General features: G+C 43.6%; 1 long non-coding RNA gene and 1 other non-coding gene across 2 annotated transcripts; both read right to left on the reverse strand.

The window, feature by feature from the left end:
- Positions 1-16779: 16779 nt before the first annotated feature.
- On the reverse strand, positions 16780-16854 carry Trnat-ugu (transfer RNA threonine (anticodon UGU)). The gene has a single exon. It is a non-coding gene; the product is annotated as a tRNA-Thr (tRNA).
- A 55256-nt stretch (positions 16855-72110) lies between these two features.
- On the reverse strand, positions 72111-229898 carry LOC126272363 (uncharacterized). Its single transcript, XR_007549217.1, has 3 exons — positions 229820-229898; positions 99096-99155; positions 72111-72179 (listed from the first exon to the last, which is right to left on the reverse strand). It is a non-coding gene; the product is annotated as an uncharacterized LOC126272363 (long non-coding RNA).
- Between the last annotated feature and the right edge of the window lie 58460 nt (positions 229899-288358).

Below are 288358 nucleotides of genomic sequence, written 5' to 3' on the forward strand. Positions count from 1 at the left end.
GGCGGAAGGTGCACGTGCCTGTCGACCTGGGACCGGACCGCAGCGACGCACTGATGCACGCCAAGACCGTAGGATCCTACGCAGTGCCGTAGGGGACCGCACCGCCACTTCCCAGCAAATTAGGGACACTGTTGCTCCTTGGGTATCGGCGAGGACCATTCGCCACCGTCTCCATGAAGCTGGGCTACGGTCCCGCACACCGTTAGGCCGTCTTCCGCTCTGCCCCAACATCGTGCAGCCCGCCTCCAGTGGTGTCGCGACAGGCGTGAATGGAGGGACGAATGGAGACGTGTCGTCTTCAGCGATGAGAGTCGCTTCTGCCTTGGTGCCAGTGATGGTCGTATGCGTGTTTGGCGCCGTGCAGGTGAGCGCCACAATCAGGACTGCATACGACCGTGGCACACAGTGCCAACACCCGGTATCATGGTGTGGGGAGCGATCTCCTACACTGGCCGTACACCTCTGGCGATCGTCGAGGGGACACTGAATAGTGCACGGTACATCCAATCCGTCATCGAACCCATCGTTCTACCATTCCTAGACCGGCAAGGGAACTTGCTGTTCCAACAGGACAATGCACGTCCGCATGTATCCCGTCCCACCCAACGTGCTCTAGAAGGTGTAAGTCAACTACCCTGGCCAGCAAGATCTCCGGATCTGTCCCCCATTGAGCATGTTTGGGACTGGATGAAGCGTCGTCTCACGCGGTCTGCACGTCCAGCACGAACGCTGGTCCAACTGAGGCGCCAGGTGGAAATGGCATGGCAAGCCGTTCCACAGGACTACATCCAGCATCTCTACGATCGTCTCCATGGGAGAATAGCAGCCTGCATTGCTGCGAAATGTGGATATACACTGTACTAGTACCGACATTGTGCATGATCTGTTGCCTGTGTCTATGTGCCTGTGGTTCTGTCAGTGTGATCATGTGATGTATCTGACCCCAGGAATGTGTCAATAAAGTTTCCCCTTCCTGGGACAATGAATTCACGGTGTTCTTATTTCAATTTCCAGGAGTGTATATTAAGAAGCATGGTGAGAAGTATGCCTAATAATTTTTTATGCGGAAACTATTATTGATTTTTTAAACAAAACAAACGTTATCGTCATTATAGATCTTTATTCTTCATGCCTACTTACTTATTTCTCAACATAGTCTCCCTGTCGACGAACACATTTTTCCAAACGAGAGACCAGTTTTTTGGTACCCTCACTGAAGGTGGTTCGACTCTATTGACGCAGTTACCACATCTCATCTACTGGAACAGCTTCACCTCCATCAAAACGGAGTCCTTGAAGGTTTTCTTTAAGATTGAGAAACATACGAAAATCGGAAGGGGTGAAGTAAGGAATATATGGAGGAGTGAAACCCAGGCGTCGGACTGCTACGGATATCGCAGCGCTCGTGTGTGGTCTGGGATTGTCATTCTAAAAGAGAGGGTGCTCCAAGTGTGGGCGAACTCGATTACAGTACGCACTTTCTTTCTTACCGACATGGTTATGTTACACACCGCCGTGTTACGCAGTACAATTCGGAGACCTCTAGCCACAGAGGTCTTCAAATATGAAGAAGTGAAGAATAAATATGTGGGATTTTCGTAACGTTTGTTTTGTTTAAAAAGCTTTAACAATTTTAACACAAAACATTCTGAGTAATTAGTTTTCAGCACGATCTCGTACAGTGAATCCATAACCCGGAAGAGTAGGTCTCATATTTATATATTTAATATTTTTCTACCACTTTTTGGCCAAACTGACTTAGCTCAGTCTTTTCCCGAGTTCACTTAAATGCTCATTGAACAAGCCATTTGAACACTCTGGCTGAGCTAAATCTGTACCTTGGAGGATTTCCTTGTGGAAATGATGTTAAAGCATGGCTTTCGTTCTTCCCTCCTCACGTTCTAAACTCTTCCTTGGACACTACTCGTAATCAAGAAATTCGGATGGCCTCATTTAAGGACTAACAGTTGACTCTCAACGCGATCGTATGAAATAAAAGACGCGCATCGAAGAGAAGAGATACATCATTTGGCTAGGCCATCGAGGAGAAATCACCGAAATCAGTCACAAGCACCTTACGTGCGAGAATATGTATGTTGAAACCAATATGTAAATCTGATCGAAGTTTCCAGAATAAGAGTCACGGGAAGAATCCTAAGAAAATGTAACTCATCCATGAATCAAGATCAATTATAAAACTTTCGTCTGTTTGATTTTTTGCGCTTGTCATTCAGAAGTAGGACTGAGAAGTTGGATTAATGGAAAAGATAAAAAATATTCAGAGGCTAGCTCCGTGATTCGTTATTAGTTTCTTTACTTAGTATGGGAAAGGGACAGAAATTCTCAACAGTATCCTCTGAAAGTCTATGGCAGAAAGACGTAGCGTATTGCGAAATGGCTTACTCGTGTGTTCGATGGATGCTAACGGAACACTCTCTTCTACTGACATACACATCGCGTTGTGACAACGACAACAAAACCCGCTCTTGTACCGACCATACCGACAATCATTCTACCGGTACAGTTCACCAACCGTAAACAAGATAGTAAGGAAGGGAAATCTGTCTAGTGTACACGCTGCAAAGGTTTATATTACGATATTTTGCTGTAGTCTTCAGTCTGAAGATAAATGGGATGCATCGGTCCACACAAATCTGTTCTCCCCAAGTCCCCATCTACAATTATTACTCTCCCCTCCTTCCCACAAATTTTAGTTATTACCAAATAGACTATTCCTTGATGCCTCAGGATGCGTCGCATTAACCAATCGAGTTGAGCTACAAACGTCGTTTCTTCCCAATTCCATGTAATGCCTATTCACCCAACTGTAGTTCATGACTCTTCTGTAGGACCACGATTTAGCAGCTTCTATTCTGTTGTTGTCTTTACTGTTTATCGTCCACGTTTCATTTTCGTATAAGACAACCGTTCACACAAATACTCTTCCAGCCATTAAAACTTCAACATCAAGAACTATAGCGACAGATGAAATTTACTTCTTGTTCGTATACAGTTTAGTAGAAAGACTACAAGAATAAATTTGTAGATTACACTGAGACGACATGTCACAGGATAGCGATATGTACATACACATATGGCGGTAGTTAGCGTACACCAAGTATCGAAGGGCAGTGAATTGCTGGAGCTTCCAGGCACTTAATTGTGATTTGCGGAGTATCGATGTAGATGTAGATTTGTACTTTGGTGATTCAAGTGAAAAGCTTCCTAACGTGATTATCGCCGCTCGACAGGAATTAACAGACTTTGTACGTGTAATGGTAATTGGAGTTTGACACATGCGACATTCTATTCCGGAAATCGATAGGGCATTCAATATTCCGAAATCCACAGTGTCGAGGGTGTGCGGAAAATTCAAAATTTCAGTCATTACCTCTCGCCACGGATAGCGCAATGGTTGACGGCCTTCAACTAACGAACGAGAGCAGCGCCGTTTGCACAGAGTTGTCAGTAAAACAACAGGAGAAATCAATTTGGGAAGTACGACGAACGTATCCGTTAGGACAGTGTAGCAAAATCTGGCGTTAATGGGCTATGGCAGCAGAAGACCGACGCGAGTGCATTTGCTAACATCACGAGATCGCCTGCAGTGACTCTGCTGATTTCTTGACTATATCGGTTGAAGCCTAGGTGACTGGAAAACGGTGGTCTGGTCAGATGAGCCCGATTTCAGTTCAACAATGCACTACGAAAACCAGTGGTGAATCCGTAATGGTCTAGGCTGTGTTTACAGGGATTGGATTGGGTCCTGTGGTCCAACTGATCCGATCATTAGGGACCACTTGTAGCTATTCATGGATTTCATGTTCCCAAACGACGATGCAGTTTTTATGGATGACAGTGCACCATGTCACCAGGCCGCATTTGTTCGCAATTGGTTTGATTATCATTCTGAAGAATTCTAGGGAATGATTAAGCCAATCTGATAGCCCAACTTGAATCCCATTGAACATTTATGGGATAAAATCGAGAGTCAAGTTCGTGCAAAAAAATCCTGAACCAGCAACCTTGTGCAGCTATAGAAATAGCATGGCTTAATATTTCTGCAGGGGACATTCAACAATTCGTTGAGTGCACGCCACGTCTAGTTTCTGCACTATGCCAGGCAGAAGGAGGTCCTTCACGACATCCCATGATTTTTGTCCCCTCATTGTAATTGCAGTTATAAAGAGCACGCAGAGATTCCAATATGCTCCGCCTTGAGGTAGGCCAGTACAGCAAGGGGAACATGCGATCTTGCCTTATCTGCTTGAAAGATAACGTTCCTGCGACCTCGGAGATAGTGCACAGCCATCCGCCTTAACAGTCCAGAAAAGTGACGCCTGCTGTCCAAATGACGGGTTGTGCTGTATCGTAACGCAGAGCGCTGGGCATGTACGACGATGTCGGAAGCAAATTGGCAACATTCGTTCTCCTTCAGCCATTTACAGCGTGCCTGGTTGATGTCATGTATAATTCAAGCACTAGGTTCTTTCAAGGTTGCGCAATACTCGTACGTAGCTAGCAACAGAAGAATGCACAGTGAACATGTCTCGCTCAGGCGCAGAGATCCAGGATTCGGTTCTAGGGAATGTAGCAGTTTGTTACGTTAGTCTCTCTCTCTCTCTCTCTCTCTCTCTCTCTCTCTCTCTCTCTGTCTCTCTCTCTCTCTTTCCCTCCCTCCCTCTCTCACCTTTCCTCTCTCTCTCTCTCTCTCTCTCTCTCTCTCTCTCTCTCTCTCTCTCTCTCTCTATCTAACTATCTATCTATCTATTGGTATATGTACCCCATACCCCTTCCCACCCACCGCCCGCCTGCCACAGCCACTACAACACTACTAGTGACCACGTTACACTTTCAACGTTTCACAGGTATCTACGATTTTAATAATAAATAACAATAAAACACATAAAATATATAAAAAATTTAATGTAATAATAATAATAATAATATAGCAAAAAACTCACAATTTTGACAACGTCGTAATTTACACAACACGAAATCTAAATGTGCGGTACTTCAGTTACTACTATGACAGCAAGCACAGTGTGAAGACTATGGTTATTTGAGCGTGTAAATGAGATTCAAATGGCTATGAGCACTATGGGACTTAACAGCTGAGGTCATCAGTCCCCTACAACTCAGAACTACTTAAGCCTAACTAACCTAAAGACATCACACACGTCCATGCCCGAGGCAGGATTCGAGCCTGCGACCGTAGCAGTCGCGCCGTTCCGGACTGAAGCGCCTAGAACCTCTCGGCCAGACCGGCAGGCTGTAAATGAGAAAAATGACGTTTGTTTGAGCCGTTCCCACCGACATTCGGAACATCGCTCTTTCAGCTAAATTTTTAGTAGTGAATGGTCTTTCGCTTTTTGTCTTCTCTACCGTAACTCCCTGTGGTTTGTTGGTTTTAGCAACGGTCTTACGAACAGTGTAGAATTTGTTGTTAGTATCTGGTACGGTCAGCCTGGAAACGCATGTACTTACCCGGCTTAAATGATACTGGCAAGTCATATCCCATCCACGTGGGGCCAACACTTAAACAACTGACAAGTATCCAGTGTTGAAAGTACTTATAATTTATTAGTTGATTCCTCGAAAGTTAACTCTGAACTTTGGGAACTGATACGCGTAAAACTATAAACCTGTGGCGTCCAAACCGTGGCTAATGAGCCGCATGATGTCTATAGCAATTATCAGTGCAGCTCACATAGAAAATGCTGTGGGGAAGGCTAACCAAAGGCTGCGTTTTATTGGCAGGACACTTACAAAATGTAACAGACCTATTAAGGAGACTGCCTACACTACGCTTGTCCGTCCTCTTTTACAGTACTGTTGCGCGGTGTGGGATCCTTATCAGATAGGACTGACGAAGTACATCGAAAAAGTTCAAAGAAGGGCAGCACGTTTTGTACTATTGCGGTATATGGGAGAGAGTGCCACAGAAATGACGCAGTATTTGCGCTGGAAATCATTTAAAAGAATGGCGTTTTTCTTTGCGTCGGAATCTTTTCACGAAATTCCAATCACAACTTTGTCCTCCAAATGCGAAAATATTTTGTTGACACCGACCTACATAGGGAGAAACGATCACCACGATAAAATAAGGGAAATCAGAGCTCGTACGGAAAGATAAAGGTGTTCATTCTTTCCGCGCACTATACGAGATTGGAATAATAGAGAATTGTGAAGGAAGGTGGGTCGATGAACCCTCTGCCAGGCACTTCAATGTGATTTGCAGAGTATCCATGTAGATGTAGAAGAAATGGGAATGTATCACACGAATGGTAAAAAACATTAAAAAAATAAAAATAAAATAAAAATCAAAAATAAAAAAAAATCGGTTAATACAAAGTTATGATAAGATTAACATTTTCACTCTGAAACTCTCGCCTCGCGATGCTACTCTCTCTCTTTCTCTTTCATTATCGTCGTTTATTTTTAGTATAAGTATGTTGTGTGTGGGTCCCAAAAATACGCGTCTTCTTCCAGCGTGGCCTACATAAGCTAAAAGTTTGTACACCCCTGGTATAAACGTTTGTGTTGCAATGTGTTTTGCGAGGTGTATCATTACGGATAACGCATCCCCCAGTCTTGCAGACCGGCGGACGTGCATCTGCGGTGAGAGGAATGAGGAAGTGGTGTCTCGCCCTGCTGCCTGCTCGCTAGGCGCTGGGTTCAGCAGCTCTGCTCGGCTGCAGCTTCCGGCGCCGGGCCGCCAGGAATGCGGGCGTGCGGTCACCCGCCCCGTCCCGTAGCAACAGCAGGCTGCTGCCTGCCGTCACCTGCAACGCCGCAGCTGCTTCTGCGTGCACCGCTACTCTGCCTACTTTCCGCCCACCTCAGCGTCTGGGAATTCTGTCGAGACATTGGCGGCGTTTAGGGTGGGTAACCAAATATGCAGAACACCACCATAAGTGGAACAACCAGGGCTGAGTTGAGGGGGTGATGAGACAGTCCGCCGCCAAGGCCCTATATATTGCCGGATCGAAAAAGTAAAAGAAAGAAAAACGCTTTAAGAATTGGCCGGGAGAGAAACCTGAGTTCTGTTACTCCTAATGTTCCTATCTTCTGCCTACGATAAGCGTTTCCTTCGGCCCTTGGCTGTATACGCATGCTGTCCTGCCTACAGAGTCATTTCATCCAAGTAGCTTTATAAGAAACTACTGGGTAATTTCCAAGATTGATTGCCTATCGAAGTCGGGGGGTCCAAACGATACATATCGAACGTGCGATCGTAAGTCGATCATGCGATTCTGGTAGCGGGAGTTGTGATCAATTATTTGTGATCGTCACTTTTATCTGTTTTCCGTTATTCCTTTAGTTGCTCTAAATTACCTACTTCTGCGAATTATTTGTGAGTTTCTAGAAAATCCCAGAGGATTTATGTGGTTAGTGAGTGGGATGTCTGGTGTTCTTGACGTTTCTTCGGCGGATTCTCTCACATGGAAAAATCTAATTCCATGTTCATCCAGCGTATAAAATTGATCGACTTTTTGTCGCAAATATGGAGTACTGCTGGACGAGGAAAGAAGGGATTGTGTAGACTGTGGCGGTGCGAAGTGTGTAAAACTTTGTAAGAACAGTTTCGATGCTGAAATACCGTTTACAATTTCGTTGTGGGCAGTGCCGAAAACGAACGAGTATCAGGAAGAATACATGATTCGACTCTTCCAAATTATCCATCCAGACCACCGTAATGGAGTTTCACATGATTCCAACACCGACGACGAGTAAGGTAAGTCGTCTCCTTTGCAAGTACAAGTATTTTTGTAAAGCTTTTCTTTTGTCATTCCTGTAGCGACCACCATAAACATACTCATAACGCCCAACACCTGAGTCGCATGATCGATTTACGATCGCACGTTCGATATGTATCGTTTGGACCCCACCACTTCGATAGGCAATCATTCTTGGAAATTACCAACGACTGTTACCGGACAGACATATACTGCAAGTGGAGCTGCCCTCTGAAAAACTACAGTTTGGCGCTTTTGGCACACTACATAAATGGCGTAGTAAATGGTAGGATTATAGGTAGTATTCGTAGCATTGAGAGGGAAAGAAACATAAATGAAATAAATGAGAGCCGACGATTTCTCTCCTTTTTGTTTGTTTGTTTGTCTGGTTGTTTGTTTTGCACATAATTAGAACAGCACATCATTCAGTGTTAATTCATTGCGCATTTTGTATCCTTACAGAATAACTTTTGATGAAAGCACAGTTTACATACACAAACATAAAGAAACATATATACAGAGTGTTTATGAGGTGCTGGTCGATATTCAGGGACATGACGGGAATGATCATTTGAAACAAAAACTTCCAGTACACGTGGGTTCTGCAATAGCACACCTTAAGAGATATAAGCTATTCTTGATCTTCAATACCGTGAAACAAATCTCTTCCACTGCAAGCTCTTTGCTTTCTAAATTTTGGGAAGTGGTAATATGGACCAAAACAAGAAAAAATGCCGAGTAAACATGTGCTCTAAAATGCGTACCTTAAGAGCTATGCGCACTTGTTTGTCTTTGCTATTTTGAAATGCAACTCTTCTAATGAACAAGTGCTCATAATTTTAAGGTATGCATTCTAGAGCACATGTTTACTGGACAGTTTCTTCTTGTTTTGGTCCATAGCATCACCCTCAAAATACCGAAAGCAAAGAGCTTACCGATTCGTTTCACAGCATCGAAAATATAGAATCGCTCATAGCTCCTAAGGTATTCGTTTTAGAGCCCATGTTCCATTGACGTTTTTGTTTCGAATGATCATTCGTGTCACATCCATGAATATTGACCATCAATTCTGAAACACCTTGTATAATTATTGTTGCTATTTCGCATTCAATAGAAGGTTCTTCATCATGATCGAAGGCAAGAGTTTTCTGTTATTACTGATAAATGTTAAAGTTTGTGAATAACACGAATTTGTTTTATATGAGTTAGACAATGTATTGAAAGTTTGATTTATTTTTGTCTTGTGTTTTTTTTAATTTTACCTTTTTGTTGAGGAAATTACTTTATCAAGTATCATACGATAAATCTGTAATATTTTGCTTTATTTTTACTACTGCTTCCCGTTGTTTCATGTTAGAAACCAACGATTTTCGAATAAATTCTGAATTAAACACTGACAAGTCCAATTTTGCTATAAATGCTGTTCATTTATATGTAATATCAGGAAGATAATTGCGTAGAACAGAAATGTAGCGCAAGTCACACAGCCCTATATGCACCTTCATGCAGTTTCTAGATGGTTCACCGCTTCCAGATTTTAGGGGAACCTAGTAAGACATTGATTGCATATGTAAAAAAAAGTGATCGTTATGAAGTAACGCCCAATAGCTATGCACTACACCTAACATACAAGTAATACCTGTTTGACCTTAACTGGCCAAAGCTACCAGGAAAACTACCCTATTCTAACACTTACTTATAGTAGTGTAAGGTTGCATACGGTAGTTTTACGACTTTAATCGCAATTATGGTTTATGTATCAACAGTGCGCTTGTTCACACATGTGCCCATCTACACACATTGCTAATGTTCAACAATGGCGTTCTTTCTGCCACTTCACTACGTTGTTGTAGAACGGGGGGATATCGATGACTGATATTTACATAATATCGATCTAGTGAGTGTATTCATCGACTTTTACGTAACAGTAGTGACGTATTTGAGACATCATAAAATCGATATTACAGACGAAGTGTCAACCTCCAATGTTGGCAAAAAGTAAGACTGCTTGATACCACTGTTAATTATTTTTTCGTAATTTAAACGAACCTATTTCACAACATGTCTCATAACGACATCAGTGCAAAGAATGTGCGAAGTTTCCAATGTGGCCTTGCGTCGGGAGGGGACGCGGGTCGGAGGGAGAGGGGGCCTGTTAGCCGCAGTGAAACAGATAAAAGCGGTATTTCAGATTAAGTTCTAAAAAACTCTCTCAAAGATTATTGAGTTCAAGCTTTAGAAATAATTTATATTGTACTTCAGGAACTGGAACGGGAACTGGAACGAAAGAGTATAAATCTGTTTTGTACATAATTTGTAAAGATGCACAGAATTTACAAAAGTAGAAAGTTTATACTTTTCAAACCTGCTGGAAGTCTTTGCAGCTTTGTGCGATGTACCGTCGAAACATACATTCAATAGTAAACTAGAAAGCCAGTTTAAAGTTACGCGCAACTACCTCGAAGATAAAATTTGTAAAATGGACAGATTAACACTCACCATAGATATTTGCACAGACTCATTGCAGTATAGATGTTTTCTGGGAATTACAATCGTTTTCTTTTTATGGCGATAAAACGCAGACGACCACCCTGGGTACCTACCAACTGACCAGATCACATATATGTGCACAAATTTGGAGTATGTTATTAGAAACTTGTAACGATTGGGGTATAAATACCAGCGACATACTGGCAATGATGACTGATGCAGGAGCCACTATAGTTAACAGATAAAATTCAACGTTTTACATAAGTGAATGGTGTTTGCAGTTGCGTAAAGTTATTAACAATATCATTAAATGCAACGCTAGTGCAACAGTCATTGTATCAGCAACAGACATTTTATATCTGGTTGCTGTTTGTGACGTTTTGCGAACTATAGAAGTAACTACCCGGGTAGTTTACATAGAAAAGTACGTTGCGAGCAGTTACGCAATGGCAATAATTAGCACGTTGAATATCAAAATACGAGGGCATGCTGAAAAGTAATGCTTCCGAATTTTTATATTAAAAATGAAGAAATCCCTCCAGCTGCATTTAAGGTTTCGATTTTATTTTGGCAACTAGTTTCAACATAGTAAAAACGTCGTCTTCAGGCCCATACACTTGTTGACGTCAACTGCGTGCGGCTGTTACTAGATGTCAGTGGTGAGATACGAACGTCCATATCTCACCACTGACTTCTAATATGAGCCGCACGCTGCTGACGTCAACAAGTGTATGGGCCTGAAGATGACGTTGTTACAACTTTGAAACTAGTTGCCAAAATAAAATCGACAGCTGGAGGAATTTCGTTATTCTTAATATAAATTTATACCAACTGACGTCCCACTGTCCTCCATTTCAACTATGCACGTCCGAATTTTTAAGTGAAAAGTCTTAAATGTTTTTGAATAAGACGAACATTACTAACATTCCACATGGAAGAGGAAGGCCTCGTCAGGCGTGGTGAAGCCAGCCTTCCTATGGGAGCAAAACCTTAAGACAAATCCTGGTTCTCCAATTTGATGGTCATGCTATGGGAATGGTAACACAGCCATGTAAAAATTTCCATACCCGCAAGCCTCAAAGTAAGCCTCGGTTAAAAACCGGGAATGATGGAAGACGACCAGGCAAAAAAAAAAAAAAAGGTTAAGAATTGTGGAATACTTAAAGTTGTCTCATGGAACGTACAAGGTCTGGGGACACAGGAAACCGAGCTTAACAAAATACTTAAAGTTTATAATATCAATATAGAAGTATTATTACAGAAACCATAAAGAAGTTGAAAGGTACCAAATATCTAGAAGGTTACCTAATGTTATACAGTGGAGTATCATCTAAGCAAAGAGCATGTAATGGAGTGGCAGTACTGATAGACAGAAAACGTGAAGAAGATATACAGCAGCATGCACTAGTAAACGAAAGGATTAACTCGATGAGGCTGAAATTTCATAGATAACATCGAACAGTTAAAGAAACCAACGCAACAGCTAAAGGAAAGAAGGAAGAAACAGATCTGTACTACGAAGATACAAATGAAATAAACAACAGTGACCATGTTATCTTGGTGGGAGACCTATATTATGTGATCAAAAGTATCTGGACACCCCAAAAAACATACGTTTTTCATATTAGGTGCATTGCGCTACCAATTACTGCCAGGTACTCCGTATCAGCGATTTAGACATATTGAGAGAGCAGAATGGGGTGCTCCGCGGACTTCGAACGTGGTCAGGTGAATGGGTGTCATTTGTGTCATAAGTCTGTACGGGGGATTGCCGCGGCCCTAAACATCCCTAGGTCCACTGTTTCCGATGTGATAGTGAAGTGGAAACGTGAAGGGACACGTACAGCACAAAATCGAACAGGCCGACCTCGTCTGTTCACTGACAGACACCGTTGACAGTTGAAGAGGGTCGTAATGCGTAATAGGCAGACATCTACCCAGACCATCACACAGGAATTCCAAAGTGCATAAGGATCCACTGAAAGTACTATAACAGTTAGGCAGGAGGTGAGAAATCTTGGATTTCATGGTCAAGCTCCTGCTCATAAGCCACACATCATTCCAATAAATGCCAAACGACGCTTCGCTTGGTGTAAGGAGTGTAAACATTGGACGATTGAATTGTGGAAAAGCGTTGTGTGGAGCGACAATCACGGTACACAATGTAGCCATCCGATCGGAAGGTGTGGGTACGGCGAATGCCGGTTGAACGTCATCTGCCAGCGTGTGTAGTAGCAACAGTAAAATTCGGAGGCAATAGTGCTATGGTGTGGTCGTGTTTTTCATGGAGGGGGCTTACACTGCTTTTTGTTTTGCGTGTCACTATCACAGCACAGGCCTACATTGATGTTTTAATCATCTTCTTGCTTCCGACTGTTGAACAGCAATTCGGGGATGGCGATTGCACCTTTCAACATGTTCACGCACCTGTTCATAATGCACGGCCTGTGGTGGAGTGGTTACACGACAGTAACATCCCTGAAAAAGACTGGCCTGCACAGAGTTCTGACCTGAATCCTGTAGAACAACTTATGGATGTTTTAGAACGCTGACTTCGTGCCAAGGCTCACCGATCGACATCGATACCTGTCCTCAGTTCAGCACTCCATGAAGAATGGGCTGCCATTCCACAAGAAACCATCCAGCACCTGATTGAACGTATGCCTGCGAGAGTGGAACCTGTCATCAGGACTAAGGGTGGGCCAACACCATACTGAATTCCAGCATTACCGATGGTGGGCGCCACTAACCTGTAAGTCATTTTCAGACAGGTGTTCTGATACTTTTGATCACATAGTGTGAATGCAAGAACTGGTAAAGAACACATCCACCAACTGATCGTCAACAGTGGAGAAGATACTATTAATAACAATGGAATAAAATTTAGTTTGTCCCTTTAATGAACTGAAAGTAACCGTTTGTCAAGAAGAAAGACATATACAAACACATGGCCTGCATGATGCCGTACATCTCTTACTGATTACATAATAATAAATAAAAATCTAGCCTCAAGGGTGATAGACGCTTAGGCGTATAGAGGTAGAAATGTGAGACCGGATCACTATCTTGTTACATCATATATGCAGCTGTGGGAAAGACAGAAGAAACGGAAGAGACAGAAAAATGAAAGAAACCCAAATTAAATTTTTTAGATGCATCCAAGAACAGAGTTTAAAGAATCTATATCAGTAGAGCCTAATGAAGCTAATCCAATAAATGCCTTCACGTGAAGATATAACAGAAGAATGGATAAACATTATACTATAATTCAAATCACTAAAGATGTATTAGGTGAAAAACCTAAAAGGACTCGAAAAAGAGGACTTAAGAATTAGAACGAAGAGATATAAGGAACCATAGAAAAAAAGCATAAAGCACCTGACTGCGGAATATGAAGAAAAATATAATGAGATCAGAAATGACACCAAAAGATGGCGAGACAGGCAAATAGATCCTGAAGGGTCATATTTATAAGCAGAATTAAACATGATATGCACTTCAGACAGGAAATAGCATATATATTGATCAGAAAATTAAAAATAACAGACAAAGACACTGCAAACGTAAATTTTATTCATTCAGAAGACTGGATAAATACTACATGGAATTATACTACAATCCGGATGCAGAAGAGCCTAAGGAAGACAAAGCAGAGGAAGCGACAAATCTAATTGACAGAATTAAAACAAACATTTAAGAAAACGAAAAAACGGAAAAGCACCTGGATTTCATGGAATTAAATGAAAGCTGATAATTTGTGGTACAACATTTCTACAATTCATATGCTTCATCTGTACAACATGTCTTGGCATACAGGTGCGACGATGTCGCAGCTTGCGAAAATATTAGAAGAATGGAGAAACGCTAAAGTTATGTCACTTTTTAAAAAAGGAAAAATGTGGTAAGATGTTATGGGACCAAACTGCTTAGGTCATCGGTCCCTAAGATTACACACTACTTAATCTAACTTAAACTATCTTACGCTATAGATAACACACACAGCCATGCCCTAGGGAGGACTCGAACCTCCGACAGAGGGTGCCGCGCAGACCGTGACAAGGCGCCTAGACAGCACGGCTACCCCGCGCGGCTTTGGAAAAGGAGACAGAAGTAGCCAGTGATTACGGGAGAATCGGTCTTCTGAATGCTTCTTATAAAATTTACAGCAAATTAATTAGTGAAAGGCTTTCGAAACGTCTCTGATTCAGTTTTATTAGAACAGCAAGCAGACTTCCCTTCTGCTGACGAGATTTTCAGTCAGGAGCAAGTTATATAGAAAAGACGAGAATTCAATATGGAGGTATACCTAGCATTCATCGACTTCGGGAAGACATTTGACAGCACTCACAGAAAAAACTTTTGCTCAGTTATGGAGAAAAGTGGTTTCCCCAGACACCTCATAAGAGTACGCCAAGGTTTATACAAAAACAGTAAAATGAGAATAGATACTGGCAAAGAGTTGACACCAAAATTAGAGATAAACCAGGGAGTAAGGCAGTGCTGTAATATGTCACCAACACTGTTCAGCGGCTAGATAGACGATCTGGTCAGGGAATGGATGACGGCAAGGTTATAAGAATTGGGATAGAAAAATTTCGAATTACAATGCTTTTTGCTGAAGACTAGGTAATCATGCAGGACAGTGAAAAGAAATTATAAATAGTGGTACATAGATCAAACAATATAATCCTAAATTACAATCTAAAGACGTCAACAGCGAAAACAATGAATTTTTTTTTGGAAAGTAACCTATAAGGATTTAGATAGAATTCAATGATATAATAGTAGAACAGGTGTCCCACATCTAGTATCAAGGATTTAACATAATTACTGAAGAAGAGAAAGACACAAATAAGAAAATGGTCGTGGGTAGAAAAGATAAAATAAGTGACAAAGACATAACGTTGATTTTATTATAAACCGCCGGTTACGCTGTTTATTACATATGAGCACCATAGATGTCGACGAGATTGTGTACAGCGCCAGATTTGCACCTGGTGACAAAATATGGAACTAATTTTTTTTACAGCGTAAATATTTTCCGTATACCTTGCAAGTTCCAGTGTCCTATGGTACTTGGAGTACACAGTGAACTTCTGTAACTGCACTTTAATTATAACCACCCAGCATTTGTATTTGAAGCATTATTTTTATTGTAAAGTACACATGCGTTGTTTGTTTGTAAGTCTAGTTGAGGCAAGTGTCAGTAACAAAATGTGTCATTCCTTTGTTGCTTAGTAAAATTAACTATGTGTAATTCAGCCACATTTGATTTGTAATATTCACTGCTGATTCTGGAGCAAAATGACCATGACTGAAGTGCTTTAAAGAAAATCATAGGACGGATACAGGTTATGCCCAATCGACAATAATGCCATCAGAGACGAAGAATAGACACGTTTAGCGGAAGAATAGGTAAGGATATTAATCCCACGGTTTTCAAAGCAAACGTCCTGCTCTTCAAAACATTATTTCTAGAAGTCACTACCGCTAGAAATTCTATGTGTAACACGTGTCCCCGATAGCTATGTTAAGTCACAAGACCAGTCCAATATAGGTATGCTAAGTCACAAGCATAGTCCACTGTCTCCACATGAGGCAACTGATGTTCTCTTATAACATGTAGAGAATGACACGTGCCTCTGTCTGCACCATAACCCGCTGTCCACCACAGAGTGCAAGCAAGGGGGAAGGGGGAGGTGGAGTCATTGTTCTCTTTATCATTAAGTCATCGTCTAACCTCTCAAGATATGGAAATTTTCTCCTGTTCTTAATACTAACTTTATAAATCACTCCACTTCATATGACTTGCCTTTAATTTAGCGCAAGGAAACATGTAGCATCAGATAGGTTATAATAGGCTCTGATCGTAGCTATTGTTTCCTCTCCTGAAATCAGGCATCCTGGTATCAATCGACACTGATTTCGATTACCATCTTTAAATTATTCTTTCTCAATGAAATCCAGTCATGCATCTTTCAGTTTCTTCTACGTCAGGCGACACTGCGCCTCTACAATATTCTGTCGTCTTCTTTAGGCGTTGATTGCAGAGATATCTCCATCTTCCACGCTGTCAATAATTTATAAAATTATGGACTCACAGTACCTGACCGATGTACTGGCTTCAGTACGTGAAATTCGGTCGAGGCATATAAATAAAAGACGAACGAGAAACCCAGTGGCTCTAGCGCAAAACCTACATCTGACGCACGGTTTACAATTACAGATGGACTTCGGCACAAGGACGTGAATCTAGGGCAGTTACGCTAGTAAACGGCACGGCTATGGCATTTGCAATTCTGAAATTAGCGAAGTGCCTTATGTAATGCGAGGCTTTTGGATCGCACTGACGACATGCATTCATATTCATTGCTTGAGCTCATCAGACAGTCAGCTGTTCTAGATGCATGTATACAGCACTATCGCTTAACCTTGTGGAAACGGCAATACAGTCCATAGCGACAGAAGCGGAAATCAAATTAGAATTATATTATTACCTTCAGCTGCTAACGGGCGTTGATATATATCAACGGGGATAAGTGAAAATGTGTGCCCCGACCGGGACTCGAACCCGGGATTTCCTGCTTACATGGCAGACGCTCTATCCATCTGAGCCACCGAGGGCACAGTGGATAGCGCGACTGCAGGGACTATCTCGCGCACGCCTCACGCGCGACCCACATTCTCTCCTTGTATGTCCACAAACTATATTCGTAGTGTCCCACCCCAACACACTCATTGCTCGTGGAAGACATTCTTACCAAGTCCCGTAACAGTTCGGGGAATATGTGTGCATCCTCACACATGAAGAAGGTCATGGCCGATGTTGTCAGAACTATATACTTATGTAGATATGGCGTCTCTTCTTTCAGGCATGTACGAAAGAACAGACACCATATCCATATAAGTATACAGAAGGGGAAATCTGTCACTCCAATCGCTGGTGATCTGGGCAAGTGAGGTAAGTGAACCACTCTTTGATGATGAGGCCAACTTCACGCTTCCTTTTCTTAAACACCTTTGCTTTACAGCGAAAGTCATCTGTTGCCAGGCTTTTAATAGACTGAGGGCCCAGTATAGTCGTAAGCACTCAACAGGACGTTGGAAGCCCCCTGCAGAAACACTGAGCCATTTTGCCTGTTTAGCCGACCATAACTGCAAAAGTGCTGAGGTTCAGGAATGTTCAAATGGCTCTGTTCACTATGAGACTTAACATCTGAGGTCATCAGTCCCTAAGACTTAGAACTACTTAAACCAAACTAACCTAACGACATCTCACACATCCATGCCCGAGGCAGGATTCGAACCTGCGACCGTAGCAGCAGCGCGGTTCCAGACTGAAGCGCCTAGAACCTCTCGGCAACAGCGGCCGGCTGCACGAACTGACCTCTCGATTATGTCCCAGAGATTTTCAATGGGATTCATTTCGGGCGACCTGGACGTCTAAGTCGTTCGCTTAAATTTTCCAGAATGTTCTCCAAAGCAATTGCGAACGACTGTGGCCGGGAGACATGGCGCATTGTCATCCAGAGCATTCCATTTTTGCGGGAGAAGTCCATGAGTGGCTGCAGATGGTTGCAAGCAGCCGGACATAACCAGAGGACCCATTCCATCCCATGCAAACAGAGCCCACACTATCATGGAATCATCCCAGATTGCACAGGGCCTTGTTCACAACTTAGAATGATGGCTCCGTGGGGTCTGCACCACATTCGAACCCTACCATCAGTTCTCACCAACTGAAATCGGAACTAAATCTGACTGGGCCACTGTTTTCGTGTCTTCTAGGGTCCAATCGGTATGGTCACGAGCAACAGGCGATGTTGTGCTGTCAGGAAAGGCCCTCGCGTCGGTCGTCTACTGTCATAGCGCATTAACGCCAAATTCGCTTCACTGTCCTAACGAATATGTATTACATTGATTTCTGCGATTATTTCACGTAGTGTTGCTTGTCTGTGAGCACTGATAACTCTAGCAAATGCCACTGCTCTCGGTCGTTACGTGAAGGCCGACAGCCACTGCGTTATCCGTGGTGAGGGGTCGAGCATGAAATTTGGTATTCTCATGACACTCTTGACATTGTGGATCTGGGAATAACATATCCCTTAACGATTTACGAAATGGAATGCCCCATGCGTCTAGTTCCAACTACCATTGCGCGTCCATAATCACATCCGTAACCTTTTCACGTGAACCACTTCAGTACAGATGACAGCTCCGCCAATGCACAGCCCTTTTATAGATCGTGTAACCGATACTACCGCCATCTGTGCATGTGCATGGCGCTATACCACGACTTTTTGTCACATCAGTGTGTATAATGGTTCAAATGGCTCTGAGCACTATGGGACTTAACATCTGGGGTCATCAGTCCCCTGGAACTACTTAAACCTAACTAACCTAAGGACATCAGACACATCCATGCCCGAGGCAGGATTCGAACCTGCGACCTTAGAGGTGGCGCGGTTCCAGACTGAAGCGCCGAGAATCGCTCGACCACTCCGGCGGGCTCTGTGTGTATAAGCGGCAGTCAAATTGAAACGAGGTACATGGAAAAAAATAAGTAAACTGTTTATTATTTCAAAAGTAATCACAATTATAGTTAACAGACTGTTACCACTGTAAGACAAGACTGTTAATGCCTTCATGGAAAAAAGTTCTAGGTTCTTCCTATACTGTGTATTGAAAAGTAGCAACAAAAGCGTAATAAACGTGGACAGGGATGTGGCATAAACGTCACAAAGAGAACTGGAGAAACGATATTCCAAACGCACGATAGCTTTATTTACCGGTCACAAACATGCCAGACCTTTTGTTACCGCGTATTATGCAATGAAGCAAACTCCAGCTTGACACGGGCATCATTTTGGGTAAGAGGGACTGATGAGTAATGGGAAACTCGCTTTACGAAGTACGTCATGGCACGATATCACAATGCGAGGACAGCTTGTTCAAACAAAAATGATGTAAGGCACTTACAGATGGATGGCGCATAAACTCACGAGTAAATCACCCCACACTTTCTTTTACCCTTTTTCTAGTTCAAGTACGCTTCTCTACCTTTCCCCTTCTCATCCCTCACTTTTCCAACCACGTTCGTCTCTACTCACTCTGCCTCCCCCCTCACCACCGAGTATCTCTCCCGCAACTCTCTCCTCATCCCCTCCCCCCTTCTCGCTCCTACTTATCGCCCCCCTCAGTCTCTCTCTCTCTCTCTCTCTCTCTCTCTCTCTCTCTCTCTCTCTCCCCCTCTCTCTCTCTCTCTCTCTCTCTCTCTCTCTCTCTCTCACACACACACACACACACACACACACATACACACATCGCGAGCCTCTCTTCCACCTGGTGGCGAAGTGGTCGCGTGACACCGTAACGAAAGTACATAATCGCAGAGGAGAGACGTATGGGGACTCAATCTATCGACAATAAGGATCACGAACGTGGGTATCCACTGACGTAAGCGACTTTGACAGAGGGCGGATTGTTCCGGAACCAGCTACAGCGAAACAGTATATCGAAACACAGCAACTGGTGGCACAGGGAAACTGGCCGGTTGTTTGAATGCTTCGTTCGAGAGAACCTATGAGAAGTTGTAGAAACAAGGAATACGAACAGCCGTGCTTTTTCGAAATATATTAATTACGAGACTATTTTCGACACTACATTAGTGTCATCTTGAAAAATCCGTGATACTAGTGAACATACGTGGTACATGTCCTAGTGCACCGAGGGCTGGACATCACCATTCAGTTCGCATAGGGGCCTGAAGATGACAATGCACCTGGTCGCATAATTAATATATTTTACAAAGAAGTACGGCTGTTGGTATTGTTTTGGTAAGTTTATGAGAAGCCGCGGTCCCACGTCCAATGATGTATCATTTAAAATCTGTGGAAAGTCGTTGAAGGGCAGTGAAACCACGGGTAGGCGATAAGATGTTGGACACCCACACCTCAGCACAGAACGTGGAGGTCGATGACGTGGTCGATGTGTAATGTGGGACAGGGGGCGACCTGTGGCAGACCTGACGGCAGGGTACAGCGCTGGTAGAGCACGAGCGTTTGCGAGCACACAAAACAGTGTACACTGTTGAACGTGGGACTCGGCAGCAGACGAGCCGTACGTGTTCCCATGTTGACCCCACTTCATCACCTATTACAACTGCAGTTGGTACGGGATCATTAAGATTGGCTTGTGCATCAATGAAAACGTGTCGTCTGGTCGGTTAATCACGTTCCTTGTTATACCAGGGCAGCGTTCGTACCCAGATACGTCGATATCCAGGCGAAATACGCACCGCACCATGGACGCGAAATTGTGGGGGCGGTATTATGCTGGCATTGCGGTTCTAGGCGCTGCAGTCTGGAACCGCGTCACCGCTACGGTCTCAGGTTCTAATCCTGCCTCGGGCATGGATGTGTGTGATGTCCTTAGGTTAGTTAGGTTTAACTAGTTCTAAGTTCTAGGGGATTACTGACCTCAGAAGTCGAGTCCCATAGTGCTCAGTGTCATTTGAACCGGTATTATGCACTGGAGGATATCCAGCTCAATTCCTTGGGAGGTGTGGTAGCAACCGAATACACCATCACCGCTGCGGCCTACACGTACAATACTGCTGACCATTTGCATCCCTTCACGCCTGATAATTTAATAGACGGTGCTAGCGTCTTCCAGATGTCATTGTCCATGCTACTAGGCCAGAATCGTGCTACAGTGGTTTGAGGAGCATGATGCCTTGGCCGCAAATTTGCTTGATCTCTGCCCTATGGAACACGTCCGGGGCGCTATCGAGCGCCAGCTCCACGACCACAAACCACCAGCCCGTAATTTACAGGAATTGCTTGACATGTGCGTTGCCATCTCGTGCCGCATACCTCGGAAACTCATCAAAGACTTTTCGGATCAATGCCAGGTATAGTCGCTTCTGTATTCTGTTCCAAATATGGCCCAACACACTGTTAAGCAGGTGGCCACAATGTTTTTGTTCACCACTATATTTATCCGCGGATACGGAAAGTTGTTTTACGTATCTTGTGTGGAAGAGATCTACTGCAGAAACAAATATCGGGTCACTGTCGTTGTTTAAATGAAGTTCTCACGTCTTAGCTATAAAAAGGAGATCTGCGAAGCATGATCGCCGGGAAAACGAGAGAAGTAGGACGCTCAATTACATAACCAAAAAGATAATTTTTTCTCTCGCCGAGAGACGTCTTTCCTTTTCGGAGCCTGCACTGATTCTTACGTGCAACAGTTCAGTGTAAGAGGTTTGGTCAATTGGTAATGTTGCGTTAGCAGTCTTGACGATGATCGGAGTCGAAGGGGAAAGGTGAAGCGCGTACATTGCTCGTTTCTTCTCAATAGCAACATTAGAACTGTCGATATTTCTCACGTTTTTTTGTCTACCGGACGTTTCCTCAACAACAGTATCACATGCCCTCATCCCCGAGACACTGCACATAAGTTGGTAATTTATCGTTGGTAATTGATCCCTTGACATTGGTGACATGGTCTGGTGTAGTAACCGTCTCGTTGCCCTTCAGGCCGAATGCTATTGGCAAATTGTCTTCCACTGCGAAGATTCGAACCAACTATGGAACCTGATGTTGAGCTGTAAAACTACAAACTTTCTGTATACCCACGCAGCGCAGGCCGCGGATCGTCGTATTGTAGAGCACCAGCGGCAGATCGTTCAGCTGCCACAGGATAGATAAGAATGCCCACATTGACACCGGTGTGTCAGACCCACCATACTTGCTCCGGACACTGCGAGAGGGCTGTACAAGCAATGATCACACGCACGGCACAGCGGACACACCAGGAACCGCGGTGTTGGCCGTCGAATGGCGCTAGCTGCGCAGCATTTGTGCACCGCCGCCGTCAGTGTCAGCCAGTTTGCCGTGGCATACGGAGCTCCATCGCAGTCTTTGACACTGGTAGCATGCCGCGACAGCGTGGACGTGAACCGTATGTGCAGTTGACGGACTTTGAGCGAGGGCGTATAGTGGGCATGCGGGAGGCTGGGTGGACGTACAGACGAATTGCTCAACACGTGGGGCGTGAGGTCTCCACAGTACATCGATGTTGTCGCCAGTGGTCGGTGGAAGGTGTACGTGCCCGTCGACCTGGGACCGGACCGCAGCGACGCACGGATGCACGCCAAGACCGTAGGATCCTACGCAGTGCCGTAGGGAACCGCACCGCCACTTCCCAGCACATTAGGGACACTGTTGCTCCTGGGGTATCGGCGAGGACCATTCGCAACCGTCTCCATGAATCTGGGCTACGGTCCCGCACACCGTTAGGCCGTCTTCCGCTCACGCCCCAACATCGTGCAGCCCGCCTCCAGTGGTGTCGCGACAGGCGTGAATGGAGGGACAAATGGAGACGTGTCGTCTTCAGCGATGAGAGTCGCTTCTGCCTTGCTGCCAATGATAATCGTATGCGTATTTGGCGCCGTGCAGGTGAGCGCCACAATCAGGACTGCATACGGCCGTGGCACACAGGGCCAACAGCCAGCATCGTGGTGTGGGGAGCGATCTCCTACACTGGCCGTACACCTCTGGTGATCGTCGAGGGGACACTGAATAGTGCACGGTACATCCAAACCGTCATCGAACCCATCGTTCTACCATTCCTAGACCGGCAAGGGAACTTGCTGTTCCAGCAGGACAATGCACGTCCGCATGTATCCCGTGCCACCCAACGTGCTCTAGAAGGTGTAAGTCAACTACCCTGGCCAGCAAGATCTCCGGATCTGTCCCCCACTGAGCATGTTTGGGCCTGGATGAAGCGTCGTCTCACGCGGTCTGCACGTCCAGCACGAACGCTGGTCCAACTGAGGCGCCAGGTGGAAATGGCATGGCAAGCCGTTCCACAGGACTACATCCAGCATCTCTACGATCATCTCCATGGGAGAATAGCAGCCTGCATTGCTGCGAAATGTGGATATACACTGTACTAGTACCGACATTGTGCATGCTCTGTTGCCTGTGTCTATGTGCCTGTGGTTCTGTCAGTGTGATCATGTGATGTATCTGACCCCAGGAATCTGTCAATAAAGTTTCCCCTTCCTGAGACAATGAATTCACGGTGTTCTTATTTTAATTTCCAGGAGTGTATGTCTGCACGCAAGAGATGGTCGTTTGCGCATACAACGTCTATCATGTGAGCGGTGTCTCGTAGATTGCATTCCTCCAAGACACGCTGTCCCCACCCCAGGACTTATGGTGTATGGTGCGATAAGCTACAATTCTCTTTCAACTGTGGCGTTTCTCCAGGGGACGCTAATCAGCCCTCGGTACGTGTAGAAAGTTGTCACGCCCGTTCTTCTGCCGTTCCTGCAGGATAATGATTTGCCCACACACTGCTCGTGAAGCTCAACGTGTTCTGCAAGGAGTGCAGCAGCTTCCCTGGCCAGCACTATCTCCGGACCTGTCTCTACTCGATCGTGTGTGTTATGTGACGGGAGGAGCAGTGCGACTCGTCAACCAAAATCCTCTTCAGAACTACTTGAACAGGTTGAGTAGGAAACTTCCTGGCAGATTAAAACTGTGTGCCCGACCGAGACTCGAACTCGGGACCTTTGCCTTTCGCGGGCAAGTGCTCTACCATCTGAGCTACCGAAGCACGACTCACGCCAGGTACTTAGAGCTTTACTTCTGCCAGTATCCGTCTCCTACCTTCCAAACTTTACAGAAGCTCTCCTGCGAACCTGGCAGAAGTAAAGCTGTGAGTACCGGGCGTGAGTCGTGCTTCGGTAGCTCAGATGGTAGAGCACTTGCCAGCGAAAGGCAAAGGTCCCGAGTTCGAGTCTCGGTCGGGCACACAGTTTTAATCTGCCAGGAAGTTTCATATCAGCGCACAGTCCGCTGCAGAGTGAAAATCTCATTCTGGAAACATCCCCCAGGCTGTGGATAAGCCATGTCTCCGCAATATCCTTTCTTTCAGGAGTGCTAGTTCTGCAAGGTTCGCAGGAGAGCTTCTGTAAAGTTTGGAAGGTAGGAGGCGGATACTGGCAGAAGTAAAGCTGTGAGTACCGGGCGTGAGTCGTGCTTCGGTAGCTCAGATGGTAGAGCACTTGCCCGCGAAAGGCAAAGGTCCCGAGTTCCAGTCTCGGTCGGGCACACAGTTTTAATCTGCCAGGAAGTTTCATATCAGCGCACACTCCGCTGCAGAGTGAAAATCTCATTCAGGTTGAGTAGGCGTGGAACAACGTATCCCAGGACAGTATTCGTCACAATCAGCGCTTGCAACACCATCCGTAGAGGCTACACTACGTACTAATATGGGTGTTTCGGTATGAGTCGATACCTGGTATCTCAGAACCGCTTCTGCTATTGATCTCTAAACGTAGTCATTTCACGTACTCCATATGCAGTGTTCCAACAAGAAATCTTCAGTAAATTGGTAGCATATACGAGGGTTCGAACTTTAATAGTGGTAATTCCACAGCTCGTAGAAAATAGACATATGTTTCAAAGCTTTACTGACGTTCAAAGTACTCACTAGCATTGTGTATAACCCGTTGCCAGAGATGTGGAAGTCGTAGGATACGCTTAGCAGTGCCACTTGCGTTGACAGTTCGAGCGGCGCGGTCTATTGCCTAACGAATTTGTAGCAGTTCTGAAGTGAATGCCGTGAAGTGTTTCCTTCAGTTTAGAAATCGATTTTAACTCCCGAGGGCTTAAGTTAGGAAAGTGCAGTACGTGGATAGCACTTAGCAGCTACATCAGTCAAACAAATCAATAACAGCTTTCCCTGTATGTGATTGAGCATTGTCCTGCAAAATGGCCAAATTCTGCATAAAGTGACATCACTTCTGTCTCTATGCTGTTCATTTTTGGAACACAACCTACGACCAGCCCTAGGCGTGCCACATTTGTCCTGATGACGGAATGCTTATTGTCGTTGGCTAGTCACTATTGGTTTCCTGATTGCATTATAAGCGTCACAGATAAAGACAATGTGGTCGGTCGGTCGGTCGGTCGATTGGTTGGTTGAGTTAGGGGAGGGGACCAAACAGCGAGGTCATCGGTCTCATCTGATGAGAGAAGAATTTGGAAGGAAATTGGCTGTGCCATTTCAAAGCAACCATCCCGGCATCGCCTTGAAGCGATTTAGGGAAATCAAAGAATATCTAAATCAGGATGGCCAGACACGGGTTTGAACCGTCGTCTTCCCGAATGCGAGTCCATTGCTAACCACTGCGCCGCGTTACTCGGTGACTTGGTCGGGTGTTCTCATTTGATCACAGAGACAGATGCCACTGTCTTTCCCGTTGAACCTGTACAGGTAAACGGTATAATGTCCGTGTCCCATTAGGTATTGTACTATGCCCTGTCTGGTGTTTACACGGTCAAGAGCTAGGAGTTCTCGAACGCGCGGAGAAAGCTCGTGGACTCTTCGGCCCGATTCTCTGTTATCCTATTCGATGTGCCATGTGCTCACTTGTCAGCTCAGGGGTTGAGCCTCCATTACTGCTCCTTGGTCTCACATTTGTTGGACATTCGTTACATCAGAACGGTCGAGCGCAAACAGGCAGCACAGCTTTCCTCTCCGCGTTATCTCGGATATGGATTTCAGCATGGGGTGCGGACTTGTGTAGGTGTACGATTCGTCACCGCCTGCTAAGGGCAGAACTGGGCTCATGTACGCCCGCACGTCGACCTTCACTGCCTGTAAACGACAAACGGCTCAGACCGCAAGAGACGCACGAACACCGTCACCGCCGGGACGAGTGGCAAGAAGAAGTGATTTTCATTGGATTCCACTTCAACTTGTCCAGCAGCTATCACCGAAAAAGTGTTAGACGTCATCATGGTGACGGCACTCAGTGTTATTAAGTGAGAAAGCGGACAGACGGCATGCAATCGGAAAGTGAAAAATGCCTTTGAGAGTATCCCAAGGGAGTGTTCCGTGGAACGATGCTGTTCTCTACAGGAATTTTGGAACGCCGGAACCTGCATGTGGCCGACGATTGAGACACGGACTGTCAGTCAGCTATGAACGTCGATTAAAATTGTGTAGGTACGTAAGGCTGTCCTCAAGCAGAAGCTTGAACACCACAGTGATTTACTAGGGACAGTTATTTTGGATGTGGTGTAACAGTCAGTTATAAGGGTACGTACAATTTAACAAAGTACGACGCAGTAATTTTTTGCAGTAAGAGTTAGAAGAAGAGAAAGGCAAGAAAAAATTCTAGAAACAACCGACAATCTAATTCCAAACCTTTGGATTAATAGAGAGGCCCTGAGTCTTGTACATAAATAAAAGGAGAAATTCTTAACCTTCGATAAATCAGAGTTAACAGTAGAAACCACGAAAAACCTATGAGTAACCGTCTGCAGCGAGCTTAAGCGGAATGATCTCGAAAGGAATGTTTACAATACTCTCTCTCGATCGATTCTTGAGGATAGCTCTTCAGGTCTTTAAGAAAAGGCAGAGATGACCCAACGAAGATCTGCGCGTTTCGCCACGTGTTCGTTTAGTAAGAACGAAAGCAGTATGGAGATGCTCACCCAACTTCGTCGGCAGACACGACAGCAGAGGCGTTGACCATCACAGAGACTGTTACTGCTCAAATTCCGAAAGCGTACTTTCCAAGGCGTATCAGCCAACACACCTCCCTTCCTATACTACTCGTGAAATGACCATGACGAGAAAATCTGAAAATTTTGAGGTCACAGATCATACGGAGGCCTTTCGACAATAGGTCTTCCCAAGTACTATTTGCGAACGGAGCAGCGATTTGAGGAGGGGGGGGGGGGGGGGGGGAATGGCGAGGAGATGGCAGAGGTGTAGTAATAGAACACACGTTCCTCTTGACAGAACATCCACAATTGTTGATATTCATCATCAGTGATAAGGCCCGCTACAGTTGTAAATTCTCTTTTCTTTTCCTAAGAAGAAAGCAAAACCCGGTTTCGAGACCTGCATTCCTTCTTCAGGTGCACCTGCATAAATATAGGTTTGCAGATGCACATGAAGATCCAGAGGTCCAGAAACCAGGTTGTGCTTTCCTTTTAGGAAATAAAAAAATACAGCTGTAACGGATCTCGTCGCAGATGGGTTATAATAGCAATGCAAGAAGTATCCTCCTCCACAGGCCGTAATATGACTTGCGGAGTGTAGATACAGATATGTACAACATGCGATCTCAAGTAATGCTTATTGCGAGTTATCTCAGGAGCAGCTGTTACACCAGAGAGGCTTCCGGCAGGCAGTTCTGAGGCTTACATTACAGCAAGGCAAAGGCTGACAGCACGCCGAATGGTTTCCTTGCCTACGCGTCACTGTACGTATTCACTGTCGAACAAGGCGAGGAGTACATTCGCGACATATAGTTCGAATTGTCCTCCAGAAAACACTGTCAATGACTGGTTGATTGGTGCGACAACAATGTGAAGGGCTATTGCCTAGTAACATATCCATGGTGCCTTATGTACCGCTGCCGCTTGTGCGGGAAGAATGGCTGTTGGTATCTCTCCGTATATCTAAGCTCCGAAATTTTATCTTCATATTTTTTTCTACAGCTGTATGTAAAAGGAAGCTATTTTTTGGTTTACCCTTCTTGACACCCTCAGAGCTTCGACAGTAGACCACACGGTGCTACACAACGCCTCTCATGTAGTGCCTGCCACAAGAGTTGTTTGAGCATATCCTTGACTCTTTCGTGTTTACAGCCTGGTGATCCTCAAAGGGGAAGTAACGGAAGAAGAAACAGGAGTCGATTTAGAAGAGATAGGGGTCCAGAGAGCTTTGGAGGAATTAAGTGCAAATGAGATAAAAGGGGTAGATAACATTCCAGGAGAATTTCTGAATAATTGGGGGAAGTGACGACGAAATTACTATTCGCGTTGGTGTGTAGAGTGTATGAGTGTGGCCACATACGATCTCACTATCGGAAAAATATTACCCACACAATTCCGAAGACTGCTAGAGCTGACAAATGCGAGAATTGAGCTTAATAGCTCATGCATCCAAGTTACTTAGAAGAAGAATGTACAGAAGAATGGAAATGAAAATTGAGGATGTATTAGATGACGATCAGTTTGGCTTTAGGAAAGATAAAGCCAGCAGCGAGGCAATTCTGACGTTGCGGTTGAAAATGGAAGCAAGACTAAAGAAAAATCAAGACATATTAATAGGATTTGTCAACCTGAAAAAAGCGTTCGACAATGTAAAATCGTGCAAGATGTTCGAAATTCTGAGAAAAATAGGGGTAAGCTATACGAAGAGACGGATAATATACAATATGTACAAGAGCCAAGAGAGGTAAGAACGAAGTGCTCGAATTAGAAAGAATGTAAGGCAGGGATGTAGTCTTTCGCCCCTACTGTTCAGTTTGTACATCGAAGAAGCAACGATGGAAATAAAAGAAATGTTCAGAAGTGGGATTAAAATTCAAGGTGAAAGCATATCAGTGATACTATTCGCTGATGACTTTGTTTTTCCTGAGTGAAAGTGAAGAAGAATGGCATGATATGCTCAATGGAATGAACAGTTTAAAGAGTACAGAGTATGGACTGAGAGTAAATCGAAGAAAGATGAAAGAAATGAGAAGCAGCAGAAATGAAAAGAACGAGGAACTTAACATCAAGATTGATGGTCACGAAGTAGACGAAGTTATGGAATTCTGCTACCTAGGCAGCAAAATAACCAATGACGGACGGAGCATAGAGGACATTAAAAACAGACTAGCACTGGCAGAAAGGGAATTTCTGGCCAAGAGAATTCTGCTAGTATCAAACACAGGCCTTAATTTGAGGATAAATTTTGTGAGAATGTACGTCTGCAACACAGCATGCATGGTAATGAAACATGGACTGTGGGAAAACTGGAACAGAAGAGAACCGAAGCAATTGATATATGGTGAAAATTAGATGGACTAATAAGGCACGAAATGAGATGGTTCTGCACAGAATCGGAGAGGAAAGAAATAACTGGAAAACACTGAAGGAGAGGGGACAGGACAAGAGGACATCTACGAGGGTCACTACAAAAGAAATGCACACTATTTCTGTAAAAATACAGTTTTCATTCTGCATGTGTGAAAGATTTACAGAGTGTAGATACACTCTTCCCGCTTGTTTTCAAATTTAGTTCATCCTGTTCCCGTGAGTGGCGCCGTCACAGCAAGTCTTCAAGATGGCTGCTACACTTGACGTTCGTCAGAAACAACGTGCTGTCATGGAATTCCTGTGCTGTGAAAACGAGATAGTGGGAAACATCCTCAAGAGGTTGAAAAAGGTGCATGGAGATGCACCTGTCGATCGCAGTACAGTTAGTCGGTGGGCAAGCAGGTTACGTGACGAAAGCGGGCACGGCAACATTGAGGATTGTCCCCGCAGCGGCAGGCCTTGTACTGCGTACACCCCAGACAATGTGCAGAGAGTTAACGAATTGTTGACTGCTGGCAGATGCATCACAGTGAACGAATTGTCTCGCTACCTAGGGATAGGGGAAAGAGGTGTTTGCAGAATACTGAAAGTGTTGGCGTTAAAAAAGATTTGTGCCAGGTGGGTTCCCAGGATGTTGACAGTGGCTCACAAAGAAACAAGAAAAACGGTATTCAGCGAACTTTTGGAACAGCACGAGAATGGTGGAGATGAATTTCTTGGAAGAATTGTGACAGGTGATGAAACATGGCTCCATCATTTTTCACCAGAGACGAAGAGGCAAAATCAGTGGAGTGGCATCATGCAAATTCAAGTAAGGAAAAAAATGCAAAACCACACCTTCTGCTTCAAAAGTTATGGCTACAGTGTTTTTCATTTCCGGAGGACTCTTGCTTTTGGGCATCATGCCAAGTGGAACCATCATAAATTCTGATGCATGTGTGACGACACTGAAGAAACTTCAAGCTCGACTGAGTCGTGTTGGACCACATCGGCAAAAGCAGGATGTTTTGCTGTTGCACGACAATGCACGGCCACATGTCAGTCAAAAAACCATGGAAGCGATCACAAAACTCGGATGGACAACACTGAAACACCCACCTTACATTCCTGACCTGGCTTCATGTGCCTACCATCTCTTTGGGAAACTGGAAGACTCTCTTCGTGGAACAAGGTTTGATGATGATGACTCCCTTGTGCACGCTGCCAAACAGTGGCTCCAACAGGTCGGTCGAGAATTTTACCGTGCGGGTATACAGGTGCTGGTTCCAAGATGGCGTAAGGCAGTTGAGAGGGATGGAAATTACATGGAGAAATGAAAATATTTTTCCTAAAGGATGTATCTACACACTGTAAAACTTTCAGACATGTAGAATAAAAGATAGATTAAAAAAAAGTCTGCATTTATTTTGGAATGACCCTCGTATTAAGACATTACAGAATGACTTCCATGGTCCTAGAGGGAGATGTAGAGGGCAAAAACTGTAGGGGAAGACAGGGATTAGAGTACATTCAGAAAATAATTGAGGACTAGGTCTGAAGCACTACTCTGAGAAGAGGAGGCTGACAGAGGAGAGGAATTTGTGGCGGGCCGCACCAAACCAGTCGTAAGACTGATCGCTCAAAACAAAGACAAAAAAACCCATAATACCTCGAAAAACTCGTTTGTTGTCCGACAAAAACATAGCCTAGAGGATGCCCAGTTTCAGTTGCACAATGCAGTAGCCTTTGAGCGTGTTCTCATGTGCATAATGTGAGGTATAACAAAAGTTCCTACAAATGTACTGCTCCTGGGCCAGCAGTTTTCACAAACGGTAGGGTCTTTCCCAGTGCAGTGATCCTAAACGGTGACTCCTATGAACAAGACTTAACAATTGGCCTTCTCAGAACAACATACGTGCAAAGGAAAGCGTTGGTGGAAGTTGCTGCTGAGACCGCGATGAATAACCGAGCTGCGAGGGTCATTTACGTCGATAAGCGTATCGCTGTTTGCGCGGCGTATCTCGCGCGAGCGATAGCGGCCGGTTTCCGGGGCCCCTGCGGTGCAGGCAACCCGCGGCGCGCACCAGCCGCCACTCCTGAGCACTGACAGGTCGGCTTCTTGCGTCACCCACAAGCCGGTTTCACGGAATGCGCTCCAGACACTATTTCGCGTTCCGTTTGCCTGCACCGAACGGACACTTGCAAGCAGTGACACCACGGCGTGCCAGTGTTCCGATCTGCAAGCCAGTGCTGTTAACTAAACTCACTTCGTATGCAAACGAGGCAGTTCTCGCAAACATTATATTAATTTACCTGTATAAATGTATCAGATATGGAGAATAATCTACTTCAGTGTTGTCGGCGGCACGTGGTATAGACGACAATTCGGTTAGCGGAACACGGCGATCTTATCTCGTACATTAAATTACAGCGGGAATATACGCCAGTCAACCAGTATTCGTTTGTTGTTTACAGATGCAATCTGTTCAGCATTCTTTTTTTTGCTCTGTTTTCCCACGCGTTGTGATGTAGAATTCACAAACGCCAACAGATATCTACTCTACAAGAATTAGAAAAGAAGAAAGTGTTAAAAAGGAGCCTAAATTGTTGTTGTTACCGTCGCTATCACAAACAAGCGTAGCTCTGCCAGTGTGGCACCTAGTTTAACTTAGCATCATGCAATACGATCTACATATACATCTATATCCACATCTACATTGCACAAGCCTCGTTATGGTGTGTGGTTGAGGGTACTTTGCCTAACACTCTGCCGGCCTCTGTGGCCGAGCGGTTCTAGGTGCTTCAGTCTGGAACCGCTACGGTCGCAGGTTCGAATCCAGCCTCGGGCATAGATGTCCTTAGGTTAGTTAGGTTTAATTAGTTCTAAGTTCTAGGGGAATTATGACCTCAGATGTCAAACCCCATAGTGCTTTGAGCCATTTGAACCGTAACACTCTCATTTCCTTTCCACCCCTCTCCCCCTTTCCTGTTCCAATCGTGAATGGTGGGCTAGAAGAACGATTGTTGTAACATCTGTCACTGGAGATTGATGTCACGTAACGCTTTCTCGTTGTTTAAATGAACCTGCAACGAAGGACGTTGCTCTTCTTTGGATGTTTTCTATTTGTCCAGTCAATGCTATTTGGCAAGGGTCTAAAAAAGTTGACGAGCAGTGCAGACGTGTCGCTCGAGCGACTCCTTCGTGGGCGCTCTTCATTCTCTGGGGATCCTCCAGATAAATCTCAGCCTTGCATCTGCATTTCGTGCAGTTAGAGTTCGTTCCAGTCTAAATCGTACATTATGGATACCCCCAGCTATTTAATGGATCTGGCTACATTCAGCGTTAGACAGTTGTGCTGTCATTCAATAATGGCTCTTTCAGCCACTTTATACGTAATATATTACATTTTTCTATGCCTAGATCTTCATCTACATTCCTCAAGTCACCTCACGTATGTGGCGGAGGGAACTTGTGTACCAGTGTCAATTACCCCACTTTCTGTTCCAGTTTTGCGGAAAGAATAATTGCTGGTAAGCCACAAAGTGAGATCGAAATCTAAAATTTTAGTGTCATGGGTTTTTCGCGAGATATACGTAGGAAGAAGCAATAAATTTTTTGGCTCTTCTACCACAAGCAGTAGACTACACCACGAAGCAGAACGCATCTCTTGCAGCGTCTGATACAGGGGTTGTCTGCGCATCTCGGTGACGCTTTCACACTTACTAAATGAAACTGTAATGTAACGTGTTCTTCTGTCAACCATACCCGGTACGTAACCAGCAAACGAAGCAATGCCGAGACAGGCCAAACAAAAGCCCGCACGCGTTCCACAAACCCGGCTCGTGAGCAGCCTGGCATACCGTGGCCGGCCCTGTTCTAACAACTTGTTTCTACACTACTGGCCATTAAAATTGCTACACCTAGGAAGATGACGTGCTACAGAAGCGAAATTTAATAGACAGGAAGAAGATGCTGTGATATGCAAATAATTAGCTTTTCAGAGCAGTTTCCATCTGATTTCTAATACACAAACAGCAGTTGACCGGCGTTGCCTGGTGAAACGTTGTTGTGATGCCTCGTGTAAGGAGGAGAAATGCGTACCATCACGTTTCCGACTTTGATAAAGGTAGGATTGTAGCCTATCGCGATTGCAGTTTATCGTATCGCGGCATTGCTACTCGCGTTGGTCGAGATCCAATGACTGCTAGCAGAATGTGGAATCGGTGGGTTCAGCAGGCTAATACGGAACGCCGTGCTGGATCCCAAAGGCCTCGTATCACTAGCATTCGAGATGACAGGCATCTTATCCGCATGGCTGTAACGGATCGTGCAGTCAAGTCTCCATCCCCGAGTCAACAGATGGGGACGTTTGCAAGACAACAGCCATCTGCACGAACAGTTCGACGACGTTTGCAGCAGCATGGACTATCAGCTCGGAGACCACGCCTGTGGTTACCCTTGACGCTGCATCACAGACAGGAGCGCCTGCGATGATGCACTCAACGACGAACCTGGGTGCACGAATGGCAAAACGTAATTTTTTTGGATGAATCCAGGTTCTGTTTACAGCATCGTGATGGTCGCATCTGTGTTTGGCGACATCGCGGTGAACGCACATTGGAAGCGTGTACTCGTCATCGCCATACTTGCGTATCACCTGGTGTGATGGTATGGGGTGCCATTGGTTACACGTCTCGGTCACCCCTTGTTCGCATTGACGGCACTTTGAACAGTGGACGTTACATTTCAGATGTGTTACGACCCGTGGCTCTACACTTCATTCGATCCCTGTGAAACCCTACATTTCAGCAGGATAATGCACGACCGCATGTTGCAGGTCCTATACGGGCCTTTTTGGATACAGAAAATGTTCTACTGCTGCCCTGGCCAGCACATTCTCCAGATCTCTCACCAACTGGAAACGTCTGGTCAGTGGTGGCCGAGCAACTGGCTTGTCACAATACGCAAGTCACTACTCTTAATGAAGTGTGGTATCGTGTTGAAGCTGCATGGGCAGCTGTACTTGTACACGCCATCCAAGCTCTGTTTGGCTCAATGCCCAGGCGTCTCAAGGCCGTTTTTACGTCCAGAGGTGGTTGTTCTGGGTACTGATTTCTCAGGATCTATGCAACCAAATTGCGTGAAAATGTAATCACATGTCAGTTGTAGTATAATATATATTTGTCCAATGCGGTTTATCATCTGCTTTTCTTCTTGGTGTAGTAATTTTAATGGCCAGTAGTCTACTTTCCTAACAGATGTCCCAGAAAACGTACGCTAATCGTTTTTTGTTACAAAACACATTTCTATTATTAACCATATCAGAAATAAAATTTCATTTTGCTCTCAAAGTCCATTACAATCGTTTCTGATGTTGTGACAGATGAAGTATTAGCAGAATAAAACTGTCCTATAAGAGACACGGAAAAGGATGACTAATGCATATTGGATACTTACTGACTGACCATTCCTTCCTCGCCGTATCTTGTATAATCGGAGCCTTTCTCTCAGTGAAGCACGTTGGAGTCAATATATCTGTAACAAAGAAAGGAGGAAGGTTTTCAGAAAAGAGAAATTTGTGACTATTCGGACATTTCGTACGTATGTGAGTGTGGGCTTGTTTGTCAAAGATATGCTGAGATGTACTGTTAATAGATTTTTTCATTACATGGTTTATGATAGGTGACTGACAAATCTAGAGGTTATTCAAAAATGTTCAATTATGTGTGAAATCGTATGGGACTTAACTGCTAAGGTCATCAGGCCCTAAGCTTACACACTACTTAACCTAAGTAATCCTAAGGACCAACACAGACACCCATGCCCGAGGAAGGACTCGAATCTCCGCCGGAAGCAGCCGCACAGTCCATGACTGCAGCGATCCAGACCACTCGGCTAATCCCGCGCGCCTAGAGGTTATTCTACCATTAAATTTTATCTATTAGATGTACAAAATCTACATAAGCACGCCTGACAAATTACAAAATAAGATTGTGAAAAGTTTGACATACTGTTTAAAAAGGCACGTAATGCTTTGTAAGCTAACAAAATGTAACCCGAAGAAGAAATAAAATATCTTAAACATGTCATAGCAAAAATGTATTTTCAAATGGTTCAAATGGCTGTGATCACTATGGGGCTTAACATCTAAGGTCATCAGTCCGCCAGACAGAACTACTTAGACCAAAATAATCTAAGGACATCACACACATCCATGCCCGAGGCAGGATTAGAACCTGCGACCGTGGAAGCTGTGTGTTCCGGACTGAGCGCCTAGAACCACTTGGCCACCGCGGCCGGCAATCAAATATCGTAAGCAGTTATCGTACGTTTTTGTTGCTTTTATAAATGAGGTAATCGTATCACATTTCCCTGGGACAATTACACAACTTTGTAAGCTGCTGTTCGTTTTTCGCAGTTTTCTCCTTCCAGCACACCACCTGAATACGAGTACTTAGTATATTACTCCTCTTGCAGATACTGCACACCTTCATTGGTGGAAGTCTTCATTGACTTCTGACCACGCGTAAGAATCACAATAGCAGAATGAGTGTTTGTTCTATTTTGTTGTTACAGTCAGCATTAAACTCGATGTGTGTGTAATAAGTAGCCATTACAAGTCCGTCAGCATTAAGGCGTAATCTCGCTCGAGATTGATCGAGATTTCTGTTTTCCTAGGGCGTTCCCATGTAAACTGGAACCCTGGTCACAGAAGAGCACCACCTTTTGTTTCCACGATCATGTCCGCTTAGAATTTCTAAATTTTTCAGCGGTGCCATAATGATATCTACAAAGATCGTCTTTCAGGCAAGTGAAAAGGTGAAAATCACAGAACGCTTGTAGATGCCATTGCGCCGAGGAAAAACGAACTGCATATAGGAGTGGACATGATGACCAACGATAGATGCACATTTTTGTTGATCCAGTGTGCCTTCCAGAGTGACGAGATCACACCACAAATTCCACGAAAACATTTCACAGACCATAACAATCCCTCCTCCGGCCTGGACCATTCTGACGAAGAGTGTTTTCTTTCAGATGTTTCACGCCGTACATGGCAGTGGCCATCTGTCCGGTGGAGTACAAAACCTGACTCATGTGAAAGGCCACCTGTCGCCAATGTACGTCCAGTTGCGGTATCGGCGTGTAAATTCCAGCCTTCGTCACCGATGAACAACAGGAAGCATGAGTGCACGAAACAGGCGCCTGCTGGAGAAATCCACATGCAGCAGCGTTCGTTGAACAGTCATCCAGGTAACGCTCTTGGTAGCCCTCGGTCATATGGGCGGTCAGTTGCTCAAGAGCTGCTCGTCTATTCGCCCGTACACACCTCCGCAGCCGTCGTTCATCCCTGTCATCTATGGCCCGAAAGTCAATGATCATGCCTTTCTGGACGTCACATATCTCGTTCCGTTTCCACATTACGACAACCACTACATTTTTTCTGTGCCCTCTCCCCTCCTGCCACCCCCCCCCCCCCCCCCCTCATATATGTCCCCTGGCCAATTTTGGATAGGGCCATTTTTCCTTGCACGGTATAATTTAACAATTCTGGCACCCGAATTGTTTACAAAGTTAACCCGAAAGTCAATTATCATGCCTTTCTGGAACCACATATCTCGTTCCGTTTCCACATTACGACAACCACTGCATTTTTTCGGTGTCCTCTCCCCTACTACCACCCCTCCCCCCCCCCCCCCCCTCATCTTTGGCCCCTGGTCAATTTTGAATAGCACCATTTTGCCATGCACCGTATAATTTAACCATTCTGGCATACGAATTGTTTAGCAAAGCTAGCCCGAAAGTCAATGATCATGCCATTCTGGACGTCACATAAATCGTTCCGTTTTCACATTACGACAACCACCGCATTTTTTCCGCGTCCCCTCCCTTCCTCCCTCCTTCCCGCCCCCCTCCCCCTCCCCCAATGACGCTCTTTATATACTCTCCACTGACAGTGCTTTCACATGCGGTCTGTGAGTGGTTATTGCACGTTGACTTCTAACATAGACGGTGGTCACATTAACGTAAAGTTGCTGAAACTACCGAGAAACAATTTTTTCTTCGTCCGTCGATATAAATAAAACTAATGTCACCGCAGTCGTCCAAACAACTGGGCCACACACGACACTAAGGAAGGGGAGGCACACAACAACCAGTCGCAATGTGTTCAGACATAATGACCTTTCTAGACTCTGAGAAGCTCATCTGCAGAAACCAGCACGGTTTTAGAAAACAGCGGTGATTCGAGACGCAGCTGTCCCTCTTTGTGTGATATACAACAGGTTCTAGATACCGGCTCCGAGGTAGATGCCATGTTTCTGGACTTCCGCGAGGCGTTGGACTCAGTTCCGTACTGTCGCTTGCTCCAAATAGTGCGCGCTTACGGTCTATACGATGACATATTGGATTGGATAGAAAGTTTTCTAATGGACAGAGAGCAGTATGTCGTCCTGAATGGGGTTTCTTCAATAGAAACAAGCGTAACTGCAGGAGTGCCCCAAGGCAGCGTAATCGGTCCGCTGCTTTTTAAAAATGGTTCAGATCGCTCTGAGTACTATGGGACTTAACATCTAAGGTCATCAGTCCCCTAGAACTTAGAACTACTTAAACCTAACTAACCTAAGGACATCACACACATCCATGCCCGAGGTAGGATTCGAACTTGCGACCGTAGCGGTCGCTCGGCTCCATACTGAAGCGCCTAGAACCACTCGGACACCCCGGCCGGAGCGCTGCTTTTTACTGTTTACATAAACGATCTGTTTGATGGTGTTGACAGCGGCATTAGACTCTCTACCGATGATGCTGTAGCCTACAGGAAAGTAGTATCACACGAAAGTTGTGAGCAAATCAATGATGATTTGCAGAAAATAAATGTGTGGTCTAATTAATGACTGGCAGTTACCTCTCAGTATTAATAAGTGTAACCTACTGCGTGTAAAAAGGCGAAAATCTCCATTAATGTACGAATAGAAAATAAATGGCCAGTCTTTGGAAGCGGTAACATCCGTCAAGGATCTAGGTGTGACTGTTCGAATGATCTCATATGGAATGATCAGATTACACAAGTAACGGGCAAGGTGAACTCTATATTGCAGTTTATTGGTAGAATCCTGAAGCGATGCAGTCCTTCAAAAGAGGAAATTGCTTACAATATGTTAGTTCGTCCAGTCTTAGAGTGTTGTTCGTCTGTATGGGACCCTTACCAGTTGGGTCTGATTCAAGAGATTGAGAAGGTCCAAAGAAGAGCGGCAAGATTCGTGACTGGTATATTTAGCCATCGGGATGGCGTTACAAATCTCATAGAAAGTGTGAAGTGGGACACACTTGCAGACAGACGACGCGCTGAACGGAAGGGGGTGCTCACTAAATTCCGAAATCCGATCTTCACCGAGGATGTAGAGCATCTATTATTACCACCAACTTTCAAATCGCGCAATGATCACCATTCAAAGATCAGGGAAATTAGAGCTTGCGCGATCCGTGAGTGGAGCAGATGTGGGGGGGGGGGGGGGGGGGGAGGGAAGGGGGGGGGCGGCAGGGGGGATATGACTTTGGCGCGAATTGTGCTCTCCGCCACACACCCCTTGGTGGCTAGCGGAGTATATATGTAAATGTAAATGTAGATCAGTTTTTATTAGTCTCGCATATCTAGATTTTGGATATAAATGGCTATTTACAGCTGAAATCTAGATACGTAAGTATAATAAAAAATAATCTGATTGCGACTGACTGCACGCCTCAGTAAGATCGTATGGTGACATGTACTGCAGCGAGTTTGTAGGATTGTAACTCAAATGCACTGAAGATTATTACTTATAGTCGAAATATAGCTATGCCAGAATAATGAAAACTAATGGGATTGTGACTGATCGCTGTTTGCCTCTCCCTTACAGTCTACGGTCGCTGTGCATAACAGTTCCTTATGGAATCCAAGTTGGTTAACATACGACGCTGTTGCCTTTTGTGTTCCTTAACTAGTCTACGAGTTAACTTCTAACTTAATATCCACGGGCTGTCGTCAAAATAGGCATATTAGAAATATAAAACGAGGAAAATACGGATGTCCGTTTTTTTAATCCATTTATAGCTCAAACCGGCTTTGGGTTACATCGTTTCGAGGCTGTAATCGCGTTTGTCTGAGTGCTGACCTCGTAAACAGAAAGTTGGCTAACGACATAAATAGCAGTAAGACTTAAGAGATTCACGTTTCTCATCCTTGAATCTGACGTCATTATATTATGTTCGGTAGAAGGCTGTTCTATGGCAACTTCCGTAGAAAGTATTAGCTGTAGATGAATGACATTTTTATATCCCAAAGTAATTTTGAAAAGAAGCAAGCCTACACCAGTAAGCGCTGGGTCACTCTTTTAGGGACAGTAAATTAGGTAACAAAGTCGGGTGTTGCGCAGAACAAAAAGTAGAAGATAACGCGTAGAGCACCACATGTATGCTAAGCTTTGTGCAGAGTGTCAGAATAGGAGTGAAGAAGCCGAGCAAAAATGAGACAAAAGTCTTTGTACATTGAAATAAACAAGAAAAAATGTTGTGGAACTTAAAAAAAACTGCGAAGAGATTTTGGAAAAAGTGTCGTACATTTCACATTCAAAACTCGTGAGGTCACTCTGATACCTCGTAACTCATTTGGAGAAAACGAAATCATTGGCTGATCATTCCAAACTGCATGGCCACTAAGATCACCAGATTTGTGCCCGCGTGATTTCTGGCTGTGGGGTTATCTGAAGGATCATTTGTTTTTCATGGGGCCCCCTCAAGTAGCGAAAGTTTAATCACATGGGGCGTTCAATAAGTAATGCAACACATTGTTTATGAAAGCATATTGTTTTTTTTTCAGGATTGTGGTATACCATACTATTTCCTACTCTTTTGGCTACAAAACCTTTCTAGGCGCTTCAGTCCGGAACCGCGTGACTGCTACGGTCGCAGGTTCGAATCCTGCCTTGGACATGGATGTGTATGTTGTACTTAGGTTAGTTAGGTTTAAATAGTTCTAAGTTCTAGGGGACTGATGACCTTAGATGTTAAGTCCCATAGTGCTCAGAGCCATTTGAAGCATTTTGAGCTACAAAACCCTGTTTTTCAACATAATCTCTATTCAATGAGATGGCCTTACGCCACTTTACTGAGGTGGTGGTGGTGGGGGGGGGGGGGGGGGGAGGGCTATATGTCCGTATGATACTACTCTACTGGTCCTTGTTGGAGCGAGTGTCTTCCTAGCCCAATAATCTTTGCATCATCCATGTATCGATTCCCGCGGAGTGCTTCGTTCATTAGGCCAAACAGTTGAAAGTCGGGCGCGCCAGGCCCGGTCTCTAGGATCGATGAGGAAGAACAATCCAATGAAGTTTGTCAGCCCCTCTCGGGTACGCAGACTTGTTTGAGGCCTTGCAATGTCACGGAGTAGTTCGTTTGCGTACCTGTGGCGACAAACAAGCTGAATATATTTCTTCAGTAAAACAGAATAACCCCTTCAGAGTACCAGAAGACCGTCGGAGGAGAGGTGATATGGCGTCACTCCATGGATTGCCGTTTTGTTTGCGGTTAGAAGTGATGAATCCACGTTTCATAGCCTTTGACGATGTTTGACAAAAAATAACCATAATCAGCTTCGTAAGGCGCAACTCCGCAAAGATGGTTGTAATGTGCCACACTTTAGATACCACTAACGCCATCTTGGTACTATGTTTCAATCATAGGAGATATACTGCATCAACAAGCTTTGATACGTAGGTGAAAAGCAACGTCGGCCAATGTAGCTTACTCTCGTAATACTACAATCAGGTTTCCTGACACGATGTTGTCGACGCTCAACGACGTAATCGGTGTGAGTTGAAATAATCGTATGTGCTAACGTAACTTAAAATTTTTATATTCAGCTTCTCACGCTATAAATTACAAAACCACTCGCTACGACATCACTATGTACTAAAGGATGGACACAAAAACACTTTTCGTGGTATAACGGACTCAGTGATAGCTATCTGGATAACAATTACAACAACGCATCTGACTATCAGGGTTTACTAGGATCGGAAGATGAACTACCACCAAAACTAGTATCAATCACAAGAAAAATATTAAATGCGAGAGTCTATGGCGATTAGGAATGACATATTTGTTTTACCAACAAAAGCAACCTATATTGGAGAATACGTTCACAAGGCAACGATTTTATACGGTTTATGTCTCGTTTTCAATCAACGATAACCTCTATAAGTACCACCTTGCTACAAAAATATCCTTGACTGTATTGAAACTTTGTCATAATGAAATTATTCCGTAAATCTCAACTCTTCAGAATTACATGGACTAGCTTGTCATTTATAATTAATCACTTTTCCTTAACATGCAAACATGCTTTCCTGTCTAAAGATTAATTATCTTTCTTTTCGTTTCAAGTCGTTCACTGAAAAATGCTATTCCTTTTCTTTGATTTCTTTGACTTTGCTTCTACCAATATTTCAGTCTTTTACTTTATTGGCCTTTCGATTTGCTGTATTCCGAAAACATATATTCCAGATATTAGTCTGCTTTCAATAAGACTTAGATTATTTTTTTCTTGTAACTGTTTGGCGACAAAAGAGAACTTGGGTACTGACTTTTTCAGTTTAAAACTGATTTCTTTATTTCCTTCAATTAAATCAACCTCACATCAGCGTTTTATTTACGGGTGCTGTTTCACTATTCAAAACCCACCAAGCGAAAAAAAGCTAAGTGTCACCGCAACTTTTCAGCTATCTGAACTTCAAATAATCACACAGAACTCAAACACTTCAGGCGTTGACTTCCGCGACCAGTTAATATCTAATATTCAAAACACAGCACTCGATGATCTCTTTCAGAAAGAACTAGTGTTTTCTCTTTTGAATGGATCTTGATTTGTTGTTTAGGGCCAAAGGTAGAAGCTATCACATTCTCAATAAATTTGCGATTCTTTCTCAGTAAAAAACTATTGCGTAGGACGATCGTTCTCTTCAATGTACAGTAGACATTCAATGCATAGCACGAGATTTCCGGAATTTACTATGTTGCGTCGCTCACGCCGAAGTCACATAATAAATCCTAACCCAAATATCGCTAAGTCACTAGTCCTTGGTGCTTGCGTACAGCAATACAACCACAAAAATACAATGCAACACTACTATTCCGCCGCGCGGTCCAAGGACCTGGTGATACATGCACCTATAGATCCGGATTTTTCCTGTAGCCATTCCTACTTAGACGTTTTGCACTTTCTGTCAATCTCATATTAAGTCGTCAGTCAGTATTCCCTACATTAAGGCACTTTTATATTTTCTCCTTTTATCAATTAAATTCATTACCTCCTGTGGTATCAAAGGATTTCTGCTAGGCTTTGTCTTTTTACCTATATGAGCCTCTGCTGTTTTCACTGTTTTATCTCTGAAAGCTATCCACGAGTCTTCTACCATATGTGTTCCTTTCCCCTGTTTCAGTCAATCGTTTCCTAATGCTCCATTTGAGACTCTTTGCAACCTCTAGTTATTTCAACTTATCAGGGCCCCATCTCCTTAATTTCGTACCTTTTTGCAATTTCTTCAGTTTTAGTCTACAGTTCATAACCGATAAATTGGGTCAGAGTCCACATCAGCCCCTGGAAACGTCGCATAGTTTAAATCTGGTTCTGAAATATCTGTTTTACCATTATGTAATCAAAGTGAAACATTCCAGTGTCTCCAGTTTTTTTCATTGACTCTGTTTACTAGTAAAATTGGTCATCATTTTTTTCATGATTCTTAAACAAAATGTCAGCGGTGATTAAATTATGCTCTGTGCAAAATTCTATCAGCTATCTTCCTCTTTCATTTTTTTCGCCCAACTCATATTTACCTACTATTTTTCTATCTCTTCTTTTTTCCTACTATCGATCTACAGTCGCCCTCCACAATTAAATTTTTCTCTCCTTTAACCATTCGGTTAATTTCTTATAGCTCCTCATAAATTCTCACAATTTCTTCACCATAGTTGGCATATGAAATTTGTGTGGTTGGTGTTGGTTTCGTGTCTATCTTGGCTACAACAGTTGGTTCACTATGCTATTAATAAACTTGATTCAGAAGATAAATCAGTTAGTTGTTTCCTCAAACAATCTCAAAATCATAATTTTACATATTTAACTTTTACATATAAAAATTAAAACACATACAAGGGATTTCCTTTTTTATCATTTTCCTTACTTATAAATCTTATATGAACAGATTTCTGTTTCTTTGGCGTCCGTTAATGAAGCGTAGCCGTGTCGCCAAAATCTTGATATAAGAAGCAAAAAAAAAAAAAAAAAAAAAAAGAAAAAAGAAATTTGTATTGCATTTCCAGTGCTCTATACTACACTGCATGCTAGTTTCAATATATTCATTTAAGTTGTCACTGTCTTTTGGCATTTTTATAACGTTAGTGTTCTGAGCACACGCTATACGTACACGAGATGAAAGTGAAACGACCAACTGATGGTATCTTTGTTGTCTGGAAACTCAATGTATAAATTTCTCCCCACGGGTGTTGAGTACGCGTAACGATAGATTTACAGAGCCAGCATTTAAAATGAGTGGTGACACTGATGTTCAGTTGCATTAAGATCCTAGCAGCTGAAAGCAATGAAATTTCTGTGAAGTCTGGGACTTACAGCAATTCGCAGGCATTTCTAGCGTCATGGCATCATACTTTCTATCGCTGTATGTTCCCACCCTCCCGAGGGAACATAATCATTTTGTACTGGAGAGACTGGATTCGTAACAAAATCGGTCTAGAATTAGCGAATCAGCGGTCCTAGAGAAAGCCACAAAGACCTTTATCGGCACATCTAGTGAATTTGTTCTCCGATGTTGAGATGCCGATGTTGATCATGCTGGTATAAAAAAACTTAATTCAAAGCACAACGTGCCATTGACCCAGATGAGCAAATTCATGGCCGTCGTTTGCTTCAGCGTAGTTACTACATGTATGTTCGGGAAAGCCATACGTACCTATTTTTCCTAAAGTAGTTCATTTAGACGCTGGTATGTTCCCTTGAACTCGTCGGCTTGTACTGTCTCCTCTTCGCTTATGAGCGAAGCTAAGACGGTGATTGTTTCTGACATTATTGCCTTGTTTTTAATAGCACAAGTCGTTAGGTAAAAAGTTATAGATGGAAGACAAAGCCCCGTAGTCTGCGTAACTTTACAGCGCAATAGACTCAAAACAGTTCTACGGACAGGAAGCTGTACCTTCATCTGATGCTATCTTTCAACGCTTTCTCTAGTAGTTTATGTTTTGGCATGAGAACATATCTAGCCTTTCCACATTTAAATGAAAATTACATAATCTTAAGTTTCGTCTTTATAACTGCCGACTACCTCACAAATGAAATTCAAAGATATCAGTCACTGCTCGTGGTAGCAGTTAATATTGAAAACTGAAAAACATTTCGTTGTAGGGCCTTTCGAATAATTTTCATCCCGCAATATTAACACATTTCGCAGTGGATCACTTTTAAAACACTGTGAGCTCTTTATCTAGCTAGCAATGCTTAACCATTACTGGACAGCAAGAAGGGGTGAAAGAATGCCTTGCGACAGTACATACACTGAAAAGCAATGCAGTATTGACACATTCAGGTTCTTCAGATCTTCAGACACTTCTTATTTCAATATTAATTTTATAAAGACTAATAAAAGCTTGTCTCAGGAAATATGCTAATTGTTCAGTGTCGTATTTTCTTTTTTTTTTTGCTGAAATAAAAGAGTGGTTACAAGATGACATCCACACACTGCGATGCTTAACGTTCATCTCTGTCATGAACGGCACATGTAATTACGCAGTCAACAAGAAGTGTCTTCACAATGGTACCATCAGTCCACTCGCACAGAGGCACGCGAGCCATCCGCTAATTAATGCACTGAGCAAGTACTACACCATTTGTCCCGTAAGCCGAAGATCGTCCCGTTCTGCTAAACTTATTGTTCGTTTCCTTTACCAGCAACAATAATAAAACGCTTACAATTTTTCAGCCACATGATACACGTACTCCTCACAACATATCTACCTTGTATCTGATAGATTCAGCAGCTAATCAGTCGGATTCTATAGAAATTTTTGAGCCTTCTTTGCAGCGACTCAATTTCAGTCGTAAGCAATCCGTGCTGTAAACGGTTACGTAATTCGGCAACACTGAGCAATTAATCCGGAGAGAGCCACGCCCAAACGGAACGCTGGCGCGGTAGCGCCTCCCTTGCTTCCGAAAACGAGATGTTTATGCAACAGGGCGCGTTTCTGGGAACGCGTGGGCGTGTCCTGCCGTGGGAGTTCCCGAGAGACAGGTGGCAGGTGTCGGCCCCACGCCGATCCTATCTGTCCCCGGAGACAATAGATGTTTATCACGGCCACCAAGGGTGCTCGAGCCCTGTCAAACACGATACATCTAATTAAAGTCAGGCTCACCACCGCTCGGAAGCAGTCGTGTTTGTTTTATCGGAGGCCACTTGTTTTGCTAGGTACCGACTGCATTCTCGGAACGGGAACTTATACCGTTATTCCTTCGAAGCAAATTTTTTTAGTGGACTCATAAATGTCACTGCATGCTTTTGTGATTGACGTCAAAAAGCCATTAACGTCTTACAGATACGAGGGGCGTTCAAAATGGTTCAAATGGCTCTAAGCACTATGGGACTTAACATCTGTCATCAGTCCCCTAGACTTAGAACTACTTAATCGTAACTAACCTAAGGACTTCACACACATCCATGCCCGAGGCAGGATCCGAACCTGCAATCATAGCAGCAGCGCGGTTCCGGACTGAAGCGCCTAGAACCGCTCTGCCACAACGGTCGGCGATGGGCGTTCGATAAGAAGTACTACACCATATTTATTTTTCTGAATGAAGGTTGGTTTTATTGAGGACTCCTATTCGCTATATTGTTCTCCACTATTATGGCTACAAAACTTTATTTTTCTATATAATCTCCTTCCAATGCGACGGTGTTATGCCACCTCACTGGAAGCGCCTGTACGCCCACATATACCATTCTACTGGTCGACACCGCAGTCAACGTCTTGCTGCGTCAACAACCTCGTCATCATCCACGCACTGCTTCCCGCTGAAACAGATGGAAATCAGGAGGTGCGAGACCCGGACTATAGCGTGGATGAGGAAGAACAGTCCAATGTAGTTTTGTGAGATCCTATGGAATGCGCAGACTTGTGTGAGCCTTCCATTGTACTAGAGAAGGCAAAAATCGTTTGCATTTTTGAGGCGGCGAACAGTTTCCCGAGGATAGCCCAACACACTTCAGAGTTGATAATTGCACTACGAGGGGGGACGTCGAACAGAGTAGCACTTCAGAGTCCAAGGAGACTGTCGCCATGGCTTTACCAGCTGAGGGTGCGCCTTTGAAGTTTTTCTTCGGAAGAGAGATGGTGTGGCACCACTCCATGGACTGTCTTTTTGTTTCCCGTTCGAAGTGATGACCCTATATTTCATCTCCTGAGACGGTGTTCGACAAAAAATTGTCGCCATCAGCCTCATAACGCGCAAGCAATTCCGCGCACATGGTCCTTCGTCGCTCTCTATGGCCTTCTGTTACGCAGCGAGGGATCTAGCGTGCACACACCTTTGAGTACCCCAGGTGGTGGATGAGTATGTCAGCACTACCATTAGAGACGTCCAGTTGTGCAGAGAAGCATTTGCTTGAAAGCCGTCGATCAGATCGATTGAGAGTGTCCGCAAGTTCCAATATTGCCGGAGTCACCTATGAATGTCGGCGATGCTCTCGTTTTCCACCAAAAGAAGATGAATGATAGCTCTCTGCTTGGAACGCACCTCCGTTGCAGACGCCATTTTGAAGGCTTCGTATAGCGCCGCTACCTATCGGAACTTCGTGAAACTATAGGGTCTGAAGTATAAATATTCCGGAACACCCTAAAAAAAAATTCCGCAATTTTTCAATCAAAGTTGGCCGACAAAAAGAAATGTATTACTTATTGAACACACCTCGTAAATAATTTTGCAAAGTGTATAAAATCAACCAGTTGCCTTTTTTTCCTTCTGAATTCACCTTTGCACAAAACAACCAGTAAACCTGTTAGAAATTCTTCCAATCCATATTTGACATACAGCAAACCAGTGCTTAACAGTAGTGGTTAAAAACAGTCTTGGTTGCAATTTTATTTTTTTATTTTTCAACTACGCGTTTCGCCTTATTTAGCCATCTTCAGGTCATCTTAATTTGATATTTCTTAGAAGAATCCTTTAGTCAGTGTAGCCAGAGGGCATCGTCGAATATATCAGGCCGACATCACCTTCGTTAGTAAGCATAATGCTTACTACCTGAGCCCCCATCTTATTCTGTTACTCGCTCCTGTGAACGGGAACGCGCTATGCAGATCTTGGTGTCCATCTAGAAACGTTTTTACTGAGTTTAACGAAGACGATGTTGGTCTGATATATTCGACGATGCCCTTTTGATACACTGACTAAAAGATTCTTCTAAGAAATACTAAATTAAGATATCCTGAAGATGCCTAAATAAAGCGAAACAAGTAGTTGAAAAATATAAAAACTAAAATTGCAACCAAGACTGTTTTTAAAGAATACAGTAAACCTGTTATAATCAACGTGAGTCCAAGTGATGTTAGTCGGACAATTAAGTGAAGATATTCCCGTCACATTCATTTAAGAGGCAGTGACAACAACAGTTTCCTTATCGATAAGCACATTCCTTCACTGTTTACATTCATTTCCCCAAAAACTAAAAATCAAATTAATTTCTGCCGTAGGAGTAAAAACTAACAAATACAAAAAAAGAACTACAGTCACAAACTGCCTATCCTTCACGGTTCTTATGCGAAACAAAAAATTTTCCGGACTAAACTGCACGAGAAAGAACAGTTCATACGTATTACTCCAGAAAATTTAAGGGAATAATAAGACTATCAAAAATGAAGTGTTCTCAGATAGAGACACAAAGTTCAGGAGACTTCACGTATGTCGAAAATTAGACTGTTTGTTAATAACTGTACAACACTGTTAGTGAAAGTCTGCTACGTTTCGAATAAACCTTTTTCTGTAAATTCTCTAACTACGCTTTCGTTTTACTGTGTGACTAAATAGTTGTAGCAGAGACGTTGGTTGCTACATCGGTTTAGACAGACTTTATCTCTTCAGATCAAACATTTACATTTCCACACAACTGAGTAACCCAGCGGCACATTCTGTAAAATCACCGACAAAACTTTCCAGATCTTCAAACACTATCATAATATCCCTCGTCGATAGTGTTTGATGGCTAAGACATGAACTTGTGTGCATCCTTTGCGCTTACTTTCGGGTCGAAAGAGCGGTCACGTTATGAGAAAAACTGACATAAATCGTTGAAGTCTGAAACAAGGTTAACCCCACATTTGAACTCCAAACCGACTGTTGAAGTACTGTATTAACGTTTGTTAGCGCCCATGCGTATCAACATGGAGAAATCATTGGTTAAACTAATATTATGCTTTAAAGGATCAAATGTGGCTCTTATTAAATACCATTTCTTTGGTACAAGCTAGTTAGAAACTGCGAAACATGTATTACTCTTTAATTGGCTTTGCCTCAGTGACTCGCGTATGAAACGCCTTATTTAAGGATGATTTAAGTTGGAGTTCCCGAACGCAATCAAATCGTGAATCTATACTGGGTAGTGACGTGTAAATATCACTGTACATCAGCGCGGAGTCAGCTGAAGGTTAACGGACAGGCACAACAGCAAGGTGAATACAAAAGGTAAGTAAGGGCGAGGTGTATTACCGGCGAGCGCTCTTGCCTGCTCTACGAGTCCACCGTGGCGCTCGGGGTCACAGCACGAACTAATAACACCTGAAGATGGACGTATAAGAGCCCGATACCGGTCGTGTTCTAAATAAAAGAACCTTGCAAATGTAGCGGTATTTTCAACTTCTGATCTATCGACACATTTTGTCGAGTTTCGACCACAGGCGATATTTCTCCAGATCAACGTGACGACCCAGTGAAGGTGTGGGGCCGGCCGGAGTGGCCGTGCGGTTCTAGGCGCTACAATCTGGAGCTGAGCGACCGCTACGGTCGCAGGCTCGAATCCTGCCTCGGGCATGGATGTGTGTGATGTCCTTAGGTTAGTTATGTTTAATTAGTTCTAAGTTCTAGGCGACTGATGACCTCAGAAGTTAAGTCGCAGAGTGCTCAGAGCCATTTTAACCATTTGGAGGTATGGGATAAGGCCAGAAAAAAATAGGTCGACAGACGTGAAACTATATTGCAGTGGCTGTGTGGTTCAGATCTACGATGCAGTGTTCCTTCGTCGCGTGTGTCTCAACAACACACTGCAGTATTGTATTTATTCACCGACACAAGGCATCTGACTTTCAATTAAAATGTCTCGCCTCTACAGGAACCACGCAATGGATGTACGAGATTGGGTTGTATACCACATGGTTGACGACATATGAAAGTTTGGATTTGGCTGCGGAGCGTGCTCGGATAGCCGAATAGTAAAGTGACCTCTCGCAATTAGCAGGAAATCCGGGTTCGAGTACCGGTGCAGTACAAATTTTCACTGTCATTATTCCATGAAAATGAAATGTCGTGTGGCGAGGGCCTCTCGCCAAGTAGACCTGAGCGCCTTGTGCAAGTCTTTTGAGGTGACGCCACTTTGGCGACTTGCGTGTCAATGAGGATGAAATGATGATGATGAAGACGACACAAACACCCAGTCCCTGAGCGGAGACAATCTCCAACCCTGCCGGGAATCGAACACCCCCCCCCCCCCCCTCCCCTCCGGCATGACAAGCCAGCGCGCTGTCAACTCAGTTACGGTGGCTGACGTTATTCCATTATACAGCTGATGGTTGTCTATATTTGCAACTGCGAATACACTTCATGTATATCACACATCTGTGTTCACGAGCCAACGGATTGATACGTTAATGAGGATTAGTTCAGCATTTCGTCGTGTGGGAGGTCTCTTTTTCTTTAGGCTGCAGGAGGCACCAAAGCACCGACGATCCTCTGCACCAGCGTTACGCACAGCTTCCTGCAAAAGGCAGCACAGAACCTGACATAGTCGAGCAAAGAAGTTTCCGTCTCGGAACACGAGCCGCGAACGCTGCCTCGGCGCCTCTAGGCACGGCTAGTCCTCCACCGGGTTGAGCAGCGCGCTCGTTAAGTGAGGAGCCGCGGTGAGATTGGCGGGCGTCTGGTGCTGCTGACCGGCGCGCGAGGAATGCGTCAGCCGTGATTCAGCCGCGCTGACTCAGACGCGCGGCAAATGTCAGCGAGCCGCCACCTGGCCCAAACACAGCGCCCGCTGCCGCCGGCGCTCCCACGGCCCCTCTCAACACGTGTGCTCCCGCTCGCGCTACCATTATCTGGCAACTGACGGGCTGTTCCACTTGCTGTCGACAATCGCTCACGCCTACAACCTGCTTAACACTTGAAACTTTCCCCACTACGACGCAGTACAGGTCAACATTACTCTGGCATGAGTAAACGAATTAATGTGTTCAACATCTTTCTTTGTTTTGCTGGTGCCTTGTCCCGCGCTTCACGTTAAAACACTTGATAATGGCGCTCTGAAGCCGTAATAATGATTGTGTAAGTGTAAATGTAACACTGCAAATAAACAACAGTCTATTGGCGATACTGACTTTAAAGAAATATATTATGATTGTGGCCCCACATTATGAAAAAATTATTGAGTTACAGATAGCCTGTATGCTGAATATAGAGAGCTCATGTCGCCACTGTGTGTGGAACAGTTGGGCACGTAGTGTGAGAGGGTCATCTTCAGACCTCGTATGCCCATCAGCTAAATCCGTGACGCATGATATCGGCAAGTCATCTAACTGCGTATGGGGAGGGTTCGTCTGGTGCCATTAATTGATCCGGGTTACTGTTCTACTCGCAAATGGCGCTTCGAAAGAATGATTGTCGGTAAGCCTGTGTATAAGCCGTAATTTCGTGAGGTGTGTGGGGGAGGAATTAATATGTTTTCGGACTCTTCCTGGAAAGTTCTCTCTCGAAATTCCAGAAGTACGACCTTACGTGATGCACAACGTCGCTTCTGTAGCGTCTGCCAGTGGAGTCTGTTGAGCATTATTGTAATGCTCTCGCACCGGTTGAGAGAACCCCTGATGTTCCGCTCTCCGTTGGATCTTCTCTGTCTACTGTCAGTCCTACCTGGTAGGGACCGCACATTAATGAAGAGTACTGAAGAATCGGTCGAACAAGCTCCTTGTATACCGCTTCCTTCGTGGACGAGTTATATTTCCTTAAGATTTTCCCTATGAATCTCTGGCATCCGATCTCCGAACTATTTATTTTATAGAATCATTCTGTGTAAGATCGCTCTGGATAATGACTCCTACACTACTGGCCATTAAAATTGCCACACAACGAAGATGACGTGCTACAGACGCGAAACTTAACCGACAGGAAGAAGATGCTGTGATATGCAAACGATTAGCTTTTCAGAGCATATACACAAGGTTGACGCCGGTGGCGATTCATACACAAACAGCAGTTGACCGGCGTTGCCTGGGGAAACGTTGTTATAATGCCTCTTGCAAGGAGGAGAAATACGTACCATCACGTTTCCGACTTTGATAAAGGTCGGATTGTAGCCTATCGCCATTGCGGTTTATCGTATCGCGACATTTCTGCTCCGTTGGTCGAGATCCAATGATCTTTAGCAGAATATGGAATCGGTGGGTTCAGCAGGCTAATACGGAACGCCGTCCTTGATCCCAACGGCCTCGTATCACTAACAGTCGAGATGACAGGCATCTTACCCGCATGGCTGTAACGGATCGTGAAACCACATCTCGATCCCTGAGTCAACAGATAGGGACGTTTGCAAGACAACAACCATCTGCACGAGCAGTTCGACGACGTTTGCAGCAGCATGGACTATGAGCTCGGAAACCACGCCTGCGGTTACCCTTGACGCAGCATCACAGAGAGGAGCGCCTGCGATGGTGCACTCAACGACGAACCTTGGTGCACGAATGGCAAAACGTAATTTTTTTGGATGAATCCAGGTTCTGTTTACAGCATCATGATGGTCGCATCTGTGTTTGGCGACATCGCGGTGAACGCACATTGGAAGCGTGTACTCGTCATCGCCATACTGGCGTATCACCTGGTGTGATGGTATGGGGTGCCATTGGTTACACGTCTCGGTCACCTCTTGTTCGCATTGACGGCACTTTGAACAGTGGACGTTACATTTCAGATGTGTTACGACCCGTGGCTGTACCCTTCATTCGATACCTGCGAAACCCTACATTTCAGCAGGGTAATGCACGACCGCATGTTGCAGGTCCTGTACGAGCCTTTCTGGATACAGAAAATGTTCGACTGCTGCCCTGGCCAGCACATTCTCCAGATCTCTCACCAACTGAAAACATCTGGTCAATGGTGGCCGAGCAACTGGCTCGTCACATAAAGCAGTTACTACTCTTGATGAACTGCGGTATCGTGTTGAAGCTGCATGGGCATGGTAGTTTACTCAATGCCCAGGCGTATCAAGGCCGTTATTACGTCTTGAGGTGGTTGTTCTGGGTACTGATTTCTCAGGTTCTATGCACCCAAATTGCGTGAGAATGTAATCACATGTCAGTTCTAGTATAATATATTTGTCTAGTGAATACCCGTTTCTCATCTGCATTTCTTGTTGGTGTAGCAATTTTAATGGCCAATAGTGTTGATACTTTACGGTAGACACTGTTCGAGCAATATGTCATTAGTGGTGTAGTCGTATATTGGTGAGCCTCTTTTCCTATGTACGCGCAAGTTCAACTGCCAACTATTCGTCAGTTTTCTGCCATATCACGAATACACTGCATGCCTCAATTTGGGGTAAACGGCCGCAGTTAAACTGCAGACAGCAACATTGCATTATTACGACGGTTAGTCACAGAGTAGCAAATCAGTCGCCCATTCTGATGTGAACAACAGCGACCACTGTGCATAAATACAATCCGAAGTGACCTCCTCGCTATGAGGAGCAGAAACCATGAGCCAACGCTCATTGTATGTCATATGGCTTTGAGATTAGCAGGCTGCAGGAACACAGCTCGGGCCGCGGACGCAAGAGGCGGGAACTAAAAGATTTGGGGTACGCGACGGGACAGACCAACAACAGGTTACCTATAAGGTAGAAACGACATGAAAGTGAGTATAATGTCTGCCAACACTTTCCCGTTCGTGCAGGTGGTGGAGGAAATCTGGTGTGGTGAGCGTTTGCCTAGGGTGAGGCGCGACTCCTGATACGTCTCTCACTTTTGAACGGCGCAGGAACTACTGCCCAATCACGTGGTTCTGTTTGTTCATTTACCGCAAACTGCAGCACCTGAACAAGCATGAAACGATACTGCTCTTCCCGAATTACGTCGCATTGATTTGAAGAATAGTCCACGAACAAGAAGGTATTTCAATCCTAATGAGGTCACCCGAGATGCCTCCAAGAGAGTCGTGCATATCTTAGGCTCAGTTCCGTGACTTGTGGGCGACAGTTTGTCGGTCATAATCCAGCAAAGTTGTTCATGTCGCTAATTCTGTTCTCAACAATCAGAGCATTTGTGTTGTCTAATAATATGCTCTCCGTTAATGTCGTTTAGATGGCCAGCTGTAATGCACAGAGATATGTGTCAGGGCAGCGTTACAATTTTCTAATCGTCTACCAATAAAATAGTTTAGTTAAATTTTGACAAATGTTTATTTCATAACTACAATATCCCGTGCTCAGTTCGGCGCAGCCAGAATTACAATAGTGCAGCGAGTACTAGTCAGCGGGCCTTAAAAGGTAGAAGCATAGCGTATTTGAAGACAGCAGTGAGACACTTAGTTACTAACAAACCCGTCTTCAATTATCGGGAAAGGGAATTCATACTGCATCACATGTAACGAACCGCATGTCGGGGGACGTTTAACTTTGCTTCATCGGTTCTGCATTCCTTGTACTCAGCTTGGCCAGTTTCACGGAAATAACCCAGAAGAATGATTTGTGTGTCAAAATAATGAAGTCTGAGTTCGACTCAAAGAAATCAGGAATACTTACGTATTTTCACTTCCTGCTTATCGCGTGCAGTCGTCTAAACCGTTAGGCAATTGAACTCGCCTCCATACTGACTTTCACGTCGCTGCTGTTTCCACTTACAATTTCCAAACACTACCGCCAGACGTCTTACGCTGTCATACTGTCACAGACCGAGGTGACAGAAGTCACGGGACAGCTATATCAACATTATAGAGATGGCGGTATAACAGGCAGTACATTGACGGAGCATACGATCTGTGTTCTGGTGATTCATGGGGGAAGGGTTCTGAAATGATTATAGCCACACGACTGAAATGAAAAGACTTTCAATGTGGAATGATGGTCGGAGCTAGACGCATGGGACATTTCATTTCGGAAATCGTTAGGGAATTCAATATTCAGAGATCCACAGTGTGACAGGTGTGCAAAGAATACCACATTTGAGGCATTACCTCTCACCACGGTCAACGCTGTAGACGACGTCCTTCATTTAATGACCGAGAGCAGCAGCGTTTGCCTAGAGTTGTCAGTGCTAATAGGCACGCAACACCGCGGAAATAACCGCAGAAATCAATGTGGTAAGTACGAAGAACGTATCCGTTAGGACGGGGCAGTGAATTTCGCGTTAATGGGCTATGGTAGCAGACGATCGACGCGAGTGCCTTCCTCAACGGCACGGCATCACCTGCAGCGCCTTTCCTGGGCTCGTGATCATATTAGTTGAGTCCTAGACAGTTGGAAAACCGTTGCCTGTTCGGATGACTACCGATTTCTGTTGTGGCACAGACCCGACGAAGCCATGGACCAAGGTCCATGGACCAAGGCGCTTCTGCAACCTGGCTCCATAACATTGCGGCCTGTGTTTATATGGAGTGGGCTGGGTCTTCTGGTCCAGTTGAATCGATCATTGTCAGAAAACTGTTATGCTCGGCTGCTAGGAGCCAATTTCCAGCCATTAATGGACTTCACGTTCCCAAACAACGATGGAATTTTATGGATGACAATGCGCCATGTCACCGGGTCCCAGTTGTTTGCGATTAGTTTGAAGAACATTCTGGACAGTTTGAGCGAACGATATGGCCGCCCAGACCGCCCGACACGAGTCCCATGGAACATTTATGGGACATAATCGAGCACAAAGCCCCGCGCTAGCAAGTCTTTCATACTTATGGACGGCTATAGAGGCAGCATGCCTCCAGGCCACCTCGAGTTGCTACACTACGCCGCCAAAAGGAGGTCCGACACGATATCAGTAGGTATGCCATGGCTTTTGTGGTTCAAATGGCTCTGAGCAGTATGGAACTTAACATCTGAGGTCATCAGGCCCCTGGAATTTAGAACTACTTAAACCTAACTAACCTAAGGACATCACACACATCCATGCCCGAGGCAGGATTCGAACCTGCGACCGTAGCAGTCGCGCGGTTCTAGACTGTAGCGCCTAGAACCGCTCGGCCGGCCAGTCCATGGCTTTTGTCACCTCAGTGTAATGGACATGGGCTTTTCGCAAGCTCGTAAGGTGATCATTCAGTTTTAGATGTTATGTAGTTTTTGTAAATGCCATGTGTGGTTCGTTTAAAAAGCGTGCTGCCCGTTTTCCTGTCCATCTTTCTCCGCCTCTAATGACATCGTCGTTGTCGCACTGGTAAATTTTAATCTTTTTTTTTTCCCACGAAAAGTACATGCTTAAAGTTTAGTAGTTACCAGAACTATCGGTTCTCTTAGTTGACAGGAGCAATGAGAGAGTGAACTTCACTTCCTGGCGTGCATTCTTTCTGCTGATGAAACCTGTTGCACTAGAGAGGGAATGCACAACGCTATGGGTCCTTTTGAAGCTTGCTGTTCATTTGATCCGTGACAGCTGATGCGAGATATCGGAGACGGCTTGCTCAGCTACCTCGTGCTGTGGGGCACCCTCTGGCGCCACCGTGCCCAAGTGCACCTCATGGACTGTGCAAGTCGAGATATGCGGCCCGCCAGCGCGTGTACCATATGTGGGCAGGAGTGGAGTATGCGGCGAGACGCGAGGCGTGGGCGGGCGCCATTTTAGGCGGTGATTTCACTGGGCGCCTTACTCAGAGGCAGAGCCGCCGCCTCACACCAGCCAACGCCCGGCCCCGTCGACAGCTGAGCTCATAGGTGAAGCGCTGACCCACTCAGCTCAGCTGTGCGTTTCCAGCGAGGCCGCTAGAGAATAACGCACAGCGCGCAACTGTTGGTCGAGTACGTTGTTGCAGAGGCGGAGAACTGATCAGGCTTCTTGATATGTCGTAAGCCGTTGCCCGAAAATGTTGCTTTGTGACCCTACACTCACCTGTCTTACAATTCGCCTGCTTCGAGTATCATGTGCCCCACCTCAAAACCTCCTCCCCTTCTCCCCTCTCTCTTAACGCACAAACAAGCAAACACACACGCGAGCGCGCCCACCCAACCACCCTCCCATCCATACTCTCTCTCTCTCTCTCTCTCTCTCTCACACACACACACACACACACACACACACACACTCTCTCTCTCTCTCTCTCTCTCTCTCTCTCTCTCTCTCTCTCTCTCTCTCTCTCTCTCACACACACACACACACACACACACACAAATGGTTCAAACGGCTCTAAGCACTATTGGACTTAACATCTGAGGTCATCAGTCCGCCAGACTACTTAAACCTAACTAACCTAAGGTCATCACACACATCCATTCCAGAGGCAGGATTCGAACCTGCGGCGGTAAAAGCAGCGCGGTTCCGGACTGAAGCGCCTAGAATCGCTCGGCCACAGCGGCATACACATACACACACACACAGAGAGAGAGAGAGAGAGAGAGAGAGAGAGAGAGAGAGAGAGAGAGAGAGGGGAGGGAGGGAGAGGGAGAGAGAGAGAGAGAGAGAGAGAGAGAGAGGAGAGAGAGAGAGAGAGAGAGAGAGAGAGAGAGAGGGGGGGGGGGGAAGGAGTGAGATTCCCACACTAACTCTCTAAGACGTAGATTTTTACTATCACAGCGCGATCAAATGAACTGTGAAGCTGAAATTTTAAATTCTTAGATCTGCTGATAAAAATAATGTCGTATGGAACGGTTGGCTAGGAGACCAAGAAGGTCTTTCAAGGGTTTCTTTCTGTCTTTGCGGACAGTAACTCCTTCTCTTCGCGAACTGTGAGAGTTATGTGTCTAAGCGTGCCTGATAAGTGTAGGTGACGTAATGTGTGTGTGTGTAGTGTGGTGTAGTGTTGTGTTGGACGTTGAAGAGACAAGGGAGAGGGTGGAACTCGATGCTGACACACAGCCTATTCCTCTCCAGTAGCACCAAGGAGGGCATTGTCCATAACGTGACCATTCGACGGACTTATCACCATTAACAGTCTTGCATACCCTCACTTCATGAGCCACTGTGGAGAGGTCAGGATTTAAATCCTGGGTATTAGCGCAAAAATCTGTTGATGAGGAATGTTACGCCAGCAATCGTCTCCCCGTTGCCACAAAAGCAAAGGAAAAACAGTCAACAGCGCGTGGCGTTGAGAGGCGGTTACCCATCCAAGTATTGGTCTCGCCCAATGTTGCTTAACTTCGGCGGTCTAACGAGAATCGGTGTGTTCAACGAATCGACTTCGTTGGGATGGTTGATAATAAATGGAAAAATTTGATTGCGCTAGACATTTTGCGGATTTTGTACAGGAAGCGTCACTGTTATGTGCTTACTTCGGCTCTGTTGTTCAAATGGTTCAGATGGCTCTGAGCACTATGGGCCTTAACTTCTGAGGTCATCAGTCCCCTAGAACGTAGAACTACTTAAACCTAACTAACCTAAGGACATCACACACATCCATGCCCGAGGCAGGATTCGAACCTGCGAACGTAGCGGTCGCGCGCTTCCAGACCGCAGCGCCTAGAATCACTCGGCCACACCGGCCGGCTATTGGCCTTTGGATTTACTGTATTCCGAAAACATATATTACAGATAGTCTACTTGTAACAGTTTGGCGACAGAAGACAACTCGGCCGGCTCGCTCTGTGGTCTCTAATGGTATAATATTACGGGACAGCTATGTGCATTCGTAAAGAATGATTTTAAACTGCGAAAGGTCAGTGAGATCGATCTGTGTTATCTATTTCTGAATTTTCTGGAGGCCGTTGGTCAAGTGTCCCGCAATTCAGAAGTTTCTACCCCTATATAAACTTGTCGTTAGTTCTATCGAATCATTCATTCAAAACCAACCGGTACAGTCCGTGAGCACTCAACACAGATACGATTTGTGTTCGGCTAACACTGCTGTAACTATTGCACTGAAAGGCGCACACTATCCTGTAAGTTCCATTTTTAATAGGCCTCTAGCAGATTTCCACAATTTTAGAGGTATAAACGCCACATTTAAAATTTGACATGCTTCCGTATGGCACGGTACTTCTCTTCTGTTTACGAGTTTCTTTTCGGTGCTTGGTAACAGTTCATTGTGATATGTTATTATCTATATATGCTATATCCTACCTTTATTTTATTTTTTAAAATTTCACCAGCACTCCGTGAATTATGTAGGGATTTGTTCGCTAACTTACATGGCCCCACAGACGAGAGGTAAAGGAATAAATAATAAGTCGAATTGAACAAAGTTTCGTGGATAATGAAGTACGAAAGTAGCATCGTAAGAGAAGATAAACAAGCCTGGAAGCACATGCTTCAAGAGTCACACGCTAGAGTAGAGTCAGGAAGTAACACCAAGCAGCCACTGTGAAACAAGGTAACGTGGTTATCACTTACAGGCGTATTATCAACTGATGGTGCACTGATGAATGGAAGGCCGAAGGATGGGTTTAACGTCCTGTCGACGATGAGGTCATGGAGCACATGCTCCAGTAGGGAAGGTACGTGGAAGGAGATCAGCCATTCCCGTTCAAAGGATCCATAATGTCATTAGCTTTATGCGTTTTAGGGAAATCACTGAAAACCTAAATCTGGATGGCCAGAAGGTAATTTCCCGCTTCCAATGTCTTACCACTGGGCGGTTCTCTCAGTGCACTGTTGACTGATCAGCACAGTTTGTTTAGAGGAGTTACAGAATGCAGAACGTTGGAGTAAAGGTTTCGAGTTGATTTCAGCCCTTGTCTAATCAGTGAAAAGTTGCCACAGCAGAATACGGTAAAAAGACTGCTGTCTACAGGAAACCGTTAATGGGCAAACCAATGGGGCCATTACGAGAGCAAAAAGGTTGTATCCAAACATCTATCTTCGCAGTAAAAGTGCAAAACACGTAATTTCTGCCAAGTTTTGACAATGTTTGCGGAAAGTTAAAGCTGTTTAGACGATATCAACTAGGAAAAGAAACCCAATCTACAGTCTATTAATTGCTCTTCAACAAAACTTATTTGAAGTGCTTTGTGAACAATGGCTGCATGCCTGCCAACCACATACAGGTGTAATGCGAAGATCAAGGAGCAAGCATTCGGGAAGAGTAGAGTTCACATCTCCTTCCAGCCACCCAGATTAAGGTTTTTGGTGCCTTACCTAAATGTCGCTGGTTATTACTTTAAAAATGGCAGTCTATTTTCTTACCCATCCTCGTCCAATCAGCGATTGTACCCCTTCCTGTTTTTTAGCCCTGAGTAAGTCGTTAAGAGAACGTTACCCCATTTAATCGATGGCAGCAATTTGTAATCGAACCACAGTTTCTGGCCTACACACATGAAGTCTCGTCCACTAGAGATAAGATATTCACTCTAAAAAATAGCAACATGGCACAGTGAACGTTAATATAATATCCCTGCATCATGTTGTAATCCTGTTACCTAGAGGCATGTACACTGCGTATGATGTTTGTAGATCTGTCGCTTATTTTCAAGAGCATTATCATCTACTGCAGCTGACGGGCACAGCTGAATCCCCGACTGTCGTCAAAGTTCAAACTTGATAGTCATGCCTCCTGTCCAGAGTCTATGAAGTTGTTGGATAACCTGACGTATGGGATTCCTTGCGTGTCTCTTTCCTGGCAACATGTGTCTGACGCAGCAAGTGTGGACATTGTCTGGTGTTCAGCCGCTTTACCCGTGGTCTTAGGGCGACTGCGCAGTTAGTGCACAGAACAGCTGCACAGCCTAGCGAAACCTCTCACGAAGCGGAGGCACCTCTCCGACCCTAGGTAAGTCAACCGATTGAATGTCTCGCGGAAGACGCAACGCGAGATGGAGCTGCTGGTAACGTTTGACATGCTTCTCTGCCACGCTGCCCCTTAAGAATAGCGGTGTATTCAGAGCAGTCGCGGTAGAGCCAAGTTTCTCGTATCTAACGTCGCTCCCAGGTACCAGGCTGTGCTGCCCCAAAGAACAGCAACTTTCCCGACGATGACTACATTGTAGTCTATGGTGGAGACAGACAGCTTTGATGCTCCAGGAAAAGATCCCTGCGTTATCGGCATAGTGGGCTAAGTGCATCCACTCCATCCATGCCATATTCACTGTGTACAGTGTGTAAAACAGCAGGCTGAGGACAGAGCCTTTGGCCACTACCAGCTGGATGAGACAAAGGGAAAATAGCCTCTCCAATTGGACGTGGAAACTCCAACTTCCTAAGCAAGACTTCAGGAGGCAGGGGCAAACATAAGTCTAGGAGTTCATACTATGTCAAATACCTTCAATAATATTACAAAGTGTTTCCGATGCTCAAAGGTGTCCAGAGAGTTTTTTCAACAAGATGGAGAATTTGGCGCATCGTGGCACCTCCCTTGCAGAATGCACGTTGTTAATCTGGTAGCGGGTGTTCAGCCCAGACACATTGCAGAAGGCGACACAGATAAACCCATTCGAAGACCTTACGTAATACCAGCGGACGAGAATACTTTCCTGTTTTATGTAGGGGGATGACCGCTACGCGCTTACGCTTCTCACTGTTTGTTGCGTATCTTATGGAGTGAAGGACGAAATTAAAGGTCCTCGCGAGATGGTCCACTGCTGTTGGTGGCATTTGAGGCAAGAGTATGTTCTTGTGAGATGTCTGAGACCACCAGACTTGCTAGTGTCGAGGAGACCATCTACCTCCTCAGCATTCATTTCTTTATGTCACAGTCCTCATCAGCATCCAAGAACGCCGACAGGTGTTGCTATACTGATATGACGAGCTGTGTGTCCATGGGGCTCTCCGGCTCGTGTGAACTTGCTCTTGAAAACACTCGCTATGGCCTTTGCTTTGTTCTCAGTCACTGACCTCCATTTCTAGTTGAGCATGCTCTTCAAGGCCGCATTTCTCATCGTCTGCCATCCCAGAAAAGGCGAATTTTTGAGGTGATGGCCATCAAGTGGAAAAAGCTGCCTGGAACGATCAGGTGGATCATTCCTAGATGGTGGGGTGGCAAGTTGCACTGCTTGGAGTGCTCTCTCAGTGTTGTGCAGCCTACTCTCATTACCGCTGACTTTGACAGCTTTAGGAAATGGTGAAGTGCTTCCTCCAGCTGTGCTCTATAGCGCTCCCAGTTGGTGTTTTTGTTCAGCAGTCCACACTACTTTGCGGGCATCCTATCGATGTCGATGCATAACTGACAGGAAGATGGTATGATGATAAGGCCATGCTCGTAATCCCCATGATGATGTGTGGCACACCTTGAACTAGAGCGATGCTGAGAAGCTCTGGATGCCTTCCATTGATTGGATATATAATTGACCAATGAAGGTAGCGCCTTGCTGTTTCACTGTTTGAAAAGATCTCAATCTGTTGTTATCTGTTAGACGAGAGTGTCATGTGGCATACTTGGAATCAAAGTCATCCTTGACAAATATGTTGCCAAGAAGCGACAGTAGAGCCTTAATATCAGTGGGATTGAGGACAACTGTTGGTATTCAGCGCCTCTGGGAAGTTTCAACAGCAACAGTGGTGGCGGCAGCCAGGTCTGATACTCTGATACTGTGCAGGTGATGCTTGAACATGGATGATCATACCACCACCGACTGTAGGCCTTTCCATCTTACAGCAGGTATTGGAGGCACATATCTTGACAATGGATTTTTTGTGCATCTCCGACATGTCAATAGCTTCATGTCAGAGGGACTGCTGGAATTCACTATCTTGCATGTGGATCTGTTGGCGTTCCACATAAACAATGTGATGCCCCACTGATTACAGGCCATGACAAGCTGTTGTTGGTCCACTGAAAGTGAACATTCGATGGGGTTGCAGTTTCTATCACCTCTTATGATCTCCTGAACCAATGGAGGAGCTTTTCAACATAGCCGCACAGTAGACAACCTCCTGATGGCTACTGATGGCGTGAGGTTGGTGTCCCACCTGTTGTTCACTTCAGCTGGTACTCTTAAAGTTCATGTTCGTCATTGCTCTGTGGTGGCAGTGGTGGTGGTTGGAGGCTGCTTGGCAGAGGGTGGCATACTTCCGTTGGCAGTCACAGCCCCTGTCGCATTTGCAAGGCTCCACCCAAGTTGAATAAACGCAAGTCTCTTGAAGCGAGCGCAACCCTGGTAGAAAGCAATGTGCCCCTCGCCACAAATGGTTCAAATGGCTCTGAGCACTATGGGACTTAACATCTGAGGTCAACAGTCCCCTAGAACTTAGAACTGCTTAAACCTAACTAACTTAAGGACATCACTCTCATCCATGTCCGAAGCAGGATTCGAAGCAGGAGACTGGTTTGATGCAGCTCTCCATGCTACCCTATTCTGTGCAAACTTCTTCATCTCCCGGTACTTATTGCAACCTACATCCTTCTGAATCTGCTTAGTGTATTCATCTCTTGGTCTCCCTCTACGATTTTTACCCTCCACGCTGCCCTCCAATGCTAAATTTGTGATCCATTGATGCCTCAGAACATGTCCTACCAACCGGTCCCTTCTTTTTGTCAAGTTGTGTCACAAACTCCTCTTATCCCCAATTCTATTCAATACCTCCTCATTAGTTATGTGGTCTACCCACCTAATCTTCAGCATTCTTCTGTAGCACCACATTTCGAAAGCTTCTATTCTCTTCTTGTCCAAACTATTTATCGTCGATGTTTCACTTCCATACATGGCTACACTCCATACAACTACTTTCAGAAACGACTTCCTGACACTTAAATCTATACTCGAAGTTAACGCTTTCCTTTCCATTGCCAGTCTTCATTTTATATCTTCTCTACTTCGACCATCATCAGTTATGTTGCTCCCCAAATATCAAAACTCCTTTACTACTTTAAGTGTCTCATTTCCTAATCTAATTCCCTCAGCATTACCCGACTTAATTCGACTACATTCCATTAGGCAGCCTTAAGAGTATATATTAGCAAATTTTGGAGAAACATAAAATTAAATGACGCCAGAAAGGATCTTGAAAGAACACCACAAATCAGCATATTAAAAAAAATCAAAATCTGTTATAACAGAAGCACTGTGCGAACGACGGCTAGCGTTAGTCACCGTACGCGACGGGCCAAACACACTGTACGGACCAGGAACCGCTCGCTTGCACTTTGCAGTCCGTACTCTGCAGTCCGCATGCCCGTCCACACGCACACAAACGGAACGCCCCGGTCGTCAGTTGCGTCGTCGCGGCTTACTCGGCCCAGACCAGGAAAGTTCTCCACCTGCAAGGTATCAATGCTCCGGCCAGACACACAGTCCCGCTCTTGCCAGCGCACCGCTGTCCGCTCGTCAAGGAACAGGCAGTGCCCTCTTCCTCGGTCGCAAGTGCCGCGTCACTGGGGGAGCAGTACAGCGGGAAGTTTAAGAAGTCAATGGGCCGCGACTGATAATGAACAGTTCACAACGAGCCCAGTTCGTAGATGGCACGCTGTTCGGGAAGGAGGTTATCGCTGGCGCTGCGGCCCGCGCGCTCGGGCAACGGTCGCTCTGCAGCCCGGGGGCTCACGCTCGTCGGCTGTCGCAGTCGACCGCCTCGCTATGGCGGATAAAGCGAAGAATGCGGACACGGCTATGGGTCCTGCGCAGCTTCCGCTGCCAGAGTCGGACGACGAACCTTAGCAAGATACTAGGCTTCTAAGTCATCGAGGAAGACTAAGAGGAAGTCGACAGCTGCAGATCTCGCATAGGGGGAAAAGGCAAAACAGATGGTGGAAGTAGATTTCGTGGCTTCCAACTCGTTAAACACCTTGCTCGCCGGGTATAGCTTTCGTTGGCACCACCGTTAGTGATGACTAACACTTCTTAAGAGCTTGAGGAGGAGTAAAAGGAGGAGGAACACCGCAAAGGAGAACCCTAATTCATCATCAATCGTCATAGAGTTCACAGCGGATTATAATGGTCTCTATCAGATGTTAGTATAGCTTGTTGGTCAGCGCAGTGTCATCCGACTTGCCGGAATTGTACTTTACAAGGTGACACAGAAGACGGTGGAGGATTACAGGAAAGCCACTGCCTAGTTCCAGATGCTACAGTTGTCCTATTACACGTATCCATCTTCAGCAGACAAAACGTTAAAAAGTGTTTTTCGAGGCGTCTCTCATAAGTACAGCCTGGACAACACCCGAAAAAACTGAAGAACATGAGCTACGGCTGTCGCCTGCATTCCAACAACAACAACATTCCAGGATAGCTGATGTGTGATTTATTACTTTTTATGAAGTCAGTTCTAGTTCGTATCCGTTTCTAAACAGTTTCGTTTAAATAAAAATTCCACCATTTTTTTTGTCTGTGTATTATGTTGTACAATTATGATTTTGGCTCTTGGCCATTTTCAAGTCCCACAATTTTAAGTATGGTCAGACTTCGAAATAATAAGACGTCGAAATAAATTAAACTCGAATAAAAGAGCAAACAGCTGTTAATTGATGATTTATTCACGACCGGTTTCGCTGCATTAAAGCAGTATCTTCAGGTGATTCTGCGTGGAAAGCAACACAACCTTGTAATATATGTCGCGCGCAGCGGCCGCGCGGTTTGAGGCGCCGTGTCACGGACTGCGCGGCCCCTCCCACCGGAGGTCGAATCCTCCCTCGGGCATGGGTGTGTCTGTTGTTCTGAGCATAAGTAAATTTAAGTAGTGCGTATGTCTAGAGACCGATGACCTCAGCAGTTTGATCCCTTAGGAATTCACACATATTTGAACATGTTGTAATCTATGCAGAGGGGAAGTAGTCAACAAATGTTAACTGGCAGAGGATTGGGACGAATATTGCAGAGGATGAGCCACTACGGCAAAACCGAGCGAGATGGCGCAGTGGTTAGCACACGGGACTCGCATTCTGGAGGACGACGGTTCAATCCCGTCTCCAGCTATCCTGATTTAGGTTCTCCGTGATTTCCCTAAATCTCTTCCGGAAAATGCCGGGATGGTTCCTTTGAAAGGGCACGGCCGATTTCCTTCCCCATCCTACCCTAACCCGAGCTTGCGCTCCGTCTCTAATGACCTCGTTGTCGACGGGACGTTAAACACTAATCTCCTCCTCCTCCCACTACGGCAAAAAGAAGCGTAATTGACGTAAAAATTTGATTAAAATGTAATAAAAGGAGCATAAAATTAGATACAATCGATAGAGCGTCTGTCTGAGAAACTGACCCCGTTAACCAGTCCAGTCGCTACAAGGATAAAAACTCCAGAAGGAAAAAGTTATGCAAGTTTAAAGATTTGTACTAACGGGGTTGATTAATGGGTTCCGTTTCTCAGACAGACGCTCTGTTGATGGCATTTAATTTCATGCTTCTTTTATTACATTTGACACATGCTTATTGCAGTAACTAGGGTTCCTTTTGCCATTGTGCCTCATCGCTGCACTATTCGTCCCAACCCTGCGCCGGTTATTACTTGGAGACTTTTACCCCTTAGCGCGGGGTTGGACTCTATGACTACCAAAGGTGGAGGCGTCTCCGAGAGATAATCTGACGCTACTGAATGTGCTTTTTATTTGCATTCATTTTTACTGGCTGAACTTAATTAATATTTTTGAAATACATAGAGTACAGTGATGATTTCCTTTCTATACTGAACCACCATTAGATGCTGCTTGAATCATCGATTAACAGCTATTTGTTGTTTTATTCATTTTACCATGAATTCCAACCTCTGTGGCTGCCCATATTATAAAGTTGTATTCAAGTTCAATATGTTGTGACGATGACTTTGTTTGGAAAAATATACAGCCGAGTTTAATACACTCCTGGAAATTGAAACAAGAACACCGTGAATTCATTATCCCAGGAAGGGGAAACTTTATTGACACATTCCTGGGGTCAGATACATCACATGATCACACTGACAGAACCACAGGCACATAGACACAGGCAACAGAGCATGCACAACGTCGGCACTAGTACAGTGTATATCCACCTTTCGCAGCAATGCAGGCTGCTATTCTCCCATGGAGACGATCGTAGGGATGCTGGATGTAGTCCTGTGGAACGGCTTGCCATGCCATTTCCACCTGGCGCCTCAGTTGGACCAGCGTTCGTGCTGGACATGCAGACCGCGTGAGACGACGCTTCATCCAGTCCCAAACATGCTCAATGGGGGACACATCCGGAGATCTTGCTGGCCAGGGTAGTTGACTTACACCTTCTAGAGCACGTTGGGTGGCACGGGATACATGCGGACATGCATTGTCCTGTTGGAACAGCAAGTTCCCTTGCCGGTCTAGGAATGGTAGAACGATGGGTTCGATGACGGTTTGGATGTACCGTGCACAATTCAGTGTCCCCTCGACGATCACCAGAGGTGTACGGCCAGTGTAGGAGATCGCTCCCCACACCATGATGCCAGGTGTTGGCCCTGTGTGCCTCAGTCATATGCAGACCTGATTGTGGCGCTCACCTGCATGGCGCCAAATACGCATACGACCATCATTGGCACCAAGGCAGATGCGACTCTCATCGCTGAAGACGACACGTCTCCATTCCTCCCTCCATTCACGCCTGTCGCGACACCACTGGAGGCGGGCTGCACGATGTTGGGGCGTTAGCGGAAGACGGCCTAACGGTGTGCGGGACCGTAGCCCAGCTTCATGGAGACGCTTGCGAATGGTCCTCGCTGATACTCCAGGAGCAACAGTGTCCCTAATTTGCTGGGAAGTGGCGGTGCGGTCCCCTACGGCACTGCGTAGGATCCTACGGTCTTGGCGTGCATCCGTGCGTCGCTGCGGTCCGGTCCCAGGTCGACGGGCACGTGCACCTTCCGCTGACCACTGGCGACAACATCGATGTACTGTGGAGACCTCACGCCCCACGTGTTGAGCAATTCGGCGGTACGTCCACCCGGCCTCCCGCATGCCCACTATACGCCCTCGCTCAAAGTCCGTCAACTGCACATACGGTTCACGTCCACGCTGTCTTGGCATGCTACCAGTGTTAAAGACTGCGATGGAGCTCCGTATGCCACGGCAAACTGGCTGACTGACGGCGACGGTGCACAAATGCTGCGCAGCTAGCGCCATTCGACGGCAAACACCGCGGTTCCTGTTGTGTCCGCTGTGCCGTGCGTGTGATCATTGCTTGTACAGCCGTCTCGCAGTGTCCGGAGCAAGTATGGTGGGTCTGACACACCGGTGTCAATGTGTTCTTTTTTCCATTTCCAGGAGTGTATATTGCGACGATGACTTGATTTACAGAACAATTTACATATCAAGCTGAGCGTCGTGTTATTGGAAAATACCCGAAGGCCGAAATCGTGATTGTACTATACAATAAACAATCTATAAAGTCGAATGGCGAAATGTTCACTTGAATAGTATTATATGACTATGGCCCCAATGTGTGACAAGGTAAGCATCCCTTAGAGTTCCGTTTGCGAGGCAGTCTTGTAAATAATGCTCCCTAATGGTTAGCCAAATGCACTTGACCAGAACGGAACCCAGTATTTCATTACCCGTGTAAACAGTTGATCTGTTAAATACGGCAAATATTTTTGGTAAATCTGTATCCAGGTTTCAGTAGTGGTGGGACAAGAGAAGTATTACAAAGCTAAGAGTGATGACTTTCAGCCAGAACTCTTGTGTGATTCTTTGGCCGTCATCTTATGGCAGTACGAAGACGCCGTGTCTTCCTTTGTGAATGCCAGTTTAGTAAAGAATCATTTCTATCACCAGTGCCTCTACATCTTCATGTACATGCATATTCTGTGGATCACACTCAAGTGCCTGGCAGAGAGTTCATCGAACCACCTTCACAATAATTCACTGTTTTTGCAATCTTGAACAGCGTGCGGAAAGAACGAACACCTGTACCTTTATATGCGAGCTCTGATTTCCCTTACTTTATTATGATGATCGAACCTCCCTACGCAGGTCAGCGTCAAAAAAATATTTTCGCATTCCGTGGAGAAAGTTGGTGATTGAAATTTCATGAGAAGATACCACCCCAACGAGAAACGCCTTTGTTTTAATGATGTCCACCCCAAATCTCGTATCATGTCCGTGACACTCTCCCCCCTTATTTCTCGATAATACAAAGCGTGTTGCTCTTCTTTGAACTTTCTCGAAGTACTCCATTAATCCTATCCAGTAAGGATCCCACACCGCCCATCAGTACTTCAAAAGAGCATGGACAAGCGTAGTGTGAGTTGTCTCTTTAGCAAATCTGTCGCGTCTTGTAAGTGTTCTGCCAATAAATATCATCTTTTAGTCCGTCTTCCCCACCACGTTTTCTATGCATTATTTCGAATTTAAGTTGTTCTTAATTGTAATTTCTAGGTATTTAGTTGAATTTACGGCCTTTAGATTTGACTGATTTATCGTGTGACCAAGTTTAAGGGTTTACTTTTAGCACTCATGCGGATGACCTCACACTTTTTATCATTTAGGGTCAATTGCCACTTTTCGCTCCGTACAGATAGTTTTTCTAAATCGCTTTGCAATTTGTTTTCATCTTCTCATGACTTGATAAAAGACAGTCACATCTGCAAACAAGCTAAGACGGCTGCTCAGATTGTCTCCTGAATCGTATAGATAAATTAGGACAGTAGAGGGCCTATAACACTACATTGGGAAACGCCAGAAATTACTTCTGTTTTAGTCGCTGACTTTCCATCAGTTACTACGAACCGTGACCTCTCTGACAGGAAATCACGAGTCCAGATACGTAACCGAGACGATATTCCCTAAGCACGCAGTTTGACTACAAGTTGCTTGTGAGGTACGGAGTCAAAAGCCCTCTGGAAATCTAGAAATACGGAACTAATTTGAAATCCCTTGTCAATTGCACTCAACACTTCGTGTGAGTACAGAACAAGATGTGTTTCACAAGAACAATGTTTTCTAAACCCGTGTTGACTCTGTGGCAGTAGACCGTTCTCTTCGAGGTAATTCATAATGTACACTCCTGGAAATTGAAACAAGAACACCGTGAATTCATTATCCCAGGAAGGGGAAACTTTATTGACACATTCCTGGGGTCAGATACATCACATGATCACACTGACAGAACCACAGGCACATAGACACAGGCAACAGAGCATGCACAATGTCGGCACTAGTACAGTGTATATCCACCTTTCGCAGCAATGCAGGCTGCTATTCTCCCATGGAGACGATCGTAGAGATGCTGGATGTAGTCCTGTGGAACGGCTTGCCATGCCATTTCCACGCGCCTCAGTTGGACCAGCGTTCGTGCTGGACGTGCACACCGCGTGAGACGACGCTTCATCCAGTCCCAAACATGCTCAATGGGGGACAGATCCGGAGATCTTGCTGGCCAGGGTAGTTGACTTACACCTTCTAGAGCACGTTGGGTGGCACGGGATACATGCGGACGTGCATTGTCCTGTTGGAACAGCAAGTTCCCTTGCCGGTCTACGAATGGTAGAACGATGGGTTCGATGACGGTTTGGATGTACCGTGCACTATTCAGTGTCACCAGAGGTGTACGGCCAGTGTAGCAGATCGCTCCCCAAACCATGATGCCGGGTGTTGGCCCTGTGTGCCTCGGTCGTATGCAGTCCTGATTGTGGCGCTCACCTGCACGGCGCCAAACACGCATACGACCATCATCGTCACCAAGGCAGAAGCGACTCTCATCGCTGAAGACGACACGTCTCCATTCGCCCCTCAATTCACACCTGTCGCGACACCACTGGAGGCGGGCTGCACGATGTTGGGGCGTGAGCGGAAGACAGCCTAACGGTGTGCGGGACCGTAGCCCAACTTTATGGAGCCGGTTGCGAATGGTCCTCGCCGATACCCCAGGAGCAACAGTGTCCCTAATTTGCTGGGAAGTGGCGGTGCGGTCCCCTACGGCACTGCGTAGGATCCTACGGTCTTGACGTGCATCCGTGCGTCGCTGCGGTCGAGCACATTTGAGACATCCTCTGACGACAACTCCAGCGTCATCCACAAACAATGTTAACCTTCCCTGTATTGACCTACCAAATTCAAGGGGCAAGTTCTCGCTATGGCTCATCCTCCGCTTATATTAACATGTAATCTTGCAATGCTAATCACATAAATGTGTTACCTATACAAACGTATTCTCGAATTTTCATTACTCGACATTAATTATTCTTTGGTGCTGTGTGTTTTTTTCGTCAGTGTATATTACTTCATAGTAACCGCTTGTCTTGAACGTTCCGCAAGTAGCAGCGACAGTGCATGTGTATACGGACCGGAAAGCTCTCTCAACGCTGTTCAGCGTGGTCGGTTTGGAACATTAGTTCCAGCACGACGCCTGTCCACGCGGACTGCGTAAGCCGAATTAAGTCCACTTCCAGTCGTATTAAGTCGAGACCGACTCCACGTACAGCCTAGGTCAGGCCTTACCCAGAAGATGAAGCAGCGGTCGCACAGCATTGCACGATCACCTGGGACATATTAGGAAGGTAATGATCTGGCCAATTACGCTGTAAATGCCTATCACGACAGGTCTATGTGTAGAATAATCGCTGTTCTATCTTTTCTTCTTACGTTTCAACTCTAGTGTACATTTAACTGAGTATCAGGAAAGCCGTTGTTGAAGAAGGAAGGGAACTGTGTCACATGCCTCATTTATGGAGGAAAATGAGTCTTCAGACAACATGATCAGATCCATTTTATTCCACTCGTACCCCCCATATGATGAAACAACAGTTCGTTCGGGCGTAAACAAAAAGTTAACGAATCATATTTTCAGAAATAATGGTGACAGGTATACGTTTCGCGTTTCGCCAACGGCTTTTAGTAAACTCATGTATGACGTAACCAGAACATGGAAATAGATGGGTCATCTGAGAATATAGAGAAAATGTAAGTACAATTCTACATGCTGAGGATCTGTCTGTTATACTGTATGGTGAAGATAAGTTGCATCAAGATATTTTTATTGTAAGAAAGGTTATAAAAGCATATTATTTCACAATGTCTGTAGCTAAAACTAGAAAGGCATATAAAGGAAAGTTTCCAGTCCGCAGAAAAATAGTTTTTAAACATCAAATTTTACAGCGAGAATGTTATATTACATAGGAGAGGGACATAGGTTTGGATGGAAACAAAACAAATTTAGAAGTACCTACGGAAGCATTCACAGAAATATGAGAAATAAGATACAAAATCACACATTCATAATTTTTTCAACACAGACCCTTCTCTTCTTACATGTTTTAGCGAAGACGTGCTAATATTGGAGAGAGACAGGGCTACAATTCATGTGGCAGTAATCAAATTTTAAAGAGGCACAACTCGGTGAATATGCTGGAAATAACAGTAAACATTGTTGCTATAAAAGGACTTGCAGTTGTACACTTCTCAGTGTTTTTCTTTAAATGCATTCCAATCAAGAGACTTGCATGTTTCCGACGTAATGTCGGTGGCACAGCGACCGATGCAGTACTGGAAAATTATACGTTTCTATCTACAATCACAGTTTATTTTCCGCATCGTCTACCGCTTTCGGTAAACAGCACCATCCTCAAAAAATGGTTCAAATGGCTCTGAGCACTATGGGGCTTAACTACTGAGGTCTTCAGTCCCCTAGACTTACAACTACTTAAACCTAACTAACCTAAAGACATCACACACATCCATGCCCGAGGCAGGATTCGAACCTGCGACGTAGCGGTCGCGTGGTTCCAGACTATAACGCCTAGAACCGCTTGGCCACTCCGGCCGGCGTACCATCCTCAGGCCACCTATAATCAAAAAATTCAGTTACATAGAACAGTAGTGCAAGAGCAATTTACAGAAATATTATCCCTTATGACAGCAAACGCAAGGTGTGCAGTGAACCTTAAAACGTATAGATAGCCTCTTACCGCCGGTACGCAGTCGTCACGGAAACGCCCATGCAACGTTGAAGCAGTAATAGGCAAGAATGCTCTCTATTTCAGAAACAGAAAGTGTGAGACGCCATATTAGCATACGCTATTTTCAGTTGAAGCCCAAATTGCGTATTTTTTACATTACAACTTAGGTCCTATTAATGTATGCTGTTTCAAAACACTGGTACATTAACAATCTCTCGAACACGAGTCGTAATTGATAAGATTTGTTGTATTAAAATAACTGGAAACTTAATACTACTGGTTAAAGAGAATTTTCGAATTTAGTTATTTTTGTATTGTAACTTGCGTGGAATGAAAGCATACGGTTTTAAGGCATCGGCACATTGAAGATTCATCAGACACCCACTGTTCTTTGTAGAATTTGTAATAATTAAATGTCAGTTAACAACGTATTGGCGATTAAAGCCTTCAGGAGACAGTAAAGTATAATATAAGGTCGTATATTACGGAAGGAGATTGTAGTGCGATGAATAGAGGCATTGAGTTACGAAGTAGTGGGTAGCAAGTGTGTCTTGCTGCATCCAAAATCATTAAAATTCACCTTCGCGTTTCCTAAAATATTGTGGACGCTGCTATTATTTTAAAAGAAATATTGTCTGTAATGTTCGATGTTATCTATTTGTATAAAAGACCACGTCCTGAGTGACTGACTTAAAATCGCCTGTCTGTGTCAATCATACTGTCCGCGACTGAGGCAGCGGACTCTAATCTAGTGTAGATATACCGGTAAGCACAGTATTAGGAATGTGTTATTCGATTTTGCGAACTTTTACAAACTGATTGTCTGTAATGTTCGATGTTATGTATTTGTATAAAAGACCACGTCCTGAGTGACTGACTTAAAATCGCCTGTCTGTGTCAATCATACTGTCCGCGACTCAGGCAGCGGACTTTAATCTAGTGTACATATACCGGTAAGCACAGTATTAGGAATGTGTTATTCGATTTTGCGAACTTTTACAAACTGATATCTTTACTGACTGAAGATGGGACTTCCCTTTTTGCTTTAAACTTCTTCATGTATATTGAAGTTTTTAATTATGCATGCTACATACAGAACAATTTAACCAATGGAGAAGGGAAGAAATGCGCATTTTAATAGAGTAACGTAGGAATTTTTCGAGTGTCCATTTTCGAAACATCAACAAAAGCAAAACGAGGATAATTGAATGTAGTTGAATTGAGTCGGGTGATGTTGAGGGAGTTAGATTAGGAAATGAGACACTTAAAGTAGTAAAGGAGTTTTGCTATTTGAGGAGCAAAGTAACTGATGATGGTCGAAGTAGAGAAGAAATGTCGAAGTAGAGAAGAAATGTAGACTGGCAATGGCAAGGAAAGCGTTTCTGAAGACGAGAAATTTGTTAACATCGAATATTGATTTAAGTCTCAGGAAGTCGTTTCTCGAAGTATTTGTATGGAGTGTAGCCATGTATGGAAGTGAAACATAGGCGATAAATAGTTTGAACAAGAAGAGAATAGAAGCTTTCGAAATGTGGTGCTACAGAAGAATGCTGAAGAGTAGATGGGTAGAGAAACATAACTATGAGGAAGTTTTGAATAGAATTGGGGAGAGGAGGAGTTTGTGGCACAACGTGACGAGAAGAAGGGACCAGTTGGTAGGACATGTTCTGAGGCATCAAGGGATCACAAATTGAGCATTGGAGGGCAGCGTGGAGGGTAAAAATCGTAGAGTTGGTAGGACATGTTCTGAGGCATCAAGGGATCACAAATTTAGCATTGGAGGGCAGCGTGGAGGGTACAAATGGTAGAGGGAGACCAAGAGATGAATGCACTAACAAGGGAACCTCCCCATCGCACCCCCCTCAGATTTAGTTATAAGTTGGCACAGTGGACAGGCCTTGAAAAACTGAACATAGATCAATCGAGAAAACAGGAAGAAGTTGTGTGGAACTATGAAAATATAAGCAAAATACACAAACTGAGTAGTTCATGCGCAAGACAGGCAACATCAAGGATAATGTGAGCTCAGGAGTGCTGTGGTCCCTTGGTTAGCGTGAGCAGCTGGGGAACGAGAGGTCCTTGGTTCAGGTCTTCCAGCGAGTGAAAAATTTACTTTTTTATTTTCGCAAAGTTATGATCTGTCCGTTCGTTCATTGAGGTCTGTGTTCACTGTAATGAGTTTAGTGTCTGTGTTTTGCGACCGCACCGATAAACCGTGCGATTAGTAGACGAAACGACGTGCCTCTCCAATGCGAACCGAAAACATTTGATCGCAAGGTCATAGGTCAACCGATTCCTCCACAGGAAACCACGTCTGATGTATTCAATACGACACTGGTGACGGCATGTGCGGCACATGACAGGAATACATTGTCGACCCACCTAACTTGTGCACTTGGGGAATGAGTAAAAAGATTCTTCTACCTTGCCCGATTTAGGTATTTTTGTGGATGTGATAACCACTGGCAAAAAAGTGGTGAAAACATAAGAGTTTGTGACTGCAACAAATGAATGCAACAGTTTCACAGTCGCACCGTTTTCCCTGTGCTCTGTCAAAACATGTTTTTAAAGTTTTCAAATTTTCCCGTGTGTAGACCGTCAAATACTGCATATGTGCAAGCAAATCTGAACATGTCCTGGAATTTTGGAGAGCGAAGTTGATTATGTGTGAGTGCCTGAACTTTGATAATTGTCTGAAAATAAAAACTTTTACTTTTTACTCGAGGGAAGACTTGAACCAAGGACCTCTGGCTCCGCAGGTGCTCACGCTAACCACGGGACAGCGCTCCTGAGCTCACACTCTCCTTTATGTTGCCTATCTTGCGCATGAACTACTCAGTTTGTATATTTTGCTTATTTTTCATAGTTTCACACAACTTCTTCCTGTTTTCCCGATTGATCTGTGATCAGTTTTTCAAGGCCTATCCACTGTGCCAACTTATAACTAAATCTGAGGGGGGTGCGATGGGGAGGTTCCCTTGTAAGCAGATTCAGTAAGTACTGGGAGATGAAGAAGCTTGCACAGGATATAGTAGTATGGAGAGCTGCCTCAAACCAGTCTCAGGACTGAAGACCACAGCAACAACAATTTTCGGAAACAAACTGTGTTGTTTGAGGACCAAATGCAGTCAACAACTGCCGCTGGGGAGCGCTGCAGTCGCGAATCACGTTAGCCAGCATGTCCCACATGATACGTGCGCTGTCTTTCACGTGGTTGGATTTCGCGTCCGCGTTAATGTCCGTTACCGAGTCTCGCGTGAACACAGTTTCGAATGCTGCTGGTTTATATAAATAATACGGTATATCGATAAGAGGAAGACATGTATTAGGTTGGTGCGTAAGTTCGTAGTGTTTATGTTTTGCGTGTTGGTATCCCAGTTGCTACCGGTTTATTTATCGACTGTTATCGTCTGTCATTTTTATCTGTAGTTCACTGTTGCTATTTGAGTGTACATATTGTCATCTGAAGATAGTGAGTGCAGCCGTGGACGCTAGAAAATGGATTGCTAAGTGGAGAAATTGGAACATCTCCGACGTATTATTATGTTTGGATTCAGTAGAGGGATGACAGCAGCGAGGTAGCCAGAAACATTTATGCCATGTTTGTGGATAACACCATTGGACAAAAGCATAGCAAGAAAACAGTCTTCTCGTTTTAGGGAGGATCGTTTTGACATTTGTAACTCTCCACGTTCAGGGAGCCCTTGCGGTTTAACAAAGATCGTGTAAAGGCATTAATCCACAACGATCCAGAATAGCGATCGAGAGATGGCAAAGGTGATGGATGACCTGTGACCATTCCACCATCGTGCAACATTTGTATGCAATGGGGAAGGTTCAAAACTAGAATGTAAGGGTACCGCATGGTCTAACCCAAAATTACAAAAACCAGTGGGTGACCATGGATGTGTATCTCTGCTTGCTAGTCATCAATTGGCCCGTGGACAATACCAATCATTCTGTATCGCTACTATCGACGAAAAATGATGTTTTTAAGCTGATATAAGGCTCCAAGCACCGTAGGACTCAACATCTAAGGTCATCAGTCCCCTAGACTTAGAACTACGTAAACCTAAATTACCTAAGGACATCACACACATCCATGCCGAGGCGGGATTCGAACCTGCGACCGGAGCAGCAGCGCAATTCCGGACTGAAGCGCCTAGAACAGCTCGGCCACAGCAGCCGACATGATATAAGGAAAAGAAAGGAATGGCAGAGACCAAACAACGCAGCAATTCCCTGTACAAAAGGCTGCGCTCATCCACGAAAGATTATATTGTGCTTTTGGTGGGACGACGATGATGAGGTGTGTTACGAATCGCTTTCCGGAGGTGTAACCATCACTGACGGCATTTATTGTCAATAAATAAGACACCTTGCAGACGCAGTCATAGAACAATGACCAGTAAGAGTGCATGAAGTGATGCCACTCCACAACAACACCCGCCAGCAATCTTCTAGACTGCCAAAGGACACTGTACAGGAAATGGGTTGGGAATTCATTCCGCAACCACCTTATTCATCTGAATTTGCGGCCTCAGATATTCACCTTTTCCGCTCTCTGTCGAAGAACCTTCAATGAAGTTCCTCTCCGGATGAAAATGCGCTCCTAACGCGCATCGACGTGTACTTTCTGAAAACCACGTGATTTCCACACACAAAATTGTGTTCAAATATGTGTGAAATCTTGATTTCAAAAAGAGATATTTTTAATGTTTAATTACATACAGGAATAAAAATACTGGAAAGCAGTAATTAATATCCTTGGTTCCCAAACGACTCTCCGCAGCTTTTTATTGACTTCACACCACAAATAACTCATATTACACATTTTTGTACCCGGCAAACTTTAGCTTGTCTTGATGTTCAAGTTTGTGTGAAATCTTATGGGACTGCTAAAGTCATCAAAAAAATGGTTCAAATGGCTCTGAGCACTATGGGACCTAACATCTGTGGTCATCAGTCCCCTAGAACTTAGAACTACTTAAACCTAACTAACCTAAGGACATCACACGCATCCATGCCCGAGGCAGGATTCGAACCTGCGACCGTAGCAGTCACGCGGTTCCGGACTGGGCGCCTTAACCGCGGCCGGCCCTAAGGTCATCAGTCCCTAACCTTACACACTTCTTGACCTAAATTATCCTAAGGATAAACACACACACCCATGCCCGAGGGAGGACTCGAACCTCCGCCGGGACCAGTGGCACTTAGACCGCTCCGCTAGGTTTCTACAGTCACCGAATCTAAAGTTACCCCAGCATTGACAGATTGTTGAAAATAGTGAAGGAGAATATGTTATTGATGACTGAAGTCTCCCTTATCTGTTATGTTTAGTGAACTCATGGAAAAACCCTATGTACTTATGCACAACCCTAACAATAGCAGAGAAATTAGAGCTGGTACGGAAGCTTACTGTCAGTCATTCTGCAGTTGTCGTATGGAAAGGAGGTGAAACGATAATGTTACCAGAACACCATTCGAGTCAAGTGGCTTACAGAGGACGGGTGTAGAAGCAGGGAATAATTTGTCAAAATGTGCGCCGTTAGCTGCGTAAAAGCCACACTGAGACGAGCGGACGTAACATGCGCGGGCCGTTACTTTGAGCACCTGCTGGCTGCCCTCCACGGCAGCCGGCGAAGCAGTTGCGCATGGCGGAGTGGCCTGCAAGTGCGCAGAGCAGCGCCGGAAGTGAGTGGCGGCTGGCGCGCCGGCGCTGGAACGTTGAAGGCGGTGAGGAATCGAGAGGGTGGGGGGGAGTGGTGGAGGGAGGGGGGGGAGGGAGTAGTCGGCAAGCCGTGACCGCCGGCGCGGCTGCGGATTCCTGCGCGGGGTCGACGCCCGTCCCGGCCCGCCGCTGCGCTGCACTGCCCGCAACAGCAGCCACTGTGCAGCTCCGCTCGCCTCCAGCTGCACCTGCGGGGCGTGTCCGCCTTTACTGGCTCACCTCCATTGTTGCTGGCTCGTATGTTCGATGAGGACTGTAACGGAAGCGCAGTAAAAGTAGCCCCATCGGGTTTCTTAAGTGCGTTCACCATCTCACCGAACGTATTCGGACACCACTGTGTATTGCGTAGTTGACTCCTAGATGTCTCGAGAGGATCTTTTCCCCATATGAACTGGGGCTGGACTCTTAGCGATAGGATAGTTTCTTTTACTGCTCAAACTTCGAGAAAAACACTGCAATTTTACTGTTATGGATGATCAGTACTGTCTTTATGGACTGTGAGAAAATTTTAGCTTTTGACCAATATTGCATTAATTTATTTGACATCTGTGTTATGGTAATTATGAATTTTTTTTTTTCAAATCTGTATTGGCCACTGCCCAAAACTATTTGTAAAATTTTTTGTGGGGAGCATGGGGGCTATGTAAGTAGGCTGTATAGGTTTTTTATTGGTAACGCCACGTAGCGCTATGTATGAAAATCACTGGCTGTGCTGTGTGCAGTCTGTGGCTGGTTTGCACTGTTGTTAGCTATTGTAGTGTTGGGCAGTTGGCTGTTAACAGCGCGTAGCGTTGCGCAGTTGGAGGTGAGCCGCCAGCAGTGGTGGATGTGGGGGGAGAGATGGCGGAGTTTTGAGAGTGGATGATCTGGACGTGTGCCCATCAGAGACAGTAAATTTGTAAGACTGGATGTCATGAACTGTTATATATTATGACTTTTGAACACTGTTAACGTAAATACATTGTTTGTTCTTGATCAAAATCTTTACTTTGCTAACTATGCCTATCAGTAGTTAGTGCCTTCTGTAGCTAGAATATTTTATTTAGCTGGCAGTATTGGTGCTCGCTGTATTGCAGTAGTTCGAGTGACGAAGATTTTTGTGAGGTAAGAATTCATAAAAGGTATAGGTTATTGTTAGTCAGGGCCATTCTTTTGTAGGGATTACTGTAAGTCAGATTGCGTTGCGCTAAAAATATTGTGTGTCAGTTTAAGCAGTCATTTATAATATAATGGGACGTTTCACCACACTCTTCAGTCAAGAGCATTCATAAAGATAGAACAAACGTGACAGGAAAAAAATAGGGGACTGTTTACATTTTAAAATAAAAATGTTATTGACAGACAGCTCTAAGGACCACAGATATATACAATTTAAAAAGCACAGTTGTAATGATGTGATGTTCTTCTATCAAAAAAGCACTGGAGCACTCCACTTTCACTTAATATCTGAAGGATCTGCGCTGGGTGAGAAGTATTGTGCGAGGAGCGAGTGCGTTCCATAGAGAGTGAGAGGAGTGGGCAAAGAGATAGGGGTCTGATGGGTGGGGAAACTATAAAGATGATAGGTGGGAGGTTAAGCGGATAGTGGGAACACAGATGGTGGAAAGAACAGAGGGTGAGCAGGAGTAAAGGTGTGTGGGGAAGGTAGTGGTACAAGAATAAAGGGATAGGGGTGGGTAAAGTAGGAAAGGAGAGAAGAACTGTGATGTGGAGTGGGATAGGTAGGGAAGGGTTAAAGTTGGTAAGGGGGAAAACATCATGGCGGATCTCATTGTCTGGGATAGGAAATTGGCTGAAGTTGCTTTCAGGTAGGTGTTGGAATGGAGGAATCTGTTTGTGAAGTCGCAGCAGCATACCAACACTGGTGATGAGAGGCGAGACAATGGGGTTATTGGAAGTGAGTTTACAGGTAGTAAAGGAGATGCAGTGGTATCTGATGTGGGTGAAGAGGGATGAGAATTTGTTAAGATAGTAGAGGATCCATGTGGGAGAAGGTAAACGGATGCAGAAGTCAAGATAAAGTGCATGGCCTTCGATGATTTGGAGGGGCTTATAGAACTTTGGTGGGGTGAATATCCATGCAACATTTGCATAGCAGAGGGTAGGTTAGGTCGAGTTTTTATAGATGTGGAGAATAGTGGAGGGGTGTAATCCCGAAGTTCAGTCTGTCAGCAGTTGTAGTACTTTTAGTCTTTTGTGGGCTTGCTATTGGACAGTTGGTAGGCGAGGTTTCGAAGTCATTTGAAGATTACTACAAGATATTTTACTGTGTTCGTTAACTGGATAGGATGGACGTAAATGAGAAAATAGAAGTGATTCTTCAGTTTCATGTCGCCATCGTCAGGTGTCTGATCGCCGAAATATTGTGCCCGTTGGGCACTATGAACCGGCAGTAAAGCCGTGGACAGTTCGAGCGAGAAAATAGAAGTCATAGAGGTGGAAGGTGTGGGTGGTTCATCCTATAATTTTTTGCCTGGGTTTTGCAGGGGTCCTTGAGGAGCTGTTGGTTGCATCAGGAGGTAAATTGATTAATTTGGATTTGGCGGTATGGTCCTGATTTCTGGAGTGTAGTACAGAGGGTGAGGAAAGCTGTGCATGAGCGTACTGAAGGAGGTGAAAATATGAGCAATGCAGAAGAGATGGAGGAGACAGGAGGAGGCCTCCTGCTGTGGGATGGAAGGAACTGCTGTTATTAATAGTGACAAAGGATCATCGATTAGATGGGAAGGATGCAATGAGGCAAACGTAGTTATCTGGAAGTTCATATGTCTGGAATTTGAAAAGGAGACCGGAATGCCATACATATTTGTAGGCTTCCTCTGGGTAGAGGGGCACAAAAATAGCAGACTTATGGGAGTTCAGTGGGTGGGATAGGAGATGGGTCAGGTGCAGCAACAAGTGATCAAAGAAGCAACTGGGGCAGACGCCACTCTTATTAGTTGGAAAATGGTGTTCAAATGGTTCAAATGGCTCTAGTCGCTATGGGACTTAACATCTGAGGCCAATCAGTTCCCTACACTTAGAACTACTTAAACCTAACTAACCTAAGGACATCACACATCCATGCCCGAGGCAGGGTTCGAACCTGCGACCGTAACAGCAGCGCGGTTCTGGATTGAAGCGCCAAGAACTGCTCGGCCACAGCGGCTGGCCGTAAAATGCTGTTATTGGTTCAAGTGTTGACTGGTGCCTTGGGAGAGGATTGATTCGAAGATCTTGCTGAACACTGAGGTGAGGTAGATGGGGCGACAGGAGGCGGCATCATCAGTAGGGTTCTGAAGTTTGAGGAAAACTAAGATTTTAGAGGTTTTCCAGAGGAGAGGATAGTGGTATAAAAGTTCGCTAAGGTGACGAGAAAGGAGAGGGGTCATTCTTTAACGCGTCGGTAGGTCATGTGATCATGACTAGGAAATGTGTTGCGCTTTCTGTAAAGTTCTGTGACTGGTGTGTTTAATTTTATATGTGGTATATTGCACAAGTACTGGAAGCTGGAAGCCAGGGGTGGGACAGCTGTGTTAGTAACGTTCGTGGGTGGTAGGAAACAGGGAGTAATCAAACTGAGGATCATCAAGGAAGGAGAATATGTCGGAGACATAGGATACAAAGTGGTCGGCTTTGTTCAGGTTACCAGGTAAGTGTGTGGAGGAGCGGGTAGTGTGACATGCGGTTATTGCCTTTGAGTCCATGGAATGCTTTCCATTACTTGGGCGAGTTTTTGGGGAGTGTAGTGGTGAGTCTGGTGAATGTCTGGCGCCAGTCCTGGCGTTTTGTCACGAGCGGCGGACCCGACAGTATTAAAGGTGGCGCGGGATATTGTGTTGTCAAGACATTGAGCGACTGGCGTACACGGCAGAAGCGTTTATGGAGCTGCCGCTCTCGTATTGCCGCCTTAAGCCGTCGGCACTTGGACATCGCTTTTGAACAACGGTAAGCGTGCCGAGTTCAACGTGCTGCTCAGAAACGATGCTACCTTTGCGTACGGTACGTGTTCTCAACCTTTCATAAGCGATCGCAGCGCGCTCCAGCAGCAGTTATCGGCTTTATCCGTCTCGCACATCACACTGTTTATGAAATGGACGTGCGTAAAATTCCGCCATTAGCCATATTAAAACGCTCCCTTGTCCATATGCTAGTCGTATTGTTCTGTCTGTGGTATACAGATATAGAAAAATCAATATCCACGGAGATGTTATAAGGAAAAAGGAAAGTACTATGCCAAGTCACCTCGCCCAGCTAGCCGCGCGTCTAATGCGCTGCTTCTCGAGCGGGAAGGCGTGTCGGTCCCTGGACCGAAATGTCCCTGATGGATTTGTTACTCTGGTGACAGACAATGACTAGTCCACGTCAGAAGTCACTGACCTCTCCTGACTGAGCCATTCCGCTGTTACTGCTCCTCTACTGAGACGTCTGTGTATTCGTCTCCTGGAAGCACACATGGCTATCCCCGTCTGAATTCCAGCATGGCTTTAATGATCTATGAAAAACTGCGGTGGTTATGCATCTGAATGTTTGTGTGCATGTATGCTTATTTTTTGCAACCTGTTACAGTCTGAAGTGGCTCTTGACTGTGGGTACAGGTTTCTCATGTAAAGGGTCGGGGTAACGTGTATCTGACACGCCGGTTATCCGACTTCTTTGTATGTATGTGGGGACGATGGTTCGGCTAATGAGTGTTTGGCGTCTATCGGGCTTCGTCTGTGATAATGCGAAAAATTTTACGTTACAATGATTGTAGCTTTTTCAGCTGTGCTGTTGCTGCTATTGACCATAAGTCTGAGCCGTACAAAATCATTGGCAGAATAGCTCTCCCGTACAACCCAAGCTTTCTGCCTATCGATAACCTGTCCCTCCAGCCTTTAGCAGCGAGACAATTTCTAAAAAGCAACACAACCTTTGCTTCTTGCTCTGTTCATTTGTTTCAGGAACGCCAGACGCATGTCGAGCTGTACATCCAGCGGATTCACTCCATTCTAACTCTCTAGCAGCCACACAAATTTTCTTGCTTGCGTAAAGGCTATCAGACGTCCAGTTAGCGCAATGGGTGCGTAGGGAGCTAAAGGGAATGGGGTCCGTGGTCGAGCAGCCCGTCATAAACCCAACATTTTTGTAGTCAGTCGTCAGCCACTGTATTGGTGATGTAAAGGGCGACGCTGTTGGACAGCAGATGACTGGAAACAAGTGAGCTGATGTGATGGACCACGCTTAACCCTGTGGCAATCCGATGGAAAGGTTTGGGTTCCGGGAGTACCTGGAGAACGCTATCTGCCTCCATGTACGAATAGTGCCGAAGCTGAAATACAGAGGAGGTCGTGCTACAGTATGGGGGTGTTTTTCGTGGTTAGGAAGTGATCCCCTTATTGCGCGTAAAATAATGCTAAATGCAGAGTTAAATAAACACATTATGCAGCATTGTGTTATACGAACAGTTTGGAAACGACTTTTTTTCAGCATCGGCATGACGTTGCATCCTGTCATAAGCCAGCGTATGTGAAGCAACGGCTTATCAACGTAAGCATTAGCGAAGTAGAGTGACCCAATGCAGTGCCTTTGCGATGAATTCGAAGGTCGACTTCTGACAAAGCCCGACACCTCAAGGTAATCAGCCAGACTGCGTGAAGCAACGGTTCTGCATCGTCAGCATTAGCATAGTGGAGTGGCCCACTGTAGCGCCTTTGCGATGAATCCGATGGTCGAGTTCTGTCAAAATCAGACATATTATCGTGTTCCCAACAGTGTCCAAGCTTAATATTCCTACGTGATGTAATATTATTGTAATATTCAGGCTGCGAATACCAGCCACGATGCGCTACCGTAACTGAGACGACAACGCCCTTTCCTGTGAAAAAAGAGCATCTATGATTTTTGCAATTGTTGGAGATAAGGAATGCCGATTGGACATCGTGATTTTTTTTTTGAGGTCAGATAAGTCTGCATATAGACGTAATTTGAAGCGCAGAGGAGATACAATTAGTAAGCGCAATTATCAAGAATAAAAAATTTAATTTGTGAAAAAGAAGGTAAATATCAGCTACGAACTTTTATTCGATGTTGGATCCCCGGACCTTCATAAAACGATTAGTGTGTTTAGCAATACAGCGCATAATGATTTCTTCGTGAACACTGGACGAATCTGCTACCATCACGGTCCGAACGACGCGCAGTATTTCGCTGTTAGCTCGTGTGTTCAAGACGTTCCCTAAGCGACCAGTTTATTAGTCAGAAGATATCACGCTGCCACAGTTGTTCAACTTTCTCATTCTGAAAGTGTTCCCAGAAAATCTTCTGCGACTATGTGTTCTTCAACTGCCAAGAGAGACGGAGTCTTCATCGCGAGTTGTGGCAGTTTTTTCCAACTTCGCCTGGCGTTCTCTGAGAACCGGAGAAACGGAAACTTCCGACCGCCAACGCATCCTGTACCTAACCCGTTCTCTCCTTACAGCAGCCACGAAGAAAACATATTCATCTATAGACAAACCTTTCTATCAAGATTTTTATATTCGGGGTAGACCAAGGAGAAGGTACCTGGACTCGGTTAAGAATGATTATGAAGTAATAGGCTTAACATCAGAAGAGGCACCAATGTTAGCACTGATAGGGGATCATGCAGGAATTTTATAAGGGGGCTATGCTCCAGACTGAACGCTGAAAGGCATAATCAGTCTTAAATGATGATGATGATGATGGTGATGACGATGATAGGTAAAAATAAATTTTAAAACGTATGCATCTAGGGAAAAAAATCATAAGAGAGTTTAAATTCAGTACCTGTCTTATCTGTGTGAAAGTCATATGTCAAGTTAATAAATTTTTTCTTTACGACGTAGCAGTTCATTATAAGGCGACGGATGGACACACCCCATATTACTATTCAGTAATACGTGCACTAGAGAGGCAATTCTGAAGACACGGTTGATAATGGAAACAAGACTGAATAAAAATCAAGACAAGTTCATAGGATTTGTCGGTCTGGAAACAGCGTTCGTCAATATCAAATGGTGCCACATGTACGAAAGCCTCAAAAAAATAGGTATATGCTAGATGGAAAGACGGGTAATGTACCATATGCACAAGAACCAAGAGGGAATAATAAGAGTGGGAGATAAAGAATGAAACACTCCAATTAAAATTGTTTAAGACGCGGATGTAGTCTTTCACCTATACTGCTCAGTCTCCACGTCGAAGAGGCAATGACGGCAATAAAAGGAAGGTTCACGAGTGGAATTAAAATTCATGGTGAAAGGTAATCAATGATAACATTCGCTGATGACATTGCTATACTCAGTGGACGCGTAAAAATATTACAGGATCTACTGAATGGAATGAACCGTCTAATTAGTACACTATGTGGCTTGAGAGTAAATCGAAGAAAGACGAACGTAATGAGGTGTAGCAGAAATGAGAACAGCGAGAAACTTAACATCAGGGTTGGTAAACACGAAGTAGATGAAGTCAAGGAATTCTGCTACCTAGGCAGCAAAATAACCCATGACCGTCGGAGCAGGGAGGACATCAAAAGCAGACTATCACTGCAAGAAGGGCATTCCTGGTCAACAGAAGTCTAATTATCTCAAACAGAGGCCTTAATTTGAGGAAGAAATTTCTGATAATGCACGTTTCGAGTACAGCATTGTACGATAGTGAAACATGGACTGTGGGAAAACCGCAAAAGGAGAGAATCGAAGCGTTTGAGATTACATGTTACAGGATATTGAAAATTAAGTGGACTGATAAGGTAAGTAATGAAGAGGTTCTCCGGAAAATCGGCGAGGAAAAGAACATATGAAAACACTAACAAGAAAAAGCGACAATATGGTACGACATCTGTTAAGAAATCACGGAATAACTTCCATGGTACTCAAAGAAGCTGGCACAGGAGAGTAACTCGTGGCGAACCGCATCAAACCAGTCAAAAGACTGGTGTCCTGATGCCTCTGATCAGAGAGTGTAAATTTTTCAACTTGCACATGTAGCTTGAATGACCTTCTCTCTACACAAACGTAAAAACCTTGGACAAAAAATGTTTCACTGCCACTGCCCACGAGACGTCACGCTAACAGCGTTTAACACCGCCTCCAGCATTGATAATGATCGTACTACTGGAAGGAAGATAACTGGAAAATTTCTTCAGGCGTGCTAGGTGTCGGTTTCAAGAAACAGAGCGAGCTTACAGAACAGATAATTCAAGACAGAGAAAACTAAGAATAGATGATACCAAGACGGACAAACGCAATACATGTGGTATTTATAAGACCAAATGTCAAGGCCGCAATTCAAATTATATTGGGCGAGCAAGGAGAAATTTCAATATTGGGTATGCAGAACACAGAAGTGCACTGAAAAGTAACAGCTGTCATTAGACATTCGCAGAACATCTTATGGATATGTTCCACAGGCAGATAGACATTAATACTGACCCAAAACTTCTCAAATGCAGCAACATTTTCCCCCAGAAACTAATAACTGAAGAAAACTGCTAAATACAGAAAACCATAATACAAGAAAAATAAATAATAAACGAATACAAAGCTCTTTGAAGTGGAATTGACAGTCAGTTCTGAGCAGACACACACAAACACGCTCGCGCGCTCATACACGGACAAACACATACACACACACACACTCACACACACACACACACACATACACACACACAAAGAGAGAGAGAGAGAGAGAGAGAGAGAGTAAAATAATGAAAATCATACATTCCAGGAGTAATTTTCTATGCAAATAACTTTTCTGTATTACGCCCTCTATGGTAGTAGATGACAAAATACAAAAGAATGTACAGAAAGCTACGGCAACAACAGCACTTGTTACCAAAATATAAAATATATTCTGTTTTCAATTTGTGAATATTTTACTTAAAAAGTTAAAAAGTGAAATTCTAAATGTACAGACAGAAAAAAACGCAGTTTTCCCCGACAGCTGATAGAAAATAAAAACCTAGTGAGGCTGCTGTAACTTTATCAAAATGTGTGTTTTCTCAGGACGGAACTTAAGCAAAACGTAAGTCCTTCCATTTCGAGTTTTTGTTTACGATTCAGATACCTTTAATCCTGCATTCTTCGTATGTTAACATTTTCGTACCAATAGAACTGTTACAGATAGTGTTCAATTGTCATATTTGATTGAGTCATCAAGTGTCCAAAAGAACAGATACCACGTATTCATGTAATTGATTCGCCTAGATGGGCACCAGACGCATCTTCTTCAATGCGGATGCACAGATACGTCCGACCTCATTCCACGTAATGTCCCGATGCAGTTGACATCAGTAACTCCTTCCCATTCCTTTCCTTTCTCCCCGTCCACCTTCAATTTGCATATAATTTTCTAGTCGTACTAGCACTACACCTAGAGGTGGCATTAAACCGGGCGTTCCGGCGGAAGCTGGGAGCCATTAGGCACCTTGGAATACAATGCCTACTGCTAACTAGACGGTCTCATCAGCGAAACCGTGTGAAATATTCATTTATTTCTTTCGCTACCGGAAATAAGTTGAATGAGATGCGAGTGAGAGCTCTCGAACTTGTAATCAGTTCAATTAGCAATCCGTATTCTTCTCCCTGGTTATGGAGCAGCCTTGCGCCGCTCTGTATTTGCGTTATACCCTTTTAAATGTAAAAGACGTTTGTTTCCTGACTCCCAAGCTTCTTTTACACAATTTTATGTCGTTTTCAAGCTCTAATTTGTAGTTTATCTATCTTGCAATTTTGTTACATTTGTCGATATTTTAAGTTTGCTGCAATTCACAGTACATTCCGATGGAAAGAAAACTTTGGAAGGAAAAAAGTAAGAAACTACTGTTTGTTGGCTTGGTTATCAACATGAGGAAAAGAATACACAGAGGTAAACAGGGAAACTTGTACAGTTCAAAAAATTCTTCCACCATCAGCCATCTGAGATGCACTCCTTTCACCCTTGAGTCGCCAGCTTGCACTCTGAAGCTTGTGTCCAGGTGAACTCAGCTATGCTTCCAACGTTCGTGTCGCTACTCCCAGTGTCCAACACCTGTCTGTCACCACGCTACTGGTCTAGGGCGGCAGTTCACACGCTCCGTTCGGACGGTCAAGGGCCGCACGGTTGCTCTGCACCAAGGATTGTTGGGTTGCAACATCTAGGACGAGTACTTCGGAGGTTGCGTATCACAGGGAGCCAAGATGGCTCTTATTTGGCACTACGCTAAGCTTTTTATTGTTTGTATTGGGACACCCACCAATTTGGTTCCGTTTCATGTAAAAATGAGGTGTGTGAAATTGCGGCCCAGTAGCGTAAGGAAAATGGGTACCCATTGGCCTCCACAATCGGTAAATCCATGAAAATAAAACCACAAACTTTGCAGAATTATTATTTCCGTACTGCACATTAATTCATAGCCCAGTGTAGCCAATCTTTTACTGCAATCTCCTTAACTGAATTCCTTCGTGTCTCAGACCGCCTCGACGCGTGACGTGACGGATCTGTGACGCCAACAGAAGTGGAGAGGCCGGCCGCCGTGGTCTCGCGGTTCTAGGCGCGCAGTCCGGAACCGTGCCACTGCTACGGTCCCAGGTTCGAATCCTGCCGCAGGCATGGATGTGCGTGATGTCCTTAGGTTAGTTAGGTTTAAGTAGTTCTAAGTTCTAGGGGACTAATGACCACAGCAGTTGAGTCCCACAGTGCTCAGGCCATTTGAACCATTTGAACCAAGTGGAGGGAGCGCACGGCAAGATGACCCGTTTCCTACTACGAGCCAGCCCGGAAGACACCACTGGTCAACCACTTATGACAGAACGTAACAGTCGTAATAAAGACAATGTCTTGCTCGTCAGTTCGCTTAAGGCTTATTTCCTCTGGCATTACTCTCGTGAAATAACTGAAAGCAAACTGACAAACTGCCATTTCTGAAATTAACGTTAGAGGGTTGAATAACACTTAAGGCGGTTTTTGTTGTACTGATTTTTATTTGTATGAACTAGTTTTCGGCTTATTAGGCCATCTTGAGAAAACTAGTGGCTATTGTTTACAAGGAGCTTGTGTTCTTATGAACCAAACATTCTGCACTAAGATACATCGCACTTACATACGATCGCCGCCCGGTGTGGCCGTGCGGTTCTAGGCGCTTCAGTCTGGAACCGCGCGAACGCTACGATCGCAGGTTCGAATCCTGCCTCGGGCATGGATGTGTGTGATGTCCTTAGGTTAGTTAGGTTAAAGTAGTTCCAAGTTCTAGGGGACTGATGACCACAGATGTTAAGTCCCATAGTGCTCAGAGCCATTTTTTTTTACATACGATCTTTAGTTGTGGTATTGTCTTGGGAACTGTCAAACGGGCCCTGTAGAACATTCTTTAACAAAATAAATCACATTTTATGGTTTTTCAGTACCACGCATGACAACAATTGGAATTATTTAGAATACACATTATTACAAAATTACAATTTTTTGGTATTATTTGTGAACAGTTGCACTGGACACCAACTGTTGGTTGTACAACAGCGATGTTTTCTTTGGAGGTTACATTTTGTTATTAGAAAAATGGTGCATGAATAAATGCCAAATATTTGTTAATATGTTACAATTGAGTTACAGTTAGGAATGTAAACACATACGGGATCTGCATCTACATTTATACTCCGCAAGCTACCCAACGGTGTGTGGCGGAGGGCACTTTACGTGCCACTGTCATTACCTCCCTTTCCTGTTCCAGTCGCTTTTTATTTTTTAATTATTTGTGCGAATAGCCAGAAATGGCTCTGAGCACTATGGGACTTAACATCAATGGTCATCAGCCCCCTAGAACTTAGAACTACTTAAACCTAACTAACCTAAGGACATCACACAACACCCAGTCATCACGAGGCAGAGAAAATCCCTGACCCCGCTGGGAATCGAACCCGGGAACCCGGGCGCGGGAAGGGAGAAGCTACCGCACGACCACGAGCTGCGGACATGTTCCAGTCTCGTATGGTTCGCGGGAAGAACGACTGCCGGAAAGCCTCCGTGCGCGCTCGAATCTCTCTAATTTTACATTCGTGATCTCCTCGGGAGGTATAAGTAGGAGGAAGCAATATATTCGATACCTCATCCAGAAACGCACCCTCTCGAAACCTGGACAGCAAGCTACACGGCGATGCAGAGCGCCTCTCTTGCAGAGTCTGCCAATTGAGTTTGCTAAACATTTCCGTAACGCTATCACGCTTACCAAATAACCCTGTGACTAAATGTGCCGCTCTTCTTTGGATCTTCTCTATCTCCTCTGTCAACCAGACCTGGTACGGATCCCACACTGATGAGCAATACTCAAGTACAGGTCGAACGAGTGTTTTGTAAGCCACCTCCTTTGTTGATGGACTACATTTTCTAAGGACTTTCCCAATGAATCTCAAGCTGGCACCCGCCTTATCAACAATTAATTTTATATGATCATTCCACTTCAAATCGTTCCGTCCGCATACTCCCAGATATTTAACAGAAGTAACTGCTTCCAATATTTGTTCCGATATCTTATAATCATACAATAAAGGATCCTTCTTTCTATGTTTTCGCAACACATTACATTTGTCTACGTTAAGGGTCAGTTTCCACTCCCTGCACCAAGTGCCTATCCGCTGCAGATCTTCCTGCATTTCGCTGCAATTTTCTAATGCTGCATCATGTCTGTATAATACAGCATCATCCGCGAAAAGCCGCATGTTACTTCCGACACTATCTATTAGGTCATTTATATAGATTCTGAAAAGCAATGCTCCCTTAACACTCCCCTGTGGCACGCCACTTTAACGTCTGTAGACGTCTCTCCATCGAGAACAACAAATGTTTGCAAAAAAACTCTCCAATCCAGCCACACAGCTGTCTGATAATTCGTAGGCTCTTACTTTTTGTATCAGGCGACAGTGCCGAACTGCATCGAACTCCTTCCGGAAGTCAAGGAAAATGGCATCTACTTGGGAGGCCTGTATCTAATATTTTCTGGATCTCATGAACAAATAAAGCTAGTTGGGTCTCACACGATCGCTGTTTCCGGAACACATGTTGATTCCTACATAGTAGATTCTGGGTTTCCAGAAATTGCATGATACGCTAGCAAAAAACATGTTATAAAATTCTACAACAGATCAATGTCAGAAATATAGATCTATAGTTTTGCGCATCTGCTCGACGACCCTTCTTGAAAACTGGAACTACCTGTTCTCTTTTCCAATCATTTGGAGCCTTCCGTCCCTCTAGAGACTTGCGGTACACGGCTGTTATAAGGGGGGCAAGTTCTTTCGCGTACTCTGTGTCGAATCGAACTGGTATCCCGTCAGGTCCAGTGGACTTTCCTCTGTTGAGTGATTTCAGTTTCTTTTCTATTCCTTGGACACTTATTTCGATGTCAGCCATTTTTTCGTTCGTGCGAGGATTTAGAGAAGGAACTGCAGTGCGGTCTTCCTCTGTGAAACAGCTTTGGAAAAAGGTTTTTATTATTTCAGCTTTACGCGTGTCATCCTCTGTTTCAATGCCATTATCATCCCAGAGTGTCTGTATATGCTGTTTCGATCCACTTACTGATTTAACGTATGGCCAGAACTTCCTAGGATTGTCTGTCAAGTCGTTATATAGAATTTTATCTTCGAATTCACTGAACGCTTCACGCTTAGTCGTCCTTACTCTAACTTTGACTCGTTTAGCTTCTGTTTGGCTGCGTTTAAATTTGCAGTGAAGCTCTCTTTGCTTTCGCAGTAGTTTCCTAACTTTGTTGTTGAACCACGGTGGGTTTTTCCCGTCCCTCACAGTTTTACTCTGCACGTACCTGTATAAAGGCTCTGAGCACTGTGGGACTTAACATCTGAGGTCATCAGTCCCCTAGAACTTAGAGCTACTTAAACCTAACTACCTAAGGACGACACACACATCCATGCCCGAGGCAGGATTCGAAACTGCAACCGCAGCAGCCGCGCGGTTCCGGACTGAAGCGCCTTAATCGCTCGGCTACCGCGGCCGGCCCTGTATAAAGCATTTTACGATTACCTTGAACTTTTTCCATAAACACTCAACTGTGTTAGCATCGGAACAGAAATTTTCGTTTTGTTCTGTTAGGTAGTCTGAAATCTGCCTCCTATTACTCTTGCTAACAGATAAACCTTCCTCCCTTTTTTTATATTCCAATTTACTTCCATATTCAGGGATGCTGCAACGGCCTTATGATCACTGATTCCCTGTTCTGCGCTTACAGAGTCGAAAAGTTCGGTTCTGTTTGTTATCAGTAGGTCCAAGATGTTATCTCCACGAGTCGGTTCTCAGTTTAATTGCTCGAGGTAATTTTCGGATAGTGCACTCAGTATAATGTCACTCGATGCTCTGTCCCTACCACCCGTCCTAAACATCTGAGTGTCCCAGTCTATATCTGGGAAATTGAAATCTCCACCTAAGGCTATAACATACGGAGGAAATTTATGTGAAATGTATTCCAGATTTTCTGTCAGTTGTTCTGCCACTAATGCTGCTGAGTCGGGAGGTCGGTAAAGGGAGCCAATTATTAACCTAGCTCGGTTGATTAGTATAACCTCCACCAATAATAATTCACAGGAACTATTCACTTCTATTTCACTACAGTATAAACTGCTACTAACAGCGACGAACGCTGCACCACCGGTTGCATGCAATCTATCCTTTTTAAACACCGTCTGTACCTTTGTAAAAATTTCTGCAGAATTTATCTCTGGCTTCAGCCAGCTTTCTGTACCTATAACGATTTCAGCTTCGGTGCTTTCTATCATCACTTGAAGTTCCTGTACTTTACCAATGCAGCTTCGACAGTTTACAATTACAATACCGACTGCTGCTTTATCCCCGCATGTCCTGACTTTTCCCCGCACCCTTTGAGGCTGTTGCCCTTTCTGTACTTGCCCGAGGTCATCTAACCTAATAAACCGTCCAGTCCACGCCACACAACCCCTGCTATCCGTGTAGCCGCCTGCTGTGTGTAGTGGACTCCTGATCCATCCAGCGGTACCGGAAACCTATGGCGCAAGTCGAGGAATCTGCAGCCCACACGGTCGCAGAACCGTCTCAGCCTCTGATCCAGACCCTTTACTCGGCTCTGTACCAAAGGTCCGCAGTCGGTCCTGTCGACGATGCTATAGATGGTGAGCTCTGCTTTCATCCCGCTAGCGAGACTGGCAGTCTTCGCCAAATCAGATAGCCGCCGGAAGCCAGAGAGGATTTCCTCCGATCCATAGCGACACACATTACTGGTGCTGACATGAGAGACCACCTGCAGATGGGTTCACCCTGTACGCTTCATGGCATCCGGAAGGATCCTTTCCACATCTGGAGTGACTCCCCCCGGTATGCACACGGAGTGCACATTGTTTTTCTTCCCCTTACATTTTATTGGGGTGGGAATTTTTTACTATTGGGATACTTTGTGCTTAGTAGTAGGTTTACTGTGTTGTGTAAAGTTTAAGAGTGGTGATGTGCTAAGTTGCAACTGATCATTTAGAACCAGCTGGGGATTTAGGGCTAAGTGTTTGTTAGTTTCAAGTGCTTCTAGTAGGCTGAGTTTTCTGACTTTGTTGGCTATATGTAGCACTTCTGTGTGTGTGTTCGATATTTGTGTCCTTTTTTGAGCACATGTTCAGCAAAGGTGGAGTCTGTTTTATTTGATCTCCAGCTACATTCATGTTCGGTCAGCCTTGTTGATATGGCCATGCCCGTTTGACCAACTTACAGTTTATTGCACTCAGTGCAGGTTATTTTGTAGACTCCACTGTTGCTTCGTTTCTGTGTTTAGTCCTTGCTGTTGAATAGGAGAGTAGCACTAGTGCCTCTTCCATAAAATGATGTTTTGTAGTTTTGGGATTTCAGTGTTCAGTGTTTTGGCTAGTTTGTCTGATAGCTTACCTAGATATGGAATAGTATATCAGTCGATTTTTGGTGTGGTTGTTATTGCAGAGGTGGCGTAAAGGTAGGGTAAGATTTTCCTTCTTTGTTTCTTGTGCAGGATTTTGTTAACTAATTCAGAGTTATACCCATTGTTATGTGCAGTACAATAGCCAGTGGTTATCTCAAGATGGCTTAATAAGCCAAAAACTAGTTCATACAAATAAAAAAAATAGCACAACAAAAAACCACCCAAGTGTTACTCAACCCTCAGAATGGAATTGTACTATCAAGAATCGACGGAAGAATTCATAAATAACGTTAGAGGTTTTCTTCTACGATTTTCGGGAGTGTAAATCATATATCCGACAAGGAGCCTCACTAGATGTGAAGGAACTGATGATTTATTAGGAAAAGTAAAGAATTCTAACACAGAAGCTGATAAACTGCGTAATGGAATTTGAAGTTCCGTATCTACAATAGAGAAAAATACAAGAACATGCAGTACGGTCTGTCGGACATTGATAACCGAAAAGAAACAGATTTTGTTCAAAAAATCGACACAGTTTTGGCATAGCACATGCTAACGCTTTAAATGCCGTTACTATCGTAGAAGATAAAAAGTTTTCGATCAAACAGTGTTGAAATGACAACCAGGGTCATTTAATCGATCACCAGCTACTTGAGGAACAGAGACCAGCTTAGTGACCAGAGCAAAGTAAATGTGAAAATTCATCAGTTCGATAAAAGAAAGAGCCATAACTCATTCGGTGTTGTTAATTTTACCTAAATTTCAGTCGTTTAATTTGCTATCGTTTAGATCTCTCTTATTTTTTCTTTGATAAACTTGCTGAATTGATGACATGAAGTTCGACTAATGTTGAACAAGAGCTATTTGATTTCGAGACAGCTTCAGGCAGGTCAACTGATAACGCTGTCTCAACTCGCCTCAAGGAGAAAAAGAGGATGTCAGCGTGAACGATCCCCGAGTACCTATGTGTTCCAGGGGCTATACATTACTCAATAAGGACGGCGAAAGCCGTTTGTTGCTTGAAAATATTCGTGTTTCGTGGTGAATTCGAATTACTGTATCAATAATAAAATGCACGTAGTAATATGTGTGTGTGTGTGTATTCTCCTTGTCAGAGGGTACATCGAAGCGTTGTTCGCTACCTTTTCTCCAGCCAAAGCATTGTATACGGATTTCAGCGTCCTTTCGAAGCATCACGAGTACCAGATGGTCGATTGTAATTGTTCTCATGGCTCTACATAAACTGAAAACTTATTTATGATAATTGTATCTGAATATGTTGTCTCTGCATTCCTTAACTCTAATTTCTCTTCTGATTAAAAAATGAAGCCGGCTGTGGTGGCCGAGCGGTTTTAGGCGCTACAGTCCGGAACCGCGCTGCTGCTGCGGTCGCAGGTTCGGATCCTGCCTCGGGCATGGATGTGTATGATGTCCTTAGGTTAGTTCGGTTTAAGTAATTCTAAGCCTAGGGGACTTATGACCTCAGATGTTAAATCCCATTGTGCTTAGAGCCATTTGAACTATTATTTTATTTCCGTCATTGCTTCTTCGATGTGCAGATTGAACAGTAGGACGAAAGACTGCATTCCCGTCTTACGCCGTTTTTAATACGAGCACTTCGTTCTTGGTCTTCCAGTCTTAACGTTCCCTCTTAATGAGAGTACAACACTGAAGCGCAAAAGAAACTGGTATAGGCATGCATCGTCAAATACAAAGAAATGTCAACAGGCAGAATACGGCGCTACGGTCGGTAACGCCTACATAAGACAAGTGTCTGGCGAAGTTGGCAGATCGGTTACTGCTGCTACAATGACAGGTTATCGAGATTTAAGTGAGTCTGAATGTGGGGGACGAGCAATGGGACATAGCATCTCCGAGGTACCGATGGTATGGTGATTTTCCGGTACGACCAGTACACAAGAGTACAGTGAATATCAGGAATCCAGTATAACCTCAAATCTCCGACATCGCTGCGGTCTGGAAAAAGCACGTGGCGGAAGTGAAACCCTTTCGCAAACTGTTGCAGATTTCAATTCTGGGCCATTAGTAAGTGTCAGCGTGCGAACCATTCAACGATATGGGCTTTCGGAGTCGCTGGCGCACTCGTGTACCCTTGATGACTGCACGACACAAAGTTTTACGCCTCGCCTGGGCCTGTCGACACCAACACTGGAGCGCAGATGACTGGAAACATGATGCCTGGTCGAACGAGTCTCCTTTGAAACTGTATCGAGCGGATGGACGTGTACCGGTATGGAGACAACTTCATGAATCCGTGGACCCTGCATGCCAACAAGGGGCTATTCATGCTAGTGGAGGCTCCGTAATGGTTTTTGGCGTGTGCAGTTGGAGTGATATGGGACCCCTTATACGTCTACATAGGACTCTGACAAGTGACAAGTACGGAAGCATCCTGTCTGATCACCTGCATCCATTTATGTCCATTGTTCATTCCGACGGACTTGGGCAATTCCAGCAGGACAATGCGACACCCTCACACATCCAGAATTGCTACAGGTTGGCTTCAAGAACATTCTTCCGAGTTTAAACACTTCCGCTGGTCACCAAACTCGGCAGACATGAACATTATTGAGCATATCTGGAATGCCTTGCAACGTGTTGTTCAGAAGAGATCTCCACCCTCTCGTACTCTTACGGATTTAGGGACAGTCCTGCAGGATTCATGGGGTCAGTTTCCTTCATCACTACTTCAGACATTTGTCGAGTCCATGCCATGTCGTGTTGCGGCACTTCTTCGTGCTCGGGGGGCCTTACACTATATTAGGTAGGTGTACCAGTTTCTTTGGCTCTTTAGTGTAAACGCAGTAATAGAAATAATAATAATAATAACAAGATTAATAATGATGTCGTACGGCGCTACGGCCTGGCCCAAGTCACTCAACTGGATACCACTTCGGCAATTTGCGTGTCCCTGAGCCAACGGCAGCAGGTGTTCCGAGGCGCTCACCTAGCCAAGTAGTAACGGAGCCAGACGTTGCGTAACTTCGGTGAGAGGGCGAGAACTGGTGTATCCAACGTGGCAAGGCCGTTGGCGAAACCATGAGAAATGCGATAGAATTATTTTTTTTATTCGTTACCAGATTGGACCTGAGTATCTGCTAGACGATAAGATGATGACCGTAATCTTGATGCATACATTTTTGAGGTTTTGGTCTAACATCTTATTTTTCTTCATAAAAAGTATTTCGACTGGTTTGATACTGTCTTCTGTCTGCTCTGTCTTGTGCTAATCTTTTGATCTCTACCTTGTAACGTCTGTTTTATATCTTCTACTCTTGGTTGTTTCTTCCAACGTGAAAGCTAATCTGTGTATGTTTCGTATTCTACTTTCGGTTGCCTCTAGTATTTGTTCCCCTTTATTGCTCCTTCCAGCGTGGAGTTAGCTAGCCCTGGATGCAGTATCGGATGTCTCAATGACTTTTTACTTCTTCTGGAAATAGATTTTCAAAGACTTCTACCCTCATCTACTTTTAATATAACGTTTTCTCAGTCCACTTAATTTTTAACGTTTTTCTATAGTTCGATATTTCAAATGTGTCCAATTTCTTCTTGATTTCCAATGGCCAAACTTTCACTTCCGTACCAAGTTCTGCTACAGACGTATACTTTTAGGAACTTCTTCCTCAGTTTCCTTTCAACATATAAGATCAGTAGAGATCTTTTACTGGATGCAGTATGTCTCTGATATCTTCCATGCTTCGGACAACCTGTTTATTTGATTCTTTGATTGCTTTCACTATTGTGTCGTTCCCACTTTCAATGTTAGCCAAGCCGTTTTTCTCATATTCACTACTCTTCAACATCAATGAAAATTTGTCCTGTTTATTCTTAATCGATATTGTGTCTGAAGTATGTTGTCTGTTCCTTTCCACAGGTTTCCAAATCTTCCTTAGATCCGGCTACGAGTGCTACGTCGTCTGGAAATCTTAGCATTGCTATCTGTTCCCCTTCAACTTTTATTCTTCGTGACAAATCTTCGTTCCCTTTCTTTATTACTTCTTCGATGTGAAATGTCAATATTGGGTACATGTTAACTTCCTGTCGCTTATGGAGAGTGACACTAAACTTTACATCAGGGAGGATATTGTGCCGCAGGTAATGCCTCTTCCTGAGGTAACGTTACGTTCGGATCGTGAGTATGTGGCAAGGAATTGGTGAGCCACTTTCACTAAAAGGCGTGTACCTCTTCTTATGCAGTCAACCATTAACTTCCACAGTATTTGGGACACTCACTTCAATAGATCCTGACAATGACTTCACTTAACAAAGCCTAATTATACCACACATTGTTGTACTTGATAAAGGCTTAAGGCCGAAATCATGACAATAATGTAAAAAAAGAAGCTTGTACAGTCAAATGACGGAAATATCATTCAAAAAAACTAATCCAGCCATCGCTTTCGCCTGACATGCCGTCCACAGAACCTGCCCGGTGCGTGCTGTTTACCGAGGAAATTTATCGGGAGCATATCCAAGGCCTCTCCGACTCTAAGCCACGACATTTACAGCGTCTGATTGGAATGCAAAAAAAGGGTAACGGGTGGTATTCGCACAATTCTGAAATCTCTAGTCAGTTCCGTAATCTTAATCATTATTGTAATATATATAATCTGTCGGATAGATGATAGTCTCTTATATCATTATTGATGTTGCAAAAGCTTGTGTTCTATTTTTTTTTTTAAATCACGCACTGATTCGGCGATGTATCTATTGGTACGTTGTTCGTCTACACGCCGTTGCAGTCAAAATGCTGAATGCGACCTCCACAGTACTCATTACAGATATTTCTGTTTTAATTACGTCGACACGGTAGAGCTAGAAATTTTATACGACTGCAAGTTACTTCGGATGTGAAATACCAAATACGTCTAGTCCCTGTGATCTATCAAAGATCGGACAGCTTTATTTCTTGTGTCTAAGAACGCAGTACCTCCAACGTCCTAGACTGGGATAGTTCGTCAAACCATCTCTCTTACTAAACGGCGTGTACCACTTCTTATGTAATCAGCCAGGTAACTTCCACAGTAAGCAGCCAGTAAGGGATCTGGAAATTCAAACTACTTCATCCACACGGAAACCAGCATGTTCTGTTTCTCCTTCAAATTTACATCGGTGTAAATAACACAATTAAAAAATGGAATGTGCTGTTCTAGAAAACAAATACTGAACTCACCGGAGCAACCAGGCTTTCTGTGTACAGCTGAGACTTCGTACGGTTATTAGTCCCGGACAGCTGAAACAGAAATACAAACGTGTTTTTTTATATTTATTTATATTACTTCTCTCTCTTGTCTCCAGTAAATTACGCACAGTTTTAATTTGACTACTTGGTTGGTCATTGTTGGAAATGGCAGTGGGTATTTGAGGCAAAGAGAACCATAAAGGCCGGAAGCACACAAGGATTTGAGAAAAATAGATGTTTGTAAAAATCAAATTTATATACAAACCACAAATCTGATTAGTATAAAGTCTTTTTCAACTAAGTCTTAACATCCTACATTCGCTATGAAAAAATAATGTACCCACTTTGTTATGAAATATTAATTCATATTGAAGATAATATTAATTATTAATGTTAATTACAATATTCCCATATTTAGGCTATTAGCAATAGTATAGTTTGACTGCCGTAAATTTTATAATTAAAGTGATCAAATGGGAATCCGTGGAGGGAAGGCAACATTCTTTTCCAGGAACACTGTCGAGAAAATTTAGAGAATTGGAATCTAAAACTGACTGCAGAAGGATTGAACTGCCGCCATTTCACGTAAGGAGCACGAATAGTATACGAGAAATTTGGGCTCGTATGGGGGCATACAGAGAATCGTTATTCCGTTGCTCTGTGAGTGGAATAGGAAAGGAAATGACTTTTAGTGGTACTAGGTACCCTCAAGCAAGCAGCGTACTGTAGCTGCAGAGTATGTATGTAGACACAGAAACATTTCCAGGTCACTGGATTGGCAGAGGAGGACTCACTTCTTAGATCCCGAGGTCTCTAGAGATAGCCCCCCTTAGAATTTCCTCTTTGTGACTTTTTAAAGGATTCTGTCTACCAGACCCTGGTGCTAGACCTGCAAGCCTGGAAGCTCGTGTCAGAGAAACAGTTGCACAAGTTAATAAAATTCTTCTGAGTTTGAGGCCGCACTGTCATCTGTAAAATTCCGACGTTTCGGCGACTGTTGCAAGGCACCTTGCTGTGTAAGCAATACACACCGAGGAAGGCGCCTTACAACAGCCGCCGAAACGTCGGCATTTTACAGATGACAATGCGGCCTCAAACCCAAAAGAATTTTATTGACTGTGACAACGGCCGCGGAAGCTTAGGCTTACAGTTGCACGAGTTGATAAGAACATGCTAGACCCGGCATGGGAGAACTGAAGCATCGCTGTGCTTCCTACGGATAGCCCACACATTTATTATGTTAGACGACTACTAAAACTTTAGGCGTGTGTCAATATCATACCACAGACCAGAACTTGCTGCCTATTCCCATTTCTGAAATACATGCGATCAAAGAGTAAACATCATTTTTTAACAACATTGAGAGTGTGGCATGACGTGATAGTTGCAGTAACTCTAGACTGTAGTTTCAGTGCGGCCACAGTTCTACAGATTCAAATGCGGCACAGCAGAGATCTACCATCTGGCCCTCGTGTAACCATTGTCTGCTCTTGGCTGAACTTTTCAGTGTGCCGAACCTTTGGTTAGAAATTGTAGCCAGTGCCGCAGAACGACACACAGACGTTCATTTAATCAAATCTTCGTTGATCCATTATGGATCGTGAGACGATGGCTGGCATGAACTTCTCGATGCAATAATTTACCAACAGCCGTATACATTGCAGAAATTTATTTTATTTTATGAATTTCTATGTGCTACCAGTTTCGGCATTACATTGATGCCATCTTCAGGCCCCACTCCTCATAGTCGTAAAATCGCTATACAGGGAAGGCCATATAACTGGATCCGTGATTCAAATCGTCCTGCAACAGCTCATGGCGACCAGGTGACACAGACTGATTCACGGATCCAGTTCTATGGCTCCTTCCGTGTATAGCGATTTTACGACTATGACGAGTGGGGCCTGAAGATGGCATCAATGTAATGCCGAAACTGGTAGCACATAGAAGTTCACAAAATAAAATAAACTTCTACAAATCAACGGCTATTGGTAAATTATTGCATCAAGAAAATCATTTAATAACGTGGCTATCTCGAGCGATCTAGTCACCATCCCCCTACATCTGTACGAACAAGTTAATTTGAGATTACTGCCATACAGTTAGAAAAGGCACATCAGTATTAATTAACATTACGGAGACACAGTGGTGTACTGCTCATAGTCGCATATTTAAATGTTATGAAATTAATGCCTGTCTTCATCGAAGAGAGTTACAAAGTCCGGTATGCTTTACTGGCAATGTTCTGATTTACATCTGCATCTACATCTACATCCATACTCCGCAAGCCACCTGACGGTGTGTGGCGGAGGGTACCCTGAGTACCTCTATCGGTTCTCCCTTCTATTCCAGTCTCGTATTGTACGTGGAAATAAGGATTGTCGGTATGCTTCTGTGTGGGCTCTAATCTCTCTGATTTTATCCTCATGGTCTCTTCGCGAGATATACGTAGGAGGGAGCAATATACTGCTTGACTCTTCGGTGAAGGTATGTTCTCGAAACTTTAACAAAAGCCCGTACCGAGCTACTGAGCGTCTCTCCTGCAGAGTCTTCCACTGGAGTTTATCTATCATCTGCGAAACGCTTTCGTGATTACTAAATGATCCTGTAACGAAGCGCGCTGCTCTCCGTTGGATCTTCTCTATCTTTTCTATCAACCCTATCTGGTGCGGATCCCACACTGCTGAGCAGTATTCAAGCAGTGGGCGAACAAGCGTTCTGTAACCTACTTCCTTTGTTGTCGGATTGCATTTCCTTAGGATTCTTCCAATGAATCTCAGTCTGACATCTGCTTTACCGACGATCAACTTTATATGATCATTCCATTTCAAATCACTCCTAATGCGTACTCCCAGATAATTTATGGAATTAACTGCTTCCAGTTGCTGACCTGCTATTTTGTAGCTAAATGATAAGGGACCTATCTTTCTATGTATTCGCATCACATTACACTTGTCTACATTGAGATTCAATTGCCATTCCGTGCACCATGCGTCAATTCGCTGCAGATCCTCCTGCATATCGATTGTGGTAGTACCTCATCTCCAAAGGAAAACTGCCAGTCACTCTCGGACTATCAAAGAGATTATTTAGGTGGTATTGATACGGTAGCTTAGAAAGAGTACCTTGTCCCTATTTCTGTGCCTTACTTTCGTTTGATATATTTTGTTTTGATACTATTTTATTCTAGAGGTTGTAAAGGAGACTTAGTAGATAGAGCTTTACACATCAATCTACGTCCAGAAACGTCATCCGACGACGCTACAGGGCGTTAAAGTTATAGGCGCATCCACCTATAAAGGTATATACCGTGGTGATGTTAAAAACTTTCAAGGATGATGGAGATGGATAAATATATCAATTTGAGGTAAGGATCCCTGTACCGCAAAAAACGAGGCGAAAGTTATAAGCGAAATCCATTGTAATATCTCTGACAGTGGAATACATGCAACAGTACTGCTGTTGCTAACAATGTAGCGTATGCGGCTTTCAGAGGTTGTAGTATGGACCAACAAAGAAAGAATTCCCAATAAACATGGCCTCTAAAATGTACACGTGAGGAGCCATGAGCACTTATTCATCTTCGCTAGTGGGAAACAAACCACCTCTATTCAACAAGTCCTCATAGGTATGAAGGTATGGGTGTCATGTTTACTCGACTTTTTTTCTTTTTATGGTCCACACTACAACCTTTGAAAGGTGCTTATTGTACAGTCTTAACAACAACAGTTCGGGTACATGATTTCACTGTCAGAGGTACCACAACTGTTTTCGCTTAAAGCTTTCGACTCGTTCGTTTCCAGTACAGCCACTTATTTCAAATTGACACATTTATCCCTCCGCATCGTCCTATAAAATCCGCAACATCATCTGAGTATCACCGTGCATACAGGGTGGCAAACAAATCGGGATGGAAATAAGATGTAGCAAAATGTTTTAGATACTAATTGCTGTGGCTCTGAACATGATTTTTAAGGTGATTCGGAGGTTAAAGTGATTTTTTTAAATGTGAACCCTAACATTTTATTTAAGATTTGAAAATAGGTGCACATCTTAAGTATAAAAGGATACATTATTCAAGGCCATGGTAAGGTTGAATCAAGGCCGAATAAGCAAATATGTTTTAATTCTAGTCGGAATGGAGGAGGGATACAGAAAAATATAAAGTTAGATGTGGATCGCAACGGGCATAAGGGACACACATCATTACCATTAACCATTATCTTAAAGGTACTTATTGAAGGTCATTCGAAGATTGTTTTGTTTCATTGAAATGCCTATTTCTGACGTCGGATATGGAAAGAGCAAACAGAGGTTTGAAGTTTAAGTTTTAATTAACGTGTTTATTGGCAAAACTAAATACATCATAAGGTATAAATGCTATTGTGGCATTTGCAAGGCAAAACAAACATAGCTAAAACGTACATCATAAATTTACATTTTGACTACATTGTGCGAGCAACCAGTGACCAATGTCATTACTAATATTTACTATCAAAAATAGTCTTGATCACAAATTATTTATTCCGGTGACCAGTTTCGACCACAACTGTCGTCATCTTCAGACCTACAAGTCAAATCAGAGGGCAATGAGCAAGACCCTCCTTCCGGTGGTAAATCACTATGGCCCTCTGATCAAACTTTGTATTTGACTTGTAGGTCTGAAGATGACCACAGTTGTGGTCTAAACTGCTCACCGGAATAAATAATTTGTGATCAAGACTGTTTTTGATGGTAAACATTAATTTACAATTCGTTAATGAGTCCCACCGCCTCTCATTCCTCGGTATTCCCTTCCAGTTTGTATCTATCATTGCATTTTGCTGTATTCGTCCTCCATTCTAAATTAGTCCCTACCAGAACTGGAAACATATTTGCTTATTTGACCTTGACTGAACTAGCGATGCCCTTTACTCCTAGTTTAACCTCCAAATTGTCTTGAAAATTACGTTCAAGGTCACGGTCATTAGTAGTAATGCGTGACCCTCTTTGCCACCTACAACTTTTACCTGAAAAATTGTGCTGTACCTCATGTCCACTCCAAGTTATTTCCCCTTATGGACTTAAATGGTCCACCCTGTATTCTAACACTTACAGGCTCCGGCGCCTATAACTTTGACGCTCTTTTGCGTCATTGGACGATGTTCCTGGACACGGGTTCCTATGTAAAATTTGCACCCCGTACGTTCACAAACCGCAAAGTTCTCCAGAAGCCAATCAATTGTAAAAATGTTTTTGTATGAATTTGGCCACTGGCACGGCAAATTAATCCAAGTGGTCTGTCCCATTTGTCTCCTGTTACTCCCACACAGCCGACAGACGACATGTTCTCAAATACGCAGTTGCCTGCTACGCTCACATAATGGGAGCGGTTTGCAGCGCAGCTGGTTTACGGCTGTGTGCAGAACTATTGCGATAGCAACACAGGATACTCAAGTTTTACGGCAGTTGCTCTGTTTCCCTTTTAGTTCCAGTTGTTTCTACAGGTTTTTTCGTGCTAACGCGGGAACTAGTGAAGTGTCTCCCGTGATCTTGATGTGTTCTTGCACAGTAACCGGTGTAGGAATATCGCTCCCGCACGCTTGCAGAGGGGTTCCAGGTGAGGACACGCGCAGCGCACAGCGAGCGGTGTGTCTGCTGGAACGGGGCCGAGGGCAGGGCAGCGAGGCGCGGCCGGGTCGTTGTCTGGAGCTAGACAGCAGGCGGCTGTGTCTGCTCGCTGCCGCTCTGTCTCATTCACAAGAGAACAAGCTACTACAACACTTAAAGTCTGCTCTCCTGCCGAAATCAGAAGAAACGCATCTCAAGGACAGGTAAGCAAATCAGCCGACACATTTTTAAAGGAATCATTCCAGCACACACTTTAACCCAGTGGTTCTCAAACTTTCCGATAGCGGGGAGCCCCTGTTTATAAGGGAAAGTGATCTGCGGACCACCCCTCGCAATTCTATCTGAAATTTCACATGTTACTAAAACTGTAATAATTAGGGTCACGACTGAGAAGAAACAGATCAAGAAAGATAATGGAACAAGTAATTTATGAAAAAGATACATGACTGTTGCCTGTTGTTGTTGTGGTCTTCAGTCCTGAGACTGGTTTGATGCAGCGCTCTATGCTGCCCTATACTGTGCGAGTTTCATCTCCCAGTACCTATTGCAGCCTACATCCTTCTGAATCTGCTTAGTGTATTCATCTCTTGGTCTCCCTCTACGATTTTCAGCCTCCACGCTGCCCTCCAATGCTAAATTTGTGATCCCTTGATGCCTTAGAACATGTCCTATCAACCGGTCCGTTCTTCTCTTCATGTTGTGCCACAAGCTCCTCTTCTTCCCAATTCTATTCAATACCTCCTCATTAGTTATGTGATCTACCCACCTAATCTTCAACATTCTTCTGTAGCACTACATTTCGAGAGCATCTATTCTCTTGTTGTCCAAACTATTTATCGTCCATGTTTCACTTCCATACATGGCTACTCTCCATGCAAATACTTTCAGAAACGACTTCCGGACACTAAAATCTATACAAATTTCCCTTCTTCAGAACCGCTTTCCTTGCCATTGCCAGTCTACATTTTATATCCTCTCTACTTCGACCATCATCAGTTATTTTGTTCCCCAAACAGCAAAACTCCTTTAGTACTTTAAGTATCTCATTTCCTAATCTAATACCCTCAGCATCGCCCGATTTGATTCGACTACATTCCATTATCCTCGCTTTGCTTTTGTTGATGTTCATCTTATATCCTACTTTCAAGACACTGTCCATTCCGTTCAACTGCTCTTCCAAGTCCGTTGCTGTCTCTGACAGAATTACAATGTCATCGGCGAACCTCAGAGTTTTTATTTCTTCTCCATGGATTTTAACACCTACTCCGATTTTTTCTTTTGTTTCCTTTACTGCTTGCTCAAATCGAGGGGAGGCTACAACCCGTAACATTTAAAAGTCTGCTCTCCCTGACGAGATCAGTAGAGACGCCGCACAAGGATGGGTAAGCAGATCTGCCGACTCCTTTTTAAAGGAATCATTCCAACACACACTTTGACCCAGTGGTTCTCAAACTTTCCGATAGCGCGGACCCCCTGTTTATAAGGGAAAGTGATCTGCGGACCTCTCCTTGCAATTCTATCTCAACTTTCACATGTTATTAAAACTGTACTAATTAGGGTCACCACTGGCAAGAAACAAGTCAAGAAAAATAATGCAACACGTAATTTATTCATAAGATACACCACTGCTGCCTAGTGAACGAAATTTAAATTTAAAATAAAGTAACTTAGAGAAGTATAGCAATAGTACAGTAATATAGAAAATGCAATATGGTACAGTGTATTTAGAACAGTAACTGAAAATCGTTGTCTTTTTTTTTTATTCCATTGAAATCTGAAATAAGTTCTGTCTCCATCAGACTTAGGTCCGATTCCACCCTAAGACGATTTCCCTTTAAGGTTTTAATACTGCAGATAGCAGAAAAGGGCTGCTCACATACGTAAGTAGTAGGAAAAGGCGAAAATGTTGCAATGTCTTCCTAAACAATTTTTCATACCCGTAGCGCACACGCAACCAAAAGGTACAAAGTTCATTTTCTTTGAAAACGTTTATTCATGAAGTAACGCAGGGAAGTTCCAATAGCTTTTCTTGTTCTTTCGTGGATTTCTATATTAGTGAAAGAATTTTCAAACCAACGATTACCAGGTTCTGGAACAGGGAAATATTCTCGAAAACTTGCAAATAATATCCTGAAGTGTCCTACAAATGTATTGTGTACTTCAGCAGGCAGTTTTTCACACGAAGAATAAGTTAAGTTCTCGGGCACTGGACATGATGACCAATTATTGTTTTGAACTAGTACGGCACACAGCTGGGGTTTCTTAATTGTAGCTTCAACTTTACTCTCAACCTGCAAGATACTGACATTTATTCCTTGCAGGTCGAAGCTAAGTTCGTTGAGAAAGGAGGAAATATCTGCCAAATAGGCCACTATACACAACCAGTTAAAATCAAACAATTTCTCGTTTCAAAACGAATGTTGCTTTTCTAAAAGTATTAAGTGCACTTTATCGCGCAGCTTTAAAAAAAACAACGCAGCTCAGTACTTAAGGAAAGTTGAGTGTGTTCACTGCCAATTTCTTCACAAAAAACTGTGAAAAGACGGGTATTTTGAGGATCAGATTTACTAAAATTAACAAGTTTTGTAACTTCATCCAGAACACATTTCAAATTCTCAGGCATCATTCACGCTGCCAAAGTTCCTCTCTGTATCTATTCTCTTGTTGTCCAAACTATTTATCGTCCATGTTTCACTTTCATACATAGCAACACTCCATACAAATACTTTCAGAAATGAATTCCTGACACTTAAATCTATACTCGATGTTAACAAATTTCTCTTCTTCAGAAACGCTTTCCTTGCCATTGCCAGTCTACATTTTATATCCTCTCTACTTCGACCATCATCAGTTATTTTGCTCCCCAAATAGCAAAACTCCTTTACTACTTTAAGTGTCTCGTTTCCTAATCTAATTCCCTCAGCATCACCCGACTTAATTCGACTACATTCCATTATTCTCGTTTTGCTTTTGTTGATGTTCACACTGTATGTCTAGTTTACCTAGACGTGATACATATTGGAGTAGGATGTTACATTATCTAGTCCAACAGTGAATTGCTATTTAAAATCGCCTCAGGGAATTTTACCTACTGTTTGTATGTCAACAAAGTCGCGTGATGACAGTTTTACATATTATTATGATGCTCGATAAGTGATAATTAGATTTCGCTATCTTTGATGCAAACGTTGCTATGAGACTGGCTCTTAGAAAATGTTTCTTACGACATATTGTTTCCTGATTTGGAGATTAAAATAATAAAAAAATCACGAGGCATCCCCGTATTTTGAAATTTATTATCGTGGTGCTTAAATATTCCCACATGCTACTCCAAAGATTTGCTGTTTAGTGCACCCATGTTAGGGTCCGCGACAGACAGAGAACAAATCCAGTGGAGACAGCTTGTCTAAAATTGAAGTGTCTTGGGGAACTCAAAGCTGTCATGCAAGAAGTACATTGTTGACATTGTCATTTACACGATGTAAGCATAGCTCACCCAAGTTTTGCAATACTTTTCCGCGAAATAGTTAACGTAACCCTCCACAGGCATCAATTCGCAAAGAAGAACTTTCGCTGTTAGCATGTCCGACGCAGTAATATGTCATAACTGGAACATTTCGTATTTCTTCCTAACTAATCAGTTAGAAAGGGGTAGGAACCGCTACAATTTCTTCATTAGATGAAGATGTAATAAGTCAGGGACTCTGTCAGAAGAAATGTTGGGAGCGTCAAAATTTGAAAACCCAAAGATGTTGCTAGTGGGACTGTGTCGTGTGCAGAACGAGCTGGGGCGTTGTCATCGAGAAAAAACATCCACTTGGGATTATCTTCCCACGACGCTTCATCTTGCCAGCCTCCTGTAGCCCGCCAGGAGATTTCGATAGTACGCTGTTGCAATACTTCGTTGTGATACACTGAGCGCTCGGTCGTGGTGATCAGGCGGTTACAGAAATCTTAAGTGGCCTGACACAGCTGCAACATCACCGCCGCCGACTCACTCCGGTGAGTTCTCTGGATGGGTGTGAGCAGCCATGTTCAACATGTCATGCAGGATGGTGAAAACTGACCCGTGACTCGCGCCTGCTACGACACGTCGGTCTTCGAGCAACAGCATCTTCTCTTGTGATACCTCAGTTATTCACAGAGATATGGTCTGTCGTTTCGGCCTTTATCATTCAGACATGTTTCAACACAACCTAAGCGTCTGCGCCATCTAACCGCTGTCATATAATGAAATTTCGTTGTACACTCCCATCAACTCAACACGGATTATTGCAGCGTTTCTTCCCTCCAAATACAGAAAACTAGTTACCGCACATCACTTTATTTCATCAATGGGTTCCCTTTTTTCGTTTTTGTGGTCTACGGCTCTGCGGCTAGGGGTTTCAGTATGTACCAAGACTAAAGGCACGTTGATGCATACAAATTAAAAATTAGAAACGTAGGTTTTTTTTGAGGTGGTTGTTAAATCTTAACGATTGCCTTCCGAAAATCGTCGTGTGCTGGCCCAATAGGTGTGGAGAGCTGCAGTCCTGGAAAAACTGCTGGCTGCACTATTTTGAATTGATATTACTTCATACCATACATTGCACTATTTCAGTATCTACGTGTGACTATTATAGAAACAGCATTCTTTATTGAATTTCTAATAGAATAGCTTTATAATTCAATAGAAACGTCGTAAAATTATTTTCTTTTTATTTTAAAAACCATGTTCTGTGTCAAAATTTGTGAGACATGAACACAGTAATTTTTTGTTATTAGGAACACTTGGTATGTGATAGGAATAATGGGTCCTATAATTTGTTATCAGTTTAAAACTTTTCTGTAGTAAGAAATAAAGTTTCTAAATTCATTATAGACTATTAAAACCGATTTACTGCTTTGTGTTTTCTAAGTTATTACCGTTTATTTCAGAAACAGCACATCTTCATCACTTCTAAAAATTCTTTTGGTTTCTGTACTGCTCTCATTTATTGGAACAGCTTGTAAATATATTTGCACTCAGTTGAAAAAAAAACCTCATTGCTCTGCTCGCTAGATTTTCCCTTATAGAATGTTTTTCTCATTTCCTGGGAAATGTCACTGAATGGAGAAGTGTTGTTTCAGGAATAAACGATTCAACTGCTTTCATGACTGGCTCAACAATAATCTTTCGTGTTTCAAAAAATATTTCGAAATATTTAATCAGGTCGTTCACACATCCATTTCTTTCGCCAATTTTCTCATCCCTGCCCACATATGCAGGCGAGGTAACCAGCATACTCTATCACAAAAGCTTGGCTGTCAGGGAGAGGATATGAAGGTGCAATATAATATCGGAACACAGAATTGTGCATCAACGTCTTGACATAAATCCCATACGTCTCTGACACTGTTGTTGCTACTGGACTCTCCGAAGGGTGGGTACTTTTAAGTTCAGCGATTTCCGTAATGCTATTTCACACGTGTAGCGTATGTGATGGAATCATACACTCCTGGAAATGGAAAAAAGAACTCATTGACACCGGTGTGTCAGACCCACCATACTTGCTCCGGACACTGCGACAGGGCTGTACAAGCAATGATCACACGCACGGCACAGCGGACACACCAGGAACCGCGGTGTTGGCCGTATAACGGCGCTAGCTGCGCAGCATTTGTGCACCGCCGCTGTCAGTGTCAGCCAGTTTGCCGTGGCATACGGAGCTCCATCGCAGTCTTTAACACTGGTTGCATACCGCGACAGCGTGGACGTGAACCGTATGTGCAGTTGACGGACGTTGAGCGAGGGCGTATAGTGGGCATGCGGGAGGCCGGGTGGACGTACCGCCGAATTGCTCAACACGTGGGGCGTGAGGTCTCCACAGTACATCGATGTTGTCGCCAGAGGCCGGCGGAAGGTGCACGTGACCGTCGACCTGGGACCGGACCGCAGCGAAGCACGGATGCACGCCAAGACCGTAGGATCCTACGCAGTGCCGTAGGGGACCGCACCGCCACTTCCCAGCAAATTAGGGACACTGTTGCTCCTGGGGTATCGGCGAGGACCATTCGCAACCGTCTCCATGAAGCGGGGCTACGGTCCCGCACACCGTTAGGCCGTCTTCCGCTCACGCCCCAACATCGTGCAGCCCGCCTCCAGTGGTGTCGCGACAGGCGTGAATGGAGGGACGAATGGAGACGTGTCGTCTTCAGCGATGAGAGTCGCTTCTGCCTTGGTGCCAATGATGGTCGTATGCGTGTTTGGCGCCGTGCAAGTGAGGGCCACAATCAGGACTGCATACGACGAGGCACACAGGGCCAACACCCGGCATCATGGTGTGGGGAGCGATCTCCTACACTGGCTGTAAACCTCTGGTGATCGTCGAGGGGACACTGAATAGTGCACGGTACATCCAAACCGTCATCGAACCCATCGTTCTACCATTCCTAGACCGGCAAGGGAACTTGCTGTTCCAACAGAACAATGCACGTCCGCATGTATCCCGTGCCACACAACGTGCTCTGGAAGGTGTAAGTCAACTATCCTGGCCAGCAAGATCTCCGGATCTGTCCCCCATTGAGCATGTTTGAGACTGGATGAAGCATCGTCTCACGCGGTCTGCACGTCCAGCACGAACGCTGGTCCAACTGAGGCGCCAGGTGGAAATGGCATGGCAAGCCGTTCCACAGGATTACATCCAGCATCTCTACGATCGTCTCCATGGGAGAATAGCAGACTGCATTGCTGCGAAAGGTGGATATACACTGTACTAGTGCCGACATTGTGCATGCTCTGTTGCCTGTGTCTATGTGCCTGTGGTTCTGTCAGTGTGATCATGTGATGTATCTGACCCCAGGAATGTGTCAATAAAGTTTCCCCTTCCTGGAACAATGAATTCACGGTGTTCTTATTTCAATTTCCAGGAGTGTATATCCCTCTCTCTTCCTTTCATTCCATACTCATCCATAACAATACAAGACAAACATTGTTTTGCGTGAGCATTTGTCGTCGGCCGTCGTGTCCATGCGGTTCTAGGTGCTACACTCTGGAACCGCGCTACCGCTACGGTCGCGGGTTCGAATCCTGCTTCGGGCATGGATGTGCGTGATGTTCTTAGGTTAGTTAGGTTTAATTAGTTCTAAGTTCTAGGCGACTGATGACCTCAGAAGTTAAGTCGCATAGTGCTCAGAGCCATTTGAACGATTTGAGCACTTATTACACTCCCCACATTACACAAACACAAGCTTGACTCTTCATAAAGACATCAAATAGGACCTCGACAATAATCTAAGATTTTCTTATTCTCATCAACACTACTTCACAAACATGGAACTGATCTTTTTACTTTTTGCGTGTTTTATAAACTCGTAACGTCATGTTAACTAGCTCTTCCCTCGCTGGTTCGCTCCCTTTGTATTTATTATTGTTCCGCTTCTTAACTTTTCAATTTCATGTCTCCGCACTACCAAAGATGACATTTACTGGGTGTTGGTGCCTCAGTCTAAACGAGTAACCTCTTTTCCACTCCTTGGGAGTATTGTAACTACTTTGACGGTGATAGTCGAAGTCTGATTGTGGCCTTGTAAGCCGAAAATCGGATAACTAAATAAATTAATCCTCTACAACACATATAATATAGTGCTTTTCATTTATAACTCGGAGTATGGACAGAAGGGTACAACCCAGACTGTCTTCTGTCAACTGTGGAGTACGCTCAAGTTTCTCCAACGCTTTGGGTGGCCATGTCGTAGTTAGATCCTCCTATAGTCAGACATAGCAAATATAGACGAGTCTTTACACTGGGGTGAACATTTTCATTCGAAGACGTACTTTGTCTACCTACATTACCTGTCCTTTACTCAAGTGACAATAATTCCTCCATGATGTTGTATACGTTTGACACTAGTTCAACAGTCATTAGACCAAAATAAAATGTATTGGTTCCCTTAGTTCCACAACTGCTGGATTTGGATACTATTTATTCATCGTACTCTGTTCTGGAAAAGGAGTTGAGTATAGCTCTTATTTACTATTTCAGATACAATATGGTTTACATTCGAAGAATGGCTTAAAAACCCATCTTCCTCCACCCAGGATTTATAACTATCGATTCTCAGCGAGATTCAGGATATTCTGAAAGTAAAAGTGGGTATGATTTGTATTAGGCGGGTTTCCATTAACACACACCAAAAGAGGAGCCGACAAAGAGCAGATTCGTGGTGCACGGATCCACTTTAGATTGCCTCAGTCAGATTTGTGCTTTTTGTCTGCCGACAATGAAAAAGTCCTTCTGATTTCTGAGTACTAGATACAAAAGTATCTCCATAGGGAGTATAGAACGGTCTACACCATGAAAACATTTTGCTAAAGACCCAACATCCCCAAGATTTAATCAAAGACAGCGTAGTATACATTATATTTTACGCCGTCGATCATCCTGAAGTTGAAACGCGAAACAGAAATTTATTGGGCATGAAGTGTCTTATTAATCTTGTACATATCCATTTTCCGTCGTCTTCAGAACACTGCTTTATGTATTTACGTCATTTTGTAACCTAATTTCGATAACGAGCATTTAATTGTGTCGGGATAATCACTCTCATGGACCTACTACACAAATGAATCAGCACACTGACATTTGCAAAATACGTTCCAACAATATTCGTTTCTTAAATAAAAATCGTCTTTTCTTGATGCAATGTATTTTATTTCTTCCAGGCGTGTTTCGTCTTTTACTTTAAGGCATCTTCAGTGAAATCCAGAGTGATACAGTTTTGTTTTGATATGCGGTGTTTGTAGATTATAAAACTATTTTATAACCTACAAATATCGCATACTAAAACAAAACTGTACCATTATAGACTCCACGGAAATACCTTAAAAGAAAAGACAAAACGCTTCTGGAAGAACTAAAATACATCGTAACAAGATAAAGTGGTTTTTACGTACAAAAAAAAAAAAATTCTGTACTTGATCTGTTGTGATGATGGCCACGCAAACAAGCTTGTTGCGTAACAACAGCTTGTACAAAATCGAGTCAATCAAGAGAAGTAAACTGCCATTTATCACAAATGTGAAGAATTCTCTGTGTAGTATACATGCGTTAGTTTGTAATAAAGAATAGTTGTTATGGTCTAATGGCGACAAATGAAAACACAGTGTGAAAAAGAAAAACCAAAATCAAAACAATTTTACCCATTACGTTATGCTTTATGGCTGTCAGACCAAGCAAAGTCTGGCGATGTTGACGACATTAGAGATGGAGTGGTTATACACTGAACTAGAAAAAAAGGAACAAATTCAACATTTGTTCTTTGCTAGTTTGCATGCAGAGCTCAGAAAAGAGACACTGCTTTTCGAGTCTCAACAAACGATAGAAAACATGATGTCTGTTTACTTCTCCGTGTGCCGGATGTGAAGATGACTTAAGCTAGTTGTACGATTTTTAAAAGGCATCAAATTAAAATTGTCGAGGAACGTCGCGATACGATAGTTTGACATATCATTTATTATGGCATCCGAAAACATCGGTTAAGCGTTCTGCCGCAGTACGGAGTGGATATGTAGCACCGCCTGTGCCACAGTTGCTGGCCGACGAACAAGACGTTAATCAGAAGCCGTCAGCAGACAGGACAACAAGTTGGAGAGCTGTTGCGTAACGTGTGCTGTGGGAGGGACGCGTGACGCAAGGTGTGCACAGGTGTGTTCTGTGCTGGTGTGCAGCGCCAGCTGCCCGCCCCAGACAAACTATCACTTCGGCAACCGCTACTGAGCACACGTGTTGATCACGTCACCCTCACCGGGACAAACAGCAACGACTCTGAAAAAGCTGGTCTCAAGTTTGCAATTAATAAGGGTATAATTAAAGTCTCAGTTCCTTTCAAAGATTTGATGGGTCTGTTCAATAAAACTCAGGCAGGAACGAAGACTGGTTTTAACGTCCAGTCAACATCGAGGTCATTAAAGACGGAGCACAAGCTCGGAATGTGTCAAGGGTGGGGAACTAAATCGGCGGTGCCCTTTCAAAGGAACTAACGCGGCATTTGCCTCATGCGATTTAGGTAAATCACGGGAAACTTAAATCCGGACGGCCGGACGCAGTTTTGAACCATCGTCCTCCCGAATTCGAGTACAGTGTGCTAACCACTGCGCCACTTCGCTCGGTAACACATGATTGGGTCCTTAAGTGCATAACTTTCTTTTCATGTGAATTTATTTTCTGACATTTACCATGGCTTTTCAATGCCGCAAATAGTCGAATATGTAAATGAAAAAGTTCTAGATCAACTATAAGTCCCTCCGTAACAGTCAGGGCTAAACTGTTCTCAAATTAATATCACACATCTACTACCTGCAGTGGACCATGTTTCGTAAACCACTTTGATACTTAACCTTACCTCCAGGATTGATGACTAACGTACACCGGTGTGTGTAACTTAGGACAAAAATAACTTTTCCTTGATGTGTCACTGCTAAATACACTCATGCTCATAAATTAAGGATAATGCTGATACATGGTGAAACAATGCTCTGGTGGGAGGTTTGCAGGTTTAAATAACCTCGGGGTATGACCATGCGGTGCATTTGACCTGCGGTCGCGATCGGTGGCGCTGGCAGCAGTCCACATACGCAAAGGTGTGTTGGTGCATGTCAGAGTACGGTGCAGCGAGTAAGTGTGCAGACGTTTTCAGACGTGCTAATGGTGACTGTGTTGAAAATGGCTCAAAGAACACATATTGATGACGTTATGAAGGGTAGAATACTAGGGCGATTGGGGGCTAGTAAATCACAGCAGATCCTAGCACAGGCCCTCCGTGTGATCTCAAGATTATGTCAACGATTCCAGCAGACAGGAAACGTGTCCAGGAGCTACAATGCGGGACGTCCACAGTGTACAACACCACAATAAGACCGATATCTCACCATCAGTGCCCGCAGACGGCCACAACGTACTGCAGGTAGCCTAGTTTGCGACATTACCGCAGCCACTAGAACAGTTGTCTCCAGACACACAGTCTACAGACGACTGAACAGACATGGTTTATTCACCCGGCGACCTGCAAGGTGCATTCCACTGACCCCTGGTCACAGGAGAGCCCGTAAAGGCTGGTGTCAAGAACACAATATTTGGTCATTGGAACAGTGGTCCCAGGTTATGTTCACGGACGAGTCCAGGTATAGTCTGAACAGTGAATCACGCCGGATTTTCATCTGGTGTGAACCAGAAACCAACCCCTTAATGTAGGAGGATAAAAGATGACTTGGACAGGATTTGTGATTGGTGTAAAGAATGGCAGCTAACTCTAAATATAGATAAATGTAAATTAATGCAGATGAACAGGAAAAAGAATCCGGTAATGTTTGAATACTCCATTAATAGTGTAGCGCTTGACACAGTCACTCCGATTAAATATTTGGGCGTAACATTGCAGAGCGGTATGAAGTGGGACAAGCATGTAATGGCAGTTGTGGGGAAGGCGGATAGTCGTCTTCGGTTCATTGGTAGAATTTTGGGAAGTGTTGGTTCATCTGTAAAGGAGACCGCTTATAAAACACTAATACGACCTATTCTTGAGTATTGTTCGAGTTTTTCGGATCCTTATCAGGTCGGATTGAGGGAGGACATAGAATCAATTCAGAGGCGGGCTGCTAGATTTATTACTGGTAGATTTGATCATCACGCGAGTGGTACGGAAACGCTTCAGGAACACGGGTGGGAGTCTCTGGAGGAAAGGAGGCGTTCTTTTCGTGAATCGCTACTGAGGAAATTTAGAGAACCAGCATTTGAGGCTGACTGCAGTACAATTTTGGACGGAGTGTATAAGACTCAAATGAGACCATGTCGAAAAATAAAAAAGGTTTACCCCAAACACGTAAGTAGTTCTTATTTTTGCACGGACTTCTCAAAAGCCCCTCGTACTGATTTTGGTTGTTCAGGTGTTATGGTGTGTGGAGGCATGTTGTTGCAGGGAAGCACTGGCTTACAAATCTCTGAACACGGTACAGTCACGGTCGACGTTAATGAGACACTGCACTCCTTCCCCATGTGTGTCTTTCCAAGGGTGCTTTAGGCCTTTCTTTTTATGGATGACCATGCACGACTGCATCGAACAGTGCAGGTGGAGGGGCTCGTCTTTCGGCTCATAGCGTATTTCTTTCAGTTACCTTCTGCACTATACTGTGATAACTCTTTCTGTGTATGGCCCAAGTTTGATCGAGTTATGTTACTGGCATCATGGGATATTTACTTTCATCTTTAAGTTTTCCGCACCAGAGTAGTTTCCGTCCTTTGATAGGATTCCATTAACTTTCTTCAGAGATGACACAAAAATGTCTTTCTTTTTGTGTCTCGTTTAAATCATACAGCTGCGGCGCCCTAGACATCAGTCGCTGACGGCACCCTGCACGATTTATACGTTGTGCGGGTTGCAGCGGCCTCAGCCCCTACGACATGGAACTTCGCAACCACGGAACTTCTCGGCCAGAGCAGCAGAGGGCGTCAAGAGCACTGAGGCCAGGCCAACAGGCGGTGTGCTCGACGCCGTTAGAGACCGTTGGCAAACGGCTCATCTTCATCGATCACGTGCCAAAAATAGACCCGCAGGTATGCGTCCGTGAGGCATAACGAATCTAGTTAAGCTTCACCATGTGTTTGGGGAGACGCTTATTAATAAATGTACCATCATGAAATATAACAAATAGTTGTGCAATGAGCAGTAGCATTTCCGTATCCATACAGCTCCAGGACGTAGCATTGAAATAAAGTTCATGGAGCAAGCAGACCGCTACCCCACACATAATTTTAAGTTTGGTTAGTAAACAGGCGCACATCCAGTGTACAGATTTGATTTGAATACGTAAGTGAAACATAATAAAAAGGTATATTACAAGGCAATCATCGAAAACTTGAATTTTTTTCCAAATTTGACGCGGTTATAAAACCTATTTTCATCCAAAGGAATTTAATGATTTCTATGCTTTTGGTCATGCGCTGTTGCTATTTTTCGGGATGCATTCAGCCTCATGATGCAAACTGAGGAGCTACTCGAGCAAACAGTATCGGCTTCGGTCACAGAAAACCATCACAACGACCGGGAGAGCGGTGTGCTGACCACACGCCCCTCCTATCCGCATCCTCATCTGAGGATGACACGGCGGTCGTCTGGTCCCGATGGGCCACTTGTGGCCTGAAGACGGAGTGGAGAGGGGGAGGGGGGGCTGCATGCATTATGGTCACTACGGAGGACACGGTGGACAAACTGGCAGCCAAACCACCAGTGAGGAATGAATCATTCAGGTGTATCTTGAACGATATTAATGCAGCAGTATCCTGGCAGGCAAACGAGAACGGCACAAAAATTACAGTGCCATAACAGTTCGTTACCTTCCCTGTCAGCAGAAAAAGAGAAGGCAATTGTGACCCACCACTACCGAACGAAACGGTCAGCAGCTTTACAAGACAGGTAGTCTGCGAATGTTTGTTTCATGTACAACTGGAAACGTATATCTACCTGCAGCAATAACTCCTGGATATGCACTGAGGTGACAAAATTTGAGGTAGCATGAACTCAACATTTCGTTGGAAGTCCCATGCGGAAATATTAAGCCATTCTGTCTCTACAGCCGTCCATAATTGCTAAAGTGTTGCTGGTGCAGGATCTTATTAACGAACTGACGTCTCGATTATGTCCCTTAAATGTTCGATGGGTTTCATGTCGGACGATCTGGGTGATCAAATTGTTCGATAAGACTGTACAGAATGTTCTGACATGGCGCAAGTCATCCATAAAAATTCTATCGTTGCTTAGAAACATGAAGCAGATGAATGCTTGCAGATGGTCTCTGAGTATCCGAACATACCCATTTACAGTTAATGATTGGTTAATTTTGACCAGAGAACCAGTCCATTCCATTTAAACACAGCCCAAATCATTGTAGAGCCACCACCATCTTGCACAGTGCCTCGTTGACAACCTGGATCCATGACTTTGTGAGTCCGCATCTCGTGGTCGTGCGGTAGCGTTCTCGCTTCCCACGCCGGGTTCCCGGGTTCGATTCCCGGCGGGGTCCGGAATTTTATCTGCCTCGTGATGGCTGGGTGTTGTGTGCTGTCCTTAGGTTAGTTAGGTTTAAGTAGTTCTAAGTTCTAGGGGACTGATGACCATTGGATGTTGGGTCCCATAGTGGTCAGAGCCATTTTGAACCATTGACTTTGTGGAGTCTGCTCCAAGCTCGAATCATACAATCAGCTGTTCGCAACTGAGATCGGGGCTCATCTGAATAGTCCACGTTTTTCCGGTTGTCTAGGGACCATCCGATATGGTCGAGAGGCACAGCAGCCGATTTCATGCTCTTCGCAAAGGCACTCGCGTCAGTCGTCTGTTGCCATAGCTCATTAACGCCAAATTTCGCCGCATTGTCCTAAGCGATACGTTTATTGTACGTCCTACATTGATTTTTGCAGTTATTTCACGCAGTATTGTTTGTCTGTTAGCGCTGAGAACTCTACGCAAACTCCGTTGCCTCTCTGGCGTCAAGTGAAGGCCGTCAGCCACTGCGTCGTCCGTGGTGAGAGGGAATGTCTGAAATTTGATATCCTCAGCACACTGTTGCCACTGTGGATCTTGGTATATTGAATTCCCTAACAAGTTCCGAAATATAATGTCCCAAGCATCTAGTTCCAACTACCATTCCGCTTTCACAGTCTGTTAATTCCCGTCATGCGTCGATCACCTGTGTACAAATGGCAGCTGCGTCAATTTGTTTTCCCTTTATTGTCATTTCAATACGTTATACAAGGTAGGCCGGCAGCGGCGAAACTACGCCGCTCTTCGGTTACAGACATTGCATTTAGTACAGATGAAGACATAGAAAAGCAAAAACAAAACGATGGATAACAAACAGTAGACACACAAAGTAAAAGACATGGAGTCATTCACAGGCGTAGCGAAATAAAAAACGTTCAGCACTGATAGACGAACATAGATGACAGAGACGACACACGTGAATGAGGAGCACGGACTGTGTAAGCTCCGCCAATAATGCTCTGCCCTTTTATACCTTGTGTATGCGATACTATCGCTATCTGCATATGTGCATATCGCTATCCCAAAACTGTGATGATGGATAAATTCCGAGACATGTCACAAGAGCAATAATGTCATGCCTTGCGTGATGTTTGACGTTTTTCATTGCGACCCAGCTAAGCTGTATGCAAGACAGGTGATGGAATTACTGTAGACGATTGCAGAAATAGGTCTAAGTGCAGTGAATCGTAGTATCGGCAACTATAGTGTTGAAGGTAGTACTGGTAGTACATGATGAGGTTTATAATGGTTATAGAATAGTTTGAACGTATTATTGTTAATAATAGTTTGTAGCCAGACATCAATGAGATACCATGTTGTAAGAGATTTCATGGCCTATTTTAGTTCTTAAGCTAAAACGCTACTGTTATGGAAGTATAAGCAAAAACGTGCCTGAGGGAGACGGAAATAATTGAAGTATTTTGGTATTTTGGCATTCCTTCCTCGAATATAAAGACACAACTGAGATAGATACGCGCATTCGCAGTGTACCATATAGAGAAAATCTTGTGTCGTTGTTATATCACTATGATGCCTCACGTTATTCGCTGAGTTGACTTTCCAGTCACGTGTTCTCCTTCCGCAGGGTTATAAGGACACATCGGGTTAGTGGCGGTGTGACGTCTCTGGTTTCCTCCTTCAGAGGAGACACTTCGCGAGAAGCCACGTGCCGACCCGTCCGTCCATTACGAAAGTAGGGACGCCTTGGCCGGCGTGACGTCACCGCATGCTCTCCACTCCGCTCGGGCACTTTCGGCGTCAACACGTCATTCTGAACGAGCGCCGCGTACAGGCGTCCGCTAATCCGTGGAAACACCGCCGACGTTCACATTCAGCCCGGAACGCAACAATAATTTCTTACCTCATCTAACTCTACGGGTTGACGTGGTGCTTCTACTAAAAAGATGAAGGCCTCAGACGTTTCAGGTGGTAAATGTGTACTTTAAACAAAGTCAGTGACTAGCTGGACTGCTATATTTATAGATGCAGCGAATATGATCGAGAGGTTTGTTTATGTCTATGAGCAGGCAACTTCGTTGTATACTAACTTAAACAGGTACTGCAAAGATGTAACAACTACCAAAGTAAATAAATTGCTCTTAACCTTTCCTGTCCTACCGGACACTGAGTCCAAAGATTAAAAAAAAAGTCACCTGCTTGTAACAGGAATTTCTTTGACCAAGACAATCTGACACTTAGCCAACTGCCGACCGCGGTGGTCTCGCGATTCTAGGCGCGCAGTCCGGAACCTTGCGACTGCTACGGTCGCAGGTTTGAATCCTGCCTCCTGCATGGATGTGTGTGATGTCCTTAGGTTAGTTAGGTTTAAGTAGTTCTAAGTTCTAGGGGACTAATGACCACAGCAGTTGAGTCCCATAGTGCTCAGAGTCATTTGAACCATTTTTGAACTTAGCCAACTGTAATTCATTCCAGATGGTGTACTCAGTAATGAAACAAAGCAGCAGGCTGTGTCAGAAATATCGGCTCTTAGACAATGTGTCAGTGTATTTTAATACGACAGTAAGCCATCTTGAGCAATTCATAACACTTGTAAGTAAGCATTACAAATATGGATTCTTATACTGTTATATCACTTGTTATGTATTTCACTGTTATTGTCTAACCTGCTTTCAGAAAACACTTGATAAAGGCACTTTGAAGCCAAAGTCATGATTGTGTAAGTGTAAATGTAACACTGTAAATAAACGACAGTCTAATGCCGGTACTGACTTTAAAGAAATTTTCAGGCAATGTTCTTCACGAAAATCACCTAGTAGTCATTTTCAAAGAGTCTAGTGCGCAACATGTTCCCTTACCAGGGGAAATAAAGAAACCACTGGGCCCCATGTGAGGAGAATACGGGGTGAGACAAAATTTGGTAGTCCAAATAAGCATAGTATCTGATTGTGTCCTGTGCAGAATGATGCAAGTCGTTGTCGCGGGGCAAGACCAATCCCTTGGACAACTTCTTGCGACGGTTCGTCTTCACAGCCTTCCGTAACTTTCCCAGAGTTGGGTAATATCCTCCTGTGACTGTTTGCCACTTGCAAGAATAATGTGTTACCACCATACCACGGCGGTCCCAAAAAATACAAGGGGACAGTACGAACTTCCCTTCACCGATTTGATTCATGCTGACAGAGTGTGTGGGGCACGGCTAGTGTTTCAACATATATGAACAGGAAGATGCATCTCAACCATTTTCGAGAAAATCGGGTTCGAAAATTTTAGACGTATTTACTTTGTATGGTCGCTATTAACCAAGAAGTCCGCTGCTGGGAGGGTAAAAGCCTATTTTCATATGCATGAGAGCCCTGGCGCGAATCTCGCTGCTAGTACTACTTTTCTTTTAATCCGCACTTAGTTTTTACAAGATGAAACATTCGCACACTGCCCAACACTATCCAGAGCTGATAGTAGCATTACAGTGTGGCACAGACCCCACGAAGCCATGGACCCAGTTCGTCAACAAGACACTGTGCAAGCGGGTGGTGAATCCATAATAGAGTGGGCTGTGTTTACACGGAATGAACTGGATCCTCGATTATGTGCGGCTACTTTGCAGCCCTTCCTACTCTGATGTTCCCAAACAACAATGGAACTTTTGTGATGACGATGCGTAATGTCACCGGGCCACAGTTGTTCAGGATTGGTTTGAAGAACATGCTGGACAATTCGAGCGAATGATTTCGTCACCCAAATCGTCCGGCATCAATCCCTTCGAACATTCATGGGGCATAAGCGAGAGGTCAGCTCGTGCACAAAATCCTGCACCGGTAACACTTTCTCCGTTATGGTCGGCTATAAAGGCAGCTTGTTCAGTATTTCTGTAAGGGACTTCTGGGCCCGCCCGGTTAGCCGAGCGATCTAACGCACGGCTTTCCGGAGTGGGAAGGAGCGCCTGGTCCCCGGCGGACTTGTGTCGATGTCCGGTGAGCCGGCCAGTCTGTGGATGGTTTTTAGGCGGTTTTCCATCTGCCTCGGCGAATGCGGGCTGTTTCCCCTTATTCCGCCTCAGCTACACTATGTCGGTGATTGCTGGGCAAACAAGTTCTCCTCGTACACGTACACCACCATTACCCTACCGCGCAAACATAGGGGTTACAATCGTCTGGTGTGAGACGTTGCTTGTAGGCGTCCACCGCGGGCCGAACCGCACAATAACCCTGTGTTCGGTGTGAGGCGGCGGAGGGGTGAAGTGGACTGTGGTAGACGTCGTGGGGCTGTGGACCACTGCGGCTGCGGCGGGGACGGAGCCTCTCCGTCGTTTCTAGGTCTTGGGATACAATACAATACACTACGATAAAAGGGACTTCCAACAACTTGTTGACTCCACGCCATATAGAGATGACGCACTACATTGGGCAAAAGGAGGTCCGACACGATATTGGGAGGTGTCTTATGACTTTTTCCACCTCAGTGTAAATCTGTTGTTAGAACTGCGTGTGAATGAAAAATAAGCACCAGCTGTGAGATTCGATCCAGACACCTCTAGTTTACGCACTTACTCAGCTGCAGAGTCCTGAAGTACTAGTGACCATGCAAAGTATATGCTCGAGACTAAAATTTTGAGACTATATTTTCTCGAAAACGGTTGAGAATTGCGTCTTCCTGTTGACGTATGGTGCAATCCTAGTCCTGTCCTGTACACACTGTCCGTATGAAGCAAATCGATGTGGGAGAGTTGGTACGGTACTCCTGTCAGCGCCTTCTCACCCGATGATCGGTTTGGACCTTTCTTTTTCGACAGTGACGAATCCACATGTTTCCACTGCTTGCTTTGCTCTTTGGCCTCGGGGTCACGTTGATACAGGCGGCACACGTCCACGGCGATATACGTGGCTAAAGAAATGATCTGTATTTGTCTTACACAAGCGCTGACACGTCAATTTGGCGAGCATTTTAACTGAGTGTGAGCAGCTGGGAAACCCAACGGAAAGTGGTCTCTCTCACGTTCAACATACCGTGCAATATGTTGAATACCGGCCAGTTGTTGACACTCAGTTTTACGTTATTGCCTCGATTGCGATACGCCGGGGCTCCATTTCTCTTGTGATTTACAAAACATCTTTTTTGTGAATAATAGATTTCCGAAATCAGTCGTCCTTACGAATATTTATTGGAAGATATAGATTTCGGCTAGCAACTAGCCATTCTCAATGCTAAGAATACAACAGGTACGTAGTTAGATGATGTCATAAAAAAGGTGCAATTAATGGCTTAACTCATATGGTTTGTATATTACATACCACTATCCTTTTTTGGTCAATGCATGTAATGTATGTTGGTCTGGCTTTGTACACAGTTCACGGAATACTAATTTTTGCGGTAGGCGGAGTGTGTAGAACACATCGGTTGGTTATATGGCGCCATCTATGTGAACTACATATAAACAAACCTCAATGGAAGTAAACCACTTCAAATTTAATTACATGATATGGAACATAAGTAAAATTCTTACATTGTCGTCCGACTTATTTCATCTTTATCGCCAAGTAATAAAATTTCCATGTTCACTCCTTGTGAGTCCGTTATTATTATTGAAACATTTAAATTACTTCAGGTATGTTAAATCTCTCCCTTTATTAAAACCTAGTAAGTATATTGTTCGTCATGTTTATTAAATAATTCATAGATGGCGTCAAACAGTCAGATGCATGGTTATTTGCAATTTGACTGTCCCGCTATAGATATAGAAGGTGCTAACCTCTTTCTTCTTTCAATACGATGTAACCAGCCGATGTGTTCTCCACACAGTCCGCCTTCCGCAAAAATTAGTATTCCATGAACTGTGAACAAAGCCAGACCAACATACATTACATTCATTGACCAAAAAAGGATAGTGGTATGTAATATACAAACCATATGAGTTAAGCCATTAATTGCAAATTTTTTATGACATAATCTAACTATGTACCTGTTGTATTCTTAGTGTTGAGAATGGCTAATTTCTAGCCGAAATCTAGATCTGCCAATACATATTCCAAAGGACGACTGATAGCTGAAATCTATTATTCACTATTCAAAATAACGGTCGCTGCGTGCAACAGCCTCTGAATGGAGGTAACCTGATGAACCCTTTTTTTTTTTTTTTTAAATTCTTCACAGAGCGATAGTCTGTCACTTCGTTCTCCTTCATACGGGCTTGTTTGGCCACCTAACTCTTCTGTCAAATGAATTAATGGTACAGTGGCGCAGTAAATGGTCAAACTGCCGAGCTGATTACAGGGCACTGGTGAATGCTCCAAACGTTCTCAGCGGGGGAGAGATCCGACGTCCTTGCCGGCCGATGTAGGATTTGGCAAGCACGAATACAAGCTGTGGAAACTCTCTCCGTAGCGAGCGGCGGTCGGGTTGCTATCCCACCGCTTTCCGAGGCGCCTCGTCGCTTGTCATCGGGGCTCATTTCGAAGCAACTGTACTCCAGTCAATGAGATTCCAGATCGAACACGTACACTATTCAAGTCTCACACCGTAAACTCGGTGAACATCTTCCACACATGGTTCTCAATCTGTTCTACTACCACGACACCGCTAGACATTAGTCACTGTTACCATATACGTAAGATGGTTGGTATCAAATCACCAGTTACAGTGATCAACCGTCGCTTTTCCACCTAGCAGTCACGGAGGAGTGCAATACATTACATTTCATATGTGGACACGCAATCATATCACTAGGCGTAAATTACCGCTCAGAAATGCAAGACCGCGAATTTATAAATAAGAACTTCAATAAAGAACTCAGCATTTCATAACGACTATAAAATAATGTCAAAAATAGCCTTTAGCAAAATGAGAAACCGTTAAAAACGTATATGGCTTTGAAACCTGTTAGTCAAGGAAGGCACGATTCGGTTACGATTGTAGACGAGGCCGTAATCAGTTACTATTGGTTCCCTTTTGCAATAACACACATTTATTGTTTAAACGGTAATTCCAGACTCATCAAAAAATAAAGATATCACACGTTATTAATGAAGGAATAAACAACTGTGTAATTAATAGTGCTTTCATTGTCTTACAATTTACCACATGATCAAAAAATACAGACACAGCAAATAATGTTTTAAAAACAAGCCAATGTGATCCCAATTCGAATTTTGAGGCAAGCGACCACAGTCACGGCTGATGACCTTTAACACCAAGAACGGCAATTATATAAAAAGTTAACAAACATACTGTAAAACAGCAATGCAACAGCAAAAGTCAATTTAAAAATACAGGCAACTGACCACCAAACGGGTGAGACAAAATGATAGTAAACTTGGTAGCACAATCATTTAAACCTGCTGTAGCGCCAAGAATGGGAATTATATAAAAATTTAGAAACATGCAATAAAACAGCAAATATAATAATAAAAACAAGGGACAGTCACAGACGGTGCACCAGGAATCGACCTCCCGGGAAAATACACTTTTGTGAGCGATGGGATAGGCAGCCGAGAGTTGCATTCACTTCACAAGGTGGTAACTCATACTAGTGGCAGTCCAACGAATGACTAATAATAATCTTGCTGAGGCTACCCGACGTCCAATAAGCCAAATGCAAAGATGTAAAAATACGCCAAACACGGAACCGGCGGTCTGGACTCCGCCCGCAGAATACTGTGCTTAGAGTGCCTGGAACGAGATAGAAATAACTACCACCAGAGTAGAAGAATCGCCAACCAACCTACAATCAAGAAAGCTGTCAACACTACACACCTCACCGGACAGCAGCGGCAAGGCAAGGAAACGTACACTGCTGTTACATACACGAACCCCTTGGGTGGGTAACTGGGGTGTCAGCGGCCACGAGGCAGGAAAAATACAACTGGAGGAACTTAACAAATGGTAACAAACTGAACCCAATAAAAAGTAATTAGAAGTCCAGGAAAGCTAAGCAGATACACCTTCCCTAAGCACTTCACTCGCTGCTCTTGGCCTCGACAACACTACGAGCAGCAACACGAACCCAAGCCACTGGAGAATCACAAGGTCTCACAATGGTGGAGGTTTGTCGACTTGGATCCAAATGCACTCAACTTAAAGCTTGCAGGATCCGGCTTAAGACGAGGTCGTGAACCCTCGTGACCACGGGCCTCCGATCCGGCAGTCCGTGTGCGCCGCCAGTGGTACCGGAGTGTTCTCACACTGCCCGCATCTGGCTCCTCCTCAGTCCCCAACCAAACTGCACACTGACACAACAACGTCACCCCAGAGATTGGGCCACAGTTACTACATATCGTTAACAACCGCTGCTGCCACTAGTGGACAGGCAACGCTTGTGAAGCCAAGTGGAACCAGTCAACACGAGAAGAAGACGAACAACTGCAACCATGTCAACTAAACGATACGATCTGGCCCCCAACACTGGACAGAAACCTACAAACAGCACCAACGGGAGCCACAGCACGGCTCAAGCTTGAATTTAAATTGAGAGTTATCAGGCTAGTTCCATAAAGGAACGCATAAATAAAATTTGGATGAGAACACCCATTGGCGTCAACTACAATAGTGGTGGGGCCGATCTTGCTCCAGCTCTGATCGAGGTTCGACATCTCGCCTCAAATCGCAGCTTCGATAAAAGAGAGATTCTGGTGCGGCTCGTCTTAAAAGAATGCCCACCGTGGCGCTGGAGGAAAGACAGAACTAGCCGTGCGGCAGAGTCCCCGTACGTGGTGTGCTGCGTGGACAGGCGGTTGTATGTGATCGGAGTACGTAGTGCTGCAGTTTCTGCGAGCGGCGCTGGTTAGCTTGGCTCAGTTCCACGAAGGGATCGCACTTGCAGCAAAGCAGTCGCTGTTTCCTTCCCGCTGAGGCAACGTTCCGCGGATAGCTCGAGGAACAAGTTATTGGCGCTAGTGTGTGCAACGAGCTCAGCTTCAGATGGGTCGCGTAGTGTGGCTGATGTGCATAAGGATGGTATTCTAGCACTAACGACAAAGTACGCAGTGAAAGTTTTACATTTGGTAAGCACAAATCCTGCTCTAAAAATTCGTACTAAATCAAACCTGTGTGGAGTTCGCCATACTGGTTAACAGACGGATTTAGTTCCAGTGTCCCATAGTAACACGTCGGAAAGGACTTTTTAAATTTAAAGAGCGCAATGCAACAAGCAAGTGAGGTGCTGTTTATTCATATTCAAATTTGTAAGTTGAGTTTGTAAGTGAGTTAAGTAATTATTTTGGTAATTTAAACTCTTTGCTCTAAACTGCACCAAGAAACTGAGGTGCTGTATTTGTTTTAATTGGCAATTAACTTCTCTAGCTCTTGCTCTTGTAAATAACATTTCTGGGTAAATTATAACCCTTGTCTTTAAATCTGCTGACAACAGCAAGCTCTGATATTAAGGGCCACTACATCTTATTCACGTTGCTTGTTTATTGTAAGTGCTTAACAGATGCTCAGTTGCAGGAGGTATTGTTATTACGTGCGGAAATTGTGTTGATGTAAGATCAACCATAGAGGTGGCATATGCGAGTGGTCCCAGTCGATCACCCACCCTAAAGGTAATCCGACTTGTGAACTGAGTTGTTGAAGTGGCTCTGAGCACTATGGAACTTAACATCCGAGGCCATCACTCCCATAGAACTTAGAACTACTTAAATCTAACTAACCTAAGGACATCACACACATCCATGCCCGAGGCAGGATTCGAACCTGCGACCGCAGGAGCAGCGCTGTTCCGGACTGAAGCGCCTAGAACCGCTCGGCCACAGCGGCCGGCTAAAACTGAGTTGTAAACGACGCGCTTTTTGTTCACTAACTGAAAAAGGGCTTGGCCAACTTTCCATTGCATTGCATACCTTTCAAGTAATTTAATTAGTTGATGATTGTGATTATTTGTTTTCTCCTAATTTAATGTAAAGCATACCTAAATAAATTTCAAAATCCATGAAAGCTTTGAATGTTTTAAGTTAATATTTTAATCTGTTGTAAAGTTATTTAATTTTTTTGAGATTTGGTATTACTGCAAGGTCTTGCGAAAATATGAATTTAAACTGTCATGGTTTTGCAAGTAAAAGAATGTTTTGCCTAGAGTCCTCTGCATGTCAATAACTGTGAATTGAAATTGCCAGCCTTTAGATATTCAGTGAAATAAATACCTTTTTTAAACAATCCTTAACATTTCTTGTTCCAGTGCCCCTGTTGCTCCACAAGCTTCGAACTACGCGTTGGTCCAAAATTAATTAGTAATTGTCTCAATAAAGCTGTGTGGTATTATCTGAATTATAATATTTCTTGAAGTACGTGACAAACCAGCTGATAGAGTACTTATCTTAATCCTGAGCTCTTAATAAATTACGGGACCAGTTCAAACAATATTCATAGGTGATTAATACAGCTCAGTGCCAATAGAAAGAAATCACTGTGCGATAAGGAATTTTACCCATACAGGTTAATCCACCACCCAACACTTCAAATAATGCAGAGGTTAACTCAAGCCTAAAGTGCCTGGTACAAAAGACCGTACGGCACGGCGCATAACTCAAAATAGCAGCTCACACAGTCTACACGTTAAGGTGCACCAGACGCTCAGCAGTGCCATTGTAATTACTCAGGGTTAGGCATTTAAAACTGTTTTTGGAAATAACTGGAAAACAACACATCGGACTGAAGAACTATTGTAATACAAGTTGTTCGTCCCGAAGGGGAACATATAATGTCATCAAACTCGACTCCATTGGCTCCCCTCCCCCTCTTCCCCCCTACTCCCACCCTTTTCTCTTCCTCAGAGGCGGGGTCAACTTTAGATGTTTAAGCAGGGATTCCTATTTTTTTTTATTGCGGATTAAAATTATCCAGATAAAAAATACATAACTTTTGTATGTAACATTTTTTCGTTGCGTTTTAGATGGTGCAGTAATAAACAAAAATAAAAATGGGTTAAGACAGTTGAAAAATAATAGCATATCTCAAGAAATACATATCAGATTAGGATTCCACGAGGTTAGTAAGGCAACTATTATAAAATATTTAATGAGAAACCGGTTATAATAGTACAAAACTTGATTCTCCAGAACATAACTCATTAATTTGTCCACATTATTCACAAAAGGCAGGACCTTAGGACAACCAATGGCTATAATTGAGTCAGATGATTGCAGTTATCTGTCTCAATTCCAGGAGTGCTAGAGCCATTCATTTCGCAGTCTGTGGGGCCAACAGTCAGTGTTTTCGTTGCGTTAGAAGCTCGCAGGTCATTTTTAGGACAGCAGTCGCGTCTAAAGCGCACGTTCTCAAGACTTTCAGGTAACTCTGAAAACCAGCATGTTCACTTGTTGTAATCCAGATTTATCACATTAGCCGAGTTTGATGGAGAGTCAGAGCATTTCATGTTGTGTTTTATCTCAATAAATTTATGTATTCATTTAAAACTTGTTTCTGTTAACACTTTTATTTAAATCTCATTTTTAATATTATGCCATTCTCCCCTTTAGGATCCATAATTGGAGACATAAATTCGTCGCATTAGTTATTCTGTTCGTGCACAGTAACTCAGCTTGGGTCTTAAATGTGAGCTCGGCTCTGACCTTGCTCAGGGTAACCATTTGAAAGACATGCGGTGGTTTGCATGAATTGGTAGATCCTGCCTTGATCAGCCCAGATCAGGAGATTCTATGAAGTAGTCACGTATCATCCTTCGTGTTTATTGTTTATGACTTGGGAAGGGTAAATACATGCGACAGTTTATCGTACTCTGCTGGCGTGAATAAGTAACGTACATAATTTTATTTTCAGCTTCATGTTTACGGTTTCGTGGATTTTGTTTCACGTCTGATTGTTTATTAGCATCTTAGTTGTGTGTTGTAAAATTTTGAATGGGTTATATATTATATTCATGGAATTTTTGGTATGCTAGCCGGGAGTATTCAGTTTTCAATGTAGACAAGAAGTAAAACGTGGCATGAATTAGATCAGTGTAAAAGTATACCAGGCAGCGTTACAGAACAAGTTGAAACCATAGGTGATTGTGATTCTGGAGAGGAAGAGATAATTTATCCCACAGAATGGCCAAGTCCGATCGATAACGATAACGAAGGTAGTGTGACGGATAGCACACGGGCAGAAAAATGAGGACAACATAGCGTACTGCAATATTAACGAAGGGGAAGACGAGCTGCGCCGCAACATGTAGAAGTAGCAGTAACGTTCAAATGGCTCTGAGCACTATGGGACTCAACTGCTGTGGTCATTAGTCCCCTAGAACTTAGAACTACTTAAACCTAACTAACCTAAGGACATCACACACATCCATGCCCGAGGCAGGATTCGAACCTGCGATCGTAGCACGGTTCCGGACTGCGCGCCTAGAACCGCGAGACCACCACGGCCGGCTAGCAGTAACGGTTCGACATTGTGAAGAAGAGAGCTAGAGACCGAACACACTAGTGAGATCTGTCACTCCAGTGGGCTCGTGCGCATCTCCGCCATACAGGAATAGTGAGGCTGGAGGTGACAGTTTCAGCATACTAGAATTTTTTTAAAAAAAGAGGAATGTAGCCAAGAAAGAAAAGATATAGGAGAAAAGAGACGAAACGAAATTAAGAAAATAAAGCGAGAGGCGAAAGAAATTCTGAAACTGGCAGAAGATACCAAGTTGCTTTAGAGGTGATGAAAGAAGCACCAGAAGCCAGGAAAGTTGGGAATGAAGCGAAAGAGGACTGTAAGAAAACAGCTAAGGAAGGTAGTGAGGTGAAAATGAAAACCTGCAATAGAGTCAAAAAATGAGTCACGGACTGGAGCTACTTTCAGTTGTGTGGCAGGATCAGTCGAATTTAGAGAAGCGGCAAGAAAAGATAGAAAAACGGGCTGATACGGTGGAGGAGCATATTGATAGAAGAAGCAACAAATCAGATAGCAGATCAGAATCGTGAGAAAATAGAAACTGAAGTTCGCCAGTTTGGTTAAGGATATGATACAGTGACGCCGATAGCCATTGCACAATCTGAAGAGCTACAGATACTTCTAGTTACAAATACAAGGCAGTCCCACCTCCTTGTTTAACAAGTGCTGTTCTTAAGGTGATGCCAAACAGCAACAGAATTAAAAAATTTTCTAAGAACATGTTGAAGTTCATACATTTACTGCTGCAGCAAACAGGGAGAGAGTCCTCGGCACGCCCTGGGGTATTCAGCTCGGGAGATCAGGTTGTCACCTACACCCGCTGAGCTGATGACTCTCGGATATATTCATTTCACGAAACTTGTCCTGACAAGCTCAAGGTTGTCATCTTGTAGACTGAAAAGATCGTCTACTGTACCAGCGTACGGGCTTATCCATGCATCAACGACGTTGTCGGCAAGCATTTGTAAAGTCCAAGTGGAAGCTCATACAGGCCTGTATGTTCACCAGGCGACGTACCGCGCTACAGCACTGTTCCGTCTCAAAGTAATCGTTTCACTAATGTTTGACTATTGGGAATTAGTTCCAGCTACTCACCAATGAAAACATGTTTGCTGAAGATTGGTTCAAATGGTTCAAATGGCTCTGAGCACTATGGGACTTAACATCAATGGTCATCAGTCCCCTAGAACTTAGAACTACTTAAACCTAACTAACCTAAGGACTTCACACAACACCCAGCCATCACGAAGCAGAGAAAATCCCTGACCCCGCCGGGAATCGAACCCGGGAACCTGGGCGTGGGAAGCGAGAACGCTACCGCACGACCGCGAGATACGGGCTGCTGAAGATTAAACTGGGTTTCAATGCCACTTCATTTATCCGCTTTGGTACATATGCAGCAGGTTTTCTTTGTTAAATACCATCTTCTGCTCTGGTTAGTTGATAGTATTATGCTACCGGAGATAATAGTAAGGTTAGACGATAGTCAAAATGCGTTTAGTGTCATATCCCTCCGAGTCCTTAAATACAAGAATCGGTAATCGGCGCGCCCACAATGCTCGATCGTCCTTGTCTGTGTCTTCCGGATGAAAAACCTATGCTTAGAAATACACTCATGCTCATAAATTAAGGATAATGTTGATACATGGTGAAACAACGCTCTGGTGGGCGGTTTGCGGGTTTAAATCACCTCGGGGTATGACCATGCGGTGCATTTAACCTGCGGTCGTCGTACGGTGGTGTTGGCAGCAGTACACAAACGCAAAGGTGTGTCGGCACATGTCAGAGAACGCTGTAGCGAGTAGGTGTGCAGACGTTTTCAAACGTGCTAATGGTGACTGTGTGTTGGGGTCCATGTAAGGGAGTCGGTTGAGTTACTTGAGATGGAGGGTATTAACGTACGAAACCAGGGGTGAAGTAGGGCATCTCCGTGATTACTAAAGAAGACCAGATTACTTTTTGAATTGCTGTTTACAGGAAGAACTGCATCCCAGACTATATTTTTAAAATTATACTTATATAGATTTTACATAGACATAAATTCCAATTAAAGTGTTCTATGGAAACCAGGAATAGGTATTGGTTCACTGTTATATACTTGTACGAGTGGATGCTTTTTGGTCTTCATGCTACAGGGCCTGAAGATTGTTGAGGTGTCGGAGCTGGTAGCCTGAATAAAAAGCTATAAAAACAACGGCTGTTGGAATACTATTTTTACAAATCATCGACCAGCCGCTGTCGCACAATCCATAATCGCAAGATGGAGTTATGTTGGTTGAAGAAGTAGCCTTACGAGGCTTAAGGGTGGAACTTTGCTTATTGGTACATGAGTTTCTCTTGCTTCACTAAGAGCCCCCAGTAAGGCATAGATGTGGGACACACACAGAATATTGCAATTTTTATTGTATTTTGTAGACAAGATTAATACTTATTCTTGGTTTTCAAACGGTGTACTGAAATGTTCAATGAAACTAAACTCGTCTTGTGTGTGTTTTGTCGCGTGGTAATATGTTGGTAAAGATCTGTGGCAGGTTATTCATTGGATGCTCATGAGTCTGTTGAAAGTCGCCGTGTTTATTTGCAGGTTCGTTCGGCAATCTCCCCGGCGTCTCTCCAGTTCCTCGTCACGTAGTTTAGCTGAAACTTTCTATAATAATTAAAAAGACTAGAAAGAGTACTATTTACGTTCGAGTCTCAACTAATTATTTTTCAGAGATGAGCACTCATTTATTTCTTCCATGAAAACAACTTTCACACTTAGTATCGAGTGGTAATACGCAAGATTCACAATAGCAAGTTCCCTTCGTTTTTATCAGAGCAAGAACTAAATCGGGCTCATTAACATTACATTCACCAGCAGAGATAACAAAAATCAGAGATAATTTAATGATAATGTTCGCTTTTATTACACAAGGAGTAACATTTTTTATTCCTACACACAGCACAGTATCTGACATAATTATTTCCGCAATAAAGTGTGACTTCGTAACAACTGCCAATAACATACATTTTAATTGAATTGAAACGTCCCCTTAGAACAATTTATACAAGAGTGTGCTTAAATTGACACACAATATTTTTTAGCGCAACGCAATCTGACTTCCAAAAATCCCTACGAAAGAATGGCCGCAGCATTAACCTATACGTTTCACAAATCACTTACCTCACAAAAATCTTCGTTACTCAAGCTACTGCAATACAGCGAGCGCCACTACTGCCAGCTAAATAAAAGATTCAAACTACTGAAGGCACTAACTACTGATAGGCATAGTTAGCAAAAAAAAGATTTTAATAGAGAACAAACAGTGTATTTACCTTAATAGTCAAAATATATATGATAGTTCATGACATCCAGTCTTACAAATTACAAAACTCCGCCATCTCTCTCCCCACGTCCACCACCACTGGCGGCTCACCTCCAACTGCGCAACGCTACGCGCTGTTAGCATCCAGCTGCCGCAGCTCAACACTACAATGGCAGACAACAATGCAAACTAAACACAGACTGCGCACAGCACAGCCAGTGATTTTCATACAGAGTGCTACGTGGCGGCGGCGTTACCAATAAAAAATCCTAAACAGCCTACTTACATAGCCCCCATGCTCCCCACAAAAAAATTTACAAATTGTTTTGGGCAGTGGCCAATACAGATTTGAAAATTTTTTTCATAATTACAATAACAAAGAAATGAAATGCACACACTTATCGATACAATGTTGGTCAAAAGCTAAAATTTTCTCACAGTCCATAAAGACAGTCTTGATCATTCATCAAAGTAAAATTGCAGTGTTTTTCTCAAAGTCTGAGTAGTAAAAGAAAACGCACATGGAAGTAGTGTATTTCCATGCAGTCTTGAAGAAGTAGTGTTGGCCTTCCAACGGAAAGACAGTGCTGACTCTTGATATGCAGACAGGTAATGGGCCACAACAGAGCAAACTCACAGAATGTGTTTTATATGACGACCTAAGAGGTGGTCTGGATCTCCAATAGGACCTGCCTTCTGTTTTGACTGATAGTGAGACATCTGTCTCCCTTTTTAGCCGCCCTTTACTGGTATTTCATTCCCTATTTTATCTCGTTATTCTGCTCTGTTTCGCCGGACTTTTATTAAGGGCTCTTCTGATGCTCACCTTATCAGGGTTGCCTTTCATTTGTACTGGCAGAATGCAAATTGATTTTACGGTTTCCTTATGTATTTTTAATAGATTTTCACCACGCCAATCCATAGATGATTCAGGCAAGAGCATTGATGACATTGTTTAGCGCCCTCATCCATAAATCATCATCTTTATCCACGTAGGACAATTCAAACGCTGCAGACTGTTTGATTTTTTCGCGCGGCCGTGAGCGGCGCAGCGTTCGAAACAGTTCGCTAGCGTCGGGGGACGCCTTCCTGCTTGTACGGATATCTGTTCATGTGTGCAAGACTGTAAGATCGACGACTCGCTCGACATCTGTACCGCAGCTACACCGATCCAGGACGGCAGGTGAACTAGGCGCCGACAAGTGGCATTGTCTGCGTAGGATCACGGAATCCGTCGAGAGAGCAGTGCGGGCCCTGAGCCGAACCTCGGCGGGCCCCGCCGGGTCGCACCGTTAGTCCGTTACGGGCGCATTCCGCTCGCGAGCCCGGGATGAATGGAACGCGCGTCACCGCATACTCGAGTGACGTCACGGCCTCGCTGCGCCTGCGTGATGCGGTCGGCTAGCTCCGCGTATGGCTCTCCCTAGCGCAACCGAGCGGCATGCCAGCGACACGGAATGATGTCACGCTCTCCACTCTAGTCGACAGACTTTGTATTCAACAGGCCAAAAGCACGATCTCTGGCAGTCCAAAATTCGTGGAAATAGGATGGTTGACGTGGAGTGACAATGTGAAAGTATTTTGTTGTAGTCAATTTCAGTCCTAACACTGGTTTGACACGGATTTAACCCAATCTGTGCAAATATTCATACCTGTTGTTTTGCTATTGCCATGTACATGCACTAGAATGTAGTCAAGCCTTGGTCTACCATTACAATTTTTACTCTACACACATCTTTCCTCGAGTACCGTATTACCTATGGCGGCGTTAGGCGAAGTGTTGCCACGTTGAGAGGTGTGCAGCAACTCTTAATCAACATCTTTATTAACCATATGAAAAGAGACAATCCAAGATCCTGAGGCGAACTCCCAATAAACATTTACAATACGGTACAAAAATTATAGTGACCTCATAGCACGGCCATTACAAGAAATTACAGAACAGCATGACTTCTTATTTAATTTGTAAATAATAGATTTCAACTATCAGTCATCCTTTTGAAATTTTATCGGCAGTTCTAGATTTCAGCTAGAAACTAGCCATTCTCAGTGCACTATCATTTTTGATCAACGCATGTATTGCCTGTTGGTCGGCCGTCATCCACAGTTCATTGAATACTCAATACAGTATTCAATCAACTATGGATGAAGGCCGACCAACAGGCATTACATGCGTTGATAAAAATTAAAAGTGCATTGAGAATGGCTAGTTTCTAGCTGAAATCTAGATCTGCCAATAAAATTTCAAGAGGACGACTGATGGTTGAAATCTATTATTTACAAGTCAATAACAATCGCTGCGTGCAACAGCCTCTGAATGGAGGGTAATCTGATACAAATTTAATTCTCACGCTAGCCCTATAGGCAATGCCACAACACCCTATAACTGGCAGTATTTAAAATAATTAAAAAACACTCATTATCATTTCAAAAGCGAGCGAGGTGGCACGGTGGTTAGCACCCTGAACTCGCATTCGGGAGGACGACGGTTGAAACCCGCGTCCGGCCATCCTGATTTAGGTTTTCCGAGATTTCCCTAAATCGCTTCAGGCAAATGCCGGGATAGTTCTTTTGAAAGGGCACGGCCGACTTCCCTTTCCATCCTTCCCTGATCCGATGGGACCCATGACCTCGCTCTTTGGTCCCCTTCCTCAAACGAACCAACAAATTATTTAAAATCCAGAGTGGTTTTCCCAAACTCCACTCAAACTGTAATCACCAGAAGTTAATGAGACCACCTCAAAATAAGAAGTAAGCAAACCATGGCAAACCACGGTGGAAACAGTAAGCCTTGGCATTCAATCAGCAACGTTAGCCAACATGGAGCCTACGGCTATTAGTCAGTACTGAATAGAAAACATGTGTACTGATTAAGGAAAACGCAATTACACTCAGCCCAGTCAAATGGTTCAAATGGCTCTGAGCACGATGGGACTTAACTTCTGAGGTCATCAGTCCCCTAGAACTTAGAACTATTTAAACCTAACGAATCTAAGGACATCACACACATCCATGCCCGTGGCTGACTATACAATGCGCTTCAGCTACATTTTAACCATGTTTACAAAATCTCCGTAACCAAATTCCACTTCCAAATAACAGATAGGTTCCTATAGCCCTAGAATAGAAAGTTCGTTCTATTCAATGGATCTCACTTTCATATAAGACTAACGTCTGAGTCGATATCAACCCAAAGTAAAGCGCCGACGGCGAATCCGGTTGATGAATCCAATTTCCCGCCAGACCGAGGCATGTGGAGCGCTAAACCCACGCGCAGCTGGTATGATGGCAAATCGCGTCTCCTCGTAAATGGCTCGACAGAGAAGGCCGGCCACGCTGAAACCAGGTCCACAGGCCCACAGCAGTTGGCGGCGAACGTGTTGCGTTTCTCCGGCGGCGCGCGCAGGGTGAGCCACAGTTGCACAGCGTGTGTTCAAAAATTCACGGTCACGTGACACATTTGAACCATCACAATAACTATTGCTCTTTGTCTCAAGATGTGTCCTAACACCCTATCACCTCTCTTACCAAAGTTGAGTCATCAATTTCTTTTCTCGCCAATTCGATTGAGTATCTTACCCCTCCACTACGCTACGGTCGCAGATTCGAATCCTGCCTCGGGCATGGATGCGTGTGATGTCCTTAGGTTAGTTAGGTTTAATTAGTTTTAAGCTCTAGGCGACTGATGACCTCAGATGTTAAGTCCCATAGTGCTCAGAGCCATTTGAACCATTTTGAAGCCCTCCACTAGTTGCGATTTATTGGTGGAATGCTACGTAAATGCAGTCAGTTAACAAAGGACACTGCATACAAAACGCTCGTGCAACCAATCCTAGAAAATTGCTCTAGTGTATGGAACATTTACCAGATAGGACTAAAATGGGATATTCCATACACTTAGAAAGTTTTTAGAACCAACTTTAAGTGATGATCATATGACTGTCCTCTATGCAAAGTTGCCATAGTGATCACGAAGACAAGATTAGATTAATTACAGTGTGAACGGAGACTTCTAACTAATCACTCCTCCCGCGATCCATATGTGTAGGGAATGGGAAAAAGCCATCATGACTACAACAATGTGACGTACCCTCTGCCGTGCACTTCACGGTAGTTTGCAGAATATTGATGTAGATGTTGTCCTATCTACCCATCTAATCTTCAGCATTCTTCTGCAACCCATATTTCAAAAGCCTCTTTTCTGTCCTTGTTTGAGTTGTTTTTCACAGACGTTTCACTCCGTCGCTCCAGACAACTACTTTCAGAAAAGGTTTACTAACACTTAAATTTATATTGGGTTCTAACATATGTCTCTCTGTCACACACGTTTTTCTTGCAATTGACAGTGGGAATGTCATATGCTTATCCATGCACATGTTGTAAGCGGATTGTCTTATCGTTGGCGGAGTATCTTTGCGGGCAGCGCGTTTGCAGAGTCGAGCACGGGACACGGAGCTGTTATGTTGTGCTGTGGGTAGCTCTACATGGGAAAGACATTGTTATGCAGGTTCGAGTGTTGCTACAAGTGCTATTACAATGAAGTAATGAGATATGGAGGTGAATTGACTGAAAGGGGTCGCAAAGTAGTAACGAAATATGGGTAGGGTGCAGTCAAGTTCCAGTGTCTTGTAGCGAGCGTGAGAACATGCATTCGTGCATCGCGTTTCCGCATCATCAGCAATCAGCCGCGCCGCGACGGTTACGCGGACGCTCGTCCAAGTGATACTGTGGACAGAAATCATCAAGAATGTTAATTGAGATAAGCAGTTATGACTTAGAATGTAAACAGTGCAACCTGTGATTTCTTATCGTCTCAGAATATGGATGTTCATACCAGACATAGGGCAGTGTTGTGCTTAACGTTGAGTGGCTCCCCTAAACCCCTTTGCATTTTTCGATAGATAATTTCAACTAAGCCAGCAGAACAATAGGACCGCCGCGGGATTATCAGGTAGGTGGTGTGGACAGAGCGCACGGTCACGAAATGAGAAGCGCCAAGGAGCGACAACCAGTTACAGGGATCCCCACCACTACAATGTATGGCACGTATACACCTTTAAGCCGTTCATAATTATACATCTACATCCACAATACTCCGCAAGCCACCTGGCGGTGCGTGGCGGAGGGCACTTCAGGTATCACTAACTCCTCTCCCCTGTCTGTTCAACTCGCGAATAGCGCGTGGAAAGGATGATTCTTGACAAGCCCCTGTATTGGCTTCAATTTCTCGAATTTTTTCGTCGTATTCATTTCGCAAGATGTGCTCTGGAGGGAGTAATATATTGTCCGACTCTTCCGGGAAAGTACTCCTTCGAAATTTCAGTAATAAACCTCTCTTGTAGCGTATGCGACCGGAGTTTGTTGAGCATCTCTGCAACGCTCTCGCGTCGGCTAAACGATCCCGTGACGAAACGCGCCGCTCTTCGTCGGATCTTTTCTATCTCTTCTCTCAGTCCTACCTGCTTAGGATCACAGACTGATGAACAATACTCAAGAATCGGTCAAACAAGCGACTTGTAATCCACTTCCTTCGTGTAGGAGGTACATATCCTTAAGATTTTTCATATGATTCTCAGTCTGGCGTCTGCTTTCCCTGCTACTTGTTTTATGTGGCCATTCCACCTAACGACGCTCTGGGTAATTAGTCCTAGATGTTTTACGGTACATGCTGTTTGCAATTTCTAACATTCGCCAACAGCTTATCTACCTAAACAAAGAAGTAGTGCGACTTAAATCCCGTCAACGTTGAGGTCATTAGAAAATTAACACAGTTATCGTTGAAGAAGGCCGATGAACGAATTTGGCAGTGCTTCTGTTTAATGTACCATGGCTGGTACTGACCTCGCACTTTTCTCGTATACAACTACAGCGCCGTAATCACTGCTCCACTTCCCTTGCTTCTATTTAGGCAGACAAACGTGATTACGAGAAGATGAAATAAACTTAATGAGTCTGAACTGCATACAGTCATCATCATTTCCTTGGGCCTTTGTCCCACTTCAACGAGGGGTCAGCCCTGCTACTATGTATTTGGCAATATTAGTGTTAGAAGGTGGCCGGATGCCCTTCTTGTCGCCCCCTGTATCCCCCAGGACGGAAGTAGCGTATCCCAGCTGTCTGCGTCTAGTGTAAGCCATGAAATGTTGCGAACGTTTTCAAATATCTGCGCTTCTTGTAATTGAGGCCGGACGTGGGGACCAGCCCAGTATACGCCTAGTGGGATGTGGGAAACCGCCTAAAAACCACATCCAGGCTGGCCGGCACACCGACCCTCGTCGGTAACCCGCCGGGCGGATTCGATCCGGCTTCCGCACGTACCCGAGTCCAAGAAGCAGCGCATTAGCGTTCTCGGCTAACCTGGCGGGTTGAACTTCATATAGTAATGATAGTAATTTGATCTCTAGCGTATATTAGAAGAAAGTATGTGGCAGGTGAAGATTAAATCATGAATGACAAAAAAAAGAAACACAGGAATAATTCTTTTACAATTATTATTTATATATACAACGTTTATGTTCATGACAACTTGGTGTTCCACATCGTGGGCAGTAGTATCGTGAAAGGCATTTACTTACACAAGCTTACACTTATCTGTGGAATGAAATGAAATGATCTTATGGCATTAATGGCCGAGAGTCCCCAACTGGGGAAGTTCAGTCGCCGAGTTGGTAGTCTTCAGCACCAACTTGGAGAGCATGTACTTGTCGAGGGAAGATTCAAGTACCTTTGAACGCATTTAGTTGCGTGAAACGTTCGTTTTATCTTTGTGATTCGTCCTTGGAGAGTAAAAGCAGGACCAACAGACATCTTCACACGTTGACTAACACCCCTACAAGCTTAGAAACAATGTAAAAGTGTAAGGTGTCAGGCAAAACCAACACCTTCCATGAAAACCCTGACATGATAAGAAAATCCAGTAGTATGTCACATAGCTCCGAATAAATTGCGACATTAAATTAACCAAAGTAATACGAGTAACGGGTGAGCAAATGGAATACCACAGACTAACACAAGAATGCCTAAATGCATGTCGTACCTTCCCACCGTGAGACCGACACAGTTCCAAGTGGAGAAACGAGAACAGAAGCCGAGAGCAGAACCGTGTTAAGCTAGAAGGCCCTACGATAAGGGACGGACTGGACACCCACGTCGTCAGCTAACCACTAGGACACACCACTCGCACGTTTTAGCGTGACACTTTTTCGCGTCTCTGTTACGTCAAGGAACCCCCCCCCCCCCAGCCCATGTTAAAAGCTAGAGCCCTCCAGAAAAACAGTATAGATCTTACGATAACACAAAAAGGGCCACTACCACCAGCAAGTTTTAGCGTGAGACTTTTTCGCGTGTCTGTTACATTAGGACCACCCCCAGCCAATGTTAAAAGATAGAGCCCTCCAGAAGAACAGTATAGATCTTACGATAACGCTAAAAGGACCACACCAGCTGCAGGTTTTAGCGTGAGACTTTTTCGCGTCTCTGCTACGTTGCAAACTTTAAAAACATTGCCTCACCACGAAAAGTATAACGTTTCTCATTGGATGGACAGAATTTTTGTAGGCGGAGCTTACGGTTAACTTTGAGGCCGTGATTGGTCATATGAAAACACAGAGAGATAGTTTTTATTTTAAACTAACTTCGGTAAATTGTAGTAAGGAGAAGTTAGATGAGAGTTGCTTCCGAGACGGCGAGGTGAGCGGAGCTGTGCTGCCCGCCGTCGCCCTGACGCTGCCTAAACACCGACAAGGTAATGAGCGCACGCGATGCCGCATTTTTGAGCGCATAAGGCTTCACTCAGGACTGCAGAAGTCTCATCTGTTACACCCCCTTTTTGCGTAATACTAGTGTCGATCGTAAATTAAAGGCTCATGGTGTTCACATTTGCCACTTGAAGTAAAAATCTGAAACGCGATGATTTCTCTGTTATATAATTATTGAGAAGCCACATCAGCCACTGTAATTTACGACAAGTTAGATAAGTGATTAAAGATAATTGAGGGTCACTGTAGACCATTTTGATAGTTTTTCCCTTTTGTGAAACTTAATTTAAACCTAGATTATAGATGTGATATGGCATAGGTCATCCTTTGATCCATTGTAGAACTTGGAAACCCATCAGGGAATATTCGTTCACAGTTTTGTTGAACTCAGTTGGTTTTTACCATCCTGTAATAAAACACTTCCTTTTATCAATAGTGCAATTTATAAACAATGTTTTGCGAGTAGAATAAAATTTTCAACAACTTTTTCGACGTTATTTTACCAGCTAGCTAAAAATAGGAAAGACTTGAACCCCTTCCACAAAATTTAGTTAGTATTAAGATTCTTTTACAGGGATTGCAGTGGAGCTGACGCTGAGATAATTTAGTATTTGGTTATATCATCGCTAGTCTCACTGAACTCTTCTGAATTCTACATGTCATGTGTGGTCTGGCGTCTCCTTACCAGCAACAGGTCCCAGGTTCAAACTAGTCAATTCCCTAAAAAACAAGCTCAGAGCGTCGTTGCGCGAAAGTGGTAGGGAGACACGATATAGAACAAACAGATATCACCATGAATGTTTAGAAAAGCAGTACACCTAAGACAAAGCCAACTCCCTACATAAATCTGAAAACAGCAAGATTCTGTCGCCTTCTGCATGATAAGGACTGGTCTGATATTTTAGATAAGACAAACACTTGAATTACAAATAATTTAAACTAGAACGATCCCGTAGATAATGTTTTGGGTAAAGCAAAGACTGCGATTTATTGGCAGAACACTTAGAAAATGCAGCAGGTCTACTAAAGAGCTGCATACTCTACGCTTGTCTGCCCTTTCCTAAAAGGGTCATTGTGCGGCGAGGAATGAGCACCGGGTAGGACTGACGGAGAACATCGAAAAAGTTCAAAGGCGGGCAGCGCGTTTTGTATTACTTCAAATAGGGGAGATAGTGCAACGGATACGATACGCGCATTGGGGTGGCAATCGTTAAAGCAAAGGCGATTTTCGTTGTTGTAGGATGTCCTCAAGAAATTTCAACCACCATCTTTGTCCTCAGAGTGCTAAAATATTTTGCTGTCTTACATCTATACAGGGAGGCGCGATCATCATGACAATATCATAGAAATCACAGCTCTCATGGAAAGATTTAAGTGGTCTTTTTTCACGTGCGCTGCTCGAGAGTGTAACGGTAGGGAAATAGTCTGAAGGTGGTTCGACGAACCTTCAACGATAGACTTAACTGTGCACTGCACAGTAATCATGTAGATGCAGAAGCCGTGAGACAATTTATTGCCCGGTACAGTTATTGTTACGGAAGATTGGAAGATACTGAAAAAGTCAGAACCGTACAAGAGCCACACCTTGGTGCGCTAAGATTCTTACTGACGTAGTAGATCCATACGTAATTCCTAAGGATAGACAAAAAGAATTCTTTACGAAGTTAGTGATCTAATGCCCGTGCATCACGGTACCACAATTTGTTTCATATGTCGTGTTCACGTGGCACTATACGTACATTTTAATTATCCTGATAAGTCATTGCGACTTCGCTATCTGTCGCTGGGAGAGGGAATAATTGTACGATGTGGCCCAGGCAATAAAATGATGGAAGAGAGGGAAGGATAAGAAATAGCATCCTGCCCACAGCGAGTCATTAAAGACAAAGCGCACACTCGGAATGGGCAAGGACAGGCAAGGAAAGCGTCCGTGTCCTCATTTGGTGCACCATTCCGTCATTAGCCTTAATTGATTTGGTGGATCAACGGAAGACCTTGATCTACACAGGCAGACGGAGGACTTAAAGTGTCTGCCTTATGAACGTGCGTCAAGTGCTTCAATCACTGAGTCATCTCGCGCGATTTAGTGGATCGGATGACACAATTTGCCGACTTATTCCTGAATTACCACCAGAGCAGTTCAACCAATCATTTACAAACACAGGAGAAAACTGTCGGTTATTACCTATTGCCGGGAGTTGTACGATTGCAAGAAAGGACATTCTTGCAACTCTTTTCCGATCTAAGTCAAGCAAAATTTACTAGCTAGTACGGAACAATGTAAGAAATGTTGCGTTCTTAGTTGTTTGGTACAGATAATCGTGTGCAAAGCAAAACATAGTTGCTACATGTAACCGTCACAGCAACATACACAACCGGATGAGAAGCGTGCAACGCAGCGACCTCGATTCTGGTGAAGGCAAACAGCCGAGGCGAGGATAGCGTTGCAGGGGGAGGGAGAGAGTGATTGATACCGGCGCTCATAGATTCGCGGCAGGTAGAGGAATATTTGTTGAGCTGTTGACAAACATCCGGTACGCGAGCGCGCCGTTTGGAGTGGCGGCCGTGGAATTTCCAGGGGCAGGCGCGCCTGCAGAGTGCGTAACGCAACACGCGTGGCGCAACCGCCATTGGCCTCCGGCCGCTGGTGCCTAATTTTACTACACAGCTCTCGTTCTTGGGTTTCCTGCTGCCAGCGAAAGCCTTCTCGTGTAGTCTTCCGGAAAAATACTACGTATCCATGACAGTGCGTGACCCCGATTCTTCCTTCTTTTCATTCGGCCCATCTCTCCTGACTGTGGTTTCGTTTTGCAGTTTCTCGTTCTGCCTCCCCAACATGTCTCAACATCTCTTCCTATTGAAGCACAACTAGCGAAACAGACAGTACTCGTATTAAGAGACGGGCCTATAATACGGAAGAGATTATGGCTAACATGTCCATTCAAATATCCTAATATGAAGGAGTATATGCTTGCTTCATCCCTCTCAACCCGAGATACTTCTCCGTTTTTAAAGCCCTAGATATCGACGAGTACTTCAGTGTTCTTTCTTCTTACCATCAGTTTGTACAGTGCAGAGAAAAGAATGATTGAAACTGAGTTGTTTAGCTGAGAAGAGTAATATTTCAAATTAAAATTATATAGCTACGAACGGTTAAGAATAATTGAGAAACTCACCTAAATAGTACATGCAATTACTCAGTTCCAGAAATGTACTTAGTAAGGTAAAGCTGGAATGTCAAAATGATTGTAAATACGTGGTCCCCAACGTTGGGGGTGCCTTGCTACGGTTCACGCGGCTCCCCTCTGTCGGAGGTTCGAGCTCTCCCTCGGGCAGGGGTGTGTACGTGTTGTCCTTAGCGTAATTTAGTTTAAGTTCGATTACGTAGTGTGTAAGCCCAGGGTTCCCTCAGCAGTTTGGTCCCATAAGAACTTACCACAAATTTTTAAAATTTCCCGACCTAAGCACTAAAATGAAATATTCTAGAGGGTTCAAAACTAAACGATTAGCTTCTGTTTCGGTCACAAAACTTATTTATTTTCAAAATATCATTACTATTAGCGCTTGAACCGGACGACGACACTTAACCTACTACTCTCGAAAGCAGCCAACAAAACGCTTAAGTTGTCCTCACACGGGACGTGTGTCTCTCGTGAAGCACCCTAGACGTGGCTTACAGAGTGGCTGGTGCACGCTTAGAAACAACCTAGTGCATCATACGGGACGTGGCCTTCCTCGTGATTTACGACTGCAGCGCTCTCCAGTGGCGTCGGTCAGCTGTATCTGGCTCGCAAACCAAACAATTTGCTTACGAATATGAATGGGAGTAATATTCCTACATTATCTCTATTATAACACGCATTTCCTTCCTTATCCGTGTGCTTGTCATGTTGTTCTGTCTATATAATATATAAACAAAAAGTTCAATATCCGTGAACATGTTTTCAACAAAAAGATATTTACTGCAATACTACTGCTACATTTTCTGAACTTCATGGTGTACTAAACTGCAGTCGAATCAGACAGAGACGTAGAAAGGAATCTTACAATTCGTTGGTCCATTTGACTTAGCATGTTCACATAATCGCACAAACTCCTTCCTAAGAGAGAGCTCACTTGTTTTTACATAATATTGAATATTACAAAATGGTTCAAACGGCTCTGAGCACTGTGGGACTTAACTTCTGAGGTATTCAGTCCCCAAGAACTTAGAACTACTTAAAACTAACTAACCTAAGGGCACCACACACATCCATGCCCGAGGCAGGATTCGAACCTGCGACCGTAGCGGTCGCGTGGTTCCAGGCTGTAGCGCCTAGAATCGCTCGGCCACACTGGGTGGATAATATTACAGATCACGCTTCTGTTAACTCAATAAGGAAGTCCCAAGACATTTTAGTAAACACTAAGGGAAATAATTTTTTTTTGATATAGCGAGATGCAAACCAGCTACACATTTCTCGTAATTCCACGCCTTCATCGATTACGTGATTTTGGACTAGTGTAACGTACGACGATGACTTTTATGTTACGATCTTCTGCAGTCTTTAATAGCCAGTATGTAATTGTATGACGTTTAATTACATGAGATGCTTTTTTTTTATAAATCTTCGATGTGCCGTTGCTTTGAAAACATGGATGTTATAATATGAAAACAACGAAATATGGAAATTCTTTAACGACTAACACGACGTTCCCCATCATTTTATTACAACAAATCTCATAGCTTCGTTACTGGTTTTCGAGAGATCCTCAATTTTTTGGTGCTTTGGAACAGCATATATTCATAGAGTGTAAGTTATAATATGAAACCCACAAAATATGGCATTCAATTGAAGTCGAAGAAGTCCAATATAGTGTCTCCCAAGTTTTACTTGTGACATACAACGCTATCTTGCATCGCTTTGGCGATGTTCCTCTACGCGAAGAAAAGAATTTAAGTTCCCGTATTCAGACTTTCACGCTAGAAAAGCTGTGGAACGTGAAATTTCACGCTGCGTCATCATAAAAGTCGGCCAACTTCACGACTACGAACGCTTTCTCGTCTCGTGTGAGGACTGCTTTATCGTAACGCCCCATCCGACGTACGCGATCACCGCATAAGTGTAGGATGATACCGATAGTTCATGAGAGATGCAGAGATGTTTGGAAATTAACCCGGGATACTGGAAGAGTCTGTCTGTCAGAAACTGCATGGCACCATCTGCCGAATATTACTGATAAGTATTTTTTTGATCATCGTCATCATCAACCTTCTAACACGTTACACACTAATCTGGCACCAAAGTTCTAGCCGTTGTATAAATATTGGTTACCGTGGCAGATATTTTACAAGAGCAAGACAGGAACTGCAATAAGTGACGAAATAATGTCAAAATTAATACCTCTGTTTTTTCCTCGTTACGGTGAATGAACACAGATTGCGGACTGACTCTTTCCTACAATACTGGAAGTGATCGAGATTTCCGAAAAGGTGGTGCCCTAATAGCGATGAGGACTACGCCGTATCTACTTCTACATCCATGTCTACAAAGGCCTGTGAGGTGCATGGTAGGCGGTACCTCCACTTTGCAAAACATCGTTCCATTGGCTAATGGAGTGCGAGAAAAATTATATCTTAGATTTTCCCTTTCTAATCCCCACAGAAGTAATACATTCAAGGATGTAGTATATGTCTAGATTCCTCACTTAATACTGGTCCTTGAAATTTTGTAATTAGGCTTTCGTGCTACAGCTGTTGGCACTTCTCTTCAAGCGTCTGTCAGTTCATATTTTTCTGCATAGCCATGACGATGGGCATGAAACAACCGCATGACCATTCATGCTGTTCTCCTGAGAATAACTTCAACATCTTACATATTATAGCGCCCGTGCACTGGAACCAAGTCGTAAGATGGTTCGCAGAGATGCAGGGTAAGAAACCTCCTTTGTAGACGCTTTGCTTTTTGCTTTTCGGCCTCCTGCTTCACCTGCGGTTGCACTTATCTCAGCATTACAAATGGCTCTGAGCACTATGGGACTTAACTGCTGTGGTCATCAGTACCCTAGAACTTAGAACTACTTAAACCTAACTAACCTAAGGACATCACACACATTCATGCCCGAGGCAGGATTCGAACCTGCGACCGTAGCGGTCGCGCGGTTCCAGACTGTAGCGCCTAGAACGCTCGGCCACTACGGCCGGCTCAGCATTACATTTCGTATCAGTACAAATTGTCACATCCAAGTATAAGTTGACTGATTACGGTTGTAACTTATTGATACTGTAGTCATAGGACAGTATATTCTTCCGTTTTCTCAAGAGATCATTTAAAGCACCTTGCCACCACTTGTAATTCTTATCAAGATCTGACTGAATATTTATGCAGCATTTCATATGGTATTTGTTTACAGATAAGTAGATGATTTCCAAAGACTGTGAAGCTTACATACAACAAGAACAGTTAGTGTCCAAACACACTGCCCTGGGGCACGCTTAGACTTACTTACATACATCTTTCGATGATTGTCTACCTCTTCTGCAACTCTAGGTGAGCGTAAGGTGCACTTTCTTTCAGCCACCCGTCTTTTGTTTAAAAGATTCACATTATACAGCGTGTAGCCGAACTCCACCGACGAAATTTCTGAAGTTGCTCAGTGCTGTTTTCTATTTTGGTATACCGAACCCTTGGTCGTAGGCGACTCGTTACAGGATAAATGCATTTTGTTTGATTTTATACCTCCATTTGTCTTTATATTTGTATTTCGTGGAAAATATCTACGTAGCAGTGAAAAAGTCGACGGTATGCATTGTCTGCCTTATTCGACCAGAAACTTGTCCCTTACCTTCACGATATTTTCTACTAGGATCGCAGTCACAGAGGATTTGTCGTACGCGTCCTCTTCCACGACCAAGTCAACCACTAGACATGAGAGCGATGCACTTCTTCTTTTGATTGCACTCGAAGAGCCTACTTTACGAGACTCGGGTCGATACTCACACGGACCCCGCTTCTAGGATTGTTGCAGCTGTGGGGGTAGTAAGTCAGACTCCTGGGAGCATGTAGGACGGTCGATGGTGCGTTGCAGGACACAGTGACTCGACCATGGCGGTTAGCATCTTGAACAATATCGATAAGGGAATAGCTGTACATTTGCTACGTACTGTTCTACCCAGCCGGCCAGGGAGGCCGAGAGGTTCTAAGCGCTACAGTCTGGAACCGCGCGACCACTACGGTCGCAGGTTCGAATCCTGCCTCGGGCATGGACGTGTGTGATATCCTTAGGTTAGTTAGGTTTAAGTAGTTCTAAGTTCTAGGGGACTGATGACCTCAGAAGTTAAGTGCCGTAGTGCTCAGAGCCATTTGAACCATTTGTTCTGCCCACTGTCAAATTGCTCTGAGCACTATGGGACTTAACATCAATGGTCATCAGTCCCCTAGAACTTAGAACTACTTAAACCTAACTAACCTAAGGACATCACACACGTCCATGCTCGAGGCAGAATTCGAACCTGATACCGTAGCGGTTGCGCGGTTCCAGACTGTAGCACCTAGAACCGCTCGGACACCCCGGCCGGCACTAACAGAACAGATTGCCCACTGTGATAAAAGTCTACGTGTATAGTCTGAGTATTGGCGAATAACTGGGTGTCTAATGATTACATATTACAATGTTTTCTGCACTGTGATCGAGGTGTTTTCACAAAAGTAGAGGTAACTGTGGCAACAAACTAGACACAAAGATCACTCGTTCGAATTCACCTCGTATTTATGTCTCAGAGACGGGCTAATAAGGCTGCAAATTCTGAATATAATCCGACAGGTATTTGATCGTGCCCTGGAGCCATGAAGGTATAATAAGAGGATGTGGCGCTACATCTTGAAGCTGTACGTTCCCTTGAAGCCGGCACTGAGGTGTTGGATGTCCCAAAATATCCGCAGACTACGGTTTACGACTGTTCCTTGCTCTTAATTTCTGCCGTGTGCAGTTGTTTTAAATTGTAAGTGTTTTAGTGCTTTCGTGAATAACACAGTATCAGGCAGGCATTTTCAGAAGTTTTTCTCGTCTTATATGCACGTTTGATCCACTTACACGACGTATTTGGCATCGTTCTTGTAAGTTCACTTTTGTTATCCTTTTGAGTAGCCAAAAGGACATCTAAGTAAAAAGGCAGCTTTCCGTAATCAAGAATTTTCCTCAATACGGACTGCGAAACTGATATTCAGTCTAAAGGATGTAGGCAAAAATATGGTAACAAAAATATGGTGCTTGTATGGTAGTTGCTTCCGTAACCAAGGTTGCCGAAGTGTTAGGTGTTTCGAGAGGCATCGTATCGAATATTTATAGCGCACACAGGGAAAGCAGGAAAACATCATCCGCTAAGTCACAACGCGGACGAAAGCGTGTGTTGAGTGATCCTGACAGACGGTCAATGAAGGGGACTGCGACGAGAAATAGGAGGACGACAGCTGAAAAAGTCACTGCAGCGCTGATTGCTGCTCTCGCGAGCCCTGTCAGCAACAAAACAACGCGAAGGGAGCTCCGTAAGCAGGGAATATCAGGGCGAGCCGCACATCAGTCAATGATGCCCGTAACAGACAAATGCGTTCCGGAAGCCATAAAACCAAGTCTATGGAGCAATGGAAGAAAGTCCTGTGGTTGGATAAATCTTGTTTCACACTTTTTCAGCTGTTGGATGAGTTTACGACCATGCTGACTCCAGTGCTGTGGGCAGGTGCGCCAGATTTCTAAATTGAGAAACCATGCCGCGAACAGCCCGATCGATGTTGTCCCACAGATTCCAGACTAGATTTAAATTTGGAGTGTTTGGTGGTTAGGGGGTGCGATAAACTCATCCTGATGTTCTTCGAACCACGTGAGCTATGCGACATGTTGCATTGTCCTGTTGGTAAGTGCCATTGAGCCAAGAAAAAACAAAGTGCATCTAAGGGTGGACATGGCGCCCAAGGACAGGTGAATAGTTGCGTCGATTCATTATACCTCCCAGATTGACAAGATCACCCAGAGAATGCCCTCCTGCCTGGATCCTTCTCGTAAAATGATTAAGTATCTGTTTGCGTTCAGTCGCCGGGGAAACCTATATGGATCCACCAGTTTATCGCCTACCAAGCTGGCCCAAATGTTGACAGTGAAGCGACGTTGCCGACCACCAGCGAAGGCAGCGTGCGTATTTTCATGTGCGCACAGGTGTCGATTGTGGCTGTTGAACACACCCTTTCGTGTAAAGAATGATTCATGCGTAAAAGGTACACGGTTTGGTAAGTCCCGCTGAATGGGACACTTTTGCAAAAACGACTGGCAGAATTCAGTTCGACGTGTAAAATCATCTGGGTTTAGGGCGTGAACCTTTCATTGCGGTAGGGGTGTAATTCATCTTCAGGCCACACACGGGAAATTGCGGAATGGCTTACACCCGATTCCCATGCAATACGCTGGGAGCTTCTTGAGGGCGTATTTTCCACTAGTGATAACGCCTCCTCTTCAAGCCCTGGTGTACGCATTGTCGTTGACGATCGCGGTGGTCAGGTCTTCCCCTCAGTAATACAAAATGAGTACACCGGAATTCGAAGTAGACATTAAATGCAGATGTGCCATTACGAGAACGTGCCAGTGGAAAACGTACCTCAAGTGAAACTGTCTCTCGTAGGGGTCTGTGGATGCCAGTAAATGCACGTGGAATTGGCACTCGACGTTTCGGAAACCGCTGAACTTACATAGTTGGGCAGGGTGAACATTTCCATCCACCGTCCCATAGGCACAGGGCATGTCTGCTCTTTACTCGCAAGAATAGCGGTCCATTTCCCGTACGTTACACGCAGGAGTGTGATCGTTTGATGATAAAGTGATACAAGGTACACCGGACTCTGCAGTGCGCACAAGTGCTGCCCTCTACGGAACACGTGTCAAACAGGCATTTGCAAAGCCAAAAGCAACGCCTTCACGTCCAAGTAAGAGGCGGGAAACCAGTAGTGCTGTCCCACCTGGAATATCGGCAGGGTTCGGAAATAAAGATCATAAAACTTCAACCCGACGTCTCTTTCACCTTGATGTCGCAAATGCACTGAAATCGTTGTCCCGAAGACCTGCAACCTCGGGTGGCATGTAGTGTGCCTAGCCCCTTGACGGTGCGCGACGCTGTTCAACGACGCCCAGCGCTATACGCTAAGGGACGTGGACGGGTTGCTGGGTGAAATATGCTTGTTGTAACGCACTCTACGAGTCCTTTCATTTATTTTGACATTCGTTTCAGTTACACCCTGTATATATATGAGTGTGTGTGTATAGTTCCTCCACAAGCGAAATAGTGGGTAATTTGGGGCTATCTAGTTTCAGCGACGGAAGAGAAATCTGTCCATGACCTGCAGGATGTCTGGGAGTGCTCATTATTGAGGTTTCATAAATTAGGTTCAAATGGTTCAAATGGCTCTAAGCACTATGGGACGTGACATCTAGGGTTATCAGTCCCGTAGACTTATGACTACTTAAACCTAACTAACGTAAGGACATCACACACATCCATGCTCGAGGCAGGATTCGAACCTGCGAAAATAGCAGCAGCGCGGTTCCGGACTGAAGCGCCTAGAACCGCTCGGCCACAGCGGCCGGGTCATAAATTAGGCCTGCGGATTACTTAAGAATTTGTTTACAGAAATAGCTTGTTTCTAGATAGTAAAAATCAATGTATGTTTCTCTGCGGGTTGAAAAAAGAAGAAAATACGTTTGGAGAGCGTATATCTTCGGCCCCGTAAATACCATGTGTTTGCCTCATATCGTGGGTCTTTTCTTCTGGGGTATCTTAGTCCGAGGCCCACGTATTGCATGGTCAGGCCGTATTGCGTTTCAAAGACGTATTTGCAATGAATGACACATGGCACTGTTGGTACAGTCTGTGTCACTAATTGTTGCAGGGTGTTTGCTTTCGGACAATAGCCATCTGTCTGATGGAACATAAAACGTGATTCGTCTGAAAAGAGCACCTGTCGCCACGCAGTGGACGTCCAGTTGCGGTACGGCGGTGCAAACACCAAACTTCGTCAGCAGGAGTGTGTGAGCCAGACACCAGCTGCGGAGGCCCTTACTCAGCAACGTTCGCAGAACGATCGTTGAGGAGACATTTTTGGTAGCCCCTTGGTGGATCTGAGAACTCAGCTGCTCAACAGCTTCGCGCCTGTTCGCCCGTACACGTCCCCGCAGCCGTCGTTCACCCCTGTCACCTATGGCCCCTACTGCACCACAAGTGACTCGGAGCCGGTATGAAATCCACGGTACGCTATAACCATGGCAGCACATATCGTGTAGCCAAGCATCTTGCTTCTCTGTTGAGTCCACAAGTATGTCGGTGTGAACATCATATAAGGAACTCAGCTGATTTTTTACGTCGTTTGGAAGAACTGGGGTTGAATGACTCTGATAATTTAGTGAGTTTCGATATGGTCACTCTCTCCACTCGTGTTCCTTGGTCTGATTCGTTGCGGTTAATTGAGGCTAGGTTTGGTGCTGAATTAACTAATCTCTTTCGGCATGTGTTGATATCCACTTGCTTTTTATTCAAAGATCAGTATTACTAGCAGACAGATGCAATTGCGATGGGTAGTCCGTTGTCTCCAGTGATCGAAAATTTGTTTATGGAAGACTTGGAGAAACGTGCATTAGAGTCGGTGCCTTTGAAACTCTCCTGTTTCTTTAGATATATTGACGATACCTTTGTTGTTTGGACTCATGGTAGGGAGAATTTGAATGCCTTTCTAGAACATCTGAACTCGATCCACCCGAACATTTGTTTTACGATGGTGGAAGAAGATGGTTGCCTTCCCTTTCCTGAAGCGTTTGTTAGGAGGAAGGATGATGCATCGTTGGGACATGCAGCCTACAGGAAACGTACTCACACCGACTTGTACTTACAGACTAATAGTTGTCACCATACGGTTCAGCGTGAAGGGGTGTTTCGTACCTTGGTACACAGGACACATGTCGTTTCCGACGCTGAGACTTGGCCAGCTGAGCTGTCCCATCTTGAAGTTACGTTTCGTCAAAATGGTTATAGTGATAGACAGATTGAACGTACGTTGCGCTATCGGCCAACTGTACATCGGGTAATTGATGATAATTCTGAGTCAACACATAAGTCTACTGCCTTTTTGCCTTACTTACGAAACACTTCAAACAAGATCGGTTGTATATTACGGAAATACGATGTGAAATGTGTTTTCCGACCTCTGTCTAAAATTAGAGTGCTTTTGAGTTCTGTTAAGGATGATCTTGGCCTGCGTAAGGCAGGTGTATATCGCATTCCTTGGCATATATTGGTGAAACTATCAGGATCGTGGAGGACCGATGTACTCAGTATAAACGGCACACACGATTACAGCAGCCAATTAGATGTGCTATGACCGAACACTGCTTGGATACTGGTCACGCCATGTTATGTAATAACACCGAGATGTTGGCATACACGTCCAACTATTCAGACAATCCAGAATGAGATTTTCACTCTGCAGCGGAGTGTGCGCAGATATGAAACTTCTAGGCAGATTAAAACTGTGTGCCCGACCGAGACTCGAACTCGGGACCTTTGCCTTTCGCGCTTGCCCGCGAAAGGCAAAGGTCCCGAGTCTCGGTCGGGCACACAGTTTTAATCTGCCAGGAAGTTTCATATTGAGACAATGTTATTAAGGAGGCAGTTGAGATTAAATTAGCGACCAACCTCGTTAACAGGGATGGAGGTTTCTGTTTAAACTCTGCTTGGAATCCGGCTTTCTCCCTTGTCAAAAAACAGAGGGACGGAGTCAATGCTCCCCCACCTGCGAGTTCGTAGTCTCACTACCGACCTCTCTGACTGTGGCCATCTTTGGTGGCACAAGTGTCCAGTGTGTGTGTTATCTTCCCTGCATCAGTCCGAGAACCGAGGTTTTAAATTTGCATGTACGTCGCCTATCCGTTGCGTTTGTCTTGAAAATGGCGGTGTGTTCTCCTGCCGAAATATCGGCGGTCGCTATAAGTGTTACCTGGCTGAATTCCAGTTATTTGAAAGCACATGAACAGTTTACAAAGTTAGTCGTTTCGGAAATGCTCCCACCCTTGGCCAGAAACCCAATAATCATACCTGTTTGGACGCCATATAAATCGCTTCTTTTCCGCATTACAACGACTGTATTGTTTTCCGCGTACCCCCGACACACTTGACATTCCCTCTGTTGGAACTGCTGCTATCATCTGTATGTGAGAGGTTATTGCTAGTTGACGTCGAAAATAGGTGGTGATCAGATTAATGTAACTGGACCGTGTATTTTGCTAAGTTTAGTCGGTTTCCAGTCCTTGTCAAAGACCGATAGTGGTAGCGCAGTGATACACGGGAGGAAGACGGTTCAAACCCACAACTGGAAATCCTGATTCACTTTTTACGTGATTTCTCTAAATCGCTTCAGGCAAGTGCAGGGATGATTCCTTTGAAAGGGCACGGCGGACTCCCACCCTTCCCTAATCCGAAGGGATCGATGACTTCGCTGTTTGGTCCTCTCCCTCGAAATCAACCAACCAACCTTCTCACAGCGTTCTATCAAAGGAAATCTATATATTACGAATGAAGACTGGTTACTTCACACGTAAGACACCCATAAATGAGTCATGCTTGCATTTTTGTCAAAACAGTTCCTACAGAAACTAATGCTTGGGGCAAATGATATTGCGGATGCTGGTTTCCAGATTGTTACGTCATGGTACTTCCATGCCTGAAGCCTAGTACAGTTTTAGCGATTTCAGCTGTTTCTTAAGGTTGTTGTTGTTGTTATGGTCTTCAGTCCAGAGACTGGTTTGGTGCAGCTCTCCAGGCTAATCTATCCTGTGCAAGCCTCTTCATCTCCCAGTACCTACCGCAAACTACATCCTTCTATATCTGTTTAGTGTATTCATCTCTTGGTCTCCCTCTACGATTTTTACCATCCACGCTGCCCTCCAATGCTAAATTTGTGATCCCTTGATGCCTCAGAACACATCCTACCCTTCTTCTTTTCAAGTTGTGCCACAAATTCCCCTTCACCCCAATTCTATTGAATACCTCCTTATTAGTTATGTGATCTACCCATCTATTCTTCAGCATTCTTCTGTAGCACCCCATTTCAAAGCTTCTATTCTCTTCTTGTCCAAACTATTCATAGTCCATGTTCACTTCCATACATGGCTACACTCCATAGAAATACTTTGAGAATCTACTTCCTGACACATCTATACTCGATGTTAACAAATTTCTCTTCTTCAGAAACGCTTTCCTTGCCATTGCCAGACTATATTTTATATCTTCTCTACTACGGCTATCATCAGTTATTCTGCTCTCCAAGTAGCAAAACCTCTTTACTACTTTAAGTGTGTCATTTCCTAATCTAATTCCCTCAGCATCACCCGACTTAATTCGACAACATTCCATTATCCTCGTTTTGCTTTTGTTGATGTTCATCTGATACCCTCCTCTCATGACACTGTCCATGCCGTTTAACTGCTCTTCCAATTCTTTTGCTGTCTCTGAATGAATTACAATGTCATCGGCGAACCTCGAAGTTTTTATTTCTTCTCCGTGGATTTTAATACCTACTCCGAATTTTTCTTTTGTTTCCTTTACTGCTTGCTCAATATACGTAGGGGATAGGCTACAACCCTGTCTCACTCCATTCCCAACCACTGTTTCCCTTTCATGCCCCTCGACTCTTGTAACTGATATGTTCTTTCTGTACAAATTGTAAATAGGCTTTCGGTCCCTGTATTTTACCCTTGCCACCTTTATAATTTGAAAGAGAGTATTCCAGTCAACATTGTCAAAAGCTTTCTCTAAGTCTACAAATGTTAGAAATGTAGGTTTGCCTTTCCTTAATCTATCTTCTAAGATAAGTCATAGGGTCAGTATTGCCTCACGTGTTCCAATATTTCTACGGAATCCAAACTGATCTTCCCCGAGGTCGTCTTCTACCGGTTTTTCCATTCGTCTGTAAAGAATTCGTGTTAGTATTTTGCAGCTGTGACTTACTAAGCTGATAGTTCGGTAATTTTCAAATCTGTCAACACCTGCTTTCTGTGGGATTGGAATTATTATATTCTTCTTGAAGTCTGAGGGTATTTCGCCTGTTTCATACATCTTGCTCGCCAGATGGTAGAGTTTTGTCAGCACTGGCTCTCCAAAGGCCGTAAGTAGTTATAATGGAACGCTGTCTACTCCCGGGGCCTTAAGGTTACTGTCACTAGTACCTATGTGACTCATCTCCGCAGTGGTGCGCAAGTTAAATTACCAAAACAATACTGGATCCCGCTTTGAAAAGGAACATTTCAACACCGCACCCAAAGTGAAATGACAGCAAAGTGTTCCCTGGGAAAACGCGAGGTAAAGAGAGCGCGGCGCCGCCAGCCAGGCGGTGGGCGCTATCGAGGCAACAACAGCTGTGCCGCAGCGGCAAGGTGGCCGGGGTGAACGGCCGGCCCATTGCCCGCAGCGAGCCGTCTGCCGTCTCAGGCCGAGGGCCCGACACGTGGCCCCTTAACGCGAAACGCCTTCTGCACCATTTGGCTGCGGCAGGGACCATATCGTGGTCATCCAAGCAGAAATCACAATTAAATTAATACAATGAAGTGAATACCCTTAGATGCATACAGGCGTTAATATATGTCAACGGGGACACTTCAAAATGTGTACCCTGACTGGCACTCGATCCCGGGATCTCCTGCTTACATGGTAGACGCTCCATCGTTCTTAGCCACTGTGGACACAAAAGATAGTGCGACTGCACGGCCTTATCTCTGGCACTCCTCCCGTGAGACCCACATTCCCAACTTATAGTCTCACACCATATTCGTAGTGCTCCTGCCATTTACACCCATTACTCGCGGCTTTTCGCCGGTATTACACTACCAAATTTCTTTGTCAAAGATTTGATCAAAGATGTGATCAAATATTTCGTCAAATATATTTGACAAAGATCTTTGACGTTGCGCTAGAAGGGGTATTACACTGTCAACATAATCTTCGTCGAAGTTCAAGATGGCTGACAACATCAACTTGTTATTAACCGCAGCAGTTGCATGTACCACAATTGCACTGTGTACACATGCGGAAAAGAAGTGGGGGAAAAAAAGGAAACATACCTGGGTGAAGCCGTGGGTTTTACGACAACACGATAAAAGCATTCAACAAAACTTGTTGCGTGAGCTTATAGTGGAGGACGTCAAGTCGTACTTCAATTACTTAAGAGCGGATGAGCATGTATTTCTGTATGTGCTCAGTGAAGTGTATCCTCATATCACAAGGCACAATATTCACATAAGAACTGCTACATCTGCAGAAGACAGCCTCACTGTAACACTCCGATTCCTTGTTACAGGTTACGTTAGGTTATGTTAGGTCAGGTAAGCTCAGATCAGGTCTCCAATCTTCTTAATCTATTTTTGTATTCAGGGTGCCTCACGTTGTAAAGAACCTCATCAGCTTCATACATCTCTATTAATTTTGTAGTTGTCGGCACACGACAATTGTATTTACTGTCAATGTTTATAAAAACACTACAGGTGACAAACGCTGCAGCGATGCTACCGCTCTACGTGGTTGCATGTCACACTGCAGTGAACAGAAGACACACGACTTCTTTGATCAAATCTACAGCGAGGCCCTAGATTTGATCAAATATTGGACGACATTTGACAAAGTTTCCTATTACACCATCAAATATTTAATAAAGAAATTTGATAGTGTAATACCGGCCTTACCGATTCCCGTAAGAGGTCGGGCAATGTTTGTGCATCCGCACAGACGATGGTTCAAATGGTTAAAATGCCTCTGAGCACTATGGAACTTAACTGCTGAGGTCATCAGTCCCGTACAACTTAGAACTACTTAAACCTAACTAACCTAAGGACATCACACACATCCATGCCCGAGGCAGGATTCGAACCTGCGACCATAGCGGTCTCGCGGTTCCAGACTATAGCGCCTAGAACCGCTCAGCCATCCCGGCCGGCAGAAGATGGTCAAATGGCCGGTGAGCCTTAAGTATATGAATGCGGATGGTATCTGTTCTTTCGGACATTGGCCGAACTCTTACGGGAATCGGTAAAGCTGCGAGTAATGAGTGGGGAATGTGGGTCTCACGGGAGGCGTGCCAGAGATAAGTCCCTGCAGTCGCACTATGTGTCCTCGGTGAATCAGATGGATTCAGCGTCTGCCATGTAAGCAGGAGGTCCTGGGTTCGGGTTCAGGTCGGGGCACACATTTTCAACTGTCCCCGTTGAGATATATCAATGGCTCTATCCAGCTAAGGCTATTAATTTCATTGTATTAATTTAATTGCAGTTTCATTCTAACGAGCTGCACGGTCACTGATGGTATCTGTTCTTTCGCACATGTCCGAAAGAAGAGATATCATCTTCATATACATGCAAGCAGACTCTCGGAACAGAAAATTACTCACCCCCAGCAGACATCACACTCACACAGTGAAACACTGCCTCTAGTTTTGATAGCAGCCTCAGCTCGGCGAATAAGAGAGTCCTCAAATTTCTTCGTGTGAGCAAAATCCAGCTGAAGCCACTCATTGACGATTAGATCTCGTATGGATTCATTACATGTGGTAAAGACAAGCCGTCGTGTGAGTTACTTTTGAACACATTATCCGAAAACTGTCTTGAGCAAAATCAACAGCCAACGCGTACTTGAAATCCTGATGGGATTCCAATTCGGTTTTACAGAGAGTACTCTACTGCATTGGCTCCTTACTTAGCTTGCATTTATCGCGAATCTCTTGCCCAACGTAAAGTCCCGAGCGACTGGAAAAAAGCGCAGGTGACTCCCGTGAGACCCACATTCCCCACATTCACCGTATATAAGAAGGGTAGAAGGACGGATCCTCAAAATTACAGACCAATATCCCGAACATCGGTTTGTTGCAGGATTCTCGAACATATTCTCAGTTCGAATATAACAAATTTACTTGCTGTCCATGCATCAGCACGGCTTTAGAAAGCATCTCTCCTGCGAAACGCAACCCGCCCTTTTTTCACATGATATTTTGCGAACCATGGATGAAGCGTATCAGACGGATGCCTTATTTCTTGACTTCCGGAAAGCGTTTGACTCGGTGCCCCAGTGCAGACTCCTAACTAAGGTACGAGCATATGAGACTGGTTCCCAAGTATTTGAGTAGCTTGAAGACCCAGTACGTTTTCCTCGATGGTGAGTGTTCATCGGAGGCTGAGGGTATCATCTGGAGTGCCCCAGGGAAGTGTGGTAGGTCCGCTGTTGTTTTCTATCTACATAAATGATCTTTTGGATATGGTGGATAGCAATGTGCGGCTGTTTGCTGATGATGCTGTGGTGTACGGTAAGGTGTCGTCGTTGAGTGACTGTAGGAGGATTGGACAGGATTTGTGACTGGTGTAAAGAATGGCAGCTAACTCTAAATATAGATAAATGTAAATTAATGCAGACGAATAGGAAAAAGAATCCTGTAATGTTTGAATACTCCATTAGTAGTGTAGTGCTTGACACAGTCACGTCGATTAAATATTTGGGCGTAGCATTGCAGAGCGATATGAAGTGGGACAAGCATGTAATGGCAGTTGTGGGGAAGGCGGATAATCGTCTTCGGTTCATTGGTAGAATTTTGGGAAGATGCGGTTCATCTGTAAAGGAGACCGCTTATAAAACACTACTACGACCTATTCTTGAGTACTGCTCGAGTGTTTGTGATCTCTATCAGGTCGGATTGAGGGAGGACATAGAAGCTATTCAGAGGCGGGCTGCTAGATTTGTTACTGGTAGGTTTGATCATCACGCGAGTGTTACGGAAATGCTTCAGGAACTGGGGTGGGAGTCTCTAGAGGAAAGCAGGCATTCTTTTGGTGAATCGCTACTGAGGAAATTTAGAGAACCAACATTTGAGGCTGACTGCAGTACAATTTTACTGCCGCCAACTTACATTTCGCGGAAAGACCACAAAGATAAGATAAGAAAGATTAGGGCACGTACAGAGGCATATAGGCTGTCATTTTTCCCTCGTTCTGTTTGAGAGTGGAACAGGGAGAGAAGATGCTAGTTGTGGTACGAGGTACCCTCCGCCACGCACCGTATGGTGGATTACGAAGTATGTATGTAGATGTAGATATAGCTACATAATTGTGAATTTGTTTATTGCTACCCGATGTTGCGCGTAGTCTAGACGTTTTATATTGGATTAATATTGTGTGATTTAGTAGATCAGTCGAATTGCTGTGACATGAATGAGTGCACCTGAAATCAGGAACGTTTGCATACAGTACCGTGAACACGGCTGTCGTCATCTTGGAACGGAGGTATGTCCACAGTGTACTCGTCATGAATCTGTAGAAGGAAAGTCAACATTGCTACACCTACATAAATACTCCGTGAGCCACCCTACGGAGCGTGGCGGTGAATCGGAGAATACCCTGTACCTCTACTTGTCGTTTCCTCTTCTGTTCCACGCGCAAGGAGAGCGAAGTAAGAACGACTCTCTATACGACTCCGAACGTGCCCTAATTTCTGGTACCTTATCCTTGCGGTTCTTAACCGAAACATATTTTGTAGGCTGCAGCATCGTTCTGGAGGTAGTTTAAAATGACTGTTCTCTAAATTTTCTCCGTAGGTCTCCTCGAAAAAAACGGCGTCTTCCCTGCATCTCCGCAAAACTTCCGCGTTGTTCGAACCTATCGGTAACAAGTCTACGCCTCTGAAATTCTTCTACGTCTTCCTTTCAATGGTTCAAATGGCCCTAAGCACTATGGGAATTTTTGAGGTCATCAGTCCCCTAGACTTAGAACTACTTAAACCTAACTGACCTAAGGACGTCACACACATGCATGCCCGAGGCAGATCCGAACCCGCGACCGTAGCAGCAGCGCTGTTCTGGACTGAAGTGCGTAGAACCGCTCGGCCACAGCCGCCGGCTGTCTTCCTGTAATCCGTCCTGCACTCGAGCAGTACTCGCACTATCGTCCTACATGCCGTCTCCTTTACGTATGAACCAAAATTCTCCCAATAAACGGAAGTCGACCATTATCCTTCACTACTATAATCCTCACATGCTCGTTACATTTCATATTGCCCTGCAACGTTACGCCTAGGCATTAAACCGTCGTGGTTCTTACGAGCAGCACACTATTAATGCTGTATCCGAACATTGCGGTTTGTTTTCCGTACTCATCCACATTAATTTACATTTTTCTACATTGAGGGCTAGCTGCCATTCCTCACAACAGCTACTAACTTTGTCCAAGGCATCTTAAATCCTCCTACAGTCCCTCAACGATCACACCTTCCCGTACACCACAATATCATCAGCAAACGACCGCACATTGCTGGCACCCTGTCCGATGTATTATTTACGTATACAGTAAATATCAGCAGTCCTATGACACTTACCTGGGCCACTCCTGGCGATACCCTGTTTTCTGATGAACACTCGCCATCGAGGACAACATACTGGGTTCTATTACTTAAGAATTCCTCGAGCCACTCAGATGTCTAGAAACCTTATCAGTCTGCAGTGGGACACCATATCGCACGAGCGATGTTTTCTTAAATCGTTCTGATATGTGCATATAAGCTTTGCGGTCCCAAGACAATTTATTATATTCTAACTGAGAACACGTTTGAGGATTCTGCAGCAAACAGGTTGTAAGGTGTCAGGCAAATCCAACACCTTCCATGAAAACCCTGACATGATAAGCAAATCCAGTAATATGTCACATAACTCCGAATAAATCGTGACATTAAATTAACCAAAGTAATACGAGTAACGAGTGAGCAAATGGAATACCACAGACTAACACAAGAATGCCTAAATGCATGTCATACCTTCCCACCGTGAGACAGACGCAGTTCCGAGGGGAGAAACGAGAGCAGAAGCCGAGAGCAGAACTGTGTTAAGCTAGAAAGCCGTACAATAAGGGACGGACTGGACACCCACGTCGCCAGCCTACCGCTAAGACCACACCACCTGCACGTTTTAGCGTGAGACTTTTTCGCGTGTCTGTTACATTAGGACCACCCCCAGCTCATGTTAAAAGATAGAGCCCCCCAGAAGAACAGTATAGATCTCACGATTACGCTAAAAGGACCCAGCTGCAGGTTTTAGCGTGAGACTTTTTCGCGTCTCTGTTACGTTGCAAACTTTAAAAACATTGCCCCACCACGAAAAGTATAACGTTTCACATTGGATAGACAGAATTTTTGTAGGCGGAGCTTAAGGTTAACATTGAGACCCTGATTGGTCAGATGAAAACACAGCCAGACAGTTTTTTTTAAACCAACTTCGGTAAATTGTAGTAAGGAGAAGTTAGGAGAGAGTTGTTTCCGAGAGGGCGAGCTGGATGGAGCTGCGCCGGCCGCCGCCCCCCTGACGAACACCGACAAGGTAATGAACGCACGCGATGCCGCAAAACAGCGCATAAAGCTTCACTCAGAACTGCAGAAGTCTCATATGCTACACCCCCTTTTTGCGTAATACTAGTGTCGATCGTAAATTGAAGCTCATGGTGTTCACATTTGCCACTTGAAGTAAAAATCTGAAACGCGATGATTTCTCTGTTATATAGTTATTGAGAAGCCACATCAGCCACTGTAATTTACAACAAGTTAGATAAGAAATTAAAGATAATTGAGGGTCACTGTAGACCATTTTGATAGTTTTTCCCTTTTGTGAAACTTAATTTAAACCTAGATTATAGATGTGATATGGCATAGGTCATCCTCCGATCCATTGTAGAACTTGGAAACCCATTCAGGGAATATTCGCTCACATTTTTGTTGAACGTAGTTGGTTTTTACCATCCTGTATTAAAACATTTCCTTTTATCAATAGTGCAATTTATAAACGATGTTTTGTGAGTAGAATAAAATTTCCAATGGTAAACTTAACTGCTTTTTCGCCGTTATTTTACCAGCTAATTAAAAATAGGAAAGCCTTGAACCCCTTCCACTAAATTTAGTTAGTATTAAGATTCTTTTACAGGGAGTGCAGTGGAGCTGACGCTGAGATCATTTAGTATTTGGTTATATCGTCGCTAGTCTCACTGAACTCTTCTGAATTCTACATGTCATGTGTGGTCTGGCGTCTCCTTACCAGAAACAGGTCCCAGGTTCAAACTAGGCAATTCCCTAAAAGACACGCTCAGAGCGTCGTTGCGCTAAAGTGGTAGGGAGACACGATATAGAACAAACAGACACCACCATGAATGTTAGACGGTGTGAGGTATAATCATGTGTAATTCTGCGTGGCCGTTCTTTTACCTATCTTATACACAGGAGTGACCTACTCACCTAGTATCGTGAAATAAGCTTTCTAGTTTAGGGTGAGTCAGGATGATACATGCTTTGAGGGATGATAGTATTAGTGACTCAGAACAAAAAACATCATATGAAAATATGTCCTGTTCTTAAAAGTTTCTGAGGAAACTAATGAAAACAATGGGGAACAGTACAAATGCAGCCGATAGTAATGAAATACTGTGATGTAACGTTTTGTTGAACTGTATACTTTTCCTCACAAAAGATGTTCAAAACTCCACTGACAACTGGAACGCATTTTTCAGCTCTTGTAGATAGGTGCTGTGTCGTTGATCTGAGCTCATTCGTACGGAACGGCGTATTCCACGTTTTCTGTTCACTGCTGAGTCAACATTTTTCCACATCGGTATCAATAACACGCGCAAGTCTCATGTGCGAAAGAACAGATGCTACATATATATATATAAAGAAAGGGAAGGTTGAGCCCAACCAAAACAGCAACTCCACGTACAAAGACCTGCACGCCTCTGCGAAAGATTATGCTACGCACCTGTTGGAATAGTGACGGTGTGATGCACACTTTCCCGATGTGTAACCATCACTGACGACATTTATTGTCGACAATTGAAACGTCTTGCAACGCAATTCAAGAACAACGACCAGAAAGATTGCGTGAAGGGATGCTACTCAACGACAATGTCCGCCCGCATTCTGCTAGGCTGACAAAATCACTGTACAGAGTTGGGTCGAAAAGTCATTTCGCGCCCACCTCATTCACCTGATCTTGCCCCCTCATATTTTTATCTTTTCCCACCTCTGTCTTTCCGGATGGAAATGCGCTCCGAACTTTTATCGGCGTGTTCTTCCTGAAAACCCAGTTGATTTCTACAGTCGCGGAATCGAAAAGTTATCCCAGCGTTGGCAGACTTTAGTAAATAGTGAAGGAGAATATGTTATTGGTGAATAAAGTCTCCGTTATGTGTATCTGTACGGATAAACGCTACGTAATTATGCACAAACCACATAGTTCGTAATTTATCGATGCAGACTGCTCATTTAGAATGTGTTGTCTATCTTATCATACACCCTTCCCCCATTTTATGGTTATCACTCGTGGAATTCTTTCATTTTTTCAGTTTTGTTGCCGATCATTTTGGCCGAGCGGTTCTGCGCGCTTCAGTCCGGAACGACACGGCTGCTACGGTCGCAGGTTCGAATCCTGTCTCGGGCATGGATGTGTGTGATGTCCTTACGTTAGGTAGGTTTAAGTAGTTCTAAGTTCTAGGGGACTGATGGCCTCGGATGTTAAGTCCCATAGTGCTTAGCGCCATTTGAACCATTTTAATAACGGCCTCAATTGTTCGCGAGTGGTTTGATGAACATTCTGAACAATTCGAACGAATGACTTGGCCGCCCGCATCTCGTGGTGGTGCGGTAGCGTTCTCGCTTCCCACGCTCGGGTTCCCGGGTTCGATTCCCGGCGGGGTCTGGGATTTTCTCTGCCTCGTGATGGCTGGGTGTTGTGTGCTGTCCTTAGGTTAGTTAGGTTTAAGTAGTTCTAAGTTCTAGGAGACTGATGACCATAGATGTTAAGTACCATAGTGCTCAGAGCCATTCTTGAATGACTTGGTCACCTAGATCGCTCAACATGAAACCCATCCAACAATGATGGTACATAATCGAGAGGTCAGTTCGTGCATCAGAATCCTGCACCGGCAACAGTTTCACAGTTATGGACGCCTATAGAAGCAGCATGGCTCAATATTTCTGTAAGGTACTTCCACCGACTTGTTGAGTCCGTGGTACGTGCAAAAGGAGATCCAACACGATATTAGGAGGCATCCCATGAGTTTTGTCACCTCAGTTTACAATATACGTAATATGTAAAGTTCGCCATATTTGTGCAGAAAATATCTCATGATTCACTGTGGTAACGTAATTAGTGTATTTGGAACTGTAACGGCTATTACTTTTTACTTCCATGCAATTCAAAATGTCTATGATATACGAGTAACTATGTTTACCCGCAAGGCTGCCGTCGTAGACCTGAACGGAAGGCTATGGTGGTGTGTTGAGACAACACTCAGTTGCCCTTCTCTGATTCGTCGCGTCGTTTTCCTCACCGCGTGACGTCAGCGAAAGCTCGGCCCGCCTACAGGTTCCGAAAATGCCGACCAGATTAGCTTACTTACGCAGTGTCCTCGTTGAGCAACTGCGGTAGAGGGAAGTGCCTGAACACCGCCGATAGCCAAAAGCTGTAATCTACTGTCAACGACACAAAGGCGTTCATTGCTTCACTCGCAGTCTGAAGTTAGTGAACAGTTGTTTTCAAAGTTCTACATTTTTCAAATTATTACATGTACAAATATGATTGATGCAGGAGTAGAATCGTAAACTCACCGTGTTGGCATTGTGCCCAACAGTTAGTGTTAAGAGTGCAGCACCGTGATAAAACTTCGATTCAGCAAGAAAAGAGTTTTTTGTGTTGCAGTACGCGAGATTTTCCTGTTACGACAGTGGAACATGCATTCAGAAGGAATTATCTAAGGAATCGCGACGTAAACAGAGCACTGTACGTTGATATTTGCAGTTTAGGGACACTCGTTTTCTCTGTAAAGAGAAAAGTACTGGTCCACCAAGAATGCCTGATGTAACCATAGAGTCGGTGAGGGCACGTTTCCTACGCAGTCCAAAAAATCAACGGTCCACCCAAGCTGCGAACTTGGAAGCTATGTGGTAAATTTTTCGACGGAAGTTACATTTTAAACCCTACTGTCTGCAGCTCGAGCAACAGATAAAGCTGAAAGATTATGGCTGGTGCCTTCAATTTTGCACCACAATGCAGGAAGCGCATAAGGATGAACATTTCGTCTCCAAGCTGATATTCAGCGAGGAAAAAACCTTCTATTTATCTGGAAAGGTGGAATTCAGGACACCGAAAATTCTCATTCGCCGCAGGTTAATTTTTTGTGTGCAGTGTCACAGACAAAGCTGTGTGGACCGTTTTTCTATTGTGGGAAGACTGCGACGGGTACCTTTTATCTTGATACGTTACAGTTGTGTTTGTCGCTATAGCAGAGTGCTGGCCGGCCGTGGTGGCCGAGTGGTTCGAGGGGCTACAGTCGAGAACAGCGCGACCGCTACAGTCGCAGGTTCGAATCCTGCCTCGGTTGTGGATGCGTGTGATGTCCTTAGGTTAGTTAGGTTTAAGTAGTTTAAGTTATAGGGAACTGATGACCTCAGAAGTTAAGTCCCATAGTGCTCAGAGCCATTTGGACTATTTTTTTTTACTTTTTTTTTAACAGACTGCTGACTACGAGAATTTCATCATCCAGGAAGACGGGGAATCCCTCATTGGAGCTTTGATGTTCGTCGCTATCTAAACAACGATCTTCTGCATCGCTGGATGGAGCGTAGTGTTGATCTTGATGCGTCTCTGCTCCCTTTGGCTCCCCAAGGTAGCCTGACCGAATGCCTTGTGTCTTGTGTCTTTTTCTTTGGGAGTAAATTAGGGACCTCGTTTACGTGTCCCTGCTGCAAGAACGCTGGAACCGCTCGGAGAATGCATTAGTGCTACTATGATGGCCAATGGCATGATGTTGCTACATAATGCACGGAACGAACTTGAATACCAGTTTGACGTGTATCGTGTGACCAGAGGAGCACTCAAAAAAACATTTTTGTAGACTTTACGGTTTATTCATGCATTAAACATATTTGTAGATGTAATAATTTGGAAAATATAAAGAGCCGGCCGCTGTGGCCGTGCGGGTCTAGGCGCTTCAGTCCGAAACCGCGCTGCTGCTACGGTCGCAGGTTCGAATCCTGCCTAGGGAATGGATGTGTGTGACGTCCTTAGGTTAGTTAGGTTTAGGTAGTTCTAAGTCTAAGGGACTGATGACCTCACATGTTAATCCCATAGTGCTAAGAGCCATTTGAACCATTTTGAAAATATAAACAGTACAAGCAGGAACTACGTGCTTCGTTGGCATACATTGTTTACTTAAAAACTGAGTGCTTCGTTGGCTTACATCATTTTATGACAAGTAAGCGATTTAGAACTGACATAGTAGATGTGGTAAATTGAATTTTCTAGATCACTGCATAACAGAAAGCGTCTCTAATAGATTTTAGAGTAGTTCGGTGTAAGTATCCTGAGAGTCGGACTTCCGTGATGAGCACTTGACTTTCTCGAGTTCAGTCATGCTACATGAGTAATGGATGAGAGAATGTGAAAGCAAATTCTAACGTTAGTGGAATATCGTCGTAGCCTTGTCAGCAATGACCTCGTGTTGAACATACATGTTACACGGCTGCTAACTGAAAGTTTACTCTCATCGTATAGCCAGTTTTTTTAATTGTATAACTCACTATACAAGATGCAGGAAAAATGCTGCACTTGGCAGACGTTATGCGATTCCAATTCAAGACAAAAGCGTATCGAACAATAACTAGTCCCACGAATAGTTATAAAAGAAATATGATTTAGAAAACGAGGCTCTGGCAACGCTGTAACAGCGTGCAGTGTGGCCAGGAACGGGTACAATGAACTCTGCACACCGCCGGAGCTGTCCCACTAGCTCAGTGAGACGAGGCAGTACAGTGCGGAACGGTGTACAGACTCCGATGTTGAGGTCACGTTCAAGTCAATTTTGTTATTTAGCTAACGTATCAAAATGCATCTAATTGACTCCTCTACAATGCAGTATTTGCGTATTTCTTTCTGTTACTGTTATTTTATTTAAACATTAAGATATTATATGAACTTCTTACCGACGTAAACGACCACTTTGTTTGGTCCGTGACACAAATACAGCCAACAGAAAATAATAGTGGATATAGTAACACCGTCTCTATTCAATGACGCACAAAAACCACATGTGGGCTACACTGGGTTGCACATTATACTATGCACAGTAATTCCATTCTGTACATCCACAATTGCCGAATCGGCTTGTACGCTAGCTATAAAGTCATGTACATCAATGGGTGAAGTACTATACATTGTGTTGACGGAAGTCACGGGATAGCGGTATGCACATATACAGTTAGCGATAGTGTCGCGTGCACAAGGTATAAAAGAGCAGTGCGTCGTTCGTACTCAGGTGATTCACGTGAAAGGGCTTCCGACGTGATTATGGCCGCACGACGGTAAATGGTTCATATGGATCTGAGCACTATGGGACTTAACTGCTGTGGTCATCAGTTTCCTAGAACTTAGAACTTGTTAAACCTAAGGACATCACACACATCCATGCCCGAGGCAGGATTCGAACCTGCGGCACGGCGGTAATTAACAGACTTTGAATGCCGATGGAAACTATAGACTTCAATATTCCGATAGCCACAGTTTCAAAAGTGTGCCGAGAATACAAGATATCAGTTGTTACCTCTAACCACCGACAACTCAGTGGCCCACGGCCTTTACGTAACGACCGAGAGCGTCGGTGCTTGCGTAGAGTTTGTAAGTTGGCTGCTTCTGTGTTGACAGCGCTGTATAGCGCTCTGCATTGGATCTCTGACTGCGCTTTGTTTGTAACAGACTGTGTGGCGGGTCGGACTCGTTGTTGGAAGTTAATCGCCAGTAGTGTTGGGCAGTTGGAAGTTAGTCGCCAGCAGTGATGGAAGTACTGTTGGGAAGTTGGAGGTGAACAGCCAGCAGTGATGGATGTTAGATGTGAGAAGTTAGCATTGATGGTAGATGTCTGAAGTGTTAGCGTAGGCGGACGATCTGGAAGTATCCGACTTGGAGATTGAAAATTATTCATGATTATATATGTTTGTACTGGATGTCAATGACGATTTATATTCGTGTTTGAACTGGATGTCACATTTTTAAGGTAAAAAAATACATTATTTGGTTTTCAGCAAAATCTTTCCTTTGCTAACCACATGCCTATTAATAGTTAGTGGCTTTAGTAGTTAGAATCTTTTATTTAGCTGGCAGTATTGACGCTCGCTGTATTGCAATAGTTCGCGTAATGAAGATTTTTGTGAGGTAATGAAATGTATAGGTTATTGTCAGTATTTCTTCTTATTCAGGGCCATTCTTTTGTATTAATTATTTGAAGTCAGGTTGTAATTTTTTTTTGAGCTGTCAGACTGCGTTGCACTATAATATTGTGGGTCAGTGTTGACATGATAAGAAAAAGCAAAGAGAAAGTAGGCTCTGTACGTTCAGTTTTACTCAGCTGTTTCAGAATCAAATAACGTAGGAGCTTCATCATCTCAGTCATTCTGCAATTTAGGTACAGGCACACTGATTTAAATTAAAAAGTTTCAAGTTGTCGGTGCTAAACGACAAGCAATACTGCGTGAAATAACCACAGAAATCAAGGTGGCACGTACGACGAACGTATCCGCTAGGGCAGTGCGGCGAAGTCTAGTGTTGATGCGCTGTGGCAGCAGACGAACGACGCGAGTACCTTTGCTATCAGCACGACATTGCCTGCAGAGCCTCTCCTGGGCTCGTGGACAAATCGGTTGGATCCCAGACGACTGGAAAATCGTGGCCTTGTCAGGTGAGGCCCGATTTCAGTTGGTAGCAGCTGATTGGAGGGTTTGAGTGTGGCACAGACCCCACGGAGCCATGGACACAAGTTGTGGGCTGTGTCCTCTAGTCGAACTGAACATTGTCTGGAAACGTGTATGTTCGGCTACTTGGAGACCATCGGCTTTCATTCGTGGACTTCATGTTCCTAAACAACGACCGAATTGTTATGGATAACAATGGGCCACGTCACCGGGCCACAGTTGTTCGCGGCAGGCTTGAATATGCTGGGCAGTTCGAGAGAATAATTTGGCCACCAGATAGCCCGACATGAATCCCATTGAAAATTTGTGGGATATAATAGACAGGTCAGTTCGTGCACGAAAGCCTGCACTGGCAACACTTCAGCAATTATTGATGGCTACAGGAGCAGCTGGGGCTTCCATCGACTTGTTGAGTACGTACGATGCCGAGGTGCTGCAATACGCCTGGCAAAAAGAAAACCGTCACGATACTAGGAGGTATCCCTTGATTTCTGTCTCCTCAGTGTAAACTTGTTTCTTTAAGCGTCCCCACAAATAAAAATCTAGTGGATTAATTTCCGTGTAACCTGGAGACTAGAACTTTGGACCTCCACGACCTATCTATTTCCCTGGAAACGCTTCGTTTAAATAGTTACGTACATTCATTCCAAAATGACCCAATCTATCTCCAGCTGGGTGCGTATAAATGGCTAACCTTAGCCAGACGTACGCAAGCATCGCAGTACCCACATCCTGCGACACCTCACTTTAGTGAATACTAACCCTTATGCAGAGATGGCAGTAGACCTTTTTGAGTTGGCCGTCGTGCCGGTGTGGGCGTGGAGAGGCTCCACCTCTTTAAACTTTAAAAATTCCAAGATGTGGCGGTGCACCATCATGCCGAACACCGAGTGGAATGTTTTCTGATGCGTCAGGCAAAGTATTGTGAAGAAATGTACGATACATGGGCTCATTCAATCTTTCTGGCAATAGGTATGGACCCAAAAATACTCCTTCCAAGATTCCAGCCCACAGGTTTATGCCAAAACGTGTCTGAAAGCCATGTTCACGAGTTATATGTGTGTGTGTGTCTGACCAATAATGACTGTTGTGAATTTGAAAATACCTTCATGGTTTAAGCTAAAGTTGTTGGTCCATATCACGTTATTTATAAAACGTTCGTTATCTTCCACTTACGCAAAAGCCATTCACGAATCTGTACTCGTCGAATGCAATCATCTGGCCGCTGGTATTAACTTGCAAGGATATGGATGCAGTTGTTAATCGCGCAGCACTTCAGCAACCAGTCGTGGCCACCTCTTGTGAGTGGAGTATGGCAGGCACCCAAAGTCATTTTCCCTTAATTCTTTTGAGTATTTTAAATTACTAACTACCGTGAGTATGGCTTTCGTCTAAGCTAATCTACTGTGGTCAAAAATGTCTAAGAACCGTAACCATTTAATAAAGCAAAAGCACTAATACCCATGGTGCGTTTATTGAAATATTTCTTAAAACACTAGCCTCTGACAAGTATGACGCATCGACACGGACCACACACAGAGCATGCTAGTTTCGTATAACGAACACTTCTTGCCTAATGTTTCTAATGATAACACGTTTCCAGAGAATGGTGTAACCGCTTTCTAATTACCTTGCCTCTTAGACCGTTCAGACAAAGGTAATCGCTTAGGCATTAAGAGGACTGTGAGGTCTACGGAGCGGAAATTTTTAATTATTCCCCCGCTGGTGCGGTCGCTACAAGTTCCCGACGGCGGGGCGCTTCCGCTCCAGGCGTGCTGCACAGGCTGGGGGCGAAGATTGCTTCACGACTTTTCATCACCTAACGGTACACGGGCTGAAGACACCTAAGTCACAGTCTTCACATCAGCAGTCCCTAACTGTCCGTTCCAAATAACCAAAAACGAAGCAGCTGTTTCCTAAACGCACGGTTTCGGGAACTCTCATTACATCAGTTACTATGTTTCGTGTCCACCTATTATGCAAACTGTTGTTTATTATACAGGGTGAGTCACCTAACATTACCGCTGGATATATTTCGTAAACCACATCAAAAACTGACGAATCGATTCCACAGACCGAACGTGAGGAGAGGGACTAGTGTAATTAGTTAATACAAACCATAAAAAAATGCAAGGAAGTATGTTTTTTTAGCACAAACCTACGTTTTTGTAAATGGAACCCCGTTAGTTTTGTTAGCACATCTGAACATATAAACAAATACGTAATCAGTGCCGTTTGTTGCATTGTAAAATGTTAATTACATCCGGAGATATTGTAACCTAAATTTGACGCTTGATGACCACTCCTCCGCTGTTCGATCGTGTGTATCGGAGAGCACCGAATTACGTAGGGATCCAAAGGGAACGGTGATGGACGTTAGGTACAGAAGAGACTGGAACAGCACATTATATCCACATGATAACGTCTTTTTATGGGTCTTTTTCACTGACGCACAGTTACATTACCATGAGGGGTGACGTACACGTACACACGTGGTTTCCGTTTTCAATTACGGAGTGGAATAGAGTGTGTCCCGACATGTCAGGCCAATAGATGTTAAATGTGGTGGCCATCATTTGCTGCACACAATTGCAATCTCTGGCGTAATGAATGTCGTACACGCCGCAGTACATCTGGTGTAATGTCGCCGCAGGCTGCCACAATACGTTGTTTCATATCCTCTGGGGATGTAGGCATATCACGGTACACATTCTCCTTTAACGTACTCCACAGAAAGAAGTCCAGAGGTGTAGTAAGATCAGGAGAACGGGCTGGCCAATTTATGCGTCCTCCACATCCTATGAAACGCCCGTCGAACATCCTGTCAAGGGTCAGCCTAGTGTTAATTGCGGAATGTGCAGGTGCACCATCATGCTGATACCACATACGTCGACGCGTTTCCAGTGGAACATTTTCGAGCAACGTTGGCAGATCCCTACGTAATTCGGTGCTCCCCGATACATACGATCGAACAGCGGCGGAGTGGTACTCAAGTGTCTACTTTAGGTCACAATATCTTCGGATGCATTTTACAATGCAACAAACGGCACTGATTACGCATGTGGTTCCATTTAAAAAAAACGTAGGTTTGCGTTAAAAAACATACTTCCGTGCATTTTTTTATGGTTTGTATTAACCAGTTACACTAGCCCCTCTCCTTACGTTCGGTTCGTCAGTATTTGATGTGGTTTACGAAATATATCCAGCGGTAACGTTAGGCGACTCACCATATATATATGTTCTTTCGGACATGTCCGAAAGAACAACAGATACCAGTGGTGACCATCTGTGTGCCCCGACCGCGACTCGAACGCGTGATCTCCTGCTTACATGGCAGATGCGCTATCCATCTGCGCCACCGAGGATACAGAGGAATAGCGCGACTGAAGGGACTTATGTTTGCCACGCCTCCCATGAGACCCACATTCGCAACTTACAGTGCCGCACTATATTCACAGTCCCCTGCCCATTATACTCATTACTCGCGGCTGTGCTGCCGATTCCTGTAAGAGTTCGGGCACTGTTTGTGCATCTGCACTAAAGAAGATGGTCAAATGGCCGGTGAGGGTTAACTACATACATGTGTGCCCGAACTCTAATTTTATTTAAAAAAGCGGATAAAGCGTCACTAGAATCCTTCCTAAGAGACAATCTCCATTGCTTTCGAACTGACTATGCAAATGTAGACGAGATCTGGCTCAAATTCAAAGATATAGTAGCAACAGCAATTGAAAGATTCATACCTCATAAATTGGTAAGAGATGGAACGGATCCCCCGTGGTACACAAAACAGGTCCGAACGCTGTTGCAGAGGCAACGGAAAAAGCATGTGAAGTTCAGAAGAACGCGAAATCCCGAAGATTGGCTAAAATTTATAGACGCGCGAAATTTGGCACGTACTTCGATGCGAGATGCCTTTAATAGGTTCCACAACGAAACATTGTCTCGAAATTTGGTAGAAAATCCGAAGAAATTCTGGTCGTATGTAAAGTACACAAGCGGCAAGACGCAGTCAATACCTTCGCTGCGCAGTGCCGATGGTACTGTTATCGACGACTGCGCCGCTAAAGCGGAGTTATTGAACGCAGTTTTCCGAAATTTCTTCTCCAGGGAAGACGAATGGAATATTCCAGAATTTGAAACACGAACAGCTGCTAGCATGAGTTTCTTAGAAGTGGACACCTTAGGGGTTGCGAAAAAACTCATATCGCTTGATACGGGCAAGTCTTCAGGTCCAGATTGTATACCGATTAGGTTCCTTTCAGATTACGCTGATACAATAGCTCCCTACTTAGCAATCATATACAACCGCTCGCTCACCGATAGATCTGTACCTACAGATTGGAAAATTGCGCAGGTCGCACCAGTGTTTTAGAAGGGTAGTAGGAGTAATCCATCGAACTACAGACCTATATCATTGATGTCGGTTTGCAGTAGGGTTTTGGAGCATATACTGTATTCAAACATTATGAATCACCTCGAAGGGAACGATCTATTGATACGTAATCATCATGGTTTCAGAAAACATCGTTCTTGTGCAACGCAGCTAGCTCTTTATTCGCACGAAGTAATGGCCGCTATCGACAGGGGATCTGAATTTGATTACGTATTTCTAGATTTCCGGAAAGCTTTTGACACCCTTCCTCACAAGCGACTTCTAATCAAGCTGCGGGCCTATGGGGTATCGTCTCAGTTGTGCGACTGGATTCGTGATTTCCTGCCAGGAAGTTCGCAATTCGTAGTAATAGACGGCAAATCATCGAGAAAAACTGAAGTGATATCAGGTGTTCCCCAGGGAAGCGTCCTGGGACCTCTGCTGTTCCTGATCTATATAAATGACCTGGGTGACAATCTGAGCAGTTCTCTTAGGCTGTTCGCAGACGATGCTGTAATTTACCGTCTAGTAAGGTCATCCGAAGACCAGTATCAGTTGCAAAGCGATTTAGAAAAGATTGCTGTATGGTGTGGCAGGTGGCAGTTGACGCTAAATAACGAAAAATGTGAGGTGATCCACATGAGTTCCAAAAGAAATCCGTTGGAATTCGATTACTCGATAAATAGTAAAATTCTCAGGCTGTCAATTCGACTAAGTACCTGGGTGTTAAAATTACGAACAACTTCAGTTGGAAAGACCACATAGATAATATTGTGGGGAAGGCGAGCCAAAGGTTGCGTTTCATTGGCAGTACACTTAGAAGATGCCACAAGTCCACTAAAGAGACAGCTTACACTACACTCGTTCGTCCTCTGTTAGAATATTGCTGCGCGGTGTGGCATCCTTACCAGGTGGGACTGACGAAGGACATCGAAAGGGTGCAAAAAAGGGCAGCTCGTTTTTTTATTATCAAGTAATAGGGGAGAGAGTGTGTCAGATATGATACGCGAGTTGCGATGGGAGTCATTAAAGCAAAGACGTCTTTCGTCGCGGCGAGATCTATTTACGAAATTTCAGTCACCAACTTTCTCTTCCGAATGCGAAAATATTTTGTTGAGCCCAACCTACATAGGTAGGAATAATCATCAAAATAAAATAAGAGAAATCAGAGCTCGAACAGAAACGTTTAGGTGTTCGCTTTTCCCGCGCGCTGTTCGGGAGTGGAATGGTAGAGGGATAGTATTATTGTGGTTCGTGAACCCTCTGCCAAGCACTTAAATGTGAATTGCAGAGTAGTCATGTAGATGAGAACTCTTACGGAAATCGGCAGTAAAGCCGCGAGTAATGAGTATAATGTGCAGGGGCACTATGAATACACCGAGTGAGGTGGCGCAGTGGCTAGCACATTAGACTCGCATTCGGGAGGACGACGGTTCAATCCCGCGTCCGGCCATCCTGATTTAGGTTTTCCGTGATTTCCCTAAATCTCTCCAGGCAAATGCCGCGATGGTTCCTTTCAAAGGGCACGGCCGACTTCCTTCCCCATCCGCCCCTAATCCGATGAGACCGATGACCTCGCTGTCTGGTCTTCTCCCCCAAAATCCAACCAACCACTATGAATACAGTCCGGGACAATAAGTTGGGAATGTGGGTCTCACGGGAGGCGTGCCAGAAATAAGTCCTTGCAGTCGCACTATTCGTCTGTGTCCTCGGTGGTTCAGATGGATAATTGTATGCCAGCTGAGTGGTAGAGTGTTTGCCGTTCAAGCAGACGCGTGCGATAGTTTGCCGGCACGGTAGCTCAGCGTGTTCGGTCAGAGAGCTGGTTGGCCTCTGTAATAAAAAACTGAGTGGAAGGATCAACATACGAACCTGACCGGATGTCATGTGACGTCCGCAACGACCAAACACAACGATCAAAAACGAACAAAACGCAAAAAAAAAAAGCGATCGGCAGAGCGTCTGCTATATAAGCAGGAGATCCCGGGTTCGAGTCCCAGTCAGGGCATAGATTTTCAACTGTCCTTATATCAACGCCTGTAAGCAGCTAGGGGTATTCATTTCATTGTAATTTCATACTTAAAATGAGTTTACATTTTATAGAAATGAACAAAAGTACCCACAGTACCAATAATAATTTCATGTGGCTCACTGGCCTGCTGCAAGTCTTCAGTTGGTCGCCACATCGACGACTTGCATATCTCTAATCTACAGTAGTTATCCAATGGGTCAAACGAGACCTACAAGTTATTGTCGAATCCGAACCACGTGTCGTATCTGGCTACTCCTTACGTAGTTGAGAGGTGAAGACTAGGTTAACGTGCAGACTGAAAAATCTAAGGTCTGATCGGGGTAGGGTCCCGCCAACATTTAGTATCCAGTCAAGCCCTTTACCGCTAGACCACCAGGCCCGACAGAGTACCCACTGATTGGCTTTTATAAACGACGGTTGTTTTGATAATAGTCGGACCTGAAATCCTGAAATTTTGGTCTGAAAACATGGCCATTGCAAGAGCTCCATAAATCAAGTGATTGATGTCATTAGATCATACTACTTCACTGAATGCAGGTAGATTGCTGGAGGGAATTTATACCTATTATTGGCGTAGCGACTCTGTTGACCCTGTTTCCTGGGTCCAAGCGAGTCTGGCAACTCTTACAAATGTAGCACTGCCGATGGTAGATCCGTATCTGTCGATGAATGTTTCCTTTTTCTAATGAACCATGGAAATATCTCGATTAGTTTATCTCACGAGTAGCACATTGCTGGAAGCACGTAGATTTTAGCCGCTTGTGGCTTCGCACGACGTCACGGCACCACGGGGGAGGAGGGAAGCAACGTTTCATGTACAGTGGACAGTTTGAAAGAACCAGTACACCGAATTGGTACGTATGCACTTATGCACACATACAAATTACGGTCGTATGGCGTACACAAGGTATAAAAGGCAAGTGCATTGGTGGTGCTGTCATTTGTATTCAGGTGATTCATGTGGAAAGGTTTCCGACTTCATTGTGGGCGCACGACGGAAATTAACGGACTTTGAACGCGGACTAGTAGCTGGAGCTAGACGCACGGGACATTCCATTTCGGAATTCAGTATTTCGGGATCCATAGTGTCAAGAGAGTACCGTGAACACCAAATCTGAGGCATTACCTCTCATCACGGCCAACTCAGTGGCCGAAGGCCTTCACTTAACGATCGAGAGCAGCGGCGTTTGCATTGTGCTAACAGATAAGCAAAACTGAGTGAAATAATGGAAGAAATCAACGTGGGACGTACGAAGAACGTTTCCGCTAAGACTGTGCGGCGACATTTGGCGTTAATGGGCTCTTACAGGAGAAGACCAACGCAAGCCCTTTTGATAACAGCACGATATCGCATGCAGCGCCTCTTCTGGGCTCGTGACAATATCGGTTGGATCCTATATGACTGGAAAACCGTGCTCTGGTCAGCTGCGTCCCGATTTCAGTTGGTAAGAGCTAATGGTAGAATTCGAGAGTGGCGAAGACCCCACGAAGCATGAATTCAAGTTGTCCATAATGGTTCAAATGGTTCAAATGGCTCTGAGCACTATGGGACTTCAGAGGTCATCAGTCCCCTAGAACTTAGAACTACTTAAACCTAACTAACCTAAGGACATCACACACATCCATGCCCGAGGCAGGATTGGAACCTGCGGCTGTAGCGGTCGCGCGGTTCCAGACGGTAGCGCCTAGAACCGCTTGGACACCCCGGCCGGTGTGGCCGGCTGTCCATAATGGTGGAGGCTGTCTTTAAATGGAATAGACTCGGTTCTCTGGTCCAACTGAACCGATCATTCACTGGAAATGGATAAGTTCGGCTACTTGGAGACGACCTGCTTTCATTTTCGGACTTCACATTCCCAAACAACGACCGTAGGTTTGTGAATGACAATACGCCATATTTATTCGCGGCTGGTTTGAAGAACACTCTAGACAATTCGAGCGAATGACTTGGCCACCCATATAGCCCGACATGAATCCCATAGAATATTTGTGGCACATAATCGAGGGGGCATTTCGTGCAGAAAATACTGCACCAGTGACACTGTTGCAAATGTCGACGGCTACAGAGGCAACATAGAACAATATTTCTGGGGGGGGGGGGGGGGCTTGCAACGACTTGTTGAATCCATGCCGCGTCGAGTTGCTGCACTAGCCTGGCAAAAGGAGTCCGACACAATAGCGGGAGGTATCCCATGACGTTTGTCGTCTTAGTATATACACTACTGGCCATTAAAATTGCTACACCAAGAAGAAATGCAGATGATAAAATGGTATTCATTGGACAAATATATTGTTCTAGAACTGACATGTGACTACATTTTCACGCAATTTGGGTGCATAGATCCTGAGAAATCACCACCCAGAGCAACCACCACTAGCCGTAATGACGGCCTTGATATGCCTGGGCATTGAGTCAAACCGAGCTTGGATGGCGTGTACAGCTACAGCTTCCCATGCAGCTTCAACACGATACCACAGTTCATCAAGAGTAGTGACAGGCCTGTTGTGACGAGCCAATTGCTCGGCCATCATTGACCAAACGTTTTCAATTAGTGAGATATCTGGAGAATGTGGTGGCCAGGGCAGCAGTCGAACATTTTCTGTATCCAGAAAAGCCCGTACAGGACCTGCAACATGCTGACGTGCATTATCCTGCTGAAATGTAGGGTTTCGCAGGGATCGAATGAAGGTTAGAGCCACGGGTCGCAACACATCTGAAATGTAACGTCCACAGTTCAAAGTGCCGTCAATGTGAACAAGAGGTGACCGATACGTATAACCAATGTCACCCCATACCATCATGCCGGGTGATACGCCAGTATGGCGATGACGAATACACGCTTCCAATGTGCGTTCACCACGATGTCGCGTAAAACGGATGCGACCATCATGATGCTGTAAAGAGAACCTGGATTCATCCGAAAAAATGACGTTTTACCATTCGTGCACCCTGGTTCGTCGTTGAGTACACCATCGTATGCGCTCCTGTCTGTGATGCAGCGTCAAGGGTAACCGCAGCCAAGGTCTCCGAGCTGATAGTCCGTGCTGCTGCAAACATCGTCTAACTGTTCGTGAAGGTGGTTGTTGTCTTGCAAACGTCCCCATCTGTCGACTCAGGGATCGCGAAGCGGCTGCACGATCCTTTACAGCCATGCGGATAAGATGCCTGTCATCTCGACTGCTAGTGATACGAGGCCGTTGGGATCCAGCACGACGTTCCGTATTACCCTATTGAACGCACCGATTCCATATTCTGCTGTCATCGAATCTCGACCAACGCGAGCAGCAATGTCACGATTTGATAAACAGCAATCGCGATAGGCTATAATCCGTCATCAAAGGCTGAAACGTGATGGTACGCATTTCTCCGCCTTACACGAGGCATCACAACAACGTTTCACCAGGCAACGCCGGTGAATTTCTGTTTGTGTATGAGAAATCGGTTGGAAACATTCCTCATGTCAGCACGTTGTAGGTGTCGCCACTGGCGCCAACCTTGTGTGAATGCTCTGGAAAGCTAATAATTTGCATATCACAGCATCTTCTTCCTGTCAGTTAAATTTCGAGTCTGTAGCACGTCATCTTTATGGTGTACCAATTTTAATGGCCAGTAGTGTAGTTCGTATTTATGTAGTCAAATAAAGAGATATAAAACATATGTACAACTAGGATGATCTTCCAGTTTGCAGAGAAGTGGTGTCTGTTTTAAAACTTCGGATAAATGTCCTCCTGCAAACCTTGGTAAAGATTGGAAAATAGGGGTAGAGGATGGGCACTAGCGAAACTGAAACTCTCATGACGAGCCGCAACTCGTGCCTGGATAGCTCAGCCGGTAAGAGCATCTCCTGCAGAATTCCGGGTTGAGTCTCAATCTAGCATACAGTTTTTATCCGTCAGTAAGTTTCTATGCACAAATGCTCGACTCATCGATGGACAGATTTCCGTTAAACATTCTTATCAAGGCAGAAGACAGAAAGCTGACTTGCAAAAGCAAATATTCACATCGTTTCTCCTCGAAATGACAAACTGTTGTTATTTCCAAAGAACCGGACCAAATCGCTTTGCGGCGACTCTACTGCCTGCCCTGGCGAGTTAACACTCTGGTAACCCGGATGCGAGGTGCTCGATGCCATTGTCTTCCGCGAGTATTTGGGCAGAGGCCGTTCCCCGGGCGGCCAGCTGTGACGCAAGCCTGGCGCCTGGAATGTACCGCCGCTGACGCCAGCCCGCGCGGCACGTGCTCTGCCCGGCGGCCGCCCGGCCGCCGTTCCCGCGGCACGCACCTCGTCTGCAACAACACCCCGACAAGGGAGGCGCCGTACATTATGCACGCACTCCATTAAACTGTTATGAACAACTGCGGGTACAGCCAGGAGGCATAGGAAATCGTTCAGCATCAATATGCAAATGTGACGTTCGTTTGAAGGGCCCGTGCCACTCAATGCTTGAATTATCTTCTTTTTATCCATAAACTATCTGCAGTCACCCCGCTTGCGAAATACGACCTTTCAGCCCTTTGGCTTACGCTTCAATCATTACAGAAGCATTCTGGCTCTGAGCATTATGGGACTTAACTGCTGAGGTCATCAGTCACCTAGAACTTAGAACTACTTAAACCTAACTAACATAAGGGCATCACACACATCCATGCCCGAGGCAGGATTCAAACCTGCGGCCGTAGCGGTAGCGCAGTTGCAGACTGTGGCGCCTAGAACCTCTCGCCCACACCGGCCGGTGCGCTTCTATCAAATGGTTCAAATGGCTCTGAGCACTATGCGAATTAACTTCTGAGGTCATCAGTCGACTAGAAATTAGAACTAATTAAACCTAACTAACCTAAGGACATCACACACATCCATGTCCGAGGCAGGATTCAAACCTGCGACCGTAGCGGTAGCTCGGTTCCAGACTGTAGCGCCTAGAACCACTTGTATCGATTACTCGATTTTGGACTAGTGTAACGTACGACGATGACTTTTATGTTACGATCTTCTGCAGTCTTTAATAGGCGGTATGTTATTGTATGACGTTTAATTACAAGAGATGCTTTTTTTTATAAATCTTCGATGTACCGTTAGCTTGAAAACATTGATGTTATAATATGAAAACAACGAAATATGGAAATTCTTTAACGACCAGCAGACTCAATCTGTGTCGCCTGGCCACCAAGAGCTGTTGCAGGACGATTGATTCACGGATCCCGTTATATGGCCCCTTCCGTGTTTAGCTGGTAACACATAGAAGTTCATAAAATAAAATAAACTTCTACAAATCATACGGCTGTTGGTAAATTATTGCATCAAGAAGTTAATGCCAGCCGTCGTTCCACGATCCATAATGGATAAACGAAGAATCTACATTCGGTCAGTTGATTAACTGCTGTTCAGCATAATTACGACGACAGTACGCGTCTAATTGGTACGAAGTCCAGTGCATGCTTCGATACGCAAATTATTAACCATTTCATCACGACACTTATCTTGGTTCTGCATACAGCCTGATTCAGCTGCCCCTACCTACGGGTCTTATGCAGCCCACAACACCTTCAAAAAGTAGGTGCGAGATTTTCACATTCTCTCACCCGCTCTGTACAAACTATTAATCCTACAGAAAAAAAATGAACGAAACGTTTTGGCAAAAAAAAGGTAGTTAAGTTTTGTAGCTGGAAGCAACAGTTTTCGAGTTACTCAAGAAAAGCGCGTTTCAATGTCACTTTGTAAGCGTATTGTCGTATCGCTGGCTTAGTTGTGGAGTATCTTTGCGGGCAGCCGCCTCTATAGAGTCGAGCGCGGGACACGGAACTGATATGTTGTGTAGTGTGTAGCTCTGCCTGTGAGAGGCACTGTTAGTATGGAAGTTGAAGTGTTGCTACAAGTGCTATTACAGTAAAGTGATGATATATGGGAATGATTTGGAGGAAAGTTCGTCAAGAAGTAATTGAAAATGAGCAGTGCCGTCAATAATGTATTTATGTATCCTCTCGTTGCGTGTCGCGCATCATCGATTACCATAAAAGAGTGCAGTGAAGTGCCAGTGTCTTGTAGCGAGCGTGAGGACGTGCATTCGGTCATCGCGTTCCGCATTTATCAGCAATCAGCCGTGTCGTGACGGTTACGCGCACGCTCGTACAAGTGAGAACTAATAAACTGAAAAATTAACTTTACGGACAGTGTTATATCATTACTAGTGTCAAGGAGGACTTTTACCAGATATCTGTATGTGTGACGACCGTAAGAACTTTCGTTCGATCATTCGGCTTCCGCATCATCAACGATGACCCGCGTCGTGTCGGTTTTGCGTACGCTCATCCTGAGTGATAGTGTGGACAGATAATCATCGAGATTGTTAATTGGGATAAACATTTATGTATTAGAATGTGAACAGTGCCACCTGCGATTCCCTTTAATCGTCTCACAATATAGTTGTTCATACCAGACGTAGAACAGTGTTGTCTTCTGACGATGAGTGGCTCTCCTGACTCGCTTGCATATTTCGATAGATAATTTCAGGTAAGCCAGCACCAGTGTGGAGCAGAACAGTAGGACCGCTGCGGGATTATCAGGTACGTGGTGGGGATAGGGCGCACGGTCTAGAAAAGCAGGAACGACAACCAGTTTAAATGGTACCCCACCCATTTGTACCCCGGGCGTGTTACATCTTGAATAACTTTAAAACCATGGCTTCCAGCGAAGACCTATCCCAGAAAAAAGTTTAACTACATAAAATTTCCTACCATAACGTCCTGCCCATATTTTTTTTGTAGGACTAGTAGTTTCTGCGTAGCGAGCAAGAGAATATAAAAATCTCGCGCCTGGTTTTTGCAGGCATTGCGGGTTGCATACAACCCATAGGTAGCGACAATAGAGTCACCGTGTCTAAAGGAAGGTTATGAAGTGCGTTCGTCATCCAGAAATTCCATTTCAATGTTGGTTCTTTCTTAGGACGCGGTGTTACGTCCCATGTAAGCAAGAGAAATGAGTACTAGCAGGTGTCCAGTAGCAATATCAGGACCTATCAAGGCTGTGGTTTGTAGTTCAAAAGTATTCAACTTCAACATCGAGTAAGGTTACGAGGCTCGTTTCTCATTCAGGAATCATGTTTCAGTGCTGGTTCTTCCTCAAAAGACCGTGTTACGCTCTATTAAAGCAGGAGAAGCGTATACTACCACCTGTCCAACGGCAGCGTCATGACCAGTGAAGAATGTGGCTTACACTTCCTGTATATTCTACGTCAACATCTCCATCTGTTTACTCCGCAAGCCACCTTTACGGTGTGTAATTTCTTTCCGAATGTCATTCCCCCTTTCCTGTTCTACTCGTGAATTGTTCACGGAACGACGGATATTTGGCAACCCTCGGTGTGGGCTCAGATTCATCTAACTTTACCTCCATGGTCTCTTCGCGAGATATGCTTATGAGGAAGCAGTATATCGGTTAACTCTTCTAGGAACATAAACTATCGGAATTTTATTAATAAACCACACAATGATGCAGAGCGGCTCCCCATGACGCATTTCATTTGCTGCATGAACCTCTAACGGAACGCGCTGCTCTTCTTTGGAAATTCTATGTTTCCTCTATCAGTCATGTCTAGTGCGGGTGTCAGACTGACGAGCAGTATTCAAGTATTGACAGCACGGAGGTTTGTAAGCTATGTGCTTTGTGGGTGCACTACCAATCCTGAGGATTCTTCCAATAAATCTCAGTCTAGCATGCGCCTCACCGGCCATTAGTTTTTAAAGCTGGTGTTGTATCTTAAATCGTTACGTACGTATTCTACATATTTTACATATGTGGCCGCTTACCGCTCATTGTCATCGAATCTCGTAATCACACAATAGTGGGTCTTTCCGCCTGTTACGTGAAATTGTTTGTGTTAAGGTTCAGTTTCCACTCTATGCATCAAGCTTGGGGGTATTTTCGTTTTGCCATTGCAACTACGAAAATTTGTGTGTGTGTGTGTTTTTTTCACTAGACGCGTTACGCTTTATTGAGGTAAAGCATCATCAGTGTTCTGTAATTAAGGTATTTACATTTTGATTTGCATTAAGAACGAAAAACAGTTCGTTTACAATATGCTGGTTTTTACTTGAAGTGCTTTCCGTTTGATTCCTCCCCTACATCGGGAAATCCCGTCTGCTAGCACATCGTTGATGTTTATCTACTTTAGACACTGATAGTTGTGGTCTAATGTTTAGTTGCTCTGCAGCACTGTGCATTTCTTATGATTTTCACAGCACACAGCCTTTCGCACACCACTGTTTTCTCTTTCTTTTTATACTTCTGTGTACTGTGGTTTGTGTTTTGTAGTGTAGCCAAACTAACCTTGCCCCTAGTTTGTCTTTGACCTATACTCCTTTTTTCTTCTTTTAAAAACTTATTGTATGTATATAATTCAATTTAATTATGTTTTATGTTGCTGTATATTTATATACTATGTAAGACTAGGAAAGGAATAGTAATGGAGTGTTTTTGGGTGGGTGAGGACGAAGTCATGGTGAGTGGACGTAAGTGTATAGTGCGATGGTGTGTGATTTGGAGGAGATGGTGAGGAGCAAGAAGTTAAATAAAATTGGGAGGGGTGGTGTTGAGTGGGAGAGGACGAAGGACGGAAGAGGCTCTTTTCTTTTCCCTGTAATTTCATCAATTATTTTATATAGAGCCCTGTTTCCAATATTTATTTAGTCATTGAGTATCTCATGTCCAGAAAAGAAAACCATCCATCACTATTCCTTCCTTCGAAGCGTAATTTTGTGACTTGTGAAATAAATGAGGAAGAGCAAAAGAAAAGGGAAAGAGTAAGGTCGAACCAGAGAAGGGAAGAAGGGAGAGCGAAGAAAGAAAGAAGAAGAGGAAAGAGTAAAAGAAAACAAAATGGAAACGTGGCGGAGATGTGTTGAAAGAAATCATGAAGTTGGACTGTTTTGAGCGACAGTTCCTAATGAGAACAATCTCTATCTTGTGTAAACACGTTCACGTCTTGTCTTAGGCTGCTGCATCTAGCCACTCTCGTTATACCAAGTGAACCACTCCACTGAGAGTTTCAAGAGTGTACTTTGCAATTCTTTCTTTTTCCGTTTGTTTGTTACGGTTTTGTATTGAAGGCAGTGAAACAATATAGAAGATATCGTGTTTCTGTTGCAAGGCATGCGACTCTGGCCTGTGTATTTTCCATGTTTTGAAAATTAATTTTAGGTAAAAGTACCTTTAACGTGACTCTAAAGTACCAATCTCCATAAAGGAACAAACAGCACACTCAGCAATGTGCATTGACTATATTGTGGAGAGATGTCGACAGGAGCGAGGGAGAAGGGAGGAATCACGGGGACGGTGGTAGGGGCGGGTGGATGGGGAGGGGGCAAAGTCAAAGCTTTCCCTGACACCGTTATCCTAAGTACGCCATTTCCTGAAACTGCGCAACAGTGAGGCGTTGCCACAGAAACTTAAACGCAATGTTCCTTGAATGGTCGCGGTGAGTATGTGAAACAGGCATGCAAAACTGTCACCATAAGAACTGTGTGGCTGTTCTTCAGCACAGGCGTGTGCTATCTTTAGCGGTCTGACGTATGACTCACATTTTTACTTAAACACGGGCATTTCAATACTATAGAGTCCCTGAGCTTCATGATTATGGGTAACGGACCGATATGAATGGTACCGCTTTCCCGATACGCCATGCCACACAATTATACTAGAATAGACCCGTTTTTGAGGGTTCATTAATTTTGTGTTTACCTGGAATTTCCGCCGTGCGCCGGATTGAAACCAAGCACAGTTCGGATGCCGACCCGTACTCTAATAGAATCAACACCAGCGGGATTTAAGCTCTCTTATTCTCATATCTCTTGTATCTAGACTACCATTGAAGCACAAAATGACATTGTGATTGGGCTCCCTTTTTTAACTTTCTTCTCTAATGACCGAATTTGATCGATATGGCAATGTATGTATGTGGGCCCTAGAAAAGGGCAATAAAATGTGATCCCAAGCTCAATGTTTTTCACCAACGATCCTTGACGCGAGTTTTCAAGGTCTTTTATCGTGACCACGTTTCTTCCAATAATGAAGCTCTGAGAGGAAGTGACTACGCAGCGTGAAGAAAGTAGCTGCCAAAAGATGACTTACAAGCTTGCGAGCATGATCTGCAAGTAAAAGATGGAAGAATGCTCAAATCAGCACTATTGAAACCAACTGATGGGAACAGATCTAGATGAAGATCTCGCAACATCTGGAAACGAACTTTTGCAAAAGATCTTCAAACCGTGGACATGATCTAGGACGAACCATAATAGTTGGCAGTTGATATACACCGAAGCGCCAAAGAAACTGGAATAGGCGAACAGCCATGCGTATACAAATACAGAGATACGTAAACAGGCGGTCGGCAACGGCTATATAAGACAACAAGTGTCTGACGCAGTTGTTAGATCGGTTACTACTGCTACAATGGCAGATTATCAAGATTGAAATGAGTTTCAACGTGGTGTTACAGTCGGCGCAAGAGCGATGGGCCACAGTATCTCCGAGGTAGTGATGAAGAGGGGATTTTCCCGTACTACCATTTCACGAGAGTACAGTGAATATCAGGAATTCGGTAAAACATCAAATCCTCGACATCGTTATGGCTAGAGAAAGATTCTGCAAGAACGGGACCAACGACGACTGAAGAGACTCTTTCAACGGACAGAAGTGCAACCTTTCCCCAAACTGCTGCAGATTTCAATGCTGGACAATTAACAAGAGTCAGCGTGCGAACCATTCAACAAAACATCACCGATGTGGAGCCGAAGGATCACTCGTGCGCCCTTGATGACTGCACCACACAAAGCTTCACGCCTCGCCTGGGTCCGTCAACACCGACACTGGGCTGTTGATGACTGGAAACATGTTGGCTGGTCGGACGAATCTCGTTTCAAACTGTATTGAACGCATGGACATGTATGGGTATGGAGACAACCTCATGAACTCATGGTGCCTGTATGTCAGCAGGGAACTGTTCAATCTGGCGGAGGCTCTGTAATAGTGTGGGATGTGTGCAGTTGGAATGACATGGGACCCCTGATCCGTCTAGATACGACTGAGTGGTGGCACGTCCCTAAGCATTCTGGCTGATCACCTGCATCCATTCGTGTCCATTGTGCATTCCGACAGACTTTGGCAATTCCAGCAGGACAATGCGACACCCCATTCGCCCAAAACTGTTACAGCGTGGCCCCAGAAACACTCCTCTGGATTTAAACACTTACGCTGGCCACTAAACTCCCCAGACATCCAGACATGAACATTATTGAACATATTTGGGATGCCTTGTAACGTGCTCTCCACCCCCTCGTAGTCCTACGAGTTTATGGACAGCCGTGCAGGATTCATTGCGTCAGTTCCCTCCAACACTACTTCAGACGTTAGTCGTGTCCATGCCACGTCGTCTTGCGGCACTTCTGCGTGCTTTCGGGGGCACTACAATACATTAGGTATGTGTACCACTTTCTTTGGCTCTTCAGTGTAAAAGAAAGAATGTTAGGATGTAACGTCCCATCAATGGCGCTTACGTCAGTGACGTTAATGACGGAACACTTGGCAATCTGTACAGTGAAAAGAAAATAAATATTCTTCTGCCGTTTTCTACATCTACATTTATACTCCGCAAGCCACCCAACGGAGTGTGGCGGAGGGCACTGCACGTGCCACTATCATTACCACCCTTTCCTGTTCCAGTCGCGTATGGTTCGCTGAAAGAGTGACTGCCGGAACGCCTCCGTGCGCGCTCGAATCTCCCTAATTTTACATTCGTGATCTCCTCGGGAGGTACAAGTAGGGGGAAGCAATATATTCGATACCTCATCCAGAAACGCACCCTCCGTCAACCCGATCTGGTACGGATCCCACACTGATGAGCAATACTCCAGTATAGGTCCAACGAGTGTTTTGTAAGCCACCTCCTTTGTTGATGGACTACATTTTCTAAGGACTTTCCGAATAAATCTCAACCTGGCACCCGCCTTACCAACAATTAATTTTATATGATAATTCTACTTCAAATCGTTGCGCACGCATACTCCCAGATATTTTGAGGAAGTAACTGCTACCAGTGTTTGTTCCGCTATTAAATAATCATACAATAAGTCATCCTTCTTTCTATGTATTCACAATACATTACATTTGTCTATGTTAAGGGTCAGTTGCCACTCCCTGCACCAAGTGCCTATCCGCTGCAGATCTTCCTGCATTTCGCTGCAATTTTCTAATGCTGCAACTTCTCTGTATACTACAGCATCATCCGCGAAAAGCCGACACTATTTACTAGGTCAATTAAATGTATTGTTAAACGCAATGGTCCCATAACACTCCCCTGTGGCACGCCATAGGCTACTTTCACGTCTGTAGACGTCTCTCCATTGAGAACAACATGCAGTGTTCTGTTTGCTAAAAACTCTTGAATTCAGCCACACAGCTGGTCTAATATTCCGTAGGTGACAGTGCGGAACTGTAGCGAAAGACTTCCGGAAGTCAAGGAAAATGGCATCTACCTGGGAGACTGTATCTAATATTTTCTGGGTCTCATGAACAAATAAAGCGAGTTGGGTCTCACACGATCGCTCTCTCCGGAATCCATGTTGATTCCTATAGAGTAGATTCTGGGTTTCCAGAAATGACATGACACGCGAACAAAAAAATTGTTCTAAAATTCTACAACAGATCGATGTCAGAGATATAGGCCTATAGTTTTGCGCATCTGCTGGACGACCCTTCTTGAAAACTGGGACTACCTGTGCTGTTTTCCAATCATTTGGAACCTTCCGTTCCTCTAGAGACTTGCGGTACGTGGCTGTTAGAAGGGAGGAGCATTCCGGAATTCGACCAAATAGATAAGGAGGAATATATGGAAGCCTAAATCTTGGCGATAAGACGGACTTTTGAAATCCACTGGCCCACGTGCAACTCCAGAGCGTTAACTGCTGCACCACCTCGCTTGGTAAATACTAATGTGCAGCTGTTCCACGTGAGTCCCTGGTTGGAGGAGCGGAGTGCTGGGCTGTTAGGCCGACCTCTAAGTATAGCATAGGAGGCGGCGCGACCAGCCAGAGCGCACTTTGCCTTTCGGACGTTCGCCCGCGCCCCGGTGTCGTATTCCGGACGCGGCACTAGCCGGCCGCGGCGACCTTGTATGGCTCGGAAGCACGGTGGCCGCACGGCGGCAGCTGGCTCTCCGGCGACGCGGTGGGCTGGCTGTTGCCTAATGACGCAGCTCCCGTTTCCGCACCCAAACGGTAGACAATCTCGCTTCTCGGACTCGTTCCCGAGTGATAGCCACAGGCAGCGGAGCGTGGTTCACATTTACAGTGGGAGGTGGCTTTGTTTCGTGTCTGTAGGCGCACATTCTGCGTTCTCCGCTCAGCTTCTTCAGAAACAGCAGCTGAGGAGCCACTCAGTCTGAGCACCACAATTAACGACGCGTCACACATACTTCGATAAATGCTACAATAGACTTCAGCGACGGGATACGTCAAAAATGAAACCAAACTTATCGTTTAAAAACTAATCTTGAGACATTTTTGAAAGGACGTAGTTTTCCGCCTTCGACTGTAATTAATACGGAAAATTCCGAGAAACGTTGCATATCGAAGTCGCAGCCTGCCTGCGACCTATATACACTGAGGTGACAAAACTCATGAAATAAAATTAGGCACACATACAGAAGCGTTGGTATCGCGTACGAAATATACGAACGGAAATACATTGGCGGAGCTGTTGTTTGTACTCAGGTGATTCAGGTGAAAACGTTTCTGACGTGATTATGGCCGTACGACGGGCATCAACGGACTTTGAACGCGGAATCGTAGTTAGATATAGACCCATGGGACATTCCACTTTGGAAATCATTAGAAAATTCAGCACTCCGAGATACACAGTGTCAAGAGTGTGCCGAGAATACCAAATTTTAGACATTACCTCTCACCACGGCCAACGCACTGGTCGAAGGCCTTCACTTAACGCCCGAGAACAGCAGCGTTTGCGTATTGTCAGTGCTAACTGACAAGCGCCTTTGGGTGAAATATTCACAGGAATCAATGTTGGACGTACGACTAACGTATCCGTTAGGACATTGCGACGAAATCTGGCGATAATTGACTATGGTAGCAGACAACCAACGCGTGTGTCTTTGCTGATAGCACGACGCTGCCTGCAGCGGCTCTCCTGCGCTCGTGAACATATCAGGTGAACCTGAGACAACTGAGTGGAAAACCGTGGCCAGGTCTAATGAGTCCCGATTTCAGTTGGTAAGAGCTGATGGTAGGGTTCCAGTGCCACGCAACGCCCACGAAGCCACGGACACAAGTTGTCAACAAGGCACTGTGGAAGCTGGTGGCGGCTCCATAAAGGTGAGAGCAGTGTTTATATGGATGACTGACTGGAAATGATTATGTTCAACTACTTGGATACCATTTGCAGCCCTTGAGGAACTTCACGTTCCCAAACAATGACGGAATTTTGACCTGGCGACGACTGCTTCCAATTGGTAGGGAGAACATTGTGGACAGTTGGAGTGAATGATTTGGCCAACCAGATCCCCTTACACGAATCCGAACGAACATTTACGGTACATAGTAGGGAGGTCAGTTCGTGCATACAATCTTGCACAGGCCAACACTTCAGCAATTATGGACGGATAGAGGGGCAGAACGGCTCTTTATTTCTGCAGGAGACTTCCAACGACTTGTTGAGTCGTGGTCACGTGAATTTGCTGCAACACGCCATGAGTAAGAAGGTCTGACACGATATTAAGAGGTATTATCCCACGACTTTTGTCATCCCATTGTATATCGAACGCGTGAGTCTTGAGGCGGCAAATATGTATATTGTTTTATGCGTTGACAACGGAATGTAGTATAACATAGTTTATAATAACGACTGCATCCGGTTTCGTATAGAGTTCATTAGTCTCACCAAGCAGAAGGTAATTCCGCAATTATGTAATGTAGACCATTGTTCACATTTTTGTTGGGAGTATGAGTTTTTGCTAAACCACAAGCTGCGGAATTGCATCGACTGTCTTGGAGAGACATGTCTGACATTCTGTAAGAAAGCTGCCTACGTGGAATTCAATTTTCCGTTGTTCTGCACAAAATGCAAGAAAAGGACTTCCCTAAGGAAAAACATATTGTTTGGTATCTCCAAATTGACCATCGAGAAGACTATCATTGTAGTGTCGAGCTGGGTAGAATATACATTAGAAGCCACTGCGTCGGCGACTGTAATGTCATCATACGGTTTTTGTGGTGAGGTATGCTACGTTATTGTCACGAATGAAAGTGCCCCTCGCGGTGATGAGAACAAGGTTGGGGAAGCTGATGAGTCACATATCGTCCCTAGGAAGTACGGTAGAGGACGTCTTCTACAAACGAAATGCAGCATGTACAAGTATGGCTTTTGTGACTCTAGGAAGTGCTTTATACTTCAAGTAACCTGTAGGCGGAACAAAACTTTAGTGCCCCTTACAAGGTACTTCGTGCTCCCAGGATCCAAAGTTATAAATGGGGTCTTATAAGGCTTTGAAAAAAGAAGGCATAGATCTCAAATTTGTGTCTTCCGACGTACTTGGGACTCGGAGCGGTTGCGGAAATTTTGAAATCCTCAATTAAGAGAGAAGGCACGCTGGGAGACCTGCACTTCCAGAATTTATGATTGTCTGGCAAAACTCTTATTTTTGAGACTCTGCCTGTATTTCTGAGAGACATGTCAATAGCGAATCCTGGCTATGGAAAAAAGGATTGCTCCCAGACGCCTACAGCACCTGCGGAGTTGTCCACACTGATAATGTGGCTGATGAGGAAAGTAAGTGAACTTCCTAGTTTCCTTTGTAAATAACTTTAAGTTACAAAGCATTCGTCATTTGTAACGCTGTAAACAGTATCCATATTTGCTGCCTCGAGACTCGCGCGTTCGATACATATCGACCGGACGCAGGCCGCAACTTCGTTTGCGACGCTTCTTGGAAATTACCATTATTACACGTTCTCCACAATTGGCCAATTTCGGCCTTTACACCATTTTCTAGAGCTACTTGCCAATATCCAGACGAAATTCCAAACGACCATATATATTTGTATATAAGGCACGTGCATGTCTTATTGACAAACAGATTTTCACATAAATAATGATCTATTTTTCATTAACTGCATACAGGGCGCTTGACTTTTATATGCACAAACGAAACTTAAGGATGGAGGACAATGAAGCAAACAACTAATCCTAACGAATATAGGTCCGGAAACCAATGGCTGCCCTGATACCATCCAAACAAATGCCCTTGCCGCAGTGGTAACACCAGTTCCCGTCAGATCATCGAAGTTAAGCGCTGTCGGGCTCGGCTAGCACTTGGATGGGTAACCATCCGGTCTGCCGAGCGCTGTTGGCAAGCGGGCTGCACTCGGCCCTTGTGAGGCAAGCTGAGGAGCTACTTGACTGAGAAGTAGCGGTTCCGGTCTCTTGAACTGACATACGGCCTGGAGAGCAGTGTGCTGATCACATGCCCCTCCATATCCACATCCAGTGAAGTCTTTGGGCTGAGGAAGACACGGCAGCCGGTCGGTACCGTTGGGCCTTACAAGGCCTGTTCGGACGGAGTTTAGTTTTAGTGGATCCAAACTGTAATATTTACTTGAAGAGTAAAAAAATGCAACAAGTTCAAGTTGAGTAACGTTGGAGCCATTGCTATGGTGGGCGATGACCGATCACTTGTTGCCGAAACGTTATGTACCGCTTCTTAGGCACTCGGAATGATGATAAAATCAAAGGAGGTAAGATTTTCACTTTGTAATTTACGTCTTCTTGCGATCTTTCGAAATAAATGTGGCCTTTGCCTTTAACAGTGTTTAACGCTGGCGTGACTGAACTCGTGCTTACGTCGTATCGGGGAAACCAGGGTTTTCGGACCTATGTTTATTAGAATTATTTGCTTTTTTCAGTGTGCCCTACTCGTCCCTTGCATTTGTACCTACAATAATGAAGCCCCCTGTATGTTGACGTTCGGGAAACACGAAGTAAGCGTACGTCGATATCAGGAATACAAGCAATTGCCTATTATCATATAATGAACATGCTCCGTACAGAATCGTCATAAGCCGTCTGAGAAGCTCGTAAGGGTGCTGCAGAGTAGGTTGTGCTGAGAAATAATCTCAAGAAAAAATTCGATACGTCGCGCCATTTCCAAGTTACTTAGCTTTGAATTTAGCCAATCAGTTCGTCGCGCTCACAAACTCAAGCTGTTCGCCACATACAATGAGTGTCAGTTCTCCTCATAGCATAGAGGATAATGCACGAGAAATCGCAGTCTTTGGCACGGGTTCGATCTTTACTACCGTCCCATGTTCAGTTTTTGTATCTCGAAGCACAAATTTGGTAACACTGTCTCTGGTGGTCCACTGGAATTTGCGCGCGTAACCGATTGATTGGCTAACTTCAATGCTGATTAACCCACGGAACGGTGCAATGTGTCGAGTTATTTTCTTACCAGTTATTTCCCAGCACAACCTCTCCAGTAATACTGTTACTGTTTATGAACATCCTGTATATCTCTCTTGTGATGATTTTTTAACTGTAATAATGGCTGACATTGGCCAGTTGTGGCAAATAGACATATTACAGTTAAAGGCGGGGAATTATGTCAGTTCAGAAATTTTCTACAATTGTGGTAGCTTCCCGGATAAAAGTAATCCTGACACAGTTCAAGTCGCTTTTTCTACTTACAGTATTCCTAGCGGCTGGTAACGGTTAAGTCGTCTTCAAAAAGTATGTTGAGGTGACAGTATTGGTTTCTTTGAAGAACAAAGACTAGTCAGGTGAGAAAAGAAAGACCCTTTTGATTCAGATGTGTTGAAATTTGTTCTGGATTGGGAATGGAACTCATTGGTAAAAAAATGTTCTCACAGAATGAGCTATGCGAGCACGCCCCACAGCCTCACCTGAAGGTCCAGTGTGGCAGCGCCTCTGACCCACAGGCAAACGCAGGATTCGTGCTCGTGTCCTTTCCGGCACACGGTTTCCCTCTGCCATCAAGTGTAACCACACTTAGTTGCGAAGTACGACTTATTTCGTACTGAAACTGTATTTTCCTGCCGCTCGGTTTCTGCTATTTTTGAAGTGGTCAAAAGTAGCTGTGTTTCATGATTTGGTGACGATCTTTTCAGAACATGAAAGTGATCCCTCTGGAACAGCAACGTGATTCTATGTCTGACTGGTAAATGTTGGCAGAAACTTACAATGACCGACATAAAGCTTACGAAAAGAAACGCACGAAGCGGATCTAGTTCGGGAGTGGAATGAAATTCTCATGGGGCAGATGACTGTAGACACCATATAGGCTATCACCGTCATTTACAGAACGTCGATGGCATGGTATGTTTTATGCACATAAACAGTTTTATTTGGGAGTAGCATAACGTCTGTGTGTGGCAGTTTGGAGGAGAAGACATCTCGTGAATGCTTCACTACAGAAGAGTTCTAGCGCTTTTAACTCAGTAGTTCTTCGTTATGGAGAATAGAAGTTATTCCGCTACCATTGTTTTTCCTTCAGTCAACAGTGTTTAGGAGGAGGAAGAGGAGATTAGTGTTTAACGTCCCGTCGACAACGAGGTGATTAGAGGTGGAGCGCAAGCTCGGGTGGGGGAAGGATGGGGAAGGAAATCGTCCGTGCCCTTTCAAAGGAACCATCCCGGCATTTGTCCCCAAATCACTCTAGGCAAATGCCGGGATGGTTCTTCTGAAAGGGCACGGCCGACTTCCTTCCCCATCCTTTCCTAATCCGATGAGACCGATGACCACGCTGTCTGGTCTCCTTCCCCAAACCAATCCCCGCATTCCGCGTTGTGCGCGATTTTGTCATCATTGCACTGTTCGCCTGTGCAGACACATGGTGTTTCAACTGCTTTGACACACTTTATCATTCGATTTCACAAAAACTATTTGACCCAAAAATTTTATTTTTCCGTATCTTATTGACTGATACCTCCCCCCCCCCCCCCCATAAATGATTTAATTTTGTTTCGATGTTGAACGCAGCTATTGTGCAGCATTAGGTGTAGTAAACCAGTGCACGAAAGTTTTAAGAGTTTGCAGAGGTAAAACTCCATAGCGTATACTTTCCGTATAGTCGAATTTAGTTGCCACTAGAAATTTCAAAAAACTACATTCAAACGAATAAAATTCGTGAAGTAAGACACTTCGACATTGTTTTTAAAATAAAGAAAATATTAAGCACCGATCAAGGTTAGAACTCAGAACCTTTCACTCAGCAGCTTCACACTATAACCATTACACTAACGCAACTCGTCATTCAATGGGACTCCCGGAGGACTTTAAAATATCACGCAAAATACCGACAAACACTGTTGGTATGACTATGAATTACTCACGTTTCGTCGAAGTACAGTGGGAAATAAACAATTACCGCTGTTCTTTGTTGCGAAAACGCGGTTAGTGAGAATGATACAAACACCTTTCCTTGCTTCCTTGCTATCGCCTTAATTAGGATGCTTATTGCTTGTTTGGTTTAATTAATTAATAGAATATGAAGCAATTGGTATAAAGAATGCTTTTCCAAACTTTCTATAAAAGAAAGTCTGCTATCAAGACATTGCTTTTGTTCAATTACTTTATTTATGACTGAACGTTTCTAAAACTGAAGACACTCGTTCGTCGAAGACACTGCAATCGAGCTCTGGCAACGTCGTTCTCTGTTCATTGGCTGACTGTCTTTTGTGACGTCACATGCGCAGAACGAACCTAAACTCGGCCGCCAACATAAATGACGCGAACTTTAGCGGTGGAGGGTATACAAAGCGTCTTGAGGGACGCGGGCAACAGTGTAGTCGTTGTCGTGATGCGGAAACGGACCGGTTTATCTGAAGTCCAAGAGGACATGATCATTGGCTTTCGGGCCAAAGGTGGAATCATTTCAGAAACACCTGTGTTTGTAAATGGTTCGAATGACGTCGTAATTAAAGAATACCGAGCAGGGAGAAACGACACTACCCAAAACTGTTACCTGAGGCAACTAAGGTGCACCATGGCCCTAGATAATGGGGGTGAACGACGGCTGTAGATACGGGTATGGGCCAATAGACATGCACCTGTTGAGCAACCGACTGCCCAGATACGACGGCTGTAGATACGTGTATGGGCCAATAGACATGCACCTGTTGAGCAACCGGCTGCCCAGATGAACCATCTGTGTCTCCTCAACACCGTTCAATGAACGTTGCTACGTATGGGCCTCCGCAGCAGGCGCTTGGTTCGTGCACTCAATTTGAATTCTTTTCATCGACGACAAAGACTAGAATTTGTGCACCTGTACCGCAACTGGACTACTGAGAGGCGAGAGGTGGCGTTTTCACACAAAACACGTTATATGATCCATCGGCGTAAAACGTCCTGTGGAAGTTTTCGTGGTATTTCCTGAGTGATCTCGTCATTCTGGAAGGCACAATGTATGAACACAGTTTATAAGTATGTATTATGTCAACCCCTACAGTTTGTTATCAATCGGAATGATGGCAGCTACCAGCAGGACAAAGCAATGTGTCACACAGCTCGCAGTGTACGTGCTTGGTTCGAAGAGCGCCAGGATGAATTACCGTACTCTCCTGGCCACTAAGCTGAACGGATTTGAACCCAATAGGAAATCTGTGGGACCACCTCCATTGGACTGTTTGGCGCATGGATCCTCAACCGAGAAACCTTGCGCAGCTGGCCACGACTCTGGAGTAGTGGGCATGGCTCCACTACGCTGTCGGTACTGGCAGTCTTCTTGTACATCTCGCAGTGGCAAATAAGGCCTTCGACACGTGGTCACAGCAATGCGAATGGGCAGTGCACTCGTGGCGGCATATCACAGCGACCACCGTGCTAACGTGCTTGAAGAGAAAGCTGTAGTTGCTTCGAAATCGATGGCAAATAAGCAAACAACGATAAATACAGCTCAGCAGAAAATAGTAAGAGAGCAGCCACTGTTCTTCATAGCAAAATACGAGGGTTGTAACTTTAATAGTGGCAACTATTTATTTACAGCTCGTACAAAATAGATATGTGTTTGTAAGTTTTACTGACATTCAAAGTAGTCGCCAGAATTGTGTACAACCCGTTGCCAGCGATGTGGAAGTCGTAGGATACTCTTAGCAGTGCCAGTTGTGTTCAGTTCGAGCGGCGCGGTCTATTTCCCGACGAATTTGTAGCAGTTCTGAAGTGAATGACGTGAAGTGTTTCCTTCAGTTTAGAAATCGAGTTGAACTCACGAGGACTTAAGTCAGGGGAGTGCAGTAGGTGATGTAGCTGCCCCATCAGTCAAACAAATCAGTAACAGCTTGCACTGTATGTGCTTGAGCATTGTTCTGCAAAGTGATGGTCAGGTCCGTCAGAAAGTGTCAACACTTCTGTCTCTACGCTGTTCATTCTTGGAACACAACTTACGACAGCGGTACGTGGACGCCCAGGAATGTCGACAGACGGCATCATTCTGTTGCAGGATCGTGCCGCCCCCATGCAGCGAAGATTGTTTCGTCTACGCTGGTAAGCCTTTACACATCCTACATGCAGTCCCGATGTCTCTCCATGCGCTTTGCGTATTTTTAAGGTCCTGAAGAAAGACACTCATGGCCTCCATTTTCTTCGGATAGAGAGCTGCACGCCTGGGTAGAATCAGGGTTCCGTAGGCTACCGCAAACATTTTTCCATGAAGGCATTGACCACCTTCTCCAATAGTGAGAAGTGGGTGAAGTGTTAGGTTTGTCGTGGCATGTCACCTACGGCTCGTAGCTCCTTGCTTGCTAACGATTTCAAAGACTCTAAGTGAAGCAGCTATGTTGGAAATGTGAGTTCTGCTGTCAATGCTTTTGCGGTACTCGCTAAGCGGCGACGTCCGCCGGACGTGCAGGCGTGAACTGTAGTCGTACACACGGGAAAGGCGTGTCGCAGCCGTGGCCGCGGCGCCCACGCGGGCTGCCGCCTGCGCCCTTATCGCGTCGCGACACCGCGCCGTCCCACATCGGCGGCCGTGTGGCGGGTGTTGCGCAAGCGTGGTGCAATGGTGGTGAGGGGAAACGGGGGGGGGGGGGGGGCAGTGGGGCGAGGAGGGCGCTGCTATCGCACGTCTGCGCGCCGAGTTCCGCCCACCGCCGAATGTCCACCGGCGCGGGCGGAAATGTGCGCCAAGCTGCTCTTACGTCAGCAGGCGCTCCGAGCAACCGTTTCCTCGAACGGGCAGGTTCACCGAGGGTCAGCCAGACCCATCTAGACAAGCGACTGACATCTCAACACCGTCAGTACAGTATACTGAATTTAGTCAAGGAGTGGTCGTAAGATATGGTAGTGTTTATGGTACACACCAAGATGACAAAAATCATGAGATAGCCATATGCACATATACAGATGGCGGCAGTATCGCGCACGAAAAATATGACAGAGCAGTGCATTGGTGGAGCTGCCTTTTGTACTCGGGTGAGTCTTGTTAAAAGGTTTCCGACGTGGTTATGGCCGTACAACGGGGATTAACAGATTCTGAACGAGGAGTGTTTAACGCTTGGCACATTTCATTTCGGAAATCGTCAGGGAATTCAGTATTTCGAGATCCAAAGTGTCAAGAATGTGCCGAGAATAGCAAGTTTCAGGCATTACCTCTCACCACGGACAACGCGGTGGCCGAAGAGCAGCGTCGTTGCGTATAGTTGTCAGGGCTAGGAGATAAGAAGCACTACGCGAAATAACCGCAGAAATCAATGTGAAAGGTACGACGAACATATCCCTTGGAACAGTGCGGCGAAATTTGGAGATAATAAGGTATGGCAGCAGACGACTGGCGCGAATGTCTTCGGTGATAACACGACAACAAACACCTGCAGCGCCTCTCCTGGGCTCGTGAACTTCGACCCTATACAACTGGAAAACCGTGGTGTGGTCAGACGACACCCCATTTGAAGGTGGTAACAATTGATGGTAGGGTTCGAATGTGGTGCAGACTCCATGAAACCATGGACCGAAGTTGTTAACAAGGCACTGCACAATCTGGTGTAGCTCCATAATGGTGTGGGCCCGCTTACATAGAGTAGACTGGGTCCTCTGGCCCAGCTCAACCGATCATTGACTGTGGAAACTGTCATGTTCCACTACTTCGAGAGCTTTTGCAGCCTTTCAAGGACTTCACGTTCCTAATGACAATGCGCTATGTCACCTGGCCACAGTTGTTAGCGATACGTTTGAAGAACATTCTGGACAGTTCTAGCGAATAATTTGGCACTCAAATCGCCCATCGAACATTTACGGGTTGTAATCGAGAGGTCAGTGGTGCATAAAATCCTGCACCGGAAACAGTTCACAATTGTGGACGGCCATAGGTATGGCTTAATATTCCTGCAGGGTACTTCCATTGACTTGTTGAGTCCATGCAGTTGCTGAACTACGCCGGGAAAAGGAGGTACGACGCTATATGAGAGGTTCTCTCATCATTTTTGTCACCGTAGTCAGGTGTGTGATGATGTGAAGCTGTATCTACTTGATGCTGTAGCGAATAACATATGCAGCGTGAAGCCGGTTAAGGATCGGAACACGAGAGTTCCCGAGTAAGAAAGTACGTAACAGTGAAGAAACTTCATTAAAAAATACAGACCGGCAAGTTTTAACGACCGCTGCAGATGTAGAAACATCAGTACGAGCTATGATAGTATCAAGATTATGACGTGGCCCTTCCAGCGAGGAACTGAAGTTAGTGGCCAAGACTTCAACGTGAGTTCACCATTATGCTCTGCAAAACATTGCAGCAAGATTCTGACAGTCTGTCACGGAGAGATACTCTGCTGGCAGATGCCATCTCCATCGGGGAAGACCAGAGGTCCCGCGAAGCTCAGCTGAATACCCTCATAACACTGCCTTTAGCGGCCTGTGTCCATGGGCGCTCACCTGTATTGACGATTTATCCGGGCACGGCCAGCGATATGGCGTAACAAGAAACGTAACTCATCCTATCAGGCGACATTTTCCATTGATCCACGCTCCTGTCTTACTAATCTCGTACCCACTGCAGTCATTGCAGATTACATTGGTTAAAAATGGCAACACGTAGAGGTCGTGTGTTGTGGAGGTCAATGTGCGCTGTACGGTGTGCTCCATAACACTTGGCCCTGCACCAACATTGCACTCTGTCGTCATTTCCGCCACATATCACGCCTATCCTGCCTTACAGAGCTGGCAAGCCTCCGATCTAGATGTTCACTGATAACGTGTGGGTGTCCAACACTTTATTGCCTATTAGTGGATTCCACAACTACTCACGAACGTAGCAGGTGAACAGCCGACCAACTAAACCGCTTCCGTGATGCTCCTTCCTTAGTGCCGAATCATAACATTACGTCAGCTGCTGGTAGCCGGCACGGTAGCTCAGTGTGTTCAGTTAGACGGTTTAGCTACCATCTGTAACAAAAAAACTAAGTGAACGAATCAACTAACAACCTAAACGAGTGTCATCAGCCGTCCGCCACGAACAAAGTCAACGAACAACGGAGAACAAAATGAGATGAGAAGAAAAAAGTGGTTAGCGCGACGGAATGTCATACCTGACGGCCCGGGTTCGATTCCCGACTGGGTCGCAGATTTTTTTCCGCTCAGGGACTGGGTCTCGTGTCGTCCTTATCACCATCATTTCATCCCCATCGACACGCAAGTCGCCGAAGTGCCACAAGGCGAACGGTCTATCCGACGGGAGGCCCCAGCCACACGGCATTTCTATTTCCGTAACATTACGCCCTTGGTCAAAGTCGTTTATCTCAGTGGATTTCCCCATTTGTGGCTCGCAGCGTCGCTAGAACGATTCCTCATTCGCCTATGCTCCGCATATACATTTTTCTTATGCGTCACGTGCCCGCATTGCCATTATGGGCATTCAGTATCACGGTTGGCAGTGATCATGTTTTGGCTCATCAGCAGATATACAAATTATGTCATTATTTTACAACTGCACTGTTTTAATAATTACCTGAGTTACCATATGTATTAAACAGCCTGCAGAGGGCAACAACACTGCAGGTTTAATTTGTTGCAGCAATAAATACATAATAACTAGGTAAGTAGCGTCAACGACATTTTATTAATAAATGCATTATTTTTGAAAGGTGAAATATGGTTGCATTTACTTCGTAGAAAATTACATATTTGCTGTGCTAATGTAATAAAATAAATATTATAGTCACTTTTGTCCTGCCCCTCACGAATTAAAACAGTGAACACAGCCAGGGCCTATACACTGGCCAGTAATATATCGTGTAAGTAGGCTGTTTAGGTTTTCTTATTGGTAACGCCACATAGCGCTCGGTATGAAAAAATCACTGGCTGTGCCGTGTGCAGTCTGTGTTTAGTCTGCATTGTTGTCTGCCATTGTAGTGTTGGGCAGCGGCAGCTGGATGCTAACAGCGCGTAGCGTTGCTCAGTTGGAGGTGAGCCGCCAGCAGTGGTGGACGTGGGGAGAGAGATGGCGGAGTTTTGAAATTTGTAAGAATTGGTGTCATGAACTGCTATATATATTATGACTAGTGAGGTAAATACATTGTTTGTTCTCTATTAAAATCTTTCATTTGCTAACTATGCCTATCAGTAGTTAGTGCCTTCAGTAGTTTGAATCTTTTATTTAGCTGGCAGTAGTGGCGCTCGCTGTATTGCAGTAGCTTGAGTAACGAAGATTTTTGTGAGGTAAGTGATTTGTGAAACGTATAGCTTAATGCTAGTCAGGGCGATTCTTTCGTAGGGACTTTTGGAAGTCAGATTGCGTTGCGCTAAAAACTATTGTGTGTCAGTTTAAGCACAGTCGTGTATTAATTTTTGTAAGGGGACGTTTCATATGTCGACCCTTAGCCAAGGATACCTCACTGGAATCTTCTGATTTTTTCTTGTAGTTTGTGTAGTTAGTGTAGCCTTTGTTTATTGCTAGCGCCTTATCATAGAGAGAATTTCCTTTGTAGTTGCAGTCTTTCATTGTTGTACAGTAAAACAGTTGTGGCATGCATGTAGAGTTGCACCAAGTATTTCGCAGCTGCGCTTGCAATAAACTAGATATTATTTTCTATGTTAATGTATTCTCTTATTTTTGCTCTTCAAATTGTTTTTTTCTCTGTGTTGTCGTGTGAAATATTGTGACGATAATGGCGTGTGAAAAACGTAATACTAGGCTCCAAAGTAAACTGGGAAATGACAGTGAAGACGAAAGCAGTGTGTTAGCGCCACCATGTAATGAATTAACTAATGTTCAAAGTAGTAATTTGGTAATTGTGCATAGGGAAATGGAGCGGATTGCAAATAATGGTGTAGGCAGTGGAACAATTAGTGAACAGGGAAGCATTATCGATCGATCGGTTGGCAACAGCTCGCCTCAGGATTCCGAAATGACAGGACACAATATTGCAAATACTGTAGATTCAGGTTTTGCGCCCTCACCGTTTTCTCAAATAAGTCAAGACACATTTTCTGTTTTTCAAACTGCGAATATTGCCGGTGCAAATGCATTGCCGAATAGGACTAAGGAACATGTTTCAGGCACCAGTGCATTGTTATTACAATTAATGCAACAAATGGGACAAAAGCTTCAAAAGTTAGACACAATGGAACAAAATCTTCAAAAGTTAGACACAATGGAACAAAATCTTCAAAAGTTAGACACAACGCTTGAACAAAATCAGACACAAATGGGACAGAATCTTCAAAAGTTAGACACAATGGAACAAAATCTTCAAAAGTTAGACACAACGCTTGAACAAAATCAGAAACAAATGGGACAGAATCTTCAAAAGTTAGACACAATGGAACAAAATCTTCGGAAGTTAGACACCACACTTGAACAAACACGTGAAGATTTAACTACTGAGTTACATAACATTGAATCGAAATGTCAAAAAATCTGTAATGACGTAAAAACACAAATTTGTGAGCATTTCCAACCCATTTTTTCGCGGCATGAAAATGCATTACAGAATCACGAAGCAGCCATAAAAGAATTGCAAACTATTGTTCGTGAAAATCACGACACCTTGCAAGCTAAATTGGACTCAGTTGCATCCACCGATTCGGTTACGCAACTTGCAAGAACTCAGGAAAACTTAAAGGACACAGTAGATTCGATTTCAACACAAATGGACACTCTGAAACTTGGTTCAGAAAAACACACTGAGGAAATGTGTTCACTATCGGAGAAAGTAGCCGAACTTTCGGATCAGTTCACTAATTTATCTACGAAGGTAGATGATAATTTGAAAGACACAAAACCGGTAGCCTTTAATGACACAGAAGAGTGCGAACAAATTAGGAAATTCAAACAAAGTCTGAATCAAATTAGTACGCAACACCAAAGAGAAATCCGGGAAGTACAAGATCAGCTGACACAGGTAATACAACAATTACGTATTTCAGAGGACACTCGCGCTCCAATACGGGAAGAGGAACATAGAAATACGGAACAGCCACAAAATAATAACACAGGGCACTTCGGAAATTATGAAAGAAATTGGCAAGGTACACCGAATTTTGAGATGGAACCGCCGACACGACGCAACAATGACCGATATGCTACCCGCCGACACGATGATTTTGACTATAAGCTGTTCATTACTGCACGTAAATTCAAAACATTTAAGAATTCTGGCAACGACATTCATCCACAAGCGTGGCTCCATCAATTCTCTCATTGTTTTCCTCCCAACTGGTCATTAGAACACAGATTAGAATTTATGTGTGGCTACTTAGAGAATGAACCAGCTGTAAGAATGCGATCGGTCATTCACGATTGTCACAGTGAAGGAGAATTTTACCATGCCTTCCTCTCAGCATATTCGTCCCAAGCCACACAAGACCGAGTAAAACATAGCATCATAATGATGAAACATTTCGAACAATCTGAATTTTCCAGTCTTGTCAAATATTTTGAAGACATGTTACATAAGAATCAGTATCTTTCAAACCCATACAGCCCCTCAGAACTAATCCGCATTTGCTTAATCAAATTACCTGAACATTTACGACAGATTATTTTAGCAGGACGATGCAAAGACGACATTGAAGCTTTTCAGGGACTGTTACAAGAACTGGAAATTGACACTGACAATCGCGGAAAGCGAAAACAGGAGCACAACAATTACAGGTCACACCTGTCACAATTCCGCGATGACAGAAATAATACATGACAAGGCTATTCGTACAACGTAAATCGTGACCAAAACAGACACCACCCGTATGACAACCGTTGGCAGAGTAGTAATTATTACAGGGAAAGATCACCTCTGCGCGGTAATGACTATCACAGAGACAATCAGAGACACAGACAATATGGGAATCAAAATAATTATTATCAAGGGAGACGGAATAACTTAAGACGCAACGGTCCAGCGCGCAGTTACGATTCAGGGAGAAATTCTCCACCACGTGACCGACAAGAAAGAAACTATGGAAACTAACGACAAAACGACAAACCTGAAATCCATCAGAACTGGCGAACTTCAAATAGGGCAGGGCCTTCTCGTCAAGGTGAATTTGTAGAAGTTAGGTCTCCTAATCCCAATAACGACGCGCGCCAACAAAGAAACAGACAATGACTCGCACCGCAGGCAGCCGCGTGCGCCGGCTGGCTCAGAGAAAAATAACATAAGCTAACCTTGAGCAAAATTCCAGTGTTCCTTACCGACGTAATCACATGATAATTGCTTTTCAGTTGACAGTCTGCGTACTAGGAAGAGTAAAGGTTTACACCACATTTCACATGTAAAACCGTTTATTGAAAGATAATCTGCTTTTTAACTTACTTTGCTATAAAATTTTTCACTTTACATTACTAGTATGCTATGTCAGACTTAAGAAATTGTTAACATGCAACAATGTTTGAAGTTAAATATCCAGTCAAGAACAAAGAGAACTTATTTAAACATAAACTACGAATGCATTGTTATAGTGAACAGACGACACAGTGTCATTGTGTGTGTGTACATTCTTGCTTGTTAGTGGCAGGATTACGTAACGACCATAAGGCTCACATGCTTAGAACATTTACCAATACTGTTAATGAGATTTTAATGCAACATTTTGGTTTAGTTGAAAAGACATTCTTTATTTGAAGTACTTTCTGTGAGATTAAAGATTACTTAGCAATTGGTTTCTTTGATAGCTACACGATTATATAACGACGCTACTTATGTGTGACACAATTTACATTGTGCTTTTGCGGTGTATCTGTTTTATATCTGCAGTTTTTCTGAATAATTCTGGAAAGTAAAACATGTTTTACTAGTAACTTTTGTGGTATAGCTACAATGAGACAGCCTTTTCTGTAGCACAACAATACATTACAGTACAATACTTACTTCATCACGGCAATAAGCGTAGTAACTACGATATCTATACGCAAAGCATTTCACTTTTGTTTATCATGAGGTAAGTACATTGACTTCTGCAAAACTTAGTTTTCGGAGGACGATAACTACGACACTTCCACAGAGATTATCTTTCAACAAGACGCACAGTTTAGCGCTACAGTACACGTATTTGAGTGATTAATTTTGTACTTAAACATTTATTCTTAAAGATATTTGAAGTAAAATGATACAAAGGTTTTCCATGATACATTTCATTCCATTGCTGTAATCTGCAACACCTGAGGATATAATTACATTAATCCTCAGGGGGGTACACGCTTACTTTGTGTACCATGTGTGTGGCAAGCACAAGGAGCCCCAGCTAATATGGTATTTGCTTATACAACTTTACACATCGGTACCATATTTCTCTAACACATTAATTACACAGCTATCTGATCGCTTAACTGGGAGAGACAAACATTCATTTTACTACATCAGTGACAGATGTTTACATAATTACACAGTTGGATAACTTCACACCTATGAAATTGTATTTTGTCTGTACTTTGTGAACTGTTCATATTTTTTCGGAACTATTGTGATACTATGAGAGCTTTGAATGACATATTTGGGATGAGATCATGATTTTTAAAGTACGTTTGAGGTAGATGACACTATTGAAATGAGCAGAGAATTTTTCTTAGATTTTGAAATTATTGCAAGAAAGCTACGACATTTTTGTGATTGGCTGAGGTGTTATGGTGTTATTATTACGACGACGATGTGTATTATGCTTTTGAGGTATGTTTATGATCAATAAACTGATGCTATATGAGGAATTTGATTATGCTATGTATTTATTATGATGAAATATTGAAGTGTCTCCAAAAGATTGACGTGTCGACGAATATGTATATGTATAATAAGTAGTGGTTAGGGGCTTTGATTTGTAAAAAAGGTTGTTGGAAACCAAGAATCGTATTTTAAGAGTTATGAAATCTATGTAAATGCGTGAATGTATTACAATGCCGACGAAAATTTTTTGGACACTGTTATATTTATAGGATTTTATTTTCTACACATTTGTAACGCAAATTCTCAACCTATGAAAATATTTTTATATGAGACTGTCACTGTAGCGGAATCTGCTGTCGTAAATATTTTGGTATGAAATGTAAGTGACCGTGACGTAATGCGTTGTGAGCGTCCAGGTGTGCCAGCCGCCTTGAGAAAAAGTCATTAGTGTGTGCCTTTCAGAGGCACAGGTAAAAAAAAGGGAGGCCATTATCCTCGCTATTGACATTCCTTTGTAGAAAGCACCGCAAATACGACACGCTCATTACTGAGAAAGATACTTACATCTGACACCTGATTATAACAAACGTCTTTCTACGAGAGTTGAGAGAATTCTACTAACTTATGAAATGTCACATGACTATTGAATGATATTTTTATGCTTTGTCCATAGTTGCTTATTCCATTTGATATCTAGTTTCCAGCTGTGTTGCAGCATTGGGTTTATAAAATAAAATTAAAGGCATTTGCTAATGTGAACACTTTCTGTCAACAGATCTATTAAATAACGATTTTATGATCCACATTCTTCAAAAAGGAGCACTTGGAAAGGAAAGAACAATAAGAAGGGACTAGTAACAGTAACTGCATACATAATTTTCTTTTCAAGTACATGGTAATATTTTTTTTTTTTTTTACAATAAGTTGTTGTGGTGCACCAGTTTAATTACATAGATATTAAGATGTGAATATACATTTCCCTTATCTGCATTGTTGTCTTTAGTGCAATATTTTTATGCTTGAGCTTTACCATGTTTAGATATAAGTTACTGCATTTGCTGCTGCTGTTTTCCTGGCATAGTGCTACTAAATACCACTTTGTATTACTCTGTTAAGCTAGTTTTACTACTGATTTATTTTTCTTGTTTGCTGCGCATTGCCTTACATTAGTTGTAATATTGCTGCCTTTTTTTGCCAATTTTCATTTTTTTATCATTGCTTTTTGTATAAATTGTTTTGTGCTGCTGCATTGCCTCATCCCGTAGTTAAGCATCTGAGCTCAGTAGATTTAAGTTAGCTTAAGAGGGGGTAGCCTATATAAGAGAATGATTTGCGATGGATTTGAAGAAATGCATTGAGAAGTTATACGAAAAAAGTACAGAAATCAGGTATAGATAAGACCTCTTGGAAATAATGAAGAACGAAGGGAGATCTCCGAGAAGTAAAGAAAGTTTTGTTTGCAAAATACTGCAGTAAAACAAACCCTGTCCTTTCCTTGTGTTATCCCACTATTTGTTTGTGTACCCTTGTGTATTTATTTTCTTCCTGTCTCTGTGTACTGTTTCATAGAATTTTTTCTGTTCTAATACTAAGCTACATTAACTGTGATGAGGAATACTGTTATCCTCAAATATAATTTGCATTAATAACATGTTATTTACTTCATAAAGATGTTTACACATAATTTATTCTGTTTTGTTCTTATGCTCATGTGTGAAGTTGATGTTTCAAAAGTTATTCTGATCTTTTATGTATGTACTTATGTCGAAATTTTTGTAACACTGATGTATTTGTTATTTCGATTCTTTTGTAAAGCCTGTATTACTGCAAATGTTATCTGTACTATTATGTTCTTTAATGATATATTTTGTGCCTTTATTATTGTATTCTCATGTTATAAAATTGTAATTGACACCAGTTCATCAAATTAAGTAACTTGTAAATTACATTTCACTGCACACATTTCTGTTGGTCATAGTATATGGACAATATGTGAGAAGTAGGGACTGATAGTGTTTGCACGTGTGTTAATAATTCAGTAAGGGACTGGATAACAGCATTGCTGATTGTAAGGACATTTCAAAAACAATTTTTGTGAGTGCACAAGTGGTGGTTATGGACTTGCTATATTATCCGCAAGACTCTTCAATGGTGATTGTGCGCCTGCACAGTCGCAACAGATGGCTGCTGGCTATCTCTACAAGAACTGTAGTGGGTCAGCACCTTTGATGACCTACCAATACCATTATTTCTACAAGGCCTACAGTGGGTCTGCATCTCTGGTGGCCCACCAATACCGTAATCTCTACCAGGACTACAATGGGTCTACTCAGTGACGACCTACCTACCAATATTCTTTAAAACTTCGACTGACTCGGCTGTGGGTTTGCTCTGTTGTGGCCCATTACCTGTCTGCATGTCAAGAGTCAGCACTGTCTTTCGTTGGAAGGACAACACTACTTCTTCAAGACTGCTTAGAAATCCACTACTTCCAAGTGCAATTTCTTTTACTGCTCAGACTTTGAAAAAAACACTGCTATTTTACTGTGATGAACGATCAGGACTGTCTTTATGGACTGTGAGAAAATTTTAGCTTCTGACCAACATTGTATCAATAAGTGTGTGTATTTCATTTCTTTGTTATTATAATTATGAAAAAAAATTTCAAATCTGTATTGGCCACTGCCCAAAACAACTTGTAAATTTTTTTGTGGGGAGCATGGGGGCTATGTAAGTAGGCTGTTTAGGTTTTCTTATTGGTAACGCCACATAGCGCTCGGTATGAAAAAATCACTGGCTGTGCCGTGTGCAGTCTGTGTTTAGTCTGCATTGTTGTCTGCCATTGTAGTGTTGGGCAGCGGCAGCTGGATGCTAACAGCGCGTAGCGTTGCTCAGTTGGAGGTGAGCCACCAGCAGTGGTAGACGTGGGGAGAGAGATGGCGGAATTTTGAAATTTGTAAGAATTGGTGTCATGAACTGCTATATATATTATGACTAGTGAGGTAAATACATTGTTTGTTCTCTATTAAAATCTTTCGTTTGCTAACTATGCCTATCAGTAGTTAGTGCCTTCAGTAGTTTGAATCTTTTATTTAGCTGGCAGTAGTGGCGCTCGCTGTATTGCAGTAGCTTGAGTAACGAAGATTTTTGTGAGGTAAGTGATTTGTGAAACGTATAGCTTAATGCTAGTCAGGGCGATTCTTTCGTAGGGACTTTTGGAAGTCAGATTGCGTTGCGCTAAAAACTATTGTGTGTCAGTTTAAGCACAGTCGTGTATTAATTTTTGTAAGGGGACGTTTCAATCGAAACCCTTAACAACCATCTTTTGCACCAAGGACCACTGTGAATGTGCAGAAAGACAGTCAGTGAGGTTCTGGAACGTCCCGACAGGGATGTGGAGCCATGCCGACTCCCGACTCCAGTGTCGTGGCCAGCTGCTTTAGGTTTCTGTGTTAAGAATCCATGGCGTGAACAACCCGATAGAAGTGGTCCCACAGATCCTCGATCGGGTTTAAATCGGGAGAGTTTGGTGGCAAGGAAGTACGGTACACCCATCCTGGAGTTCTTCGAACCACGCACGTACATTGCGAGCTATGTGATACGTTGCATTGTCCTCTTGAGAAATCCCATTGTGCCAAGGAAAAACAAGCTGCACAGAGGGATGAACATAGCCTCCAGGGATAAAGGCATACTTGTGATGATCCGTTGTACCTTCAAGAATGACGCGATCACCCAGGGAATGCCACGAAAACATTCTCTAGACATTAAGGTTCCCTCCTCCGGCCTGGATGTTTTCGACGATTGTTGCAGAATATTTGCTTTCAAACATTTCCCGTCGTACACGCCCACAGTCGTCTACCCGATGGAGTATAAAACGGGACTCGTGTCAAAAGGCCCCTATCGCCACTCCGTGGACGTCCGGGTTGCAGTACTGGCGTAGAAATATACCAGTAGCAATCAGCTTGGGTACATGAACGAGGCACTTGCTACGGAAGCCAATATGTAGATATGTTCATTGCATGGTCGTTAAGGAGACACTGTTGGTAGCCGCTTACTTCATCTGGTCGGTAAGTTTCTAACAGTTGCACGTCTTTTCGACCGTGAACATCACATCCGTCATTCACCCATGTTATCTATGACCCGTGGTGCAACACAGTTGCCTCAGCGCAGGTTTTAATTAGCGGCATTTTGCCATGGCACGGTGTACTTTAACCACGGCGACACGCGAACAGTTTAAGACTTTCGGAAGTGCATCCACCATTGGCCTGAAAGCCAATGCTCATGCCCTTTTGACGTCAGATAAATCGCTTCGTTTCCGCATTTCGACAACGACTGCACTGTTTTCCGCGTTCTCCGACACACTTCATATGTCCTCAATTGCTAGAGCTGCCAACTGTCGTTTTGAATGCTTACTACCCGTTAACGTCCAACATACGCGGTCACCTTAAAGTGAGTGTATCACATATAAGTGGTGCGGTTTCACATGATAGCCTGGTGCAAGTTTTACACCACCTACAGTGCTCAAAATTCACCACTATGCTGTTTTAAGGGCGTTTAGTTAGCTTATCAGTTTCGTTTAAGAGTTGTTAATGTTTGTTTACCGATGCAAATGATCTTGAATATTTAACGATGTTGTAATGTAATGCACTAAAAACTCTTCACAGTATTGACGGGCATGAATCTGTTGTTGACATACGTTAACATTTCATTTTCCCTTGCTCAAATGCGCAGCGACCGTCTAGAAACTTTCTGATATTTAACAAATGTTCTGAGATCTGTTAAACACAGAGCGAGACTACTCGCATCGCTAAAGTATTTGTCTTGGCATATTTGTGCCGCTTTTAATCAAGAGTCATCTAGTCAGTGACAGCGGACAATCAATTTATTGCATTTGTGTTCTCGTGATTCGCCCGAAAACAGTGTGCGCGTAATCTAGCACAAAAACAACGCCAAAGCAAAGTAGGCTCCTGTGTTCCTCCGTTCCTATCATCGCTGCAAACTTGTCACCATGTGCTTTCCCCAGAGGCAGGGCTACGCTGTTCGTATATTCTCTTTTCTGGCGAAGGGCAAGAACTTTCTACACTAGACTGTTTGACCACTGCCGGCGAATCGATCGATGGCGAAGAAAATATACACAGTTCTGGGTCGAAACTAATACAACACATAGTAGCGCGAGTAGTCCTTTCTAAGTATACAGGGAGTCTCAGTTTTACAAAAAAGTGAGTGAAATGAATATTTAGAAGCATAACCGTAAGATAAGTCACCCTTTCTAACGAGATGAACATGGTTTATTTAATTACTTTCCAAAGGATTATTGCAACGATTTGTAATTTTTTAAACGGGAAGTTATCTTCTAGCTTAAGTATTTAATTTAACAGTGTAAAAATCCCATTTAAATGAAATTTCTATCAGTTTCAATTATGAAGCTAAAAACTTTCGAAGTTTTAGGTATGGTTGCAACGTCCCGTACATAACTGGCTACCTTCAGATGAATATTGTTGTGACGAAATGATCGTTTAAGCGAGGTGTTCGGCTGATTCCCCATTTTCCTAAATGCACATTTCAATGCACCTTCCGATCGACCTGTGGACGAGAAGTAAAGATGCTGTCACAGAGCGACAAGTTTCCTCGATACGCTGTTTGAAGGCACCTGTGGTTATGTGTTCAATGACAAACTCGATTCTTTAGAAATGCCCAAACAGAGAAATCTAATGATTTTAAATAGGAGAACTGTCTGGACCTATCTGAACGGACTTCAAACAGCGCATCGAGGAAGCGTAAACTCACTATATGTGTGTTTAGGGAGTGACACCGTCTCTAGAAAATCTTCTGATACGAATCTGCAAAATTTTGGTTTAGGAAACCGTTCACATCTCGGCTGCTGCAATGACTAAGTAGGAGCAGCAATAGGCTGTTTGCGTTCCCTTCAGCAACCAGGACTGTATATGCCATTTTTATGTATCGAGTGGTTACAATTAGAGTGACTGTGGTCCGAGTGGTGCAGTGCGGGCTATATACATCGCAGGACGCTGAAACGTCGTAGTTACGTTCATTAATCGGTACACTCGCAGAGTATACTGAAAAAGTATTTCCACCTTCTGCCACCGAGTGAAAGAACGGCGCTGTAAGCAGTCAAAATGAGACATGTGTCCTGTTTTGGTGTCAGTAGGCTCTTTGCCGCTCTTGGTGACGCGTGTTGATTTCTTTTGTGAAGTGATTGTGGGTGTAGAGGGTTTAGAAGGTTGGAGAATTTCGTATGAATCGCAGTGTTTATTGAGAAGAAAGACCGTGCACGGCTGGTAAAGCTGTTTTGTCAGAACGGCAGCAATAGCAGCGCTGCAGTGCAGAAGGGAGGAGTAGGAGGACATTAGTGTTCAACGTCCCGTCGACAACGAGGTCGTCAGAGGCGGAGCACAAACTCGGGGTAGGGATGGACGGAGAAGGAAATCGGCCGTGACCTTTCAAAGGAACCATCCTGGCATTTGCCTTAAGGGATTTAGGAAAATCACGGAAAACCTAAATTTGGACTGCCGGAAGCGGGTTTGAATAGTCGTCCTCCCAAATGTGAGCTACATTGTAGGAATATGCCTTATGTCAGTGTTGTTTCACGGGTATTATCTATCTGCTGGTCAACAGTTCAAAAGATTTTCCGAAGCATTTTACACTGGTATCCCTACAAGAATATGCAATAAAGGAAGCCCCAAGATGTTTTTGTTGTTATGGTTTGATGCAGCTCTCCGTGCTTCTCTATCATGTGCAAGCTTCTTCATCTCCCAGTACTTACTGCAACCTACATACTTCTGAATCTGCTTAGTGCATTCACTCCCCGCTGCCCTCCAATGCTAAATTTGTGATCCCTTGATGCCTCAGAACATGTCCTACCAACTGGTCCCTTCTTCTTGTCAAGCTGTGCCACAAACTCCTCCCCAATTCTATTCAATACCTCCTCATTAGTCATGTGATCTACCCATTAATCTTCAGTATTCTTCTGTAGCACCACATTTCGAAAGCTTCTATTCTCTTCTTGTCCAAACAGTTTATCGTCCATGTTTCACTTCCATACATGGCTACACTCCATACAAATACTTTCAGAAACGACTTCCTGCCACTTAAATCTAGCCGCGCGGGATTAGCTGAGCGGTCTCAGGCGCTGCAGTCATGGACTGTGCGGCTGGTCCCGGCGGAGGTTCGAGTCCTCCCTCTGGCATGGGTGGGTGTGTTTGCCCTTAGGACAATTCCGGTTAAATAGTGTGTAAGCTTAGGGACTGATGACCTTATCAGTTAACTCCCGTGAGATTTCACACACATTTGAACATTTTTGAACTTAAATCTATACTCGATGTTAACAAATTTCTCTTCTTCAGAAACGCTTTCCTTTCCATTGCCAGTCTACATTTTATATCCTCTCTACATCGACCATCATCAGTTATTTTGCTCCCCAAATAGCAAAACTCCTTTACAACTTTAAGTATCTCATTTCCTAATCTAATTCCCTCAGCATCACCCGACGTAATTGGACTACATCCCATTATCCTCGTTTTGCTTTTGTTGATGTTCATCTTATATCCTCCTTCCTCAAGATAAGGCACTGAACGACTGTCGTTAATAAAGTAAGAGATCCTGGAAGGAGACGCCAAACGAAAACCTTCTACTTATGTTTCCGATCCAGAGAGTAATAACAAAATGGGAAGGAACTGTTAACTCAGGGAGACGTTGTGATCCAAATGACACTAGATTTATTCGTTCTTAACATTACAAGACAACAACAATGACGAAAGAAACATTACACAAACATTTTTTATTTAACAAATGCTTTGACTAACATGGGCCTATGGTATACAAAGTGATCACCTGGGGATCGACAAACGACACTAACCAAACACTAATCGCTTTATCTGACTTCATACACGTGAATCCGTGTCATGGCACAAAACTACGCTTCTACCAAACATCTATACTCTACTATCCAAAAAAGAAAAATATGGTTCGGAAGAACAGGGTGCTGAGAAACATACATTAGAGCCCTATGCTCCAGCAACGAATACTTTAGCGTCCTGCTGGTCAAGGCAGCACACCACGATGCGTTCGGCGACTGAACCGTGGACGGCTGCAATCTGTCACTAATGGCGCGTTCCCGAAAAATGTAAGTACGCGGTCTCGCGTTCGGTTAATTCGGAACGCAGGCACTTTCCTATGAGCCTCTGAAACCCCGGTGGATTCCAGTGTGTGTTTCTTTCGTCATTTTTGTTGTCTTGTAATGTTAAGAACGAATAAATCTAGTGTCATTTAGATCACAACTTCTCCCTGAGTTCTGATTAACAGTTCCTTCCCATTTTATTCTTACATCTAGATTAGAAACGTAAGTAGAAGCTTTTCATTTGGCGTCCCCTGCCAGGATCTCTTACTTTATTAACGATAGTCTTTCAGTACAGCGCCGCGACTTTGTGTTGCACTTTTTAGCAACCGTGAAAATGGATGACATGTGGTCGGAAACATTCTTAGGGCTGAGGTGGCATATTTTACTCCACGCGGTGTCGTGAATGCAGAAAACTGTGGTATGTGCGGTTCTACTCAGCCACATATTATCCGGGAACATCCCCAACACTCATCTTATGTCACTGTGTTGTGCGGTTTCACAAGTCCCTTCATTCCCGGTCCAGTTTTCTTCATAGTCCTAATAGGTGCACGGTGACGTCTACACTTTAAAAATGGTTCAGATGGCTCTGAGCACTATGGGACTCAACTTCTGAGGTCATTAGTCCCCAAGAACTTAGAACTAGTTAAACCTAACTAAGGACATCACACACATCCATGCCCGAGGCAGGATTCGAACCTGCGACCGTAATGGTCTCGCGGTTCGAGACTGCAGAGCCTAGAACCGCACGGTCACTTCGGCAGGCTCTACACTTGCGCAATGCGTGATTCCAGCTTTGTAAGAACCAACTGTGTCCACACCACTATTTTCATGCAAGATAGGGTCACACCACATTTTGCTTACCAGGTGAAAGAGTTGTTCCGAGAAAGTTTCTGTGATGACCGCATCATCTCTAAGTAATTTCAAGATTCTTCCACATCCCCCGATCCAAGTCAATGTGACTTGTGGTTGTGGGGATATCTGAAAGGCCGTGCCTATCAGGGATGTATCCAGACTCTTCCTGATCTGAAGAATAGCACACGACGACATATTGTTCTGATTACACCGGATATGCTTCGAGCAAATGGTGACAAAGCCATACTGGAACGGAAGACCATTTTGAACACATGTCGTAATTTGTGACTATATCCGAATAAACGTTCGAGAACCACTGTTATCGTGCGTTTGATCGTTCCTCCCCTTTTCGCTCAGCTGCTGCACTTTGTTCCTGTTTACAGCGCCATATTTTCACCTGATGGAAGAAAGTGGAACTACTATTTTTTGGCATGCTCCACCAGCGCACCGATTAATGGATTGCCTACAATGTTATACCTTCTTGAGATGTATACAACCTGCACAGCAGCACTCGTAACACCGTCAGCTTATTTGCAAGCGCCCGGTATCAGCGAGCTTACACATTTTACAGAAATACGCGTCATTTTAAGTTGCAGTCAACATCATTAACAATACTGAGGATCCACAACAGTACGTGATGCAACGCGCAGGCGCACACAGGTATCTTTCAGCTGGGCGAGTCAAAGTCACCTTGGCGCTCACGAAACGGGAATCTGTATGCGTCTGTGAGTAGCAGAGTGTTCTGACGACAACCAACCTGACACTGCTTACCTAACTTTGTGCGGCATCTCTCCGATACTAACATCAGATCCGCTTCACTTTAGCTTGCTGTCATTACAGTTTCCTGCAGAGACAAAGGGCCTGTAAGCCAAAATAGTGGACACGCCTGAATTGCGCAATGAGTCTTTACATCGGCTGCACTATAATTTAAGCTCTTCCAGATCTTCTCCTCTGAAACCTCAGTGACGTCCCATATTAAAGTCAAAAACACGAAGAGAGAATTTCATTCTGTTTTTTGACAGATATGGGAAATTACTTGTACTCTGTGGAACGTCGTATTAAGTTTCACGTTGGTTTTACATTCTCGGAAAACCTCTTGCTAATGTTAGTTTCGTATTGGTCTATACTGTATGGTACGAGTTAACAATTCCTTCGAAAACAGGCGTATTCTGGTGGTTACCAGAAAAAACAAAAATACTGTGCTTTGATATGTGTGTGGGCTAGAGAGCCTCAGTTTGTTAAGGGCTGAAACATAAATGAAATGATCCATAGTACTCGATTGGGTATTTACAACTACAGCCGAAATTTGAACATGGTTCTGTCTGATTTAGCGACGAAAAAATCATATGGGTTCACGTTCTATATTTATTACGGTACTTGCTATTGAGGACAAAATTACTTATCATGTGCTGGTGTAGGCCCATTCTTTCGGGAAACTGCAGTTGCAGCAACTAGAGGCGCATATCGTCGTCATCTGGTGTAGAGGAGAAGCACTGAAAAATATGTTCGCTGAAAAGATCACTATGAATGTAGGTCGACAAAGGTTGAGTTAATGTCCTGATAATGGCGTCAACAGTTCTGTACAGTAGAGAAGAAAAGGCGAAGCAGATAACATCGTAAAATATCACATGTAGACAGAGTGCAGACGTAGGAGATGCTCACATCAAGCAGTTCACCTGGCACTTGGTTAGACACTACGTAACGTGATACACAGAACGTCTCTCAAATGGTTCATATGTCTCTAAGCACTATGGAACTTAACATCTGAGCTCACCAGTCCCGGAGACTTACAATTACTTAAACCTAACTAACCTAAGGACATCACACACATACAGACCAGAGGCAGGATTAGAACCTGCGACCGTAGCAGCAGCGCAGTTCCGGACTGAAGCAAACGTCTTTCCTCTGCTCCGTAGTCCAGTAACATCGTTTCACACACAGCGCGACACGACGTCGCGAGATAATAAAATGTCGTGTGACGAAGGCCTCCCGTCGGTTAGACCGCTCGCCTGGTGCAAGTCTTTCGGGTTGACGCCACTTCGGCGACTTGCTCGTCGATGGGGATGAGATGATAATGATTAGAACAACACAACACCCAGTCCCTGAGCGGAGAAAATCTCCGGCCCAGACGGGAATCGAACCCGGGCCCTTACGATTGACAGTCAGTCGCGCTGACCACTCAGCTACCGGGGGCGGACGTCGCGAGATGGTGCACAGAGACCGCTTCTCAACCGTGGAAACTAGTCTCTCTTTTCGCGCCGTGTATTCATCGCAATATAAAGAACATCCTCTACATCATCTACATGGATACTCTGCAAATCACATTTAAGTGCCTGGCAGAGGGTTCATCGAGCCACGTTCACAATTCTCTATTATTTCAGTCTCGTATAGCGCGCGAAAATAACGAACACCTATAAGCCCTTAAACATAATGAATTCTCGAGGTCGCGTGAACGATGTGCTTCCGCAGTTGACATTCGCTGAATGCAACAAATTGAGACTGACTTCGTCGCTTTGTTCGTTGTCTTCGACGTTCGCTTTAAAATGAACACCAAATTGTGGCATTTGTGTGTTGCTAAGGCCGTAAATTTCTCTTACTGCCATGTTGCAGCTACAACATCCAGACCTACGACTACACTGAGGATTTGTGAGCTCCTTACGTAGGCCTATCCTCCTACTCCGTTCAGAAACGGGCGACCGACGGGTTAGCCTGCAGAGCTGTTGCACTTCACATCATGCGAAGGGACTTCAAAAAGTAAGTTACACATTGTTTAGGCAGGCGAAGTAACTTTCACTGAATATTGCGCTACACTTCAAAGTGACACAGGTACGAGACACAGCGATCGGAACGTCCTACTAATCGTTCAGTTCCTCGACGATAGAAATCCGCTAGATCACGGAGCCACTAGAGAATCACTGAACGTCCTATGTGTTGAAAAATTTTAGTTCCCACAGATGTTCTTTCAGCTTGCTGAAGAGATCTTCCTTCCGCGGCGGCCAGTATCGCCCATGTGTGTGCGATCTTGCTCGAATTGTGGGCATCACTTCACTAGGCCTGTGAGCGATATTGCATTTGGTCCAGATACTGCCACAATTTAATCTATGCGCAATTTAGACATATTCTCCTCGAGCATCGTACCGTTCCGCGTACTTCAATTTTGAAGTGCGTTTCCAGCTGCCGCGCCACTTCTCTCCCTCAATGTGAAGCGCCTGCTATCCGTACCGCAGCAGAACTGTGTATACGGGAAACTTGGAACATGTACTCTCTTCTGACAATGCGCCACTCTTGTTGAGCAACAGTCTTTGCATGCGATGACATGTGTAACTTATTTTTTGAACTGCCTACCTTATAAATAAAGGAATCGGGTCAAGCTGCTTTACTCCATTGGGCAACAGAATTGTCTCTACCTCCGTTAGGTACTTAACAACATTTTAGGACTGCATTTGAACTTATCTAGCGAGACTGCCTAGACTTCTTTGGGAAACTGCCCAAAAACCACTACTTGCGTGTCAGATGCATCCAACCAACAGTTGGTACACGACTCGAGGCAGTGTAGCTCACTCCTCTATTTGAACATTTAAGACTCTGGCGACTGCGGACATTTAAGGATACTCTTCATAGATTTTTATGAGAAGATCGCTCCTTCTACATTTGATCCATTCAGCAGAATTGCGACACTATTCCATTCAAACACAATGGTCAATGTTATACAGGTGTTTAAAAATTCGTGATAAACGCTTCTAGAGGTTGTAGAGAGGACTTAGTAGAGCAAGTTTTACATAGGAACCTACGTCCGGAAACGTCATCCGACGGCGCTACAGAGCGTCAAAATTATAAGCGCCGGCGGAAATTGCTACACCGCGAAGATGACGTGCTACAGACGCGAAAATTAACAGACAGGAAGAAGATGCTGTGATATGCAAATGATTATCTTTTCAGAGCATTCACACAAGGTCGGCGCCGGCGGCGACACCTACAATATGCTGACATGAAGAAAGTTTCGAACCGATTTCTCATACACAAACAGCAGTTGACCAGCGTTGCCTAGTGAAACGTTGTTGTGATGCCTCGTGTAAGGAGGAGAAATGCGCACCATCACGTTTCCGACTTTCATAAAGGTCGGATGGTAGCCTATCGCGATTGCGGTTTATCGTATCGCGAAATTGCTGCTCGCGTTGGTCGAGATCCAATGACTGTTAGCAGAATATGGAATCGGTGGGTTGAGGAAGGCAATACGGAACGCCGTGCTTGATCATAACGGCCTCGTATCACTATCAATCGAGATGGGAGGCATCTTATCCGCATGGCTGTTACAGATCTTACAGTCACGTCTCGATCCCTGAGTCAACAGATGGGGACGTTTGCAAGACAACAACCATCTAAACGAACAGTTCGACGACGTTTGCAGCAGCATGGACTATCAGCTCGGAGACCATGGCAGCGATTACCCTTGACGCTGCATCACAGACAGGAGCACCTTCGATGATGTACTCAACGACAAACCTGGGTGCACGAATGGCAAAACGTCATTTTTTTCGGATGAATCCATGTTCTGTATACAGCATCATGATGGTCGCATCCGTATTTGGCGACATCGCGGTAAACGCACATTGGAAGCGTGTATTCGTCATCGCCACACTGGCGTATGACCCGGCGTGATGGTATGGGGTGCCATTAGTTACGCGTCTCGATCACCTCTTGTTCGCATTGGCGGCACTTTGAACAGTGGACGTTACATTTCAGATGTGTTACGACCCGTGGCTCTACCCTTCATTTGATCCCTGAAAAACACTACATTTCAGCAGGATAATGCACTACCGCATGTTGCAGATCCTGTACGAGCCTTTCTGGATACAGAAAATGTTCGACTGCTGCCCTGGCCAGCACATTCTCCAGATCTCTCACCAACTGATAACGTCTGGTCAATGGTGGCCGAGCAACTGATTCGTCACAATATTCCAGTCAGTACTCTTGATAAACTGTGGTATCGTGTCGAAGCTGCATGTGCACGCCATCCAAGCTCTGTTTGACTCAATGCCCAGGCGTATCAAGGCCGTTAATACTGCCAGAGGTGGTTGTTCTGGGTACTGATTTCTCAGGATCTATGCACCCAAATTGCATGAAAATGTAATCATATGTCAGTTTTAGTATAATGTATTTGTCCAATGAATTCCCGTTCATCATCTGCATTTCTTCTTGGTGTAGCAATTATAATGGCCAGTAGTGTATGTAGTGAACATTAATATAACCGACAATCTGCAAGGACGGATTCCTCACTAGAAGTTGAGGAAAAAGGGTTCTACCAACATGTGTCCGGAAATGGATGCTGTGCCTGCAATGACAACAAATCGTCCTGGAATACGGTACACAGCTGCATCACATCCACGTCGCAACAGATGCTCAAAATGGCCCTCATGTCAGTGCAGGTGATAAGGATAGTAGCGGTTGTCAAGCAGGATACAAATAATCGTACTTTGGCTTACACCAGGTGGGCAGGCCACTTGCCTGGACCTCGTACTAGAGTTCGTCTCCATATCCTGTAGAAACCCTGTCTTCCAAATCTGCTGTACGCACAGTCTGCCACCTCCGTGCACGTCCGTCCGTTTGAAGTGACCCACGATCACACAAACGCCCAAAAAGGGCTTGAAGTGTTGTGTGATGTGGTTGGTGTGTGTGTGTGTGTGTGTGTGTGTGTGTGTGTGTGTGTGTGAGGGTACTTGGGTTTGGTATAGCCGTGCTGACTCTCGACTGTTTCCATCCTCTTAGCCGTATACAAACACTATCTCGGCTAGTTACTGACACGAATACCACTATTCTCCTTCCTTCAGTACGCTGCGTCAATCACCGAGCCTGCAGCTCTTCTCTCGCCGCCAATTATTTCGCCGACCAAGAAGCAAATTATTCTTCTTGAATATTTTCTTCGCGGGCATAAAAACCAATCGATAGCCCATGAGTCAACAACATACGTAAACCAACTCGAAATTAATGGTGGCATCCTCCATGTGTACGTAGCTGACTGCTCGTAAGAACGTGGTGACGTCAGGTATAGAAACCTACACACACTTTCCAACGGAGAACCTGTTATCGATTTGCAGGAAGAGGATTGGGAATGAGTGAGACAAAGAATGGTGAAAAGAAAGTAAAACGTGCAAATAACACGAGTATTACGAACTAGCTCTTGGTTCCATGAACTCAAGCGTACAAACAAATTTGCTGTTCTTACAGCGCGGTTAAAGTTCAATCACTTCCGCTTTGCACAGCATCGACACCGCATAAGCTTAGCACCAAACCTACTTTATGTCTATGGCGAAGTGGAGAACAAAACATATATTTTGGATGCTCCATCCGGTGAGACATTGCTTCTAAGTTGGTAAGAAATATTGAGAGTAAGAAATACAGGTACCATTTAGCAACTTACCTGCCAACATTAATAGCAACCACAGACGTTGTAATGTATGAAGAACTTTACTTCATTCTAAATGAAGCGAAAAGAGGAATCGGAGGCAACTCACGTGAACGAAATAACTTAGTATAATCTCATGATGTTGTCTCAGGATGATCTGTCTTTGTCTTTTGATATCACAATCAGTGCAATTAATGTGAAGTCATGAGTGCTAAAAGGAATCCGTTAAACATCGGTTAAACAATAAATCAATCTCATATACATGTGGACTTATAGGCTGGCAATTATGATCAGTATGTTCTCCATCGATTTGTGGTTGACCGCAAAAATAATTTTCAGGCTCTTGCAGACGGCGAAAGTAAGTGTAAGGCACGCACAGACAATTTAAGTGTCTCTTCGTAACGACAACTACACGTCGCCTCACAGCCTGGCGTTTCTTCGACACCCCATGTATGGAATATGGGAAATATCCCCAGAGTCCAAGGAGTGTGTGCAACAAACCCAGTACCTAGGAAAGGAGATGCTGACAGGTGAATTTCCAAGCCATCTGTTTAACAAGTAATAAATTTTAAGCCTATATCATTAACGCCGATATGCAGCAGGATTTTGGAGCGTATGTTCTGTTCGAACATCATGAATTACCTCTAAGAGAACGGTCTATTGATACTCAGTCAACACGGATTTAGAAAATATCATACTTGTGAAACACAACTAGCTCTTTACACACACGAAGTGCTGAGTGCTACCGACAGGGGATTTCAAATTGATGCCATATGTCTAGACCTTCAGGAGGCTTTTGACACTGTACCACACAAGTGACTTGTAGTGAAATTGTGCGCATGTGGGATATTGTCTCAGGTATCTCACTGGATTCGTGATTGCTTGTCAGAGAGACCACATGTCGTAGTAATTGACGGAAAGTAATCGAATAAAACAGAAGTGATTTTTGGTGTTCTCCAAGGTAGTGCTGTAGGTCCTCTGCTGTTCCTTACCAATATAAATGATTTAGGAGACAATCTGAGTAGCCGTCTTAGGTTGTTTCCAGATGATGCTGTAGTTTACTGTCTAGTACAGTCATCAGAAGACCAAAAAATATTGCAAAACGATTTACACAAGATATGTGTGTGGTGCGAAAATTGGTAATTGACTCAAAATAATGAAAAGTGTGAGGTCATGAGTACTAAAAGAAATCCGTAAAGCCGGCTGGAGTGGCCGAGCGGTTCTAGGCGCTACAGTCTGGAACCGCGCGACCGCTACGGTCGCAGGTTCGAATCCTGCCTCGGGCATGGATGTGAGTGATGTCCTTAGGTTAGTTAGGTTTAAGTAGTTCTAAGTTCTAGGGGACTGATGACCTCAGAGGTTAAGTTCCATAGTGCTCAGAGCCATTTGAACCAACAAAATCCGTAAAACTTCAGTTACAAGGTAAATTAGTCAAATCTAAAGGCCGCACATTCAACTAAATACCTAGGAATTACAATTAAGAACAACTTAAATTGGAAAGAACACATAGAAAATATTGTGGGGAAGGGGAACAGATGACTACTTTCATTGGTAGAAAAGAGACTGCCTACACTACGCTTGTCCGTTCTCTTTTAGAATACTGTTGGGCGGTGTGGGATCCTCACCAGATAGGATTAAGGGAGTACATCGAGAAAGTTCAAAGAAGAGTAGCACGTTTTGTATTACTCGAAATATGGGGAGAGAGTGTCATTGACATGATACAGGGTTTGGGATGGACATCATTAAGGGGGGTAGGACGTCAAACGGGCCGACTTGGAGGAGAGTCACCACAGGACATTTTAGTTTCTATTGTCTATACTTTTACAAATAAATTCATAAAACTTTGTCACCATGACCAGGAAGGATTGAGGACTCCCACTCAGCGCAGTGGAAGTTCAAAAACGTAGCAAAATACCTTTTTTCACATGTAAAATTTCATCATTTTTTCACTTATTACTGGCTGCATTTGTTGCTATAGGTACACTATTCTTCCTAAGTAAGAGAGATTCTTCGATGAATTTTTCATAGCATACAAACAGTAGTTACAAGTGTATGAAACTCTAGAATTTTCCAAATATATTAAAAAACTGTGGAAAAAATTGAGATAATTAACTATAACACTTGATTTTTTTCTAAAAATGAAGTTTAAAATGTAACAGTTGGTTCATTTTTTCATAAATTAAATGGCTTCTGGAGTTTCATACACCTGTAACTATGGTTTGTATGCTGTGCAAAAGTCATCGAAGAATCTCTTTTACTTAGGAAGAAAAATGTACCTATAGCAATAAATGAAGCCAGTAGTAAGTGAAAAAATGATGAAATTTCACACGTAAAAAAATGTGTTTTGTTGCGTTTTTGAGCTTCCACTGCTAAGAGTATGAATCCTGAATCCTTTGTGGTCATGCTATTAAAGTTTTGTGCATTTATTTGTAAAAGTATAGACAATGGAAAATAAAATGTCCTGTGGTGCCTCTCCTGCCTCAAGTCGGCCCGTTTGACGTCCTACCCCATTAAAGCAAAGGCGTTTTACGTGGCGGAGGGGTATTATCATGAAATTTTAATCAGCAACTTTCTCCTGCGAATGCGAAAATATTTTATTGACACCGCCCTACAAAGGGAGAAACAATCGTTTTGATCAAATAAGGGAAATCAGAGCTCGCACTTAAAGATATACAGGGTGTTACAAAAAGGTACGGACAAACTTACAGGAAACATTCCTCACACACTAAGAAAGAAAATATGTTATGTGGACATATGTCAGGAAATGCTTACTTTCCATGTTAGAGCACATTTTATTACTTCTCTTCAAATCACATTGATCATGGAATGGAAACATACAACAACAGAACGTACCAGCGTGACTTCAAACACTTTGTTACAGGAAATGTTCAAAATGTCCTCCGTTAGCGAGGATACATGCATCCACCCTCCGTCGCATGGAATCCCTGATGCGCTGATGCAGCCCTGGAGAATGGCGTATTGTATCACAGCCGTCCACAATACGAGCACGAAGAGCCTCTACATTTGGTACCGGGGTTGCGTAGACAAGAGCTTTCAAATACCCACATAAATGGAAGTCAAGAGAGTTGAGGTCACGAGAGTGTGGAGGCCATCGAATTGGTCCGCCTCTACCGATCCATCGGTCACCGAATCTGTTGTTGAGAAGCGTACGAACACATCGACTGAAATGTGCAGGAGCTCCATCGCGCATGAACCACATGTTGTATCGTACTTGTAAAGGCACATGTTCTAGCAGCACAGGTAGAGTATCCCGTATGAAAACATGATAACGTTCACCACTGAGCGTAGGTGGACGAAACTAAAATGAGCTCTAACGTGGAAATTAAGCGTTTCCGGACACATGCCCACATAACATCTTTTCTTTCTTTGTGTGTGAGGAATGTTTCCTGAAAGTTTGGCCGTACCTTTTTGTAACACCCTGTAGATGCTCGTTTCTTCCATGTGCTGTTCGAGATTGATAATAGAAATTTTTTGCAAAGGTGTTTCGATGAACCCTTTACCAGGTACTTGAGTGTGATTTGCAGCGTGTCCATTTAGATATGGAAAAAAAAAACACAAAAAAAAAACAAAAAAAAAACACTAACACACGACATATACAGAACAACGGTACGGTTGGTAGATGCCGACCAGGGGGAAGATCTGTTTGGTACTACCGACAGCGCAGTATTCGGAAGACGAAGCTTTTTGAACACGGGCGTTTCTGCATTGGCCGTATCGCGGAGGCCGCCAGCCGTGCGAAAAGTGAGACAAGTTGAGCTCGCAGAAGGGCCGGCCGGTGGCTGGGAAAGCTCCGCTGTCTGCCCCGCGGACACGGCGGGCCACGCCCGCATTCCGCCAGCGGAGTCGTGCACCGGCTCGGCACACCACTGCACTGGCGGCCAACTCACCTGTACGGCGGAGCGGTCTGCCCAGCCTCACACACGCACACGAAGTCAGTAGACTGGACTCGCAAGAGGCGCGGCCCGCGAATTCGACCCGTATCTACGAGCACCAAAGACAGGCAACGGCAACTGGCGGTACTACACAGGTCATAAACGCAGATAAGCGCTTCGCTCTCCCGGTTAGACAACTCCTGCAACTGATTTTAAAGAAGAGGCTCCGATGTGGTCCGGGATTGACACGGCTGTTTTCAGTCGAGTCATCCACACTCGGCGCATTTCTGCCTGATAATGTTTCAGACAGTTCATCGGAGACTAGATACCTCACCGTTCGGCAGAAGTAAATGCGGGTGGCAGTGACGCGGTCACCTAAGGACGCTAACGAGGGGGACACGGTAAGTGCCATCAGCCGATTTCTCAGAAACTTCGCACAGTGGAAGAGGAGTCAAAATAAGTGAACACGTGTCTCGCCTTATCTGTAAGTACTCGACCGTTTCTGTAGAAACGACAGTCAAAGTTTTCAAGGTATTTTCGAGGCACTTTATGTGACTTTTATCGCGACAGAATTGGACGATAATGATGGCTCAGTGGTTAATGTTGGGGCTTCTTTATTCTACGTGTTCGAAACCCGATTATTGCCTTTAATTATTTGTATTATTCTTTTTATTTATCTACGCATGTCCATAGATGGTAATATCCAAATGTATCTTATGAAATCAGGGTATACAAGGGAATTATATTAACTATAAAATTACAACTGAATTTCACAATGTCACACATTTATTACATAATATGTGTATGGTACGTTGTGGGGTTATAATCTTTTTAAATTGTCATACTCTGATATTTCATTCTCATATCAATTCCTATATTAATTTTTAAATTTTGTTCATATATTTATTCTTCACCAAGATTTTGTGCATTCGAGCGTAGAAAATTCGAAACGCAGATATATCGTGCAAAGGTAGATTTGTCATAATGACATTTCTTCCTATGAATTTCACTAGAGAAAGAAACGTCGTCAACGTTGGTGAAGATTTCGCGGCAAATCATGCGTAACCGACAATTTTTCCGAAAACTGGGGCTTAGAATTGGTTACGAATCAAGATAAACTACAGGAATTTCGTCGAAAACAATTTTAAATAACTTTCTCATTTATTTAATTAATTCATCAGACGTGCAATTAGTAAACAAATAAGGATAACTTTAAATCAATATACACTGGAAAACGTTAGTGTAGGGATCTTTAACAAATATCTGTATATAAATGGAAAATAAAAATAAAATCAATAATCGGTTTTCGAACACGGGGTGCAAAATTAAAATAAAATAAAATAAAAAATAATAGGCGCGACCCTAACCACTGAGCCACGATTTCGTTTGAGGCTATCGCGCGGTATAGGTTCATAAAGCACCTGGAGAATACCTCGGAAACTTTGACCATCGTTTTTTTCAGAAACGATGTAGCATCTAAAGATAAGCCGAAACACGTGTTCCCTTAGTTTGATCCCTCTTCCACGGAGCGAAGTTTCTGGTATGCCAGGTTATGACATTGATCCTCGTGAGCCGTATGTTTGTAACCTAATTCCCCTTAAAAATAGGTGCCGGAATGATGTCATATATTTGAGTCGTCTGACAGGTGACGATGGCATATGGTCAACACAATTCCCTTTAAATACACCTGTTCTCGACCAAGAAACTTCTGATCGACTAGTCTTGTTACTTAGCATGGAACTACACCTACGCTTTACACTCACTAACGTCACAAAATTGCTCGAAACTACCATAAATGATAACCAAGAGGCATATGCAATCAGTAACCAAGCGAGAACCGAGACGGAGGGAAGGAGGGGACTTTGTGTACCGATGGAGATTTGTCACTACTTACAAGTATAGAGCTTACACAAACAAATTTTCATACTTTGGCGCATTTTACAAAAAATAAAAATTCTCGTAACTAAATATACATTTGGCAAAAAGGAATGGATTACTGTGTTGTGTGAAGAGAAGGTTTGTAGTTCGCAATACATGTTCCCAGATAAGCAGCTGACTGTCACCGTCAGAGAGTCTAAATACTGAAGCCGCTCGGGATTAGCCCAGCGGTCTCAGGCGCTGCAGTCATAGACTGTGTGGCTGGTCCCGGCGGCGGTTCGAGTCCTCCCTTTGGGATGGGCATGTGTGTTTGTCCTTAGGATAATTTAGGTTAAGTAGCGTGTAAGCTTAGGACTGACGACCTTAGCAGTTAAGTCTCATAAGATTTCACACACAAACAACAACAACTAAATACTGGAACTTTGGTATGTGGAAGGAAATTACATATTAGAATTTACTGCTGCGGAAAAAAGACAGAGTTTCTTCCCCAGGTGCATCACTATTGATCTTATCGCAACATCTTTTGTAAAGATTGGCTTTATTTCGCAATGTACCTCAGTGTGGAATTTTCTGGAATATTTACATATTATACAACGAAGGCTTTCACGACCGAATGTCATAGTTGCTGATGCGCAGCTGTGGACGAAATGTCAGGGAGCGAAAAGTTTCTTCGACGACTGCCATACATTCGTTTTCTATTCCGGTTCCATCACGAGACCAGTCTTATAACTGAGAATGACTAAGTAAGCGAGTAACAGTGTTTGGAACGTGAATTAAGTGGGGAATGTATACAAGTGAGAGTTAATTTCTTCAGTGTGTAATTGTTGTGACACAGCGCCACGAAAAAGTACTAAGGTGTAGAAAGTTCATTAATGACAAGGATTTTGAACATAATAATACAACTCGTGTAGAATCTCGACAGTTATAATCCAGGTGAGAGACGACGTCCTTTCTCGTAACGGACTCTGTACCATAAACAGTAATAAAGAGGGAAAATTCGGCTATTCATCGTCGGGATCGCACACCGTCACCGTCTGTCACCTCACTCACGGCTTAAACGAAGTTTTCTGCCGGCGACGTTGTACCGCCACATCTGCGGACGATGTACTCACCGGCAGTTCTCGACAGCGGCTGCGCCACACACATCGCTACGCAGGCAGGCGGCGGCGGCGGCGGCTGCAGCAGCAGTAGCCGTACCGCCACACTCGGCTCGCCACGGCGCGTCGCGTCCGCCCGCGAGCGCTGCCGCAGCGCGACTGACGCGTCCGGCGCCGCCGTCGGCCAATCGGCGGGCCGGGCCGCCGCTGCGGGCCAATGGGATGGCGCCGCAGGGCCAGGGCGCCGCTCCGGCGCCGCACCGCACCGCGCAGCGCCGTCTCGCCTCGCCGGCGAGCTTCGAACCCGCGACCGCCTTTCGCACGATCTACAAGTAAATGTAGCACATCCGGACCTTGCTCGGTATTTGTATTACGGTCGATAAAATAAGAGGGCCGACGGAAATCGCCGTGTCGCTACACGTGTAGCAGAATCAAAGTCTCGGAGATAACACAGTGGTGTGTACCTAATTTAACAAAAGCGTATTTACCTAGATGAAGGTGTGACCTTTCTGGTAATGGTAATATTGACAAGATGCGCTTCTGTTCGCTTTGATTTACAAGATCTACTGATGTTGACGGTTTGGCAGATGGTCTGCAGCGGAGTGTGCGATGATATGTAACTTCCTGGAAGATTAAAACTGTGTGCCGGACCGAGACTCGAACTCGAGACCTTTTCCTGTCGCCGGCAAGTGCTCTACCAACAGAGCTACCCAAGCACGACTCACGCCCCGTCCTCACAGCTTTACTTCTGCCAGTACCTCGTCTCCTACCTTCCAAACTTTACAGAAGCTCTCCTGCGAACCATGCACCAAGTCCTTTCATCCATACATGTATTTTTTCATCATTACTAACATCACGACAGGAGCGGGTGTACAATGTAAAAGGCATATTACTATATACATAAGATTGGTGTATCTGTTTAAATATCCAAAACTGACAAAGCAATGGAAACTGAGGTTCAAAATATCTCTGAGCACTATGGGACTTAACATCTGAGGTCATCAGTCAAAAAAATGGTTCAAATGGCTCTGAGCACTATGGGACTCAACTGCTGTGGTCATTAGTCCCCTAGAACTTAGAAGTACTTAAACCTAACTAACCTAAGGACATCACACACATCCGTGCCTGAGGCAGGATTCGAACCTGCGATCGTAGCAGTCGCACGGTTCCGGACTGCGCGCCTAGAACCGCGAGACCAACGCGGCCGGCTGGTCGTCATTCCCCTAGACTTAGAATTACTTAAACCTAACTAACCTAAGGACAGCACACGCATCCATGCCCGAAGCAGGATTCGAACCTGCGACCGTAGCAGCAGCACGGTTCCGGGCTGAAGCACCTAGAACCGCACGGCCACAATGGCCAGCAATGGAACTGAGGACAAACTAACAATTTCAAATGTCAATGCATGTATAGTGAAGCATAAATCTATAGGAAAGCTAATCAAAATAATAAGAAATAAAAATCTATTATTAATTTATGGTGTAGCAAAACGGAAAATTCAAAACTATAGAAATTCACTTAATACCAGGTTATTAACAAAATGTTTAAATATGTGTGAAATCCTGTTAAGGTCATCAGTCCCTAAGCTTACACACTACTTAACGTAAATTATCCTAAGGACAAACACACACACCTTTGCCCAAGGGAGGACCCGAACCACCGGCGGGAGGTTATTAAAAAACAAAGAACAGATTTCAGTTGTTGTTTACATACAAACTATGAAAGTTAGCAGCACGTGGCACATCTCATTGGATAGAGCATGGTTTTGGCACATTTCAGCTGTTGTTTGTTTGTCGCCACATGGCGACGACCCACAACACTATACTGGAAGAGGAGGTCAACAAGATCTTGTTCATTACTGTTGGCGTCCCAGGTTACCGTACTTTACGCCTTACGACTTTTTTCTGTGTGGGTACATAAAAGATAGTCAGTGTCCCACCTTTGGCAGCTACTCTCCAAGAGCTGAGAAATCTAATTGTTGTGGTTGTCGATTCAATAAACAACGGCCCTGTGGATTACTGTTTAGACATTTGTCGAGCAACCCAGAGTGCTCATGTTGAGTGTGTGGAATAGTGTATGTATGAACACAGAACTTTGAACCTTCCTCTATCCAGTGACATGGGCAATGTATTTTTGACTTTCATGATTTGTCTGTAATATACAAGCGAAATCTGTTCCTTCTTTCTGAATCGCCCTTTTCAGTATGTACATGGTAATCTATTTATCACTGTGGAAACTAGGAATGGGAATGATACTTTGTTTTTCATTAGATGTAAGCATAATGTGCTAAAAACTGCGAGGTACCTTCTGTTTTGTTGTTCAATTTGTTCGTTGATGAAAATTACACGTTAACTTGAAATTTTTAGTCGTTTTGAGAATCAACCAAGAACACTCATCAATGAACAAACTGAAATACAAAACAGAAGGTGTCTCGTTAACTCCAGTGATACACTGCTTACGGCTAATGGAAACCGAAACAGTAATTCCATTCATAGTGCCCAGCGGTAAGTAGGATTATTTTTGTCATCGTTAGACAAAGTGTAATTTTTAAATTTTACTTATTTTATCATTTCCTGCACCACGTCTGTTTAGTAATTTTATTTTTATTTTTTATTTTTTTTATTTGGGGTGGTTCGAAACTGACAAAATTTTGTAGAATAACGAGCAGTTTTATTATTTAGTGTGACGTTCGCAGTACCTAGAATGCTCTGCTTTCTGAGCCAGACAAAGTGATTGCGGCAAAATGTTCTACTAACATTATAACATTAAACTCTCCTCTTGCCCATGTGTGCTTTCAAACTGAGCCGTGTCGGCTCCGTTTCCTTTTAAAAATTGCCCTCCTCTTCCGTATGATATAGAAGCCGCTGTATAGAGTGCGCTGTTCATTTAGGGGGCGTGATGGTGGTGTCACTATTGGGACTGGGAAGTTTGTGTGTGTAAAACGGCTTTCCAAGTTCAGGCCCTTTCTTAGTGTAGAGTTCACTCAAGTCTTCCTGGATTGATTAATTTGCAGTATAGTAAACTAGTTGCGCCTGGTAGCTGACTCGTGGCCGTGGAAGTAAACCCCCTCGTTGCTTCTTCACCTAGTATGAATTTAGGCGCAGAGAAATCCACTTAGATCGATTTTTTGAAAGTGAGCGTGATTATTCCCGCTATACAAGAGTCACACTACCCCGCCTCTCTTGTTCCTGGTACCTTTGTAAATCTGAAAAAAGCTGAGTTCAGTTGCAAATTTCTAGCTGGTTAGATTTCTTAGTTCATGCTCAGCAGTACTTCTAGAAATATTTTTCTATTTGACCACCTTGTTTTGGGATACCCATAGTGCGTGTGTACTATAACTCAGCTTTAGCCATCTGGCTGAGTGGCAGTGTAGAGCGTGCAGTGGTGGCCCTGATTATGACGCACCTTTAGTCTGTTCCAGCGTCATGGACAGTGTGGTATGCCACCTTATGGGACTCTTGGGCCGTAGTGCCTTTACAGATGTGCTTCTACACGCCACACCGGCCAGCACCATCTTCGCCAAGGAGGCTGGCGCTCGTTAAATTATGTAATTTTAATCCATTAACTGCTTCATGTAACTAATCTTTACCTCATTTGAAAATCCTAAGCGGTTTGTGGAGGTCGCCAATCGCTGACTTACGTAATTGTAATCTAGTAACACTTTCATGTAACTGCTGTTTATCTCATTCTAAGGGCCTATGCAGCCAGTTATTGTATGCTGGTCTCATATTCGTTGCTTTAACAGTGTAATATGTTTTTAAACGGAGCCAAGTTTTTGTTTTAATTAGTATGGGAAACTACTCCTGCTGTAAAATTCTCTTTCTTTTGATTTAATAGTTTATTTAATGTAGCAGTCCACTCCTCCCCCCCCCCTCCCCTGCCACCTTTCTTATAATGAATGCAACGGCACCTTAGGGCACCTCGCGCTTGATTTGGCCACTGTTGACTGTATTTATCACGCGCGGTGCCTAGATGCAAACAGATTGTTTTTAGCTGTTCCTTATTTTTGTCAGGTCATCGTCCTGTTGGGTTCTGTGTGTTGTGTTTGTTGTTACCAGTCGAATCTTGTAAGAGGAAAAGCACATAATCTGCATTGCGTTGCTTATGCTTAAGGGATTTATATCTATGCCGAACATTCTGTCTACGCATTGTTAACTGTGACAGTCTTGTGCGGTCCTTAGTACTTACATTAAAAAAAAGGAAAAATGAGGGAAGTAAAAGGGGGAATCTAGGGTTAGCTACGGCGCCGGAATAGGTTTCTCTGACATTTCATATATATTTTTATTTTCGATTATTCCCTTTTAGGGGGGCTATTGAACTTGAGTAGTCATGATTTGTTCTTTCTTCGTTCTTCCCAAATTCTTTTCATACGTTCACTGTGTACTCTCTTGAGTTCTTCCTACAATATTTTTCCGTTCTGTTCTCCGTGTGTTCTTGTTTAGAGTGTGTGTTCCTGTATGATGTTTCTAAACTGTTCTCTATTGTTTATGTTGTATTGTGCGATTCTTTAATGTCTTCTTCTGTTCCACTGATCCACTTTGTCTTGTGTTTGCTCTTGTTTACTATCTCAAAGATTTGTCTTGTGAGCCTGGTTTTATTCATCCTGCTGATATGTCCATAAAATTTCATCCTTCTCTTTCTAATGGTGTCTATTATTGTTTCCATGTCTTTGTAAATCTCCCTAGTTGGCCTTTTCATCCAAATTCCTTCCCGAAACACTAGTCCATATAGTTTCCTCAGAATTTTTCTTTTCTGCTTTCCAATCTCTCTGTTCTTCGTAAGACCATGAATCACCGTAGTTTCTGCAGCATAAAGTGCTTCTGGTACGACTACTGTGTTGTAATGCCTTAGTTTCGTGTTGATAGAAATAGATTTCTTATTATAGTGATTCCAAGTGATCTTAAATGCTTTTTGTAATCTGGGGATGCAATCTTTATTGGCTATTGAGTTCAGTCTAGGTGGTTGGACTATCTCTGCCAGATATCTGAAGTGGGCAACTTGTGCCACTTTCCCGCATTGGGTAGTAATGGGCAGATTATCAACAGGTTTGTTTTCCATGTACTGAGTTTTCTCGTAGGAGCTTTGTAGCCCAGTTTTCTGTGAGATTTCGTGTAGTTTTTCTAAGGCAAGTTTGGCTTCCTCTCTATTGTTCGTTAGAATGGCAAGATCGTCCGCGAAAGCCAGACACTTCACCCTGAATCTCTGCTCTTTTTTTAATCGAAAGCTGAATTCCTTTTATTTCCGTTTCCCATGTCCTCACAGTTTTTTTCCAGAACCATGACAATTAGAGGGGGGGGGGGGGACATTCCATCTCCTTGGCGAATAGCAGTATGGATATGAAATGCTTCTGATGTTTCTCCCATGAATTTAACTTTGGAGGTTGTATCTGTTAATACCTGTTGAATAATTGGCCTTGTTTTCCTATCAATCCTGAACTCCTCTAGAGTGTGGAGTAATGTTTGTCTATCTATTGAATCGTAAGGCATTTTAAAATCGAAAAAAGTTACCACAGTATTTTACATCTTCTCAATTGCAAAATTGTTTTTAAGTTCTATATCTGTTCGATGCAAGGTCGACGTTTGCGATATCCTGTCTGATACTCCCCTACTAACTGGTCTGCTTGTTCTTCTTGTCTGTTTAACAGGGCCTATGAAAATTTTTGTGCATTACAGGGAGCAGTGAAATTCCCCTCTAAATATTTGGATCGATTTTTGCACCTTTTTGTGGAGAAGGTGAATTAATCCGCATTTCCGTTCTGCAACTACTTGTTCCGTTTCCCAAATGTTTTATATAATTCTGTAGGTTGCTTGTGTGAGATTATTGTCGTTTAATTTCCATACTTTTATGATTCAGTCTTCCCATGGAGACTTCTTGTTATTCAAAGAACTGATTATTTCCGTTACCTTTTTGAATGATGGTGGATTTGAATCGGGATTGGATGTGGGTTTTTCGAAATCTAGTTGTTCTGTCGGAGGCTCGCAGTTGAGAAGTGCGTGAAAACATTTAGCTAAAATTTGACAGTTCTTTTTAGGGTTGGTTTCCAGTGATCCATTAGGCTGGCGAAAGCGCAGATTAGGTGGTTGATACCCTGTTAAGTTTTCTTTGAAATTTTTTGAAAAACATTCTGGTGTTGTTCTTGATAAATTCTTGTTCAATTTCTTTAAACCGGCTTATACCATACCTATGTCTTTCTTTTCGTGTTGCCTTGGATGAACTCGTCTGTATTCGCAAAAATTCCTGCCATTTTCCTGTAGTTTTATTGCTACTGAAAGTTTTCCAAGCTTGTATTTTTTCTTCTATTGCTCCATCACATGCGCTGTACCACCTTCTCTTTCTAGGGGTTTGCCAAATTCCATAGCGCTTTTCAGTACTCCTGCAAGTTCCTTCCAATTCGCTGCGTTTGATTGGCCAATTCCCTGTTTTGTTCATTGCAGGTTTCTTTCTGTTAGATTGAAATTTAATCCTTATTTGCAGCAGATGGCGGTCTAACTCAAAAAATCGCTTTCTTGTTCGTACGTTGAGTATTTCTTTGATATCCTTATTAGATATGGCAACGTGATCCATCTAAAATTCACCCAAAATTGAATTTGCTGATTTCCTTGTTGTATGTTTGTTTTGCAGGTTTAAGGAATTGTGTGGACATGATTTTAAGATCAAACGTTTCTCGGAAGTATATCAGACTATCGTAGTTTTTATTTTTTCTCTTATGAGGTGTGTGTATTCTCGTTGTTTTCCAGATTTTTTTCTCTTTGCCGAGTTGTCCATTGAAATCTAACAATTGTCACGTGATGAGTAGGAATTTTATTTGAGGTTTCCTCCAATAGTTCCCAGAAGACATCTATTACCTGTGTATCTTTTCGATTGTAATCATTTGTGGGGCATGTGCATTTGTCAGTGTGTATGCCTTGTTTCCAGATTTTACTGAGATAGTTGAGATTCTTTCTGAAGTAGAATGGAAGTTTATTATTGAAGCTGTAATTGATTTGTGCAAAACAAAAGCTGTGCCAAATTGTTTGGGTCCCTTGTTCAGTTGGACTGCAGAATTTCCTTTGTAGATTCTGAAGCTTCCTGAATCAAAATGATTTTCCTCAACAAATCATTTTTCTTGAATCACAAGGATTTTTATGTGGAATTTTTCCATAGTGTTTGTGAGTTGTTTCAGTTTACATACTTTGGAGAGAGTGTTTGTATTGAGAGTTTCTATGAAGTTTTTGTGTTTTGGTCTTAGAGATTTTGAGAAGCTCCGACTCTTCTGCGCATGACGTTCCTGGTCCCCCACAATTCGATGACCAGGAAAATTCAGTTTAGAGATTGATGCCTGGGGTAGTGGATTTCTTTCCTTTTGTTCCATCATGCATATTCAAGTTGAAACTTGTTTTATGGTGATCTATGAAGGTCAGAACTTGATTGTTGAGATCAAGAAGAGCATGGAGCAACCGCACCAACTAGGTGAACAGACGCTGATAACTACGCGCTGGATCCCAGAACGGACGCTAGTGGATTTGGGTTGCCTCTTCTGACAGTTCCGCCGTACCAATGACCACCTCCGCCATCACTGCCGTTGAGGTCATCACCGTATCCCTGGCAAGGGGCCCTCGCAAGGTAGTATCAATGTTACTTCTCTCCCCACCTTTTTCAACTGGGCTTGGGGCCGGATTTGATATGGTGGTTGTTGAAATGTTGTTAAGGTTAAGGAAAATTGTATTTGACTTGTTTGCGTCCATTAATGTTCTTGCTAGTTGTGCTCTTTGTTAAAATATGTACAGGATTAAATGATAACATTTGGTCGTAATTTGACAAGTATTTCCAGTTTTGTGGCCTTGTCAATAAAGAGTTATAATTTGATGAAAGTGCCTGTTTCATTTTACAGCTATTGTTGGTATCCAGACCGATCATACGTTTTTTACTTGCTGTTTAATGTATTTGTTGCTGATCTCAGAAATTTTTTCTCTTAGAATGTATAGCCTTTTTAAAATGGTAATCAAGTTTTCCAAATGGTGAATTACGTGTACTTAAAACCAGGCTCGAGCCCTTTTGGGTAAACCACACTCTGAAACGTCAGATCCCACAAACATGGAATTATTTAAATATGGTCTGCCTTGTGTAAACTCAAATTCTTCTTGTTGACACGAAAACATGTATCGATGAAGTTTCACCATCGTCAGTGAGATACCATTTATGTTCTAATATAACGTACTAATGTTTATCATGTGTCTGTCATTTGCTGTCCAGCTGATATTTTGCTTTAGTTTGTCCTTTTTTATTTCTTCCTTTTTTCATCCCTCTATGTAAACTATTCATTCCAACACGCACTGTGTCACTCTTTATACATTGTTTGACATCTGTGTTCTTCGTGAATGCTGCTCTTTATTTGTGCATGCAGTTGTTATGCTTTTAACAAGCTATATATGAGGGTAGCAGAGTCCTATTCATAACTATCTATGTTATACTGCAAATTTTGTCTCTTAACTTCGTTGTGCTTCTGATTCTTCGCTGTCTATTGATACAGCCGCTGACAAGACGTTAAATACTAAGTTTCGTTCCATGTTATTGTTTACTTCCTGATGATACCACTAACTTAGCTATTAACTTGTGACATCAGGTGCTCTGCCTAGTCTTACGTCGTCTGCTTTCAATTTAGCGTTTCAACCCTCATTGAAATAATCAATAATTTTGTTGCTATAGAAGGTTGAGTTGAAATTTGTGTAAACCTATGTGGGTTGCAGTTAGTGTGATTTGCTTATGTTCACCAACCTATCTTCATCATTATTTACACGCAATTATTTGGTAACTGGTCAAAACAACTTGCTGGTCGGGAATGAAAAATGATAACTTCAGGGTATGTTATAGAAGCAGCCTATTTTCATACGAAACTGATGGAAGATTTTGAGGCAGCGAGAAAAAGTGCCATGCTGTGGGCAGAGAAAACGTTTTGACATTGAAGCCACACACCCATTACGATTGTACCTGACTCCCGAGACAAGTAGCCGCTTTGTGTTGAGTATTGTACTAGGTAAGTAAACTCTGTGGATAAGCCATGGTAGCATCTGCAAGCGTCACTCGTGGACTGAAAATACAGGGTAATTTTCTTGCTCAATATTATGTAAAAATCAACACTTATTTTCTTCAGGCATGTTTATAATGTATGTCTTTTATAGATTTTTTGTAGATATCAGGTAATGCAGCACAATTTCTAAACAAATTAGAAGTATTTTGAATATTTATGAACCTGATTAGGGTTATTAAAAAATACAAAGAAACTGACGTAATTTTTTTCTAAAATGCTTCCTCAAATTTGGGTACCATTTAATCCAGTGTTATATACATGAAGGAAACCAAATTTTTAACATATGCATGACATGATGGCTGAGGTACTAGACCTGTTTAATTCCACCTATTACGTATATTACAAGGATAAAAAAAATCACATCTTACATTTTAATTTTTAAAATTCTTTTCCTAATAAAAATGTTATTTTTTTCTATATTTTAATTGATTCTGCAATAATGTTTAGGTGTACTACATAAGTATGGACGATTGAAAGTTACAGAAAAAAATTAGAGCAATGCTTTGTAAAGTTTAGAAAATATTTGTAGCTGAATTCTGAAAAATACAGCCTGCAGGAAATTGTCAATGAAGATAAGAGGCTAATTAAACTGTGCCTCAGAACATTCCTGAAGCATAGTCTTCATCTTGCAGCATTTCTTCATCTTCAAGCTTCCTCTTGCCATTCCTTTTAGCACTTCTTGTTTCTTTGGTAACTTCAAGACCGAACCTTTCAGCTTCATGCTCCCATTGTCTGTCATACACAAGCAATTTATATTCCACATTAGAGCCAAATTTTATGCCTACATTTCTCAGGACTTCCAACCTTCCTATCACTCAATCAATGAAACATATCACTGCATGTATTTAGTCCTACAAAAAAATTCTTGGGTAACCTTTCCCATATGTAATGGTTGAAACTTTCAGTTGTATTCTGAGTACCCCCATGAAGACATTTACTAAGCAAAACAGGGTCACTCAGTTCTCTAAAAATTGGTTTTATTTCATTCTTGACAGGTGTAGTGTAACGACGTAAGTTTTGTATAAATGATTTTCTTTTGACTTATGACCATGTGCAGACTTCGTCACCAACGTCAGTTACAGAACACTTCAGAATTATTTAAAGTCTTTTTATAAGTAGTTGCTGAATGGTTCTTGAACGAAACTGTAGTTAAAACATCATCATTTGAGTCGTATGCGCATAATTATGTCACTCAGTCCAATTGGATTGCGCAAACTTTTTTAAATTTAGATGTTATTTGTTTTTGTATATTAACACGTATTTAAACTTTTGTAGTATACACTACTTTATCATCTTCCTATATACTGCATATAGACGTGAACCTGAGCCTTGACAAGATAGGACTGAACATTTACAACATGATTAAACTTTCTATGACGTCATTGTTGTAGAAACATTACAAAATCTTATTTTTTCAGTTTTTAGAAGCATGACACAACAACTCGGTTTCAGGATCTTCTGTTGCTGTTTGGCTGTCGACCCGCGACGTATAGTGGCCAGCAATTTTCTCTCTGGTCCCGGCAGCGAAGATGCTGTCTCCGTTCGTTGCGCCGCCATCTCCGTACATGAAACATAAAAATAAATACAAAACTTTAGATAATTCACAACAATTATAAATATTACAAAATACCAAAACAAAACACTAAATTAAACTTACATTCACCTGCAAACTGGGCTGACACTGGTGGATGGGTGACGTTTCAATTTCACGTCCCACTACATACCCCACCCACAAGCTCAGTTTGTCAGGTTTTAACCGAAAATAAAACTTCTTCTATATACAATATTTAACCGTTAATATTATACATTTTTCTCACATTTTTCGTAATCTAAAGTCCTTGCTCTTAGATAGATTCAATCCTTTTATGACGATATTGTTGTGACTATTTGTCATTTACTTATAATTGTGCTATTATGGTAACTCATAACCGAATATATGGAGATTACTCCTTTTCATTTAATAGTTGCTAGTAAATAATAATTTGGTACGTTCTTTAACGTTGTTACATTAGGACAGAGCGTACAAATTGTGATAGGTTGGTTCCAGTTTTATTAATTTAGTAGGGTTATTCTTTCCAAAATATATATTACTAATAAGTTTCTTACAATAACTAATAGTACTATTTACCCTCCTGTCATTTCTTTAAAATAACACATAACTATCACGAAAACTTCACATGAATAAACTATGAACGCTCATCCGTATGTAACATATACTAAATATTAACTTATTTAGGAATGAAGGATTTAATTTGATCGACAGTATATAATCCTTTAATTGTACCTGTTGAAGGCTCCATAAGAAGTAACGCTTTGGGATGTACAATCTTATGAACAACATATGGACCTTTAAAGATAAAGAAGAATTTTCTACATTCCTTATTGATCTTTGAACTTTTAGGATGAGATCGTACTAATACAAGGTCTTCCTTTTCTCATTCGGATGGACAATTCGTAGAATAACATTTTTCTTTCCTTTACATAATACAGTAACCTACTAATTAGGACTCGTATTAGATGACTTTCAATAATTGGTTCTTCAATTAATGTAGCACGGTTTAAAGGCCATTCGAAATAATTCCTGTGACCTCCCCACCGTTTAGAATAAGGAGGAGGGTCTAACAACTCTAAAGTTAAGTGTTGTTGTTTTCCTCTTGACCAATAATTTTGTTTAAAGTGCTTAACAAAATCATCCCAGTCCCTAAATTCAGTTCTATGCAGTACTGCCCATTCCGCAGCTTCTGCTTCTAAATGTCCTATTACAAACTGAATACGTTTTTCATTACTCCATTTAGGAGATAATGAAGTTTCAAAAGCTTTGGTAAAGATTATAGGGTGAAGTTCGCCTCCTGGTTTGAATACAGGAAATCGACTTGGTACATTTGAATTTGTCGTTGTATCATCCCAACATTCTGCGAGAGACATAGTTGGATTTTGCTTAGACTGCAGAGACGGAGTTGCGTCGGATTTGCTTGCTGTGATTTCTTTATTTGTATTGTTGTCGTCCGAGCTAACAAACACGATGCGACTGTTGTCTCTGATTTCGTTATTACTTCTACTACTTGAAATGTTTTCATTATTATCTAATCTCGATAACCGTTTAGTAATTTCGTGTATTCGCATTTCTGTATTGGATACACGGTTAGTTAATATCGATTCTTCACTGTGTTCACGATGTGAACGCTCTGTACCTTCGTCAATGTTATTATCTTTGGAAGTCTCAAGGTTACTGAATATTTCGGTAATTAAAAATTTCATGTTTTGTATTTCACTATGATCTTTTTCTACTCGATGAGTTAATGTCTCTAATTCTACATTATCTATTGAAGAAATCTCTACAGGTTTGGTAGAAACCTCTTTAATAGATTCTAATATTTCTTTACGAACAGGTTCTGTTTGCATAGAAAATTCATCTCGTAACTTATCGTTATTTTTCTCTATTTCATTTACAACTAAGACATTGACATTATCTACTCTCTTGGCTAAGTCAGTAATATCATTTCGCATGCGAGCTTTTTCCTCACGCGATTCCTGGATATGTTCTTCTAATCTTTTTCAATTATCAGCGATCTTATTCCTAAGTCCTACTAGGTTTTCCCGCATTTCAACTTTAGAAGCCTCTATTTTATCACTTAATTCTCGACTGGTTTCATTAAGATGTTCCTGTAACCTGTCTGTAGATTTTGTTAGCTCCCCTGTAAGTTCCTCTTTTAATCTAGCCGTAGATTCTTCGTTAGATTGTTTTAATTTAGCGATCGCCCTAAAAAGGAATCTCATGCTCCTATCGGACACAGATTTCTCTTCGTCTGACATTTCACTTCCAGACGTTATTGTAAGATATTAACTAGTTACACACGCAGACTTGTAATCAACAATCCTATTAAAAGCACACTCCCTATGTACAACACTCCACTTCCAACTTAAAACAGACTCACCGGACACTAATATTGTAGTTTGTAGTTCTCGGTGATCAGTGTGCTGCTATGGGCTGCAGAAGTAACAGCCGTCGATGCAACCGCTGAGATGCTGCGACCCCGCTTCTGCAACCGGCAGGACGCTGAGTCGAACACCGGAGACGTCACTGGCTGCAACCACACCCGGCCGCACCGTAGACAGGCGAAGCCCTGAGCAACACCTCTAATACCAGCCGGAGGAACGCCCCCCAGCTGACGTACTGAGCCTGTTAGTTTAGGGAGAAAAAGCTCGTCGGGGTTTGCACCGTTCCCCTGCTACCCAACAGATGCGCCTTCTCGTGGAATAACTGCGTGACCGTACTGCTTGGCTGCGCTCCGTCAGATGCCCACATCCGCGAAGTCGCCTCTGGCTGGTGAAGGCTCCACGAAGACTCGCGTTGACTTCCGAAGGACTCTTGATGTTTTAATTGTTTCGTACCTGTGTGCCTTAGTTGCACACAAGTCCTGTTTATAAGGTCGCCACGGTGTAGTGTAACGACGTAAGTTTTGTATAAATGATTTTCTTTTGACATATGACCATGTGCAGACTTCGTCACCAACGTTAGTTACAAAACACTTCAGAATTATTTAAACTCTTTTTATAAGTGGTCGCTGAATGGTTCTTGAACGAAACTGTAGTTAAAACATCATCATTTGAGTCGTATGCGCAAAATTACGTCACTCAGTCCAATTGGTCTGCGCAAACTTTTTTTAAATTTAGATGTCATTTGTTTTATCCCAGACATTATATTTACGCAAGAATCTGCTTTAATAAATATTAAAACCACATTGAATAAACTTTTAACACTCAAACTCGCGATGAACGTTGTCAATATTAAAAATCTTGTGAAATAAATCAATAATTCTTCATAAATAAATTCTCGGAACACGTATTTAAACGTTTGTAGTATACACTAGTTTCTTATCTTCCTATATACTACATATAGACGTGAACCTGAGCCTTGACAAGATAGGACTGAACGTTTACAACATGATTAAACTTTCTATGACGTCATTGTTGTAGAAACATTACAAATTCTTATTTTTTCAGTTTTTAGAAGCACGACACAACAACTCGGTTTCAGGATCTTCTGTTGCTGTTTGGCTGTCGACCCATGACGTATAGTGGCCAGCAATTTCCTCTTTGGTCCCGTCAGCGAAGATGCTGTCTCCGTTCGTTGCGCCACCCTCTCCGTACATGAAACATAAAAATAAATACAAAACTTTAGATAATTCACAACAATTATAAATATTACAAAATACCTAAACAAAACACTAAATTAAACTTACATTCACCTGCAAACTGGGCTGACACTGGTGGATGGGTGACGCTTCAATTTCACGTCCCACTACACGGGCTCAGGAAGAGAATGTTTATGGTGGTATATTTGACCACTTTCTTTTGATTTTTGTAACCACGCTAAGAATCTGCTCCTTTAAGGCAAAGTCCGTGAACAGTGAGGTCATCTGTGGACAACTTATGAAAGTAGGTGGTCCATACAGTTTTTCTCATTGCTGTGTTCATTCAGAGGTGCAGTTCGTATAATGACCAGTCCATAATGAATCTCTAGAAGTTCTGTTTCAGTTTCTGCCAATATGCCTCGGACAGACAGAGATTTTCCATCAGATAATGACTTTCCTTTCATTTCTCATCGTTGCTTCGTCAGTGTATCACCCATCCTCTTTTGCACATGCCCACAACACTCCAGTTTTGTTACCAAGGTATCACCATAAACATTGAACTCATTAATTTTATTGAAAGCTTTAGAGTCCCCATCGCCTAGGTACTTCGCATATCTAACGTTATAAACGGGTACCGACCTCTGAAATATTTTTACAGCTCCATTACACTCCATACCTCCACTATAACCATCATAATTGTTAGAACACTGATGTTCAATATGTCCTTCAGTGTTACCATGGCAGGTGTGGCAGTACTTGGATAAGCACTCAACATCAACAACTTTTCCATTCTCCAGAGAAGTAGAGCTTCAACACCATTCAAGGAATGATGTCCTCGACATTGCTATGTCCCAACAAGTGCAACAGCAATGTCCCTGGTTCCACTAATATTTACAATTTCTTGTACTGCACGTTTCATAGATGCTTTAGACACAATCGTCAAGGCACCTGCAAGTATTACGTACTTGCTGAACGTGCTGGGAGGAGGAGGAAGATCCATCAAACCACAGAACGTTTGAGCACGCTTTTTTTCCTTTTCCTATTGCACGTATTGCATACACTAACTTCAAATTCGCATTATATGAATTATGCCCAATTTTCGAAGTAGATTTATTGCAGGATCTACACAGAACAACTAATTTTGACGCTAATTCCTTCCTGCTACTTTGTTGTTCAGTTATTTCCAGACAGCGTACACTATCACATTGTTTACATTTCGCCAAAGAAGATAAGATGCCCACATCAACAACAAAACATGCTCTACAAACAGCGTCACTGTCAACACAAAAATTTGAATCACCAGGAGGCGTGTCATCTAGTAGTTTCTTCCCTGAAGAACTGATACACAGGTTACTTTCAACAGTGTGGTTTGCTCTGTTTGTGAACTGTTTACCACGGAATTCCCTTTTATTGAATTTCCTGACGCGTAGCACAGTTCATATTTATAGTACACTAAAGGATATGTACTTCCACAAATACACTCCTGGAAATGGAAAAAAGAACACATTGACACCGGTGTATCAGACCCACCATACTTGCTCCGGACACTGCGAGAGGGCTGTACAAGCAATGATCACACGCACGGCACAGCGGACACACCAGGAACCGCGGTGTTGGCCGTCGAATGGCGCTAGCTGCGCAGCATTTGTGCACCGCCGCCGTCAGTGTCAACCAGTTTGCCGTGGCATACGGAGCTCCATCGCAGTCTTTAACACTGGTAGATTGCCGTGACAGCGTGGACGTGAACCGTATGTGCAGTTGACGGACTTTGAGCGAGGGCGTATAGTGGGCATGCGGGAAGCCGGGTGGACGTACCGCCGAATTGCTCAACACGTGGGGCGTGAGGTCTCCACAGTACATCGATGTTGTCGCCAGTGGTCGGCGGAAGGTGCACGTGCCCGTCGACCTGGGACCGGACCGCAGCGACGCACGGATGCACGCCAAGACCGTAGGATCCTACGCAGTGCCGTAGGGGACCGCACCGCCATTTCCCAGCAAATTAGGGACACTGTTGCTCCTGGGGTATCGGCGAGTACCATTCACAACCGTCTCCATGAAGCTGGGCTACGGTCCCGCACACCGTTAGACCGTCTTCCGCTCACGCCCCAACATCGTGCAGCCCGCCTCCAGTGGTGTCGCGACAGGCGTGAATAGAGGGACGAATGGAGACGTGTCGTCTTCAGCGATGAGAGTCGCTTCTGCCTTGGTGCCAATGATGGTCATATGCGTGTTTGGCGCCGTGCAGGTGAGCGCCACAATCAGGACTGCATACGACCGAGGCACACAGGGCCAACACCCGGCATAATGGTGTGGGGAGTGATCTCCTACACTAGCCGTACACCTCTGGTGATCGTCGAGGGGACACTGAATAGTGCACGGTACATCCAAACCGTCATCGAACCCATCGTTGTACCATTCCTAGACCGGCAAGGGAACATGCTGTTCCAACAGGACAATGCACGTCCGCAAGTATCCCGTGCCACCCAACGTGCTCTAGAAGGTATAAGTCAACTACCCTGGCCAGCAACATCTCCGGATCTGTCCCCCATTGAGCATGTTTGGGACTGGATGAAGCATCGTCTCACGCGGTCTGCACGTCCAGCACGAACGCTGGTCCAACTGAGGCCCCAGGTGGAAATGGCATGGCAAGCCGTTCCACAGGACTACATCCAGCATCTCTACGATCATCTCCATGGGAGAATAGCAGCCTGCATTGCTGCGAAAGGTGGATATACACTGTACTAGTGCCGACATTGTGCATGCTCTGTTGCCTGTGTCTATGTGCCTGTGGTTCTGTCAGTGTGATCCTGTGATGTATCTGACTCCAGGAATGTGTCAATAAAGTTTCCCCTTCCTGGGACAATGAATTCACGGTGTTCTTATTTCAATTTCCAGGAGTGTATATGTAGCACCAGGGCAACAAACAGTCAGTAACACGGGAACAAACGGCTTCAGCGAAACAAAAGTAAATACTAGCAAAGATAATCATTTATAGACACTAGAAACCTACACTGTTACCAACACATACAATGTATCGTACGTGTAATCGCTGGAAACAGTAAGTTCACAGTTCTTTTCGAAATAATGCTGTTTTCTGTAACAAAGGGGTCGAGGCGGCATACATGACTGTAACTTTAAAATTTGGCATATATAGGTCATTTTTCATTTGAAACCCTATAATGTATATAACAATGTAATTAGTAAAGACTATAGAATTTAATAAAGTCATAAGCAATTCGATTTTTCCACCATTTATAAGTATCCTGTATTAAGGTCGTATTATAGGCTCTGGGAAAAGGGGATGATGCTGCAGTCATATCAAAGTTTGTTATTAGGTGGCGCTTCATGTCTTGTAACTTGGTTCCTACAATCACAGCTACCATCGTGATATGCGTTGGTGTTGCAAATGCACAATGACAAAGGATTAGTTCTCTTGCCAAGGAATAATAAGGAGAAGAATTACAAAAAAACTATCAAAGCTCACTTACATTGCCACAGGCAAACTCAAGTCATACCAGAGACAGAAGCAGAAGCAGGAAGTGACCCAGTACGTCGCAAGTGGGTCAGGTCGTCGTCACATTACGACCCATCTGTCGAGTAGGGATACACGTTTAGCAGAAAGGAGACTGTGACAAAACCAAAGGAAGCGGGGCAATCATGTCTGTCAGCTCGTAAGACATGATGCAAGAAACTCTCTTTCCCAAGAGTACATAGGAACTGACACAGCAATTAACAGCCTGTTAAGCAAATATAACAGACTAAGTTGCACATGTGTAGTCATTACAAAGTGAGCCTTGCATCATAGACTCACGCCAGCTTCCTTTAAATACTCCAGATCTCGTCATGAGTTGATCATTGGGACTGAAGACATTCGCAGTGATAGCACGTGATGGCAGATTGCGATACTGTAGTGTGTGTCCTAGATGCTCCAGCACAGTCTATGAACTAGCCGAAGATGTACTCAGGATGATTGCCTCCACCTAACTTCATCCTGTACACCTCCTACCATCTACTGATGGAGAAACTGGATGTCTTCCGACAACACCACATCTCAGGAAGCTGCCAGCATGCAACTTTAGCGTGGACGGCAGCAATAGGGCCTCTTGGGATCCACGTTCGTTTTCAACATCTAGGCGCTTCTGAGTGTTGAAACACACCAGGGATAGGGAGGACATCAACCAACCACAACTACCGACACCAGGTACATTGCGGACGAGTCATTGTAGAATTTGGAATGGGACTGAGGAGACACTAGTGGTCAAAACGAGAATCACTTTGTGTTGGGCAGTGGCCATGTCTACCATCTGGCAACTTGCCACCGCGCGCGGGACATTGACTCCTTTTTCTTGGCATGCAGAGCAGACTCGACGGACGTCAGCTGGAATTCCTCCCATAGCTGAAAGAGCAACAACCGAGGCTGGTGCGGAAGAACGACAACTTGTATACATTGTGAATAAATGACTGAGCACTAATAATGTTTTACACTACTGGCCATTAAAATTGCTACACCAAGAAGAAATGCAGATGAAAACGGGTATTCGTTGGACAAATATATTATACTAGAACTGACATGTGATTATATTTTCACGCAATTTGGGTGCATAGATCCTGAGGAATCAGTACCCAGAAGAACCACCTCTGGCCGTAATAACGGCCTGGCCATTGAGTCAAACAGAGCTTGGATGGCGTGCACAGGTACAGCTGCCCATGCAGCTCCAACACGATACCACAGTTTATCAAGAGTACTGACTGGAATATTGTGACGAATCAGTTGCTCGGCCACCATTGACCAGACGTTTTCAATTGGTGAGGGATCTGGAGAATGTGCTGGCCAGGGCAGCAGTCGAACATTTTCTGTATCCAGAAAGGCTCGTACAGGACCTGCAACATGCGGTCGTGCATTATCCTGCTGAAATGTAGTGTTTTTCATGGATCAAATGAAGGGTAGAGCCACGGGTCGTAACACATCTGAAATGTAACGTCCACTGTTCAAAGTACCGCCAATGCGAACAAGAGGAGACCGAGACGTGGAACCAATGGCACCCCATACCATCACGCTGGGTCATACGCCAGTGTGGCGATGACGAATACACGCTTCCAATGTGCGTTTACCGCGATGTCGCCAAACACTGATGCGACCAACATGATGCTGTAAACAGAACCTGGATTCATCCGAAAAAAATGACGTTTTGCCATTCGTTCACCCAGGTTCGTCGTTGAATACACCATCGCAGGCGCTCCTGTCTGTGATGCAGCGTCAAGGGTAACCACAGCCATGGTCTCCGAGCTGATAGTCCATGCTGCTGCAAACGTCGTCGAACTGTTCGTGCAAATGGTTGTTATCTTGCAAAAGTCCCCTTCTGTTGACACAGGGATCGAGACGTAGCTGCACGATCCGTTACAGCCATGCGGATAAGATGCCTGTCATCTCGACTGCTAGTAATACGAAGCCGTTGGGATCCAGCACGGCGTTCAGTATTACCCTCCTGACCCACCGATTCCATATTCTGCTAACAGTCATTGGATCTCGACAAACGCGAGTAGAAATGTCGCGATATGATAAACCGCAATCGCGATAGTCTACAATCCGACCTTTATCAAAGTTGGAAACGTGACGGTACGCATTTCTCGTCCTTACACGAGGCACCACAACAACGTTTCACCAGACAACGCCGGTCAACAGCTGTTTGTGTATGAGAAATCGGTTGGAAACTTTCCTCATGTCAGCAAGTTGTAGGTGTCACCACCTGGTGTGAATGCTCTGAAAAGATAATCATTTGCATATGACAGCATCTTCTTCCTGTCGGTTAAATTTAGCGTCTGTAGCACGTCATCTTCGTGGTATAGCAATTGTAATGGCCAGTAGTGTACCAGCATCGAAGACGCTTGACACTTTTCCAACAAACATTCAGACTTCACACAGAGGTGTCTGCGCTCAATCTCCATTAGCTGTCTACACGCTTTATCCCTAACCTACCAGCTCATTTAATTGTCACCTGGCACAGAGAATCCCATTACTGGAGTACCAGCCTTAAGAGAAGCGTAGCCGAGAGCTCCATGTGACAAAAAACGTACGACAAGTAGTTTTAATCTGAATGTAGTAGTCAGCAGCGTATGAGTGCTGATGTCGGTGGTCCGAGTAAGTTGCGTGTGCTCAGCTGGCAACAACATGTACCTTCAGCTCTCTGCCGGTGTATCAGACGACCGCAACACAAATTAGGACTGATATTGCACCCAGAGTCTGAACTAGCACCGTGCAGCACGGCGCGGATGGATATTTGCTACGACGTGGTAGAAACTGCTAACTGACCTGCCACAGCTGCCACAGGGTCTGCGACGATTTGTTTGGTGGCAAAATGTCTGTTTCGAAAACCGAAACTCAGATGAATTTAGCATTTCAAGCAAAGCGCTCGAATGAAGCTTCTTTTACTGTTTTCTTAGTTTCAAGCAACATTACAAATCTATGTTCTGGGTACCTTAACAATTACTGCATCAAGAGACTTTTAATAGCGTAGATGTACATGACGATGTACACCTTCTGACCAAACGTATCTGGACATCTATTAGTGGACACTAATGTGTGGTGTGTCCACCCTTCGCCTTGTGAACCATTGAATTCTCACTTTCAGCGAGGTGTTTAATTGTCTTTGGAAGAATGGCACTCCATCCTTCCTGAAGAGCGGAAACCAGAGAAGTTAGTAGCGTCTGGAGCGAAGTCGACTTTCCCAAATGTGTTCCACTGGATTCAGGTCAGGACATTGAACAGGACAGTCCATTTTAGGAATGTTGTTGTTCACAAACCAAGCCTCACATAAGGTGCTTTATGATAGGGTGCATTCATAAGCTGACACAACCATCGTCTCTGAATTGTTCATCTACTGCAAAATGCTGTAAATTGTGTTCATACTCTTCCGCATCCGTGGTCTAGGGGTAGAGTCTTTGATTCATAATCAAAACGTCTTCGGTCCAGGGTTTGAATCCCGCGTCTGCTTAAATTTTGATTAATAACCAGCATTGGCAGCCGAAGACTTCCCGCATAATAAGTCACTCTAAATGTGCCAAAGGCCTTGTCAAAGAGGGCGGAGGAGCGGATAGAGGTTCAGGGCACTCTCTTGTCCTAGGGGCGGAAGAATCAGCAATGATCAACGGCATGAGGATGCAGAAGGCAATGGAAACCACTGCATTAAAGACACGTAACGAGTATCCACAGGACATGTAAATGAAGAAATGTCACGATGATCTCTCCATAGGCAAAAGATTCCGGAATAGGCCCCCATTAGGATCCCTGGGAGGGGACTGCCAAGGGGGAGGTTACTATGAGAAAAAGATTAAATAATCAACGAAAGGATAACATTCTACAAGTCGGGGCGTGGTATGTCAGAAGCTTGAACGTGGTAGGGGAACTAGAAAATCTGAAAATGGAAATGCAAAGGCTCAATCTAGATATAGTACGGGTGTGAAGTGGAAAGAAGACAACGATATCTGGTCAAATGAGTATAGGGTAATATCAACAGCAGCGGAAAATGTTATAACTGGAGTAGGACTCGTTATGAATAGGAAGGTAAGGCAGAGAGTGAGTTACTGTGAACAGTTCAGTGACAGGGTTGTTATCAGAATCGACAGTACCGGTGTGAAGTGGAAAGAAGACAACGATATCTGGTCAGATGAGTATAGGGTAATATCAACAGCAGCGGAAAATGTTATAACTGGAGTAGGACTCGTTGTGAATAGGAAGGTAAGGCACAGAGTGAGTTACTGTGAGCAGTTCAGTGACAGGGTTGTTATCAGAATCGACAGCAAACCAACACCGACAACGATAGTTCAGGTATACATGCCGACGTCGCAAGCTGAAGATTAAGAGATAGAGAAAGTGTATGAGGATATTGAAAGGGTAATACAGTATGTAAAGGGAGACAAAAATCTAACAGTCATGGGTGACTGGAATGTAGTTGCAGGGGAAGGAGTAGAAGTTTACAGGAGAATATCGGCTTGTGACAAGCAATGAGAGAGGTGAAAGAGTAATTGAGTTCTGTAACAAGTTTCAGCAGGTAACAGCGAATACTCTATTCAAAAATCACAAGAGGAGGAGGTATGCTAGGAGAAGGCCGGGTGATACAGGAAGATTTCAGTTAGATTACATCATGGTCAGACAGAGATTCCGAAACAGATACTGGATTTTAAGGCGTACCCAGGAGCAGATATATACACAGATCACAATATACTAGTGATGAATAGTAGACTGACGTTTAAGAAAGAATCAGTGCGCCTAGAAGTGGGATACAGAAGTACTAAGGAATGTCGAGGTACGGTTGAAGTTCTCTAAGGCTATAGATACAGCAATAAGGAATAGCTCAGTAGGCAGTTGAAGAGGAATGGACATATCTAAAAAGATCCATCACAGAAGTTGGGAAGGAAAACGTAGGCACGGAAAAGGTAACTGCGAAGAAACCATGGGTAACAGAAGAAATACTTCAATTGATCGATGAAAGGAGGAAGTACAAAAATTTTCCGGGAGACTCAGCAATACAGAAATACGATTCGCTGAGGAATGAAATAAAAAGGAAGTGCAGGGAAGCTAAGACGAAACGACTGCAGAAAAAATGTGAATACATCGAAAAAGAAATGATTGTCGGAGGGGCGGACTCAGCATACAGGAAAGTTAAAGCAACCTTCGGTGACATTAAAAAATGCAAGGGTGACAACGATAAGAGTGCCACGGGAATTCCACTGTTAAATTCAGAGGAGAGAGTGGATAGGTGGAAAGAATACGTTGAAACCCTCTATGAGGGGGAAGATTTTCCTGATGGGATAGAAGTAGAAACAGGAGTCGATTTAGAAGAGATAGCGGATCCAGCTTTAGAATCAGAACTTAAAAAAGCTTTGGAGGACTTAAGGTCAAATAAGGCAGAAGGAATAGATAACATTCCATCAGAATGTCCAAAATCGTTGGGAAAGTGGCAACAAAACGACTATTCACGTTGGTGTGTAGAATGTATGATTCTGGCAACATATCATCTGACTTTCGGAAAAGCATCATCCACATAATTCCGAAGACGGCAAGAGCTGAGAAGTGCGAGAACTATCGCACAATCAGCTAACCAGTTCATGCTTCCAAGTTACTTACAAGAATAATATACAGAAGAATGGAAAAGAAAATTGAGGATGCGCTTGATGACGATCAGTTTGGCACGTGAGAGGCAATTCTGACGTTGCGGTTAATAATGGTAGCAAGACTGAAGAAAAGTCAAGACACGTTCATAGGGTTTGTCGACCTGGACAAAGCATTCGACAATGTAAAATGGTGCAAGATGATCGAAATTCTGAAAAAGGCAGGGATAAGCTATAGGGAGAGACGGGTTATATACAATATGTACAAAATCCAAAAGGGAATAACAAGAGTGGACGACCAAGAACCAAGTGCTCGTATTAAAAATGGGTGTAAGACAAGAATGTAGCCTTTCGCCCCTACTGTTCAATCTGTACTTCGAGGAAGGAGTGATGGAAATGAAAGAAAGATTCAGGAGTGGAGTTAAAATTCAAGGTGAAAGGATATCAATGATACGATTCGCTGACGACATTGCTATCCTGAGTGAATGTGAAGAAGAATTACAGGATATGCTGAATGGAATAGGCAGTATAATGAGTACGGAGTATGGATTGAGAAAAAATCAAAGAAAGACGAAGGAAATGAGAAGTTGTGGAAATAAGAGCAGTATCAGGATAGATATTCACGAAGTAGATGAAGTTAAGGAATTCTGCCACCTAGGCAGTAAAATAACGAGTGACGGACGTGGCAAGGAGGGCATCGAAAGCAGACTAGCAATGGCAAAAAGGGCATTCCTGGCCAAGAGAAGTCTACTAATATCAAATATCGGCCTTACATTGAGGAAGAAATTTATGATAATGTACGTCTGGAGCACAGCATTGTGTGGTAGTAAAAGATGGACTGTGGGAAAACCGGAACAGAAAAGAATCGAAGCATTTGAGATGTGGTGCTACACACGAATGTTGAAAGTTAGGTGGACTGATAAGGTAAGGAATGAGGAGGTTCTACGCAGAGTCGGAGAGGAAAGGAATATGTGGCAAACACTGACAAGGAGAAGGGACACGACGATAGGACATCTGTTAAGACATAAGGGAATGACTTCCATGGTACTAGAGGGAGCTGTAAAGGGCAAAAACTGTAGAGGAAGACAGAGATTGGAATACATTCAGCGAATAATTGAGGACGTAGGTTGCAAGTGCTACTCTGAGATGACGAGATTAGCACAGGAGAAGAATTCGTGACTCTTCCACATTTAGTATCTTCTTAAGCGCAAAAAGCGGTTCTCAGGCTAACCACGAAAAACACCCCCATACAGTAACACCACTTTCTCCATACTTCGCTGTGGACATTACACATAATGGCAGATAAACTTTTCGAGGCACTCTCCAAACAAATCCTTCCTTGAAATTTCCACGATGTATAGCGCGATGCATCACACAAAATCATTCGTTTTTCAGTCATCAACTGTCCTGTGGCGGTATTCTTTACCCGACCTCAAGTGGCGCTTAGCAATGAGCACAGAAATGTGTAGCTTATGAGGACCGGCCCGACCATTGCCCTCCATGCTTTTTAACTTAACTACGGATAGTCACTGTGCCAGCTGTCCTGCTGGTAGCCCTTTGAAACTCACGAGCGCTTCATATGAGCAATAAAGTCATTTCTTGCCTGATGTTCGACTTTTACCACTGAGAACCAGTCTGCCTGAATGCAGAATTATTATAATAATGGGCGCCTGGATGAATGTCACATTTGCAATCCCTTCGATAACTGTCATAAATGCTCGAGATTCTCGATTCCCGGAATTGTAATTTGTACGGAACTCTCAGTGTTCGAGTCCTACTCGCACTTGGTCTTGTCTTTTTTTTTTTTTTTACAACTTTGTTCAGAAAATATGATATTACTGACACCTCATTTGCTTTCAAGCGTTTCCTGTTCTCGAAATGCCCCGAATTTAGTTCCTGGTTTGAAGCAAACAATTTTTACAGTTAAATATCACCTCATTGTAAGTTTCTATGAGTGAAATAGCTTGGCCTTAAAAAGATGAACTTCTTGACACCTCATTTGTCTTCCTAGTGTTTGCTGTTCTCGAAACGTCCCAAAGTTAGTACTTAATTCGAATGAATTCTTTCGTACATTTAAATATCGCACCAATGCTACTTTATATGCGCAAAATTGCTAGATGTTGAAGAGAAACTGACATTAAATATCTAGCAGCTGCTCTTCCTGAAATATTTCAACTTTCCACAAGTCACCAATTAAGTTTTTCCTAGTCATCCGTATTACTTTCAAACCGTTAAATATGTTTTGCAAAACTAGACCCACGGTGGTCAATTTGATATCCCATTTGTCCATTTTCTATTCTTCGTCTGGCCATGAAACGTCTAACAAAAATCAATTGTGTAATTTTTAGGGAGTCTTGAACTTTCTCCACTCAAAAATTTGACCAATAAGAACGACTCTTCCACAAACGGATCATTAACGCAATACTGCTTTCTTTATTCCACTGGCAGCCATTCGCGTTAACTGAAAGGCACTGTGAATTTAAGAACAAACCAAATGGCTTACCAGCCTGCCTCCGCCACGCTGACTGGCCAACATAGATACACTGTGTGATCAAGAGTATCCTGACACGGTAGGCCGGCCGCGGTGGTCTCGCGGTTCTAGGCGCGCAGTCCGGAACCGTGCGACTGCTACCGTCGCAGGTTCGAATCCTGCCTCGGGCATGGATGTGTGTGATGTCCTTAGGTTAGTTAGGTTTAAGTAGTTCTAGGTTCCAGGGAACTGATGACGACAACAGTTGAGTCCCATAGTGCTAGGAGCCATCCTGACACGCCCAAAAACATACGTTTTTCATATTAGGTGCACTGTACTGCCAACTACTGCCAGGTACTCCGTATCAGCGACCTCAGTAGTCATTAGACAATGTGAGAGAGCAGAATGGGGCGCTCCCCGGAACGCGCGGACTTCGAACATGGTCAGGTGATTGGGTGTCACTTGTGTCATACGTCTGTAAACGAAATTTCCACACTCTTAAAAATCCATAGGTCCACTGTTTCCGATGTGATAGTGAAGTGGAAACGTGATGGGACACGTACAGCACAAAAGCGTTCAGGCTGACTTTGTCTGCTGACTGAAAGAGACCGCAGACAGTTGAAGAGGGTCTTAATGTGTAATAGGCAGCTATCTATCCAGACCATCGCACAGGAATTCCAAACTGCATCAGGATCCACTGCAAGTACTATGACAGGCTGGAGGTGACAAAACTTGGATTTCATGGTCGAGCGGCTGTTCATAAGCCAGGCATCACGCCGGTAAATGTCAAACGACGCCTCGCTTGGTGTAAGGAGCGTAAACGTTGCACGACTGAACAGTGGAAAAACGTTGTGTGGTGTGACGAATCACGATACACGATGTTGCGATCCGATGGCAGGGTGTGGGTATGGCGAGTGCCCGGTGAACGTCATATGCCAGCGTATGTAGTGCCAACAGCAAAATTCGGAGGCGGTGATGTTATGGTGTAACAGTGTTTTTCATGGATGGGTCTTGCACCCCTTGTTGTTTTGCATGTCACTATCAAAGCACAAGCCTACATTGTTGTTTTAAACACCTTCTTGTTTCCCACTGTTGAAGAGCAATTCAGGGACGGTGATTGCATCTTTCAACACGATCGAGCACCTGTTTATAATGCACGACCTGTGGCGGAGTGTTTACACGACAATAACGTCCCTGTAATGAACTGGTCTGCACAGAGTCCAGAGCTGAATCCTATAGAACACCTTTGGGATGTTTTGGAACGTCGACTTCGTGCCAGGACTCACCGACCGACATTAATACTTCTCCTCAGTGCAGCAGTCCGTGATAAATGGGCTGTCTTTCCCCAAGAAACTTTCCAGCACCTGATTTTCACGTATGCCTGCGAGAATGGAAGTTTGTCATCAAGGCTAAGGGTGGGCCAACATCATATTGAATTCCAGCATTACTAATGGAGGGCGCCAAGTCTTTTCAGCCAGGTGTCGGATACTTTTGATCATGAGCGCAAAAATTTACACGAACAAGGTGATAAGCAAATGTAAATGGTGTCTGAGTCCATTTCTATTGTGACATGTTAATGGCATACAACACAAAATAAATCAATGACTGACCCGGCTGTCAAATGAAACTATTTTGAACTGAATAAGACAATAACAAATAATAATTGTGTAGGAGATAAAATATATGCTGACATTTTAATGGCATCCAACACAAATGATAAAATATACATTTATAAATATTACATGTGTGATAAACTAGTGATCTCCGAAGACTAAACTGATAGTCCCTAGAAGCATGGTTTTGTGCCACAAAAGCAAGACAGAAAAAATAATTAAGTGTAGTAATGAGTATGCTCAGCGGTGGAGCTCGATGTTCATGAATATACGCCTACTTGTCAATATGTGTAACTTGCCAAAACAATATATCATTTGTACCAGAAGAAAAAATGTTACAATTATAAATAATTAAAAGACTGGTGATGAAAATAAAGAGAATCACAGAAGTGACCTACTTTATCAACAGTGAAGAAAATTGCAACATGAGAAGTAGGCGTTTCACTGTCATACAGGATTGGGGCATGGTCGACAGACACAATTGTTTCGGCAAGAAAGTGAGGTGTGGCATCACTGATGATAAGTGTGGTGGTCTATCAGAGAGAAATTCTCGTCGTCTAACTGAAGCTTGGGACAGTTATGTGAAATAGTACAGACTGGCCCATGTAATTGCTCAACAAGGACGAGAAAGGGGCACAAAAGTGCATATGTATCCTATTTTTTGTAGCCCCTGTGTATAAGTAGGTGTGACATGTAATATTCATTTCCTTCCGTGCATTGACCCACACAAGCAAGTTGTTGTCACTAGGTTCCCAGTGTACACACAGCGATTCATTTACTGGTGCAAGCCACACGAATGCTCTCTGGTGCACCGGCCTCGCCATTCTCCCAGGAACAAGATAGGACCAGGTAAATGCCTGCCGTCGTGAACTGCTTGTTGCTCACAAGGTGCTAGCACCAGTTAGCTGATCGTTTCATATCACACCTCCTTCTCGAGCGCCACCTGGTAGTAATTAGCTGGTCATAGTATGAAGGCTTTCACGACCGGATGACATATCTTCTGGTAAACCTTCCGGAATGTAACGTCGTGGTCCATGAAACTCTTCAGCTCCTAACGTTTCGTCCAGAGCTGCGCTGGACATCTTCAGAGGGGTGTTATAAAGAAAGTAACGGATCAGATTGGAAAGATTTTAAGTAAACATCATATTAGACCTGTTTTTAGACCAACGAAGAAAATTTGTCATGTTCTCCAGTCTGTAAAAGATAAACGCGCTCCTCTATCAGCCAGTGGCGTATATAAAATTCCGTGTACATGTGGTAAAGTTTATGTTGGAACAACAAAGAGAAGCGTAAATACACGGTTAAAAGAACACAGAAGCCTTTGCCGATTAGGAAAAACAGACAAATCGGCTGTAGCAGAACACGCTTTTCAGTCAGGAAATCATCAAGTGAAGTTTTCCGAAACAAAAATTTTATCTACGACGACGAACTATTACCCACGGCTTTGCACAGAAGCAATTGAAATATATAAACATAGAGATAATTTTAATCGGAAAGAAGAGACCATGAAACTTTGTGATATTTGGACAGTAGCACTACAGAATTGCTAGACAGTTTTATCTGTGACGAGATTACGATCGATAGTTAAGTTTTATCTCTGACAAAGATTAGCTCTGCACATCACGTGTAACTCTGGCCACGCCCACTTTCTACGATATATAAGTCGCTCTCAGACGTCCGACCCGTCAGTCGGCAAGACTCACCGGAGGAGAAACACCCCTTTGAAGACGTCCAGCGCAGCTCTGGATGAAACGTTAGGCGCTGAAGAGTTTCATGGTCCACGACCTTATATCCCGGAAGGTTTACCAGAAGATAAGTAATCAGCTGGGCCGTGTCCACCAGCGCCTGCTTAGTTTCTCGCCTGCCCTCGCTGTGCTTTCTGAGGTTGTTGATTTGCACATAGCCCAACATATTCGTTACAATTCAGCAGACTAATCCTAAAACAAAATTACAGACAGCATTTTCTTCTGCATGGACCTCATAGGCTCAAAAATTAACCTTTACGTAAGGCCAATATATATCCTAATTTCATAATTTTTGCTGCAAAGAAATTTCTCCATAATTATAATAAGTGATATCATAGATTCACACACTTCATGCAAATGTATTTGTTATAGGTTAATTTGTTAGTTGGACTCGGTTAATTGGTTAAATAGCTAATAAATGCTACTCATAACGTCATAGTACGACTGATTATTTGCATGCATGACATGCTGTCACCAATTAGTCCCTGTAGGAATTCTTTAAAGGTTGCATGCATCATATCATGCTTCTTGTTGACTATCTTTCCAACTCTAATTTCTTTTATTTTCTAGTTCTTTTAATGTGTTATATTTGCCCATTCTCCACTTTTCTGCACATGTGACTCCATAGTGCTCTTACCGATTTTTATTTATCCATCTTCATTCCTTTTTGTAGCATAGATCTCGTCATACACTTACTATTCCAAACACAAAATAATTTATCACAGATTATCCACAAAATTAAATGGAAGAGGTGTTACCTCAGGCACAGGGCTTGTTACGTTCTTTCTAAAAATGTTTTAGGTACATTCTTGTCAAATGTACTCGTCACCTTTCTTTCTTAGTTCGTTTATCTTCTACATATGTAAAGTCGTCAGTTCTTCTGATGTCTATTCATCCTTTGGTTCACACCAGGTGAGTCTTTCTCCCATCTTCATACTGCTGAATTCTATTAACACATACAAATATATAGTATAGTTTGCACACTCTCAACTCAAGTTGTTATCCCATTATTCGCTTTCAGCGTAAACCCATACTTCTGCGAAGTTACAACGTCCTCTGCATTCCTCACAAGACGAAATTTGCTCATCCCAGAGACCTCCTTTCATTCTCCCAAATAAAACAAAAGAAAACAAAAATGTTCCCAGCACTAAATCAATTTGTCCTTATGCTTTCTGGCGTCCAACAACAACATTCGCCCAACTTTCATGAGGACCATAACTCAAATGCTCTATAACTTGTCATCCTAGAAATGTTCTACCGATGTGAACAAACTACTACCTACCATCTAAAAAGACAATATCAACATATGAAATACAGAACTACATCAAAGTGTTAGCTGGCAATTCTTTGACAATAGTCAACCCAATGAGAGGTACATCTCACTGCTTCCTTGATCAGGAGAAAACTTTAGTGTCATTCAACCCTTTGTGAGACAATTACTACATGAACACTACATCTGACATCGGTGAGTTATACAAACGTCATTAACTCTCAGTCATTACTCTGATATTCTCCCTTATTTTATTCCAGAAAACAAAAATTTACCCACGTAACTGGTACTATACAGTCAGATTTACACCACTCATGCTTCCTTCTACATACAGAGATGGACAGTAACTGATTCAGAACACTAATTTACATCAAGTGAACTTTCATATAACATAAATACACTATTCCCATTATACATCTCAGACTGGTATATTATTCAAGGAATGGCTTAATGTGGCTGATGTGGTGGGTACCGACGGATTTCTTTGGCTTAAAGGACATTAGGATGTACAGCTCTTTTCACACTCAACAGCCCATTGCAGATGGAGAAAAATATACGGCATAACATTTTCTGTTTATTTGATAATATGAAGGATATCACCAAAACTTTCTGCCCACTGTGAAACTTCCTTTTTCTTGCTTTCCAGTCGGCATGCTCCTTTGCTTACGGGCCGCCTCCCAGATTTTACACAGCATGCTCTTCACTTCTTCCTTGTGTTGTTTCACGTCCTAGGTGGAAAATTGACAGCTTCGCTCAGTCGATCCAGTAGTTGACGGTTCTTTAATACAGTTACTGGAGACAACGTCCTTGTGCAACGTCGAATCTCATTCATTATGTCCTGGAATTCCTTTAGGGAGACATCCCATGTTGTGTGCTCTTGGGCACAATGAACTCTGCATATATTCACAATTTCCTTCATAATCTATTCTACGGGGGTTCAACAAAGAGTGGTATGCAGACATATGTAAAGGATTGATCTTCTGACATCTTAGTATCCTTTCATTTTCCGGACTTTGATAGGGAACCGTTATCAGATATGAGTTTATCGACATGTCAAACTTACACAAGGAAATCTTTCTATAACGCTCTTGATACTTTCTTGATACTTTCTATAACGCTCTTGTTACTGAAAAATCGATTGCTGAATGAATAGCACACACCTACTAGCCATCCTGTAGTTTAACTTAGCTGCTAATAATAACTCTCACGTATTCCAACTCCACAGAAAGTACTTAAATTTTTTAAACAGCAGACTACCGCCAGTGCTTCCAGTTCCTTGACTGAATAATTCTTCTCACATTTTGCTAACAAGCGACTTAGTTTGTGTACCTGTTGTAACACCATAGCTCTATTACTCCACTGATTTATTTTGTAAATGTGTTTGTTTGAATCGATAACATAAAATTGTATACTCCTTTCTTTGTTTAAAACTTTGAAGTTGTGGCTTGATTCTATGCAAAGTAGTGTATCTGTTAATTAAATTCTTTGTCCCATTTGGAGGGAACAAAACTTACTGTATATAATTGTAATTTTTTGTGAATATTTTTTGGTAGAAATGTCAGTGTGTGCAAATGTTCTGTTTTATGTAATGCATTTGGTTGCTGTTATGTGAACTGCTGATCCTCACTTAGGGTTCTTAGTTAGTTTGTATATAAAAGCTGTTGTGGTTCCCCTCGGCAACGGAACTGTGTAGCGCGAGCAAATTGTGGTTGGCCCATGTAGAAAAGGTGGAACAAGAGTCAGTCGTGGACGAGCTACGAGTCGGGGACGAGCTACCAAACTGTGCACTGCCATGTAAATGTTGCATATTGTGCTGGTCCAGAGAGAGGAATTTTCTGCTCTTTTCCAATGCCTCGGATGGATGGGTAAATAGTTGGAACTATTCTGGAATTTGCATCTACCAAGAAATGACTGAGTCCAGCAATTCTACCTGTAATTCCACCTACCGACATGCAATCGCCACCACATTGCGCAATCACTGTAATGGAGCACTATAGCAATGGACAGTGAAGGATCAGCTAAATGGATGTGTTAGTGTGCTCAAATATAAGGTAATTTATAACTGAGTTTATGTACCTATCTTGATTTTTCTCCTTATCATAACACCTCTCAGGTTCCTCTCCGTTTGAACTAAAGTGATTTGCGAGTGTCCCTACTGAAAGAACATTAAAGGCCAGTGTTTTTGCTAATTAATGCCTCTTGAACATAATAAAAAAAGAGAAAGTTAATGAAAGTAATTTTCCTAATAAAACTGCTTATTAATGTGTTGCCAACTTCAAATTAAAAGTTGTGAAGACTGAGGCTTATAAAGTTTTGCTTCGTAAATGATCTCATTACTGTCTGTTGTAAATCACAGAAGGTGAGTCAGTATCTTACATATATGTTAATTTTGTGTCTCAGTGTAGTAAAAGTGGAAAACTGCAGTGTGGAACGTTATATACTCAAGTTTGCTAAGTGTTTGTCTCTCCTGTTTATTAGAAGTGCTTATTAAAAATATAACAGGATCCACAGTTTGTCTATTGGGTAAATACACGGTAACAAGTAACGGAAAGACTATTAATTATGAAAACCAAAATTTCTTTAGTCAAATGATAGTGAGGAGCAACCTTTAAGTGGATTCAAATTAACTTTCATTTTAAATAGTAATGTACTTAACTGAGAGAGACTTAACCTACATTCCTGGAAATGGAAAAAAGAACACATTGACACCGGTGTGTCAGACCCACCATACTTGCTCCGGACACTGCGAGAGGGCTGTACAAGCAATGATCACACGCACGGCACAGCGGACACACCAGGAACCGCGGTGTTGGCCGTCGAATGGCGCTAGCTGCGCAGCATTTGTGCACCGCCGCCGTCAGTGTCAGCCAGTTTGCCGTGGCATACGGAGCTCCATCGCAGTCTTTAACACTGGTAGCATGCCGCGACAGCGTGGACGTGAACCGTATGTGCAGTTGACGGACTTTGAGCGAGGGCGTATAGTGGGCATGCGGGAGGCCGGGTGGACGTACCGCCGAATTGCTCAACACGTGGGGCGTGAGGTCTCCACAGTACGTCGATGTTGTCGCCAGTGGACGGCGGAAGGTGCACGTGCCCGTCGACCTGGGACCGGACCGCAGCGACGCACGGATGCACTCCAAGACCGTAGGATCCTACGAAGTGCCGTAGGGGACCGCACCGCCACTTCCCAGCAAATTAGGGACACTGTTGCTCCTGGGGTATCGGCGAGGACCATTCGCAACCGTCTCCATGAAGCCTGGCTACGGTCCCGCACACCGTTAGGCCGTCTTCCGCTCACGCCCCAACATCGTGCAGCCCGCCTCCAGTGGTGTCGCGACAGGCGCGAATGGAGGGACGAATGGAGACGTGTCGTCTTCAGCGATGAGAGTCGCTTCTGCCTTGGTGCCAATGATGCTCGTATGCGTGTTTGGCGCCGTGCAGGTGAGCGCCACAATCAGGACTGCATACGGCCGAGGCACACAGGGCCAACACCCGGCATCATGGTGTGGGGAGCGATCTCCTACACTGGCCGTACACCTCTGGTGATCGTCGAGGGGACACTGAATAGTGCACGGTACATCCAAACCGCCATCGAACCCATCGTTCTACTATTCCTAGACCGGCAAGGGGACTTGCTGTTCCAACAGGACAATGCACGTCCGCATGTATCCCGTGCCACCCAACGTGCTCTAGAAGGTGTAAGTCAACTACCCTGGCCACCAAGATCTCCGGATCTGTCCCCCATTGAGCATGTTTGGGACTGGATGAAGCGTCGTCTCACGCGGTCTGCACGTCCAGCACGAACGCTGGTCCAACTGAGGCGCCAGGTGGAAATGGCATGACAAGGCGTTCCACAGGACTACATCCAGCATCTCTACGATCGTCTCCATAGGAGAATAGCAGCCTGCATTGCTGCGAAAGGTGGATATACTCTGTACTAGTGCCGACATTGTGCATGCTCTGTTGCCTGTGTCTATGTGCCTGTGGTTCTGTCAGTGTGATCATGTGATGTATCTGACCCCAGGAATGTGTCAATAAAGTTTCCCCTTCCTGGGATAATGAATTCACGGTGTTCTTATTTCAATTTCCAGGAGTGTATATCCAATTAATGATTCTGCAGTTAATAGTAATAACGTTATAAAGACCATTCAGTTTGTGTAAGCCCTGAAAGTAATAGTGTGTTTCAGTATCTGTTATAATTTTGCAAATAGTTTTTGCTGTTTTAACTGTTAGTTTCAATCTTACCGTACACATATGTACGTGTCAAGAGTTCACTGCACTCGCGTGTGACAAAGTATAGGTTGTGTTTAGCCATTCAAGTTACTAATAACTATTTTCTTGAACGAGAATGTTAATCATTCTCTTGCCTAGTTAGGCTGGCGACCGTTTTCTTTACCTGTTAAACAGTGCGGATAGGCAAAATTTTGTTTGTTACTGTTCAAATATTTCCGTAATTCTGACTTTCATTTCCGATAAGCCACCTCCGTTAGGTACAACACGGTCAACACAATAAAATTGCTCCCAGAGGGTAACACTGCTCTGTTGCATTATACCATAATTGCTTTAATAATAGTGTTTTATTTCACAACCTGCTTTAAGGTTATGTTTCAGCAGTAGCAGAAAATAGTGTTATACTGTCTCCCGTCTTCTTGAAACTCTTGAGGAGCGTGACATTCAAACCATCTTTGCACTGTCCATTGCTATACAGAGATTCCCTGTGAGGCTAGGGTGCAACAGCACTTGTGCACTTTTAGATTAGAGATTAGATTAGTACTTGTTCCATAGACCATGAATACGACACTTCGTAATGATGCGGAACGTGTCAGGTCAATAAAAGGTGTCTATACAAGATATCACTTTACACAAAATATTACATGACACTCAATATTTTTAATTTTTTCGTGAGGGTTGGGAAATTACCCACTTACTATATCCAGAAATTTATCTAATGAGTAGAAGGAGTTGCCATTAAGAAATTATTTTAATTTCCTTCTAAATGCTATACGGCTATCTATCAGGTTTTTAATGTTATTAGGTAAGTGACCAAAGATTTTGTGGCAGCATAATTTACCCCCTTCTGAGCCAAAAGCTCTGCCTTTAGCATCTGCAATTATCGCTGTTATTTCTTCCTACAACCACGGTGTTTTCTTACCTGTTATGTCACAGTACCGTGGTGTTGCCACCGTGCCTGACGTGCCGTAGGATCGTTAGCTCCGGGGTGTGGTGTGATGGATGTAGTAACTTTTTTCATTGGGGCGACTGTAGTGGCGTGGGAATTGGGAAAATGAGCGAGACTCATCAGTGGTTCTGTAGGCTATGCAGTAGAGATAGGAAGATTGTGGAACAGGAGGGGAAAATTGCTGCCCTTCAGGCTGAGTTAGATGAGGCTAGGCGAGAACTGGGCAGGTTAAGGGGGGAGAAGGGTAAACAGGGGTGGGAAGTGGCAACAGGCATGAGGAACAGGCCAAGAAATTCTTCTGACAGCTTTGTTATTAATGTACAAAATAGGTTTGACCTGTTGCCTCAGTCAGAAACTGATGAGCCTCTCACAGAAGTAGATGTAGACAGGGCTCAACAAGCTTTCAGCAGCAAATTGATTAAGAATGTAGGGAAGTCTGCAAAGAGAAAGAAAGTCTTGTTGCTAGGTAGTTCGCATGCTAGGGGTGTGGGCCACCTTCTGCAGGATGAATTAGGGTTGGATTACCAGGTCACAAGTTTTTTCAAACCTAGTGCTGAACTTGGGCAGGTTACAGAGTATTTAGGTTGACTATGTAAAGGTTTTACTAAGGAAGACACCGTGGTTATTGTGGGTGGGCCGGCCAACAGTATTGACAGAGATCCGGGGTACAGCATAAAGTGTGACCTGGCAAAGATTGCATCGGCATCGAATCATAGCAGTGTTGGGTTTGTGTCGGTTCTGGAGCGCCACGACCGACCTCATTTGACCTCTTCTGTCACGAGAGTTAATTTGGAGTTGGAACGGCTACTTGGATCTGGTGCAGGGTCACACATTGGTGTGGTTCCTGTTGATTCACTGTGTAGGTGGGACTATACTAGACATGGCCTACACCTCAACAGGAAAGGGAAGGGTAAACTGGCTGGGCTGATAGCAGGAAATTTAAAGGGGGGAGGAACTACATCTAATGGTGCAAACTCTTTTTTAGTGTAAGATCAGTGTCCAGTGGGAAACTCAGCCAGGCAAGTACTAAAGATGTTAAAAAAGTTCGCGATACTCACAAAAGTAAAGTGAAAAATACTGTTAGTATATTTCATCAAAATATTGGGGGATTGAAGAATAAAAGTACTAAAGATGTTAAAAAAGTTCAAGATACTCACAAAAGTAAAGTGAAAAATACTGTTAGTATATTTCATCAAAATATTGGGGGATTGAAGAATAAAACTGATGAGCTTCTGCTTTGTTTAGAAGATATAGAAACCAAGAATGTAATAGATATACTATGCCTGTCTGAGCATCACATTGTCACTGATATGCAAAAGGTTAGCATCAATGGGTACAAATTAGCTGCACATGTAAGTAGAGATAATATGATGAGAGGAGGAGTTGCCATATATGTCAAAAGCTTCCACAGTGCAAAAAATTTAGAAACTAAAAAATTTTGTGTAGAGCAACATATGGAAGCATGTGCCACTGAACTTAAACTAAATGATGGCACTTTCATAATTGTAACAGTGTATAGGTCCCCCTCAGGGAATTTCCAGATATTTCTAGAAAACTTGGATGCTTTGTTGTGCTATCTGTCAGACAGGGGGAAGCAAATTATCATTTGTGGGGATTTCAATGTTGATTCCCTCAAAGAGTGTAATAGGAAGAATGACCTTTTAGTATTACTCAGTTCTTTCAATTTGAGCTCCATCATTGATTTTCCTACTCGGATAACAAAGAACAGCAGTACATTGATAGATAACTTTTTTATAGACCAAGATAAGTTTAAGGGCATAAATGCTTATCCTGTTGAGAATGGTCTTTCAGATCATAGTGCACAGCTTGTTACAGTACATGACATAGCTCCATGCAGTATAATAAATCAGACTTTCAAAGCAGTGCGTTCAATTAACAATATAAATATTGCAAACTTTAGGGAAAGCCTACAGCAGCTAGACTGGGACGAAGTGTATAAGGAACCCGATGCAAACTTGAAATATAACTTATTTCACAATACATTTTTAAGGGTATTTGAAAATTGTTTTCCCAAGAAAATAGTTAAACATAATTCCAAGAAAACATATAAAAAACCTTGGCTAACTAAAGGAATAAGAAAATCTTGCAACCGCAAAAGAGAACTGTATCTAACAGCAAGAGGGAGTACTGACCCCGAAATTGTTCAATATTATAAAAACTATTGTGCGGTACTAAGAAAAGTTATTAAAAAGTCCAGAAGCATGTGTATCATGTCTGAGATCAGTAACTCTGATAATAAAATTAAAGCAATTTGGAATATTATTGAAAGGGAAACAGGGCAACCAAGAGCGCAGGAAGACTTTAGTGCAATAAAACTGAATGACAAGTGCACTAACAAACACTCAGAAATTGAAAATATTTTGAATAATCATTTTTTAAATGTTGTGGAGAAAATAGGATCTAGATCTTCACTAGAAGAGGCAAGGCTATTAATAGAAGAGGCCATACCTGCGCAGTTTGAAACAACTGTAATTCCACCAACCTCTCCATCTGAAATCAGTAAAATAATAAACTCACTGAAAAGTAAAAGCTCTTACGGAATTGATGGCATTTCCAGCAAAGTACTTAAAGCTTGTTCCCCACAGATAAGTAGGATTCTCAGCCACGTATGTAATAGCTCTTTGGAGCAGGGTGTTTTCCCTGATAGACTGAAATATGTCATTGTAAAACCATTGCATAAAAAGGGGGATACGTCGGATGTCAACAACTACCGCCCAATCTCTCTTCTGACAGCTCTATCAAAAATTTTTGAGAAAGTAATGTATTCAAGAGTAGCCTCCCATATTTGTAAAAATAAAGTACTAACAAAATGTCAGTTTGGTTTTCAGAAAGGCTTTTCAACAGAAAATGCTATATATGCTTTCACTGATCAAATATTAAATGCTCTGAATAACCGGACATCACCCATTGGTATTTTTTGTGATCTCTCAAAGGCCTTTGATTGTGTAAATCATGGAATTCTTTTAGATAAGCTAAATCATTATAGTTTGAGTGGGGCAGTGCACAAATGGTTTAATTCATACTTAACTGGAAGAATGCAGAAAGTTGAAATAAGTGGTTCGTGTAATGTTAAAACAACAGCTGATTCCTCAAACTGGGGTGCTATCAAGCACGGGGTCCCACAGGGTTCGGTCTTAGGTCCTTTACTGTTCTTGATATACATTAATGACTTACCATTCCACATTGATGAAGATGCAAAGTTAGTTCTTTTTGCTGATGATACAAGTATAGTAATAACATCCAAAAACCAAGAACTAAGTGATGTAATTGTAAATGATGTTTTTCACAAAATTATTAAGTGGTTCTCAGCAAACGGACTCTCTTTAAATTTTGATAAAACACAGTATATACAGTTCCGTACAGTAAATGGCACAACTCCAGTAATAACTATAGAATTTGAACAGAAGTCTGTAGCTAAGGTAGAATCTTCAAAATTTTTAGGTGTGTCCATTGATGAGAGGTTAAACTGGAAGCAACACATTGATGGTCTGCTGAAACGTCTGAGTTCAGCTACGTATGCTATTAGGGTTATTGCAAATTTTGGTGATAAGAATCTCAGTAAATTAGCTTACTATGCCTACTTTCATTCACTGCTTTCGTATGGCATCATATTATGGGGTAATTCATCGTTGAGTAGAAAAGTATTCATTGCACAAAAACGTGTAATCAGAATAATTGCTGGAGCCCACCCACAGTCATCCTGCAGACATCTATTTAAGGATCTAGGGATCCTCACAGTAACCTCACAGTATATATATTCCCTTATGAAATTTGTTGATAATAATCCAACCCAATTCAAAAGTAATAGCAGTGTGCATACCTATAACACCAGGAGAAAGGATGATCTTCACTATGCAGGGTTAAATCTGACTTTGGCACAGAAGGGGGTAAATTATGCTGCCACAAAAGTCTTTGGGCACCTACCAAACAGCATCAAAAGCCTGACAGATAGCCAACTAACATTTAAAAATAAATTAAAAGAATTTCTAGATGACAACTCCTTCTACTCATTGGCTGAATTTTTAGATATAAACTAAGTAAAAAAAAACTTAATCATTAGTGTCATGCAATATTTTGTGTAATGTAATTTCTTGTACAGACATCTTTTATTAACCTGACACGTTCCACATCATTACGAAGTGTCGTATTCATGATCTATGGAACAAGTATTAATCTAATCTAATCTAATCTAATCTCTATCATTGTAAATTTTTCTTAAAAATTTATGACATCAATAAACCCTATAAGGCGTTTTCTGGTCCTTAGGAATTCTACTACAGCCTCAATTTTGTCAGCACACAGCGCTATGACTCATTATGTTACGATGTGGCCTAGAAGTTCAACTTTATAAGTTCAAAATTGTAACTTTTCTATTTTAGCAGTTACACCATGGTCCTTTAAAAATTGATCAGTACATTTAAAAGTCAATGCTCTTCCTATGTTCTTTCTGCTACCAATATATCGTCCATGTCTCTCCTTTGTCGAGGATGCCATCGAGTCCAGGCTGAGGACGAGATATTTAGGCTGAATGGTAGACAACGGAGCTGATAGCAGCTGCTAAATGTGAGGAAGGCTGTGTACTGCCTGCAAGACGGAAGTAATTCGATTTGCCAGAAGTTAGAATGTAGCTCTACTGATGAGAAAACTTGTAAATGGGATCGAGTACCAAGGAAAAATGAATTTGGTATTTTCTTTACTTTGAAAGCATAATTTAACTTGTAAGAAGATTTCACTTTTGGTATGTGAAACAGTTCTAAATTGTCACCCAATCCTGTTATGTCACCCAGCTGATTCACTACTTCTGACTTCATGCTCCTCTACCTGATGTTCTCATCAGTGATGATAACACTACAGACTCAGAGACGTTTTTCTTTTGTGCCATATTTTCTTTGACTTATTTTCTGATTTGTTTTCATCGTACACTGAAAAGGTATTTCCAGAATAAATTTGTAAATTTAATTCTTGATGCAATTAGGTTTCTGTTTACATAATGTAGCTGCTATGAATGTGATTGTCATTTTCATTTGTTATGATGTTGTGTGCTTTCTTATTTGATAACATTTTATTTGAATTAATTTTCTACGAACGGAATAATAAAAAGACGTAAATCAATGTAATGAGATTCTTTAAAAGTGTTATGTGAAGAGGAGAGTGTTCTGTCGCGTATTTAGTGTTACTGTGCTGTGTTCATGGCCGGTGGGAAAGTGTGTTTGAACAGTCCTACATTTTATGATTTCGATGTGTACCGCTACTAATGCACTACTGACTTTACGTGTTGCGTTGCTCATTAGCCAGAACTGCGTTTTGACCCATTAAGCGTAAATCATTGATGTCCAAACTGGTAAACTGTTTGCAATCCATAAAGATACTACGTATTTTTGATTGTAGGCAGCATAGACTGTTTAGTGTGTACCATGCACTGCGATATCAAATAGAAATAACAACGCGTTTTCTTGCCTTTTATTGATAGAAAAAACTAACTTGTTCCAAACAGTGAAGTGAACACGCGTTATATAGAAACAACACTAACTATCCTTAGTCGTTCCTTTTACATAATTGTAAACTGTCATATTGTAATGTTCTTATGACTTCTTTTCTATAACATTCAGAGCCATAGTTAAATCTTGGTTTTGTTCACTGAATTCTTTTTCTCCATAATCATACTAACTTTGCAAATCCATTAACTTAAGACTCAGTTCTCATTATTACAAACGACTGCTATCCATACTAATCAGCAAAAGTTAAAGTTTTATTCCTTTTCATTCACTTTTAATTGCCAATGTTTCCTTATTTGTGTAGTTTGTAAGTGTTCATCAGCATCTGCATTTAATATTGCACGAATTACAATGCTGTGCCATGCGTTACTCGTCATTACATTAGTAGTCAATAGCACATCATGAGTTGTACAGTTTTTCCGCGAGTTATACAGTTTTTCCACGAGTTGTACAGTTTTCTTTTACGAGTATCGAGGTACATGAAAGGGAAGCAGTGGTTAGGAAGGGAGTAAGACAGCGTTGTAGCCTGTATATTGAGCAACCAGTAAAGTAAACAAAAGAAAAATTCGGAGTAGGAATTAAAATCCATGGAGAAGAAATAAAAACCTTGAGATTTGCTGATGACATTGTAATTCTGTAAGAGACAGCAAAGGACTTGGAAGAGCAGTTGAACGGAATGGACAGTCTTGAAAGGAGGATATAAGATGAACATTAACAAAAGCAAAACGAGGATAATGGAATGTAGTCGAATTAAGTCTTGTGATGCTGAGGGAATTAGATCAGGAAATGAGACTCTTAAAGTAGTAAAGGAGTTTCGCTATTTGGGGAGCAAAATAACTAATGATGGTCGAAGTAGAGAGGATATAAAATGTAGACTGGCAATGGCAAGGAAAGCGTTTCTGAAGAAGAGAAATTTGTTAACATCGAATATAGATTTATGTATCAGGAAGTCGTTTCTGAAAGTATTTGTTTGGAGTGTAGCCATGTATGGAAGTGAAACATGGACGATAAATAGCTTGGACAAGAAAAGAATAGAATAATTCGAAATGTGGTGCTACAGAAGAATGTTGAAGATTAGACGGGTAGATCACATAACTATTGAGGAGGTATTGAATAGAATTGGGGAGAAGAGGATTTTGTGGCACGACTTGACAAAAAGAAGGGACGGGTTAGTAGGACAGGTTCTGAGGTATCAAGGGATCACAAATTTAGCATTGGAGGGCAGCGTGGAGGGTAAAAATCGTAGAGGGAGATCAATAGATGAATACACTAAGCAGATTCAGATGTATGTAGGTTGCAGCAGGTACTGGTAGATGAAGAAGCTTGCACAGGATAGAGTACCATGGAGAGCTGCATCAAACCAGTCTCAGGACTGAAGACCACAACAACAACTATGAATTTGAACACCCATGAAACCAGACGCTGTCTAGTCTTTAGATAACTTAATCTCCTGCTTGATCCTCACCTGTGTTCCCCTGAACTATAGCTCACTAGAAATCCATCCCTGAAGTCTCTGTACGACGTGCACATTGCTGCGGTGTCCCAATTTTTTCGAGATGCACACAGACGAATTCTAATTTATATACAAGAAGCGATGATGATGCTATAAGAACGTTAAAGTGGGCTGTCCATATCTTGGAGTGAAGCGAATTACCACTATCCCTGTAGTTTTGGAATTTCTGCATAAAAAAATGCTTAATGTCAAATATCGTTTCTTCTCTGGTGCAGAATCAGATTTCTGATTGTTAACATCGTGACAAGTCTTCAGTTCTTATCCCTGTTAGCAAGTCATTTTACTCGCTGTATATCGGACTCAGCGTTGTTTTTAGGTAATTGTCAGATTTATGTAGAAGTGCATTATTACCTTTTCCACCCAAGGATGCATCTCCTCCCAACGTTGTTCCGTTCATGTCTGCAGTCCCGATGAGCCTCAGGGCATATTTTCAGCTATTGTTGTCTTAGGTTTCTACGAATCCTCTTGAACGCCAACACTGATCGAACTATTGCCATCTCACCAACCGCAATCTCAATGATGATGTCCAAATCCATGCCTCCTTTGTGTAACTCCTCTTTTGCAAGTTTTCAGTTTGCTTTGATAAGTGCTCTGTCACATCTCCAATCCGCTGTCCGGTTTTTTTTTCTCTACCTTATCGACACCCACACAGAATTCCATTTAATCTTGTTGTTGGCCTTCAACCTGTTCTTTTTGTTGCTCAAGGTTATTGTTTAGTTCCTCCACTTCCTTATGGAATTCCTCTCTCATTCTCTTCATTTCATCGGTCTTTGTTTTTGCTCTATTAATGGCATCTTCTACTGCTTTTAAGGGTTGTTCCACCATCGTCCAGATTTCTTCTTTTCAGTTTTACTTCTTTTATGTCATTCTGTTTGTTGATGTCTTGTTTACACCTCATTTCTGATGTGCGATGCACTGTTTATTTTGTCGTAGAGTGCACGTTTCACTTCTGTTTCACTGACACATACCCTAGCTCCAGTCTTAAAGATGTATTGGTGTAAGGAGATCATATGAGTGCGATAAGTGATAATAAGACATCATGCATCAATAACATTGTGAAGGAGGTTGACTGTGTGTAAAAGTGCAAGCTGGTGAATGAAAAGGAGGGTAGGAGCGCTTGAAAATTACGAATGGGGCGGCGAGATTCCTGAAACCGGCCGTGTTGATCGCCTATAGGAATCAATCAGTCAATGAATTCGAGAAACCACTGTAGCGATATGGTGAGTGCAACATATATTTACAATAGTGGAGCTTCATGTAGGGTTGAGTGCAACGTAGTCTAGGAATAAATAGGAAAGAAATGTGAGACGTGTTAACAATTTTCAATTCCTTCAGGAAATTTTTAAATTACTTATAGATGTGTGGTGTAACAAATGATGACTATAGCGAACATTATTCAGATGGCTGATACAGAGCAACAGTAGCTATATTGTTAGTGAATAAGGACAGTAAACATTTCAGGCAATACAGAACAGGTGTTTAAGTTTACTAATTCCGAAAATTGTAAAGAAGAAGACAGTGGCATGTAAGATTTAGATTCAAAAACACAGAGCTCATCACTGACAGCTAGTCAGAAAGCGCTAATGAACATTGGCAACAGTGAATTAATGTTCCAATTATTGCAAGAAATTAAAAACTCTCATCGGAAAATAAGCCAAAAAAGTCAAAAAATTAAAAAAAACCTCGCCAGAAAATTAATCAAGACATAAGACGGTTATCAAGAAAATAAAAGGAAATACGGGATGGTTAAACAAATAAGGGATGTAATTGGTAGTCTGCAAACGTAGCTCACTAATACGTTTAATAGAAACCTTAATGAGCTCCGAAATGAATTTCAGGCCAAACATTATGGAATCAACACCGAAATTCAAGATGTTAAGGCACCGTTTGCCGGACAAGACAATGAAACGAAAACTTTGATTAATGATGATCAGGATGAAATTGATGCCCAAGATACTGAAATTTCACACACAAACAGCCCCCCCTCCACACACACACACACATTCAGAGTGTTCGTGACAATAACAAAGAGACAATTATTAAATTACCTGCCGGCGTTCAGCCGCACTGCAATTAGTCGTTGGGCAACGGACAAAATATACCACAAAGTTTCAGAATGCGAAAAGGAACTGAACAAAGAAAACAAAAAGTTTCGAGGGGAAGAGTTTCATACAGCGCTATGCGTAATAGATCATAACATTGTTAATGTGCTGAAGTAATTGTAAACAACGGGATGAGCACTCTAAACTTCCAGAATATGAACCCGAGGAAGGTATCGGTGCTTCATCTTCGAACAAACAGTTGAAACATGCATTTCCGAACTAGAAGAGAATAACGTAAATGCGTGATCGACCACAGCAATCAGTGTATATGAAAATTGTTCCACGTACAAAGAATTTGAACGAGCATTTTTTAAAAAATTTCGATATCGAGAAGAACAATGACATATAAAATCTTACTGCCGAATTACGCAGGACATCATGATACTATGCGAGAATGCAGAAATATTAAAATGACAATGCCTGCCTCATCGATCGGGTTAAATAGCAAGAATTACCGTGAATTGTAACATAGAAGTTACCACTATTCATAAGAGAAGAAAGTACATTAGCTTTCTGCCTGGTTCGATGAGGCCTGCCACTAATTCCTCTCTTGCACCACGCTCTTCGTCTCAGAGTAGCACTTGCCCACTACATCCTCAGTTATTTGTTAGATGTCTTCCAGTCTCTTTCTTTCTCGGCAGCTTTTACTCTCTCAGCTCCCTCTAGTGTCACCGACGTCGTACCCTGATGTCTCAAACACGTCCTATCATCCTATTCCTTCTTCTTTCAGAGGACCTCCTTATCCCTCATCTTATATGTTCACCTAATTTTCAACATCCTTCTATAGTGCCACATCTCAAACGCTTCGATCCTCTTTGTGTTCTTGTGTTCTCACAGTCCATGATTCACTACTAATGCTTGAGCTTCAATCGTACGTTCTCGGAAATTTTTTCTCGAATTAAGTCCTATGTTTTATGCCAGTAGACTCTGTAGGCCAGGAATGCCCTCTTTGTGTGTGCTAGTCTGTTTTCTACGTCATCTGTGCTTCACCCTTTATGTGTTACTATGTTTCAAGGTAGTAAAATTCCCCAATTTTGATGTTAAGTTTCCACTAACCCCATTTATGCTCCTCCTTATTACTTTCGTCTGTCTCTGGCTTAATCTCATTCCATACTGTGCATTCAGTTGCCGGTTCTTTCAATTCAACGCGGCTTCTTTTATCAGGGAACCTTATCGCTTAATCTTTCACTGTGAATTTTAATCCCACCCTTGAAAATTACTCTTATTTTTGTCATTTCTTCTTCGGCTTGCGACGATAGTTCAATAAGTAATGCCCCACATTTTTTTCAGAACATATTTATTTCTAAGCGTCACAATTTGGTGATAATATACATCAACGTCTCTTGTCTATGTCCGAGTTTTCTACGTAGTCTCCATCAAGTTCTATGGCCGTACGCCAACGTTGTGGAAGAATATGTATTCGCTGCAGGTAAAAGCTCTTGTCCTGTAGGCGTAGCCATGTTTTCACTGCATGACTGACATTCTCGTCATCTTCAATGCTGACCGACAACTGTAGAGCCAATTGTCGAGTTTTGATGCACCGGTCGGCACGAATAATGACATCCGCGCGATTCAGCATGTCTGGAGCAGTGGCTCTGACAGGACGTCCCGAGCGTAGCTGATCATGGAGCTCTGTTTCTGCATTTCCGGAGGCTGTAACTTTCTCATCCATCGCTCAACTGTACTCCTATCAACTCCAGCATCGCCGTACACTGTACACAAACGTTTATGGATATTCACCACGGTTTCTTTTTCTGCACCCAAGAAATCAAAACGGCACATTGCTTGTAACGTGAATCGTGTATAAACGCCATTTAGATGCTATGCTACGGCTCTACCATCTGCCAGAACGGTTCGAAACTTCACCGGCATACAGAACAAACATCAAATGTGAAACAGTAACAATGGCGTTTGTCTATGCATATTATTTTTTTTAAGTGGGTCATTACTGATTGAAGTACCCTTGCATACGTTGAACAGTAGGGGGCGGAAGAGATTGTCTCTGCCCTTTTTAGCCCGAGAATTTCAATCTTCGTCTTCGAGTCTGATTGTTCCCTCTTGGTTCTTGTAAATAATGTGCATTATCCATCTTTCGCTACAGCTTACTTGTTTTTTTCCAATATTTGGAACATCTTGTACCATTTTACATCGTCGAACATTTTTTACGGATCGACAAATCATGTGAATATATCTTAATTTTCTTAAGCCTTGCTTTTATTACGAATCGCAACGCCAGAACTGCTTCTTTGTGCCCTTATCTTTCCGAAAGCCAAATTGGTTGTCATATAACTGATCCTCGATTTTTTCCATTCTTCTGTACATTATTTTTGTCAGCAACTTGGAGGAACGAGTAATTAAGCTGATTGTGCGATCTCGTACTTACGTGCCCTTGCTATCTACTGGACTGCGTGGGATGATTCCATAAAATTTCAGGAGAATTGCAGGATGTCTGCAGTTTGCTGTGGCAGCAAGTTGGATACATCCTGCGGTTCTCCTGAAATTTTATGGAGCAATCTGTACGGCGGGAAGTTTTAAATCTTACATGTGTACATCACATTTTTCCAAAGTACTGATTCAACACACCAACAGGAATAGTCGTTTGGTTCACTTACCGTGATAATTTCATAAATTCCGAAGAAATATTGTCAATCACTTTCACGTTATTTGATAGCAAGTCTTCCAGAGCTGTGTTTGACTCTAGCACTGTATCTCCTACGTCTTCCATATCGACTCCCATTCCTCCCTCAATCACTTAGTCAGACAAGTGCTCTCCCTTGTAGAGGCCTTCATTTTGCTCTTTCGACCTAACAGCTCTCTCCTCTGCGCTTAACTGCGAAATTCCCATTGTAGTCTTATTATTGATGCCATTGTTTTTTAATTTCACCAAACGCTGTTTTGGCTTCTCTATATGCGAAATCAGCCCTTCTTAGGACTATTTGTTTTTCGATTTCTTTACATTTTTCCTTTCGCCATTTCGCCATGGTTTCCATGAAATGCCTCTTATTTCGTTCCCAAGTGACTTGTGTTTCTGTATTTCTGAATTTCCCTGAACATTTTTCTAATTTCCTTCTTTTATCGATGAGCTGAAGTATTTCTTCTGTTAATCAACGTTTCTTTGCAGTTACCTTCCTTGTACCTACGACTGTCTATTCAACTTCTCTAATCGCCATTTCTAGATATGTCTACCGATATGCAACTGAACTGCCTACTGTGCTGTCCATTACCGCAGTATTAAAGCCTTAGACAATATAGAGGATATTCAGCCTGGCTGTCACTCGTGTGATTATTGCCACAATATGTTTCGGGACAACATTATCCCATTTTCAGGCGCTTAAAACAAGGAAACCAGATAAAACAATCCTCCTCATACCGACAGATATATGAGGATTACAAATGGTTCAAATGGCTCTGAGCACTATGGGACTTAACATCTGAGGTCATCAGTCCCCTAGAACTAACTAACCTAAGGACATGACACACATCCATTCCCGAGGCAGGATTCGAACCTGAGACCGTAGCAGTCGCGCGGTTCCGGACTGAAGCGCCTAGAACCGCTCGGCCACCGCGACCGGCTGAGGGTTTACAGGCGTCCTGAGTTATAAGCGCCGCAACGCCGTTCGGTGTAGCCGCGCGGTCTTGAGCGCCACATCACGGTTCGGGCGGTTGCCCCAGCCGGAGGTTCGAGTCCTCCCTCGGGCACGGGCATGTGTGTGTGTGTGTGTGTGTGTGTGTGTGTGTGTGTGTGTGTGTGTGAGTGTGAACTATTGTCCTTAGCGTAAGTTACTTTAAATTAGATTAAGTAGCGTGTAAGCTTAGGAACCGTTGACCTCAGCAGTTTGGCCCTGTAGACTTTACCACAAATTTCCAATTTCAACTACTTCAAAAAAAATTTTATGTCGTTAAACCTCATCACAACTTAAAAATTAGCTGCACGAGCTCATTGTCAACTCAAACCATAAAACACCACAAACCGATGCATCCACCGTTCCCGAAATACATTTGCAAACTGAAAGCGCTGCCGTCACCTACCAACGATGATGTTCACGTCAGGCCTAAAGCTCAGCACCATCAATACTACTGTCTTGTTATAAAACCTTTGAGCAATGTCTATCTGGTCCTAGACCACTCTAACTTAAACATTACCTCTACGCCCCAACCTGAACGGCAATAGCTTGCGTAAATCGAATATCACCAGGTAAAATACACTCCTGGAAATGGAAAAAAGAACACATTGACACCGGTGTGTCAGACCCACCATACTTGCTCCGGACACTGCGAGACGGCTGTACAAGCAATGATCACACGCACGGCACAGCGGACACACCAGGAACCGCGGTGTTGGCCGTCGAATGGAGCTAGCTGCGCAGCATTTGTGAACCGCCGCCGTCAGTGTCAGCCAGTTTGCCGTGGCATACGGAGCTCCATCGCAGTCTTTAACACTGGTAGCATGCTGCGACAGTGTGGACGTGAACCGTATGTGCAGTTGACGGACTTTGAGCGAGGGCGAATAGTGGGCATGCGGGAGGCCGGGTGGACGTACCGCCGAATTGCTCAACACGTGGGGCGTGAGGTCTCCACAGTACATCGATGTTGTCGCCAGTGGTCGGCGGAAGGTGCACGTGCCCGTCGACCTGGGACCGGACCGCAGCGACGCACGGATCCTACGCAGTGCCGTAGGGGACCGCACCGCCACTTCCCAGCAAATTAGGGACACTGTTGCTCCTGGGGTATCGGCGAGGACCATTCGCAACCGTCTCCATGAAGCTGGGATACGGTCCCGCACACCGTTAGGCCGTCTTCCGCTCACGCCCCAACATCGTGCAGCCCGCCTCCAGTGGTGTCGCGACAGGCGTGAATGGAGGGACGAATGGAGACGTGTCGTCTTCAGCGATGAGAGTCGCTTCTGCCTTGGTGCCAATGATGGTCGTATGCGTGTTTGGCGCCGTGCAGGTGAGCGCCACAATCAGGACTGGATACGACCGAGGCACACAGGCCCAACACCCGGCATCATGGTGTGGGGAGCGATCTCCTACACTGGCCGTACACCTCTGGTGATCGTCGAGGGGACACTGAATAGTGCACGGTACATCCAAACCGTCATCGAACCCATCGTTATACCATTCCTAGACCGGCAAGGGAACTTGCTGTTCCAACAGGACAATGCACATCCGCATGTATCCCGTGCCACCCAACGTGCTCTAGAAGGTGTAAGCCAACTACCCTGGCCAGCAAGATCTCCGGATCTGTCCCCCATTGAGCATGTTTGGGACTGGATGAAGCGTCGTCTCACGCGGTCTGCACGTCCAGCACGAACGCTGGTCCAACTGAGGCGCCAGGTGGAAATGGCATGGCAAGCCGTTCCACAGGACTACATCCAGCATCTCTACGATCGTCTCCATGGGAGAATAGCAGCCTGCATTGCTGCGAAAGGTGGATATACACTGTACTAGTGCCGACATTGTGCATGCTCTGTTGCCTATGTCTATGTGCCTGTGGTTCTGTCAGTGTGATCATGTGATGTATCTGACCCCAGGAATGTGTCAATAAAGTTTCCCCTTCCTGGGACAATGAATTCACGGTGTTCTTATTTCAATTTCCAGGAGTGTAGATTGTTGGCTGCTTCTTAAGGAGGATATCGCTAAAATGTGCCGAGAAATGCCCTTTAAATCATTCCGTCCTCTCATCTAGAGCGCCGACGCACTCCTCTTTCAAGGCACAATAAAGCTCTACTTTCTCTAAATTTGATAGCAATCATCTTTTTCTTCAACGTGAAATACCCTCATGCTTTCCGTTAATCCCACAACGAAAGCTGCTTATTTTGAGATTCTTTGCTGCAGCTGACGAGAAGTTCTTCCTATTATTATCCACTTTAAATCTAACTTCAATATTCCGTCCCGTCTGCCCCACATATCTTGCCTGACAATCATGACATTTTATTTCGTGCACTCCCGATTTTCTCATCCAGGTCTCATCTGTGTTGACCTTGTGTCTCACCCTTTGTCTTAATTTGTCTCCGGCCTTGAAGGGAATTCTGACTCCTTCCTTGTTAAACTGCCTCGCCAATTTATATGAGATGGACCCTCATTATGGCATGATTTTATATTTGTCTGAAGTTTTATCAGTTTGCTGTTACGGTGCCTAATTTCTATCAAACCCGGGGCGAAACCATTTCCTGCCGCTATTTGTCTAAGTGTTTTCATTTCCACATCCTTGTATTCCGGACTTAAAAGTATGGAATTAAGCCTGTGCACCGCATTTTTGAAAAATGCTAATTTATGATGATGGGTTGCTATGAGGATTTATTAGTAACCCTTCCTGTGAACATAGTTTCCTTAAAATTCCTATCTCGAGCTTGTTATTCTCATTCTCGATCTTTACGTATAGATAATGTAAGACTCCATGCTCTACTGTAAAAATTATATTCCTATGCATCTTATTGAAAACTTTCCCAGACTCATTTCTTTCTTCCTCGTACCCCTAACATACTATGAAGATATCATCAACAAATCTTCTGTAGATCTATATTTTACCACTACACTTGCCTTTAAAAAAGCTGTTCCGTAGTTATTGAAGATGATGTCTGCCATCTGCAGTACTAACGCACGTCCCATTGCTAAACCTTTATCCAATATATAAAACTTACCATTAAACTTAATACAGTTGAACGATAAAACAAACTTTAATAGCCTTATAATTTCATTAGTTTCCACACTAGATAATTCTACCTTGCTCACGTAAGTTTTCTATAATGTCTATCGTTTCTTCCACTGGCACAGATGATACAAATTAGCTAAATCTAATGAGGCCAACTTTGCACCGTCATGTAAGTTGTTTTCTTGTATCAGTTTTGCTATCTCCTTACCATTTTTAACTGAGAAGGTTTCGTTATAAGTGTACCATTTTCGAAGCATCTCAGTTAACCGTTTCATTAATCTTGATCCTGGTACTCTTCTCAAAAAATGGTTCAAATGGCTCTGAGCACTATGGGACTTAACATCTGTGGTCATCACTCCCCTAGAACTTAGAACTACTTAAACCTAACTAACCTAAGGACATCACACACATCCATGCCCGAGGCAGGATTCGAACCTGCGACCGTAGCAGTCGCGCGGTTCCGGACTGCGCGCCTAGACCGCTAGACCACCGCGGCCGGCGGGTACTCTTCTCCCATTCACGATGGTCCCTACCGATCCCCATCTTTATGAGTCTTTATCCTACCACCCAAATAAGGAGCCTCAGGAGTTATTACTATAAAGATGTGGATTTCGTTTTTGCCCTGCTTGAAATCTACTAATAACGTCATATTTAGCTACTACTACTCCATTTACTGCGAAGAAACTATTTACTTTACCCACATAAGTATCTTTTTTCGTAATAGTGGCTGTATTCAACTTGTCCCCTTTCATCACCAACGAATCATTTTCTTCCAACTTCCGAGTTACCTGTTTTAATTCCTTCGATACTCTCCTCTCCCTCCCAACTGAATTATTTTATTTGCCTTTTATGCTAAACTACAGTTTCTACCTCGACATTTTTACACTGTCGACAATAGTTTTAGTTTCCGCCACTAGTTTATGGATGTTTTTCGTCGTTGCTGTTGGCGGAACGTTGTTAACATTTTACGACAACAATCATACGACTTACAAGTAGGCTGAATATCCTCAACATTGCTTGAATAACAGTTAGACAGTCTTAGAGAATTTCAAATACATCTCTTCATTCCTCAGAACCTCATTATCCGACTATTTTGCACTGTACAACCCAGTTCAGACGTGACACGTTATTCGCTCTTGTCTAGAGCCTGTGTATCGGGAGAATGACTCGTGCGTGCACAGTGACAGATGGTCTAAAACGGGTTCAGTCGAGTACGTGGTTCTAATTTTCATCTGCTAGAGAACAGTAGTGCACAGAGACATTTAAGAAACAGGTCAAGAGGATGTTTTTGTGAACTGTTCTGTTTATTTCTTGAAGGCATTTTTGTTTATTTATTTTTGTACAGTTTTATGTATGCTTTTAGTAGTGTGAATGATGCGTGAATGTGGTCTAAAGTAAATATGTAGATCATTGTTCTACTGATGAACGTTGTACGACAGGGAATTTTGTATCACAGAATGTTAGGTAGGTTTATGGTAAAAGGAAAGCTAGTTCGAGTGCAGGTGAAAACAGTTAATAACGTAGAGTATAAACAAAATATCAGAATGTTAAATATTTATTTCGGGAAAAAGTACAGTTTGAAACCGTGTTCCTTGTTGATTGCTTGGTCATGAAATGCGCGGACTAACGGGGGAGAATAATGTTTTTCTCTTGGCCTTAAAGAAAACTGACCAATCAGAACGAAGTAATCTTCGAGCGTATTTTCTCTTAGAGACAGAGAATGTTTATAGAACCCTAAGGAGTCGGAGCCCAGCCTTTCATTCGTAAGGTCGTGTGTAGTATGAGCTCAGAAGCAAGTTATAATTTGCCGGTTTTAGTTGTGCTACATGCTTCAAAAATGTTTTAAAGTGAAGGCACATTTATTCCGGTGTGTTTTTTTACAAAGTACGGATTTTTAAAGTAATTTTGTGTATGAGAAAAGGCAGTAATTCCGCGTGGCATATTGAACAGGTCGGTGACTAAACACTAGAGTGTCTTAGACACAGATAAACTTTATAGTATGGCGAGCATTTTCATTTAAGAACAATCTGTGCTTAGTAGCTGTTCAGATTACGGGAAATACGTTACCATAAACTTGGGAACGTGAATGAAAGGGTTTATTCATGGCTGTGTTAAAATTAGCACAGGCGTGGCAATGAACGAGTACATTATCAACGTTCGGAATATGTCGAAGTTTTGCCAGTATTTCCACCTTACATTCAAAATTAAGACCTTTTCCCGATTCTTGGAATAGTTACGCTGTATGCAGCCTGGTGCGAGTTGCAGTACTGTATGTGTATGCTCGGCTTTCCTACCGGCGATCTCTACAACGAGTTTATAGGTAGATGCAGGTAATGGACGTAAGGAAACCGCGCCGCCGCACAGTATGCGATTTCGGAATTTGTTACTGATTAAAGTGTAATCCAACTGGAATCTTTTCGTTTCTCCTGGTCTTTTCCAAGTGTACCATCATCTCTTGCTATTTTTGAATAGTGTATTCGCTATTACTAGCTGAAATTTATAGCAGAAATCAATTAGTCTTCTGCTCTCTCATTCCGACTACCAAACACTCATTCTCCTGCAGCTTACTTTCCCTATTACCGTGTTTTAATCCCCCATGATTATTAGATTTTCACCTCTCTTTACATACTGAATCACCTGTTCAATAACCTCAAATACTTCCTGTATCTCTTCATTTTCTACTTGTGACGTCTGCATGTATTACTTAACTACTGTTTTTGGCGTTGGTTTGCTGTCGATTCTGATGAGAACTGAACTAAACTGTTCGTAGTAGCTCGTTCTCTACTCTACTTTCCTGTGCGTTACGAATCCCACTCCCTGTTACACCGTTTTCTGCTGCTGTTGATATTAGCCTATATTCGTCTGACCAGAAATCATTTCTTCTTTGTGTTCACCTCACTGACCCTCACTACATCTAGACTGAGCCTTTATATTTCATTTTTCAGATTTTCTGGCTTCCCTAGCACATTCAAACTTCTGACATTCTACGCTCCGATTCGCGGTATGTGAAAATGTTGCACTCACGTTGCATTTGAATACGGGACAGGCGTGTATAGATGATCGATCGAATTGAAATCCTGGTAGCTGAACGATAACAGCTGGGAAGAAATAACATCAATCATCAAAATCGTTATAATATTATGGACGATCAAGTGGATTCGAAAGACGAGATGAGGTACGCAAAGAAGGGACCAATACGGCACACTAAACGCAATTAATTCAAACCATCAACTAAATCCATCACCACGTGCAGTAGATACAGCACAGAATCGACCGCCGTAAAGTGCAGGGAGTAGCAATGGTTATCCACGAGAGACTATGACAGTAAACTAAATAAATACGAAACTAATGTTATGCGAAACGAGTCAGAAATCGCGATGAATGTCAATAAATGTGAACCTGATGAAAGAAATATACAGGAAAGAAGAAGAGGCAAATAAAGACATTTTAAAGCCCACTGCAAAGGTGGGATGAATGGATGCCTAAGTTGGTTTAGTGAGTGCTACCCCGAAAAACCTATTTTCGCATTTGAGCAATCCGGCGTGCGTTGCGACTTTAGTGGTGTGTTCTACTACTTGCATCACCAAATCATTACCTAGGTTAGAAAACGTTACTGCGACATGCAAGTTTTTAGAAACACTTTACGCACGCGCACACGCACACGCGCACACACGCACGCGCACACACGCACGCGCACACACGCACGCGCACACACGCACGCGCACACACGCACGCGCACACACGCACGCGCACACACGCACGCGCACACACGCACGCGCACACACGCACACACGCGCACACACGCACACACGCGCACACGCGCACACACGCACACACGCACACACGCACACACGCACACACGCACACACGCACACACGCACACACGCACACACGCACACACGCACACACGCACACACGCACGCACGCACGCACGCACGCACGCTCGCACGCACACACGCACACACGCACACACGCACACACGCACGCACGCACGCTCACACGCACACACGCACACGCAGGGAGAGAGAGAGAGAGAGAGAGAGAGAGAGAGAGAGAGAGCTGGGAAATCTACGGCTCCATTTGAAATATTAGCTCGCTATCGTCGTTGGGTCTATTCGTTCACTGTTTGCTTTCACGCTCAGCAACTAAACTCGTTACAAAATTGATTTAACTCGAACCCTGTAGTCTAAACTAAGTTTTGGGGTGCAAAATTAAAATAAAAACATGTTGAAATTAATGCAACATTAATAAAACTGCAAAAAGAGATTGTATTCTTTCGAAGAACTGCTTGTCAGCAATACCAAAGGATTTACTCTGAATGAATCGATAATTTGTTAATCAGTAAAATAAAACGGATAAAAAGTAAAATGGTGGCTCTACACAGATGCTTTTAAATTTGAAATAAAGTAACAGTGTTAATCGGTTGCAGTAAAGATTATGTGCATACGTATTTAGGTGGTAGTAGATTAGCCAAATACTATTTAAACGTCTCTAGTTCATGAGAAGCAGGAGTCGCATTCCGTTAAACTATTCGCAAAATAATCGCCAACGCACAAATAAATAACTTTCAATATAGTGATTATCAAAACGAAACTAGTTTAATCATGATAGATGCCAACAGGTTAAGCAGCAACAATTTCAAAATGCAGTCCGACTAAATCAGAGTTGGAAGCTTTGTATCGGTGACACACAACGTAAGAGTTTGGACCAGCTCACATACTCTAAGTCCAAATAAGTCTGAAATATTCTACTTTCTAAGTATGAACCATGGAAAATCTTTCACTTTAGAACTTCTGTACACACGTTAACACCTCTACAACAGTCTGGCTGCCTCAATGAGTGTCCCGTGCACAACGACCAAGAGGGGCCATTCGTGCATCCTTGTAAGCCTTTAGTTAGCCCAGCACATCTTACAGCAAAGGCAAAACACATAAAATGGAGAATACACAGTGTGTTTAATAATTTACACACAATTAACTAATACACTGAATTTGTTCACTCCCCCCCCCCCCCCCCCCCCCCCCCACACACACACACAATATAAAACTGACAGAAATAGTTGTCTATACATAATATATAGCAAAGATGACTTGCGCAGCAGAAATATCTGTCTGTGCTCTATGATGGTACAAAGTTCAATTTCGCCAGTTACACAGTCAATTGGGTGAGGGCGTTCACTGATTTGTAAGTGCTTTTCAGCAAAATGTTTCGCTTCTTCGTCTCTGGAAATTCGAACTCTCATAATTGACTAAAGAAATTATTTGACTGCTCCTAACATACTCTCGAAGAAGATGAGAAATCCTGCAGTCTGACAGAGATCTGTGTGTCTATGTGAAGAGTACGAATCTGACGACTCCTGAAGTCTACAGTGTACTATTGATTAGCGCAAGACTATCGCTCAAAGGCTTGTAAGAACTGGGTTGGTAATACTCACGGAAAAGCCGTATGCAGGAGTATTACCTATGTACAGGTAACTGTGCTCGGCTTGTACGACATCCCTGAGAATACAGTTGTCTAGTATATGGGACCCTTCGTCGACCCCAAGTTAATTTGGAAGGCAAAGAAAAGTTACAGAAAAACGGCCGTAAGTTTCCTTAATAAAATCTATTTTAAGTAATTTTTCTACAATACTTATCACCCCTGCTGTTATCGCTATTACAACAATATGGCTTCAGTTGCACATAAAATGACAAGAATTATTACAAATACTAGTACATCCTGTTAGTACAACCACTACATTGATTTACTGCAGAAAATTCTATTAGGTTGGTGCATAATTTGTAGCGTTTCTGTTGTGCATGTTGACATTTCGGATGCTATGAGCTTGTTTACCGATTAGTTCACTGTTGCTATTTAAGTTTACATACTGTTATTTTGGCATTTGGAGATAATGAGAGAAGCTGTAAACACTAGGAAATCGAGTGTCAAGTGGAGAAATCGGAACATCACCGACATAGTTTTCTATTTGACTTCAATAGAGAGGTGACAGCAATGGAGGCAACCAAAATCATTTGCGCCGTGCATGTGGATACTGCCACTGGACAGAGCACGTCATGAAAATGGTTTTCTCGTTTTAAGGAGGATCGTTTTGGTTCAAATGGCTCTGAGTACTATGGGACTTAACATCTGAGGTCATCAGTCCCCTAGAACTTATAACTACTTAAACCTAACTAACCTAAGGACATCACACACATCCATGCCCGAGGCAGGATTCGAACGTGCGACCGTAGCAGTCGCGCCGTTCCGGACTGAAGCGCCTGGAACCGCTTGGCCACCGCGGCCGGCAAGAGGATCGTTTTGACATTAGTGGCTCTACACGTTCAGAAAGTTCTTCAGGGTTTGATGAAGATCGTTTAAACGCATTAATCTACAATGATCAGTATATCGGACAACTGCAAATATGATGAACTGTGATCTTTTGAGTATCGTGCGACATTTGCATACAATGGGGAAGGGTCAGATATTAGATATATGGATACCCTATCCTTTAAGCCATATTGTGCATTTTTTCTTGCCCAACATCAACTGGCTCGTGAACAACACCGACCATTCCTATCCTGTGTCGTTACTGGTGGCGGGAGATTGTGTCTTTAGGGTGACATAAGGAAAAGAAAGGAAAGGTTGAGTCCAAATAAAGCAGCAATTCCCCATACAAGGACTGCGTGCATCCACGAAAGATAATTTTATACATCCGGTGGAAAAGTAACGGTGTGGTGTATTACGAATTGCTTCCCCGAAGAGTAATCGTCTATGTTGATATTTATTCTCAAGAACTGAGGCGTCTTGCGGACGCAATCCAAAAACAACTAGCAGGAATACCCCATGAAGTGATGCGACTTAACGACAACGGATTCTGCAAGACTGACAAACTCTATACAGGAGTAGAGTTGGAAAGTCATTCCACACTCACCTTATTCACCTGATCTTGGCCCCCAGGTTTCCACCTTTCCGGCTGTCTATCGAACAAGCTTCAAGGAACTTCTTTTCCGGATGAAAAAGATCTCTGAACTTTACGCAACGAGTTCTTCGCTTCAAAACCACGTGATTTCTACAGTCGCGGAATCGAAAAGTTAGCCAAGCGTTGGCATACTGTCGTAAGCAGTGAAAGAGGATATATCATTGATGGCTGAAGGCTCTGTTATGTGTATTTGTTGTGTTTATTAAACTTATGGAAAAACGCTA

Source organism: Schistocerca gregaria, chromosome 1 (genome assembly GCF_023897955.1).
Source record: "Schistocerca gregaria isolate iqSchGreg1 chromosome 1, iqSchGreg1.2, whole genome shotgun sequence".
In the NCBI taxonomy this organism is placed as follows: Eukaryota; Metazoa; Arthropoda; class Insecta; order Orthoptera; family Acrididae; genus Schistocerca; species Schistocerca gregaria.